The sequence below is a fragment of the Stenella coeruleoalba genome (assembly GCF_951394435.1).
Source record: "Stenella coeruleoalba genome assembly, chromosome: 19".
In the NCBI taxonomy this organism is placed as follows: Eukaryota; Metazoa; Chordata; class Mammalia; order Artiodactyla; family Delphinidae; genus Stenella; species Stenella coeruleoalba.
Genome location: NC_137165.1, coordinates 9,004,733 through 9,237,335, shown reverse-complemented (window position 1 = coordinate 9,237,335; position 232,603 = coordinate 9,004,733). Strand labels below are relative to the sequence as shown.

The following is a 232,603-nucleotide window of genomic DNA, read 5'->3' as shown; positions in this document are numbered from 1 at the left end:
TTAGGACAGCTAAGGTGGCTGCCATCTGCCATGGCAGGCTCAATTTGTCTTGTTCTTCCCTTTCCATATCCCAGTATAATCTCTGTTACTCAACAGGATGACCCCAAGAACCCACGTGTTGTCCCCAGTAACCTGGATGGCTGTCTTGTTCATCACATTCTCCATTTCCTACTCCCTTCAAACTCAACACAGCTCCCTTCTTAGTGACCAAAATGGTGGCCTACTGACTGGTCTAGCTGACAGTGGTCCTTAGCAACAGCCAGTCTTTCCATAGTGACCAGCTGATACCTCTTCCTGCCCACTAGTGCACAATTGAGTGTTGCCTCAGTTTCCTCCCAGCTCATTTCCTTTAGGTCAGAGCTGCCTTTGGGCACCACGTCGGCCACCTCAATCACCAGCCAAGATGGTTGCTTTGTCCACCAGAGGTCAAGCTATCTCTCTGGTGCTGTAGTTCCCAGCTCCTTCTTGATTTTTCTAATCGCTCCTTCCAGAGAACAGGAAGTTGGTATTGCCATGGGGGAGGTGGCGGGGTATGGCCGTCACCTCAATAGTTTTACTGTAAAAGGGAAATTTGAACAACAAAAACCAAAAAAAAAAATAAAAAACTTCAAAAGTTGATGAGAATGACTGGACGTGAATTGGGGCAGAGAACTGGTGATTAGAACAGCTTTCCAGCTGAGTGTTGAATTGCATGAAACCAAGGGGTAGGGAGGGGGTTGTGTCGGATGGGTGAGGTGGACAGGGCCTGGCTGGCGGAGGGGGGTGTGGTCATGGGCTGGGCGAGGAGGCTGAGGAAAGCAGCCCCTGCCAGGGGAGGGAGAGAGGAACCCAGGTGGCAGTGGGTTGCCAATACATCCAAATGGGGCTGTCTGTGAGTATGCGTTCACTCACGGGGGGAAAGCCCAAGTGTCTATTGCTAAACCAAGTATCAGATTCAAGGCAAGTCTCGGTCGGAAACAAAGTGGAAAAAACATGCTCACGTGTTCAATCTATTCCCTCCCACTCCTGCCCAAGGCACTCCTGTGCCCAGAAGACTCAGGGATCCAGGCATCAAGCTGCCTATCCCGTGGCTCCCTGTGTACCCATAACCCAGGCTCTTCTCCCCCTAAAACCCAGATGCCCAGTTCCCTAGACTCAGCCCCATTCTCCAACCACAAAAGCAGCAGTGAGGAGCATCGCTGCAGCCAGTCGGTGGGGGTCACAACCTCTGACCTGCCTGCCCCTCCCCTGACTTTAGGTCCCCTCCCGCTGTCTCCCATCTGCCTGGAGGTCAAGGGGTCCTCCTGCCCCTCCTCTGTCCAGTGGGATCCCTGCCCCTCCCCCTGTCTGAGCAAGATGCCTGGGTCCCGAGAGGTGCAGGCACTGTAGGAGGGGAGTTGAAAACTGGGAGGCCAGGTGCTGGGCTGTCTGGCATTTACTCCTGCCTTCTAAGCCCACACTGGAGCTGCCCGAGGTGGGGAGGCTGGAGGGGGTGTGGAAGGGCTGGTTCCTGCCCCTTAGTGGGGGTTGGTTGTCATGGCAACATCCCCTTCTTCACACAATGGGAAGCCCCCCTCAGCCTCCCGCGTGGATGGAGCCGACAGCCCCATCGCTGGCTATCAGCCTCAGGGACTTGGCAACCGTCACTATGGCAACCCAGAGCCCAGCAACAGGGCCCAGTTGAGAGAGGGAGGGGTCCACAACTGGGGCAGGGCTGTGTGTGCAAGGGGGCAAGGGAGCCAAGGAAGACTCCCCTACACGTATATCCAGAGGCACAGGTGGAGAGAAGAGAGGGAAGAGAAGTGGGGATAAATAGTCTCCGTGACAGACAAACATCTCACTAAAGCAACCGAGACATCATAACATGCTGAGAGACAGGAAGACACCTGGGGACAGATGCACAGCTGGGGAGAGGAACAGCACATTCTGCACATTACCCTGGGACACACCCCTTCAGAGAACTGGCATCTATAGACTCTTCTCTCCCCAGACATTAACAATGCAAGATCTAGAGCCTTCCACATGTGTAGTGATCTTTTGAGCTATTTGAAAGCTCAGGTGACTTCCACACAGAAAAACACATGCCATCCTATTCGCTTTCTAGGTACAAACACACAAACACACTCCTAGGGTAACAAGTACAACAAAGCAAGAAGAGGTGCAGGAAGACATTCATTCATTCATTCATTCATTCATTCACTCAGCATCATATTAAATGTCTGCTTTGTTCCAGGTACTATTTCAGGCACTGGTAGTATGAGGTGAATAAGGCAAAGCCCCCGCTTTCATGAAATCCACATTTTGGTGGGGAACAACATAATAATATTTCTGGTAGTGATAAGTGATATAAAAAAACAGAGTGAAGAGGACGGAGAGTATCAGGAAGATGCTTTAAGTTAGGAGGTCAGGAGGGTCCCTCTGAAGAGGTGACATTTGTTCAGGACCTTGAATAATGAGGAGTATGGAAGGCAGGCACTATGGGGAAGGGCAGAGCAGAAAGACGGAACAGCAAGTGCGAAGCATAGAGGTGAAATCTCGACAGGCTTGGGAATAGTGAGAAAGACATCACAACCACACACATGTTCTAGATGCGTCCTGTCTTTCCCCAGCCTCAGCGTGTAGGGTAGCAAGTGACCAAGGAAGAATCCACATTTAGGAAGTTGATCTAACTCCGTCTTCCATTTTTTCCCCTTTGTTTCTTTCTTTCTTTCTTTCTTTTTTTGACCTAAAAACATGCTTTTTTACTTCATTATAACAAATACAAAGAAATCAGCACACAAAATACATTTCCAGACAAACACACCAGTTTTATAGAAAAAGATATAAACATTTACTTTAAGGTCTGGGGCGGGAGGGGGTCCCCTTTGTTTCTTGTGTGGATGTGAGCTGTGTTTTCCTCAACTAAATTTTATGCTCTGGGAGGGCAGGGATAGTGCTCTGAGATTTTGGGGCTGTGGTACAGCTGCTGGTACAGAGTCTAGAGCAGAGTGGGAGTAAAGGATCTGAGAGAGCTGGGGACCACAGAAGGTAAACCCAGCATAGGATGGAGGCTGTCCTGGGGGCTGTGCTGCAGACAGAAGCTCACACTTTTCCATCCTTCCAAACAGAAGCAGGATGTAAATTAGGTTGAGGTATGTATGTTTGTGTCTGTGGTCTATGTTGAGGATTTTAAGCAAAGGAGAACAGAGCAAAGGGTTGCAGTGGGAATTTCTGATGGGGAATGGTTGACATCACAACTGGAAATGTAGTTAGAATGAAAAACAGAGCTTCCTAAGTGGAGTCATAAACATGGGGCATCCCCTTCCCTAGAGAGAGTTTCAGGATCTGTAGGCAGGCTGGGAGAAATGTGGCAGGCTGGTTTGGAGGCAGGGGGCTAGCTGGGATGGGCTCAGAGAGTTGGGTGGGGGTAGGGAAAAGGATACAGAATAAATGGGAGTGAAAACTCAGCACAGGAGAGATATATGAAAGGCAGCAGCAAAGGTGGAGTCCTGTAGGGAGTTCTGAGGGGACCAGGTCCTAGGGTCCCCTGATTCCCAGAAGGAATCGAAGCATTCCATGGCCTGGCTCTCCCACTTCCCTCAGTTGCCATCAGAAACTCAGGCATCAGCTCCCTCCGATCCAAGTGGCTAGTGGTGGTGGTGGGGAGACTCGGCAGCCTCAGGGGGCGGCAGCTGGTGAGTGGGGAGGAATCTGTGTGCTCAGCAAACAGCAGCCTCGGTGCCCAGTGGCTGCTTCCTCTCTCATCAATCAGCCCAGCCAAATGTCCTTGCATTCCCACCACCCCAAGGGGACTGGGGCTGGGCCAGGGTCCCCAGGGGAGTGAGATGGGATGGGTGGGGGCAGGGGGGTTGGTGCTTGGCTCCCCATCTCTTGGCCTCTGTTCTCTCCCCTCCTGGACGCTCTCGGCGGCGGTTCGTGTCATGGAACGGACTCCCTCCCGGTGCTACCATCGTGAGGGCATCAGCTACAAATCACCTGTGGGGGTCTGCTCGTGGCGGGGGGGTGCGGGGGGAAGAGGGATGAGTCAGGGCTGAAGAGGAATCTACTCTGGTTCTCACGGGACCGGCCCCGGGCACATTCAGCAGGGAGGCTGCTGGCACAGGGGCTCTGCGCCCCCCGCTGGCCTCTCCATCCCTGACGGATGCTCTGGACAGCAGGTTGAGACCTGGACCACAGAAATGTCCTCCCTCTTCTCACCTTTTCCTAGCCCCCAGCCCTAATTCCCCACTTCCCACCACAATCCAAAGGGCCAGCCCCCAGCTCACCCTAAATCTGCTGCTCCCCCTTGGGGACTGGGGCCTCCAGACCTTAGCCTCTGGCTCACTCTCCCCCCTCCTCAGCCCTTGCTCCCCTCAGGGACCCAGGCGTCCTGCCCACTCCCTTCACCATAACAACCATTCTTTTGGATTTGCTTAAGACTTTAATATCATTTCATTAAGTCAGCTAGTTCAGAGAAGGTTGGGGGCACAAAGAGACTGGGGTGGGCAAAAAAGGGCCAAGGTAGGGGGGAAGCAAGGGAAGAGCTCCCTCTCTCCGTGGAGATGGCTCTGAGAAATCAAATATTGACAGTGAGAGAACAGAACTTATTAAAGCTGGACAGGGGTGTGTGTGGGGAGCTGTGGGAATGGCCGGATGCCTGGGTTCTGAGAGTAATGAAGGTTCTGGGAGGAGGGAGTGCCTGAGGCCGGGAGGATGCAGAGAGATGAAGGGTTCTGTCGTACAACCCTTCTGCCCATTTCCTTTGCGAGGTACTGAGTCTTGCTACCCTGGCTGTTTCTCAGAGCTCCTAGACAGCTTCTCTAGCTGTCCCCTAGAGCTCCTGGGGACAAGACCCCCGTCACAGCTGTGGCTGCCCCCCTTTTCATCCCTTCTCCCTACCTCCACCTCTGTTGATGAGCTTCAGTGGCGTTTAATCGGATTGAGCAGTAATTAGCAAAGCAAGATGTTTGATTACCTATTTAGCATAATGTAGGGGGCTGGGATTCCTAGGCACAGCCAAGGCCAGTGGGGGTGGGGGGTGGTTCAGAAAAGAAATGGGGGCTACACAACATTCCTTTCCCTGAGGGAGCCATGAGCCCCGCCTATAAGTCTCCCCATCCTGTGCCTCCCCTCAAATCTTCACTCCTCTGGGACTTTCTCCCTGGGGGATCTGACCAATCATGTCACCCCTCTGCCACCCACTGCCTAACTGGTTTGAGGATCACCCACTTAGCCCTGCTTGCTGTGCAGCTGATTTTGGGGTGTGGCAGGACCCCTCTCTCCTTCAATCCTTGCCCTCAGCAACAGGAATGTGGGCTGGGCAGGAGCTCAGAAACCTCCTTGAAGGATAATGGGGGGGTGCCAAGGGCAGGGGTTGTCAATTCTGGAAATAAAAATGGGGTAGGTAGGATGGTGAGGTCAGAGCTGGGCTCAGGTGTGGATTAATCCACAGGCCCTTCAGGAGTACCAGGGACTGCCAGTCCTTGCCCTGCCAGACTGGCATAATGAGACTCGTCAGGTGTGAACATCAACCAGGAAAAGGGGGAACTGAGGTGCCAGCTTCTCTCCTCCAGCAAAGAAAATGTCATCAATTTAGCTCCTCATGGAAATGTAATCAGTGGGCTCGCTGCGGGCTTTGTCTTAATTAGGCACTATTGATGGAAGCAGGGAGGGTGCCTTCCCATCCCCCTGACTCGCTTCCTCCCTGCATCTCCCAGGCCTCCCTAAAGCTTCCACCAGTCCCAGGTACGGCTCAGTCTTCCAGGCGCCTCTTCTGGCACCCCGGCCCGCAGCGCCCCCTAGCACCGGCTGCCGTCTGCCCCTCCTCTCACACCCCTCTCCTGTCGCTTCCCCACGACTCTGTCTTTGTTCTTATGGAGAGCCGAGCCCCTCCCCGGCCCGGTCACCTTCCCCAGAGAGTCCCCGCCTCCTGTCCCCCCCAAAACGAGCGACGCTTTCCAAAGCCAATCCTCAGATTCCAAAAATTCCAGTTCCGTTCTTCCCTCCTTCCCCCACCCAGCGCTGCCCGGCGATCCTAGACCCCAGTCCGAATTAAGAAGGGGGAACGAGCGGGAGGGCAGGGGTGCTCCAGCCCCGGTTTTTTCCCCGGACTCAGCTGCAGCCACGGCTGTCTCGAAATCCTGGAACGCCTTCTAGAGCGCGCGTGAGCCTCGCAGACGGGACCTCGGGCGCCATCTGCTGGACTCGCCCGGAATGGAGCTCACAGACCCGCGCGCGGGGTCGGGCGCTTGGGTTGCCCCAGCCTTTTCAGTGTCCTGCGGGAGGCCACTCATTGTTTCCAGCCCCAGTCCTTACCGCCCGTCCTCAGACCAGGCCTCCCGTCCCCCTCCAGCCCCCCTCCAGCCCGCCAGGTTTAGCGGCTTCCCCGTGCCCCCCAGCCCTCTTGCCCCGGCTCCCCGCCGGGGTGACGCGAGCGCAGCCAAGCCGGGAGCGGCTGATCAGGGCGTCTCTGCGTCTGCGCCGAGGACGCTGGCTCGGCGCGCTCGGGCCCCCGCCACTCGCCCCCCCCCACCCCCCCGCTGCCCGTGCCCGGGGTTGCCAAGGCGACGCGTGCAGGCGCCGGCCCGAGAGGGCCACGCGGGGCAACTTCTCAGCTGGAGTGGCCGGTCGGTCGGCGTAGGGAGGAGAGGGTCGGCGTCGTGAGGTGTGTGTTGGCGGGGGAGGGCACCAGGGAGGAAGGGAGGAATGCCGGGGAGAGTGGGAAGCTACGGGGAGAAGGGGCAGTGGTGAGGGGTACGAGGGAGAGTTGCGGGGGAGGGCAGAGGAAGGGGCAGCTGAGAGGAAGGAGCGGCGACGGTTGTGACAGTTGTGTGAGGAAGCTCCTGTGAGGGGAAATTTGCCCACTGGTAGCCACTGGTGGTTGGAGGAGAGAGCCGGCCCCCTACGGTATTTCTTGAGAAATAGAATGAGCCCCAGGCTAGTAGAAGGCTCCTCCCGGGGCCTCGGTGTGGGACCATGGGGCGAACCCCATGGGAAGGTGGCTCCCAGCCTTGCCACCGGAATGTTCCTGAGGCTCCAGCCGGAGGCAGGGAAGCACAGCCTGACGCTTCTCTGGAGACCGATGGCAGAAGCCGCGCTGTGGTACCTGGCTTTATTGATGTGTTGGCCTAATAGAACGGTGTTCCTTGGAGCAAAGTACAAATCCTTCAAGTGTGAAACTCATAGCGTATGATCAATGCCTGTGGCAGTCTGTGGGGATGAGGAAGAAAAGCCACAGGTGTTTGTCAGGCTAGAGCTGAGTGAAGAGGAACTGCCCAGCGAATCAGACATTGCCCTGGGCGCCCGCCAGAGATGCCCCGCTTCCCGCCCTCCTGCTTTTCTGAGAGAGGCACTACTGGGCCTTCCTCATCGCCCCATTTCTCCCTCCCCCAGACACAATTCCAAGTTCATTGTTGGATGACCTTTGTCCTTCCTCTTCCAGTCTGTTCTCAGGACATCTGGAATCGAACGCTCTTGGTCTTCAGTAATCGGTTAGCACAGACTCAGCCAACTGTGCGAAGACACCTTTTCAGTACACACAGAACAGGGTTTCTGCCCCTCAGGATTGAGAAGCTGAAGAGACAGGTTGCAAATAGTGTTTCTTCCTTGTTTAAGGAGGTCACAGATTTTAGTGTGGGTAGGAGGGGCATTTTTCTTTCTCCCCCGCTTCCAGGGGGTAACTTGGGAGAAAAGGAGGTACATAGGAAAATCATCTTGGTTGCTCAGTGACGTGACAGAGAGTGTGGAACCTGGGGACAGTCTTCCCTTCCCTGGGCCCTCTCTCACTCACCCATGGCCCCTGAGAGCTAGAGTGCTTGAGGGTGTGTGCAACCACACCTCAGAGTGGTAGATGTTTCCCTGATTATCTTATGTTCTCATACCTCTGGGCAGAGATAGGGGTTCCTAAATCCTCATGAGTGGGTGTCTGCTGAGCCCTCATCTTTTTTTTTTTTTTTTCCCCCGGCCGCGCCTTGGGGCTTGTGGGATCTTAGTTTCCCGACCAGGAACGGAACTCATGTACCCCCTGCAGTGGAAGCGCGAGTCCTAACCCCTCGGCTGCCAGGGAATTCCCTGTGCTCTCATGTTTAGCTTCCATTTATTCCTCATGCCTCGAGGGACTGATTTTGATTTTTAACCCAGCGCCCTGAAGGAAGTGGGCTATCCCAGGGAAACGACTGAGGATTGGGGGTGCATCTGGTGGTGGTCCCCCAGCTTCCGTGTGTCTACAGGTTTTGCCAACACAATGCCCAGCAAAGCCGACAAGAAGCGGGAAGCGAGTAGCCGGGGAAGCGCCCGCTGGCGAGTCGCTCAGTCTGCTCTGGCCGCACAGGCTGTGGAGACCACCCTGCCGGCCAGCAGTGAGTCCCAGGCAGAGCCCGAGTCTCTCAAGGAGGAGGAGCCTGGTGGGTACCTGCTGGGGAGAGGCTTGGAGGCAGAATGTTTGTATTGAAGGAGGGTCTTAGGGCCGGGGAGCAGGTTCTGTTGCTTCTGGGTAAGAAGCAAGGGGTTCAGCGGAATCTCAGGCCTGCTGCTAGGTCCCTTGTTTTGTGTTTTCTTCCTGTCCAGCCTTATACTTGTTCTTTCTGTCTTAAAATTTCCCCCCAGTGCACCAAGAGCTCACCAGCCAATCCTCTACCCTAGCCTCTTCTTCCTTATTTCAAGTGTTCCTGGTTGCTCCTACCCCAGTGAAGAGGGTTTGATCTCTTCCTTTTTCCCATTTTCACCCTGGGTGGCAAAACAAATAATGTTTTCCTCCCATTAAGCCCATCACCATGGAGACTCAGCCTGCTTTGCCATCCTTTGAATCCTAAGCCTGACTGAATCTTTCTCCCATCTGTTTAAGGCTCTTGTATCTCTGCCCTCGTTTCGTCAGGGCCTTGGTAGACTAAGGAGGTTCAGGTTCAGGGCCACAGGAAAAGAAGCCTGATGTCTAGATTGAGGAAGAAAAGAGTTTAAAGAGGCTGCCTCTTGTGGCTTTGATCTGAGGGATTCCTTCCTGTTGGGTGAGCTGGGGCCAATAGGGTTGGAAGGTTTTTGGTAGCTGCTGCTGTCACTAGGCTGCCCCTTAGAGCACTGGCCAGTGTAGCTATGACTGTTAGCTAAGAATAGTCCTCCCCGTTTACCTGGGGCTTCTTTCCACTGCTAGCAGCCTGTCAAGATGGAGAGAAATAGAATCTCCTTTTAATACTAAAAGTTGAGAGATTAAGCGTGGGCATGGGAGAAAGGTCCAGGGTACACAGGGCCTTGCCCTGGGATCTGGACATTGGAACCATGCAAATTTTTTCTTCTGAGCTCTCTTAAGAGCAGTTTCAAGTGGGACTGGCTCCTAGAAGCTGGGTACCAGAAGCAAGGGGAGGGAGGATGGAAGGCAGTGAAGTTCAACTTGGAGACTCCTCTGGGGTGGGAAGGGAATGTCAGGGTGTCATGTGATGTTGCTTATATGTGGAATCTAAAAAAAGGGTACAGATGAACTCATCTGCAGAGCAGAAATAGAGTTACAGATGTAGAGGGCAGACTTGTGGTTGCCAGGGGGTAAGTGGGGGAGGGATAAATTGGAAGATTGTGATTGACATATGCACACTACTGTGTGTACAGTGGACAAGTAATAAGGACCTATTGTACAGCACAGGGAACTCTACTCAATACTCTGTGGTGGCCTATATGGGGAAAGAATCCAGAGAAGAGTGGATGTGTGTGTATATATATATATATGTGATTCACTTTGCTGTGCACCTGAAGCTGACACAACATTGTGAATCAACTATACTCCGATAAAAATTATAAAAAAAAGGGAACTTCTAAATGAGAGCATTGACCCCCAAACACCAAGGATCTCTGAGTCCTTTTAGCTCTAAGCCTTTTTATTGTTTGATGTGGTGCTTTCTAGCTGACAATTGATAGAGGTTCAGAGAAGACTTGGGCCTCCAAGGCAGCCCTGAAATGAGCCTTAATCCCTGTACTCAGGACTTCCCTGGTGGTCCAGCGGCTAAGACTCCGTGCTCCTAACGCAGGGAGCCTGGGTTCCATCCCTGGTCAGGGAACTAGATCCCACATGCATGCCGCAACTAAGAATTTGCATGCCGCAACGAAAGATCCCGTGTGCCACAACGAAAGATCCTGTGCAGCCAAATAAGTAAATATTAAAAAAAAAAATCCCTGTACTCTTTGGAGTTGGGGAGGGATTGAGGCCTGTCCCACAGGAGACAGAGGGGGCCTACTATGGTCTGAATGTTTGTGTCCCCCCCAAATTCATATGTTGAAATTCTCATGCCCAATATGATGGTGTTAGTAGGAGGGGCCTTTGGGAGGTTGCTTAAGTCATGAGGGTGGAGCTGTCATGAGTGGGATTAGTGCCTTAGAAGAAGCAACTCCAGAGAGATTCCTTGCCCCCTTCCGCCGGGCACAAAGAGAGGTCTGCACCCCAGAAGAGGGCCCTCACCCAACCCTGCTGGCACCCTGACCTAGGACTTCCAGCCTCCAGAACTGTGAGGAATAAATGTCTGCTGTTCAGAAGCCACCCAGTCTATGGTGTTCTGTTATAGTAGCCCAAATGGGCTAAGACCAGGCCTAAAACACTTCTTGGTGAAGGATGGTGGGTTAAAGGGCAAAACACCCTTTTGAGGTCTTTATTGATATCCTTTGCTTCCTTAAGCGCTCCTCCGTTCCCACTAAGAAAAGAAGTACAGGTTCATAATCCCATATCTCTAATTTTAAAAAGCCCTAAGAACTGAAACGTTTTTTTTCCCCCAAAATTTGGCATCCAAACTTATTTGGTGGTGAGACATAACCTAAACTGACATGAAGGTATTTATAGTCTATTTAAACCACTTAGTATACATTTTCATATGTTTTACTGCAGAAATACTGACATTAAAAGTTTGTGGAGTGCTGTTCTAGAGGCCCCAAGATGTGGTGGGGGTCTCATATGCCATACGCTATTACAAGTCTACATTCTGAAATATACTTGATCCCAAGGGTTTTGGTTAAGGGATTGTAGACCTGTATTTCAGGCAAATCAGAAAAAATACAGAGAATGAGATAATGAACACCCATGTACCCGTCACCCAGTGTGAGAATAAATCATGATGGCAACAAGTGAATCCCTTTGTCCCCCTGCTACACGCCACCCCCCCAAGCCCTTCTCTCCTTCTCCAGAGGTCACCGCTATCCCGAGTTGGTGTTTGTCATTTTCAAGCCTGTTTCTTAAAATTTTACTGTGTGTATCCATGACCATCACATACTAGTATCGTATTGCATGGTTTAGACTTTATATAAATTGTATTACAATAGAGGACAAAACCAGTTTACTCTTGAGATTGTCTCAGTCTCCCTCCCCCGCCTCGTCCCTGTCTGAAACCTTGGATGCCCTTGGCTTTCTCGAAGGGCGTTGGGTTTCTTGGTTACCCATCCCACTCACCACTGAGCTCCTAGAATCAGCTGTCCCACCTTTCTCATGATTTCCTTCCTCGGCCTGTGTGCCTCACTCCCCTCTTAGGGTTTCTTTCTGGAAGTTGGAGTGTCCTGTTCCCAAGGTCTTTTGGTCGCACCTCATTTGTTCCTTCCTCCTTTCAGCCCACAGGAGATGGGAGGCCCACCAGTTTTACCCCAGTCTCCTGTGTGAGCAACAGATCAGGAAGGAGAGGGACACCCCTCTGGGTTTTATGGAGTCCAGAGTGGGGATGACGGTTTGCTTGGAGAGGGGCTGATTTCTGTGGGCCCCAACTTCTCCATGTGGGAACAGGATGGGGGAAGAATGGCAGGCCAGAAGCTGAATGCCTAGAATGACCTTAATACTGACTGCCTTCATTCCCCTGCCTCCTTCTGTGCCCCCTCCAGCCCCAGTCAGCTTTTTAAAAGAAAAATTTAAAAATATACATTTATTTATTTATATTTGGCTGCACTGGGTCTTAGTTGTGGCACGTGGGACCTTCGCTGTGGCATGTCTAGTTGCAGAGAACTGGAGGCAGGGACTCGGACAGACATTTGTATGCCCGTGTTCACAGCAGTGCTATTCACAGCAGCCGAAAGGCGGACACACCCAAGCGTCCATCCATGATGAATGGATAAACAAATTGCAGCGGAATATTATGCAGCCATAAAAAGAATGAAGGTCTGCTACGATACGACAACGTGGATGAACCTTGAAAATATGCCAAGTGAAAGAAGCCAGTCACAAAAGACCGCATATTATATGATTCCACCAGTATAAAATGTCCAGAATAGGCAAGTTCATAGACTCAGAAGGTAGATTAGTGGTCACCAGGATCTGGGAGGAAAGGGGAATAGGGAGTGCCTGCTGAGAGGCTAGGCTCTGGTGCAACTTAGAAGTGAAGATATAGGGGCCATGGGGTGCCAGTTTCTCAAGGTACTTCAAGTACCTTGAAGTGGAGTTGCTCGGTCATATGGTGACTCCGTGTTTAACTTCTTTTATTTGTTGTTGTTTTTTTGGCTGTGCTGTCTGGCATGTGGGATCTTAGTTCCCCATCCAGGGATCGAACTCGTGCACCCTGCAGTGGAAGCTCAGAGACTTAACCACTGGACCGCCAGGGAAGTCTCTGTGTTTAACTTTTAATGGAATGCCTTCATTTTTGAATTTTCATTCTTCCCAGAGCCAATATTGGAGGAACCTGAAATACAGAAAGAAGAATTACAGGAGTGTGAGATAGACGTGGTAAGTTTGGCTTTTCTCTGAGACAAATATTCCTCCCCAACAACTGGTGAATCAAAGGATCAGTTGCAGAATGGAGTACGAGGAATTCTCTTCAATCTCTCACTACCTTCTCTTTACTTTCTACTGGTAGCCTGCTCACTGCAAATCCAGTACACCGAGTAAAGGACAAAGTTATCCGTGTCCCCTACCCCTCCCAAAGAATAGGGCTTTCAGTGGGGAACAGGGCTCTCAGAAGGCCCTTCCTCATCTCTCCACCTTGGGTCAGATTGCAACAAGCTATACCCGTTGAATGGGTGAACATCTGAACAAGCTGGGCGGACACTGTCCTAATTGGATACTAATTTCCAAGACATCCTCTTTCTTCCTGTCCTTCAGTTCCCTCCTTTGGCTGAAGAGTTTACAGAAGCCACTTGAAATACCTTCAGAATTTGGCACTTAGTAACCTCTACACTTTTATTTCCAAGCTGCATCAGAGCCTAGGCACACCCTCAGTTACCTGGGTTAGAAGAATAGAATGGTGACCTTGAACTTTTTTAAAAAGGGAGAGAAAAGTGACAACTACTCATTAAAGAAAAAAATTGGAAGGGACAGAAAAGTAAAACAAAGAATGGGAAAATAAAAGTCATAGTATTACTGCCTAAACACATCCAACGTTACTAATTTGGTATATGTCCTTTCTTTCTGTGTAGATTTGCAAGTTTTTTTGTTTTTTAACAATCCCAACTGTACCACACATTATAATTTTTTATTAGGCTTTCTCACAAAACATTTTTTTATTCTTCGTGTTATTATATACTTAAAAAAATACGCCAGGCTGCCTTTATTTTTTTAATCACAAATATGTAAATCACAAGATACCTCTTTTTTTTTGATATGTAGTATTTTCATTACTGTTATTACATACTTTTTGTAAGCAGCATTTTTTTTTTTTGGCTGCGTAGCTTATGGGATCTTAGTTCCTGACCAGGGATTGAACCTGGGCCCCAGCAGTGAAAAACACCAAATCCTAACCACTGGACCGCCAGGGAATTCTCCGTAAGTGCCATTTTTTTTTTTTTTTTTTTTGGCTGCCGTGCTGCATGCAGGATCCTAGTTCCCTGACCAGGGATTGAATCTGTGCCCCCTGCAATAGAAACGTGGAGTGTTAACCACTGGACCGCCAGGGAAGCCCCTTTAAGTGCCATTTTTAATGGTCATACGGTGCTCCGTAAGATATATGTATCACAGTTAAATCCTTACTCTTGGACATTTGCCATTTATGATTTTTTTGCTCTCATAATAATACAGTGATGAATATTGTAAATAAAACTAACACATTTTGAAATACTTAATATTTCCTTAAGTTAGATTCCTGTATATGGAGTTCCTGAATCAAAGAGTAAAGAACATTTCTAACACCTTTAATACATAATGCCAAATTGTTTTTCAAACAAATTGCATTTTTTTGCCCTCGCACTAGCAACAAACACTTTCCAGGCCTAGGTGTTAGCAGTTTAGCAGTTTTTTTTTCTGGTTCCACTCCGCGGCTTGTGGGATCTTAGTTCCCCGAGCAGGGATTGAACCTGCACCCTCGGCAGTGAAAACGTGGAGTCCTAACCACTGGACCACCAGGGAATTCCCTAGCAAGGATTTTTTTTTTACATCTTTATTGGAGTATAATTGCTTTACAGTGGTGTGTTAGTTTCTGCTTTATAACAAAGTGAATCAGTTATACATATACATATGTTCCCATATCTCCTCCCTCTTGCATCTCCCTCTCTCCCACCCTCCCTATCCCACCCCTCTAGGTGGTCACAAAGCACCGAGCTGATCTCCCTGTGCTATGCGGCTGCTTCGCACTAGCTATCTATTTTACGTTTGGTAGTGTATATATGTCCATGCCACTCTCTCACTTTGTCCAAGCTTACCCTTCCCCCTCCCCATATCCTCAAGTCCATTCTCTAGTAGGTCTGTGTCTTTATTCCTGTCTTACCCCTAGGTACTTCATGACATTTTTTTTTCTTATATTCCATATATATGTGTTAGCATACAGTATTTGTCTTTCTCTTTCTGACTTACTTCACTCTGTATGACAGACTCTAGGTCCATCCACCTCACTACAAATCACTCAATTTCGTTTCTTTTTATGGCTGAGTAATATTCCATTGTATATATGTGCCACATCTTCTTTATCCATTCATCCGATGATGGACACTTAGGTTGTTTCCATCTCCTGGCTATTGTAAATAGAACTGCAATGAACATTTTGGTACATGACTCTTTTTGAATTATGGTTTTCTCAGGGTATATGCCCAGTAGTGGGATTGCTGGGTCATATGGTAGTTCTATTTGTAGTTTTTTAAGGAACCTCCATACTGTTCTCCATAGTGGCTGTACCAACCTAGCAAGGATTTTTTAAAAAATGATACACCTTTGCTATGTTTATTTGTATTTCTTTGATTTCAAATGAAATTGAACATTTATTTCATATTTTCACATTTTCATTTTTTCTTTTTTTATGACATGATATGTTTGTTCATATCCTTTCATCCATTTATCTGGGTCTTAGTGTTTTTCTCGTTGGTTCTTCATGTATGTATTTATATACGGAAGATTTTAGATCACTAGCTAAATTTTCTTGACCTGGAAACTTTAAGTAAGAGGGATTCTTTATCATCTTCCAGAAGTACTGGAAGAAGGACGGGGTGACTTCTCAAGTTCACCGAGCTAGATTTTTATATCCTCTAGTTTTCTTAATTTATTTAGTAGTGTTCAAAATAATGCTGTCTTTTTTCTAGCCACCAGTTATGATTTATTTTCCATCGAATTGGTTTGTTCTTTGGTGTTTTCCAGTCTTGTCTTTTCACCTCCCTTTTTCTTTTTTCCTCACTGATATGCCAGTTGACTTTTGCCCAATATCACATACTTATTCCAGTATCCTGTGGAGGCCACATCATGGAGAAATTGCTCTTTTACCCTTATCCTTTTTCCAGCTTGTCATCCCCTTGCTCCTAATTGTTTTTGTTTGTTTGTTCGGTTTTTTTTTTTGTTTTTTTTGGTGTTTGTTCGTTTTTAATTTATTTATTTATTATTTTTGGCTGTGTTGGGTCTTCGTTTCTGTGCGAGGGCTTTCTCTAGTTGCAGCGAGCAGGGGCCACTCTTCATCGCGGTGCGCGGGCCTCTCACTATTGCGGCCTCTTCTGTTGTGGAGCACAGGCTCCAGACGCACAGGCTCAGTAGTTGTGCCTCACGGGCCTAGTTGCTCCGCGGCATGTGGGATCTTCCCAGACCAGGGTTCGAACCTGTGTCCCCTGCATTGGCAGGCAGATTCTCAACCACTGTGCCACCAGGGAAGCCCTGTTTGTTTGTTTTTAAGATCTTTATTGGAGTATAATTGCTTTACAATGGTGTGTTAGTTTCTGCTTTATAACAAAGTGAATGAGCTATACATATACATATATCCCCATCTCTCTTCCCTCTTGCGTCTCCCTCCCTCCCACCCTCCCTATCCCACCCCTCTAGGTGGTCACAAAGCACCGAGCTGGTCTCATTGTGCTTTGCTGCTGCTTCCCACTAGCTATCGGTTTTACATTTGGTAGTGTACGTATGTCCATGCCACTCTCTCACTTTGTCCCAGCTTTAATGGAATATAACTCAACCATAAAAAGAAATGAAATTGAGTTATTTGTAGTGAGTTGGATGGACCTAGAGTCTGTCATTACAGAGTGAAGTAAGTCAGAAAGAGAAAAACAAATACCATATGCTAACACATACATATGGAATCCTAATTGTTTGACTTAGGCTAATATCCTACATGTTCCCTTGATTTAGTTTTACTGTGAGGTTGAGGGTTGCTTGATAAGACATTTTTACAAACACAGGCATAAATGAAGTATCTTGGGAAGATGATATCCCTCAGTCTTCCTTCATGATCCATTCTATTTTTACTGGTAGAGGGAAGAGAATCTTATTGTCTTGTTTCTTCGAAAGCTTGAAACCTGTCTTTCAGTCCGTTCTCAGCTTTCCCTTCCCCGTTCTGAAGCTGTCTGACTTCCCTCATCCCCCACGTCCTCATACGTGACAGTGGTTGGGAGAAGTGACCCATCCTGACAGCTGTCCCTGCTCTGGCCCTCTGCTCTCCTTCTGCAGAAGCCCCTTTTCCTGTCCCGAGCTATGCTGACAGGACTGGCAGCTGCCACTTGGACAGAGGAGCACGATACCATTCTGGAACACTTTGCCCAGGACCCTTCAGAGCCCATCCTCACCATCTTCATCGACCCCTGTTTGGGGCTGAAGCTAGGTCTGGGGATGCCTGTGCAGGTGCGTACTCCGCGGTCCAGACATCAGGGTGTTCTCCCAGGGGGCTGAAGGTTCTGAGGATCTCTGTCATCTGTGAGTCTCATCTCCTGTGTACAAGGTCTGTTGAGCATCACACACCCTGCTTGGCAGCAGGATACAGAGAGGAATGAGGCAAAGTTTTGCTTTTTTTTTTTTTTTTGCGGTACGCGGGCCTCTCACTGTTGTGGCCTCTCCCGTTGCGGAGCACAGGCTCCGGACGCGCAGGCTCAGCGGCCATGGCTCATGGGCCCAGCCGCTCCGCGGCACGTGGGATCTTCCCGGACTGGGGCACGAACCCGTGTCCCCTGCATCGGCAGGCGGACTCTCAACCGCTGCGCCACCAGGGAAGCCCCAAGGTTTTGCTTTTGATGATCTCATGGTCTAGTGGGGAAGACAGACATATAAAAAATATTTACAGTATATTATGATGCCTGGGCAAAGCTTTATAAGAGCTTTTTTGGAAGCAACTAATGTAGCCAGTGGAATGCTGGCAAGGCTTGGTGATGGAGGTGATATTTGAGTTGGGGATGAAGGGTAAGTAGGATTTCATCGAGGCTGAGTAAGAGCATCCAGGTAAAGAACACTTTATGTGCAAAGAAAGAGGAGTTGTGGGAAATGATACGGGAAAGGTGGGTTGGGGTCAGCTTGTGACGGGCCTTGTATGTTATGCTAAAGAATTTGGCTTTATCCCAGAGGGAACTATTGAAGGCTTTCGTGGGTTAGATAGATAACTGTTCCAACAATGGGGAGGATGCATTAGTGAAAGGTAAACCATGGGTAGGGAAACAGTTAAAAGACAGAAGTATAGTAAAATGTTGGTGGTAGCGTATGGGTGGTGGGTGTACAGGTCATTATTGTAAAATTCTTTTAGTGTTCCTGTATGTTGGAAATTTTTAGAAATAAAATTCTGGAAAAGAAGAAGGGCTATTGCTTTGCTTTTATTGGCAGCACATATACAAAGATTGAAATGATAATGAAGATTAGCATGGCCCTGCTCAGCAGCACAGTTTGTGAAGCTTCCACATTAAACAAACAAACCCCAAAACAGGCCATGGCTTTTTCCTGTGTATTGGCAACAATCGGCTATAAAGCATCATGAAAAATATATTTCATTCACAAAAGGAACAAAAATTTGCAAAAAATAATTTAGGATCTATACGTAAGAAAACAACTTTGTTGAAGGCCAAGAAAGAAGATTTAAATAAATGATGAGCCCTACTTTGTTATAAAGCAGAAACTAACACACCATTGTAAAGCAATTATACTTCACTAAAGATGTTAAAAAAAAAGATGAGCCCTATCCTGTTTCTGAGTGGGAACCTTAATATTATAAAGATCATTCCACCCAAAAAACTGTACTGTTTTAATGCAACTCCAATCGAAGTGCCACAGACCCTAGATCCCTAGTGTAAAGGATTATTTAAAGTATATCTAGAAAAATGAAATGAAAATAGCAAAAAAAAAAAAAAGATGAAGAAGAAAAGTAATGTAGGAGATCTGTAACTATGAAAATCTTTTATTAAATTACAGTAATTAAAATAGTTAGATTGGGGCACGAATATGTATTATACAAGCAACAGTAAAGAAACAGAGAGAGTCCAGAAACATATATGTAAGCATTTTCTACAAAAATTGCTTTTAAAATCTGTGGGGAAAGATGGATTATTCGATGAATAGGGAAACATGGAAAACAAAGGTTTTCTATTAAAAAAATCTAGTGGGGCAAGGGGGAGATAGGGAAATGTTGGTGAAAGGGTACAAATTTTTTGTCCCTACAACAAAAGCAATAAAGGCAAAAATAAACAAGTGGAACTACATCTAACTAAAAAGCTTCTGCACAGCAAAGGAAATCATCGACAAAATGAAAAGTCAACCTATGAATGGGAGGAAATATTTGCAAATCATATATCTGATAAGAGATGAATACATATCTAAAATATATATAAAGAAATCATACAATTTAATAGCAAGAAAACAAAACAATGTGATTAAAAACCGTGCAGAATTGAAAAGACATTTTTCCGATGAAGACATACACATGGCCAACATGTACGTGAAGAGGTGCTCAACATCACTAATCAGAGAAATGCAAATCAAAACCACAGTGAGGTATCACCTCATACCTGTTAGAATGACCATCATGAGAAAGACAAGAGATGACAAATATTGATGAGGATGTGGAGAAAAGGGAACCCTTGTGTACTGGGAATGTAAATTGGTGCAGTCACTATGGAAAACAGTATGGAGGTTCCTCAAAAAAATAAAAATAGAACTACCATATGATCTAGCAATCCCACTTCTGGGTGTATATCCAAAGGAAATGAAATCATGATCTTGAAGAAATATCCACACCCCCACATTCATTATAGTTTATTTATAATAGCCAAGGTATGGAAACAGCCTAAGTGTCCGTCATTGGATGAGTGGATAAAGAAAATGTGGAATACACACACACACACACACACACACACACACACACACACACATATTCAGCAATGAGAGAGAAAAAAACCTTGCCATTTGCAAAAACATGGGTGGCCTTGGAGGGTATTATGCTCAGTGAAATAAGTCAGATGGAGAAAGACAATTACTGTATGATCTCACTTATATGTGGAATCTAGAAAAAAAACAACTAACTCATAGAAACAGAGAACAGGACAGATTGAGAAACAGAGATTCAGATGGAGGGAAACAGAGGACAGATTGGTGGCTGCCAGAGTTGGGGATGGGGGAGTAGGGAAAATGGATGAAGTTGGTCAAAGGTACAAACTTCCAATTATGAGATAAATAAGTTCTGGGGATTAATGTACATACATCATGGTGACTCTAGTTAACAAAACATATATTTGAAAGTTGCTAAGGGAACAGATCTTAAAAGTTCTGACAAAAAAAAAATTGTAGTTATGTAAGGTGATAGGTGTTAACTTATTGTAATCACTTTGCAATAAATATACATATCAAATCATTACACTGTATACCTTAAACCAATACAATGTTATAGATCAATTATATCTCAATAAAACCGGGGGAAAATTGTACAAAGTTTAAGTTATGCAAGATTAATGAGTTCTGGAGATCTAATATACAGCATGGTAACTATGGTTAATAATACTATAATGTATAATTTGCTAAAGGGTAGTTCTTAAGTGTTCTCACTACAAAAAGAAAAAAGAAAAAAAATGGTAACCATATGGGATAATGGATATGTTAATTGGCTTGATTGCAGTGATCATTTCACAGTGTATATGTATTTCAAAACAACAAAGTGTACACCTTAAATATATACAATGTTTATTTGTCAATTATGTCTCGACAAAGCTGAAAAACATCTATTTAGCATGCCAAAAAATATTCTAAATAGATCATGGATTTAATCGTATTCTCCTGGGGCAAGATTGAAATTGAAAAACTTCCTTAAGAAATTATTACTCTTGAATACTTGATAAAATAGTAAAAAGTAAAACGAGAAAACCACAAACACCCAAGAGTAAACAAACAAGGAAAGAAGCAAAATCTAATCTAATAAACTTTAAAAGTGGGGGCCAATGAAAGGTCTATGTACTAACTTATGGAAACCGTCCTCCCTGCGGGAATGGTGGACGCCCCCTAGTGAGATGGAGTGAACCTTGGTTTTTTACAAAATCTGAAAAGAAAGAGCCCATGTATTTTAACAAAGATTTTACAGTTTTAAATTAGCCTTAACCATCTGCCCATCCCCTCATGCAGTTATCTTAGGCTAGAGAAAAGTGAATGAAACATAAAATACCCAACCCTTTAACTTCGAGGGGGAAATGAAACTGGACTCTCACAGTGGGACATCAGGAAGTCACCCACAGTACTTTAAAGCAATAAGAAGGAATTCAGAGAGCTGTGCAAGCATGAGGCAAGTGAAATTGCATGGCAACTGCAAGCATACTACATCAAGGGAGAAAAAGAACAGAACAAAACATGCAAAAGAGGAAAACATAACTGAACAGAAGGCAATTCCTCACAACAGCATCACGTTACAGTACGACTTAATAAGAACACGAATTTAATTTTTTAATAAGCTGAGAGACGAAATGATAAAACGTGAGAATGAAATAAGAGGGAGACTGCAGATTTTTGAAATAAAGAAAGCAGCATGTTTACGTGTTAAAATTAGTAGGTTAGAAACAGCAAGGAACTGAATAGCTACCACTGAAAATCTGAACGGATGTAGAAGAGAGGCCTCAGATAATTACAGCGTATGCAGAAGAAAAAACCAATGACAATACAAGTAGAGAGAAGTTAATAGATGTGAAAGACAGACACAGGTGATCTAACATAGGGTACCAACTAATGAAACAGAATATAAATTTAAAAATAAAATACAGAGGGACTTCCCTGGTGGTGCAGTGGATAATACTGACCTCCCATTGCAGAGGGCCCAGGTTCAATCCCTGGTCAGGGAGCTAGGTCCCACATGCATGCTGCAACTAAGAGTTCACATGCCATATCTAAGGAGCCTGCCTACCACAACTAAGACCCGGTGGAACAAAAAAAATAATAAAAATACAGAAAATTTCCCTGAACTGCAGAAGGAACAGAATGTGGGAATTGAAAGGACATACTTTATTCCACAAAAATTTGTTGCACAGTGTTTAATGTCAATACACGTCTTAGTTAGGTTACTTAATATCACCTATGTGGTATTCCTGCCAAGAATATTTAACCTGCATCTAATAATGAGGAAACAATCCAATAAATCAAAATTAAGGGACATTTTGGAAAACAACTGGCCTGGACTATTAGAAATACCACTGTCATGGTAGAAAGAAAAAGACTGGGAAACTATGTGGAATTAAAGGGGACACAACCATGTGTGATCTGTATTGGATCCTGGATGGGAAGAAACCAGCTGTAAATGACATTATTTGGACCACTGTGGAAAATCGAATATAAACTGTGTATTATATAAAAGTATTAAATGAAGTTAAATTTTCTGAGTGTGATAATTACAGTGTTGAGACTGTTGGAGAATATCCTCCCTGTTAGGAGCCATATGCTGAAGTATGTAAGAGTGTAGTTTTATAACGTCTGCTGCTAACTCTGAAATGGCTCAGCAGAGAGAGAAGGAGAGAAAATGAGAGAGAGTGCAGTCATGCACAAGTACAGCAAAATGTTAACAATTAGTGGATTTAGGTGAAGGGCACGTTATTGTTCATTGTGCCTTTCTTGCAACTTTTCTATGGGTTGGAATTTTTTTCAAAATAAAAATTTGGGAAATAATTATTTAGGCCTCTAGTCAAAACCCCAAATTATCTACCAAGGGGAACCATTAGGCTGATCTCAGACTTCTCTGAACACCCAGAAGTTACACCTACGAGTTCTCCAGGAACCATAGCGTAACCCAAGGGTATAATTCCCAGCCTAGATGGTCAAGTATAGAGGCAACAAATAGGCAGTCATTTTTAGTCTTGAAAGAACCCTACTTTGAAAAGCAAAAATGATGTCATCAATGGAAATCCAGTTCATCAAAGAATGAACCAAAAAAAAAAAAAAAAGAGGAATGAACCAAATAGAAAACTCAGGAATAGAGACTCTGTGAATATTCGATTCATTTAAATAAAGAACTAATAATAAATAACCATGGGAATTATGGTTATGTTATTGAATGTGAATGTTATCAACCTGGACAATGTAAAAAATAATAGTATAACAAAAATTGGGAAGTGGTGAGAGAATGCAAGAGAGTAAGAGGATGCCAATGTTCCTGTCGTTCAAAGCAGCGAGTCAACTGAACTTAAAATTGGAAGGCAGTGAGAAAACTAACCTCTTTTTATTCATTTATTTATTTATTTTTTGGCTGCATTGGGTCTTCATTGCTGCACGTGGGCTTTCTCTAGTTGCAGCGAGCAGGGGCTTCTCTTTGTTGTGGTGTGTGGGCTCCTCATTGAGGTGGCTTCTCGTTGTGGAGCACGGGCTGTAGGCACGTGGGCTTCAGTAGTTGTGGCACATGGGTTCAGTAGTTATGGCTCCCGGGCTGTAGAGCGCAGGCTCAGTAGTTGTGGCACACAGGCTTAGTTGCTCCGCGGCATGTGGGAGCTTCACGGACCAGGGCTTGAACCCATGTCCCCTGAATTGACAGGTGGATTCTTAACCACTGCACCACCAGGGAAGTCCTAACCTCTTAATATTTTTCATAAGCTTTCTTATGACCTTAGAAAGGGGTCTTTTAGGAAGAAATCTCTCTTAGAGATAAAGAAACATTTATTTGAAGCTCAACCACTTACTATATTCACATCAATGTGTTTTTATTCTATTAAATCCAAGTAAAATTAAATTTAATACTTTTAATTACAAATAGCATGATCCTGGGGCTTCCTTGGTGGTGCAGTGGTTAAGAATCCGCCTGCCAATGCGGGGGACACGTGTTTGAGACCTGGTCCAGGAAGATCCCACATGCCACGGAGCAACTAAGCCCGTGCTCACAACTACTGAGCCTGCGCTCTAGGGCCTGCAAGCCACAACTACTGAGCCTGTGTGCTACAACTACTGAAGCCCGCATGCCTAGAGCCCGTGCCCCGAAACAAGAGAAGCCCCCGCTTGCCGCAACTAGAGAAAGCCCATGCACAGCAACGAAGATCCAACGCAGCCAAAAATAAATAAATTATATGTAAAAAAAAATAGCATGATCCTATTTTGAAATAACTATTTTAATTTATTTTCCTGTATATATAGATAGATAGATAGATAGAGAGAGAGAGAGAGAGAGAGAGAGATGTCTGGAATAGTATTTTCTCTAATGATCATAGTTAATGTCTGGGTGGTAGAATTTTAGATGACATTTAAACTTTTATCTTTGTACTTTTCTGCATTGTTTCAGTTATTTATAATTAACATATCATTTTTAACAAAAATAATAATTGTTAAGCTTTTTTTTACAAAAAGAAATACAAGGACTTCCCTGGTAGTCCAGTGGTTAAGACTCTGTGCGTCCAATGCAGGGGCGCAGGTTCGATCCCTGATCAGGGAACTGAGATCCTACATGCCGCATGGCATGGACAAAAAAAAACACAAACAAAAATGCCAAAATTTAATTCTGGGTAGTGGGAAGATGAATGGTTATGAATTTCTTCTTTGCATTTTATTTTCAGTTTTTAAAGTTAAATCAAGTATAAAGAGTAGCTACAAAAGTACTAAAGAAAAAAAGACAGGTGAATCTGATCTTAGAGTGGGAATGACTTTTCTAAGCATGTAGAAGTCAGAAACTTTAAGAAGTTTTAACAACAGGAAAGTTACACATTTCTGAATGTAAACAACAACAAAAACTCAGCATAAACACAACTGAAGGATAAGTGAAAAATTGGGGGAAAAGTATATGCAAGTGAAATGGAAAACCCTAGACAGTTGTCTCTTACTTTAGGTCCTTCTCCTTTCTGGTTTTCCTATATCCTTTTCTTTCCATTTATCCATCCATCCATCATTTATGGAGCATCTAATATGTCCCCGTCCCTGTGCTAGGTCTGGAGCCAAGTTGGACAAAATACACAGTCCCTACCCTCAAGGCATACTCTCTCCATTTCCTCCCCACATCTCTGTATACAGACTCTGTTATGTCCCTGACAAGAACAGGAAGTACCTCATGTTGCTTATATTTGGAGAAGGGTTGGATACACTAAGGGAATGCGACGAAGAACTCAGCCAGGCTTTCATGATTGGAGCCTCAGATTCCCTTGGGGATCATGGCTGGGCCTGGACCCTGAACTCTGATCCACTGTCTTTCATGCAGACCCAGAACCAGATTGTCTACTTCATTCGCCAAGTGCCAGTTCCCATCACTCCAGAGAACTTTGAGGCGACTGTGCATTTTGGGACAGTGCGGGGTTCCTACATCCCAGCCCTGCTTCGGCTGCTCGACGGCGTCTTTGCCCCTCAGATCTTTACAAACACAACCTGGCCCGAAAGCATTCGAAATCATTTTGCTTCTCACCTGCACAGGTTCTTGGCCTGCCTGACAGGTGAGTGGAGAGACTGGAATGCCTGCTTTCTCCCCAGTCCCCACCAACAGTAGAGAGAGTGAGGCGGGGGCGAAGATTGATCCTGAGTACCCGCGTTGCTTGGCACAGAGTAGGTGCTTGGAATGTGTTTGTTGAATGAGTGGATCAGGGTACAGAGTTTGCCTTCTAATCCAGGTAGAGTTTCCTGCTGTAGAACAGTTGGCCAGACCTGCTCAGAGTTGGAAATTTCCAAGAGTACATGTAGGGTAAGGGGAGATGGGGGCGGGCAGTAGGGGGAGTACATGTGTCATAGAAGAGAGTGTTGAGGGCATGGTATAGATCTTTGACCATATTTTATGACAATCTCTTCTTATATCTCAGTGAGGTATCTCTGCCTTCTGTCATTTTCCCGCTTGGTATCAAAAAAGCATGAGTCATAGTTTCTCCTGCCTGCTCTCCTGAAATGCGTACACTTCCTGGGCCCCAGATCATCAACCACGGTTGGAAGTGGGGTGGCATACACCCATCGCCCTCTGTGAACTCTCATGGTCCTTTCCTTTCCTTAGATACTCGGTACAAACTGGAGGGGCACACTGTTCTCTACATCCCTACAGAGGCCATGAACATGAAGCCTGAGGCGGTGGTTAAAGACAAAGAGCTGGTACAGCAACTGGAGAGTGAGTGGCTGCCACTGCCCATGTGTCAGGGCTCCTAGGGGAGAGGTGGGGGGCAGCCCAGAGGCTGGGACAGGAGTTGGGTTAGGAGGGCTCTGTAGGGGGAACAGGGAAGGACACAACTGGGGAGTACTGCAAAGAAACGCCAGAGGTTTTGTCCTCTCGCCGGCAGCCACCATGATCCACTGGACACGGCAGATAAAGGAAGTGCTCAGTGCCCAGGAAACTGTGGACACAGGAGAAAATTTAGGTCCTTTGGAGGAGATTGAGTTCTGGCGCAACCGATGCATGGACCTGTCTGGCATCAGCAAACAGCTGGTGAAACCGGGAGTGAAACACGTCGAGTCCATCCTGAGTCTTGCCAAGTCATCCTACCTGGCGCCCTTTATGAAGCTGGCCCAGCAGATACAGGTCTGTGAGTGGATCGAAGGATGGAGGCTTGCCAGAAAGTAGACAGCAGTTGGTACACTGTAAGGTGCTAAGAAGAGAGAGTCAACATAGTCATCAAAGGCAAAGATAGATGCACCCAGTGCTTGGACTTGGACTTGTGGGAGAGTATAAAAGTAGAACACAAGGTCCCAAGGAGCTTATAGTTTAGTTAGGGAGACTTCTGGTTACTCAACAAGTGTACGACATTGAGTGCCCTCTCTGAGCCCAACCCATACGGTCCAGCTGAGAAATAAGACTTACACAAAAGAGATGGCTAGATGGCCTGGGGTCAAAGACACACCCACGCGGTTCAGCCGAGAGAGCTGCAAGAGAAACACGTTTAAAAAATTAAATTTGGTAAAAAAAAAAAAAAAAAAAATTAAATTTGGTATTATATGACAAGCTGACGCACAGAGATCAGAGTGGTCTGCAGAATACAGAGAGAGAGGCCCTGTCTTCCTAGGTGGAATCTGAAGCTGGTATTGAGGGAACTGAGCCACCGTTAGGTGGAGAAGTCTAAAACCCTCGTTGAGAACAGGGCAGTGGAGGGGCCTGGGTGACAGCCACTGGGCTGAATGAGAGTGATATCCAGTCAGTTGATCAACACCTATTGAGCGTCTCCTTTTGTGCAGAGTTAAGAGTTCAAGGGGAAAAACTAGAGAAATAGACGCAAAACCCGAGCTTGGGGAATTCCCAGTCTAGTGGGAGAGATGGGACTCACACATGAGAAAAGACATAAAAATATTTTTGTAGAAACTAGTAAGTGAATAAAAGTAGGTATGTACAAGCTCTGGTCCTGAAGGGTGGCAGAGACCTGAGGTGATTGGCACCAGGTAGGGTTAATTGGGAATGCTTCCCGGGAGAAGCAAGTCGGGGTAGGGTTTGAGGAGGATCAAAAGCGCTCGCTTTGAACCGGTTCTTTCCAGTGGGTAAGTCTTCTCCTGGTTTCTCTTTACTGCCAGGATGGATCTCGTCAAGCACAGTCAAACCTGACTTTTTTGTCGATCCTGAAGGAACCTTACCAGGAGCTGGCTTTCATGAGGCCTAAGGACATCTCTAGTAAACTCCCCAGGCTCATCAGTCTCATCCGCATCATCTGGGTCAACTCTCCCCACTACAACACTCGGGAGAGACTGACCTCCCTCTTCCGGAAGGTGTGTGCCTGCAGAGGGTGGGACAGAGGGTCATGAGGGGGTGGCCGTGTTAATAGGACGCAGATTTCTGGAGAAGGCGGAATTCACCAGCAGACATATGCGGTGAAAAGGTAGTGAGGAATGCCCTTCAGGTCGGACGGAGACCACAGGTTTTTGCCTGCATCATCAACTATAGTGATGCTTGGAGTTGGGGCCTGGACTGGACATTTTGCTTCCAGACGGACGTAGCCCAGGCGGGAAGAGGGGCTTTGCAAAGAGGCGTAGATGGAGTGCAGGGCGGGAGGGGGGCACGAAGGACAGACTCCCAGGCAGAGCTGTATGGAAGGGGAAGACCCACTCTTTCTCGTTTCCAAAGATGGAACTCGCAGTGGGCGAGAGGCAGATTCAGGAAGGAACACCGACTTTTTTTTTTTTTTTTTTTTTGCGGCACGCGGGCCTCTCACTGTTGTGGCCTCTCCCGTTGCGGAGCACAGGCTCCGGCCGCGCAGGCTCAGCGGCCATGGCTCACGGGCCCAGCTGCTCCGCGGCATGTGGGATCTTCCCGGACCGGAGCACGAACCCGCGTCCCCTGCATCGGCAGGCGGACTCTCAACCACTGCGCCACCAGGGAAGCCCAAGAACACCGACTTTTGAGGAGCAGGAGCCGGCACACTGCCTGGAAGGCAGTGGAGCCAAAGAGTGGGGCAGGGGCGCTGAGCCGATCGCTGGCTAGAAATGCAGCTGCAGAGCTGGTCTGAGGCAGGCAATGGAGGTGGAACCCAGAGGTGCTGCCACGCCAGCAGTGGAGGACCAGGGGCGAGAGGGGTATCGGGAGGCAAATCCAGCAGGAGGAGGCTGAGACCTGAGGCGTGGTCTTGGGGACTCCGAGAGAGGGTGGGGTGCAACTAAGGCTGTGAACTGGGGCTGTTGGGACCCCCTCTGCAGATGAGCAATGAGATCATCCGCCTGTGCTGCCATGCCGTCTCCCTGGACCGGATCTTCGAGGGATACGTCATCTCCAGCAAGGAGGACCTACAAGGCTGCATCTCCTGTTGTCACGCCTGGAGAGACCACTACCTACAGGCTGTGCAGATGCATACCCAGTACGACGGGCCTCCCCTAACATCCTGTGTGTCACCCACCTTGTCGTTCCTATAGCGGGTAGATTCTGAGTCCTTTTGCTTGCACTTTAAGCCTATGGATTATATCTTTCTAGAGTTTTTACGTGGGTCCGAGTTTTCTCTGTGGATTCGGGTATTCTAGCTCCCAGCCGTAGGTCCTCCTAACTCTAATAACCTTCTCCCTGATCCCAGGAATCCCTCCTGGTGTTTTCCTCCTTTCTTGGTCCTGAAGTCTAAAATTCCATTGTGTGTAAACCTTCTCTTAGAACTGAGATGTTTTTGTTTCCTCTCTGGCTCTCCTCACCTTGAGTCTCTTCTCTTGGGGTTCAGGAAAACTGTTTCTTGGGGTCTCATTTTCTAAGGCTCCCCCTGAACTAGGACTCATGTTTCTAGCCTGGCCTGGGCAGGTTGGTTAATGCCTCGTGTTCCCGCTTCTGACTGGTCAGTCTTTCTTCCGACAGGTTCTCCCGCTGGGGCTGGGTCCTAGACCAGACCAGCATATTTGCCCAGGTCGATGCCTTTGTGCAACGCTGCAAGGACCTTATCGAGGTGGGAAGACGGTCAGGGAAGGAGACTCAAAGCCAACAGCAGACGCTCCAGGAGCTGGGGGAGCTGGGGCTGAGGCTACACCTAGAACTTGCTGCTTTGGTTCTTTTCACATGACTGTGTGCCTGACCACCATCCCGTGCTTTGAGACTTTGGCCTGTTATCACTGCCTTAGTATCTCATATTTCATTCTGCAGCTAAAATGCACCCCGGTAGCCCCTTGTATCTGGTTGATGCTCCTTAGTTTTTAGCCATTTAAAGCTAAACCAAAGAGCTCAGGACAGAGAGGTTCAGAAAGGAGGGCGGGAAGCCTCACGCTGACTTCTTTGCAGGTATGTGACTGTCAGTTCCATTTTGCCCGCTGGGAAGATGGCAAGCAAGGTCCCCTTCCCTGCTTCTCTGGCGCCCAGGGGCCCCAGATAACACGGAACTTGCTGGAGATTGAGGACATCTTCCACAAAAACCTGCACGTGCTGCGAGCTGTTCGCGGGGGCATCCTGGACGTCAAGAACACCTCTTGGCACGAAGACTACAATAGGTGAGAGCATCACAGGCAGGCCCCCGGGCTTGAGCAGGGAAGGGAGGTCAGGGAGGTGAGAGCAGAGTGTACTGGGGAAGCGTGGAGGCCACAGGTCAGGGTTGGGGAGGGCAGGGGAAGTGCTAGGAAGGAGGTGGTGGCTCAGACTCAGGGTTCCAGAGTCAGCCTTCCTGGGCTTGGATCCCGGTTCTGCCACAAACTAGTTATGTACATTGTTCTACCAGCTGGGGCCTCTGTTTCCTCATCTATAAAATACGGTTAGTGATAAAGCCTACCTCACTGCACTGTTCTGAGGGATAAATGGACTAATGCGTGTACAACACTCAGTGCCTGGTGCCTAGGAAGCCCTCGGTACATAACGCATGGAAGTCTGACTCAGGGGATGTCCTTGGGGGCAGGCGAGGGCACCCACCCTTCAACATGCTTCTAACGGTGCAGGTTCCGGGCTGGAGTCAAGGACCTGGAGGTGATGACTCAGAACTTGATCAGCTCCGCCTTCGAGTTAGTCCGCGACGTGGAGCACGGGGTGCTACTGCTGGACACCTTCCGCAGGCTTGCAGCCCGAGAGGTGTGGCTGCCCGCTTGCTTCCTCCACCCCTGGTTCTCTTCTGCCTTCCTTCAGTTCCTCCTGGTCCTTCCAGACACCATCCAACCTCCGTTCATGCTCTGTCCCATGTCCTGAATGGCCAGTGCCTCTTTTCTTCCGCTGTTCCCCCAGTGCCCGGGTGCCTTGGGAGCGGGACTCCCACGGCAGGGGTGTAGCTTTCCTCCAGGGTGGAGCTGCAGGGAACCCGCATCCCTGGGTGTGTTGTCCACTTCCTCTCCTTCATCAGACTATCAAGCGAACATATGACAAGAAGGCGGTGGATCTCTACATGCTGTTCAATAGCGAACTGGCCCTCGTGAACCGTGAGCTGAGCAAGAAGCGGCCGTACCTGGAGCCCTACATGGCCCAGCATTCGGGGCAGGCGCACTGGGTGCGGATCCTACGGCGTCGCATCGACAGGGTCATGAACGTAAGTCTGGCCTTTTCCAGGACTTGTTCTCAGTGCGGCAATGGTAGAGTTTGCAGGCTGAGCCCAGTGCTGGGGCGGGAGTGGGGTGGGGGGCAGGGGCGGGAGGTTGCCTCCAGAGAGTCTCCCTGGAGAGGTTTCCTGACCGAGACTGGGTCTGTCCAGGGGGTGGCAGACGTAGTGATCTGTCCTGAGGAAGGGCTCATGCTAGTTTTCGACCTTGTGCCTCTTAAATCCCTCACTTCCTGTGATGGACTTCCTCTTCCCAACTTTTTTCCTCGAGCTGAATCTCTGTGCTTCTCTTTCTTCATTTGGACTCCCTCTCTCGTTGTGCCGTGGCCTCTTCCTCTCACCTTTCCTTTGGGCTCCACCTTCCCTCCGAGTCTTCCACATATTGTCGGAGTGTCTGTGTGTGCGTTGGGGGGCGGGGATGGGGGTCTCAGGGAGATGGTGACACGGAGGAATGTGGCAGGTGACTCCAGCCATCCCTGGTTCTTCCCCCGCAGTGTCTTTCCAATGCTCATTTCCTGCCCCACATCGGGACGGGAGAGGAGAGCGTACACACCTATCAGCAGATGGTTCAGGCCATTGATGAACTGGTTCGAAAAACCTTCCAAGACTGGACATCAACGCTGGACAAGGACTGCATTCGGCGGCTGGATACGCCATTGCTACGAATCAACCAGGAGAAGGCGGGCATGCTGGATGTGAACTTTGACAAGTACAACACCCTCCGTGACTCCCTCCCATTCTGCTTGTCCTGTCTTTAGCGCCCTTCCCTTCCCCAACCCTCCCCAGAGTTTAACTCCTATCTCTTGGTTTCCCTCCCCATTCTTCTAAATCTCTCTTATCCCGTAATATGTTTACTACCACTTCTTAATTTTAATTTCACATTCTATCTTCAAAAAAACTGATTGAAAACAGAAAAACCCCAGTAACCTACTCAACCAGTGATGTAGGTGCTCTGCCACTAGGTGGCCGCGATGGCTCAGCGAAACCTTCCAAACTGTGAGCCACCAAGGGGCCTTTCCTGAGAACTGATGGGCTGTCAGATCATGTCCTCGTCTACAGCTTTAGAATCATGACATTTTCATATCACCACTGTTTTAAATTTAATTAATCCATTTATTAATTATTCAAAAATATATAGCGAGTGCCTTCCACATGCTAAGAGCCGAGATAGGCACGGGGAATGTGTCCAGTGGCGAAGTCCCTGCCCTTTGAGGCTCTGTAAGTGAACAGTTCTACCCTGGAGCCATGCCTCCTTCCCATATAAGATGCTGAAGAGAGAAATAAAGAAGGAGCTATGTAAGGCAGCTGACTACAGAGATGACAAACCTTCTTTTTATTTATTTATTTTATTTATTTTTGGCTGCATCAGGTCTTAGTTGCGGCACGCAGGATCTTCGTTGAGGCATGCAGGATCTTTTGTCGTGGCACGTGGGCTTCTCTCTAGTTGTGGTGTGTGGGTGTTTCTCTCCTCTAGTTGTGGCATGCAGGCTCCAGGGAGAAGCCTGAAGCCCGCGCGCCTAGAGCCCGTGCTCTGCAACAAGAGAAGCCACTGCAGTGAGAAGCCCGTGCACCACAACGAAGAGTAGCCCCCGCTAGCTGCAGCTAGAGAAGAGCCCGCACGCAGCAATGAATACCCAAGGCAGCCAAAAATTTTAAAAAATATGAAATAAAATTTTAAAAAAAAAATATATATATATATATATTTTTTTTTTTGCTGTGCGTGGGCCTCTCACTGTTGTGGCCTCTCCCGCTGCGGAGCACAGGCTCCGGACGCGCAGGCTCAGCGGCCATGGCTCACGGGCCCAGCCACTCCATGGCATGCGGGGTCTTCCTGGACCGGGGCACGAACCCGTGTCCCCTGCATCGGCAGGCGGACGCTCAACCACTGCGCCACCAGGGAAGCCCCTAAAAATATATTTAAAAAAAAAAGAAAGAGTCAAGGTTACCAGTTTCTTGTGTAACATCCCAGGGATAAGAGTGTATGTCTGTCTAAGTATACTTTTTAACATGAATAGTAGCATACTGTCCTCACTGTTCTATACTTTCAAAGTGTTCTCAAAATGATTTATTTAATTTTTCCATTATAAAATTCTTCATCCTTTTAGAAGATTTGCAGAATGCAGAAAAGTAGAAGGAAGAAAAAAATTCCCCCAAAGATAACCACTGTTAGAGATTTGGTATATTTTTTATCACTCCACCCCACCCATTTCATACGGCTGCTTTTTTTTAATTTTTAAAATCATTTTTTAATTAAAAATTTTAAACTACAAAAGTAGTGCATGCTCACTGTGAAAGAAAAAAAAAAGAGATTGATGTAGAAGTATATAAAGGAAAAACTGAAATCCAGCACACAGCCCCACTCCCTAGAGGTAACCATGATTACCACGTAATCAAAAATACACACTGCACACATACAACAGGATCCCATTATAAACAGTATTTTTGCAACTTGCTTTTTTTTTTTTTAAGGTTAACAATATGTGTGGGAGATTTTCCATTCTGTATGTACAGAGCTACATAATTATTTTCCACGGCTTATAGCATCCCACGATTTTGCTGTAGTGTAATTTAATCCATCAACCCACTACTGATGGACTTAGAAGTTGTACCGTTTCCATAAGGGTCTTGAATATTCTGTGCTGGGGGCTTTCAGCTAGGCTTCCTGCATCTTGTTCCCTTCCCCCCACAGTGGTGTGTCCACCTGATGTTTGAGCTTAGTGCCCGCGTAGCAAGGATAAACTTAGGAGACAACTCTTCTGTCTGCCGTGATCATCTCTTGTCGAGGGACACATCGGATATTTATCTCAAACACCATTGCATAATCTTTACAGTAGAGCTTAACAAGACAACTTTGGGCCAAATATTTATGGCCTGGGTTTAGCCAAAACCCAAATAATGGCTGAAACACTTCTTCCAGAGAGAAGAGTTACCCCCATCCTTTAGACAGCTGTTGTCTGGAGAGATCTGTTTTAAGCTGCTTTACATTTTTTGTGGCTTTATGATAAACTACCTCAATCCAGTAAATAATGTGTGTGGGGGAAAAAAAAGCCATGATCACGGGGAAGGACTTTGAAAAGTTTGGGCTCGTTAAACCAGTAAAGACATCCAAGACAGTTTCAGCTTTTCCAAAACGTTTGAAGGCTCCAAGGAGGGGCAGATAACTTTATCAGGTTTACTTTTTTGTGTTCATGGTCTAGATAAGATCTTGAAATAAGCATGCTCTTCAAATGTCCTGATTGTCCTCGGAACTACCTGACTCTCCCTTAGTTCTGGGAGCCTTCCAGTCCCTAATAGCACCTATTTTATCTCACAAGGGGTTTTGTTATCCCAGCTTATAGCCCAAATATTTGAACTCTGAAGTCCAAATTGGCTTTTACCACGTTTTACAGCCAGACCAGCCTTACAGATAGTACTTAACACAAACATATTCCAGATGTCGTCTGTACCCTGGCTGAAAAGAGCTGTTATTGCTGTGTATGCAGCAGACTCCTCTGTGTAGTGGGACTTCTCCAGAGCAGGACAGGGGACATTGGCGTCTGTCCGTGTTTTGCGTATGGGACTTCCCCTTCCTCCTTTTCTCCTGCTCTGACAGCACTTTCTCCATCCTGTCAGTTCATTCTGGGGTGTCAGCACCAAACCCAGCCAGCTTCCCTGTCCTACCTCTACTGCCTGACCACTTGTCTGAGGACAAATCAGAAAATATTTTACAAAAATTATTCCCCAGGCTGATTTTTTTGTTTTTTTTGCGGTACGCGGGCCTCTCACTGTTGTGGCCTCTCCCGTTGCGGAGCACAGGCTCCGGACGCACAGGCTCAGCGGCCATGGCTCACAGGCGCAGCCGCTCCGCACGTGGGATCCTCCCAGACCGGGGCACAAACCCGTGTCCCCTGCATCAGCAGGCGGACTCTCAACCACTGTGCCACCAGGGAAGCCCTATATATCTCTTTTGATTTTAAAATTTTCTGCTCTCATTTTTAACTTCTAAGAGCTCTCCTGGTGTCCCTTTTCTAGCATCTTGTTTCTGTTTCACGGATGCTCTTTTGTCTCTTATCTCTCTCTGAGGATGTTCGAGGTGGTTTTGTTTATTTTTCTTTTGCAGGTAGGCCGTCTTCTTTCTGCACAACCTCTGTCCCCTCTCCTTCCCTTCTGGTTGCTTTTTTCTGTTTGTTTTGACTCCCACCTTTTGTGCTAGGAAAGACAGAGACCAGTGTTCTGTAACCCTTGGTTGTCTGTCCATATTTAAGGGACAGGGGCTGGAAAGCTGACCGGCAGCTCTGCTGAGCAGGAAAAGGGGGGCTTCTCAACTGGGAGCCTCACTGCAGGCTTGTCCAGGTGCGCTGTTTCCTGGCGACTCCAGAGGTCATCATCCGTGGGGCTTTTCTATTTAGGCTGGTCGGAGGTCACAGAGAACCATCTTTCAAACTTTGCTCCGGAGGGTGTAGCTCCAGCTGCCAGAGTGCTGGTTTCTGGGCAGGAGAGGGAGGCGGGGATCTTAACATTCAGTGGGTTCATGGTGACTCACCACCCCTGCTCCCAGTGTATTACTCTCTCCTTCAACTGGGCCTGGGGTTTCCCAGTCCAAAGACCCTCTGTTTGTCTCTGCACTGCCTCCTGAGACAAGAAGCCTTCAGTCTTAGGCTGGGGTGAGGGAGGGCAACTTGCTTAACTACGTAGAGTAGGAGAGGGGACATGGGTAGAGCTGCTTCCTAAACTTTCAATTGCTCTTCCTGTTATATAGTCCCACCTTCACCCCTTTCCTGAGATACTTGGAGCCACCCGTCCCCAGGCCTCTAAGGAGGCTTCCCAGCTGTCTCCAGTGCCAGCTGAGGACTCCTCTTCTCCTTATCCATCTGCTTTTGCACTTTCAGATGTTTTCGGTTGTTGTCTTCTTGTACTTGTGGGCTTATGCCTTGGACAAGCGAAACCCCCCTTTACTGTTATTTTGGTTATTTGGGGAGGGGAGCAAAAGTCAACGTGTCCAGTCCGCCTTCTTTACTCGGAGGTTCTGCTTCATTGCTTACCTTTAAGGGTCTCCATGCGCCCCAGCCCCGTACCTCTTGGTCGGGTGTTGGTTCCGGTTTACACCCTTGGGCCGCCCCGCAGCTGCTCTGCCTCTCTTCCTCCCCAAGGTCCCTGTTGATCCTCTTTGTGGAGATCGACTACTGGGAGCGGCTGCTTTTCGAGACGCCGCATTACGTGGCGAACGTGGCTGAGCGCTCCGAGGACCTGCGCATTCTTCGAGAAAACCTGCTGCTCCTCGCTCGGGACTACAACAGGTGGGGCCCTCGCTGCAGCCCTCTTGAATGCCACTTCATGCTCCCTCTTTGTCTTATCCGCCCCATGATGTTGTCCATTTCCTACAGTATGCGTCCTTCACATTTTGTCCATCTCAAAAAAAAAAAAAAAAGGTTCCCGTGCTCTCTCGTAAGGCCCTACGATTATTCCTGTCCCTTTCAGTGTTGTCTTCTAGCTTTAGAGTAGAGAGCAAAAAACACCACGTCCCCTCTCACCCCACTGGGCACTTGGACCATATATACTGTCGGCCTGGGTGACTTCTCTAGGAAGGAAGTTGATGGCGTTAGGTTTATGGGCCCAGAACAACATAAGATTCGTTGAACCAAGCAAGGCCATGCTTAACACCCTTTGTACTCATCTCTGGAGTGAGGCTTAGCTCGGGGTTGGGTACCTTTCTCAGCCCAGTTCAAGTCCGAGGGGATGGGAGCGGCAGACTTGTTTGGGTGTCTAGAACTGCACGGTCCAACGTGGCAGCCACTAGGTGCATGTGGCTATTTTTATTCAAGTTAATTAATCGAAATTAAATAAAACTTAAAATTCAGTTACTCATTTGCACAGGCCACGTTTCAAGGGCCCTGCAGCCACACGTGGCTTGTGGCTACCGTACCAGGCAGCACGAATGGTAGACCATTTCTGTCATCGCAGAAAGTTTTATTGGAAAGCTCTAGCCTAGAATCAGGAACTTTCAGTTCTCCACCAAGTGTCCTGGTGTGGAGGAGAGGTCGTCAGAGCTGATAGCTCCCTATCAGCTACCGGTCTCCTCTTATGCGCAGGATTATTGCCATGCTGTCCCCAGATGAGCAGGCCCTGTTCAAAGAACGTATCCGGTTCCTGGATAAGAAGATCCACCCTGGGCTCAAGAAACTGCACTGGGCCTTGCAGGGGGCCAGTGCCATCTTCATCACAGAGTGCCGTGTATACGCCAGCAAGGTGGGCCGTGGTCATTAGACCCTAAAGGTCTGCAAGGCAGACTGAAAGGCTGGCATGTGGGTAATTAACACCTGAGTCATGGGTAGTGGTGGAGAGACCAGGGAGTCTTGTGAAAGAAATGAAGTGTGCTTAGGGAAGTTTTTTTTTCTTAATGTCAGCAATTCTAGCTAGAGGACAGTGGGAGGATAGAATTAGGCCCAGAGGGTCTGTTCCCAAGCTGAAACTCCCCCATGGCTGGGGTCTGACTCCAGGTGCAGACGATTGTGAATGAGTTCAAGGCGTCCACTCTGACCATTGGCTGGCGAGCCCAAGTGATGTCAGAGACATTGCTGGTACGCATTAGTGGCAAACGGGTGTACAGGGACCTGGAATTTGAGGAGGACCAAAGAGAGCATCGGGCGGTGGTGCAGCAGAAATTGGTGAGCCTGCACCACGATGTGGTGGCCATCATGACCAACTCCTATGAAGTCTTCAAGAACGATGGCCCCGAGGTAGGGGGTCCTGTGGCCAGGGCTTTGTGGGTGGGCAGGTCCTCCGCTCCCCCAGTCCCATCAGACCCTTCTCTTGGTCTTCCCCCTCCCCCCCAACCCCCACGTGCTTCTCAAACATCCTGCTCTAGTCTTGGATTCACCCAACCTTCGGCCTTTCAAACCTCCTTCCTTCAGGACTCGGCGTCCCGTCTTTCTATTGAACCAGCTCGTTCCCCTCCCTGTTGGCTGGTTCTCATTTCCCAGGACCTGCCTCGTCTTCCCTGAGGGGCTCCCTTCCCCCTGCTCTTCCCACCAGATCCAGCAGCAGTGGCTGCAGCACACGATTCGGCTGGACCGCATGATGGAGGATGCCCTGCGCCTGAACGTGAAGATGTCACTGTTGGAACTGTCCAAGGCCATCAATGGGGATGGAAAGACCACCCCCAACCCACTCTTCCAAGTCCTTGTCATTTTGAAGAATGACATGCAGGGAGGTGTGGCACAGGTGGGAACCACTTTGCCCCCAACAGCCCGAAATCATCACACTTTATTTGCCAGTTTCCGTCAATCCTTAAACTTGGCTCTAGGCCCTGACTTTCTCCTACAGCCTCCAGGCCTGGTTCTGCGGTGTCCAGCCTTCCCAGGCCTTAGCTTGTGTCTTCCGGGCCTGTGCTAAGCCCTCGCCACTGTGCTCCCACAGGTGGAGTTCTCACCCACTCTGCAGACCTTGGCAAGTGTGGTCAATGACATTGGCAACCACCTCTTCTCCACCATCTCTGTCTTCTGCCACCTCCCTGAAATTCTCATCAAGTGCAAGTTTCTTCGTGAGCCCATCTACACAATCGTGGGTGAGTGGGCAGTGGGAGGGCACCAGGTGCAGGGGTAGCCAAAGCTTAGGACCTGGCAGAGCCAGGAGGAGAGACCAGGGCTGTTTCCAGACGTACTGGGCCAGTCATCTCCATGACTGGTGGAAAACCCAGGTTAAAGGGCTGGATTGGGGAAGGGAGAAGGGCCACAGAGGGGGGTCAAAACTAGGTGACTGAGGCTCAAGGGGTTTGGGGTTTGGGGTTGGGAGACCAGGAAGGGCTTGTTTGGGACTGGGGCTGGGCTATAAGAGCCCTAGACACCAACAGGTGAGACATCTGAATCCTACAGAGTAGAGTCATTCTTTTACTTTCGGCCTCCTCCTTCATTTTCTAATGCTCGTGTTTGAGCTGTATTTCTTTGGGAAGGTGCTGTTGGAGGGGAGGTTCTGGGGCAGTGGCCAGGGGCTGGGCTGCAGCTTGGGCTGGGGTGGAAGTCAGTGAGAAGCATTTTGCTGGGTCTTGAAGCACGGGATGAAGACATCAAGAAGATCCAGGCCCAGATCAGCAGCGGCATGACCAACAACGCAGCCCTGCTACAGAACTACCTCAAGACCTGGGACATGTACCGGGAGATCTGGGAGATCAACAAGGACTCTTTCATTCGTCGATACCAGCGCCTCAACCCGCCGGTCTCTTCTTTTGACGCTGACATTGCTCGGTAAGGAGCAAAGGTGGCTGTGAGGGTCTGTCTTGAAGAGGCGGAGCGCTGCAGGAGGAGGTCTGACCTGCAGCCTGGGGGAGGGGCAGAAAACTAGAGGACCAGCACCGGACCTAGGGCACTGGACCTTTGTTTCTCAAGGGGATAGCGATCCGATAAGAGCTGGGCAAGGGCTTCCCTGGTGGCACAGTGGTTGAGGGTCCGCCTGCCGATGCAGGGGACACGGGTTAGTGCCCCGGTCCGGGAAGATCCCACATGCCGCGGAGCGGCTGGGCCTGTGAGCCATGGCCGCTGAGCCTGCGCGTCCGGAGCCTGTGCTCTGCAACGGGAGAGGCCACAACAGTGAGAGGCCCGCGTACCGCAAAAAAAAAAAAAAAAAAGAGCTGGGCAAGATTTAGGGAAAAAGCTGCTTTGGTGTGGAGTACCACAGGGTCCTGCTGGGAAAGGAGAGACGCTAGGGATCTGAAAAGTGAGAGATGTGAACACTTTCATTTTAAGAACGCAGATGAGAGTTAAATGGAAGAGGGTTCTTAAATTCTGATATGAACTCCCGTCTCTTTGTCCTCTAGTCATTCATTCATTCATTCATTCATTCATTTGTTAAGAAAACACCATTGTTATGATGGGTTGTGAGGAATTAAAAACAAAGAAATGAACAAGTTTTTTCCTCCCAAGGGCTCTAGTGCAGTAGGGAAGATAAGAATATTGCTGAAACAGCAGTGGCTGTGGCACCTTGAGGACAGTTGAAATCCCAGCTCCACCACTTACTAGTCGTGTCATCTTAGGTCGGTTATTCACATTCTCTGGGCCTCAGTTTCCTGTGAAATAGGTGTTACACTACCGACCTCATAAGGTTGTGGGACTGTTAAGTATATGTGGAAGCACTGTGTGAACTCTGAAGCGCTAATGTGCTGATGTGCTCAGTGTTCTTATACAAGCTTCCATGTGATCAGCGCTGTGAGTCAGGTATGCAAATGCGGGGCAGTTCCATGAGAGGAGAGAGAATTTTCAGCTGGGGGCATCAGGGGAAGGAGGACGTGGATGAAGGGAGTGACTTTGGGGCAGGGCTTTTCAGGATGGGTAGGACATCAGCAGGCAGAGATGGGCAGAGGGAGGGCAGTCCAGGCAGAGACAACAGCACGAAGATGGGACCACGTGAGCATGTTCGCCAAATAGTGAGTATCCAGAAAGGAAGTCAGCAGAGGGATATATGTACAGCAGCCAACTTAATCCTCTCAGCAGCCTCGCAGGGTGTGTTCCGTTACCATCACCAGGTTACAGATGAGAAGACTGAGGTTCAGAGCAGTTAAATAACCTGCCTGGCGGCACAGAACTAGTGAGCAGCACAGTGTGAACTCCGCCCAGATCTCTGAGCCTCTCAAGCCTTGAATGCAAACCGAGGAGTCTGAAAGCAGTGGTTGGGAAAATGACATGTTCACAGCCGTCTGTTGGGGGACGGGTTGAAGTGGGAGACGCCTGGGAGCAGAAGAATGCTTTAGCGCTGCTGGCTGGGAGGAAAAGGTCACCCAGGCAGGGCATCTGGCACGTCTGCCAAGAAAAAGACGTCCTAGCGGGGATGTGGGCCTTTTCAGCTACACGGAGGTGGCTAATAACGTGCAGAAGGAGGAGACGGTCCTCAACATCCAGTTTGTGTTGCTGGACTGCTCGCACCTCAAGTTCTCACTGGTGCAGCACTGCAGTGAGTGGCAGAACAAGTTCACGACCCTGCTCAAGGAGATGGCGGCCAGGCACCTCCTGGAGCTGCACACCTACCTGCAGGAGAACGCGGAGAAGTACGGCGGGTGGACGTGGGCTCAGGCCGCGCAGGGGGTGGGTAGGCCCAACCTTCGCAACCGCCCGCCCATGCTCTCTTCGCCCACGCTGCAGAATCAGCCACCCTCCCCAGACGCTGGAGGAACTGGGGGTCAGTTTGCACCTCATGGAGACCCTGCAGCTCGATATGCCCAACCTGGAGACCCAGATCCCTCCCCTACATGAGCAATTCACCATCCTCGAGAAGTACGAGGTGCCAGTTCAGGACAGCGTAAGTTCCTAAGGCGTGCGGCCCACCCACCCGAGCCCGGCCCATTCCAGCCCCAGGTTGCCAGGGACACTGACGCCCCACGTCGGAGACCCTCGGCTGTCAGGAGGGAGAGCAGAGAAGGGAGCGGGGGAGAAGGCCCAAGGCCCCAAAGCCTCTGAGAGCCAAAGCTAACTCGAATGACCTTTCGGGTCACCCTGAGGATCTCTTTCAGGCCCAGCAGCTGCTCGATTTCTTTGGGCCTCATTGCATGTGGAACTTGGACACAGATGCTGGTCCAGAGGGTCGGAAAAGACTTCTTCGAAGTGTTGGTGGGACGGGCAGAGCTCCTGCTCGCGAGCCACCTCCACTCTGTGATGTCCCCAGGTGCTGGAGATGCTGGACAATCTCAGCGGGCAGTGGGTCGCCTTCCAGCAAGCTGTGCTGGACGGTGAACAAATGCTGAAGAGGCACAAGGAGAAGTTCAAGACAGGCCTCATTCACTCAGCTGACGATTTCAAGAAGAAAACACACAACCTTCTGGAAGAATTTGAATTGAAAGGTACCCGTCTTGTAACCTCTCCCCTGGCTTCCCCTTTGTCTTGACCCAGTCTTTCAAAGCCTAGGTCCCAGGGGAGGTGCAGACAAGGCTGAGCATGGGAAAGAGCCTGGCATGTCTGTCGGTGACACTCCTGTTGTCGCCGAGTCTTGGCTGGAAGGCAGCAGCCCAGCTCATAGCCTCTCCAGTTTTCTTACACTGACTTTTCACGTCCCACCCGTTTCTGACTCTCGAGCCGCAGTTAGTAGTTTCAGTGCATTCTTTCAACGCGTTCCCTCTCGTTTTCCTTCTCTTGTGGGAGGAGAGAAGCTCACCTTGGACTCCCCACAGGCCCCTTCGCCAGCAACGTGGGGCACCAGGCGGCCCTGGAGCAGATAGCCCACGTACGGGCCGTGCTGAACGCCATGCGGGAGGAAGAAAGCAATCTCCATGCCAACCTGGGCATCTTCAAGATCGAGCAGCCAGCCTCCAAGGACCTGCAGAACCTGGAGAAGGTGGTGTGCCGAGCAAGGCCCTCGTGGTGACCAAGCGTAGGGGGCAGGAGGCAGGAGAGTGGGTCCCAACCGGCCTGGGAAAACAACCGGGGCCAGGAAGATGGGTACACGAGGAGCTTTTTTTTAAAAAACGGGGGGAAAACTCAGGTAACGAAAGAACCTTTAAAGTGAACGGTTCAGTGGCATTTAGCACATGCACAATGTTGTGTAACCAACACCTCTAATTCTAAAACATTTTCATTACCCCCAAGAGAAGCCCTATACCCATTAGCAGTAACCCCCCCATTCCCTCTCCCCCCAGCCCCTGTCGACCACTAATCTCTTTTCTACGTACAGTTGACCCTTGAACAACAGTGGGTTTGAATTGAGCAGGTCCGCTTATATGCAGATGTTTTTCAGTTGTAAATACTACAACACTACACAGTCTGTGGTTGAATCCACGGATGGGGAACCGTGGATACCGATGAACTGCGGATGTGGAGGGCAGACTATAAGTTATGCACAGGCTCTCTCGATCGCATAGAGGGTTGGTGTCCCTAAACCCTCTGGTTTTTAATGGTCAGCTGAACATGGGTTTTGCCTATTGTGGACATTGTGTGTAAAGGAAAGCGTGCGCTATGTGACCTTTTGTGTCTGGCTTCTTTGATTTAGCGTAGTATTTTCAAGGATTATCCATGTCGTAGCATGTGTCAGTGCCCCATTTCTTTCTATGGGTGAATAATATTCCGTTGTATGGATTTTGTTTATCCATTAACCTGTCAATGGACATTTGGGTTGTTTCCGCTTTTTAGCTACCGTTAAGTGGTGCTGCTGTGACTGTGCGCGTATTTGTATCTGTTTGAGTTCCCGATCCCAGTTCTTGTGGGTATGTACGTAGGAGTGGAATTGCTGGATCATAGGATAACTCTATGTTTAACGTTTTGAGGAGCCTCCAAGCTGTTTTCCACAGCAGCTGCAGCAGTTTACTCTCCCACTAGCAGCGTACGAGGGTCCCTACTTCTCCACATCCTTGCCAGCATGCCCCCCCGCCTTTACTTTTGGTTCTAGCCATCCTACTGGGTATGAAGTATCTCACTGTGGTTTTGATTTGCATGTCCCTACTGACTAATGACGTTGAGGATCTTTTTCTTTTTGTTATATATTATTTATTTACTCATTTATTTTGGCCGCATTGGGTCTTCATTGCTGCACGTGGGCTTTCTCTAGTTGCGGTGGGCGGGGGCTACTCTTCGTTGCGGTGTGCGGGCTTCTCATTGCGGTGGCTTCTCTTGTTGCGGAGCACAGGCTCTGTCTAGGTGCACGGACTTCAGTAGTTGCAGCACGTGGGCTCAGTAGTTGTGGCGCACGGGCTCAGTTGCTCCATGGCATGTGGAATCTTCCCGGACCAGGGCTCGAACCTGTGTCCCCTGCATTGGCAGGCGGATTCCTAACCACTGCGCCACAAGGGAAGTCGGAGGATCTTTTCATGTGCTTGTTCCCTGAGGCGCTCTTTTTTTTGTTTTGTTTTGTTTTGTTTTGTTCTGCGGTACACAGGCCTCTCACTGTTGTGGCCTCTCCCGTTGCGGAGCACAGGCTCCGGACTCGCAGGCTCAGCAGCCATGGCTCATGGGCCCAGCTGCTCCGTGGCATGTGGGATCTTCCCAGACCGGGACACGAACCCGTGTCCCCTGCATCGGCAGGCGGACTCTCAACCACTGCCCTGAGGCTCTCTTAAGGCAAGAGAGTGGAGGAAAAAGAAATGTGAACTGAGGAGGCAGCTGTATGTTGCCAGGAGGGAAAAGCTTCTCAGAACGAGAGGAGGAGAGGCCCTGCGTGTTTGCCAGGGAGGAGGAGGGCGAGAGTCACATCACTCAATGCACCTGTCTGCTCTTGGTCACGAAGGAGTTGGACGCGCTGCAGCAAGTCTGGGAGATCACCCGAGACTGGGAGGAAAACTGGAACCAGTGGAAAACCGGCCGGTTCCTGACCCTGCAGACAGAGGCCATGGAGACCACGGCCCACGGGCTGTTTCGCCGCCTCACCAGACTGGCCAAAGAGTACAAGGTGCGTGGGGAGAGGGTGGGGGGCTGCTGGCAGGCTGACTGAGGAAGAGGCCATGTGGGAAAGATGGTCAGGTCTTCTGACACCTCTCGCTTTTGCTCAGGACCGAAACTGGGAGATTATTGAAACCACTCGCTCAAAAATAGAGCAGTTCAAGAGGACCATGCCTCTCATCTCGGACCTGCGAAACCCTGCCCTTCGAGAGCGGTGAGGCTGCCCCTCGGCTCCTGGGGGTCGCCCCCTGGCCTGGCCGTCACCTGGTTCTCCCGGTTGTCCCCTCCATGGCGTTCCTAGCTCTCTCTGCCCCTCTGTTCACCAACACACGCCTTGAAGAAGGCTTCCCAAGAGCCCACCGCCGTCCTCCGTCTGTCACATCGTCCTGGGTTCTCCGGCCTTCTTGGCTCTTTCCCTTCCGTCGCCCCTCAATTTATGTTGTCTGTCAGAGCTAAGCTTTACGTCTTCTGTCCTACAGACACTTGCACGTTGTAGCCCCAAGCCTAATAACTTTTGTCCCTTAGGGGTTTTGCTTTTGTGCCTTGTTTAAGAGGACCCCGTCTACCCCAGAGTTGTAGACACACTCTCTCCGTAGACACAGAAAGTATAGACACACTTTCTTCTCATACTTTATAATTTTGCTTTTCAAGTTTACCTCTTTTAGTGCATCTGGAATTGATCACATGATAGAAGAGGGCTTTGAAACCATTGAGGCTAGAATAAACTATTTTATAAATGGTGTTTTAATAATTCTCTATTCACTTAGGAGTAGGTAATTTTACTTCTTTGGTGTTGCCTCCAGCATAATGTTTTTGGCAATGCGTCTCTAATAAGTATTATGCAATTAAGTGTCACCTAACCGCTTTATTTGCTTAAGTTATATACCCTCTCTAAGCCTCAGTTTCTGCATGTGTAAATGGAATAACATGTATAGAGTGGTCCTCATTTATAGAGTGGCCGTGAAAATGAAATGGTTCATGTAAAGCAGTTGGCCCAAGGCGTCATCTATAGTGAACCTGCAACCGTCCGTCCTAACTCCCTCTCCAGAGAGTCAGCGCCTCAGTCTCCGTATTCCCCACAGTGCCTCAGATTGTATGTTAGAGGCTATTGAGTAAATATCTGTTGAATCGTGAATTAATAAATACACGGAATCATAATATCCCAGTGGGAGAAAGCCATTGGCGGGTGATGCTGATACTTTCCAGTGGGCTCTGGTGTTCCAGCGTCCTGATCTGACCTTTTGTCCCTGGCTGCAGGCACTGGGATCAGATCAGGGATGAGATCCAACGGGAGTTTGATCAGGAATCTGAAAGCTTCACCTTGGAGCAGATCGTGGAGCTTGGGATGGATCAGCATGTGGAGAAAATTGGGGAGATCTCTGCCTCAGCAACCAGAGCGCTGGCTCTAGAGCTGGTACGACAGAGTCCTTTCCCATGGTCCCTCATTTCCTAAGCTTCCTGGAACAAAGGCTCCCAGCTTTTCATCATCTGATGGCCCCTCCCGGCTCCTATTACCCTTGGGGACTAAATACCTGATTGATCTGTTCCCCAATTTCTTTCTGCAGGCATTAGAAAACATCGCCAAGACCTGGGATGTGATTCAGCTAGACATAGTTCCCTACAAGGATAAGGGCCATCACTGGCTCAGGTAGACAGGGCTGTGTGACCCGGGCTGCAGAGTGGGGACTGAGGCTTGGCAGGTGGGGCTGGACTATGGTTTTGATACCTTCCACCGCAGAGGCACAGAAGAAGTATTTCAGGCGCTGGAAGATAACCAGGTGGCTCTGTCTACCATGAAGGCATCTCGTTTCGTCAAGGCCTTTGAGAAGGATGTAGACCACTGGGAACGCTGCCTCTCCCTCATTTTGGAAGTTATTGAGGTGGTGCTCACGGTGCAGCGTCAGTGGATGTACCTAGAGGTCAGGATTCACTGCCCAAGCTCCCCCTACCTGCTGTTTTGACTCCTTTATTTGTACAGGACCTAGATAGTTGCCCTGTTATCGGCCCCGTTTTCCCACCTCCAAAGCCATTCTTCATCTGGGACCCAGGCATCTGACTCTTGGTTATTACCTCTCATCTTCAGCCCCCTCCTTGAAAAGCCTTTGTTCTTTTTCCATTTTTCTTCTCGGACCCACATACCTAGCCTCCCAATCCCAAGTTTCCTTCTAGAACTTGAGCATCTTGCCCTTTGGTTCTGATGCTCTTTATCTTCTCCTCAACTGTCATTCCTGGTCTGAGAGCAGGGAGCAGAGTGTGGAGAGTGTGTGAGAAACAGCCTCTCACGCCATTTGTTTGGCCCTTCAGAATATCTTCCTAGGAGAGGACATCCGCAAGCAGCTGCCCAATGAATCAGTCTTATTTGACCAGGTCAACGGCAACTGGAAAGACATCATGGACCGGATGAACAAGGACCCCAATGCTCTCCGGAGCACCCACTATCCAGGTCTGAGCCCTGACGTAACCTCAGCTGGTGCTATACGTATGTGAAGTCATGGCCACATTCTTCATTTACTGAAAGATTGACCATTGCACCTGGCTGTCCTACCATCACCACCACCTCTTCTAAGCATTAAATAGTAGTTCCGTAAATTAAACTCAACACATATTTGAGCAGAGTACAATGTAGTGGTTAAGAGGATGGGATATGGAATCAGACAGACCTGAGTTCAAACTCTGACTCATGCCTTACCGATTGTGTGCTCTCAGGCAGCTTGCTTCCTCCGTACTGCAGTTTCCTCACCTGTAGTGTGTGTGGGGTTAACGATAGCTATTTCTCAGGGTCTTTGTAAGGATAATAGAGGAGTATGTAGCACTCAGTACAGTGTCTGGCGTAAAGTTAGTGCTCAATCATTAGTACTGTGCCTCAAGAAACACTGATCGAGGAGTCACTCTTCTTCTCTAGCTGGTTCATTCGATGAGATGATGCAGGTAAATGAGATAATGCAAATAAAGCACTTGTCACATTAAACGGCACAGAGAAAACCTTTGGTTACTATGAGCTATTGTGACTTTAATTGATTTATCAGATTAGCTAGTCTTTAATGTAGACATTTTGGTAGGCATGGGGATTGGGTAAGGGGATGGGGGAGAGATGTACACATAGTGAGGTCTGGTTGATTGTGCTCGATTGGCGTAAAGAATCAGGAAGTCACGTTTGGCGACGGGTACCTACAGTGCATGTCCTGAGAAGAGTTTTGGCATGGGGTACGGAGGACCTTTGTTTTGCCAAGGGCCAATCTAACAATTCTTCATTTTCCCAAGAACCTTAAGTATACACATCAAAAAAAAATTATTATTCAATTACTCGGGTAAAATATAAGTATTAAGATGTGCAAAATTGAGTGACAACATGAATTTTTTAGAAATAATACTGGAGATAATTGACATAATTACATTTTAGAACAATTTATAAGCAGAGCCATCTCTTCGTTGAACCCACAGAACAAAGCTGTGTGGTCCACTGCTACCGGGTCTCCCTGTGGTCTCCAGGGGCTACTCAGGTGGTCGCTCAAAGGTTCTAACAGCCTGTAGGCTTTGTACTTGAAGGCCTGAGGGTCACCTCAGAGTTCAGACTCCGTGACATCCATGCTTTCTTCAGAAAGCTAGAAACTTGGAAGACCAGGAGATCAGCTAATCAAAATCTAGTGCTGGGAGCTTCCCTGGTGGCGCAGTGGTTGGGAGTCCGCCTGCCGATGCAGGGGACGCGGGTTCATGCCCCGGTCCGGGAAGATCCCGCATGCCGTGGAGCGGCTGGGCTCGTGAGCCATGGCCGCTGAGCCTGGGTGTCCGGAGCCTGTGCTCCACAACGGGAGAGGCCACAACAGTGAGAGGCCCGCGTACCACAAAAAAAAAAAAAAAAAAATCTAGTGCTGGGAGAAAACTAACATTATCAAGAACCTACAAATGGGAACACATTTTATCTTATGTCTCGAATTTTTCTTTGAGGTGGATCTCATTACCATTTTACAAAGAGGTGAAAGCTCCCTGAGGTTAACCGACAAGCTAATTAAGTGAAAGAGCCTCAGTTTGGTTGGCCATCGTCTGCCTCCCAATCTAGTGCTCTTTTTGTTTGTTTGTTTGGCCACGCCGCACAGCTTGTGGGATCTTAGTTCCCCAACTGCGCCCCCTGCAGTGGAAGCTCGTAGTCCCAACCACTGGACCGCCAGGGAATTCTCTCTAGTGCCCTTTTTGCTCTGTCACGAGGGACACTGGCAACCCCAGTGACTGCAGACCCCTTTCATTGTGTGCGTGTGATATGTATTTAAATCGAATGGCGTTTTTTTCCAATTTATTTATTTTTGTCTGCATTGGGTCTCCGTTGCTGCACACGAGCTTTCTCTAGTTGTGGTGAACGGGGGCTACTCTTTGTTGCAGGGTGTGGGCTTCTCATTGCGGTGGCTTCTCTTACTGTGGAGCACCAGCTCTAGGGGGCGCGGGCTTCAGTAGCTGTGGCACGTGGGCTCAGTAGTTGTGGCTCATGGGCTCTAGAGCGCAGGCTCGGCAGTTGTGGTGCATGGGCTTAGCTGCTCCACGGCATGTGGGATCTTCCCGGACCAGGGCTTAAACCCTTGTGCCCTGCGTTGGCAGGTGGATTCCTAACCACTGCACCAGCAGGGAAGTCCCAAATCTAATGTTTTAACTTGTTGAATTGTTTATGTGCAGAACAAGCTCTGATTTTCAGAAGCTCTTGGGATGATCGGCAGAGCCCCACTTCTTTGGTGGGAAAGGACTGGTGGGAGATGTAGTTATATTAATGGAATTGTATAATTAATGCGTAATGTATAATGCGTACAATAGTGTATAATGAATTCTTAATAATGAATTAATGAAGAGGATGGGAAAAGAGTGACTGGGGACACTGCATCTGCTTCCAAAAACCATATGGCAGTCTGTGCCCCAACACTCAAGAGCTGGCAAAGTGGATATAGTTGGAGGCTCCAGATCTACTCAGGGCAATGGTACAAGGGCCACCAAATATCATTCACTGTTCTCTTCTCCAGGCCTCCTGGACACATTGATAGAAATGAACACAATCCTGGAAGACATCCAGAAGTCTCTGGATATGTATTTAGAGACCAAGCGCCATATTTTCCCCCGCTTCTACTTCTTGTCCAACGATGACCTCCTGGAGATTCTGGGCCAGTCCCGCAACCCAGAGGCTGTGCAGCCACACCTCAAAAAATGCTTTGACAACATCAAATTGCTGAGAATGCAGAAGGTCAGTAGAGGTGGCCATGATGCAAAGGAGGGCAGGGGAGGGATGGTGACGTCAAGGTGTTCAAGGCCTCGGAGGGGACCGTGCCCTCCCAGCAGGAGGGGGATATAACGATTCTGGGTATCTGGGACAGAACTTTCTAGAATTGGTAATACAGAGGGGAGGGGGGAGGAGCAGAAATTACCCTCCAAGGGCTCAAGAGCTTCCTGTTTCTGCAGATCGGGGGACCCAGCAGCAAATGGGAAGCGGTGGGAATGTTCTCGGGCGACGGCGAGTATGTCGATTTCCTCCACTCGGTACTTCTAGAAGGGCCTGTGGAGGTGAGCTGCAACGAGGGCCTGAGAAGCAAGCTGACTCTTCTGAGTTTGCTTGGCTCTGTGAGGAGAGGGCATCTCTGTGAAGGGATATTAGTCACTTTTTGCCCTCCCACCTGCCATTCCTAAAACTCTTAACCTCTACCCTGCACCCGAACGTCGGACAGTCTGCCCCCTAGTCTCCATTTCCCTCGGGGACGCAGGCCGGCCGCTTCCCAGCTCCTGCTCTTCTCTTGGGCCCCAAAGCCCCGGAGTCCTGTTTCCCAAGCACCTTCACTCTGGGGACTCCCGACTCTGGCCCTGAGGGTGAGCCACCCTGTTCTCACCTCCCCCCAGTCCTGGCTTTGTGATGTGGAGCGGACCATGAGGGTGACCCTCCGGGACCTTCTCCGGAACTGCCGCCTGGCCCTCAAGAAGTTTCTTAACAAGAGGGACAAGTGGGTGAAGGAGTGGGCTGGCCAGGTGAGCTGGGGTCAATGGAAATGAGGGAACAAGGAGGACCGAGCCGAAAGGAAGCAGCCAGTGTAAAGACAGGATCTTCTTCTTCTTTTTTTCTTTTAAATATTTATTTATTTATTTGGCTGCATCGGGTCTTAGTTGCAGCATGTGGGATCTAGTTCCCTGACCAGGGATAGAACCCAGGCCCCCTGCACTGGCAGCGTGGAGTCTTAGCCACTGGACCACCAGGGAAGTCCCTAAGGACAGAATCTTGAGTCGCACAAAAGGCAGGTTTCTTGCCCCCTGTTCTGGGCTGCGGCCCCAGAAGCCTGCACCGTGGACCCTCAGCTCCTGACTTGGGCACGTGCCCATCCTTCAGAGCAGTTTAGGCGTAGTGAGAGGAGTAGCAGCTGGTCCCGGAAGAAGCTGGGTTTTGGGAGCCGGGCTGTGTGTGTGGCCAGGGACAGGGCTTTGGAATAGAGCCTCTACACGTGCCCCAGGTGGTGATCACTGCCAGTCAGATCCAGTGGACGGCTGATGTCACCACGTGCCTGCTGACAGCTAAGGAGCGGGGAGACAAGAAGATCCTCAAGGTCATGAAGAAGAAGCAGGTGGGGAGCCCTGCCAGGACGGGAGAGGCCTGGAGTTAGAGCTGGAGGAAGGGGGCAATACATTGGGTCAGAATTAGCGATGAGCTGGTGGGAAAGGTCCGAACGAGGGTGTGTTATGGGAGGCGTCCAGCAAGAAGAGGTTGGGTGGGTCAGAAGTATGTCTCCCTGTGGTGGTGTTGGGGGCCAGGAGCTGCAGTGGGGGAGGGGTCAGCATTGCGGTTGGATGCGGAATGATGCTGGGACGTGGCATGATTAGGGTTTGGTGGCATTGCTCAGGCCGCCTTCTTCTCTGGCACCTCATTCCACAGGTGTCAATACTGAATAAGTACTCGGAAGCCATCAGGGGGAACCTGACCAAGATTATGCGCCTTAAAATTGTGGCTCTGGTGACAATAGAAGTCCACGCCCGGGACGTGTTGGAGAAGCTTTATAAGAGTGGCCTCATGGACGTCAGCTCCTTCGACTGGCTCAGCCAACTGCGCTTCTACTGGGAGAAGGTGCCGAAGGACCAGCTTCCCACTCCCGTACCCTAAACCCGATCCTAATGCTTTAACTAAATTCATGTTCTCTAAATACAGTAATATCCCAACCCACCCCTTAGTCCTATCACAGCACCTAATCCAGCTGGTAACTCTCTCTCGAACCTGCCAAGTAAGGAGTGGCAAGTGGCACTTTTCCAGGGAGTGCCCACTCTGGGTGTCGCTTGATCGGGACTCAGAAAGACTCCAAGCAGCTGCTGCAATAGTTTGGGCTGGACACGTGCAGCGTGACCCCCAGTTTCCATCTTGGCCGTAAGCCCGTCCCTCCTTCTAACTCTAAACGGAGCCCCCAGTCTTCTCCCTGCAACTCCCCTGCCGCTTCCAGTCCTCCTGTTGGCCATCGCTGCAGCTCTGTGTCTTCCTCCAAGCCCGCGCCTCTCTTACTCTGCCCTGTTTCCCTAGGATCTCGACGACTGTATGATCCGCCAGACCAACACACAGTTCCAGTATGGTTATGAGTACTTGGGTAACTCTGGCCGGCTTGTCATCACCCCGCTGACAGACAGGTCGGCCGTGGGGAGGCAAACAGGGGGCTTGGGGTAGGGGCATCGAATGCCGAGCCAAGGCTTCCAGGAGTCCGGCTTGAGTCCTGTCCTCCATCCCCAGGTGTTACATGACACTGACCACGGCCCTGCACCTGCATCGAGGTGGATCCCCCAAAGGTCCTGCAGGCACAGGGAAGACCGAGACCGTCAAGGACCTGGGCAAGGCCCTCGGCATATATGTCATTGTGGTCAACTGCTCTGAGGGTCTGGACTATAAGTCCATGGGCCGGATGTACTCAGGCCTGGCCCAGGTTAGCATCCTGCCAGCCTGGCCAGGAGGCCCCTTTGATATCTTTTAGTTCTAGAAAATCAGCTGAAACCCAGATCTGTTTCAGTGCTTTGTAGCTGACGACACTGCATCGCCTCAGTTAGTTCTTACCACTGGGGAAGTCCCTGCGCCTCCCTGAGCTTCACTTTGCTTATTTGCAAAATCACAAGATTATGTAAGGATCCAATAACTTACGCACACTGGAGTCGCTCAACACCCACAAGTTCCCTACCCTGGTCACTTTCCCACCCACACCTCTCAGGCATTCCCCTAGATCCTTCCTGTCTGGTGGAAAGTTCTGGCCAGAAACCACAACAGTGCTATGGGGCCCTCTCCACCACACACACACACGCACGCACGCACGCACACGCGCGCACACACACACACACACACATTCATTTTAGAGGCTGCTGCTCCTATCCAAACATTTCAGGGAGAATATGTTAGTCACAATTTTTAGTTTCTCCCAGTCTGGGGATACTTTTCTTGCTCCCAGCGACTCCCCCCCCACCCACAGATGGGCGCCTGGGGCTGCTTTGATGAGTTTAACCGCATCAACGTGGAAGTGCTATCCGTGGTGGCCCAGCAGATCCTGTCCATCCTCTCAGCCCTGGCTGCCGGCCTCACCCGCTTCTATTTTGAGGGCTTTGAAATAAATCTGGTGTGGTCCTGTGGGATCTTCATCACCATGAACCCTGGTAAGGGCCTGGGAGTGGATGGGGCTCCTGGGGGGAGAACTGAGTGTTCAGGGCAAATAACTGTGCATCCCCCCACCCCCTGCCAGTGTTTGTAGCCAAGTGAAATGTGGCTAAAGACCATAAAGTGTGAGAGAAGGATAAACAGACGCATTTCTGGGAGGAGGGGTGGCAATCTTACTGTTCTCCCTAAAGGGATTAATAACAGCTCGCAGGCATACATGTAGCCCTAGTCTTTTAAAGTGCTTAGCCATCTTCTTTTGTTGGACTAGCTCCCAGAGTTCTGGTGTGTCTGCCATCCCTTTTGCCGAATGGGAGAATCTCCCCCAGAGTGCAGGGCCTAGGGTCTCTCATTACTGGTGCCTGAGAACAGCTCTGGGGGAAGGAACTAGGAGAAAACAGGAAAGGGTTCCGGTACTGAAAGAATCAGATAAACAGGTGCGATTTCTATTAGCACTAACATGAGTTATACATGGAACTTGGAGAGATGGGAACTTGACAGCTCTGTGATTTGAGTTTGAATCAGGGCCATGCAGAAGGTTAAGGAAAGGACCAGGGGTAGGAAAGAAGAGCAAAGTGGTGTGGGAAGAGCCAGGGCTGAGATGAGAAAGGAAGAGGTCTCAGAGTTGGAGCTGGGGAGAGAGTTAGGGATGGAGCTGGGGATGGGGAAAATGGGACTGATTGGGAAGTAGGTCTTTGGGAAGCAGTATGGATTCTGAATAAATGGCGCTGTTTTCCAGGCTATGCTGGTCGCACAGAGCTTCCTGATAATCTTAAATCCATGTTCCGTCCAGTTGCCATGGTGGTGCCCGATGCTACCCTCATTGCAGAAATCATTCTCTTTGGGGAAGGATTTGGCAACTGCAAGGTATTCTGATAACCTCTTGTCTCCAACACTTTATTTCCCTTCCGTGATTATTCTCTGGACCGAAGAACCCCCTGGAGGCCTCATAATCAGCTTATCCTACGAGGAACTTACATGGCTGTCAGTGGGATATGGAGGGAGGTCTCCCCTCTGTGGTGTCACTAGTCCTTGATGACGCGATTCCCAGGATCTTCTCATTAGGATTGTGCACAGGGCCCTTCCCAGCCGCTCCAAGTCCCGGGACCTAGCTTCTTGGATCTGTAACTGTCCCTACATGAAGCAGAGGGATTGGTGGGGAGATGGATTGTTTCCTCCTCTATTTTGTTCTCCAGATTCTGGCCAAGAAGGTGTACACACTTTACTCGCTGGCCGTGCAGCAGCTCTCCAGACAGGACCATTATGACTTTGGCCTACGTGCCCTCACCTCCCTCCTGCACTGCGCTGGCAAGAAGCGCCGCCTGCAGCCGGATCTGTCTGATGAAGAGGTAGATTGAGGACACGACCGTCGGACCTTAACCTCCACTGTCACTGGTCCTATGCGCCTTCACTGAAGTTTTTGAGATCCTTACTTTCGCTAGCTTAGGCTTCCCGCCCTCCTGCCCCTCCCCTCAGGTGTTGCCTGAGTTCCACCTGTCCTATCGCTAAAGACTAGCTCGGATGTATCCATGGTTCTTAGCTCCTGCTTCTCACCCAGTTGGAGAGGAAGGGCCTAATGAGTACCTCGTTCCTGGCTTCGCGAGCCTGAGTCTCTGTCTTTTCCCATTCAGGTTCTGCTGCTCTCGATGAGAGACATGAACATCGCCAAGCTAACTTCAGTGGACGTGCCGCTCTTCAATGCCATTGTGCAAGATCTGTTCCCCAGCATCGAGCTGCCGGTCATTGACTACGGCAAGGTATCTGTTCCTCAAGACGCTCCCTGACCTCATGTGTGAATGTGGGTCTGGAAACAGGACACCTGGCCTCCAGGCCTCGTTCTGCCCTTCACTAGCTGTCCATTCACTGGCTGTGACTTTGAGCAACACAGTTGGCCTCTCTTTGGGCTTCCTTATCTATAAAACCATACAGGCCTATTCAAACATTCTACTTTCTCACCTCAACTCCCTACTCCCTGACTCAGCAGCTCAAGTACTCTTACTCATCAGTTCCTTGACTTCACTGAGACCGCTGATCCCCTGGCCTTTCTACTTTCTACCTGGTAGCCCTCTCCTGTCTCTACCTGTCTTCTCATTCAGGGAGTTTTGAGGAGAGACTGCTAGGAGCTCTTTGATATGTGAGAGGAGTGGGATGGAAGAGGCCAAGGAAGGAGCATTTTAGAAAGTGTAGGAATTTTCTTCTCTGGCAGTATGGTAGTTTAGATACCCTGAATGATTCTTTCGGTTGAAACCACTAAAATGCTGGATAAAAATATAAAAATACATCTTTTAAAATGTATTGCTAAACTGGCAAGAAAGAAAGAATCCTGGGATGAGGAGGGGGAGTAAAAGCAGGGAGGCAAGTGAATGAGAAAGCTGGATTTCTCCCCGAAAGTTTTTGTTGAACATAAGGCACTGGGGGTAGGAGATGAAGCAGCCCACATTTTGAGGTATAACAGAAAACCCAGTCATGCATAAACTTCCGTCCACAAAGGAAAACACCTTCAGTAAGTGGGAAAATGAGAAACCCACCACTGACGAGGGTCCATGCAGTAAAGAAACATGCTTGTCATGACCTTTGATGATGAGAGGAAGGGGCAAAATCTCCTTTGAGATTTCCTAACCACAAGTCAGCCCTCACATGGTTCCTGGTCATAATTTATTTTAATGTGTAATGCCCCAAATCTCAAATTTAGAACTTAATTTAAAGTATTTCCAGTTTGTTAGTGTCTCCCCCAAGTGACTGGCAGAAGCAAATGCAAATTATTTCTAGAATAATGAAGCTTCAACTTAAGCCTCAAAGAATTCTCATGAAAGTCCAAGAAAATGAGCAGCTTCTGGTCAAAAATCACAAAACACACAAGGAAACAAGATACTATGAATGGGATGCCAAAGAACAACAAAACGGAATCAGATCCACAAAGACTTCAAAGATGGAAAATAATCAGCACAGAATTCTAGAAATAACTAAATTTAATATGTTTAAAGAAATAAGAGAGGGGAATTCCCTGGTGGTCCAGTGGTTAGGACTCTGCACTTTCACTGCCAAGGGCAAGGGTTTGATACCTGGTCGGGGAGCTAAGATCCCGCAAGGGCAAGCCGCACAGCACAGCAAAATGAACAAAGAAATAAATAAAAGTAAAGAAACAAGAGAGGAGCTTGAAACTGTGATCCAGGAACAAGAGACTTCTAAACAAAGTAGGATTGAAAAGAACCAACAGCGTTCCTACAAATGAAAAAATATTATAATCGAAATGTTAAAAATCCAGCAACTCACAGGGAGGACTTCCAGATAAAAAGGTGGATTAAAAACAATTTTGTTTCCTTTTGAAAACCTGCTACAACTACTCTAAAGAGATTTTTACAAATAAGGCGTCTATACCCGAAAGGGTGGGGAGAATGGGAGAGGCAATGACAGCAAAATTGTGACATGGGAAATAAATGAATCAAGTTGTGACTTACTCAGCAAACCTGAGAGGCTGGAAGTGGGGAGAATTGTGAGTTGGGAGTAGGTGGGGGGAGTGAGTAAAGGAGGTGTAGCTGAAATGAGAAGGATTGGCAGCAAACAGTCTTGGGAGCAGGTCTCCCCTTCTCTGCGACCCTGGATAGCCGTGCCTCTCCCACTTTGGTGGAAGGCTAGAGGGTAACAATAGTAGGTCTCTGGTCTGGGGGACACATGGTATAGTTGAGGGCGGGAGAAAACTCTATTAAAAATGGGGATTAAGTGAATGTTTACACATTGAATGCTGAGACCCTTAGCCTTCTCTGAAGCCCCCAGCATGCCGGCAGCCAGCCAGCCAGGAAATTGCAAGAGTTCTCTCTGGGGAATCTCTCTGTCCCAAGAGGAACGAACAAGACATCGACAATGGAAATGTCCCCACGGAAGTCCCAGATAAATCATCTACAGTGACACTCACAGTCTACAGGCCCCACTCACACACTCAGAGCTTCCATTCAGCTCTTTAGTCCTCCACCCTTATATATGAGCCGAAAACCAAGGCTCACCACCCATCTGAGGAAGGCCTCTAACATGAAAGCAGCCAAAACAAATAGGAAAAAGCAAACTGGAGAAAATAGATAATGCAGAGAGAAGAAAAGTTTTTAAAATAAATCTATCATTAGTATACTCAGAGAGAAGATTAAGGTATTGTATCCATGAAGTACTGATGAAATGCTATTGGAAAAGGAATATTCCAGAGAATAGAGCAGAGCAGACAAAGCGGGAAAGAGATTAAGATTCAAGTGCCAGTCTAGGAAAGACAACACTGAAATACCAGCAGTTCCAAAAAAAGGAGGAACAGAGAAAATGGAGGAGGCCAGGATCAGTAATGAAACAATTCACGAAGAATCCCCAGAACTGTAGCATCTAAGTTTCCATAATTAAAGGATCTATAAATGCATGACATAATAGATAAAACAAATCCTTACCAAGGCCCAGCATTGTGAAATTTTAAAACACTAGGAAAAGGAGAAGATTTAACAAGCTTCCAAAAAGGGAGAAAAAAAAAGAGATGACATGCAAAAGATCAAGAATTAGAATGTTGGACTTCTCAGTAGCAATATTGGCTCTGTAAACAATGAAGCAGGCTTCAACATTCTGAAGGAAAATTATTTCCAACCTCAAATGCTACACGCAGACAACCTGTCACATAGGAAGCTAGATCAGAGATATTTCAGACAAGCAGACTCTCCAAAAAAAACAAAAAATTACCTCCACTGCATCCTTTTCTCAGAAAGCTACCAGAGGATGTGCTCTACCACAATGCAGGAGCATTCCAAGAAAGAGGAAGATAGAGGACACGGGATGACAATTGTGCACCAGACAAAGAGAGAAGCCAATCCAAACTGAAGCAAATCTGAAGGTTCAGGCAGACTTCTTTTTTTTTTTTTTTTAAGATTTTTTAAAAAATATGATTTATTTATTTATTTTATTTATTTTTGGCTGCATTGGGTCTTAGTTGCAGCACATGAGATCTTTGTTGAGGCGTGCGGGATCTTTCATTGTGGCGCACGGGTCTTTCTCTTTTCTAGCTGTGGCGCGTGGGCTCTAGGGCTCCAGAGCGCGTGGGCTCTGTAGTTTGCGGCATGCAGGCTCTCTAGTTGAGGCACGCGAGCTCAGTAGTTCTGGCATGTGGGCTTAGTTGCCCCGTGGCATGTGGAATTTTAGTTCCCAGACCAGGGATCGAACCCACGTCCCCTGCATTGTAAGGTGGACTCTGCACCACTGGACCACCAGGGAAGTCCCCAGACTTCTTTAAGAAGAGGAAATCGATACCTGGTGAGAATAAAAGTTTTGAGAGACTTAGTCAACTGGCAGAGTTTGGAGTTGAGTTAAAGATCAGTATATTAAAAACTAAGCAAACAAAAAACCAGAGCAACTGTTAACCCCTAGGGAAAACCAAAAAGTTGTGCAGGAAAGGAAAAATAATCATGTATTGAATCATATACATTGTTATATTAATATTTAATACTGTTTACAAGAGACACATGTAAAACGTAAAGACGAAGGGTGGAGAGTCAAAGACTAGAAAAATACATCAGGTAGACACTAATCAAAAGGAAGCTGGGGTAGCAATATCAGACAACATAGATCTTAAGGCAAAATGAATTACCAGAAATAGAGTCGCTTCATAATAATAAAAAGTTCAATTCACCAGGAAGATACAACAATTCTAAATTTGCATGCATCTAATAATATGGCCTCAAAATAAATAGAACAAAATTTTTCAGAATTTCAAAGAGAAATAGACAAATCTACAATCGTAGTGGCGCTCTTCACATCTCCCAGTAACTGATAGGCCAAGCAGACTAAAAGTCAGTTTTGTTAAAGAAGATTTGAACAACACAATCAATCTTGAGTTAATCAAGACATTGACAGCAATTGCATTCAATAACTGAAGAATAACCATTTTTTTCAAGCATACATAGAATATTTAGGTTACTTGACCATGTAAAGGTCATAAATCTGCCTCAAAAATTTCAAGGGAATTAATTCAGAACACATTTTCTGATCACAATGTTAACTCTACTGATATCAGGCAAAGTGGACTTTATGGCGAGAAGAATATTAAAGATAAAGGGGGACATTGCATAATGATAAAAGGGCCTATGCTCAGAAAGGTATGGCATTCTAAATTTGTATGCACTTAATAATAGAGCTAGAAAATGCATAAAACAAAATCGACAGAACTAAAAGTAGAAACAGATAAATCCACAACCCTAGTGGGAAATCTTGACATGCTTCTCTCAGAAATTGATAAAATAAGCGGATAAAAAAATCCATAAAGGGAGTTTCCTGGCAGTCCACTGGTTAGGACTCAGTGCTTTCACTGCCATGGCCCGGGTTCAATCCTGGTCCCGGAACTAAGATCCCACAAGTTGTGTGTTGTGGCCAAAAAAAAGAAAAAAAATCCATAAAGATACGGATTTGAGGGACTTCCCTGGTGGTCCAGTGGTTAAGAATCTGCCTTCCAATGCAGGGGACATGGGTTTGATCCCTGGTCAGGGAACTAAGATCCCACATGCCATGGGGCAACTAAGCCCGTGAGCCACGACTACTGAGCCCGCGTGCCACAACTAGAGAGAAACCCGAGCACTGCAACAAAGAGCCTGTGCCCCACAGGGAAAGTTCCCGCATGCCACAACTAAGACCCGACATGGCCAAAAATAAAATGAATAAGTAAATAAATATTTTTTTAAAAGATGCGGATTTGAATGCTTTTAACAGATTTGACCTGACACATGTAGAACATTATATGCATATAATTGCAGACACATATTCTTCTCAAGTATGCAAGGAGCGTTTACCAAAATTGACTGTGTGCTGGATTATTAAGTAGCGGTCTCATAAACGTCAAATGATTGAAAATTACACAGAGGATGATCTCTGACCACAATAGAATTAAACTAGAAATTCGTCACAATATATAATTATTCCAAATGTTTGGAAATTAGGCAATACAATTCTAAGTAACTCATGGGTCAAAGAAGAAATTACAGGATATTTTAAACTGAGTAAATAGAAAATATGACATTTTAAACTTTTGGCATGATGCTAAACACGCACACACACACAAATACACCCAAACATGCTAATTCAACTAATTCTCAGACAGTGGAGGGAAGTAGTAGGGGTGAGGCCTGTTAGTGGTGTTTGAGAGATACAAGTAAAATCTTGCATTGTTTGAACTTACTTGGTTGCATTGGCTGTGTATTTAAAAATGTCACACTCTTCTGGGACCCACATGGGTCATGGTTCTATAAGCATTTCTTTATTTTTCATTTTTGTTTTTAAAATTTTTAATGGAGTATAGTTGATTTACAATGTTGTGTTAGTTTCAGGTGTACAGCAAAGTGACTTAGTTTTTTTTGTGGTACGCGGGCCTGTCACTGTTGTGGCCTCTCCCGTTGCGGAGCACAGGCTCCGGACGCGCAGGCTCAGCGGCCATGGCTCACAGGCCTAGCCGCTCCGCGGCATGTGGGAATCTTCCCAGACTGGGGCACGAACCTGTGTCCCCTGCATCGTCAGGCGGACTCTCAACCACTGCACCACCAGGGAAGCCCTAAAGTGACTTAGTTATATATATATATATTTTTTCACATTCTTTTCTATTATAGGTTATTATAAGATATTATATATAGTTCCCTGTGCTATATAGTAGGTCCTTGTTTATTTTATATATAGTAGTTTGTATCTGTTAATCTCAAACCCCTAATTTATCCACGCCTTTCCCCCTTTGGTAACCATGAGTTTGTTTTCAATGTCTATGAGTCTGTTTCTGTTTTGTAAATTAGTTCATTTGTATCATTTTTTTAGATTCCACATGTAAGTAATATCATGTGATATTTGTCTTTCTCTCTCTGACTTAAGATGATAATCTCTAGATTCATCCATGTTGCTGCAAATGGTATTATTTCATTCTTTTTTATGGCTGAGTAATATTTCATTGTATAAATATACCACATCTTCTTGATCCATTCATCTGTTGACAAGCATTTAGGTTGCTTCCATGTCTTGGCTATTGTAAATAGTGCTGCTATGAACATTGAGGTGCATGTATCTTTTTGAATTTGAGTTTTCATCTTTTTAACTTAGGTGATGATTTGTTTAATGTCTGGCTCCCCCACCAGACTGTGGGCTGTGCGATAGGATGAACACTAATTTGTTCTCAGCACCCAGCACACTGCTTGGCACACACTTTAGAGGCTTAATAAATATTTGTTGAATGATATTAGAAAAGATGTGTAGAGCTGTGTGTCAGACATTGTGTTTTACATTGACTATCTTACCTAATACAACAGCCCTATGCGGGAAGTACCATCATTACTCCCATTTAACAGATTAGGAAACTGAGGCTCAAAGAAGTTAACTTGCTCAGCTTCACATAGCTGAAAGCTGGGGCCCCAGGCTGGCTGACTCCAGAGCCCAATCTCTCAACTCTGCAATTGGCCAGCCTCCCAAGGAACAAACAACTGTCAGGGTGCGGAGGGCCCTGGTGCAATTTTTAATGGTTTGCACATTATCCTTCCAGGTATCGGTGAGCTTTTGAAAGTCCCTTACAAGCCGCACCCTTTTTCTTCCGCTTCCTGTATTTTCCCTTCTCTCAGCTGCGGGAGGCCATTGAGCAGGAGATTCGGGATATGGGCCTGCAGACCATCCCGTTCACCCTCACCAAGGTTATCCAGCTGTATGAAACCAAGAACTCCCGTCACTCCACCATGATCGTGGGCTGCACAGGCAGCGGCAAGACTGCCTCGTGGAGAATTCTTCAGTCGTCCTTGTCCTCCCTGTGCCGCGCCGGAGAGCCCAACTTCAACATTGTCAGAGTACGGACCTGGGACAGTGGGGCCACTGGAGGAGACTTGAGTAGCAGGAAGACAGTGAGGCTGGGGGCAGGGGTGCGTAGGTGTCTGGGAGGGTGGTGCAGACCAGGAGGGCGGCCTGGGAGGGGTGAGAGAGACAGGGGCCAAATACAAATACCTGGAAATAAAGGGACATCTTGGGATTGTGTCAGCCGGCAGCTCAAAACCCCCTTCCTGTGTCATTTTTAGGAGTTCCCTTTGAACCCTAAGGCACTGTCCCTAGGGGAGCTGTATGGGGAATATGACCTCAACAGTAATGAATGGACAGACGGCGTCCTGTCCAGTGTCATGCGGACGGCTTGTGCAGGTACCCAAAGGATCTTGGGGCAGGGAGAGCAGATGCCTAAATCTCCTGTGTGGGTGGGCAGTCTGGGGATAGAAAGCTCATTTTGGGGGAAAAAATGCTTGGGGAACGCGGAGATCACCAGGAAGCAACTGCTTGCGTCTCCAGGGAGATGAGCGTGGAGGGAGGGCTGGGTAACAAAGCTCTGGTTTCCTTATCATCTACCTCCGACCAAGACGAGAAGCCGGATGAGAAGTGGATCCTTTTCGATGGCCCTGTGGACACACTGTGGATTGAGAGCATGAACTCTGTCATGGACGATAACAAAGTGCTGACCCTTATCAACGGAGAGCGCATCGCGATGCCTGAGCAGGTTCGGGAGTGGAAACTGGAGGGCCTGGGGCAGGGCTAAGGGGAAGAGCAGGGGCATCCAACAAGAAGGGGAAGTTCTATAGGAACGCCTAGGAGGAGGATGCCTGGATTCAGGGCAACCTGTGACTGAAGAAGAAATGCCTGTCTTACCACAGACTCTGAGGACAACTGTATAGAAAACACGATGTATTAGGACGCACTGTGTGGACTGAGGCAGCCTCATTGCCACTGACATATGAGGGATGACCTTCCGTTGTGCACCCAGAGTTACAATTCGTGGGCTCTTGTAAAGGCCACCCTTTCCCACCCGCTCAAACAATGTGAGCGAGAGAGTGATTTTTCATAAGGATGACCTTGAATAAACCCTGATTTCTTTTAACAAACAAATCATTTGTAAAGCTTAGGTCTTTATTCATCCTGCCACACGTGGTACTCAGTAGAGACACCTTGGGGCATCAGAATTCTGGGTGTTTTTATTACTGAGGGAAAGACAAGGTTCTGACCAAGTATATCCATAGGTGTCTCTCCTGTTCGAAGTGGAAAACTTGGCAGCGGCCTCCCCAGCCACTGTGTCTCGCTGCGGGGTGGTGTACACTGACTACGCTGACCTGGGCTGGAAGCCCTACGTTCAGTCATGGCTGGAGAAGAGGCCAAAGGTACGAAGGGAATGGAGGAGAGGAAAGGAACCGGTGGGGCCTGCGGAGGGGACACAAGAATAATTCAGAGCCCCTGCTTATTCAACTCCAGGTAGAGGCAGAGCCTCTTCAGCGCATGTTCGAAAAGTTCATCAACAAGATGCTGACCTTTAAGAAGAAAAACTGCCACGAGCTGGTGCCCCTCCCGGAATACAGCGGCATCATCTCCCTCTGCAATCTGTACTCAGCCCTGGCCACACCAGAGAATGGGGTGAGGGGGGACCAGGGCAGGAAGGGCTCTCGACCTCCCGGGACAACTTCAGGGAAGTGGTGTGTCTGAGACACAATTGGAACATGAGGCTTGAGTGGAGCAGAGACTCCAAGGGGAGGCCTCACCAACCGTGGAGGCAGCGAGCGGGGTGTGTGTGTGTGTGTGTGTGTGTGTGTGTGTGTGTGTGCGCGTGTGTGTATTTGCATGCGCGTGTGTGTGCTCACGCGCGCACATGTGCATGCACACTGGGAGGCCAAACTAAGGACTCTAAATCAGACATAGTACACAATGGGTCTCACTGTAATTTCCTGCCCATATCTGGGAGCTGAGGATAGTTCATTTGGTTCCTCATTTCTCCATCCTTTCAAAAATTAAATATTAAGTCTTGGAATCTGTGAGGCCTTAGGATACTGTTTCTTTTTTGTTTGTTTTTTAAGAATTTTTTTTTTTTTGGATAGGGACCACTTTTAAAGTCTTTACTGAATTTGTTACAATATTGCTTCTGTTTTATGTTTTTTTTTTTTTTTTTTTGGTGGTACGCGGGCCTCTCACCGTTGTGGCCTCTCCCGTTGCGGAGCACAGGCTCCGGACGCGCAGGTTCAGCGGCCATGGCTCACGGGCCCAGCCGCTCCGCGGCATGTGGGATCTTCCCGGACCGGGGCACGAACCCGCGTCCCCTGCATCGGCAGGCGGACTTTCAACCACTGCGCCACCAGGGAAGCCCCTATGTTTTGTTTTTTTGGCTGCAAGGCATGTGGGATCTTAGCTCCCCAATCAGGGATTGAACCCGCACCCCCTGCATTGTAAGGTGAAGTCTTAACCACTGGACCGCTGGGGAAGACCCTGGGATACTGTTTCTGCTGGGAGGAGCTCCCCACCTAATCTGATGAGGGGTTTTAGAAATTTTCAGATTAACTGATATTTAAGAAAATTTTTGTTTGGTTTAGAATTTTGGAGTAAGGACCAAAATTGAGTATTTTTCTGTTGAGATTAAATTACTGCCTAGAAATGGTTCATATTGTCTTTAAGGACATTGACAGATCACTCAACTATTAATATAAAGTTATATGACAATTAAGATCTATAACAGTGTGTGCCATTCCTGGTATGGTTAATATAAATTAAAACCATGTCGGTGAAGTTGCAAAATGACATAGGGGAAAAGGACAGTAATATAGTGTCAATGGCACCCCGCTGCTAAGGAGGACTGGGTAGGGGGAAGAACGCTGATGAACAAAACAAAGAGAGGAGGGCAGTCTAGGTAAAGGGAATGGCTTTTGCAAAAACACAGAGACACAAGAGTCAGTTCCCGCTGGGCAGGGTGGGTGATGGGTGGATGGTGTTGGAGGTGTTACAACCCCTCTTCGCTGCAGCAGAGACCCCGAGAAGAGGATGGTGAGATGTGTGTTGAGCTGGAAGGACAGACTAAAGATTCTGGATTCAATATGGTAGACAGTGGAGTCTCAACGCAATTTCCCACCGTGTCGCTGAAACTTAGTAGGTTTAATTGAAATGTTTTGACTTAGGTTTATCTACAGCCATATGGTTTTCCAAACAGAACCAGGAAGGGAGGGAAACTCTAAGCCTTTGTGATGAGCTGCCAAAATTAGACGCCTCCACCTCTTACAGATTTATGGTATTTCCGTTTCTCCTTTTGCACCCAGGTGAACCCAGCTGATGGTGAGAACTTTGTCTCCATGGTAGAGCTGACATTTGTGTTCAGCATGATCTGGTCTGTGTGTGCCTCCGTGGATGAGGAGGGCCGCAAGAAGATCGACAGTTACCTCCGAGAGATTGAGGGCACTTTCCCCAACAAGGTCAGGGCCCTCAAACCCAGCTGCCCTATTTTTCTGCCTCCCTGATCCTTAACACTCTTCTTGAGCCTCAGCCTGCCGCCCAGCTCTCTTTCTTCTGCCCAGTGGTCTGTGAGCGCTTTTTCTGGGCAGGGAAAAGCTAAAGGAAGGCTTTGGTAACCCGCCACACGTTCCCTCCTCAGGACACAGTGTACGAGTATTTTGTGGACCCCAAGATGCGGAATTGGACATCATTTGAGGAGAAGCTCCCAAAGAGTTGGCGCTACCCTCCAAAGTGAGAGCCGGACCTGGGGGGTGGGTCAGGCTTGGGGCTGCGGTGGGTGGGCGATGTGGTGAGAGAGCCAAAGAGGGGTGCAAAAGTGAGCTGTAGGAAGAGAGGGTGGATCCCAAGGCAGAGATGGCTTTCCAGTGCGGGAAGTGGGATCTAGAGGAAATGGGACAGGGTCCTTCAGGAGAATGCCTGATCCCCGGACCCCGCAGGAGGCAGGCTTGGCGATTAGAGAGTGGTGATGCCGGAGGAGGATAAACACTGCGGGGCAGAAGGAAGCGGGAGTTAGAAAGGAGCGGGCCACGATCTTGAGACACAGTCCCTTTCCCCACCAGCTTCCCCTTCTACAAGATCACGGTGCCCACCGTTGACACTGTCCGCTACAACTACCTGGTGAGCACCTTGGTGGCCAACCAGAACCCCGTCCTGCTGGTGGGTCCCGTGGGGACTGGAAAGACGTCCATCGCTCAGAGTGTCCTGCAGTCCTTGCCCTCCAGCCAGTGGTCAGTGCTCACTGTCAACATGTCTGCGCAGGTGTGTGGCAGGACCCAGGGCCAGGCCGCCAGCTCCCTGCTCTTTCCCTGCCTCTGCTCCCCCTTGGGATCCAAGTGCCTGGTCGACACTCCTCTCTAACCCCGTATTTCTCCTGGGGGACCCAAGCATTCATTCTGTGCCTTTTTCACCAGACCACATCCAATAACGTGCAGAGCATCATTGAGAGCAGGGTGGAGAAGCGAACCAAGGGTGTCTATGTGCCATTTGGAGGCAAAAGCATGATCACCTTCATGGATGACCTAAATATGCCAGCTAAGGACACGTTTGGGTCCCAGCCCCCCCTGGAGCTGATTCGCCTCTGGATTGACTATGGCTTCTGGTATGATCGAACAAAGCAGACCATCAAGTACATTCGAGTAAGCATCCCGAAAATTTGTTCTTCAGGCCTCCGTTCCCGCCCATGATGGGTTCAGTCCCCGCTCCTCTGGGACCCCAGGATAGAATCCTGTAAGCCTATGTTCCTCCCCGCACAGGACTGTCCTGCCTTTCTCAGGACCCAGACATCTGGCTCCTAGGTTATCAATTCCTGTTAGTAACCCTCCTCACTGACTGTCCTGTGCTTCCTGACCAAGGGAGCCTGTCCTCCAACTTCCACTCCTTTCCCAGGCCTCTTATTCCTTGCTCCCATGGCAACACTGATGCCAACCAGAGCTGCCCATAACCACGTCTCCAGGCCTCTCCACCTCCCACTGTTTCAGTAACCACCTCCGCTCCCCACCCAGAATCCAGGTGTCTCCCTTCAGTCCTGGCTTTTCTCCCATGGGATTCTGAATGTCTTGTTTCTTTTTCCTGAATCAATGGGCAGCCATTCCAGCCTGATATCTGGGGCACTCATCTGTCTGGCCCTCGGGGTCCAAAACTCACCTAATAACATATTCATACGTTTCTGAGAAAAAACACGCACATACATACACAGATACGTGTGTGTGTGTGTGTGTGTGTATATATATATATATATATATATTTATTTATTTATTTATTTAAAATAGAAAAGAAGAGAAAGTCTAGAAGACGTAATCAAATGTTGTTTTCTTAACTTACCTCTATTTTCCAATTTGGGAACATGGATTATAATGATGAAATAAGAACAAATACATTACTTTAGTAATTCTGTAAAAGTGTCCCAAATCCCTTCCTTCCCCTCACCTTTCCCTGCCCCTTCTACTCCGTGTTTCTTCCTGCTCTTTCTGTCCCTGTCTTCCCTCTTCCTGTTTGTCCCTCCATCTCCTCTCTTCCTCATGGCTCCTCTCACATCCTCCCTATTTCCATGCTCCCTCTCTTCCCATCCTCTCGCCTGTCTCCACCCCCCACCCCACCCCCCACCCCATCTGGTCTTTGCTCTCTAGGACATGTTCCTGATGGCTGCCATGGGCCCTTCCGGGGGTGGACGGACCGTCATCTCCCCAAGGCTGCAGAGTCGCTTCAACATCATCAACATGACCTTCCCTACGGTGAGGGCATCCTGAGGTCTGGGGGAGGGGACTGTAGAAGGCAAAGCCATCTGTGGCTCAGAGAACGACGGGGCAGATCACAGAGGGGCCCAAGGACCCCCAGGGCTGAGTTGCACTCAGGGAGCTATGATACGTGAAGGGGAGACCGCTCTCTGCAGGAGCCTTGCTTCTGCTGAGCTAGGAGAGCTGCAGGGTGAGAGTGTAGCCTGGCTCCGGCATGTGAAGCCTAACAGTCCCAGTGGGCAGAGAGTGGGGACCAAACAGACAAGGAAGGTAGAGCCTCCAAAGCAGAGAGCTGGGAGCGGCCCAGGGCTGGGGTGAGGCAAGGGAGGCACTCAGGGGCACCCAGAGCCCTCAGAAGTCAAGAGAAATAATATTTTTCATGTAACGTTAAAAAAAATTTATGCCAAAAATTCACAATGAACAAGATGCCAAAATTTTAAATAAGTACAAGGTCAGTATAGTACCGTGCTGAGCCTCATGAGAGCCTGAGGCAAAAGGAAAAACCAGCAATACGGATCCCGTCTTTATTTAAAATGTTCGTATTTGTTCATCGTGGACCGTTTGCATTAATCTTGATTTTTAAATACTACACTAAAGCATTATTTCTCTTGATTTCTGAGGTTTTTTTGTGCCCCCCTTAAATGCTGCCCCCAAGACAAGTGCTTTTCTCCCCTGACCCTAGCCCCCCCCTTGGGTGAAAGGTCATGAGCCTGCAATGTTGAGCCTGAGAGCCTGTTTCTAGGAGTCGCAGATCCTCCGGATATTCGGCACCATGATCAATCAGAAGCTCCAGGACTTTGAGGAAGAGGTGAAGCCCACTGGGGATGTGGTGACCAAGGCCACCTTGGATGTGTACAACACTGTGGTACAGCGCTTCCTGCCCACGCCTGCCAAGATCCACTACCTCTTCAACCTTCGAGACATCTCCAAGGTGAAATTCTGTCAGACCTTGCCCCTTTAGCCCAGCACAGCCTCCTTGGAGGCATTCTCCTCTCCTCAAGGTAAGCCTTGGAGCTCAGTAGCAGCCCACACACCCCAAACCACCCCCATCCGGGAATGCTGCTTTCTCTAAAACTTCTGGAGGGACTCTCTTCCCTCCCTCCATCCCACTAGCCACGCCCCTTCCCTAGGTTTTCCAGGGCATGCTGAGAGCCAGCAAGGACTTTCACGATACCAAGTCCAGCATCACACGACTCTGGATCCATGAATGTTTCAGGTGAGGTAGCTGTGCCTGCCAGGTCCAGGCCTTCCCAAGCTGAAGCCTCCACCCCCGCACCCGCCTGTCCCTTCCCCAAGGCCACGCTCCTCTTCATTCCCAGATCTCACCCCAGCTCCCTCCCAACAGAGTCTTCTCTGACCGACTAGTTGACACGGCAGACATGGAAGCCTTCGTGGGCATCATAAGTGACAAACTCGGCTCCTTCTTTGACCTCACATTTCATAACCTTTGTCCCAACAAACGTTCTCCCATCTTTGGTGAGCTGGGAGCTGTGGCCCCTCTAGGCTGGAGACCCTTAAGAGATGGGTTAGAAGGGGAGGCGGGGCACCAAGTCCCATGGATGCGTAGGGCCCTTTGGGGAAGCCTGGGGAGGACCAGGCATTTGAGATCTGCCCCCCTCTTCCCATGACCCAGGGGACTTCCTGCGGGAGCCCAAGGTGTACGAAGACCTGACGGATCTGACGGTCCTGAGGACAGCCATGGAGACGGCGCTAAATGAGTACAACCTGTCACCCGCCGTCGTGCCAATGCAGCTGGTGCTCTTCCGAGAGGCCATTGAACACAGTGAGCACCTCCTGCTCCCATCCCTTCTCCAGCATCCCAGTTATGGGATATTCCAAGGAAATGGGGATCTCTTCCCAGGTTGCTCCCAAATCAAGTCTCAGAAGTTGCCTTCCTCCCTAACCCCAGATGTGCTTGTGGCCATGGGTGGGCTTTTCCTTGATGATGGTGTTTAACAGAGATGGTGGACGTTGAGAGTTGAATTGCTACGAGTGCTTCAGACACCAACCTCTTGCCACGCTGCCTGGTTCCTCTACTGCAGTTTTAGTCGTCCCAGTCCCCAGCCTAGGGCCTGGAGGTCCCCTGAGGTTGTTCAACCAACTCATTACCCCCACCCCCTACCCCCTACCCTCCAGTCACACGGATTGTGCGGGTCATTGGACAGCCTCGGGGCAACATGCTCTTGGTGGGCATTGGGGGCAGCGGACGCCAGAGTCTGGCCCGCTTGGCCTCATCCATCTGCGAGTACATCACCTTCCAGATTGAGGTCACCAAACATTATCGAAAGCAGGAATTCCGAGACGGTAACGCTGGGTTTCTGAGATGGAAGAGGGTTTGGGGCTGGGAGTGAAAGATCAGATGCCTGAACTTCCTGTGATGACAAGTGAGAGGAGGGATGGAAGCCGGGTAGGGAGCCGCGCCAGGCCCCAGGTGGGGTACAGGACGGTGTCATGTATGTGTTGCCAGCTGGGGGAGGGCTCCTGAATCTCAGAAGGGGAAGGAGGGACAGGATGCTGAATCTGAAGAGAGTTTCTGTCTCCTCTGGCCCAGATATCAAGCGTCTGTATCTCCAGGCTGGGGTAGAGCTCAAGGCCACGTCCTTCCTTTTTGTGGACACCCAGGTTGCTGACGAATCATTCCTAGAGGACATTAACAACATCCTCAGCTCAGGCGAGGTCCCCAATCTCTACAAGGCGGATGAATTTGAAGAGGTGCGATCCTTCCACACCCACTACCAGTTGGTTCTTTGGCCTTCCTAACTAACCCCTTCTCACCTAATCCCAGAGGATGCTGCCGTAGCACCCCCTCCCTCCAGCCCCCCATTAGGTGGTGCTTCCTCTTCTGCCATCCTCCCTCGCGGGACGCTAGTGGGCCGAGCTGCTTTAAAACCCACACCCTGTGAGCCCAGCGCCACCCGCTGCTCCCTCCTCCCTCCAGCCCTGGGTTCTGCCCTTGGAACCTCAGCCCTCTGACTGCGGCTTCCACGCAGATCCAGACGCTCATCATAGAGCAGGCCCGCGCCGAGCAGGTGCCCGAGTCCTCGGACAGCCTCTTCGCCTACTTCACCGAGCGCGTGCGGAACAACCTGCACATCGTCCTCTGCCTCAGCCCCGTGGGCGACCCCTTCAGGTGACTTGTTACAGCCTTCTCCCTCGAGGCCCCCACTCATCGCGGGGTCCTCCTCCCCGGTTCTGGCCTCTGTGCCTTCTTCCGGCAAGACTCCGGAATGGCGCTGGCCTCTCCAGCCCTGTACACCCCGTCTCCTGGACATAGCCTGTGTTTCCTTCAGCACGTTCCTGCTGCTTACATGGGAGCCTTTTGGTGTATCAGATTTCTTTATTTTTCCGGAAGATGGAGGTGGTTTTTATGTTTTGTTTTTAAATTTTTAATTGTGGTTAAAAACACACATAAAATTTAATCATTTTAGCCATATTTTTTTCAGATTTGTGGCTTGTCTCTTCACTTTCTTTAAGTTTTTGGCGTTTTTTTGTTTTTGCTAAAGAGAAGTTCTTAAATTAAAAAAAAAAATGTTTATTTATTTATCTTGGTTGCCAGGTCTTAGTTGTGGCACACGGGATCTTTAGTTGTGGCATACAGCCTTCTTAGTTGCGGCATGCGTGCAGGATCTAGTTCCCTGACCAGGGATTGAACCTGGGCCCCCTGCATTGGGAGCGCAGAGTCTTAACCACTCTAGGGACCAGGGAAGTCTCTAACCGTTTTTAAGTATACAGCTCAGCCGTGTTAAGTATATTCACACTGTTGTGCAACAGATTTCGGGAACATTCTCATTGTGCAAAACTGTAACTCTATACCCACTGGACAACTGCCCATCTCCCCCACCACCCCCAGGCCCTGGCAACCACCCTTCTACTTTCTATTTCTGTGAGCGACCACTCTAGATACCACGTAGAGGTGGAATCATACAGTATCTGTCTTTTTGTAACTGGCTTATCTCACTTAGCGTAACGTCCTCAAGGTTCATCCATGCTGTAGCAGGTGTCAGAATCTCCTGCCTCTTTAAGGCCTCTTTAAGGAATAATATTCCATCGTGTGTATACACCACATTTGATCCATTCTTGGTATGACTAGATTTTCAAGGGCATTGGAAAATAGGACGACAGAGAACTTGTGCAGAGAGGCGGTTTGGGTTACCATTTTGTTTATCTTTTAATCTTTTTGGTTTATGGCATATTTACCATGTACCAGGCTCTGTGCTAAGCATTTTACATGTGTCACCCCATTGAATCCCCTAACAAGTCTAGTCAGTATGTTTTGTTATTCCCATTTTAGAGCTAAGGGAAATGACGTTCAAAAGATTATATCACTTGCCCCGAGATCCACACCTAGTTGGTGTGGAATCGGGTCTTTCTGACCGCAGAACCTGTTTCTAAACCCTGCACTGAATCAGCTCTGAGGGGAGCAAAACCTGGACAAGGAGACACAGGGGCACGGGGGTGGGGCTTTTAGGTTCCTGGGGAGTGGGTGGGGCTGTGACGAAGCCCCTCGCTGGAGGCTGAGTCTGCGATTGGGCTTAACTGCCTCTCGAAACCCACGCCAGGAACTGGATCCGCCAGTACCCAGCCTTGGTGAACTGCACAACCATCAACTGGTTCTCAGAGTGGCCCCGCGAGGCCCTGCTGGAGGTGGCTGAGAAGTATCTGGTGGGAGCAGACCTGGGGACGCAGGAGAACGTGAGGCCCTCCTCCCCACCTTTCCTCACCCCCCTGCACCTCCCGCCCATTTCTGTTCTCTGTCTGCCTTTACTCTTGCTCTGTCTCACCTCCTCTATGAATTGGCCTCAGATCCACAGGAAGGTGGCCCAGATCTTCGTCACCATGCACTGGTCAGTGGCTCAGTATTCCCAGAAGATGCTGCTGGAACTTCGAAGATACAACTACGTCACACCCACCAACTACCTGGAACTTGTATCTGGATATAAAAAGTACGATGAAGAGTAGGGGGCACAGAGGGCCAGGGAGCTTGGTGTCTTTCGAGGGTGCTTGGTGAAATGAAGTCAGGGAAAATATCCGGGAGCTGGCCAAGGGGACCCGCTCGAGGACTGGGATGTTGATGTGGGATGGCAGAGATGCCAGAGACCTTGATTCTGTCCAGGAAGTTAAACAGAGAGATGGGGTTTCCAGGGGACATGGCCATCTCAGGGGCCCTCTGGCTGTGACCACTTTATACACCTCTCTGTCCTTATCTTCTAGAATGATGTCTCTCTTCCCAACCACAATACAACTGTGACATTCTATTATGGGTATATATGACAATGTAGGTCCTCTTCTCTCTGCCTTTGACATCTTCTAGACTTTCCACCATTCCCAAGAATTGTATATTCATTCATTAAGTTGTACTGACTGAGTTTTTATGTGCACAACACAATAATTTGCTTTGAAGGATATAAGAAGGTAAAAAAACCCTCATTTATTGGATTTAGTATTTCAAAGGTGAAGAAAAAGCCGTTTGTAATAATAATGATAGCCAATATTCATTCATATAAAATATATTTTTGAGTACCTACTCTGTGCCAGGCACTCTTTTAGATGCTTGTAATACATATGCCAGTTAACAAAATAAAGTCCTTGCCTTCCCTGGGTACATAGGCTAACATCCTGTTTAGGATTTCCCAGTCACTGCGTTAAGCTCTTCACATGCCTATTATTACTTAATCCAGAAAACAATCTTGCATAGACATTTTCCTTTGGCTGTACAGTGTTAAAACTCATTTTTGAGTGAGTCGCCAACATTTAAAACTTGGGGAGCCTTAGAAAACTCCTGATTTCCAGTCTGTCTCGAAGCATCAGAAATTGTGGCAATACTGAGCCCACATTCGTTCTCAAATGGGAAAAAACAGGTTGGAGCCCAGAGATGGCCGCCCCCTTGAGAGAAGTTTGTGTTTTCTGGTTCACTGCAGCCCCCCTGTCTGCTGCACAGCGGGGAAGAGTCTCAAGTAGGGAAGTGGTGTGATGAAAACAGTAGCAAGCAAGCGGATTCTGACAGCGGTGTGTAGAATAAATCGGAGGCACGAGAGTCTGGAAGCAGGAAGACCGGTTGGGAGGCTGCTGGCAATGATCCAGGCAGGAAATGATAAAAATCTGACCAGGATGGTGTTGGTGGCCACGGGCAGGAAGACAGGGCCCAGAGCCGCTCTGGGAAGGAAGAGACTAAATGGGCCTCTCCTTTCTGGGTGCCCCGGCTCCTGAGGCACCGATCCTACTCTGTCCCCTAGGTTGCTGGCAGAGAAGCGGCAGGAGCTGCTGGACCAAGCCAATAAGCTGCGGACGGGGTTGTCTAAGATCGATGAAACTAGGGAAAAGGTGGAAGTGATGTCTTTGGAGCTGGAGGATGCCAAGAAAAAGGTGGCTGAGTTCCAGAAACAATGCGAGGAGTACCTGGTCATCATTGTGCAGCAGAAGCGGGAAGCGGATGAGCAGCAGAAGGTGCCCCCGCCCCCTTCCCCTGCCCCTCGTGCCCCCTACACCCCGCACCCACTGGGCAGGGGCTTCCCAGTCTCCACTGGTTACAGAGCAGGGAATGGGAGTTCCACTCCTCATGTTTTCTTTAGCTTTCTCTTTCTCTTGCCGCCAGCACCGTCACCGCCACTTTTGCTCAAGGTGAAGTCAAAACCCTCGTTTTCTTTTTATCCGTAGGCTGTCACAGCCAATAGTGAGAAGATTGCAATCGAGGAAGTTAAGTGCAAGGCACTGGCTGACAATGCCCAGAAGGATCTAGAAGAGGCATTGCCAGCCCTGGAAGAGGCCATGCGGGTATCGGGGTGGGAGGGCTCAGGAAGGGGGTGGGGCCGGCCTTCTTTGTTCTCAAAGTCCCTGGGGAAGTAGGGAAGAAGAGGGGAACTTCAGCTGGGTCCTATCTCCATAAAGGAAGCTGTCTTACCACCTGAGTTGACTCTTGTCCCCAAGTTAATCCCTTTTCACAGGCCCTGGAGTCTTTGAACAAGAAGGATATAGGAGAGATCAAGTCTTATGGACGGCCCCCTGCCCAAGTGGAGATGGTGTTGCAGGCAGTCATGATTCTCCGAGGCAACGAGCCCACCTGGGTAGAGGCCAAGAGGCAGCTAGGTAAGCCAGGGATCCGGAAGGTAATTAACGTGAGTCCACCCAGCATTCCCTAATCATCTGCTGGGTGTCAGGCACTCGGAGAGACAGAGATGAAGGATGCATTGTACCAACCCTCAAAGCACAGAGCCCAGGAAGGAAGAGAAGGCATAAATGTCAGTCAAGTTTCTTTGGTTGTAAGTTACAGAAAATGACTCATCTTAATTTAAGCAAAAAAAAAAAAAAATTTCATAAAGCTATAGGAATTATAGGAATATATCCCAGAATCCAAGGACAGGAATGTCTTCGCTCGCCCATCCTCCAAAAACACAAGAATCAGAAAATGGATATAAAGAGTCTTTCTGTTTTATTCTTGCGATAGTTTTCCTGCTCTGAGTTCTGGTGGTAGGATGTAGCCTGTAAGCTGTAGTTTGGTGGCCCCTGCCCTAGAGGAAGGTGCAGAGTATATAGAAAGAGTGGTGTGTGGGGCAGTCGGGCTGAGAGCGTTGAAGGTAAGTGATGGGAGTTGAGGCTGCGGAGGTCCTGGAGGCCCTGGGAGCTTCGAGGGTCTAGAGGAGGGAGCAAGGTCAGCAGAAGGAGCTCGGGATGAGGGCAGATATGCTGGCCTTGGGAACTGAGCCCAGGAAGCATGTGGCCTGGATGAGGAGGGGGGCTGGGCCCTCTGGCTGAGGCCCCCTACCTTCATCCCACAGGGGAACAGAACTTCATCAAGTCACTGATCAACTTTGATAAGGACAATATCTCAGATAAGGTCCTGAAGAAGATCGGGGCCTACTGCGCCCAGCCGGACTTCCAGCCTGACATCATCGGCCGCGTGTCGCTGGCTGCCAAGTCCCTCTGCATGTGGGTTCGCGCCATGGAGGTAAGCGGTGGCCAGTGGGGAGGGGGGAACAGTGAGGCCGGCCCAGGAGGAGGGGGGATGGAAGACCCAAGTGGGAAGGAAGGATCACGGGCAGGTGAGTGGGTGGCGGGTAAGAGGGTGCCTGCTGTCTCCCCGCAGCTGTACGGGCGGCTGTACCGGGTGGTGGAGCCCAAGCGGATCCGCATGAACACTGCGTTGGCCCAGCTTCAGGAGAAGCAGGCGGCCCTGGCCGAGGCCCAGGAGAAGCTGCGTGAGGTGAGCACGGAAAACACGCGTTTTCCGTTTTCCGAGGTGGTCCCTCTCCCAGATTTCTGAGGGATGCTTCCTGACTGTTTAATTTTCCCTGTCAAATTCTACTCCCCTCTCCCTTACAGTCCTGTCTGCCTCCCTGTCTGTGCCTTGTTTAGACAAGTCTGCCTCTGGCTCAGAAAGCTAAGCTGACTGAGAGGGTTACAAACACACAGGGGCACTGTCCCCAAGGAGCCCTTCCCAAGACTGACGGGGGAGCCGGCAATGTCTGCCATCCTTCGTTGGGGGCCCTTTGGAGAGGGACCCTGAGACAGTAGCCGATGAAATCCGTGTGGCAAATGTGTCTTTGCCGGGGGGATGGGACAAAGGTGTCACACTGCTGCTTGGACCTGGAGGAATGTGGGGGCTTTGGAGCCTGGGGAGGGGATGGGGTCATCTGGAGGTAGAGAGGGGTATTTCCTGTGAGTGGGCTAGACGATCCAGAAGGTGATTTCCTACAAGATATATGCACAAGTAACTCCCTAACCAGGCAGAATATGTTATTATCAAGAGTTCAAAATTCTTTCAGTCTATCATTTAATTTTCTATCATTGATTTGATAGGTAATATAAATACATCCACATGGTTTGAAATTTAAAAAGTACAAAAGCATATCCAGTAAGAATTCTCTCTCCCACCTTCTACTCTCTAGCCACCAGCTCTGCTCCCTTGAAAGCAACCCATATTACAGATTATTGTTTCGGCAAAATTTCTTTTCTTTTTTTTTTTTTACATTACTTACACACACTGTTCTGCACCTTGCTATATTACTGACTTATATATCGAAGATTGTTCTGTATCAGTGTATAAAGAGTTCCTGCTTTCTTTTGACCGCTGCGTGTTATGCCAGTAGATAGCTAGACCATCATTTTTCTTTTTTTAAATGGCCGTGCCACGCAGCTTGCAGGATCTTAGTTCCCTGACCCGGGTTTGAACCTGTGCCCCCTGCAGTGGAAGCGCGGAGTCTTAACCACTAGACCACCAAGGAAGTCTTTCTTTTGTGTTTTTTTTTTTTTTGTAGACCATCATTTATTTAACCATTTCCCTTTTGGAAAGACAGATTCATTGCTTCCAAGTTTTTCATTTTCACTTGCCCTCTAACTTGGTTGATGCTATCTTTTTTTAAAAAAAATTTTATTTATTTATTTTTGGCTGCGTTGGGTCTTCGTTGCTGCACGCGGGCTTTCTCTAGTTGCAGAGAGCGGGTGCTACTCTTCATTGCGGTGCGCGGGCTTCTCATTGTGGTGGCTTCTCTTGTTGTGGAGCACAGGCTGTAGGCGCACAGGCTTCAGTAGTTGTGGCTCACGGGCTCTAGAGCGCAGGCTCAGTAGTTGTGGCGCACAGGCTTAGTTGCTCCGCGGCACGTGGGATCTTCCCGGACCAGGGCTCAAACCCGTGTCCCCTGCATTGGCAGGCAGATTCTTAACCACTGCGCCACCAGGGAAGCCCACTGCAATGCTCTTAATTAAGGCCACCCTTGCAGACTACGTATTTCCTCTGCCCAAGTCCAGTTTCCTAGAAGTTGCCCTCCTTCAAACATCCTGCCTCTATAGAAATAGCCACTCACCCCTGGAAAAAGCTGCAGCCACCTGCCAAGGTCAGAATATCACAGGGTTGGCTTAACGACTTTCACTCAGAGGCTTCCCTGGTGGCGCAGTGGTTAAGAATCCGCCTGCCAATGCAGGGGACATGGGTTCGAGCCCTGGTCCATGAAGATCCCATATGCGGCGTGCTAAACCCGCACGCCTAGAGCCCGTGCTCTGCAACAAGAGAAGCCACCGCGATGAGAAGCCCGCGCACCGCAAAGAAGAGTAGCCCCCGCTCTCCACAAGTAGAGAAAGCCCACGCACAGCAACGAAGACCCAGCGCAGCCAAAAATAAATTTAAAAAAGAAAAGAAACTGGCAATAGTGGTTCTCTCTCAGGCTGGGGCTGGGGCTGGGTGCTGGGTGCTGGGGGCTGGGGGCTGGAGTAGGAGGAAGATGGTCCCTTCACTCTATATGTTTTCGTTCCTTCAGAATGTTGATTCATGTGAAACATATTCACTATTCAAAATTATACCTCAATAAAGATGTTTAAAAAAAAGAAGAAAACATCATACAATATAAAAGCTGTATTACACAGCAAAAGAAATTATTATAAAATCCTGTTTCTTGAAAAAAAAATAAAATTTCAATAGTGTAAAAAAAAAAGACATAAATGGGAAAAGTTATTTTCAAAAAAAGATAAAGATGATGTTAGGTGTGATAATGATGCCGTGATTATGTCCTTTTTAAAAAATGAGATGCCTTATGAGGTATTTAAGGTTGAAATGTCATGAGTTTGCAATTTAAGATACTTTGGCAAAAAACAAGTTGATGGAATAAATATAGCAAAATGTTAACAACTGTTAAATCTAGGTGATGGGTATATAGGTATTGCTTATATTAGTCTCTTTTCTAGGTTTGAAATGTTTCATAATAATTTTTAATTAAAAAAAGATTAAGGGCTTCCCTGGTGGCGCAGTGGTTGAGAGTCCGCCTGCCGATGCAGGGGACGCGGGTTCGTGCCCCGGTCCGGGAAGATCCCACATGCCGCGGAGCGGCTGGGCCCGTGAGCCATGGCTGCTGAGCCTACGCGTCCGGAGCCTGTGCTCCGCAACGGGAGAGGCCGCAACAGTGGGAGGCCCGCGTACCACCAAAAAAAAAAAAAAAAAAAAAAAAAAGATTAAAACTGCAAAAATGTAAAAACTGTGTGTATGTATATATATGTGTATAGTAACGGCATAAGTGTAATAGTCAGATATGGAAGTAATTACCAGAAGACATAAAAAGAGGAATGGTTAAAAAATAATTTGCTACTGAAGGATGGGACTGAGTAGGAAAAGTGGGCTAGAAGACTGTTGCTTTTCATTATAACCCCTTTTATTATATTATTTAGGTTTTTAACCTTGTGCATATATTTCTTACATGAAAAATAAAAACAGTGAAGACAACACCACACGCAAAATAAATAATGAAATATAGATCCGTCATGTGGGCTGGCTGCCTCCCCAGAGACCAGTCAGTCTCCATGGGAAGCCAAATTATAATCAGAGTGTTGCTGATGAGCATGGCCTCAGCGCACGGAGGTGGTCGCGTGAACCTGATGACAGGGGTCACGCGGTAGAGCCTGCCAGATAACCCAACACGCGTGTGCAAGGGGACCTACATTTCCCTGTAGGTCCCCAGCCTCCAAGTGGCCCAGCTGATCACTGAGTGACACCTTCTTTCTTTAGATGCTAATGGCGTCCAACAGATTCCTACCAAGGCTTGACCTATAAGCCGTCCTGTCACTCAAGGGTGACATTTTGAATCTCCACTTTGCCTTAAAAAATATTCCTTGGAGAGCTCCCTTTCCCATTCCCAAGTTCTCGGAGGTCAACCTCAATAGCCGAGCCCAGGTCCTGCTTGCTTAGTACACAGTAGGCGTTGTGCTGCAACCCACATTTATCCTTACAGCCATCACTCAGGAAAGTGGGGCAGTGATCGGAGCACTCCTTGCACGGTTGCAGACTGCCTCTCCCAGTGGGGATGCAGCAGGAAAGAGAACTAATGTTTATCGTGTGCACACCCTGTGGCAGACACTTAGTGGAAGGCCAGCCCCCCGTTCCTCTTCATGAAGAGAACAGGTGACACGGTGTGTTCACAGACACGATTACTGTTCGCCAGTCAGGCACACATAGCGGGTCCTGGAAAAGACTCCGTTCTTTTATTTATTTATTTATTTATTTTTGTGGTACGCGGGCCTCTCACTGTTGTGGCCTCTCCCGCCGCGGAGCACAGGCTCCGGAAGCACAGGCCTAGCGGCCATGGCTCACGGGCCCAGCCGCTCTGCGGCATGTGGGATCCTCCCGGACCGGGGCACGAACCCGCGTCCCCTGCATCGGCAGGCGGACTCTCAACCACTGCACCACCAGGGAAGCCCTCAGTTCTTTTTTTTTTCCTTCCAGTTTTATTGAGATATAATTGACATGCAGCACTGTGTAAGTTTAAGGTGCACAGCACATTGATTTAACTTACATACATCATGAAATGATGATCACAATAAGTTTAGTGACTACCCATCATCTCATATAGAGGCAAAGAAAAGAAAAAGAAGAAAACCTTTTTCCTTGTGATGAGAACTCAGGATTTGCCCTCTTAACAACTTTCATGTACAACATACAGTAGTGTAATTATATTAATCATGTTCGTTACATCCCTAATACTTATTTAGTTTATAACGGGAAAAGTGTACCTTTTGACTGCCTCATCCAGTTCCCCTCCCTCACCGCCTATCTTTGCCTTTGGTAATCACAGATCTGACTTCTTTTTTATGTTTGTTTGTTTGAAGTATAATTGACCTACAACACTATGTTAGTTGCAAGTGCACAACATGGCGATTCTATATTTCTAAACATTACAAAACAATCACCACACAGTCAGTTCTTGACTTCGGATTTGAGTGATAAGGAGTTCCCTGGCGGTCCAGTGGGTAGGATTCTGTGCTTTCACTGCCAATGGCACGGGTTCAATCCCTGGTCCGGGAACTAAGATACCACAAGATGCACGGCACGGCCAAAAAGAAAAAAAAAAAAAAAGTTTTGAGTGATATATTCCAACCTCAGCAGAGCCCACAGGGTGGCAATGAGTCGAGGTGAGGGAGGCTTCTCTAAGAGGTAAGGCTCTTCCCAGGTCCCATCTTCGGTGGGACCTCGGACCTGGGCCTTTTTCCTGAATGGACTCCCTCTTCCTCCCTCCAAGAGTTCCTGGGTTCATTCTAACTCCTTCTTCCTCTCTCAAGGTCTCACCTTAGGTGTGGCCTCTGGCACGGAGTGGCCGTTATTTCTGTGCTATCTGGTCCTCTCTTGCCAACACATCCTGTGTGCTTTATCACTATGCTACGAGAGGTCCGTCTCCTTCTCAGCCTTGAGTCCGTTACCAAGTAGTTTCCAGGCTCAAGGAAAGGGTGGTGGAGGGATGGGAAAGAAAACGCAACTTATCACACATATTTGATCTTGTTTTTCTTCTCACAACAACCCTGTAGGGCAGGTGTTGATTGTTCTTATTTTGCACGTGAGGAAACAGGCTCAAAGAGATCATTTTCCCCGAGGTTCATTTTCCCACAACCCGGCAGACTGGTGATCCGAAGCCAGGACAATCTGGCCTCAAGCCCCGTGTCTGATCCCTGTACTCTGATCCCTCCCAGGTGGCCGGGAAACTGGAGATGCTGAAGAAACAGTACGATGAGAAGCTGGCACAGAAGGAGGAGCTTCGCAAGAAGTCCGAGGAGATGGAGGTGAAGCTGGAACGAGCCGGGATGCTGGTGTCTGGGTTGGCTGGCGAGAAGGCCCGATGGGAGGAGACGGTGAAGGTGAGATCATTGCACCACCTGGCTGTCCTTCTTCCCTGCCCACCAGTGCCAAGAGCTCCCGTCGCATTTAGGTTGAGGGACAGGCGGGAGATATGGGGATACTTGGGTGAGGGGACATCCAAGAATGGGGCATGGGAGTTCTTCCCCTCCACCTCCTGACATTTGGTGAGAATAGTAGAAGGAGAGACTTTTTGTACCGTGGGGGATCTGCTTCTGTGTTTAGGTAGGGCTGGAAAGCACACACGAGGACCCTTGACATAGCCCACTGGCCAGATTGAAACCGAGCTGTGGCATCTCGTCTCTACCCTCGGTGAGCTCCTGGCTTCACAAGAGGGTTAGGCCTTATCGTAAGAAACAAACATTGCTGTTAAAGATGGGGAACTCAAGGGAGTTCCCTGGTGACCTAGTGGTTAGGGTTCGGCATTATCACTGCCATGGCCCGGCTTCGATCCCTGGTTGGGGAACTGAGATTCCTGTAAGCCGGATGGTGTGGCCCAAATATGAAGAAAAGGGAAAAAAAGATGGGGAACTCAAAAGTTGTGAGAGTAGGTTAGAGTTCTCAGGGTGCAAGGGTCTAGGAGAGGCCTAGAAACTCTCTGATCTGGTTAGTGTCCAGAGGAGAGTGCCTTCAGAGCAGTCCAGGTGTCTCCAGGCTGGGGGCCCAGGCAGCCTTACACCTCCCCTGCTGTCCTCCAGGGCCTGGAGGAGGATCTGGGCTACCTGGTGGGAGACTGTCTCCTGGCAGCTGCCTTCCTGTCCTACATGGGACCCTTCCTGACCAACTACCGGGATGAGATCGTCAAACAAATCTGGATCAGGAAGGTGAGGCAGGGCTTAGGCGTGATGAGTGAGCTCGTGGGCTCTGAGATTGTGGCCTCTGGGAGTAACAGAGATGTCGGGAAGGGGCAGGGGTGCTGGGCTCAGATCTCCAGGCTGAAGCTTGGGGCTCTTCTCACCCAGATCTCGGAGCTGCAAGTTCCTTGCTCACCCCACTTCACCTTTGATAAATTCCTGTCCAATCCTACCAAAGTTCGGGACTGGAACCTGCAAGGGTTGCCCTCGGATGCCTTCTCCACTGAGAATGGTATCATTGTCACCCGTGGCAACAGGTAAGGGTGCTGCTGGGAGCACGAGGCTGAGTAAGGGCAGAGAGCCTGTCTTCTGACTCACGATTCCTCCTTCAGGTGGGCACTGATGATTGATCCTCAGGCCCAGGCCCTGAAATGGATCAAGAACATGGAAGGAAGTCAGGTATAAGGCTGGGGGACTGATTTGTCCCCTTATATTCTCTTCCCAAGCCTGACTCTTCCTGAGGTCCTTCCCTCAGGCCATTACCCCCCTTGGATCCTGCAGCAGTTCTTGCATCTTTTTCCTTGCTCTCTAGGGCCTACAGATCATCGATCTGCAGATGAGCGATTACCTTCGAGTCCTAGAAAAGGCCATCCAGTTTGGACACCCAGTACTGCTCCAGAACGTGCAGGAATATCTGGACCCCACACTCAACCCTGTGCTCAACAGATCTGTAGCTCGAACTGGTGAGCGCCCAGGCTCATTGTGGGGTTGGCCTGGAGGACAAACCCTAGAGCCCAGCCGAGTCGGACACAGGGGAAGAAAGGGCTGGGCCTTTGGCTGTGTCCTCTACTTACCTGTCGCTGTATTCAGACAGCCCTGGGCCGGGCACATTAGGGCAGGCTGAGTCGCTGCTACTGGACTCCAGTTGGGGAACAACAGGTCAGCCCACACCTGGTCACGTGGGGTCCTTTCCCTTGACCCTCCTGTGGGTGCAGGTGGCCACCTGCTGATGCGCATCGGAGATAAGGAGGTGGAATACAATACCAGTTTCCGATTCTACATCACCACCAAGCTCTCCAACCCCCACTACGGCCCAGAGACCTCAGCCAAGACCACCATTGTCAACTTTGCCGTCAAAGAACAGGTGGGTGGGGGCTGATGCCTAGACTGAACTAGGGTGAACCCGGGAGGGCTGTAGAGCCCGGCAGGATTGAGAAAAGGCTAAGATTGTGTCGGGCACCTGCGGATGCGGATGCGGGGCGTGAGAGGGGTAAAGTGACGAAATGGGTAAAGGTCACCGCGGTGGGATTCTCACCACGAGTCCTGGCGATCCCAGGGCCTGGAGGCCCAGCTGCTGGGCGTCGTGGTCCGGAAGGAGCGGCCGGAGCTGGAAGAGCAGAAGGACTCACTGGTCGTCAATATCGCCGCTGGCAAGAGGCAGCTCGAGGAGCTGGAGGACGAGATCCTTCGGTGAGACCTTGCCTCCCCCCACCCGCGGCCCGCTCGTCTGCTCGCAGGCCAGACTACAGCCCCGGGGGGCTGATGGGGGCGTCTCCCCACTCCCCGACCCCAGCCCAGTACCCCTAAAGCCTCTCCACCCACGTGCCTCTTGGCTTCCCTCCAGGCTGCTGAACGAGGCCACAGGCTCCCTGCTAGACGACGTGCAGCTGGTGAACACGCTGCGGACCTCCAAGATAACCGCCACGGAGGTGACAAAGCAGCTAGAGACCAGCGAAACCACGGAGATCAACATCGACCTGGCCCGCGAGGTGAGCCCCTGCGCCCTCCGGCCCAGCCCCCTCCTTGCCCGAGCCCCCGCCCCTCCGGCCCTGACTCCGCCCCCTCCACAGGCTTACCGCCCATGCGCCCAGCGGGCCTCGGTGCTGTTCTTCGTGCTCAACGACATGGGCCGCATCGACCCCATGTACCAGTTCTCGCTGGACGCCTACATCAGCCTCTTTATCCTCAGCATCGACAAGAGCCATCGCAGCAACAAGCTGGAGGACCGCATCGACTACCTGAACGAGTACCACACCTACGCCGTCTACAGGTCTGCGCACCGCCCCGCGCGCCGCGCGAGCTCGGCGGGAGGCCCAGTGGCTCTACGCCGACGCCTCTTGCTACTCGTGCCTTCGTGCTGCCCCATGCCACCGCTCCTGTCCCCCTGCTCCTCTCTCCACGCACTTCCCCTGGGTGGCGTCCGCGTTCGGGGTCTCACCGTCATCCACGGGCTGACTAGTCCGTGTCCCAGTGTACCTTCTCTTCAGGTCTCCCTTGAGCATTAGCCCTGTGTGTAGGACCGTCTCCTATACCAGCACTTCTCAAACGGTTCACGTGCCCACGACGCACTGGGAATCGTGTTAAAATGCAGACTCAGATTCGGTAGGCCTGGGCTGGGGCCTGGGAGCCTGCATTTCTAACAAACTCCAGGTGAAGCTGCGGCTCTTGGTCTGTGGCTCGCACTTTGAGTAGCGAGGTTCCTGACCCCTCTGCCTGGGCTTCCCACAGAGCCTTCAGGTTCAGCTTGTTTCACGTCAAACTCGTTAGCTTCCCCCTTTCTTCGGGGCCACACCCCTGAGTGGCACCAACACCCGCCTCCCAGGCACCCAAGCCAGAAGCCAGGAGATGTTGCTAACTCTTCGCTGTCCCTCACCCCTCAGACCAGTCACCAGGTTTTGCTCATGATTCTTTCTGCAAACTGTTCCCCCACCCCACCCGAGTCTCCCCAGTGCCATGACTGCACTTCAGTGGAGGCCGCCGTGATCTTTCTTTCTGAATTCCCCAACGGGCTCCCAACAGGTCCTTCTGCCTCCAAGTCTGTCCCTCTCTAATCTGTCCTCCTGCAGGCACCAGCGTGAGCCTTTCAAACACAGAAATCTGGCCATGCCACTCCTGGTTTACACTCCTTGGTGGTGGTTTCGTGTCCAATGGCCACAAAGTCCTCCATGCCTTGGCCACCACCTGCCTCCCAGCCTCACCTTTCCCCTCCTTACGCTGGATGCCTGAGCAACGCTGACCGGCCTGCACGCCATGGTTTTCCCGCCCCCACTGCCTGCTTCGCTTGTGCTCTGAGCTCTCCCTGGCGTCCTCCCCTCTCCTCTCTGCCAATCACTCGGTAACTCGGCTGTACCTCCAGGCAGCTCCGCTCCAGGCAGGGCGGGGGCTGCCACCCTTGTACAGGACTCATCACGTCCTATGGTAGCTGATGGCCTCTCGCCTGTCCTCCCCACTCTACCTGACTTCCTCCAGCACAGAGACCGTGCTTGTTCATCTTTGTGTCTTCAGGACCTGGCAGAGTACCTGGCACATAGCAGGGGTCCAGTCGTTGTTGAGGAAACTCTGGGAAAACCACGTCCTCTCTCTAGTGCCCTGAATGCTTGGCTGTTTACAGGAGGTTTGGACTCGAAGCTGAGTAAGGCCCTCCTTCTGTGTAGGGCTGTGTGATGGTCCGGTCCTCTCTCAGGAAGCATTCATGCTGAGTACCCTACCTCCCGCCCCCCCATCCCCTGTCCCTCCCAGGTACACCTGCCGCACCCTTTTCGAGCGCCACAAGCTACTGTTCAGTTTCCAGATGTGTGCCAAAATCCTGGAGACTTCCGGCAAACTCAACATGGATGAATACAACTTCTTTCTGCGCGGGGGCGTGGTGAGTGGAGCAGAGGGCACATCCGAGGGTGGGGCGGACAAGGCTGGGGATGGACTCCACACCCAGAGGGCAAGGCCTGAGGCTCCAGCGAGTGCGTGTGCGCGGAGGGACGCTGGCAGGAGCAGGCGCCTGAAAAGCTCCTGGGGGGGGGGCCGCGGGGGGTGACTTGCCTTGTGCCTCCTTGCCCGAGTTACAGGCGGGGCTTTGGGCCCCTTACCTGCGACCCACTGGTTGGTATGAGCTGGCCACTCTTTCACTGCCTCTCAGGCCACTCCTTCCCCAGCCTAATTTCGTGGCCACCATTACACTTTCTCCCTTGTCAACACCCTCAGCCCTTTTGCACACCGCCCCCCCCCCCCCCCCGCCCCCGGCACGGTGTGGCATTTGCTCGCTGAAGCTACCGCTCTGGTAAGATCCAGCTCTCCTTCCCCTCTGTCCCAGTGTGACCCATGCAGCTGAGCTAGACTGGAGAAAAACATGCCCACACCGACTGGACTCACTTTAAATCCATGACCGTGCACCTCAGGTGGGCCCTTAAAGCTGCCAACCATACCACGGTTCCCTGAGCCATCAGCACACCCTCCTTGGACAACAGTTTCGTTCCTTTTGCCACCTTCACTTCACCTCTCATCTGGATTTTAGCAAGAGCCTCTGCCACCCCTAGTCTCTCAACACAGCGACCAGAGAGGTTCTTTGAAAATGGATGCCCCGTCACTGATGTCATCCCCCGCTGCCCAGCTCCACACTCCGTCCACTCCAGCTGCACGGGCCTCCTCTTGTCGCAGGCATATCCCACCCCAGGGCCTTTGCACTGGCTGTTCCTTCTGCCAGAAAATTGTTCCCCCTCCCCTCCTTCAAGTCTTGATTTAAATCTCACCTCACTGAGATTTCCTTGACTTTCTTATTTAGTATTTCAGACTACCCCCCAGCACTTCCAATCTGCCTTATCCTCCTCAACCTATTCTCTTTTTCCATGGCACTGCCACCTTTATCGTACTAGATAATTTACTTGTTATGTTTTTGGTTCAGTATCCGCTGTCTCATGTTGGAAAATAAGCTCCTCAAGGGCAGAGGTGTTTGTTTTGTTCAGTGGTGTGTCCCAGGTGCTTCAAACACATAGTTGGTGAACAACAAATATTTGTTAAAAAGGGTAAATGAGTGAGTGAACAGTTAGTTTGTGCTTCTCTCAAGGGTGAGGCTGCAATTGAAATCATTCGGGTAAGAGGCATTATTGCCAGGCAACCACCAGAGGGCGCCCGCTTCTTAACTTCGGACTGTGGCACCTCCGCACGGCGTCTCAGAGACCTAGCCCCCACCCTCGCCCCCGCCCCCCCACTTATTTCCCCAGTAAAGGTGGATTCCGATCCACCTCAGATTCCTGTATTTATTTCTTCATTTTGTTTCATGAAATACTCATCATGGCTTTTCCACCTTGAAAAAAGAGATAATGCTCCTTTTGGGGTGTTCCCGGTCAATCGTTTTCTCCTCTCGCCACCCTCCCACCCCCAGGTCCTGGATCGCGAGGGCCAAATGGATAACCCCTGTACCAGCTGGCTCGCAGACGCCTACTGGGATAACATCACAGAGCTGGACAAACTGACCAACTTCCACGGGCTCATGAACTCCTTTGAACAGTATCCTCGTGACTGGAACCTGTGGTACACCAGTGCCACCCCGGAGAAGGCTATGTTGCCAGGTGCCTGGGCGCCAGGCCTCCCTCTCCTGCCTCTCTCCTGCCCTCGTTCAGCCGCGTGCCCGCTCTTCCCTCTCTAATTCCTCCCCTCTCTCTCCCAAGTTCCCTCAGCGCATCTGCCTCCTGACCCGGCGTTCCTGCAGGTGCCCCTTTGTTTACATTCCCAGCTCTTCCCGACTCACTCTCCCTGCGATTACTCACCTCACCCCCAGGTGAGTGGGAGAACGCCTGCAACGAAATGCAACGGATGCTGATCGTTCGCTCCCTGCGCCAGGACCGCGTGGCGTCCTGCGTAACCTCCTTCATCGTCTCCAACCTTGGCTCCCGCTTCATTGAGCCGCCTGTGCTAAACATGAAGTTGGTCAGTGGCTTGGTTTCCTTCCCGCCTCCCTCTCCCTGTCCCAGGCGGCCGCCCGCATTCCCTCAATCTCTGTCCCACTGCCTCACCCGGCCTTCTGCCTGAGCCCACGCCCTGTGCTGCCGGCAGGTGATGGAAGACTCAGCCCCGCGGACCCCACTCATATTTATCCTGTCCCCCGGCGTGGACCCCACCAGTACCCTGCTCCAGCTGGCAGAGCACACAGGCATGGCGCAGCGCTTCCATGCCCTGTCTCTGGGCCAGGGCCAGGCCCCCATCGCGGCTCGGCTCCTCCGAGAGGGTGTGGTTCAGGGTCAGTATCCATCCTGTTCTGCCCCCATCTGTGTCCCTGGCCCGACTGCTCACCACCTCCCACCTCCTTCGCCCTGCTGTAACTGCAGCTCCCACTTCTCCAGAAGGCCCCAGGGGCGGCACCTGAGCATTTGGACCCCATCTCTCCCAGCCACCACACACACAATCAGGTGGAAAGTGAGGGGACAGGTGGGGCATAGGGAATGGTTCCCACTGCATCCAGCATCTCCTTGCAGGACATTGGGTGTTCCTGGCCAACTGCCACCTGTCGCTGTCATGGATGCCTAACCTGGACAAACTGGTAGAACAGCTGCAGGTGGAGGATCCACACCCTTCCTTCCGCCTCTGGCTCAGCTCCAGCCCCCACCCAGACTTCCCTATCTCGATCTTGCAGGCCAGCATCAAGATGACCACAGAGCCGCCAAAGGTATGGGCAGCTGACAGCCAGCAGCGACCGTGCCATCTGGCCTACGTTTCATCTTCCAGGCCTCAGAGAGAGGGTTTAACCTTAACAACAACATGGCTTTTTTTGATTCTGCTGTCCTCTAGAAGATTCCATCTCCTTTCCCTTTTCTGTGTGCCAAACCCTTAGAACATAGTAGTAATAGCTAACATCTCTTGAGTGTTATTATGTGCCAGGCATTGTTCTAAATGCTTTACATTCATTAATCCATTTCACACACACACACCTATCAGGTAAATACTACCGCCCCCATTTTACAGGTAGGAAATGGAGGCAAAGGAAGTGTATATAACTAGCGCTTGGACCCTTCCTCCTCCTGACATTTCCTTACATTCTCACCCTGATGTCACTTCCCGGCCTTTCTCCTTCCTTCCCTCCAACTCTATTGAAAATTTTATCTCCAATATTATAAGGTCACCATTGAATGCAATCAGTGAATTGCAGATTTAAAATCTGATCATGTTGCTGCATCCTACCCACTTACCTCCTACTTAAAACTATTTTAGTCACTTTTCATTGCTTTTAATCAAGATCAAAACCCTATTCACATGCCCCAGCGGGCGCCTCCCCAGCTTTGTCGGTCGCCGCTCTCCCCTTCACTTTCTTTGCTCTACCTACACCTTGATTTTTAAATTGCTTTGTTCTTCTTCCTTGATAGACCCTGTATTCTCCTGCTTGAGGCTTTTGCATGTGCTGCCCTCCCTGCTTTCCTCCCCGTCCCCTCCTTTGCCCCTTCAGGTCTCAGCCCCACCAGCACTTTCTCAGGAAGACTCTGACCTCCATGTCTAGGTAACACTCCTAAAACCTTCACCACTCCCTCTGGTCTTCCCACTGTGGGGAATTTTACACGTATTAGTGTGATCCTGGCTGATGCCTGACTTCTTTTCTAGACTGTAAGCTCCAAGAAGAGGGCAGAGGCCATGCCTTTTTTTCCCCCTCACCGTTTTGCTCACCCTGTGACTAACACAGGGACACGCATGTAGTAGGTGCTCAATAAATGAGGACCCTATGAATGCACAGGTTTGTGGATGTCTTTCATCATTAAATCCTTTTTGACCACCTGGAGGCAGCTGGCATAGTTGACTGTCCCTCTCCCTGGTTTCCCCGACACACACTCCTGGTCCCCCCTCTGTTTCTTGCCACATTATTTATTACTTCTGTGTTTCTTTCTCGTCCTGTCCTGTCCTCATTCTACATTTCCTCCTTTCACAAGTTGATGGAGAAATTGTCCTCTTCCTGATTTCAACCCCAATCCCCATCTCTGGCTCCAGTATCAAACTCACTGCAGGGTCTGAATTCCATCCAGTTACGAAGCATTTCTTTTCGGCACACCAGCACCATAAATCCCACGCTCTCTAAACAAGTCATCCTCCACGTAGATTATCTCCTCATCCCATTTTTGTTAATGGCGCCACTAGTTTTTTTAGAATATATGTTTAAAGTTGATTTTTATTTATATTCTTTTCTGCCAACAAAAGTATTCTGTACTCCCATTTAAAAATGTCAAACGGTCCAGAAATGTGTTGCCAAAGAAACATTACTTTTTTTTTTTTAGTTCATCTTTTAAGAGCCTTTCTTATTGCCTTCTAAGAGAGGTGTGTGGCTTGGTAGCCCGTGGGCCCTCTGTTGGCTGAGCCCCACCCTCTGTGATGGGTAGAGATGTGTTGGCCCTGAGGTGGGTGCTGTCTAGGTCGGCATGATAAGCAGTAAGCGTGGAGGCAATGATGAATTGGAGCAAAACCCAGGAGGAGAGAGGAGTCAGAGAGGATGGCTCTGCCGTGGTTGGGTCACCAGAGGAGAGGGCCTTGTTCTAGCTCAGCCCAGGAGAGCCTTCTGTGAAATGCTGCTTGCTGGTGATGCAGAACCTTCCTGGGATCCACCAAACCTTCAGAGAAAGTAGGACATTCAGGGTATAGTTGGTGCAACCAGATTTCTTTTGGAAGCAGACAAAGAGGCCAATATTTTAAAAGTATTTTATTTGGAAATAATTTTAAACTTACAGAAAAGTTGTAAGAATAATAGTACAAAGAACCCTCACATGTATGTTACCCAAATTCATCTGTTGTTAACATTTTGTCCCACTTGCCTTATCATTTGATCTCTCTCTGTTTTTCGCTCTCTCCTCACTCACACTTCTTCTGAAACATTTGAGAGTTCATTGCATGTATCCTGGCCCTTTACTGCTACATACTTCAGTATATGTCAGTGTAAAGGGCTCAGTCCTAAGAATAAGAATGTTTTCTTATATAATTGCAAGCACAGTTGCCAACTTCGGTAAATTGATACACTCTTTTAATCTAAATGTATTATATATTCCAATTTTGTTAAATGTCTCAGTCATGTCATATATATACAGATGGGTTTCTGGGCCCTTTATTCTGTTCACTGGTCAACTTGTTTATTCTGGGGTCAGTGTGCACTGTCTTAATTACTCTATAGCCCTATAATAATTCTTGATAGCTGGGAAGGCAAGTCCCCTCACCAATGTCCTTCTCCAGGCTATTCCTGACCTTTTATTCTCCAACATAAATTTTGGAACAAGCTTGTCAAGTTTTCACCAGAAAAATTCTATTGATCAGTTTGGGGGAAATCATCATCTTTAGGATATTGAGCCTCCCAATCCATGAGTATAGTAGGTCTCTCCATTTATTTTTTATTTTTTTGGTTGTGTTGGGTCTTTGTTGCTGCTCACGGGCTTTCTCTAGTTGCGGCGAGCGGGGGCTACTCTTCCTTGTGGTGCGCGGGCTTCTCATTACAGTGGCTTCTCTTGTTGTGGAGCACAGGCTCTACGCGCGCGGGCTTCAGCAGTTGCAGCATGCGGGCTTCAGTAGTTGTGGCGCGCCGGCTTAGTTGCTCCGCAGCATGTGGGATCTTCCCGGACCAGGGACTGAACCCGTATCCCCTGCGTTGGCAGGCGGATTCTAAACCACTGCACCACCAGGGAAGTCCCTATTCTTTATTTCAATAAAGTTTTGTAAGTTTTGCTATAAAGATGTGTAAAGGGAATTCCCCGGTGGTCCAGTGGTTAGGACTCGGTGGTTTCATGGTATTTTACATAATTTGATGATGGTTATAAATGGTATTTTTTTAAATTATATTTTCTTTTTGTTATTGGTCATCCAATGTTCTTACTTCTGTTTTCTCCCTGCTCTATTCTGTCCATCATATATGAGTCTTCTTAAAATACTCTTTCAGCGTATCACTGTCCTACTTAAGACAGAAATGGCTCCAGGATACCTGGTGAATCTGGTCCAAATGGCTCAAACTGCCCTTCTTATTGCACTCCATCTGCTCATGGCCATTCTTTCCCCACCTGAGCACTTGCACTTGATTTCAGTTAGACTTCTCTTCTCACTTTATCTCCCCTTTGTGCCTTTATTCCTTCAATTCTTCCCATCTCTGGGAAACTAAGGCCCTCCTCTCAGCCTCGTCACATCCTTCCCATTTGTAAGACTTGGGCCAAATCCCAACCTGTTCATGAAGCCTGATAAATCCAATCACATAGAACGTTCCTCCTTGATGAGACACTATCTACTGACCCTTTGCCCATAGTTGTGTACATTTTTGTTCATCAGTAGTGCACGTTTATGTTTCTGTTCGTATTTTCTGGCATTTCCAAATTGAGTTGGCCTACCCACCATTGAGAACATCGTGGTTGAGGGGATCAAAAGGCGGGGGGGCGGAGACAAGAAGACAGGGCTGCCCCTGGTCCATACAGTGCCTGTGTGTGAATTAGAGAAAGGCACGCAGCCCCGTGAATGAGTGCACGTCCTGGCATGCAGCTCAAGAGCTGGATTTCAGCCTCCACTCATCCCTTCAGCCAGTGCCCTTGTGCAGTGAGCAACCTCCACAACTGTACACGATGGTGCTAGGGGCAGGGCCAAGCAAGATGCATGTCATCCCACCTCTGTACTTCATTGTCCCCAGGGCCTAAAGGCCAACATGACCCGTCTTTACCAACTGATGACAGAACCACAGTTTTCCCGCTGCTCCAAACCCTCCAAGTATAAGAAGCTGCTGTTTGCACTGTGCTTCTTCCACTCTGTGTTACTTGAACGCAGAAAGTTCCTGCAGCTTGGCTGGAACATCATCTGTGGCTTCAATGACTCTGACTTTGAGGTTTGTGCTAACCAGGGTCCCTCATCCCAGCCCTGTCTCCTTACACTTCCTGCCCCATGGCTGCCCTGCAGGAATAGCCACTGACAGGAAGCCTGTGTTAAAGCGCCCCTGGAAGGGCTCCTGCCATAACTGTGTGTGGGGCTGGGGGCTCGGGCTGGGGCCACACACAGGTGTCAGAGAACTTGCTGAGCCTCTACCTGGACGAGTACGAGGAGACACCCTGGGATGCGCTCAAGTACCTCATCGCTGGTGTCAACTATGGCGGACACGTCACGGACGACTGGGACCGGCGCCTGCTCACCACCTACATCAACGACTACTTCTGTGAGCAGGCTCTGTCAACCCCCTCCTACAGGTGAGGGGGGCGCTGAATGGGGTGGGGGCAGCGGGCAGCACTGGGGGTAGGGGAAGTGTGTGAGGAGAGAATGTGACATGGGAGAAGCAGGCTTTGTGGGGTTGTGGGGCGGGGGCTGGAGCAAGAGCAGGGAGCTGGATGAATGGGGTCTCGGCCTGGCATGGGAGCCCCAGAGTCCCCACGACACAGTGATAATTATGCGGTGGCTCCCCAGGTTGTCAGTATTGGAGACCTATTTCATCCCCAAGGATGGGAGCCTGGCCTCATACAAGGAGTACATTAGCATGTTGCCCGGCATGGACCCCCCCGAGACCTTTGGCCAGCACCCTAATGCAGATGTGGCCTCCCAGATCACTGAGGCACACACTCTCTTTGAGACTCTGCTTTCCCTGCAACCCCAGATTACACCCACCAGGGCCGGAGACCAGAGCCGGGAAGAGAAGGTAAGGACAGACGGACACCTGGGGGAGGGAAAGCAGTGAGGAAGAGGGGTCTGCACTCAGAGCTCAGAGCTCCTGCCTCGGCAGGTCCTTGAGTTGGCTGCTGATGTGAAACAGAAGATCCCTGAAATGATCGACTATGAAAGGACCCGAAAACTGCTGGCTATGGACCCCTCCCCACTCAATGTGGTGCTTCTTCAGGAGATTCAGAGATACAACAAGCTTTTGGAGACCATCCTGTAAGATGGAGGGCGGTTCTGTGGAACGTGGTGGGGGAGCACGAGGAAAGGCCTTCACTCCCTGCCTATGATGGCTCTCCCAGGCCCACCCCATCCCTAACCCTCCACCTTACCCTGTTCAGGTTCTCACTGACAGACCTAGAAAAAGGCATCCAGGGCCTCATCGTCATGTCTACAAGCCTGGAAGAGGTTTTCAGTTGCATCTTTGATGCCCACGTCCCTCCACTCTGGGGAAAGGCAAGATTACATTACTGTTGATCCTAATCCAACAATGAACTCTCCTTTCACCCCTGGGCCGGCGACCTCCTGGTTTTAAGGGAGCATATAGCAAAAAGCAGTGAGCCTGGGCTTTGGGGCCAGACAGGTTCAAGGTTGAAATCCGACTCTGCCCTTTACTGACTTTGAAAAGTTATTTAGTTAGAAACTTACTCAGGGTAAGTTCCTAGCCTCTCCAAGGATGTTTCAAGGATCCCCTGTGCTGTGCACAATGCTAGAAGGTGCTTCATTAATGGTAACTGGTTAATATTACTGGTGCTATTGTTAATAGTTGTCATTTTATGCTTCTTTCCTGGGAGTTGGCTTTTGGAGAGCTGTGCCGATCTATGGTTGGAGAACAGGGGCTGACAGCATATATTCTTCTTATAGCTGCTCCAGGTGTTGAAACAAGGATCTGAATGCATGAATAAGTGAATGAATAAACACACACTGCCTTCTCCTCCTCCAGGCATATCCCTCACAAAAGCCATTGGCTTCATGGACCCGGGACTTGGCCATGCGTGTGGAACAGTTTGAGCTGTGGGCCAGCCGCACGCGGCCTCCTGTGATCTTCTGGCTGGCTGGCTTCACCTTTCCCACCGGCTTCCTCACGGCTGTCCTGCAGTCTTCAGCTCGCCAAAACAATGTGAGCAATGTGGAAAGTGTGGTGGGGATGGTTGCTGGGGACATGTATCTGCTCTCCTCTTTGGGGGTCCTCTCTTATTCTCACCTTCAATCCCCAGATTTCAGTGGACAGCCTCTCTTGGGAGTTTATTGTTTCCACTGTGGACGACAGCAACCTAGTGTATCCACCCAAGGTGGGAGCCAGATGTTGTCGGGGTTCCGAGCAGAGGGGGTTCTGGTGGAGAAGGAGGGTGCTGGGAGCAAAGGTGGGAAAGGAGAGGTTGCAGGACAGGGGTGCTGGCAACTGAGGGTCTAGATTTCCCCCCAACCTGCCCCCATGTCTCCCCAGGATGGTGTCTGGGTTCGGGGCCTATACCTGGAGGGTGCTGGCTGGGACCGGAAGAACTCCTGCTTGGTGGAGGCAGAGCCCATGCAGCTTGTCTGCCTCATGCCCACGATCCACTTCCGGCCTACAGAGAGCCGCAAGAAGAGTGCCAAGGGTGGGACAGTGCCCTCAAGCTTGCCGGCTCCATCCCTAGTTTGGATCCTAACCCAGTCTCTGCCCCACCCCTCCCCCACACTTGCTCCTGCCCTGCTCTGCCAGAGGCTCCAGGGTCTGACTCTTTCTCCTCTCCTTCCCCGAAGGCATGTACTCCTGTCCCTGCTATTACTATCCCAACCGGGCAGGCAGCTCAGAGCGTGCATCGTTTGTCATTGGCATCGACCTCCGCTCTGGGACCATGACATCTGATCATTGGATCAAGAGGGGCACTGCTCTACTCATGAGCCTGGATAACTGAGAAGACCTCCCCTTCTTCACCGCTTGAGGGAGGGTCGAGGACTCTAAGAGCCAAGGCTGATAATGCACCTCGGACAGACGCTGGACCTCACTCTGGCCTTGACCTTGGTTGAATTTGTCGTCTGAGGGGGCCCTGGTAATATCTGGTTGTGCTAGCCATAAAGGTGGGAGAATTGTATTGGAGCTCAGTGCATTAAAACACCCACAACCACAAGCCTTAAGTCTCTCAATGGGATGCTGGGGGTTTGGGGAAGGAGGAAGCCCAGGCCTTACGGAGAATGAGAGTTCCTATGAGTAGCTACTGGACCGGGAAAGGAGCAAGGGAAGTGGGAGGTCTTGAGAGGGAGGGGAGGCGTGGCCTTGAACGAATGGGCAGGGCCGTGGGGCCTAAAGAAGATGTGGCTAAATCGCTGGGCAGGACTTGAGCGAGTGGGGCGGGGCTTACTTTGGAAGGGCGCGTGATCCAAACGGAATCGGGGTTTGTCAGGCAGGGATCGGTGCTGGACCCCCGTTCCTTGCACCCTGAACCCTGTACCCCGCATTCGGCATGCTATTCGGCACCTGTGCTGAGGCGAGCAGGACCGGCAGAAAGCGGGGCGGAGCCTGAGAGAGGGACTTAGGCGCGGGCAGGGGCGGGACCATGAGAAGGGGGCGGGGCTGGGGCGCGGGAGGGGGGTAGGGGGGCGGTGTTTGTGTTGGAAAATCCAACTGCGCCACGGGGCGGAGCGGCCCCCCCAGCCCCGGCCTGGGAGAGGGGGGGGCCGCTCGACCCCCTGGGTGACCTTGGGGAACCTGAACACCTGGGACACCCCAGAACCAGGTAACGGGGAGCCGCGAAGGCGTCTGGAAAGGGAAACCATCTCCGCGCAGTGGGGCGGGACGCCTGAGTCGCAGGAAGGGTAGAGCTGGGGATGGACGTTCGGGTCTCTGGAAAGGAAGGCACTGGGAAGAAGACTGGGCGTAGGACATCTGGGTCCCCTAGAAAAGAGCAGGGCGGGGGTGAGGGAAGAGCTGGGCGGCAGATGTCCTGGGTTCCGGATGTCGACAGGGGCCTGAAAGGACTCCCTGTTCCTCTTGGGCTGGGATTCCCCTTCCCGACCCTAGGGCGGGGGCGGGGCGCGGCGGTCCCTAACCGAAGGGCAGGACCAAAGATCAGGGTTTGCAGTTAGGTCAGTGCGATGGCCTCTTGAGGGCGGGTGTAGTCAGGGTTGTGTCTCAGGTCCCGGGCCGCGCCAAGTCTCCCTCTGGCTCTTCCCACGGGTGAGGTATGTAGCCTCAGCTCTGACCCTCACACTGGGAGCCCCGACAGCTTCCCAGCGGTAGCCTTCGCCCCCATCCCCTCCACCACATGTCACCTCCCTGCACTCGGCCTCACCCCGATAGTCTCCTCATCCCCGGTCCAGCCCCCACTCTGACACCTCCCGTTCCTAGCTTCTCGCCCTTCTCGGGACCTTCTCCGCTGAACCTTCGCGACGTAGCCGCGAGATGGCGAGAGCGAGACGCACAGCGCGCCTCAGGGGCCAGGGTGGGGGATGTGGCCGTGAAAGCAGCCGAAGCCCCCCGCCCCGGCCAGAGGGAAAGGTGGGCTGAGGTGCTTGTTTGACTTCCTGTCATCTCGGTCCCCCTCACAGGAAATTGTGGTCGGGAGGGCAAAGGGCATGGGCGGGGGAGGGGGTAGGGACTCCGCCTCCCGGAGCTGGGGTAAATAGTGGGGAGGGGGCACGCGGGCAGGTTGCTAAGCAACGCAGATTCGCTTCCTGTCTGCCGCGGCTTGTGGCTGATTTAGGATGGGAGTTGGCAGAGTGGGGGGCTGGGAGACTGCGGCGAAGGTCGAGGGCAGGTCGCCTGGTTCTCGAGACAGGGAGATCCCTAGGAGGAAGCAGGGGAGCAGCGAGCGAGCTGCGCTGCCACAGAAACGGACTCGGCGTTGGTCCGGAGGGAGGCGGGACCCAGGCGCGGCGCTGAGCTCTGCTCCCCTTCCCTCCCGGGGGTTGCTTGCCCTGTTGCCAGAGTAACTGGAGAGCTAGACTCAGGAGCTGGATTCCCTAACTCTCGCGTCCGCCCAATCCGCTCCAGCGGCTGCCTCTGACATCAGCGCCTTGGCAGCCAATGTGGAGAAGGCATCGTAGAGCGACAGGAAGAGGGAAAGGGGAGGGGAAGAGGTGGAGGCTGGGAGGGGGTAACTGCCCGGGACCCGCACGTGCACTCCCACACGCTCGCGCCCACTCCCCCTCCCCGCGCCGCACGAGCCCGAGTAACCCCCCCCGCGCCTGCGCGGCAAGTCAGCGCTTGCCGTTTCCCCCAGTTACCCCCATCTAGAGACTCTGTTCGCAAATTAGTACTGGGCTGCACTCACTCCTCAGCCCCGGGGGGAACCAGACGTAAGGGTCCGTTAGCCTTTCTCTGGGTCTCAAGCCGTTACTGCCCAGCCTGGCGTGGGAGGAGCCAGCTACCTGTTCCCCACCAACCCCCAGCTGGCGCCCCACTCTCCCAGGTGGGCTGGGCGGAGCTGTGGTTTCCGGCCCCATATGCTCCGCCGCTGCCTTCCCGAGCTCTGGCTAAGGTTTCCTCTCCAAGACGAACGGAACGGGTATCAGCACCCCTTCCCGAGGCTTCACTCGCTCGGGCTCAGCTGCTCTTGGTGGCTGGGGAGGGCGCTGCGGGGAAGCCCCGGACGGGCCAGGTGACTTTTCCCGGACCATCACAACCCGTCTTCGCGTGAATTCCTCCCCTTTGATGTGCACCAAAACCCTTCTCATCCCTAACGTTTCTTCCCCCCCTCGCCCTGGTGCTCTTTGCACCTCCCTCGGCTCCTTTCGGGCTGCCTCTCCCGATCTTCACTCGTCCTTCTCGTCTTCTCCCAGTTATATAACTCTTCCTCTTGCCGTGTCCTGATTTCAACTCCACAGACTCCGCCCTGGAACAGCGCGGGGAGGGGCAGGAGAGTTGGGACCCAGACAGATTCCGGCTGGCGGCCGGCTGGGGCACGGGGGATCCCGCTGATGGGAGACGGAGCCCCGCGGGACCTGGTGCCCCCGCCCCCCACCTCCCGCGCCCCACCCGAGATCTCGCCCAGGAGAGAGAAGGCACAGTATCTCTGAGAGGCGTGTCGGGACTCCGTCAGAAATGTGGGTTGGGAGGTCAGGGCTGGAGGCGGAGAGGAGGAGCCGAGAGGCCCGAGTCCAAGGGATTGGAGCCGCGTTGGGGGCAGAAGATAAGGGCGGGACGCCTGGGTTCCTTCCTTCCTCTCCTTTTTGGGTTCCCAGAATTCTTAAGGATATTTCCCAGGAAGCTTAGCCTGAGGCTCCTCTCCGCCCCTCGGGGTCAAAGGTCTGTGTTAAAGGTGGCCTGGGATGATGTCACCAGTGCACGTGCCCTTTCCATTCCGGCCCCCTCCCCCTACCACACCCCCCGCCCCGAGTCCAGCTGCAACCCCGTGCCATCTTTTTTCCCTCTCCCTTCCCTTGGCCTTAGCGTCCTGCAGGTGGGAAACCCTGGCCTGGAGTCTTGTGAGGGGGAGGGGCACGGGTGTGGTGTGGTGGACTTTGCCCCTTCGCTGGGCGAAGCGAAGCCTGGGTCACTTTTCCCTAGACTGGCACAGAAGAGCTTTTCCTGCAAGACCCCCGTCCCTCCTGGAAAGAGCCTCCCAGCAGTCTTTTTACTTTCCCACCTGCTGCATTACCAAGTGTCTCATTGCCCCCGCCCCTGTCCCCATATTGAGTTGAAGTAGGAGTGGTTGCCAGATAGCTACCTCCCAGGAGGCAAACTGTGGTATACTGCTGTGTGGTATACTGCTGGATACCAGCTCAGCCCTGACCTTAATCAATGGCACCCCACCCCCAGTCCCAACAGTGAGGAAAAGGGTCAAGAAACTGTATTAGACTGAAAAGTCAGGGCCTTTATTCTGTGTAGGTGGGTGGATCTCTGTCTCTTGAAGGAAGGGGACTCAGTTGATAGCTATGGCTGCCCTTCTCTATTAAGTCATGGTATTGGTTATCGTATTGCAAAAAATTGGTTTCTCTTTTTGTGTACCTTAGGGCTTGGGCTGTCAGATCAGACCTGGATTCCATTCCCAGCTCTGCCACTTAGTGGCTGTAGACACTTGGAAAGGTCACAACCTCCCCGTGCCTCATATTCTTAATCTGGAAAATTGAAATATTAATACCTACCTTCTAGGCAGTTGATAGGGAAAAAAATGAGATAATTTATGCAAAGCACTTAGCACAGTGCCTGGCACAGAATGAACACTGAATGAATGCTTGTTATGAAATGCTTATTATTGTTAAACGCTGTTATTATTTTTATTATTATGGTTGGTAGGCCTGCTTCAAACTGGCCAAGACCTTAGGAGTTCTCCAGGGAGGAGTGGAGAGTTTGTGCTAATTTGGTAGGGCGAGGGGGGGGGGGCGGCGGGGGGGGGCTGGGGATTAGCTTCCACTGCATTGTGCACTTTATTTGATGAGGGCTTTAGTCAGATTTGTATTGCTTTCTTTGCGATTATTTTTTCCCCCTTCTTGCAGAAGAAACAGCTAAGACTGTTCCTCTGGCTGTGAAAATAAAATAATTGTATTGTGGTTCTTGATTTTTGAGCAAGACCCCAATCCCCTCCCATGCTCTTTGGAGCCTTTCAGTTTTACAGAGGGACTCCACAGTTTCCTTTGCGGGGACAGGGCTGGCTGAGGGGTGTGTAAAAGGTTCGGGTGGGTGGGTAGAGAGACTAGTGCTGGGGGCTGGGGGGGGGCGGGTAGTTAAAGGAAGAGACCGGAAGGGAGGAGGAGGGAGCCTGCTGGTGGGGAGGGAGGGAGGGGGGGAGGAGGAGGAGGAGGAGGAGGAGGAGGAGGAGGAGGAGGTGGAAGAGGAGGAGGAGGAGGAGGAGGTGGAGGAGGAGGAGGAGGAGGAGGAGGAGGAGGAGGAGGAGGAGGAGGGGGGAGGGAGGGGGTTGGGGAGAGCCTGCTACAGTTCTTTGTTTGACTCCGGGACTCAGGGACGGGGAGGAGGAGGGAGGGAGGCAGAGGCTGCAAGCGCCGGGGCAGGCCCAGGAGGCAGAGGAGGGACCGTCTCCCCCGCCCCCCCAGCCCCCACTCCCCCCCCCCCGCTGCTCCCCCCCCTCCCTACCCGGACTCCGGGGGCACCGCCGGGGGACAGACACCCAGCAGGTAACCCCGGCCTGGCTCGCCCTCCCCTCTCGGGTTTTCCTCCACACCCTCCCAGATGACCCCTTTCCCCGGTTCCGTCTCCCCGTTTCCCCCGGTCTTGCCTCTTTGCCCCCGGCCCTCCTTGTTCCATCTCCCCACTTGGGCTAGTCGCCCGCTGGCCGCGCCGCTGTCTCGTGCAGCCCAACTCCCTTCCCCTCGACCGACAGCCTGTGCGCCCCAGGTCTGCCCGCGGCACCTTTCGGGGCTCTGTCTCGCTGCTTCTCCAGGCTTTGCTTTCCTTCCGACCTGTCCCCTGGGGCTCTGAGGAAGGAGGGAGTCCCTGTCCTTTTCTCGTTTCCCCAGTTCCCCGCCCCCCAACTCTGGCCCCTTTCTCCTTCTAGCAGTCTCTAGGGGTGGGGAGAGAACCGGAATTTGGGGGGCCCTCTGGAGGGGCAAGGGGCTATGTGTCGCGGGCGAAAGGGTCTGTGAGTGTGTTTGGGGTGGGGGCGGGGACGGTTAGAGACCCGGCTGCCTCTCTGTTGTCCCTTTAAATGGCCCTCACATTTCTGGGGACTCGTGGGGGTAGGTGGCAAGCCTCTGCCTGGGGGGCAGGGCCCTCTGTTCGTCCACACAATCAGGGGTGGTAATGATTTAAAGGGACAGCCTCGGTGTGGCCGCTGCCACCCTGCGCCAGCGGGAGGGGGGAGCCGGCAGGCCTTGTCTGGGGAGGCTTGGCTGGCGAGCAGGGCATTTGAGGCTGAATCTGTTTCGGGGCCTGCCAGGTCTGGGACAGTGCTGCGGATGGGACCTGCACGGAGGGGTGACAGCTTGCCTGGGGGGCACTCAACCTGGGCCTTCTCCAGGGCCCCACCTTTGGGTTCATGGACTCCTTGGCCAAGAATCCTTGAGTCTAAACTACGGAGTCTGTCGGCCACCAGGTGGGGGCCACCGGCAGGTCTGCACGTCAGCAGCCTGTCCTGGGCACACTGGAGCTGGCCCTTCAGCTTCCCCTTTTGTTGTTTGGCTCTGTGCACAAGAAAGCCCCAGCCCCTCCCCCAGCTCCCCCTTCCCGTCCACATGCCCCCCCCCCAACACACACACCCACCCCAGCTGTTGGACAGATGAATTACAGCCTCCGGCTTGGGGCCAGGGCTGGTGAGGGATTAAAGCTCTGGGGCTGGCCCTTTAAATGGCTGTTGGCCCCTCCCCCACTCTGGTGTCCAGACACCCCATACACACCCCGCTGACCCCCTTGGCTGACCCCCTTGGCTGCCCCTCACTTCTCCTCTTGGTCTGTCCTAAGGCCCCTCCCCAGCATCCCCTTCTTCCCCAACACAACCACAAATACAAATGCTACAGACTAACACACACACACACACTCTCTCTCTCTCTCTCTCTCTTTCTCTCTCTCTCTCTCTCTCTTTCTCTCTCTCTCTCTCTCTCTGTTTCTCTCTCTCTGTTTCTCTCTCTTTCTCTCTCTCTCTCTCTCTCTTTCTCTTTCTCTCTCTCTGTTTCCCTCTCTCTCTCTCTCTCCCTCTCTCTGTTTCTCTCTGTTTCTCTCTCTCTCTCTCTCTTACTCACTCACTCTCTGGTCTCACATTCTGAGTGTCCCTGTCCTGGAGGGTTCCAGCCTCAAGCTCCCTTCTCCAGCAGAAGGACCTTGCCTGCCTGGCCTCCCTAGCCTGCAGCTGACCACTACCCTGGCCAGGTGAGGGGCCTTGCATGGGTCAGAAATAGCACCTCCCCTGGGGGCAGTGTCATCAGCAGCTGAGGCAGCTTGCAGCACATTGCATCATGGAGGCTGGGGGCTGGAGGCCTGAGCCTCTGGGGCAGGGGGAAGGATGGGGGCTGGAAGGACAGGGAGCGGAGAGGCTAGACTGGGAGCCCAAGTGTCTGGGTGCTTAAGGGCAGAGAACTATGGCTAAGAGGGCAGAAAACATAGGTCCCTGAGGAGTGAGTTTGAGGTGAGGCAGACTTAGGTCTGACCCCTGGATGGACACCAGATTCTTGGCCCTGGACCTAGACACCTAACTTCTTGTCTCTGAAAGTTAGGAGGGGAGGGAGTGGGCCTCTATCACCTAATTGGGCCACATAGAGGAAGGAGGTGATGGAGAAACAGGATATGGCCTTGATGGGTTGATGGAAGGGAGGCTTGCAGCAGAGGCCACTTCCAGACCCAGGCCCAGAGTCACAGTCCTTGCTGAGGAGGAAGACTCCTCCCTGCTGGGCCCGTTCATCTAGTCTGGCCACCTGTGCTGCTCACCAAGACCTGCCTGCACCAGCCTGAGGGAAGGAGAGGGGGCAGAGTCCAGAAGGTGGGGTTGTCTGGTGTCTTGATAAGGTTAGGGAGGAGGCAGAACTGAAGGAAGAGTTTCTGTGAGCCTGAGGCCAGGACTGAAGCTGACCTGGGTGCAGATGTCAGAGGCAGTTAGGGCTACCCTGGGGCCAAGGACTCTCAGCAGGAGGGTCCAGTCAGAAGAGGGATCATGGGTTGGGTGTCCACTGTGGACTTAACGCAGATGCTGTAGCATGCTCCCCTCACTCCCTGGTCCAGGCTGCTTCCTAAAGGGGAAGGCTGGAGGACCACTCTTGGGTTGGCTTTTTCTGGTTGCCATGGAAACAGATTCTCTCATCCCATCTGACCACCAGAGCCAGGTTTCTCCTCAATAAGGGGACAGGGGGCATAGGAAAATTCTCCAGCTTGGGAGATCCCACCTCTAACTGGCTTTTTTCTTTTAGGTTCCCCCAGGCACCATGCCAGCCCCGTAGTACCACCCACCCCACCCACTGTGGTCTGCTGCACCCTACTGCTGGGGCGCTGCTTCCAATGAGACAGGGCACACCAAACTCCCATCTGGTAAGTCCTGCCCCTGAGCAATGCAGCGCCTCCCCGCAACAGTCCAGCTCTGCGCCATATGCAAGAAGGATTGATGTGATCTAGATCATGCCCACTCCTCAGAATGGTCCAGTCCAACTCTGAGCATCCCCCCCACCATGAGGTGATTGAGTGGTTCAGTCTTCCTCATTTATGGAGCTCCCCTCTGTTGCCTATGAATGGTTCATCCCTGTACTTCACCAGCCTCTCAACTACCACCAAAAAATCACCCCCCCTTCCCCCTCCCCACCAGTGCTACAACTCAGTTACTAAATTGAATTAACCTGGAGTTTGCAGGCCAGAAAGTAGAGATAAGATTTTTTTTTGGAATGAGGAGGGCTTTGCCCCTGTAATAGTTGTTGAACAGCCTGGCTTATGGAGGGTGATCGGGAACTGATTTGGAGAGATACTGGAGGCCATTGTCACAAAAACCTGCCGTTGCCATGGCAGTCTTGGCATTCCCACCCTTCCAGATCCCTTCGGTTCCTCCCTCTCCCTACTGCACCACAGCATTTGCCCCATACATCCTAAATCTTACTCCTCTTGTGCTTCCCTCTCTCTTTCTGCCACTTCTCTGCCTAAGGCCCTGCTCCATCCCATCCCCCATTCTTCTGTAGGAGAAAAGAGGGTACCTAAGCCAGAGACTTAAGTTCTCTGAGTGTGTGTTGCTCTTCTCCACTTCTCACTAAGTTTTGAGTGGGACTGTTTTCTTCTATGTATCTCTCACTATTTGGCGATATGTTTTGCACATTGGGGTGCCTCAGTGGAATTGCGTTGAATGAATGTGTTAACTGAATGAGCTTCAGGGCCAAGAAACCAATGGCTTCTGAGAAATGCTGCACAGCCTCCTACCTACACCTTCTCTAGAGACATAAGACATTTGGGATGGTACTGTGGGGGAGAGCTGAGGGGCAGGCTGACCTAGGAAATGTCCTGTGAGGATAAAACCAACAGAGAATAGTACAGAGGCATTATAGAAGAGTGGTAAGAATAAGGCTCTGGAAAGAAGCCTAGCTCTTACTCTCTCTTGTGGAATGACCTTGACAGAGTTATATAACCTCTCTGAGCCTCAATTACCTCATCTGTAAAATGGGGTAGTACTAGGTCAGGTTCTGGAGAGGAGTTTTTTAAAATGTATATAAAGTGCTTAACACAGTACCTGGCATGTTATAAGTATTCACTAAATGCTAGCAATTACCATCACAATGGGAGCCACAGGGAGCTGTGAGGATAAGTGAGGATGCTGAGGAATAGGACAGAACTTAAATGAAGGCACCCAGACCTCCAAACGCTTGACTCAAACAGAAGGATCACTGATCCAGTAAGACATCAGGATTCAGGGGAGTGGGGCGAGGAGTCTGCCGGGTCAGCCTGCTCCAGTGTTTCCCTGACTCTGTTCAGGAACATGAAGGCAAACACAGAAGGGCATGTGCAGAGAGACACACGTGATCACGGCAAGTGATGCAGAGGCAGTCCCAGACAAAAGACCGAGACAGGAGCCAGGCAGACACACAGACAGAGACAGCCCCTCGGAGTCGTGTAGACAGGCATAATGACAGGAACGCATCAGACACAGGCACTGATGGAGACAAGATGAGCAGATATGCAGGTGCACACGGAGACAGACACCGGGACTCATACACAGCCGACCTTGTCAGAGAGACTGGTGAACACAGCGGTCCAGTCAGAGGCAGACACAAGGCTCGCAGTGACACATAGCGGGCCAGGGCCGGCACTGTCACTTCTCGGTGGGGGGCGGGGAGGGGCCAGCAGCGAGGGAAGGCTGGGGAAGGGAATCCCGAGCGGGCGGCCTGCCCGGGGTGGCTGAGTCAGAGCGGAGCCCCAGCCGGCGGCCCTCCCCTACGCCTCCCCCTCCCCCAGGTAAGAAGCGAGCTGTAACCCCTCGCTTCCACCAGGCAGAACGGAGCCTGACAGGGAGCGGGACGCGGCGGGGTTCCGGGCCGGCCCCACCTCCTCGCGCGTGCCGCGTGCCTGCTAACTCCCTGCTCGGTAATACCCTAATTGCGGGGTCTTGTCTTTGGCCGGCACGTGAATCTGCGTGCTCACGTCTGGACCCTCATCCCGCGCGGCGGGAGCGGTGTGCGGAGGGGCTCCTCCGGCCTGGAGCCCAGAGAGAGTTAAGTGGGTGTGTTTGATAGAGTGGGTCCCTCTCGGGGCGCTAGGGGGAGGGGGCCGGTTAAAGTCCCCGAGTCCAGAGCCCGGATGGAGGGGGCGGAGCTGGGCTTAGCCGGGAGTGCCCGGATGGAGAGGGCGTGGCCTCGGCAGGAGAAGAATTAACCCTTTCTGAGCGGCTGACTCCCAGTACTGTGGGTCCGACTGGAGAGGCTGGAATGCCTGCCCCAGAAGTATACCGTCCTCTTTGGCCGTGTGCGTCTACCTCTCATCTGTCTTTGAGGAGTCTCTGGGTGTCTGTCTTTGTGCCTGCCGGTGATTGTCCCCTCCCCTGGGTTAGTACGGACGCCAAGAGTCGGGGAGGGCTATTCCTGCCCCAAAGCGAGAGTGGAGGTGAGAGTGGACCGCGAGCCGGCTGCTGGCGCCTGGGGAACAGGTGTGACCGCGGCGTCGGGGCTGCCCGGCGCGGGGAGGGGCCGTCATGGGGGAAGACGAGAGGGGAAATTCCGCGGGACCGGTGGGGAGCGGTGTGTGGGCTGAGTTGTGTCTGCCTCTGACTGTGTGTGTCTGTGTGTGTTCAGGGAGGCGGGGGCTGAGTCAGTGGGAATAGGGGAAGGTTTTCTGGGTGACTCATGCTCCCCCACCCCAAGCCTGAATCAGACCCCGAGGGAGGGCTTTGTACAGGAGGCGGATGGGAAGTCAGGCGCCTGGGTCCCTGGTGGGGACAAGGATCCGAGGTGGTTGGCGAGAGTGAGTGTGTGTTTAGTGTACAGGAAGTTTTTGTTCTCAAGTGAGGGCTGCTGTATTCCGAGTACCGGCGTAGGGGTTTGTGGATAGAGGTGGAAAGGGGCTGGCCGACGGGACTCGCTGTTTTAGGGAAAGCTGAGTCAGTTCCCCGTGGGAAAGGGGAAGTGGTAGAGGGGAAGTGTCATCATCGCAGAAGGGGAAGCTGCATTTCCTGGTAACTGGCAGCGCCCTCGGCACCACTTCCCAATCGGGGATCTGTTCCTCTGATGTCTGGACCCCGGGTTCCCCGTTTTCCCATGTCTGGTCCATGGGTCCCGGGACTTAGGTGGGGGCAGCCGGCCAGGGCTATGCTTGACCGCAGTTAAGCGCTGTGCTTGGCCCAGGGCTCGGTAACTGACATAAAGGCTGTATGGTGAGGAGAGAGAGTTCTGACCGAAACTCCGCGTGAACCGCGGAGAGGGTCCGCAGAGCCCAAGCGCCTACTAGGGCTCGCCGGGGAGTGGCACGCCGGGACCTGTAGGGTCCAAGCGCTTGCGTGCAAACAGACGACCTTGCCCTGCAGATCGAGGACTGTTTTCACCAGAAACCCAAATGCCCTTGTGGGCTGGGTGGAAATTTCCCCACAGCTCAGACTTCTCTCGGCGAAGGCGAACTTTCCAGCCGCCCCCAGCCCCTCGTCGCGCGTTCTCCCCCGGCTTCCTGCCCGGCGCTAGCTCCAGCTGGAGCGCTGGCCCCGCCCCCGCCGCTTTGTACTCTACACTCGCCTCTCGCAGCTCTTTGTACTCTAGACTCTCAATGGACCGATCCCGGGAGCGGAGCCGGCTTCCTACCTGCGGGGACGCGGGGTAGGCGAGCAGGACGCGCGGGGACCGAGATCCTGGGCTCAGAGAGGCGAGAAGGAAGAACTGGGGCTAAAGGGAAGGTGCCCAGGAAGGGGAGCGCTGCTCCCGTCGTGGGTCGAGCCAGCACCGACGGGAAGGGGTTGGGGGGGGTGAAGGAGGAAGTGAAACGGGTTCTGGGTTCTTTAAGGGAGTGGGCGGTGAGAGTGGGACAAGGGTGATGTCACCGCCGGGCGGGCCCCGCCCTCCTCCTTCCTCCCTCCTTCCTCCCTCCCGAAGGACCCCCCCCCGTACTCTTACACACGCCGCTTCCGCTGCGCAAGTAGCCACGTCACGGGCAACCCCCGAAATCCCCCCTCCCTTGGGGGGCGGGGGCCACGTGGGCCGTGGGGAGCCGCGTGGCCCCGGCGGGGAAGGGCATAGAGGATACGGGAGCCACGCGAGAGGGGCCACTCGGGACCGCTGTGCGCGACTTCTCAGAAGTTGGGGGATTAGAGGACGGTTTTGGTTTTGGGGGTCGGTTGGTATTGAAGGCCTACAGAACCAGGGGAAGTGGAGGAGCTGAAGGAACTGGGTATGAAACTGGGGGCTTGACCATGGTTTGGGATGGGGGTCAGGCGTGGTGGGTGGAGCGCTCAGATCGCGGCGCGGGCAGGTTTGGGTGCCTTAGAAGTCGCCGTGAGTGGCCAGCCCTAAACAGTTCCTAGGGGGTGGGGAGGTCAGGCACTGGGCGAGGTGAAGTGAGGAGGGGGAGCGCCACCTGTGTCGGCGTTGTGCATCCGTCTGCTGTCCGTCGGTGTTAGGCGGCGGGGTAGGGGGCGTTTCGGGCGGTCTAGCGCGGACCACCGGTGGCTCTGTGGGCGCGTGGGACTTGCGGGTAGCTCCATGCCCCAGGTCGGCCCGAACGTGCGACCCGCCGCCTTCACCCGCACGGGTTTCAGGCTCCGCTTGCCTCGACCGGCCTAGTGTCAGCTTGGAGATGGAGACCCTAGGTGGGAGCCGCGGGGTCACGTCGGGGTCACCCCGGGCAGAGCCTGTCTGACCGGCTCCGCCGCCCCTCCTCCCCCGGCAGCGGCCGGGCTAACCTCGCTCCTATTGGTCCCGGCCAGGCTGTTACTGAGGCGGAGACACGGGTGATGATTGGTTTTCTGGGGAGAGAGGAAGTCCTGTGATTGGTCAGGTCTCCGGAGCTCGCCGACGCCGGGAGAGAAAGCTCCCACGGAGGCCGGGTAAGCGGCCGCAGCGCTGCAGCTCGGCCCGCGGGGCTCCCTGCTGGAAGCCTAGCAGCGCAGCTACCCCATCGCACCGACTGGCCCTCCCGCTGCCCCCACTCCCCTGAGGCTCCTTAGGCCGGGTGGGCCGCTCCTCAGGGATAGCCAGCCTTGCGCAGATCACAGACCTGTGGGCGCCACAGCCAGGCCAGCCCAGCCCAGCCCAGCCTAGCCTGCGGCCCCGACTGTGTGCTGGCCCGCTCACCTTACTCCTTTCCCCCTCCTCTCCGTAGAATTGGCTGTGAAAGGCCCTGGGCGACCATCTGGGGGCAGTGGGCACTCCTGTCAGAGCGGCTGGAGCCGGACCATCGCCCCAAGGAGCTGGGGCAGGGGGCCGTGCCCGATCTCTGGGGCCACTGCTGACCTGGTAAGGGAAGACTGGGGCCGCGTCGGCTGTGTGTACCCTGACAGCTCAGTCTCTGTTCCCAGTAGGATCATAATCTCTTCTCCTTGACACAGGCTGGATGCATCGGGCAGTGGACCCTGCAGGGGCCCGCGCTGCACGGGAAGCCTTTGCCCTTGGGGGCTTGAGCTGTGCTGGGGCCTGGAGCTCCTGCCCGCCCCATCCCCCTCCTCGGAGCGCATGGCTGCCTGGAGGCAGGTGAGAACTTGGTCTGTCTCTCTGCCTCCAGGCACTCCTCTTCCCATCTCTGCTCCTCAGTCTCTCATTTCTGCCATCCCGTGGGCCTCAGTGCAGTCCTCAGCTGCTTTCTCTTGTTTCCTCAGTCCCCTCCTTCCTAGGTAGGGACAAGACTTCCAGCTTGCTGTACATTAACAGAGCCCTTCTCTCTCCAGGTGCTCTGCCAGCATCGGGCAGCCCCCACTCCCTGCTCCCCTACCTCCTTCACACGGCAGTAGCTCTGGCCACCCCAACAAACCGTATTATGCTCCAGGGTGAGTGAGGATTGAAAGGTGCTGGGGATGGGAGGTAAGGCTGGGGCCTTAAAAGAGTTCGCCAAGCCTTGCCACCTCCCCCCCCTTCTGCTCTGTAGGACACCCACCCCAAGACCCCTCCATGGGAAGCTGGAATCCCTGCATGGCTGTGTGCAGGCATTGCTCCGGGAGCCGGCCCAGCCGGGGCTGTGGGAGCAGCTTGGGCAGCTGTACGAGTCAGAGCACGACAGTGAGGAGGCTGTACGCTGCTACCACAGCGCCCTTCGATACGGAGGAAGCTTGGCTGAGCTGGGGCCCCGCGTCGGCCGACTACAGCAGGTGGGATGAGGCAGGACACAGGGGGCTAGGATTGTGCGTTCTGACTCAGTGCCCTCGTCTTACGTCTGCCTCTGCCCTGTGCTCTGCACTCTTCCCCCACCTCCTCAGGCCCAGCTTTGGAACTTTCATGCCGCCTCCTGCCAGCACCGACCCAAGGTTCTGCCTCCCCTGGAGCAAGTGTGGAACTTGTTGCACCTTGAGGTGAGGCTGGGACTGGGCGGGCTAGGGAGGAGGGCCGGGCCAGGTCTGCACCGGTGCCATTCTCTCTGTTTCCGTCCTCAGCACAAACGGAACTATGGGGCCAAGCGGGGGGGTCCCCCGGTGAAGCGAGCCGCCGAACCCCCGGTGGTGCAGCCGATGCCTCCTGCAGCACTCTCAGGCCCCTCGGGGGAGGAGGGCCTCAGCCCTGGAGGCAAACGCAGGAGAGGCTGCAACTCTGAGCAGGTATGATTGTATGTGGGCGGGCCAGCAGCGAGTGGGCAGGCTGGGGCGAGGAGTGGGACTCTCACACTCTGTTTTCTTCCAGACTGGCCTTCCCCCAGGGCTGCCGCTGCCTCCGCCACCATTACCCCCAGCCCCACCCCCGCCTGGCCTAGCCACCAGCCCTCCATTCCAGCTGACCAAGCCAGGGCTGTGGAGTACCCCGCATGGAGATGCATGGGGCCCCGAGCGCAAGGGTTCAGCACCCCCAGAGCGCCAGGTGAGCACCTCTCTGTGGCCCCCTCACCTCTTATCTCCAGCCCCTGTGTCCTTCGTTCCTCACGCAGTGTCCTCCTTTCTCGCCCACAGGAGCAGCGGCACTCGCTGCCTCACCCATATCCATACCCAGCTCCGGCCTACCCTGTGCACCCCCCCGGCCACCGGCTGGTCCCGGCTGCACCCCCAGGCCCCCGCCCCCCAGGAGCAGAGAGCCATGGCTGCCCGCCTGCCACCCGTCCCCCTGGAAGTGACCTTAGAGAGAGCAGAGTTCAGAGGTCGCGGATGGACTCCAGCGTTTCACCAGCAGCAACCACCGCCTGCGTGCCTTACGCCCCTTCCCGGCCCCCTGGCCCCCCCGGCACCACCACCAGCAGCAGTAGCAGCAGCAGCAACCCTGGTCTCCGGGGCGTGGAGCCGAGCCCAGGCATTGTGAGTGACAACTGCAGGTGGTGGGCGGAGCGGTGGGGGGGATGAGTGGAGCTGGTCTAGGGTGGCTGGAGCAGCCCTCTGACCACCGCCGTCCTACACTTGCAGCCCGGTGCTGACCATTACCAAACTCCCGCGCTGGAGGTCTCCTCTCACCAAGGCCGCCTTGGGCCCTCAGCACACAGTAGTCGGAAACCATTCCTGGCGGCTCCCGCTGCCACTCCCCACCTGTCCCTGCCACCTGGCCCCTCCTCACCTCCTCCTCCCCCTTGTCCCCGCCTCTTACGCCCTCCACCCCCCCCTGCCTGGCTGAAGGGCCCAGCCTGCCGAGCAGCCCGTGAGGATGGAGAGATCTTAGACGAGCTCTTCTTCGGGGCTGAGGGACGCCCCCGCCCTCCCCCGCCACCCCTCCCCCACCGCGAGGGCTTCTTGGGACCTCCGGCCCCCCGCTTTTCTGTGGGCACTCAGGATTCGCACACCCCTCCCGCTCCCCCAACCACCAGCAGCAGCAACAGTGGCAGCCACAGCAGCAGCCCTACTGGGCCTGTGTCCTTCCCTACACCTTCCTATTTGGCCAGAAGTATGGACCCCCTTCCCCGCCCCCCCAGCCCAACATTGAGCCCCCAGGACCCACCTCTTGCACCCCTGACTCTTGCCCTGCCTCCAGCCCCTCCCTCCTCTTGCCACCAGAATACCTCAGGAAGCTTCAGGCACCCGGAGAGCCCTCGGCCCAGGGTCTCCTTCCCAAAGACCCCCGAGGGGGGGCCGGGGCCATCCCCAGGCCCCCTGAATAAAGCCCCCCAGCCTGTGCCGCCCAGGGTTGGGGAGCTGCCTGCCCGAGGCCCTCGACTCTTTGACTTCCCCCCTACCCCACTGGAGGACCAGTTTGAGGAGCCAGCTGAATTCAAGATCCTACCTGATGGGCTGGCCAACATCATGAAGATGCTGGATGAATCCATTCGCAAGGAGGAGGAGCAGCAACGACACGAGGCAGGCGTGGTCCCCCCGCCTCCTCTGAAGGAGCCCTTTACATCTCTGCAGCCTCCATTCCCCACTGACACAGCCCCAGCCACCACTGCTGCCACCGCCGCCACCACCCCGGCCACCCAGGAAGAGGAGAAGAAGCCACCACCAGCCCTGCCACCACCGCCGCCTCTAGCCAAGTTCCCGCCACCACCCCAGCCACCGCCAACTGCGCGAGCCCCACCAGCCAGCCCGGCCAACCTGCTCAAGTCCTTGGCTTCCGTGCTGGAAGGACAAAAGTACTGTTACCGGGGGACTGGAGCAGCTGTTCCCACCCGGCCTGGGCCCTTGCCCACCACTCAGTATTCCCCCGGTTCCTCTTCAGGTGCTACCGCCCCACCGCCCACCTCCGCGGCCCCGAGCGCCCAGGGCTCCCCACAGCCCTCCGCTTCCTCGTCATCTCAGTTCTCTACCTCAGGCGGGCCCTGGGCCCGGGAGCGCAGGGCGGGCGAAGAGCCAGCCCCGGGCCCCATGACCCCCGCACCCCCGCCCCCACCCCTGCCGCTGCCCCCTGCTCGTTCTGAGTCTGAGGTGCTAGAAGAGATAAGTCGGGCCTGTGAGACCCTTGTGGAGCGGGTGGGCCGGAGCACCGCAGACCCGGCCGACCCAGTGGACACGGCAGATCGAGCGGACAGCGGGACTGAGCGACTGCAGCCCCCAGCTCAGGCCAAGGAGGAGAGCGGTGGGGTGGCGGCCGCAGCACGACCAGGGAGCAGCAAGAGGCGGCAGAAGGAGCACCGGCGGCACCGGCGGGCCTGTAAGGACAGTGTGGGTCGGCGGCCCCGGGAGGGCAGGGCCAAGGCCAAGGCCAAGGCCCCCAAAGAAAAGAGCCGCCGAGTGCTGGGGAACCTGGACCTGCAGAGCGAGGAGATCCAGGGTCGTGAGAAGGCCCGGCCGGATCTGGGCGGGGCCTCCAAGGCCAAGCCGCCCGTAGCTCCGGGCCCTCCGCCAGCTCCTGCACCCTCTGTCCAGCCCACACCCCCGGCAGCCCCTGTCCCTGGGAAGAAGGCTCGGGAGGAAGCTCCGGGGCCACTGGGTGTCAGCCGGGCTGACATGCTGAAGCTGCGCTCACTTAGTGAAGGGCCCCCCAAGGAGCTGAAGATCCGGCTCATCAAAGTAGAAAGTGGTGACAAGGAGACCTTCATCGCCTCGGAGGTGGAAGAGCGGAGGCTGCGGATGGCAGACCTCACCATCAGCCACTGTGCTGCCGACGTCGTGAGGGCCAGCAAGTGAGTGGGGGGGGCTGTCACCGCTGAGGCTGCTGGCCTGGCCCTGCGGGAGACTCCCTTCCCCCAGCACTCTGATATTCCTGTTCTCATCTCACTGTCCTTCTACAGGAATGCCAAGGTGAAAGGGAAGTTTCGAGAGTCCTACCTTTCCCCTGCCCAGTCTGTGAAACCGAAGATCAACTCGGAGGAGAAGCTGCCCCGGGAAAAACTGAACCCGCCCACACCCAGCATCTATGTATGAGTGCCCTGCGTGTTCAGAACCGCCCCTGCCTGAGGGTTCTAGGACAGTGTTGGAACTGTTGGGGGGCCCTGAGCCTGGGACGGGGCTCTGACCTCAGCCCTGTCTCCTGGTTGTCCCGCAGCTGGAGAGTAAACGGGATGCCTTCTCGCCGGTGCTGCTGCAGTTCTGTACAGACCCTCGAAATCCCATCACCGTGATCCGGGGCCTGGCAGGCTCCCTGCGGCTCAGTGAGTGTGGAGGTGGAAAGACCTGGGGAGGGCTGCGAGGATCTGGGGCTTTGGGGCCCTCGGAGAGCCCCCGCTCTGGAAGACCCAGGGCCACAGCTGTAGTGAGCTCTCCTCAGTCACGTGTAAGCCATATTTGAAGAGTGCTCTGAGTGATGGGTCAGCTGACCTCAGGCTTTCCTCCCCCCATCTGTCTGTCCCCAGCAGTAGGCAGGTGGGAAGGGGATGTATCTCGGGATCTGCTTAGAGTTACTTCTGGTTTTCTTGGTGATTAAGGTTGTGTAAAATCCAAGGAGACTCATGGTTTGGGGCTTTCTCTTTTTCAACCTTTTATTGTGCACAATTTCAAACACCTTCCAAAGTAAAAGGAAACCATACTGAGTTATAAAACTTAATCCTGTTTCCTGTAAAAACTAATCTTGTTTCCTCTGTTTCCTTGTAGCCTTCTCTTACCCACATATCCTCCCTTTCCTCCAATGTTACTGAAGCACGGTCTAGGCTTTTACTTGATGAAATCTTTCATTGGATCCAATGAAAACTTAAACTGTTATTCATTGAGCACCTATTGTGTGCCAGGTGCTTTGCACATGTGGCCTCATGGACACCTGAGGACTCTGGGGGAGGGGCTGGGACTCAGAGCATCAGTGGGAGAGAGGGGGTTGGTTATGATGCAGGTAAAGGCCAGGCCCTGGGAGGGCCAACCCTCCCAGCTTGATGAGGGGCTGGGGTTCTCGCCTGTTCTTCCTTGGCTGAGCTCTGAGAAGCCTGTGTCCACTGCGTCAGAGTCTTGGGGAGCAAGAAGGGAGAGGGTGAGTTGGGGCCTCGCTCCCCGCCCTCTGCCCCTGCCCCAACACTCTGCTCGGCCCTCCCTTGCAGACTTGGGCCTCTTCTCCACCAAGACGCTGGTGGAGGCCAGTGGTGAGCACACGGTGGAGGTGCGCACCCAGGTGCAGCAGCCCTCAGATGAGAACTGGGACCTGACAGGCACGCGACAGATCTGGCCCTGCGAGAGCTCCCGTTCCCACACCACCATTGCCAAGTACGCGCAGTACCAGGCCTCATCCTTCCAAGAGTCCCTGCAGGTGAGAGGCGCGCACGGGCAGAGGTAGGGGGTGTGGAATCAGGGGACTTGGAGCCCCAGCTGCGGTGGGAGGGCTCCTGGAAGGCCGCTGACCCAGGCCTGCCTACCCCTGTGACCAAGCAGGAGGAGAAGGAGAGTGAGGACGAGGAGTCCGAGGAGCCGGACAGCACCACGGGAACCCCTCCTAGGTAGGGATGCTTTGCCTCTGCCCTTCAGGACTCCTTCCTTTCCCTGCGCTTCCCCACCAACCTGTGCTCTTTGCCCTCGCAGCAGCGCACCGGATCCGAAGAACCATCACATCATCAAGTTTGGCACCAACATCGACCTGTCCGATGCCAAGCGGTCAGTGGGGCTGAGGCCAGCAAGCTGGGGCGGGAGTGCTGATGGGTCAGCAGAGTCGGGGTAGCTGCTCACTTCTGTTGCCTCCCTCGCCACGGCAGGTGGAAGCCCCAGCTGCAGGAGCTGCTGAAGCTGCCCGCCTTCATGCGGGTAACCTCCACGGGCAACATGCTGAGCCACGTGGGCCACACCATCCTGGGCATGAACACAGTGCAGCTGTACATGAAGGTCCCAGGCAGCCGAACGCCAGGTGCGCTCTTCACGGGGCTGCGGAGTGCGTCGTGCCGCTAGGAGCGCGGGGGGCGGGGCTGCCGCCAGCGCTCCTCTGTCAACCAATGAGTGCGCGACAAGCCCGGCTCCGACCAACCGTGCAGTTCTCTGTTGCCCCCTTCAGGCCATCAGGAGAACAACAACTTCTGCTCGGTCAACATCAACATTGGCCCAGGAGACTGCGAGTGGTTCGCGGTGCACGAGCACTACTGGGAGACCATCAGCGCTTTCTGCGACCGGTGCGCGCCGCCCTCCTCGGGTAGATAGACCCCCCACGCCCTGTCCCTGGATTCCCAGATTTCCATCTGACCCTGTGGCCACCCTCCAGGCATGGCGTGGACTACCTGACGGGTTCCTGGTGGCCAATCCTGGATGACCTCTATGCTTCCAACATCCCTGTGTACCGCTTCGTGCAGCGCCCCGGAGACCTTGTGTGGATTAATGCGGGGACCGTGCACTGGGTGCAGGCCACCGGCTGGTGCAACAACATCGCCTGGAACGTGGGGCCCCTCACCGGTGAGGGGGCGGGGCCGGTGGTGGGGTGAGCCACTCAGCGGTGAGGGGCTGGGGCCCCTGGGGAGTGAGCCCCGTGGGGGGGGCGGGTTTGGAGGGCGCCAGGCCAGCCGTGAGGGAAGGGGCGGGGGCCCAAGTGTCTCGGGCTGTTGGGGAATCCTGTCATGACCCTCTCTGGCCCGCAGCCTATCAGTACCAGCTGGCCCTGGAACGATACGAGTGGAACGAGGTGAAGAACGTCAAATCCATCGTGCCCATGATTCACGTGTCCTGGAACGTGGCTCGCACGGTCAAAATCAGCGACCCCGACTTGTTCAAGATGATCAAGTGAGGGAGGGCCCTGTTTGGGAGGGAGCCCATCTCCATCCGACCTGGCCCGCCTTGTTCTTCCTTGTTCCAACCCCTCCTCCCCCACCGCTCCACCTTTTGCCGCGTGCCATGCAGGGCTGCCGTGCTGGGCGGGTGACAAGGCCCCTGCCCTGAGGAGCTTTGTCTTCCAGTGGTCCAAGTAGACAAAAACCACATAAAACCTCCACTGTGACGGGGATGTGTCGGGGGCTGTGACCCGGCCCGAAGCGGGGAGGCCCCGCCCCGCCTCACCACCTCGCCCCGCCCTTAGGTTCTGCCTCCTGCAGTCCATGAAGCATTGCCAGGTGCAGCGGGAGAGCCTGGTGCGGGCCGGGAAGAAAATCGCCTACCAGGGCCGGGTCAAGGACGAGCCCGCCTACTACTGCAACGAGTGCGACGTGAGTGCGCCCTCTCTCCCTCGCGCGCTTCCTCGGAGGGAGGCGCTCGTCTCCGGCCTCCCTCCCTCTCTCCCCTCCTTCTCCCCCCCCTCCCTCCCTCCCTCCCCTTGACCGCCGCCTCCTCCCCGCCGCAGGTGGAGGTGTTCAACATCTTGTTCGTGACGAGTGAGAACGGCAGCCGTAACACGTACCTGGTGCACTGCGAGGCTTGTGCGCGGCGCCGCAGCGCAGGCCTGCAGGGCGTGGTGGTGCTGGAGCAGTACCGCACGGAGGAGCTGGCGCAGGCCTACGACGCCTTCACGCTGGTGAGGGCCCGGCGGGGCGGGGACCCGAGGGGGCGCCGGGGCGGGCCGGGCCGGGGGTGGGCGATCGCGCATCCTGAGCTCCGCCTGCTCTCTCCCGCAGGCCCCGGCCAGCACGTCGCGATGAGGCCGGACGCCCCGCCCGCCTGCCCGCCCGCAGGGCGCCGCGGGGCCACCAGCACACGCCTGGGCTGGACCTAGGTCCCGCCTCTGGCCGGGAAGGGGGTCGGGCCCAGCCCTTCCACCCCATTGGCAGCTCCCCTCACCTAATTTATTAAGAAAAAGAATTTTTTAAAAAACAAATATGAGGAAAAAAGGAAAAAAAATGGGAGACGGGGAAGGGGGCTGGTAGCCCCTCGCCCACCAGCGCCTCCCCTCACCGACTTTGGCCTTTCTAGCAACAGACACAAGGACCAGGCTCCGGCGGCGGCGGGGGTCACATACGGGTTCCCTCACGCCTGCCAGCCGCCCGCCCGGCGCAGATGCACGCGGCTCGTGTATGTACATAGACGTTACGGCAGCCGAGGTTTTTAATGAGATTCTTTGTATGGGCTTTACCCCTCCCCCAGAACCTCCTTTTTTACTTCCAGTGCTAGCTGTGACCCCTGTACATGTCTCTTGTTTATTCACTTGGTTATGATTTGTATTTTCTGGGTTTTTTGTTTGTTTTGGTTTTTAATTTATAACAGTCCCACTCACCTCTATTTATTCATTTTTGGGAAAACCCGACCTCCCGCACCCCCAAGCCATCCCGCCCGCCCCTCCAGGGACCGCCCGCCGCCGGACCCTCCCTGCGCCCCAGTGTGTGTCCGGCCCCGGCCCGTCCGTCTCCGCCCGTCCGCCCGCCCGCGGCTCCAGCCGGGTTCTCATGGTGCTCAAACCTGCTCCCCTCCCCTACGTCCTGCACTTTCTCGGACCAGTCCCCCACTCCCGACCCGACCCCAACCCCGCCTGAGGGTGAGCGACTCCTGTACTGTAGGGGAAGAAGTGGGAACTGAAATGGTATTTTGTAAAAAAAAAAATAATAAATAAATAAAATAAATTTTTAAAGTTTTAAAGAAAGAACTATGAGGAAAAGGAGCCCCGTCCTTCCCAGCCCCGGCCAATTTTAAAAACACGGACCTTCCCCTTACAACCCACCCCCCTTTTCTTTTTACGCGTGAAACAGCCCAGGGCCAGGGCCTCACTGGGGCAGGGACACCCCGGGATGAGTTTCTCTGGGGCTTTATTTTCGTTTTGTCGTTTTTTTTTTTTCTCCTCCACGCTGGGGCTGCGGAGGGGTGGGGGGTTTACAGTCCTGCCCCCTCGCACTGCACTGTCTTTCTGCCCCAGGGGCAGAGGGGTCTTCCCAACCCTACCCTTATTTTCGGTGATTTTTGTGTGAGAATATTAATATTAAAAATAAAATCAGAAAAAAAAATCTCTTTTCGATAAGTGCTGGTGGTAAGCAGGGAAAACACTGGGAAGAGGGCGGCGAGACCGTGATTGATGGGGAGGGTAGCCCCTCCCCGGAGGCGCCTGTGGAATGTCCAGAGCTCGGTTGCTCCTCGTTATGGGGGGTGCCTAATCCCGGAGCCGCATTCCAGGATAAGGGGGGGTGGGGTGGGGAGAGGCTGGGCCGGGGGAGGGGCAGGAAAGAGGGCTATAAGGGCCGTGGCCCAGGCGGGAGGGAGCCAGGCGGGCCATGGCGGATGTCCCCGGGGCGCAGCGACCGGTTCCCGGCGGCGGCCCAGAGCCCCGGGACCCCCTGGACTGCTGGGCCTGCGCTGTGCTGGTCACCGCCCAGAATCTGCTGGTGGCTGCCTTCAATCTTCTCCTGCTGGCGCTGGTGCTGGGGACCATCCTGCTGCCCGCTGTCACCATGCTAGGCTTTGGCTTCCTCTGCCACTCCCAGGTGAGTGTGCGCCCCGCGGTGTGCGTGTGGGTGTCTGGTGACGGTGGCGGTGGGGTCTGTGGGCCACAACCTCTCCCGGCCTGGGCTGTTTGGCTTGGGCCTCATGCCTCTTCTCCTCCCACAGTTCTTGCGCTCCCAGGCACCCCCTTGCACCGCGCACCTGCGGGACCCGGGCTTCACAGCCCTGCTGGTCACCGGATTCCTGCTCCTCGTGCCGCTGCTCGTGCTTGCCCTGGCCAGCTACCGCCGCCTCTGCCTCCGCCTCCGCCTGGCCGATTGCCTCGTGCCTTACAGCCGAGCCCTCTATCGGCGCCGGCGCACCCCGCAGCCGCGGCAAAACCGGTCCTCGCCAGGGCCCCAGGCCGTTCCAACATCAGGAAAGGTCTGGGTCTGAGGACCCTCGAGTCAAGAACAACCCCGAGGAGTGCCCTCCCTCCCGGTCGGCCCAAGGACTTGAAGCCCGGGGGTCTCCCGACCTACCCTGTCCCCGCTCCTGCCTAAGCCGGGTCCCAGCATCCTCTTGAAGAACAGAACGGCAGCATCTGTGGACCCAATTCTGGTGAAAATTCGCCACACCCCGGAAAACCTACTTTCCCCTCTCTACCCATATCTGAATCCTGAACATCTGGGCTGGACCCTGCACCCCCCACCCCCCTGTGAATAGGACAACTGAACCTCGGTGGTGCGCTGGTGCCCTTCTTTTCCGGTGCTGCTCCTAGTATTTACGGGCTATGGGGTGGGGTGGGGTGGGGTGGGGTGGGGTGGGCGAGGTTGGAGGGGAAGGAGTCATCACACATCAATAAAGAATTAATGAACTGAACGCGATCCTGGGATCCTGTGAACAGAAGGGCGGCACAAATACTATCAATCACTCCTGCAACGTGCCCAGGAGCAGGAAACAACATGCGGGTGGGGGGGGCGTGGCTCTACTGCGCAGACCGGAGCATCCTTCAGCCTCCTGGGAAGGAGGCCTTCCTTCCCTTATCGCATTAGGCCGTTCTTCCTGGCCAGACCCCAGAGCTCTGTCCCTGTCACCTCCTTATCAATGGAGTGGAGGGAGCCCGGCCTCTGTAGCCTGTGCTGCTCCCCTTGGGGACCTGAGCCTGTTCTCTGACCCCAGCTTAGAGGAACTCGGTGTTGCCAGGCCGGAGAGAGAAACAATGGGCCTTCCGGAACAGGATGACACCCCCTCCCGCCACAATTCTGGAGCAGCTGCGTGGGAGGGAAGATGGAGAGGCCCATCCTGGGGCCCGTGGATCCGAAGTTCAGCCTGTCCCCCCATCCCCACCCCGAACCTGAGGGAACCTTTGGCAGTCCTGGACGTCCAGGTTGTGGAAGGAGGGTTGAGAGTGCTCCCGACCTCAGAGAAACCTATTCCTCTAGGGATGAGGTGTGTAATTCCTGTCCCAGAAACCCAGCTACACACAGACACAAGCCACGTCGGTTACAGATTTAATGAAGTCCGAAAGGCATGCGCGATCGTGTTCAGAGATAGGGAGGCCCCGCCAGGCTCTCTCTCTGCACCTCAATAGAAACGATGTGGTGTCCAGGTACCATGGCCAGGCCCAGCACACGGGGTTCCCCGGCAGAGAAGGAATCTGGAAAGAAGAGTCAGAGCATCAGAGAGGCAGGCCAGCGTCGGCCCCGCCCCTTCTGTGCCACGACTTCTAGTCCCAGAAAATAAGGGGTGCAGCCAGGCACTTAAGCGGAAATGCTTTGCGTGAGGCTTCGCCGCATTCCCAGGCGGGTGTGCATTCCCCGGGCACTGACCCGACGGCTTGAGGAACTCCTGCGCCGAGCCCAGGATAACATTGCAGTCGCGGTCGGTGCAGAGGAAGCAACCGACCAGTGTCCGTCCATCTGTCATGCGAATGCGCATAGTCTTGTTGAGCAGCGCCTCCAGCTGCTGCCTAGCGCGCGTAGCCGGTGAGTCCTCGCGCTCCCCATCTGAGTCCTGAGCGGGGCGGGACAGGCGCTCAGACCGCGCCGCCTCGGCTGCTGCCCGCCCGCGGAACCACAGCTCCCGACAGCCCGCGGGGCGCTCACACGAAGCCCAGAGGCTGCCGGGAGCTGCAGTTCCCCCTCCGTCCCCCCATCTTGCTCCCCGACGGCCCCTCAATCCCAGAACCCGAGCTAACCCCTGCGCTGGAGCTGCTTTGACGCCGGCTGCAACAGCCATTCTCCTCTCGCAACAGCATGGCTGGTCCAGCTGCGGCCATTTGTTCCCGGGCCTCCTCCAGGCCCTTCAACTTCCTAAGAACCTTTGGTGTCCGGTGGTCTGAGATCTCGCGAGCGCTCCCGACCTGTTTTCTTTCGCGAGATCACCTCTCCTCCTCCTCCTCCTCCTCCTCCTCCTCGTCTCCGGCAACTGCAGAAGTATCGCGAGCTTCTATTTCGGCGCTGAGGCTCACTGAGGCCTATTACGTTGGATGTACCAAGATATCGCGAGAAATTTTCAACTCTAGTTTCTCACACATCCTTTAAGGAACCCTGGAATTTAGCGAGAATACCTTTTTTCATAATCACACTCCTCCCCTCCCTTGTTTTTCTGCCTCGCGAGACAGTATGTCCTGAATACTCCCTGTAGCCTAGGGTACTGTGAATGAAAACGGAGTGTGTTCTCTTTCCCGCGGAACTCCTGAGGACAAAACTCAAATTACTTGAATGCCTGAATCGGACTACGTTTCCCGTGAGCACGCGCAGCCCACGCTCCTCTCGCCCATTTACAGCGTTTGATCTCAGTGGCCGGTGGCCGGAAAGGGACAATGGTTTCCATGTCAGCGGATAAACGCGCTCGCCTTAGCTCCCGGACCAGAGGGAGGATGAAACAGAGAGTGCGTGCCGAAAAGCGAGGAAGCAACTAAAGGAGTCGGTGACCGATAGAGCAAGAGCCATGGCACGCCGGGGCCTAGTGGCCGGGCCAGACTTTGAGTATTTTCAGCGTCGCTATTTCACGCCGGCTGAGGTGGCCCAACATAACCAGCCCGAAGACCTCTGGGTGTCTTACCTGGGAAACGTGTACGACCTAACGCCGTTGGCACAGGAATACAAGGGTAAGCGCCACACTTTGGGCCAGCGTCGAGGGTGTGTTTGGGGGGTGCTTGGTTCTTGGATGGGTAGCATTGACGGCAGCTTCTCCTTCCCAGGAGACCTGCTGCTGAAACCCATCGTGGAAGTTGCGGGCCAGGACATCAGTCACTGGTTTGATCCAGACACCAGAGACGTGAGTTCTGCTGGAACCTGGGGTTGGGGGGAGGGTCACTGGAGAGCGGGATGAAGAGGAAAAGCAGAGGCTAAACAGAGCCCGAGATAGTGACTGCTCCGACCCTCCTCCCTCAAACCCTGCTTAAAAGATCCGCAAGCACATAGATCCGCTGACCGGTTCCCTGAGATACCGCACCCCGTGGGGCCGCTTTCTGCACGTGCCGCCTCAGCTGCCCCGTTCGGACTGGGCCAATGATTTCGGGAAGCCTTGGTGGCAGGGGTCGCGTTACGAGGTGGGGCGGCTGTCCGCCAAGACCCGGAATATCCGCATCATTAACACGCTCACGTCGCAAGAGCACACTCTGGAGGTGAGAACTGGTGCCCGGGGGCAGGTTAGAGGGAACCGAGAATCCCAGCAAATCTCCAAGCAGATCTGCAGGCCAGCAGCTCTCCACAACCGGTGGGAGCTGTATTTTCTTTCCTTTTAGGGGTAACTGAGGAAAGAAGACCACCTACATCCCCAGGGTTAGGAATTAAAGGTGTGGCTGGGCCACAGGGTACAAGAGACTTTTTCTTAAGCCCAGGGTGACAGTTTGTGCATCTTAGTGATGGTTGTCCTCGGAAGCTCTTACACGCTGTGTTTTTGTACAGCAATTGCAACTGGGCTCTCTTATTAGTCTACTCTATTGTGGGGATGAGGTGAGGGGGCAGTGACTTTAGGGCCATTTGTTTATTACAAGTGGCTGCCATAAAGGCAGGTAGGACTTGGGGGCCATTCGTTGCATGCTGGAGCTCCAACTTTATTTCTGGGACTGTGGAGCGCCTTAAGCTGCTCTCTGCCAAGGGAGGCACTCTGATCCCAGCTTTGGGTTCCTGGCCTTTGCGTGTGTGTGTGTGTGTGTGTGTGTGTGTGTGTTTGCTCGTTCAACCCACAATTCTGGGTGGGGTGCTTTCGTGTTCTCCAGGTGGGGGCCCTGGAATCAATGTGGGAAATCCTACACCGCTACCTCCTCTATAACGCACATGCTGCCAGCTACACATGGAAATATGAAGGGAAGAACCTGAACATGGATTATACCCTGGAAGAGAATGGTATCCGGGATGAGGAGGAAGAATTTGATTATCTCAATATGGACAGTACGCTCTACACACCTGCAGTACTGCTGTACTTCAGTGATGACCTCACAGAGCTATAGAAAGAGAGATGTATGCTCATGTAGGCTCAAGACATATTTTGAGTTTAGCTGTTTCTGTGACCTGTAGGAAAAGAGATGGGGATGGGGCAGGGAGGGCGGTACCTGGACCTAGACCTCCATTCTACTCTGGGAGCTGGCCTGAGGTTCCCATTCCCTACTGAAGTGTAAAGGTCCTATTCCTCGGGTTAGTTACAATTTACTCTGAGAAAGTTAGGAAGAACGCTAGAAGTGAATTAATTTTTAGGAATGATACAAGAAAATAAAGTATCTTAGATCATGGAGATGTAGAAGAGGATAGTCAGATAGAGCTCAGGCAGAACTTTTTGATAGTAAGAGAAAGAGAAGTCCTACACAGGGATGAGGGATGGAAGAACTTTTCTGGCAATGATGGAAATGGGATGACTGTAGGAAGATGGGATCTACAAAGACAGGAATAGGAAGTGTCTATATCACTCGCCATATAAAACTGGCTAATCTCTCTTCTGACTAGTATTCGGCAGCCACCAGGTAATTCAGGCTAGATATTATGCTATGTGCTTTATACACCTCATTTAATACAACTATCCATAAGACAGATACCATTACCACTACTTACAGATAAATCTTCTGAAGCTTAGTAAGATTTAATAGCGCAAAAGCCACACTACTTAGTAACCAGATTGCAAACCCAGGTCTTCCCAATTCCAAAGTCTACGTTCTTCTCAATGTCCAGGCTCACTGCACAATGGGAACCTGTAGGCCTATTGGGTAGTCAGCCGCGGTGTTGTGCTTTTTTGTTTTGTTTTTTTAGTTATTGCCTTTGGAAGGGACTTAGCACAGTTCTGCAGTGGTAGAGAGGACACAGGGAAGGCCAAGTGTAAGCTGAGTAATAGCTGATGAGTCTACTTCATGGTTAATCCCGTAGGAAAACTTTCCTCTGACTTTTCTGAGGCAAAGAGGTGGGTATATACTGGTTCCAGGAAAATTAGAGTGGGAAAGGGCTTTTGGATTGGGACACTTTAGAAGGGGGAGCAAAAAGTAGGCATGTATATTCATGATGGGCCTGTGCTTCTGAGGGAAAGATGAGGAAGACAGGGTCGACTTTGCCAGATGGTGACTCTGCAAGAAGGGGCTTGACAGAGGTGATGTAAAGAGAGGAGCTAATTGGGGCTTCCCTGGTGGCGCAGTGGTTGGGAGTCCACCTGCCAATGCAGGGGACGCGGGTTCGTGCCCGGGTCCGGGAGGATCCCGCGTAAAAAAAAAAAAAAAAGAGAGGAGCTAATTAAGTCAGAAAACTCCTGGTGTTCAAAAGAGAACAACCATGTAGGGCAGTGGCCAGATTTGGTCCCCTATGACCTAAGGAGGGAAGATGAGAATCACAGGTGAATTTCTTGACAGTAGCAGGCTAAAAAAGCAGCAGAGAGATGTTAGTGCATCTTTGTGGAAGGTGGCCCCCTATGAGACACTGGGTAGGCTGCAGAGGAGTGTGCTGAGGGGCTGACTATGAACGGCATGGACAGAGGTGAAGACATCTGTATCCACCTGCAGTTGTTTCATGTGTATCTTGTTTGCTCAGTTAAACCCTAAACTATTTGAGAACCAAAGCTATGCTGTTGCTGTAACCCCAGCCTCAGGGCCTGTGCCTATGGGATCTGCCCAAACTCGTCCCTCCTCCAGGGTTTCCTACTTTAGTACCTCTCGCCAGAAACACATCCCTTTCCTCACACACCCAGTCACTCTCCAAGTAGATTCTATCTCCTAAACATCTCTGGAATCCATCTTCTTTTCTCGAAGCTGTTATCATCACCTCTGGTCTGGACTGCTGCGATAACTTCCTAACCAGTCCTCCCATTTCCTCTTCTGTCCTCCACACACAGCAGAGTGAGCTCTGAAAAACAAACCTAAACATCTAACTTTCCTCCTTCAGATTCTTCAGTGGCTTCTAGCTGCTTTTGGAATCAAGTGCTAAATCCAAAGACCTTGCATATATCAGCCTCTACCTTGCATCACCCCTCTTTGTTCACTGGCTTTCTGTTCACTAAAGGTTTTCTTGCCTCAGAGCCGGCACACAGGCTGTTCTCTCTGCTTACAACACTCTTCCATCTCCCACCTTGCTAATCCTACATGTTTCTTCCTCACAGAGACTTTGCTGATTTCTCGATGCAGGTCAGGACTTTCTGTTAAATTTCAGAGTGCTTATTACAATAGTAATGTTAAAATTATGGATGTAATTGGCTGGCTGGCTGCTAGATTGTAAACTCATGAGGGCAGAGATCGTGTCCATCTTGTTCACTGCTGTATTGCCAGTGTTGGGCACACAGTTGCTGCTCAATAAATTTTGACTGAATGAACTCAAATGTTAAGTGAATTCCTCTGCCTCTAATAACTAGTGGATGGGATGTTGTGTCCTTGGTGGGGGGCAAGGTGGGACCAAGAAATAGGATGTCTGGATCCTATGCTGTCATCTCTATCCACAGGTTTCTCTTTCCTTGTTCGCCATAGATCCAAGACCAAAAATTACTCCATAGAGGTTCTTCCTCTCACCAGATTTTTGAGGCAATCGACCTGTCTTTTCTCTACATGGCCACCAGGTGGCTGTAGTCTCCTACAGAGTGAAGGGAAAGGGGCCCGGATGAGGGAAAACACTCCTAAGTTCTAAACAGGTTAGGATTAAAGGTAGCCTGTGGAAACGTACAGGTGAGGGGGAAGGATCAGAAAAAAGGGAAAACAACATGGGCACTATTCCATTAGCATTAGGTTTATTCCTATTTTTAATTTTTTCCATAAGCACATGCCAGGAAAGGAGTGTAGTTTGGGAAATAAAACTCACGGGATAGGACAAGTAAGGGGTCTGATTACAGGTGTGGGTATGTACAGGGTGAGGCACAGAACTATGGAAGGAATAAAGATCACAGATTTTTAAGATAATAGAGTATGTTCATTTATTCTTAGAGGGTTTTGTTTTGTTTTGTTTGTATAAAGCTTTCTACTAGGCACTACCTTGGTTCTCTAAATATCCAAGACTGTATATTTGCATGAGGAGTATGTAAATAGTGCCCAGTCCTAAAACCTAGGAAGTAAATAGAACACGACTGTAGGTCCTTTGGTAGTGATCTCTTCCATTTCGTAGGGAGGTCGGGTGGTGGGTGGTATATTGAAAGGAACGTTGCCTGTCCTCAGTAAATCGTAGCAGCTTCAAAGAACTCAATTTGCAAATATTTCCCACAAGGCTCAGTCACTATATCAAGTATCATTGGGGGTCATAAAAAGGTGTATGTTCTTTGCAGGAAGCTTGCTCACTCAATGGGCTAAGACATACACACATGAAAAGGTAAATGAAAATAGTACATGGTAAAGGACCAAATTAGGGTACAGAAAAGTTTCCACCTTCATGGCAAATCACAATTGGGTTCTTAACCTGGGCCTCCAGAAATGACTTCTAAATTGTGTGTGTGTGTGTGTGTGTGTGTGTGTGTGCGCGCGCGCGCGCAGATGTGTATTATCTTGGAGAAGGGTGCTGTAATTTCCATCAGTCTCAAAATGGCCCAACCCCCTGCCCCTGAAATAGTACACACACAAGCACAATAATAAAGACCCTCAAAAGTAAAATATCAAAGGTGACAATACAATGTGGTTCCTGGATTCCTGGCACCTGCCTCAATGGTCTACTTCAACCTGATACACCTGTGTTCCCATGGCGGCAATTCCTAAAACTTGAAGCCTTGGGGCTAAGTTTATAACTAGTCTGAAACATTTTACTGCCCCAAATTCTGATCTGTACATACCCTGGAGCTGAGTGAGGGGATCTATCATTTGGACTTGGGACCATAACACCGAGTCATGACATCAGGATAAGGTTAATGTACCCAGTCCCCACAGCTGAGTTTAGATTAACTACATAGATGTGTTGATAATGGGAGAACAGCCACTTTATGATGGAGCAGCAAGAGTGCATGGAGGCTTAGCTGTAGAGAAAGCAGACAATCTGAAACCTGAATGGTCTTGGAAGTCAAAGATTAAGCATTCAAAATACAAATAGATATGCAGTCCATATCTATTTCCCAGGGAAACACTCACACACACAAAAGGTGGTGAGTGAATAAGTGAACTGAGGCCATTAAAATGGGATCAGGGGTCAAGAAGGTTGAGACGAGGAACAATATGGATGAGACACTGCTAGAATTAAGTCCCTTTCTTACTGGGAGCCGCCCAGCTCCCATCCTTTGGGAGCTTAATGTTTAGTGGGAACTTGGGCATCCAGTTTCAATCATCTGACTTAATCATCTCTGTATCCCCAACAGCCATATAATGTCTGGCATAGAGTGGCAATAAATACATGCTTGTTTCAGGAATAAATGGCAAATGTAACCCCCACTACTTGAAATATGTGAACTCAGGAGTCAAATATATTCAGATACTGTGGTGTCCCTTGCTACTTGCCCACTCTCACTATTTGAAGAGAGCAGAAGAGATCTGGACAGTGAGTGACATTTGTGCTGATAAATTCTTCCAGTCCTCCTAGAGAACAGTAAGGAGGAGGAAATATTTCCTTGCCCTTAATGAACAGCCTATAGGAGTAGATATTACTCTACCACAGTGTATCAGGTGAGAATGTATTTGGCTGCAAGTAACAGAAGGCTGAGCTGGGGCTTAACTATAAAGGGTTAAATTTTCTCACATAATGAGAGAGTCTGTGGTGTAGTGACTCCACTAGATAGTTCATCAACATCACAGGTTGCTCCTGTTTTTGTCTTCATGATTATCTCCTTTTTGGTTGCTCTACTTCCTGTCCGTATTGTGGGCAGGAAGGAGGAAGAGGGGAAGGATGAAAGGGCAGTGCCTAAATCAAAGCAAAAAATTTTCCCAGACATCCTTAGCAGAACTTTGACTACGTCTCATTGATAGGACATGTATTACACAATGACCCTTAGCTGCAAGGGAGTCTGGGACAGTATTTTGTATTGACATCCACAACAAAACCAGGGACCACTACTGTGGAATGAGAAGGGATACTGGGTAGGAACTAGTGATGTCTTCCACAAGAAGTATGAAAGTGCTATTCATCCATTCATTAACAAAAAAGTTATTAATAAGCACTTTGTGCCAGGTACCGTTCCAGGTACTGGGGATACAGCAGTGAATGAGACAGGCAAGGTTCCTGCGTTACTGGGACTTATACTCTGGTGGGATAAAAAAACATGTAGACAAGATCATTTCAGATAGTGCTAAAAGCTATATATTATGTATGTGTATATACACATATACATATATGAACACATTATATACACACACACACACACACAAATACCAAAAGTACTATAAAGACAAAGAAACAGAATTACAAGAGACAGTGATGGCTGAATGATCAGAGACTTGCCTGAGATAATCACAAAGACTGATCTGTATTACCTGTAGTTCTGCATTTACCTGCATTAATCACTTAATCATCATAACAAACTTAAATACTGTTTTTACTTACACTGAAGAAAGAAGGAGACTGAAGCACAGAGAGGTTAAGTAACTTGCCAAAGGTCATACTAAGCAGCAAAGGTGGGCTTTGAAACAAGACAGTCATAGGCCACCCACTTAACCACTGAGTGGCATCACCTCCCTGCATGACAAACATAGGCTGCTGTTCTAGTCACCTACTGCTGCTTAACAAAACCATCCCAAGACTTAAGTGGCTTCAAACCACCACCATTTATTTTGCTAATGAGTCTGTAATTTGGGCAGGGTTCAGTGAGGACAGCTCATTTCCGTTCCAAAAGGCATCAACTGGTTGGATTACTAGAAGCTGGAGAATTCACTTTCAAAATGGCTCACTCACAAATGGCTGGCAAGTTGGTGCTGTCTATGGATTCTTCTCCATGAAGACCCCATTCTCAGGGCAGCTTGGGCTTCCTCATAGCATGGTAGCTGGGTTCCAAGAGCAAGTGTCCCAAGAGAACCAGGAGGAGCCTCAAGCACCTTTTATAACCTCACCTCAAATCCAAGGGGAAAGAACTAGACCTCACTTTTCAGTGGGAAGAGTGTCAAAGTCACACTGTAATAAGAGCATGCTGGATGTGAGTTGTTTTTGTAGCCATTTCTGGAAAATACAATTGACCACAGATGCACTGGAGGCAAAAGGAGGGATATCCAATCAGTCTCGGGTAGGAGCGGAGTGCTGAGTCTTTCTTGAAAACCAAAGTTGGAATCCTGGCCCCACCATCCATTTATTCAATTCATTAACCTAATACTGAGCATCTGCTGTGTATCAGGCACAATTCTGGACTCTGTGAATACACTAAATAAGAAGACATAATTTCTGCCCTCAGGAGCTTACAGGTTAGTGGGAGATTCAGAGAAGTTTGTGAGCCTCTTTTCACCTTGCTTCTACTTATATAAAGCGGCCAAGGGAAGTTTTGTTTGCTTTTTTGTTTTTAATTGGAGTATCGTTGATTTACAATGTTGTGTTAGTTTCTGCTGTATAGCAAAGTGAATCAGTTATGCATATACATATATCCACTCTTTTTTAGATTCTTTTCCCATATAGGTCATGACAGAGTACTGAGTAGAGCTCCCTGTGCTCTACAGTAGGTCCTTAAGGGGAAGCTTTTAAAGTTCCCCCGTTTAAAGTCTTCAAAGGCTTCCAACTCCTCTTAAGAGGACATAGGACACCCTTACGGTTGTCCACAAGGCCCTGCATGATTTGCCTCTTCCAGGCTCTTCTTTTTTTATATTTTTAATTTATTTTATTGAAGTATAGTTGATTGACAATGTTGTGTTAATTTCTACTATACAGTAAGTGATTCAGTTATATATGTGTGTGTGTACATGTATGTAAATATATATACACACACACACACACACATACACATATACACACACATTCTTTTTCATCTTTTTTTCCATTATCGTTTATTACAGGATATTGAATATAGTTCCCTGTGCTATACAGTAGGACCTTGTTTTCTGTCCATTCCACTTATAATAATTTGCATCTGCTAATCCCAAACACCCAATCCATCCTTTCCCCCCTGCCCAAGCCCCTTCTTTATCTCCCTGTTGGCCTTTCAGTTTCTGACACTCCCCCAAGCTCCTTTCTGCCAGGGCCTTCTCACATGCTGTTCCTCTGCATGGGACACTCCACCCTCCACTCATCACCTGGCCAACTCCTGCCCCTTAAAGGCTTTGCTTAAATGTCACTTTCTCAGAGAAATGCCTTGGGAATATCTACACCCAGTCTGGGGAGATGAGGGAAGGCTTTCTGGAGAACATCATCTAAAGCTGAGACCGGAAGTACGAGGAGGCAGCCAAGCGAAGAAGTGAGAGTGGGTAAGGAGGGAGAGTAAACAGCATGAAGAGCGCAGAGTTTGGCAGTGAGAGTATGTGGAGAGCTCAGACGCAGAAGGAAATGCAGAACGGTAAAGCCAAGAGGAGATGGGAGGCCTGAAGAGAGTGGGCAGTAAGAGACATGGAGGCCAGACTAGGTCCTGCGAGACTTTGTAAATCAGGTTAAGTTTTTTTTTTAATTGAGATACAGTTCACATACTATAAAATTCACCCTTTTAAAGTGTACAATTCAAGGTTAAGGGTTTTATAAGGAGAATGTCACGATCAGAATTGCATTTTTGAATGTCAAGAGAGGATGGATTGGAGGGGAGAAAAAGAGAGGAGAGAGTGGAGACAGGGAGACTGATGCTATTGCAGCAGTCCAGGAAAGAGATGAAGGTGGCCGGAATGAGGTGAGTTAGTGGCAGTGGAGATCAGAGGAGATAAACGGAAGTTAAGAGAGAATTACACAACTCAATAATTTATTGGGAGGGGGTCTGAGGCAGAGGGAGGAGTCAAGAATGACACCCAAGTTTCTGGCCTGGGTGGAGGATGATGAATCCACTGACAGAGGAGGGAAATGCTTGGAAGAAGAGTTTCATGGGGAAGGAAGATGATGTGTTTTTAGTTAGCTATCTGAAGTAACTCCAGGACATGGAAACACAGATGTCCAGATCTTACCAGATATGTGGTACGATATCCTGAATAGAGCTCTCGGCTAGAGTTAAAGGTTTGGGAATTACCCGCAGTGAGTAACTGTCAACCAAAGTCAAGGATGAGATCACCTCAAAGAATAAAGTGTGATCTACATGCAAGGCCTGGGAGGAACAATACCTAAGGGAGGGGAGGAGAAGGAGACTCAGAAGTACGAGCCAAAGTGGTGAGAGAGACCCTGGAAAACGGTGCCTGGGAAGCGAAAGAGAGAGTATTTGAGAGGAGGGAATGGTAAACAGTGTGAAATGTCACACAGTCAAGTAAGGTGAGGACTTGAGCATCCACACATTTACTGAACAGCAAAACAGTGGTGTGTTAGAGAAGTCAGACAGTAGATGGATGAGGTATGAATGAGGGCTTCACAGAAGAAATCCAGCTGCACAGGGAGGAGTTTTCTGGCTTTGTAACTATGGACAGAATACTTTTCTTCTTTTAGATTCCATTTCTTCAATCACAAAATATGAACAATAGAAGTAAGGATTCACTAAGGGCAACAGGCATAAACCAGGACAAGGTCACTTAAAAAGAAGCTACCTTACACTGTGGTTGAGAAGATTAAATATAAGGTATGGGGAAATGCCCAGCAGTACTAAAGGCCCTTGGGACAGGCACTCGAAATTTTTAGTTTTCTTCCCTCTCCTTGTGCTAGCCATTCTTTATTTAGTAATGAATGCTTCCCTTGGGATTTCCTGAGATTCCACACTATTCAGCATCTAGGGAACATCTGTCATGATTAGGAAATTAGTAGACCGTATCTGTGACTAACATTTGGTTTCTAACCTAACAACAGTGTTTGTGCCTCTACTGGGAGAACTGAGTATAGTAAAATGTGGTTTGTTTCATATCATACCAGAGTTGATCTTATTTAAATAAAGCAGGGGAAAGCAAGGAAATGGGGCAACTATTGGGAACAAGAATAACTAAAGTCGGCCCTTTGCTCCTTCAGTTTAAGGTGTTATTCATAACCCAGGTTGTCAATCCTCTCACCTTACAAGCATCTTAAGTGAATCCCTCTGAAGTGAGAAATGGCGAATAGTAAACGTGACTGTTCAGAACACTAGCTACCAACTCTCAAGTGCCTTACAGCCAGTGCTTTATGTAAGTTAGCTCAAAATCTTCACTACAGCCATGTGAGGTAGGCATTAATATCCCTGTTTGACAGATAAGGGAGCTGAGACTTGAGGGATAAGCTGCTTGCCCAGGGTTACTGTTAGTAAGTGGCGGAACTTGGATTCCAGGTGCTACCTGAATCCACAGCTCAAACTCTTCCTCTGAGGGAGGCAGTGAATAACTTCATTACTTGGCTCTGGAATACATTTTAGAAGTTATATAGTTTGGGAATACAGCATCTTTTTAAAAAAAAATTAGTCAATTTTAATTTACTAATCATATCCAATTTAGTCTGAAATTAACTCTCCCTATCCAGAGAGATAGGTGGGGAAAGGGCCCAGGAGCAAGCAAAGGGGCAGGAGGATGACAGCTTGGGGCTCGCCAGGAAAGGTGTCAGGGCAGTTCTGCTGAAATAACCAGGGCTTAACAGTAGGTGGAAAGCAAGGCATTCTGGCTGGCCAGTCAGTGAAAACCTATTAAGAAACTGTTAAAAGGCAATGTCAAAGGGGAAAAAAATGTTTGGTTTTTGCCATTTTGTATAGGACTGTTATATTGTTTCCATCATAGTGGTCAATCAAAGCAGGTCTAAAAGAAACTGGGAGGGAATTCCCTGGCGGTCCAGTGGTTGGGACTCTGTGCTTTCACTGCCGAGGGCGCAGGTTCGATCCCTGGTTGAGGAAGAGTCTTAACCACTGGACCGCCGGGGAAATCCCTTCCTTTTCTTCTTAAGGTATCCCCTTTACTCAATGAATAGCAAAGGAAAGGATTTAGCTAAAAGGCAGCAACAGAAGTATGAGCAGATGTGAGATCACAGACTCACACAGATCACAAAGACTATTTCAAGAAGGGGGTGTTCAAGTTAAGAACTCAGAAATTTCCTCTTAGTTCAGTAACCAGGTTGTTGGTCATCTTGCGAAAGCAGTTTCTGTAGAGAGGCTGGGCAGAGGGTTGGAAAATGAGTAGGCAAGTAAAGCAGCCTGAGTGTAAACAACTCTTTCAAGAAGCGTGGCTGTGAGTGGGCACAGCGAGGTAGGGTGGCAGCTTAGGGGTCCAGAGTGTCTCTTTTAAAGTTGGGGAGATTTGAGTACATTTAAATGTGGTTGTGAAGCAGCAAGGAGGATGGGAGATAAAGGAGAGTTAGGGGATCACTGTTAACCATTACACCCTGAGAAGGTGGCAAGGCTGGGAGCCAGAGCCCAAGTGTAGGCATTAGCTTCGGACAGGATAGGAGGGAGCAAAGGACAAATACGAATACAGTTAAATATGTAGTCTTAGTGTCAGTATTTCAAGGGAGTTCTCATCTGATGATCTGTCTCCTAGAGGGAGACGATAAGATGTTCTACTGAAGCATAAGGTGGAGGAGGTTTGAGGAATTTGAGGAAGGTTTGAAAAAGTCACCACGGAGAACCGAAAGGAAGCTGACTAGGCAAAAGGATTTCTGAGCAGGGACACTAATCTGGAGTGGTCATGGTGTTCTGACACCATGTGGTCATGCAAAGTGCTCCTGAGTGTAAACAGACAGCCGAAGTGATCCAAGGTTGGGGGTCTGCAAGAGGTAAATAAAGAGGGTGCTGAGACGCGGGCAGCAGAGTGGCTGAAATGACAGACCATGGAATCTAAGTTGGACAGGGAAGGAGGGGAGAACATGGTAGAGCTGATTAGGAGAAAATGGAAGAATTAAGGGATTACAGGGTCTCATGGGTCCAAAATAGTGAATAAATGAGAGAGCTGGAAGGATAGAAAGCTGTAGCCAAAGTAGGAGGCTTGAATTTAATATTTCAGAACAGGTAAGAATCTACTACTATTTCCTAGAGGTGGGAGAGAGAAGTGGAAATGGTGAGAAAGGTCTCTGGTTACAGCGTCGAGGGCAGGACTGAGCCAAGCGTCAGTCTTCGATGAATGAGGGGAATGATCGGGAGGAAAGCAGATGACAGCCAGGGAGAGAAGTGGAGGGGTAAACAGCCAGACTGCTGGAGCCTTAAAGAAATAGGGCCTTTTCACACAAGATGGGAAACAACCTTGCAGAAAAAGAATTAGATTCCTTCAGACATGAGGTCTGTACCTATGTTTATTTTCCATATTACTGTGTTTTAAACTTTTTGGGACTACCAAACTTGATGAACACATGTTAGATACTATCTCCTGTTCTCTCTCTCTCCATATATTTTTAAGATTATTTTTTTAAACTTGAAAAGATTTTTAAATTTTCATTATAGAATATGTGTTACTTACAGAAAATTCCAGGTAGAGAAGCATAAAGATGCAAAACAAAAATCACTCTTATCCCTACCACTCAGCAGAAACCAGTATTAACATTTTAACCACTTCCTTCTAGTACCTACATGGCTGTGATTATACTACATATATGGCTTTATATTGTTTTATGCAATTAACATTAGATCATAAGCATTTGCTCATTGTCATTCTGTCAGTGTGGCAAAAGGTCAACAATCAGTAAATCCAGGTGAAGAGTATATGGGTGCTCACTGTACTTCTTCAACTTTTCTGTAGGCTTGAAGTTTTTCAAAATTAAGAAGTTACAGGTGGGGGGAAGGGATAAATTAGGAATTTGGGGTTAACAGATACACACTACTATATATAAAATAGATAAACAACAAGGACCTACTGTATAATATAGGGAACTATATTCAGTATCTTGTAATAACCTATAATGGAAAAGAATCTGAAAAAGAATATATATCTAAGTATATAACTGAATCACTTTGCTGTACACCTGAAACATTGTAAATCAACTGTACTTAAATTAAAAAGAAAAAAGTTACAGATGGAAAGGGAACTAATCACAAAGAAAAAACAAGTGAATGATAACACAAGATTCAGGATACTGGTAGGGCAGGGGGCAGGAGAGGAATGTGAAATATGGAAGACCATTACGAGGCTTCAAAGATGTTACTAATGTTATATTTATTAAACCGATACTGAATACATGTGTTCATTTTAATATTCTTTGTGGTTGATGTATGTTATACATACTCTTTTGGACCTGTGAAATAGTTCTCAATAATAGATATAATTTTTTAAATTAAAAACCTCCTTTCTGGGCTTCCCTGGTGGCGCAGGGGTTAAGAATCTGCTTGCCAATGCAGGGTCCACGGGTTCGAGCCCTGGTCCAGGAAGATCCTGCATGCCGTGGAGCAACTAAGCCCGTGTGCCACAACTACTGAGCCTGTGTGCCCTAGAGCCCGCGAGCCACAACTACTGAGCCCGCGCGCCTAGAGCCCATGCTCTGCAACAAGAGAAGCCACCGCAATGAGAAGCCCACGCACTGCAACCAAGAGTAGCCCCCGCTCGCCGCAACTAGCCTGTGCACAGTAACGAAGACCCAACGCAGCCAAAAATAAAATAAATTTATAAAAACAAACAAAACAAAACAAACCTCCTTACTATCATGAACTTACCACTCCAGCTGTATGAGGTCCACATACTACTTGCTGAATAGTTTCTTACTCAACCTAAACTGCCCTTCTTCCTCCTCTCTGCTATATAGGCCTTAGTTATGTTTTGGGGCCTACTTCAAGTACAACTACATATGAAAGTCCTTCAGTCCCCCTCCCCTCCTCTCCCTAAGAGCTCTCTTCTCTGAACTCTCAGATTTCTACAGCCCACAGCAATCATCACTACCACATATCCTTAATTAACTTTTTTGTGTGTTTATTTCTGATCTCAAATGTCTCTCCTCCCTCCACCTAACTAATCCCTTGGTCACTAAAACATTTTCAAGTTGCTTTAAAAGATGCACAATGAAAAACAATGAAAAAATATGTTTCCCTTCCCAGTAGTAATGACTACAGTTTCTTGTGTATTCTTCCAGGAATATTCTATGGAAATTCATATTTTTTTTCCCTTTCATCAATGGTACCATATTATACATGCTCTTCTATAACTTTCCTTTTTTCCCTTCATATTTTAATTAGTTTTTAAACTAGAACCTCACTAATGTCCTCTAAAGTCTAACTACATTACACACATTGATTATACTTTGCTTCCGTACTTTTCTCCTCAAAGAACGAGAAATTAGTGAGGAATGATTTCTTTAGAGAAATCACACTACTTTTTGTCCCATTTGGCTTCATTTGTTAATGTAATCATGACACTACATAAATTTGTTTACACAATACTGTAAAAATTCAAAATTATCAATAAAGCTAAATATCCCCCTTGACTATTATTTCCCAAAAGTAACCACTGTGACCAATTTGGTATGTATATGTCCAGAATTTGTAAAAGAAATTTATATACATATAAATGTATCTGTAGAAACACATAGTATTGTTTTTAGTTTCTCTGAACATAAATGATATCATAATGTATATACTGTTTTGCAGCATGCCTTTTTCCATTCAACAATATAGTAAAGAATCTGACTATGTAGATGTAACTCATTTTTCTTGACTGCTGTATAGTTTATTTAGTTATTCATTACTGTTGGAAATTTAGAGTGTTTCCAATTTTTGCTATTACAAACAACGTTGTAATGAATATCTTTGTATGTGTCACCTCATGCACAAGTGTGATGACTGTTTCTCTAGGGTAGACGATAAGAGGTGGAACTCTGTAACAGAAAACATGTCAGTTTAATAATGTACTAGATAAATTAACCATTGCCAGTTCTGTAGTACAGCTGTTATAAGTAAGTTATACATGTGACCATCAATTTTACATATTAGTTCCTTTAAAACCCTAGGACATCCATTGACTTATAAGTCATTTAGTATATAGAACAAAGAACAGCAGACTAGAAGTTGGAAGATACAGGTTCAAATTCCGGTTCTGTCCCTAACATCTAACTTGATCTTAGGCAATCCTTTCGACATCTGGGCCCCAGTTTCTGTACCTACAAAATTAGATTAAAGTGATGTTTCCTAAAATACGGTACCTATACCACTGGTAGCATGCAAGATGCTTTTATTTTTATTGACTTTTAATAATTATTTGTATTTTAAAATAAATTAGGAAAATTATAATTACCTTATCAAATCAAGGATTTACGGATATTATTTCTTAGTTATATAAAATTTACTTTTTAAAGGACATTTGTTTAAGTTAAAGAAAAGTGAATTGAAAAGGAAAATAGTATGCATATAATAGTATAGGTGGCATGTAAATATGGCAAGTCATGACTATGATATATGAAGGACTGAGGTTTCTTGCTTCACGAAATCTAGAAGAGGTTAGATTAAAGCAGTAGATCCCAGACTTTTAGATTACAGTGACCAGTAAAACATTAAAAAAAAAAAAGTTAGTGACCAACATGGAGTTCCTGACTTTTTATTGCGCTAATTAATGACATTAAGAACAAAACCAAAAAAAAAAAGAACAAAACCAAACCTATATACCCATCACCATTATTTAACAGAAAGATAATAAAAATATTATTTTGTAACTATAACACAAGTACCTGTATGTTGAAAAATTTTCAAGTTGTACAGAAGTATAAAAACTCATTTTCTTTCTCCTTCTCTCTCCCTGTAACATCTATCATAGACATCCTTCTAACACAGATCTACCTCATTTTTAGAACATTTTAGATAAACATAATATACTGTTAAATACATTAGCATATATATATTACATATTTGTTTCATATAAATATAGCATATTACACATTTATTTTATATAAAAATATATGAGAAATATATAATGTCAGAACAAAGGACACAGCTCCCCAGGAAAGGACAGGTGGCAACCTTACTTAGCCATCTAAACACTGGTTTAGATGACCTTCTCTCTAAAATTCCATGATTAAGCCTAGAAAATCCTCAGCGTTTACATGCCTTTCATTATTACCACTAACTTCTATATTTCAAAAGATAACTAGGAATCTCTTTAACATCTCCTTCGGTAGTAAATCACAGACTGCAAAGTGCTTTTTCAGTCCTTTGATCTTCTTGTTGCATGAGTTCATGCCTGTGCTCTATTAATCATTCTCATAGGTTCCCTACATCAGGGTTTTAACCTGGGCTCCATAGGTTTCAGGATAACATATGTGGTATTTTGTGTAGATACAGTTTTTCTGGGCAAAGGGGTTTATAACTTTCTATGATCCAAAAAAAAAAGGTTAGAAACTATAGCTCTGGATGTTTCTAGCTTTTGCTTTCAATAAATAATCTTATTATTGGCTTGGGAGTCCCTTACAATTTTCTTTTTCTTTTTTTTTTGCAGCAGCAGGGGTTGGCATCTAATTTCTGGTTTGCATTTGACAGCTGTATTCCTGAGTTCCTGTTCTCACTTCCTTAATGGTCTTCTCATTAAAAACAAAAAAAATCTCTCCTACCAATTAGTTATACGGTATTTTAATTTTTTATTTTATTTTTATTTTTTGAAGTACAGAAAGATAGAAAAAAGCAGAGTGGTGCCCACTTTGGAACTGACAGGCAGGGACACAAGCAGCTGGAGAGAGCAAGACACACAGGCACATATGAAAGGCCTCAGGACAGACAGAATAGACAGCTAAAAGAAATAGAGAGGAACCTGGAAACACAGAAGGAGAGACACAAGAACTGAGCACACAGAGAAGAAGCATGGCAAAAAACCCAGACAAGCTGGCAAGGAGAGAAAGGAGAATTACTGACAGAGAGACAGAGAGGCAGGCAAGATCACCAAGAGGGACGCAGACAGACAGACAAACAGAAAGGGGGAGAGAGAGAGAGAAGGAAAGCAGACAGAGAAAGAAAACAATAAACAAAGAAAGAAGACGAAGTGATAATAGCGTTTTATACTACATAGTGCTTTATAATTTATAAAGTGCTATCACATACATTATTGCAGGCAGACAGGGAGAATCCAGCAGACAGATGGGGTGATGGAGGGATACAGGCCAATCAGACAGAAGAGAGGGAAGGTGGCCAATCAGAAAGAGAGGCTAGAATGGAGCCCAAGACAGACAGTTAAGAGGAAAGACAGAACCAAGAAAAGAGAAGTGAGAGAGGAAGAGAGGGAAAAAGAGGAGAGAGACAGAGATAGAGGCTGAAACAGTTAAATTCAGGAATACAGGCAGTGAAAAAGCAAAAATGAAAGAACAGTGCATTGTGTGTAAAAGTTTTATCATCATCTTTCTGAAGAGAACTGGATAGAGGCTGTTGTCTGTGCTTCCCCCAAGGAGTTATAACATCTCTAAGGTGGCATGTGAGAAGAGCCAGAAGGAAGGATGAAAAAGGGAGAAAGTGTTAGTAAGAAGCAGAGTTTTTTAGACTAGGAGGAAGACAAACTTCTTGGACAGGCCTAGGTCAACAGCCTAAGAGTACTGCTGAACCTAAAAGGATCTAGATTCATATTCCTTTAAAGAATTCATATAGACTGGGAAAAGCAGAGTGGGCCCCTATCTACTCCATGTGCATGTAAGCTCAGCTTACAAACCATCTGTACTTATTAATTGTTCCTATATTTACAAGGTATTTTTCAGTACTACCAGTGCTTTCATGGCTTTTCTCAATTAATACATAGTTCAGTGATGAAGAGACCAGCAATGGCGTGTGGTCATCAGGACAACTCAAGACGCAGAGCAGAACAGGATATTAGGACAGAGGCAAGCCCTTCCTAAGCACACCTCAGGTCCTGGTAGTAAAAGCGTGTAACTAGCAAGCAGTCAATCAAAAAGACAAGTACCATAAAATAGAGTCAAAAAAACAAGAAGCAAGAAATGGCAAGCCCAGTGAAATGGGAAGGAGTACTGACAGACTGACAGAGGAAGAAGCATCCAGCAAAACGGGGACAGAATTTGGAAGGAGTGCAGCAAAAAGCAATTAGACGTACATGTGTAGACTCTTCTCTCGAACAAGATCCAAGAAATGTGTAGTGACTACCTCAGAGGAGAGGAAGTGGGGGGTAGGAGGGAGGCTTACTCTCATACTGGATACTTTTAGTACTTTAAAAATTTTGTACCATGTGTATGCACTATCTATGTAAAAGCTGATAGAAAAAGGAGGAGAAAAAAAGCAAGCAGAGATGTGGACAGCAAGGGCCAGCCAGGCAGACAGATAGCAAAAAAGCAGAAAGACCAGGAGAGACTGGGAAAACGGCAAAAAGATTGAGGCAGGCAGACTGTGTGAGGGGCCAGAAAGATAAAAAGAAAAAGAAAGAACTGAAACAGAGGCAAGCAGTGAGAGAAGGCAGGGTAGGGGATATGGCAAGAAGGCAGGTAAGACTTTGGGGCAAGGGGGTCACTGACAGGTCTGCGGTAGCGAGACTATCACCATTGATGGGATGCTTGGAACAGCAGAAGCCGAGGGAGAAAATGCTGATAAGCAGACACACTAAAAAGATACAAGCATTAAACAGTGGGACAGCAGCAAGCAAGCAGAGTAGACAGGCAAGAAGGCATACATAGAGGGAGGCCAGGAAAAAGCATGAACTAAATAGACATAAAGAAGAGAAGGAACAAGTAGAAGGCAAGATAAGAGGCAAACCAAGACAGGGAACCATGGTAGGGCCTGGAAGGTAGACAAACCAAGAGACGGAGACTAAAAAAGTGATAGAGACAGGCAGGCGGGGAGACAGATGGCTAGAGAGAGAGTGGTGGGCAAACAGCCAGAGAAGCAGACAGACAACCAGAGAGAGAAAGAGGCTGCCAGCCAGTCCGGGAGGAGCAGACAGGCAGGCAGACACCATGCTAGGAGCAAGCAGGTAGAGGGGCAGGCGGAAACAAGGAGAGAAAAAAAATCAAGAGATCAGTAGGGAGAGAAGAGAGAACGGGAGATGCAGGCAGGCAGAGGGGGAGATGGACAAGAGGGAGAATCAGGCAAATTAACAGATCCATATGCAAAGCGCACTCGAGAGAACGATGAATGTTTGTACAGGGATGCACACAGCCACCTTTCGCCCCCCACACCTGCAGCTCATGGCACATGTGGCAGGCAGGCAGGCAGAGGCGCTCAGCACAGAGGGAGAGGGCGCACCATGATGCGCAGGGCTGCCCACATGCACGTGGGGACACTCTTCCCAGACACACACCGAGAGGCCAGAAAGAGGGGGAGTCAGGCACACATGAGGAAGAGGCACACGCAGTCAGAGCCCGGAAGACAGAAGTAAACAGAAAGAAGACAAAGATGGAAAGTCACTTAGAGGTGACAGAGCCTGAGAGTCAAGGGATGAGAAAGGACAGTCTCGGTAAAAAATAAAGACACACATACACAGAAGCCCATGTACAGAAAGAGGGGGATACCCAGAAGGACTAGTACACAAGGACCGAGAAAGAGGACATAACAAAATCAAATGGAAGAGAATAGGAGTTACACTCAGTACAGGAATGATATGGGAGCAGAAACAAGAGAACTCCGAAGTCCAGGTTAAGAAAAAGATGGAAATCAATGCTCAATAAAGAGCATTAGCTGGGGTTGGGGGGTGGCACATCAATAAAGAATATTTAAACCTTGTCAGCAAAAATATGCCCTGTCACTATTACTTTCTGGTTGCTGCCTACCTACCCCTCCTTCTTCAGGGGCTGCTGGGTGGCTGGCAGCTATACTCAAGAGACAGAGAAATAACCCAGGAGAGAAATGATTCCACAGGCATGGGATGGGAAGCAAGGAAAAGGTCAAAGTGAGATCAAAAGAATGGGAGGAAACTGTAGTAAGAAAAGGGTGACAAGAACGAAATAGGGTTGAACTGAGCTATTTGCCCTTCTTCCTCTGCTAGCATTGCTCAACTGGCAAGTTTTATTTTATGACTTCTCTGACCAAATCTCTGGATGAGAACGCTACTTTTGGACTCCTTTTCAACCTTCCATCTGATTCCTGATACCACTTTAAAGATAAACATTGGAGTACAGTGGGAAACCATGGGTCAGAAAGTCAGATGAAAATCTGAGTGTAACCCCCTACCTCTTTCCTTTTCTCAATCCCAGTTACTTTTCTTTTTCATGGTACCTCAGTTTCTTCCACTCTATCAGTGTTGGAGATCATGGAGGAAGGGAAATATACTGAAAACAGGAGAAAAGAGAAAATAATTTCACAATCTTCAGACTTAAAAGAGAAAATAATTTCACAATCTTCAGACTTAACTCTTTCCCCTTTATTCTAAAAATCTGTTCTATTTACCCCCTAAATCAATTTCCCACGTCAGATGAATTTTATATTCAAGTAATTGGGGGGAGGGGAAGGCGAGGTAAAGGAGAAAAGAGTGAGGATAAAATTTACAATTATAAATCACTGAAAAGGCTGGGCAAAGGGGAGAATCAAACATGGACTCCTTTGAAAAAAACTCAATCATCGTATCTATTCATATCTCTCCCCCAAAAGTCACTAGGATTTCTATCACTTTTTTAAAGAAAGAAAAAAAAATCCAGTACCCCTTCTCACTTAAAAGATACATAGACAATTAAATGCGTTTTGACTTCAATGAGGTATGTAGAAACAGAGTTATATATAAACATATATTTCATCTTTTTCCTTTTCAATGCCTGAAGGGGAAAAAAAAAACCTTCACATCAAACCACTCCCTTCTGAAGTATTCAGAAAAAAAAAAAAAAGCTTTTCTTTAAGAGAAGGGAGGTGGGGAGGAAGAGACTAGTAAAGAAAAAAAAATTTAAATCTAGTTGGACTAGTATCTAACTAGTTAACCTTTAACAATTTATGCTGATGTCAGACTGAGCATGAGTACTGATTAATGCCCCCCCTCAAATATTTTTTTATAAGGGGGGAGTTAGCCACAGCAGCCATTTTTGTTTTATGCAGAAATCCTTCATGCCCCCCCCAACGCGCACACACACTCACTCACACACACACACTCAGTACACAAGGAAAATATCTCTATTAATCTGTGCACTAATCAGTTATAAAAAAGGGAGAAATTTGTGGGTTTCTGGGTAGAGGCTAGGAGATGGGGGTATAACAGGGAGGAGAATGGGGGGGTGAAAAATGAAATATTAAGCCAGCCATTTTGTTTTAAAAGGGGATTTTTCCCCCCTCTCCCTTTCTTCACGGAGGGGGTGGCGGTGCTGCAGGGGGGGTTGTTTTAAAAATAATTTCCAGGCGGCCATCTTAGTGCCTCAGCTCTGAGAAATATTTCTGAGCGCCCCCCTCAGAATTTAAATATATTTAAAGCAACGGAAAGGGGGGTAGAGAGAAGTCGAAAACTTTTATATATATATATATTTTTTTAATCCTCTTCTCTTGTTCTCTCGGGAGGAAGGAGAGAAGAAAAAAAAAGTCCTCAATTCTCCCCAAGAAAATTTTTGGGGGTGGTTTGGCCCCCCTCGTCAGACGGCGGCCCCGAGGGGGGGGTTTCGGAGGGGGGTGGCCCGGGGGTTTTGGGGGCTGGGGGAGGCGGTGAGGAGGAGGAGGACGCCGCCGCCGAGGAGGAGGAGGAGGAGGAGGAGGAGGAGGAGGAGGAGGTGGTGGTGGTAGCGGTGGGGGAGGCGGGCGGGCGGTGGGTGGGGGGGTGGTGGGGGGGCCAGAGCCACAGGATGGCTTCCCCTCTGAGGGACGAGGAGGAGGAGGAGGAGGAGATGGTGGTGTCGGAGGAGGAAGAAGAGGAGGAAGAAGAGGGCGACGAGGAGGAGGAGGAGGTGGAGGCGGCCGACGAGGACTACGAGGAGGACGACGACGAGGGAGTACTCGGGCGCGGGCCGGGCCACGACCGGGGCCGCGACCGCCACAGCCCCCCCGGCTGCCACCTCTTCCCGCCGCCGCCGCCGCCGCCGCTGCCCCCGCCGCCGCCGCCGCCACCCCCACCGCCAGGTAAGCGGCCGCTGACTCCCCCCCCCCCGCGCCCCCCCTCCCGCCCCAGACCGAGCCGGAGCCGCGGGCGCGCGAGGCCCGGGCGGGGGCGAGGCACCCACCGCGCGGCCGAGCCGAGGCGAATCCGGGGCGCGGGGCGCCGTCTCGGGCCCGTCGCCCCGCGGCGGTCCGGGCGGTCCGGGCGGGCGGCGGCGGCGGCCGCCGGGCCAGGCCTCCTCCCCTCCCCCGCCGCACCCCTCCCCCGTCGCCACCGCCGCCGCCGCCGCCGCCGCCGCCGCCCGGGTTGGAGAGCGCTGGGCGCGAGCTGCATGCGCGGACCGGGCCACTCGGTCGCGGCTTTCGGGGGAGGAGGAGGAGGAGATTTTTTTTTTTAACCCTCGGCGGGGAGGGGGTAGGCAGGAAACGGCCGAGGCGAAGCCAGGGCCCCCTCCCTGGCCGCGCGAGGGACCGCGGAGACCCTGGCGGCCGGACGGCGGCGTGGGGGAGGGGCGCGTGGGGGAGGGGCGGCCGAGCGGGCGCCCCTGGGGCTTCGGCCCCGGTGGGGTTGGACCGAGGCGAAGTGGGGTTTGTCTGCGAGGAGTGGACCGCGGCCCTCACCCCCCCGTCAGGAGTTGGGAAGGCCGGGGGGAGCGGGTGACCATCGGACCCCCCCGCACCTGCGGAGACTTCGGTGCCCGCCAACTCTGGAGCGTGCGGTGGCACGTGGGGGAGGGGTCGGGTGAATGTTTGCGGGCGGCTGACGACTAGGGGCAGGTGGTGGCCACACTCCACGCGGACCACTTCCTGGAATGAGACTGGTTCCTGCCCCCTCTCTCCGGCTCGTACTACGGAGAGCAGTCATTGAAAATTGGGGACAGAGAGGAGAGTGTCTGGAAGACCAGATGCCCCCAACCCCACCCCCTTTATCTCTCCTCTGCTCTGGGCTCTTTTGTGTCAAGTGCGCCCCCCCCACCATGACCCCGTCAGTCTGGGGTGGCCTAGCTGCCCAGCTGTGACTCTCACGTGGCTGCCATTCACTGTCACTCACTCTCCCGCTGAAACCACCCACACCCTGACCACGTTGGGGGGCGTGAACTGCCCACCCAGCTGTTCCGCAGCTTGACCGTCACTCAGCACCCCTCCCCGGGGATGACAAGTCACCCGCACTGTCTGGGCAGTTCCGTCCGCGGTGGAGGGGCCTGACCGCTGCCTCGCGCGGGGGGCCCAGCAGTGGTCCCACTCCGGCCACTCTCCAGAGTGTTCAGCTAGTGTTTTTCAGAATAGACTCTAAGTGAGCATCTTTCGGGTGTCTTGGTGCGGTGCAGCACAAATGCACCAAACTTCAAAACGTCTAACAACATACTCTTTGTACAACTGTCGTATTGATCTGTGTGGCTTCAGTGGCAAATGTTCCTGTCTAGTTGAGACAGCCTTTGAGGGACTGTGGGGTGCTTTCTTGGGCCGGGGAAGGGGGGGTATGTGTATCTAATGGAAACAAGATAAAATCCACCTCCCCTCCCATCAGGCTGGTCCGAAAACCGGAAAAGTTTTTTAAAAGTTATCCCAGAGAGCCCACTGATTTTGCAGAAGGGAAAAGGAATAAAGAATTGTGGGTAGGGGATTGCCTGGAAGACAGCAGAGGTGCTAAAAAGAGAGGAAGAAAGGATGTCAGGTTAAGTTAGGGCATTAGCAGCTCTCGCCTATGTGTATTCCGAACTTAGAATGCGGTATTTGGGGGGTTTTGATCCCGGATTTGGGTCTGTGAAGGGGAGGGCATGAAAGAATCTGAGGTCGAGATGGGTCTTTGTGTCAATACTCCCTCCCCTTTTCCCTTTGCTTTCTAAGCATCGTCAAATGTTTTTAAAATGGTATATTTGAAATGAAAACCCACCTACTCTCTCTCCCTGGGCAATTTTATCTCCCTTTCAGCCCTCCAAGTCAAACGAGTGACCCAGATACACCCTCTCAGATGACTTTCTGAGGTAAAACTTCAGGAAAATATTTTTAGTCTGCCCATTATTTCTGTCTACCTAAGTGTGGGCAAAATAACCCTCCTCTGAGGCAATATGTTCAGGCTGCCCTCCCTCATCCTCCTCTACAAGATGAGTTTATACGTGTTAGAGGTTTCTATTGTTTTTCATTCTGACGGCTTTGATTCTCACCATTTTGTTTTACATTCTTACCCAAGACCAATTTTATCCCTTCCCCCCTCTCCAGTCTCCGTACATTGTTAAACGTTTAAAATAATAGCACTCGTGCTGATGGGGGAAGGGAGCAGGAAGCCAAAAACTCATTTCTTCTCCCTCCCCCTTCTGGCAAGTCTAGAGAAATAATATAACATAATATATAGATGTGATTCCTTGGGGGTGGGGGTGGGGAATGGTTGTGGGTGGTGCGGAAAATTCTGGTAGTTTCTTTGCAAAAGGTCTGAAAATACAAACCCACCCCCTGCATGCAATACGCATGTGCAGCAGACCTATTATGGTGGTTCGTTGTGGGGGAGGGAGGGGAATTTGAGAAAAAATAAATATATGTGTGAGAGATTGATGGTGAGATTAGAAGAAGAGAGGGGCGGGCGGGAGGCGAGGCTCGCTGCGAGGCTCCTCCTGCGTCCTCTGGCTCGCCAGGCTCCGCCCACCCTCCTCGCCGCCCTCCTCCCTCGCCGTCTTCCCGAGATCTGAGCCGGGATGTGGGAGAGTCTGGGCTCCAGGCCAGCATTGAGTGGCTGGTGAGACAGAGGTTGGGACTTAGATTTGCTTTCTTGCCCTCCCTTTCCTTTCCTCGCCGTCTACTTTGCCACTCCGCACCACGGCCGTCTTCCCAAGTTCGGGAACCTCCCGCTGGGGTGGGGAGTGGAGTTAACTGGCTGCGAGGTCCCAGGGCTTGTGTCCCACCCCCCAGCTGGTGGAGACCGAGGCCATTTCCCTGATCCTTAGCCAGTTGGCCTGCCCTTGCCTCTGCCCCGGCGGCCTCCGTTTCCATGTTCATATTAGCCGCGGTCCCTGGGGTGAGGGAGCGCGGGCTGCTGGGGCATGGCGTCTTACTGACTTCCTATCAGGGTCCCCACTCTGTTTCCACACCTGGGGCTGCCACAATCCCCCAGTCCTAGAGTGTCTTCCTGCACAAGAGGGCACAGGATGCTGGAGCTGTGAGAAGTAGCAATGAAGGAAGGGGGTGCCCAGATTCTGAGGCAGTGGAAACCAAGGCCTCGAGTGTTAATTGTGGCTAATTTTCCCTTGGCTGTTGTGGGAAGAAGGATTGTGTATCCTAGAGCAAGGGGCTGGGCCAGGCCCAGACTTTTCCCCTCCTGCACAGCTGCCTCTGCCTGAGCAAGACAGGTCTGGCGGGTTAATCTAGTGCTTGCTGGGGGAGGGAGGCCAAACAGGGCCTCATGTCTGTGTGGCGTTGGTGTCTTCCTCCTCGCGGAGTTACTTTCTGTCCCCTAAGCCTCCACAGTCCGACAGGGGTCATGGAGAATGGGGAGAGGGGACATCTGGGAAGAACCAGCCCCGTTCTCTCTGACAGAGACATCTGGAGAGAAAGCCAGGGACCTAGCCCTGCTGAAAGCAGGTACAGGCCGTCCTCTGGGTTTGTGCTCATGAGTATGTGGTGCTTGTGCATTTGAGAATGCATATGCGGGTTGTGTCTGTGCCCGTGTCTTTGTGTGGGTCTCCCATACTGCTTATATATGAATGGGTTAGGATGTCTGGGACTAAATTTGGAGACAAGGGGTGAGACCAGGGGACAAAGGGGCAGGGTCCGTGAGTTCTCAAAGGGAACAGGGAGGAGTATATAGATTTGAAGGCACATTTCCAGTCTCCTTGGGAGGAGGAGGAATGTTTAGGTAATTGTGGAGACCTTCTTGGATGGGGTTCGGGTGTGACAAAGGAGCTAGACACTGTGATCCTGTGGGCAAGAAGTGAACATGCCTGACTGAGGATTTCTTTTCCTCCAGGGCTGTGCTGGGGTGACAGGAGGCTTGGTGATTATCTGAGGAAATATAAATAGAGGTCTCCTTCCTCACAAAAAGGATGTCAGGGCCCCAGGGTGTTAGTGTGAGAACCCAGGTGTCCACCTTTGGCTCTGCCGTCTCAGCATCTGGCTTAGGGAGCTGCCAGCTTGTGTCTCCCCACTCCAAGTGCTGGGGTCAGGCCAGGCCAGCAGCTGGGCATGGCTTCCCCAGTTCCTGGGCAGGATGCCAGCTGGCTAAGTGAGGGGGAAGGCAGGAGGAGCCCTGGCGGCGACTAAAAGGACCTGCCACAGTCAGAGCCCATGGCCTAGAGCCTGGTCCCTTGTTAGTAGGAGGGGAGAGACGGGAGTGGTTTGGCCGCTCTTCCCTTCTGACCCCTGACCTCCCATTCAGAACCCGAGCATCCCAGAGTACTCGAAACACTCTCTGTTTGCATCCAGCGGAGGGAGGCAAGGTTTGGAAGAGTTAATGCTGGAGTTCCTAGAGAGCAGCGGGAACTGAGGAGGTGAGGAAGGGAAGGGGCTGCAGAGACTGGGAACCTAGAGGCTTAGGTTTTCTGGTGCTCTCTGCCCCAAAGATAAGGATGACATTCGGCTGCTGCCTTCAGCACTGGGTGTGAAGAAGAGAAAAAGAGGACCCAAGAAGCAGAAGGAGAACAAGCCAGGAAAAGCCCGAAAACGCAAGAAGCTTGTAAGTGTTCAGGACTCCTATCTCTACAGCTAGGCTTGGAGACCCAGCCCTAGAGACCTACGTTTTCTCTGGTCTTGATTACTGTGGGGATCCTGAAGTCAGGGAGGCCTGATCCCCTCTACCTGACCCCACCCCCGCTTGCTAGCCTGTATCTCCCAGGTCTGGGACCCTAACCTCACTCACCACGGCCTAGTGAAGAGCCCAGTTGTCAACTTGACTTGCCCTGCAGCACAGAGAAGCGGTTGAAAGCACAGGCTCTGGAGGTAGACTGCATGAATTTAGAGCCTAGCAGTCTTCTGTCTTCTTGGACAATTTATTTAGGTCTCTGTGCCTCAGTTTCCTCATCTACAAAAAAGTGAATAAAGATAGATGTTATTATCATAGGATTGTTGTGAAGATCAAAAGAGACGATAAATGTTATGTGCTGAGAACAGTTTCTGGCACAAGGAAGGGCTGAAGAAATAGTGTTTTTATTTCTTTCCCTTAGGACAGCGAGGAGGAATTTGGCTCTGAGCGAGATGAGTACCGGGAGAAGTCAGAGAGTGGAGGCAGTGAATATGGAACTGGACCAGGTCGGAAACGGAGACGGAAGCACAGAGAAAAAAAGGAGAAGAAGACGAAGCGGCGGAAAAAAGGGGAGGGAGATGGGGGGCAAAAGGTGAGTAGAATTAGGGAGTGAGGGGAGAAATCAGTATTAATGACAGGCATGAGGAGTGGAGGAGGGAGAGCCCTGGGCGAGCAGGGTGCTAAGTGGAGAGGCTGTGGTTTGTGAGGAGTGGGATTGGGCTGGGAATGGAGCAGGAAGCAGAAAGCCCAGGGAACCTGGTGGGTGGGTAGAGAGGCGTGTGGGAGGCCCAGGACTGGACCCCTGCGTCACTGAAGCCTGGTCTCGCCCAGCAGGTGGAACAGAAGTCATCGGCAACTCTGCTTCTGACTTGGGGCCTGGAGGACGTGGAACATGTGTTCTCTGAGGAGGATTACCACACACTCACCAACTACAAAGCCTTTAGCCAGTTCATGAGGTGCGGTAGGGCTGAGGAGCCCTCTCGAGCAGACGCTTTTAATTTGGGGGAGGCCCTGGACCCTTCTGGAATCTGATGAAAGCTAAGAAACTGCTCTCCAGAGAAATTCACAGCACATACGCATAAAATTCCCCATGTCATCTTAGGGAATTCCTGCACTCCTAGGATCCAAGGACTCCAGTCAGGAACCCTTCACTGGGGGGTCACAGTACCACTGCTAGGTTAGAAACCTCTGTGGTGACAGACTATCAGGAGGACAGGTGGCCCTCCTTGGTCTAACAGTTCCAGTTTCCCCTGCCTGACTTCTCTCTAGACTGGAGTGGGGAGGTGGTATCCGTGTTCCCCAGTTTCCTTTGCTCAGTTATCAAGTCCTCTGTCCCTTCGTTAGACACCAGTAATCACGGAGGATGCATTGCTGACAGTGGGGCCTGAGCTTCAGGGGCTCCCGCAGTAGGGTACAGAACAGCAGAGACGCCTTTTGGGGAGCAGGCACTTCAGCAGCGCCGTTCAACGCTCTGGAGGCAGCCTGCTGAGGTTCAGGTCCCAGTGTCATGTTGGGCAGCTCACTTCTTTGATCTCCAGTTTCCGCATCTGTAAAATAGGCACATAGTACGTACCTCATGGGGTCTTGTGGGGATTTGATGGGATGATGGATGGAAAGCTCAGCACACTCAGTGCCTGGCCCCTAGTGGTGTTCAGTTCCTGGTAGCTATCCTTAGTCCCGTTGCCTCACTGCTTCACTACTAAAGACAGTGCTTCTGTCAGCACCGGGGTCACCCACGTCCTCACAAGAGCTTAACACCTCACCGCAGAGCAGAACCAGTGTGGCCCATCAGACTCCACCTGATGGGACCCTTCATCAGGGCCCGTGGAACTCTTTAGAAAAGCACAGAGAATCATAGCAACTCCTAGTAGTATTGCGAGGAGGAAATAAGGTATTATGTGTGTGGAAGTGTTTTAGGAACTGTAAAGTAGTTGTCCAAGGTAGAGCTTTTTTATTAATCTCATATCTTTTTATCCTTTTTAATCTGCATTTAAATTTTATTTTGCCTTTTTTTTCTTCTTCATACTTTTTTCTTGTTTTTTTAGACTTTTTTTTCCCTTCTTAAACTTTTTATTTCTTTATTTCAAAATTGATGTTATTCTTCATAGGATGTACTTTCACCACCTAGGAATGCTAGCTGGTACACAGACTTAATTGGTGAGGGGAAATGACAGTATTCCCAGACCATCTGTGAAGGGTCCGAGTGCCTTGCTTCTATATTTTCAGGCCCCTGATTGCTAAGAAGAATCCTAAGATCCCAATGTCTAAGATGATGACCATCCTTGGGGCCAAGTGGAGAGAGTTCAGCGCCAACAACCCCTTCAAGGGGTCGGCAGCTGCTGTGGCGGCAGCGGCGGCAGCGGCGGCCGCAGCTGTAGCTGAGCAGGTGTCAGCAGCTGTCTCATCGGCCACCCCCATAGCACCTTCCGGACCCCCTGCCCTTCCACCACCCCCTGCTGCTGATATCCAGCCCCCACCCATCCGAAGAGCCAAAACCAAAGAGGGCAAAGGTAAGAAACCCTCTAGTTGGAACAACTGTCACCTCACCCTCTAAACTGCATGTTCTCAAATTATAGTCCAGAGCTCTTGTCTTCTCAGCCCTGATTGTTGTAGAAGAAATGCTGTCCAGGAAGGGGTCTCAGTGAGACCCACAGAGAGGTCCAGAAACCCTGCGGCCTCCATTGTTCCTGGCTTTCATGACCTCGGCTTTTTCTCTGTCACCCCACTCCTCACTCAGGTCCAGGCCACAAGAGGCGGAGTAAGAGTCCCCGAGTGCCTGATGGACGCAAGAAGCTTCGGGGAAAGAAGATGGCCCCACTCAAAATCAAACTAGGGCTGCTGGGCGGCAAGAGGAAGAAGGGAGGCTCGGTGGGTGGCCCCTCCCGTCCACTGTACTTCTGGGGTGTGGTCAGGGGCTGGGGGTCCAGACACAAGGGTCCATGAGGGCAGCGGGAGCGGGAGCCCCAGGCCTGGGGAGGGGAGTGGAATCCATTTGGCGTCTCTGACAGCCACGGGGGCTATGGGCAGTATGTTTTCCAGAGTGACGAGGGCCCTGAACCAGAGGCTGAGGAGTCAGACCTGGACAGTGGCAGTGTCCACAGTGCCTCAGGCCGCCCTGATGGCCCTGTCCGCACCAAGAAACTGAAGAGAGGCCGGCCAGGAAGGAAGAAGAAGAAGGGTAAGCTGTGTCAGCTGTGTGCAGTCCTGTCACTCAGCCTTCCTTTCATTCCTTCGTTGTCTTTCTTATTTGTAGTGTTGACCTCTTTACTGAACGCTTTTCTCTTTCTCTCCCCTCCCGCATTCCGCTCTCCTTCTCTCTCTCTGTTCCCTTTGCCTCCATTGGGGTGTATGACAGTCCTGGGCTGTCCTGCAGTGGCCGGGGAGGAGGAGGTTGATGGCTACGAGACGGATCACCAGGATTACTGTGAGGTGTGCCAGCAGGGTGGGGAAATTATTCTGTGTGACACCTGCCCTCGTGCCTACCACCTCGTCTGCCTCGATCCTGAGCTTGACCGGGCTCCTGAGGGCAAATGGAGCTGCCCCCACTGTGTGAGTACTGGTGCCACCTCTTACGGCCCTCAGGGACCCACCCACCTCTTTCCTCCTTGCTTCCTCTTGTCCTCTCCCTACCTCCAGATGCCTGGGCTTCTCCGTAACAGATGTTGAAGTGTCCAAGATCCTAGTTTGATCCTCTCCCCCATTCCTTTGCCCCCAAAATTAGCATTTTGGGGACCTGAGAAGTCCTGTTCCTTTGTTCCCAGCAGTCTTCTCTGCACTTCTAGGATCTAGCTGTCCTGGTTTGCCTCTGTCTTCCAGCCTCACTCCTTATCCTCTTTCTTGTGTCTGTGTCTGTCCTTGGCCTCCCAGGAGAAGGAGGGGGTACAGTGGGAGGCCAAGGAGGAGGAGGAAGACTATGAAGAGGAGGGGGAAGAGGAGGGGGAGAAGGAGGAAGAGGACGACCACATGGAGTACTGCCGTGTGTGCAAGGATGGCGGGGAGCTCCTGTGCTGTGACGCCTGCATCTCCTCCTACCACATTCACTGCCTGAACCCCCCGCTGCCTGACATCCCCAACGGCGAGTGGCTGTGTCCCCGATGCACAGTGAGTGGGCCCATCTCTCAGGCTTTATTGTCAGCCCCGACTCCTCCTCCATCTCTGGGGCCCAAAGGTTGGGCTCTTTCTTTCTCTACTCTCCCCCACACCTAGCCTTTGATTCCCGTGTGGGACCCCCATCCTCCTACTCTAATGATGGGCTCTTTCTGCCTTTCTTTCCTCTTCGTGTGCGTCCATCCCGAAGTGTCCCGTGCTGAAAGGCCGTGTGCAGAAGATCCTACACTGGCGGTGGGGGGAGCCCCCTGTGGCAGTGCCGGCCCCCCAACAGGCAGACGGGAATCCAGATGCCCCGCCCGCGCGTCCTCTTCAAGGCAGATCGGAGAGAGAGTTCTTTGTCAAGTGGGTAGGACTGTCCTACTGGCACTGCTCCTGGGCCAAGGAGCTTCAGGTACAAGGGCCTCTCCTTCCCCGCCTCCTGGGGCCCCATTCACTGCCATTCTCTCTCTTGGCCCGCTGTTCTCTCATCATCCATCCCCTCTGCTTTCCCTCACATTAGGCCTCTGGCCGCCCACACCCTACCAACTCCCTTAGTTTCCACACTTGGTTCTCTTGGACTCCAGTTCTCTTTCCCTCAGTCTCCATTAGATTCCTTCCCTTAGCTATAACATAGGCTTTCCTTAGCCTGCCTCAACTCCATCTCTTTCCTTATCCGTCTTAACCATGTTTTACTGATAGCCCCAATCTTAACAACCCTATTCCCTTCCTCCTTTTGCTTATTAATACCTCCCCACCCAGCTCCTGTCTCTGACTCTGTTCTCTGGCGTGTTATTCGTTCTCCTGCTTTGGATTTAACTCACTATGTCCCTCATCCCACCTCTTTCATTGCTTGCCTTCCCATGCCATTCCCCCTGCCGGCCTCTGCCCTGTCTCCTTTTGTCCTCTCGGGATGTTGGGACTATCTATTCCTTCCTCCTCTGTGCCCCATCAGCTGGAAATTTTCCACTTGGTAATGTACCGAAACTATCAACGGAAGAATGACATGGACGAGCCCCCACCCCTCGACTACGGCTCTGGTGAGGATGATGGGAAGAGTGACAAACGCAAGGTGAAGGACCCGCACTATGCCGAGATGGAGGAGAAGTACTATCGTTTCGGCATCAAGCCAGAGTGGATGACCGTCCACCGGATCATCAACCACAGGTGAGTCCTTGGTCCTTGGTCCGTGCGAAGGCCTACCTGGGTTCTGCCACTATTCTTGCTGCGCTGTGGCTCCATGTTAGTATTTGTTGATTAACCAGATAATTGATCTAACTGGATAATTCCCACTGCAGCCCCAGCCCTTCTGGCTTTGTTTCCTCTATGGAGATGGGAGGAACCAGGAGGAAGGTCCAGCCCAGCACTGACTGCTTTGTCCTTGCTGCTTTTAATTTCTAACAGCTTAAGAAATGACACATGAGTCTGGGGATCTGGTTGTAAAAAAAGCAAAACGGGAAACACATGGTTCATATAGACCAGTGTTTCTGGTACTTCTTTCTTCCCAGTACTTATTACTAACTAATGTTACATTGTCTTTTATTTTTCTATTTCATCACTGCCTCCCCCAATAGAATGTGAGCTGCATGGGAATAGGTCATTTGTCTGCTTAGTTCTGCTCAATCACCCGTGCCTGGGACAGTGCCTGGCATGTAGTAGATGTTTAGTAAATACTGATTAGATGAACGAACGATGTTGAAGCCAGGGATGTTTTGTGATCGTTGATTTTTAGGAAGCCATCCTGAAAAAGTTAGGGTAGAACTTCAGCCATTCCAAACTGCCTTTCAGAGGCCCACCATTGAGGATTAGGTGACAACGCCTGCGTGCTTGCTGATAATTGTGTATGACTTTTTCTACTTGTGACACATATTACTTTTCCCCTCCTGCTCCTTCTCCTGGCTTCTCTCCCCACAGTGTGGATAAGAAGGGAAATTACCACTATCTAGTGAAATGGAGGGACTTGCCATATGACCAGTCCACGTGGGAGGAAGATGAAATGAACATCCCTGAATATGAAGACCATAAACAAAGCTACTGGAGACACCGGTGAGGGAGCCAGGTCGTGGGTTAGAGGGAGTCTGAGGACAGAGGCATGAAAGCTAAACCTCCAGCGTTCAATGAGATGCAGTAGGGACAGACCCAATCTAGAATTTAGGGCAGTGGGAGCCTGGGCTGGGCTGTTTGCGGTGGGGTCGGGAAAGAGGTGGTGTGAGGAGCAGAAAGGAGATCTAGCCTGAGTAATGGGGATGAGGATGCTGAGGAGTGGGGAGGGTTGGCTTTAGAGCTGAACTCCGTAGGGGTGAGGGTAAAGAACCTGGGAGAAAGGAAATGTGAGAAAATCTTGGTTATGGAAAGTGGGAGCTAGGTCTGGAGTGGGTTCAGAAGGACAGGGGTGGGTCCAAGGACCAGGTCTCACTCAGACCCGCTGTTTTCCCAGAGAACTAATTATGGGGGAGGACCCCGCCCAGCCCCGCAAGTATAAGAAGAAGAAGAAGGAGCTGCAGGGTGATGGGCCTCCCAGCTCTCCTACTAATGATGTAAGTCCTCCCACTTGGCCTGTCTCCCGTTTCTGGAGCCATGGTGATTGAAGATTTCCTGGGGGCTTCTGACAGAACTTCCCAGAGTTTCAACAACTTCTTTGAACAGTAGCTCTTCCTTCAGTGTTCAGCTTTGCCCCAAGAGTGCTAGGAATTTTGGCACAGGAGTGAGAGCTGCTAGAGACAGCAGCACACAGGGCTCTTCTACCAGTTTCCTTCCCCACAGTGCTTCTGGGTATTGTTTTAAGGAATGAGGGGGAGGCACTGCAGACTGAAACTTTCATAAGCTCAGGCCATAGGAGAGGGACTTGTAATCCCATTTGATATCAGTGCCGGGGAGAGGGGAGGAGGAGGCCAAGACCGGAGGAGCAGCTGATGGCTCCCCTGAGCTTTCTGACTTCTTGATTCTACAGCCGACAGTGAAATACGAGACTCAGCCCCGGTTCATCACAGCCACTGGAGGCACGCTGCACATGTATCAGCTGGAGGGGTTGAACTGGCTACGCTTCTCGTGGGCCCAGGGCACTGACACCATTCTGGCTGATGAGATGGGACTGGGCAAGACCATACAAACCATCGTCTTCCTCTACTCACTGTATAAGGAGGTGCTAGACTCTCGGGCCCTGAGGGGGACAGCCGTGCTGAGGCCTAGCCTGGACTGGGGAAGGTGGGAGTGGAGGGTGAGGGCAGAGAACTGGCGGGGAGGGGTGTGGCAGGCAGTGGACTGGGTTGTATGACCGTGAGCCTAGACTAATGGTCCCCCACCCTCGACTCCCAGGGCCACACAAAGGGTCCCTTCCTGGTGAGCGCCCCGCTCTCCACCATCATTAACTGGGAGCGGGAGTTCCAGATGTGGGCACCCAAGTTCTATGTGGTGACGTACACGGGTGACAAGGACAGCCGAGCCATCATTCGTGAGAATGAGTTTTCCTTTGAAGACAACGCCATCAAAGGTGGCAAGAAAGCTTTTAAGATGAAGGTAAGCCCCTCTATCTCATGTCCTCTAAAGTCCTCAGATCTGTCGTTTCGTTGCCCCAACCAGGACTTCAGCTCCTTTATTCCCCGTTCAGCTTTCTCCCTCCTTTCCTCCACCTTCCCTCACGCCTCTGCACTCCAGTCCTGGAGATGTAGTGGGTACTCCCAGGGGTGTACATGGATCTGTTCATCCTGGACGAGTGGTGGAAGTTTTGGGGCCACATTCAAAAGTCCCTGCATGGAGTCAAAGTTGGAGGACAGGACAACGGGCTCCCTTTGGGAGTCTCAGTTAGGCCTGGGTGTCTGTGTGGAGAATGGGGGTGGAGGCCTAGATGCTTGGGTGTGGGGTGGCAGCCAAGTGGACAATGGTTGTGTTGGCAGAGGGAGGCGCAGGTGAAGTTCCATGTTCTCCTGACATCATATGAGCTGATCACCATTGATCAGGCAGCTCTTGGCTCCATCCGCTGGGCCTGTCTCGTGGTGGATGAGGCCCATCGGCTCAAGAACAACCAGTCCAAGGTGAGTGAGATACCCAGGCCTCAGAAACTTGAGGCTGTGGACTCCTACTTGCCCTAGTCCTAAAAAATAAAGTTTCAGGGACTTTCTGCAATCAGGGAGGCAGGAAGCCTGGGAATAAGTCTGGGGAGAAGTCCAGGTTGGAAGAGGGAGAGGACTAGGGATATGAGGGCCTCTGATCCTGAAGGAAATAGGAGCTAGAGGCAGGGAAAGGTGATACTGTGGGCCAGCCACTGGCCACTGATGGGCCCTTTCCTCTGCCTTTCCTTGCCCCATTTTCTAGTTTTTCAGGGTCCTCAATGGCTACAAGATAGATCATAAGTTGCTGCTGACAGGGACTCCACTGCAGAATAACCTGGAGGAGCTCTTCCATCTGCTGAACTTCCTCACCCCAGAGAGGTTTAAGTAAGTGGCTCAGCAGGGTGGTCTGCAGAGAGGAGAGGTGGAGGGACTGAGAAGATGAGTGGGAGGAGGATTCATCTGGAGTGAAGAATAGAGCCTGAGGTCAGGGGCAAAGAACCTGACGCCTGTTCATTTCCTTTTCTCCTTCTGGCTACTAGCAATCTGGAAGGCTTCCTGGAGGAGTTTGCCGACATATCCAAAGAAGACCAGATTAAGAAACTTCATGACTTGCTGGGGCCACATATGCTGAGGAGGCTCAAGGCTGATGTCTTTAAGAATATGCCGGCCAAGACAGAGCTCATCGTCCGCGTGGAGCTGAGCCCCATGCAGAAGTGAGATGCAAGGCGGGTTACCTGGCCCAGGGTTGAGGATTTGGTGGCAGCTTTCCAAGAGTTGGTGACCAAATGCAACATCATAATTGCTTCCTTTATTGTGTCTCTTCTATGCCCCTGCCCTGGGCTTTAGGAAATACTACAAGTATATCCTGACCCGAAATTTTGAGGCCTTGAACTCACGAGGAGGTGGGAACCAAGTGTCATTGCTTAACATCATGATGGATCTTAAGAAGTGCTGCAACCATCCGTATCTCTTTCCTGTGGCTGCTATGGTAGATACGGGAGCTGGGGGGCTGTGAAATGCCTGGCTCTTTGGAAACGTGGGCAGTTGAGCACAGGGCTGGAGTTGGGCTGGGAGGCCAGAGACTAGATTTCTGAGAAGAATAGGAATTGTAAAGGTGTGGAGCCTGGATTTGGGCCTCCGGCTTTCTAGGCATAGTCAGAATACGGGGGCGTGTTCACTGACCCTCTCCTCCTTTCTTCCTGCCTTCTTTTCAGGAGTCCCCCAAACTTCCCAGTGGGGCATATGAGGGTGGGGCACTTATTAAGGCATCTGGGAAGCTCATGCTGTTGCAGAAGATGCTGCGGAAGCTGAAGGAGCAAGGACACAGAGTGCTCATCTTCTCGCAGGTGACCCATCCCTGTAGCTCTTTCTCACCATCAGATAATCGCTTACCTCATTCCTGTGGTTGCCACGGGATGCGAGGTTAGGCAATTACACCCCTAAGGGTTTCCGGTATAGCTAAGTTCATCTTGGTCTCTGATCCCTGTTCTTAATTAAGGCTGTTGGAAGTTGTAGTCCAGTTTCTGTACGCCAAAAGGGGCGAAGGGGAAGGGTGAGCCATCTGCCTCCTAAAGGTCGTCTCTGGGACTGGTACTGTTTCTTAACCTTATTGGGGAAGGGAGGAGAGCACAGACCTTTTGGAAATCTGATGAAAGCTGTGGGTCTCTTCTCCAGAAAACTGCACACACAACTAGACAATTTTGTACAGATTTTCAGGGGATTCATAGATTTCCCTGAAACTTTGTCATGGGTGTCAGAGGAGAACCTCTGCCTTAGGAGAAATGGTCTTAAATCAAGAGAGAGAGAATGACAAGAATGTCCCAGGAGGAGCTGGGGGTGGAGGAAGCAGCTCTGGGGGGTATATGACAGGGCAGGGGTACAAGTGTAAGGACTGGGGTTGAGAGAGAATAAAGAGGTAGTCAGAACAGACAGGGCGCATCCCACTGCCTCGTCGTTCTAGACTCCTGCCTTTTCTCTTGCTCTAGATGACCAAAATGTTAGACTTGCTAGAGGACTTCTTAGACTACGAAGGCTACAAGTATGAGCGCATTGACGGCGGCATCACTGGTGCCCTGAGGCAGGAGGCCATCGATCGCTTCAATGGTGAGGGGGGCCTTGGTCCCTGCTGGGTGTGGGAGGCCCGAGAAACCTGTGCCTAGGTCCCTGGGATGGGAGGGTGCTGGCCTGGGAGGATATTAGCCACCTGGGCTTTTGAGTTGAGGGCATCGTTGTTTGTAGTCAGGGAACAACTAGGAGCAGGTGGACAGACCTTCTGGGTACAAGAAAGGCCTGATTTCCTAATTCTTGCCTCCTAGCTCCTGGGGCCCAACAATTCTGCTTCCTCCTGTCCACCCGGGCTGGAGGGCTGGGCATCAATCTGGCCACTGCCGACACTGTCATCATCTTTGATTCAGACTGGAACCCCCATAATGATATCCAGGTGAGAGCATGCCTCCTGGAGCCCCTCCGAGCAAGGAGATGTGTCTGTCTGTTCTGGGGTCAGAAATAAACCTCTTGGTGGGTAGAAGACCCTTCCTTGTCAGCCTCTTTTCCAGAGCATGTAGGGGGTGTCTCCCCTGCCACTCCCCTGGCCCATCCCCGCTTTCCGGCCCCTGCAGGCCTTCAGCCGTGCTCATCGGATCGGCCAGGCCAACAAAGTGATGATCTACCGGTTTGTGACTCGTGCATCAGTGGAAGAGCGAATCACACAGGTGGCCAAGAGAAAGATGATGCTGACGCATCTGGTGGTGCGGCCCGGGCTGGGCTCCAAGGCGGGCTCCATGTCCAAGCAGGAGCTGGATGACATCCTCAAATTTGGCACCGAGGAGCTATTTAAGGATGAAAATGAGGGTGAGAGCCTTTTCTGCAGCTCCCTGTAAGCAGGTCTTTGCTGTCTATGAGCACTTCTCTTCTGAAACCCCCTGAAGAAAATCTCTTCTCTGCATCCTTGGAGGAAGGTTGGCTTCTTTCCTTACCTGTAAGGTTGAAAACAACAGCAAATCTCTGTGTAGACGTCCAGGGAAAGGGCCTTCTCCTCCAGAGCTCCCGTGAAAAGGAAGCAGAGGGGAAGGCTTTCCTCTGATCTCTCTAAAGTTCTGCCTGAGGTTCTGGTTAGAGCTCAGAGTCCCCTCTCATTCCCCAACTCCACCAGGGGAGAACAAGGAGGAGGACAGCAGTGTGATTCACTATGACAACGAGGCCATCGCTCGGCTCCTGGACCGCAACCAGGATGCAACTGAGGACACTGACGTGCAGAACATGAATGAGTATCTCAGCTCCTTCAAGGTGGCCCAGTACGTGGTGAGGGAAGAAGACAAGGTGAGAGGCTTGGGGCCAGACACTGTGCATCCCGGGCCACCTCTGAGGGGTCGTGTCCGACGTCCTTGACCAGACCTTGAAGTTGGAGGATCCCCCTTCGCTCTTGGTTTTTGTCTGATCTCTTACCCCAGTGCCCATCAGAGAGCGGTAGTGGACCTCAAACGACTTCTTGGTCTAAAGGATGAGACTGGACTTTGGAGAAAACTTAGGCAGAGAAAGCGGTGATAAACTCGGGAGGGAAGCTTCTGAGTCAGAGTGGGAGGGACACAGAGGGCACTAGAGGAGAGGTTTGGAAAAAAGGGAAATCACGAGGAGGAGAAGCATATTGCAGGTAAGAGGTAAGGAAAACTCACACAGAGGACTTACACACAGTGACGAGGTCTAGGGCTGGGTGGAGGCAGGCGAGTAGGGATTTTGTCATGGTGGCAGGATTGGAAGGGGAGGCCTTCAGCGTTCGTCCTGCTGCCCCTCAGATTGAGGAAATTGAACGCGAGATCATCAAGCAGGAGGAGAACGTGGATCCCGACTACTGGGAGAAGCTGCTGAGACACCACTACGAGCAGCAGCAGGAAGACCTGGCCCGCAACCTCGGCAAAGGCAAGAGGGTCCGCAAGCAGGTTAACTACAACGATGCTGCTCAGGAGGACCAAGGTGAGGACCGCCCCTGACGGAGGGACCGAGAAGGGGAGAGTGCGCTTAGGAGTCAGGGCCTTCCCTGCCAAGTGGAAAGAGATTAGGAAGGGACACTGGGAGCTACCCGGAGGCCAGGTGGATTTGCAGGTGGTCTCAGCTATCTAGCAGTTGCAGAGGGCTCAGATGGACACCCAGGGGTCCCTGTTTAGAGTGGGTTATGCAGGAGTCAGGAGGTAGGTGGGTGAGTGGACATGGTGTGTGGTCCTGAGTCAGACGGCAGGCAGTCATCCGGCATCCCTAGGAGGGCCGAGGCCAGAGCGAAGGTGCAGAAGTCTCCGAGGGGAGGCGTCCAGACAGAAGGGCCCCAGCCTGGGCTTATCCAGGGAGCCATCACTGACCACTGAGCCCTTCCCCTCGCAGATAACCAGTCAGAGTACTCAGTGGGATCAGAGGAGGAGGATGAAGACTTTGATGAGCGTCCTGAAGGTGGCATCTGTTTTCTTGTTTTTCTACCGCACCTCTTCCCATTTCACTTCCCATTGTCTATTAAGCCCACTATTTTTATACAAAATGCTCATTTGTAGAAAAAGTAAAGATTGCAGGTAAGCAAAAAGGAAGAAATATCTATAATCTCGCCACTGTTAAAATTGGGAGTATATAACCGTGCAGGCTTAGGTACCTAGATGAAAGATCGAGAAAGGTAACATCCTCTTACGTTCCCACCAGTAATCTTGCTTGCATCGTATGGGTGCTACTGATTTTTTAGTATGACTCGATTCTTTTGGACCTATTGGGTTAGTAGTTCTGAATGCGCTGGGAAGAAAATTAGAAGCGCCTCAGAGCTGACACAGGCCTTTCCTGTGTTCTGTATCTTGTGAGAATGGAGGGCTAGGAAAGAGTGAGGGCGGGGAAGGAGGTGGCAGCTCTACTAACCGGGGTCACCATCTCCCCACCCAGGGCGTCGACAGTCCAAGAGGCAGCTCCGGAACGAAAAGGATAAGCCACTGCCTCCACTGCTGGCTCGAGTTGGGGGCAACATTGAGGTGAGCTGGCCTAGGCCCCTCTAGGGAATTGAAGCTGAGTCACTGAGGGTAGCACAGACCAAGAAATGAGATCCTGGACATTCACTGCCCACTCCCTCCTTGCCCCCGTCATCAGGTGTTGGGATTCAACACCCGTCAGCGGAAGGCCTTCCTCAATGCTGTGATGCGCTGGGGCATGCCACCACAGGACGCCTTCACCACCCAGTGGCTGGTGCGGGACCTCAGGGGCAAGACTGAAAAAGAGTTCAAGTGAGTGGGGGTGATACAGGGCTCAGCTGGATGGAAGGGTGAAAACTTTGGGTGTTACTGCCTTCCTCTTGGCCACCATATGATGTGACCTTACTCAACTGATCACCGTACTCCCTGCCAGACAGTCTTTCCTGGCTCAGTTTCCTGGGGGGTGGGCTCAGCCTGCCCCACCTCCCCTCAGATGAGCCTAGAGCAGGGAGGCCAGGCTTCCTCCCCAATGGGAGAGGCAGTTGAGACAGGAGCCTCGCCTGGGCTGTCCTTGCCTCACATTTATTTGACCATGATAACCTGGCAGGGGGGCTGGTGGGAAGGATGAAGAGCTGACTGATGGGGCCTAGGAATGAAGTAACCAAGACCAAGGGGACTGTGGAAATGCAAGGGGAGGGGCAGATGGGGGAGTTAGGATTTGGAGGACAGGTGATGGTGAGACTGAGAGGCCCAGGGGAGGACCCCTGGAGGCACCCGGGAGTTTCAGGTTCAGTAATCCCTGTGCCCCCTTTACTGCCCTGCCCCCCCTAAGGCTCTCCTAACACACCTCCCACCCCCGTGCTCCTTAGGGCCTATGTGTCTTTGTTCATGCGCCATCTCTGTGAGCCCGGGGCAGACGGCTCTGAAACCTTTGCTGACGGGGTCCCTCGGGAGGGACTGAGTCGCCAGCAAGTGTTGACCCGCATTGGAGTCATGTCTCTCGTCAAGAAGAAGGTATCCGTCTTCCCCTCAGCCAAAGAGGCTGGCCGCCTAGGCCCTGTGCTCCTCTGCCTCTCGTCCCTGAGTTCCGGACTCACGCTGGTGCGAGAAAGGGAGAAGCGCTGGAGCTTGCTGTGTGTCCGGTCGCCGGAGCTGATCTCTGTCCCTATGACTCTCCCGCACCCTCCAGGTTCAGGAGTTTGAGCACATCAATGGGCGCTGGTCTATGCCGGAGCTGATGCCCGACCCCAGTGCTGACTCCAAGCGTTCCTCCAGAGCCTCCTCTCCTACCAAAACGTCTCCCACCACTCCTGAGGCTTCTGCTGCAAACAGTCCCTGCACCTCAAAACCTGGTAATCAGCTCAGGATGGCAGGAGAGACAGATGGGGCCAGTGTCCGTTAGACGCCGAGGGTCTGGAGTTGGGGTGGGGAGTTTCTGCCTGCCTCACTCCGCCTTACCCCCGCAGCTACTCCAGCTCCCAGTGAGAAAGGAGATGGCGTAAGGACACCTCTGGAGAAGGATGAAGCAGAAAACCAGGAGGAGAAGCCAGAGAAGAATAGCAAAATTGGGGAGAAGATGGAAACAGAGGTGTGTGGCTACCTAGCTTCCTTTGAGGGGAGGGAGTGGCAGAGTCGTGGAGGCAGGTGCCTAGGAGCCGCCACTTCATCCTGACTCCGTTGTCCTCTTTTAGGCTGATACCCCCAGCCCAGCCCCATCACTTGGGGAGCGGCTGGAGCCAAGGAAGATTCCTCTAGAGGATGAGGTGCCAGGGGTACCTGGAGAGATGGAGCCTGAACCTGGGTACCGTGGGGACAGAGAGAAGTCAGGTGGGTGCATGGTCTTAGGGGTGAAGGGGGGCTTAGAATTTGGGGGTTCCCTCTTCCTGGGATCAGGGGCTGAGGGTGACATCCTTCCTTCCTGTCCCCTACCCCCTCCCACAGCCACGGAGTCGACGCCAGGAGAGAGGGGGGAGGAGAAGCCGATGGATGGACAGGAACACAGGGAGAGGCCGGAGGGGGAGACGGGGGATTTGGGCAAGAGAGGTAATGGGTGGAAGGACCGGACACCTGGGTCCCTGAGGGAATCAGGGGAGGGGAGGTGGAGTCTTGGGAACCAAATGCCTGGGTCCTGGGTGGGTAGCTGTTCCAGGGGCCAGTACACTACAGAGAGTAGTCTTGGGACCTGGGAGGAGACTCTCCTGAGGTGTGAGCTCTGCCCCGTCTGCCGTAGCAGAAGATGTAAAAGGGGACCGGGAGCTTCGACCTGGGCCTCCTCGAGACGAGCCGCGGTCCAACGGGCGACGTGAGGAGAAGGCAGAGAAGCCGCGGTTCATGTTCAATATTGCAGACGGTGGCTTCACAGGTGGGGGGGTCCTCACTGCCCTCTGCTCCTCACTGGGGTTAGCTCATCCTCATGGGGTTTCTCTTTGGGCCTGAGGCCTCCTTCCGCCTTTAATTCCAAGTAACTGTCTATGAAATGGTGCATGCTGTCTCTGATCCTTGCCCTTGGTCCTCCTGAAGTGGACTCCTAACTCCAAAGCTGCCTTAATCTCACCTGTACTCTTAATCCCAACTTGAACCTTGTTTGTAACTAGTTTTATTCCTAACCCCTCACCTAACGTTGCCCTGTTCCTCCTAAAAAGCCCTTAGTCCTGTCCCACTGTTCAGTTCCCTCCTCTGTACCAGTCTGCTGGGCTTCACAAACTCCTGATGCCTCATCTGTCTTCTGTCCTCTCTTCAGAGCTCCACACGCTGTGGCAGAATGAGGAACGGGCAGCTGTTTCCTCGGGGAAACTCAATGAGATCTGGCACCGAAGACATGACTATTGGCTTCTGGCTGGGATTGTCCTGTATCCTTGGCTACAAACGCAAGAAAAAAATGTTCTCTCAACCTGGAGAGAGGGGAACTACACTTAGGGAAGGGGGCCTAGTGCCACACTTTGGGGCGACCAGGCCAAAAGGAAGGCGTGTTCACAGCCCAGCCCTGTTAAATTCCTTGATGATCCACTTCCCTTATTGGCAGCCATGGCTACGCACGGTGGCAGGACATCCAGAATGATGCTCAGTTTGCCATTATCAACGAGCCATTTAAAACTGAAGCCAATAAGGGGAACTTTCTGGAGATGAAAAATAAGTTCCTGGCGCGGAGATTCAAGGTGAGGATGAGGGAGGAAAGGAACAGTGTTGAAGAGGGGCTTGGGTGAGAAGTGGGACCAGATCTGGTTGGAACGTAGGCAGGGTTAACACCTTGAGGGTTGAGGCGATGCTTGAGGCAAAGACCAGAGGGTCACCTTGTGTTTGGCACTGTGGTCTGGAGCGGGGCCGCAGTCAGCATTGGTGTGGAGCTGGGGGTCTGGGCCGCTGGTGAGGGCAGTGTGGGTCTCCAGCCCCGAGCTGCGTGCTTGCTGCTGGCAGCTCCCGCGCTCACCCCCTCCCCACGCCCTTAGCTCCTGGAGCAGGCGCTGGTGATTGAGGAGCAGCTGCGGCGGGCGGCCTACCTGAACCTATCACAGGAGCCGGCGCACCCCGCCATGGCCCTCCACGCCCGCTTCGCCGAGGCCGAGTGCCTGGCCGAGAGCCACCAGCACCTCTCCAAGGAGTCGTTGGCGGGGAACAAGCCGGCCAACGCCGTGCTGCACAAGGGTAAGGGCCGCGGCGGCCCCGCGCGGGGGAGGGCCCACAACGCTGCGTAAGTCTTCACCCCGCACCCCTCAAAATCTTCCCACCCCTCTGACCCCTTTACCCTCTGAACCACCCCCCTCTGACCTCTGACCCCACCCCGACCCACCTGGTACTGCCTTGGTTTTTAGCCTTTAGGATTCGTGCAGCCAGCCCTCATCCGTGCCTAGTAGCATTCACATCAGTGCCGAAGGGAGGGACCTTCCCCCCAACCCCCCAATCTCCATGAGACTGTGCCACGTCCCCTCCACAGGGCGGAACTTCTTCGCTGACCCACACACCTGCCATATTGCTAATAGCACACTCTCTGGGGCCCTGGCCTGTGTATAGTCCACAAGAGTCCTTACCCCCGGTCCCACAAACCACGTTCCTCACGTCTCATTCACCCCATGAAGCAGAAACCACCTCCGTCCCACCCTCTGACCCTACCCCATGAAACTTCCCTTTGACCTTCAACCCTTCCTCCCAAACCCTCTTACCTTGATAATAATAGATTAAGTTCTAAAGCCCTCTAACCATCTAATCCTGTCTGATGTAGTGACTGATTCCTGGCCCCTTTGACTCCTGTTCTAATTCCTTGAATCTGTAATGCTGACCCTCTAACCTCCCTCCCCCCCTTACATATTAAAACTTTGATTCCTTACGTCTTTGACACCACTTACCACCTCCCACGCCTCCTGACTATTTCCTCCCCATCATCCCCAACCCCTAAACCTCACTCTTTCAGTATGGGATGTTCTGACAACTCCCCGCCCCCATGTCTTCCGATGTCCTCCCTCCCCTATCTCCCTTTTCTCCATATTCCCTTTTCCTTTCTTCTTTCTCTCCATCTGTCCTCTGTGGTGATCTGGTCTCTCTGCCTCTTTACCTGACACTTTTTCTTTGTCCCCGAGTTGCTCTTTTTTTCTACTTCTGTCATTTCCTTGGTCTCTGATTCTTCGACATCTGTGTCCTCCTCTCTCTCCTTCTCTGACTGTATCTGTCCATCTGACTCCTCATCTCTTTTCCTGGCTCCATCTCTCCCTTTCCCTGTCTTTCTCTTGCCCTTCTTTCTCCGTGGCCCGGGCCCCAGTTCTGAACCAGCTGGAGGAGTTGCTGAGCGACATGAAGGCGGACGTGACCCGCCTGCCAGCCACGCTGTCCCGAATACCCCCCATCGCAGCCCGCCTTCAGATGTCCGAGCGCAGCATCCTCAGCCGGCTGGCCAGCAAGGGCACGGAGCCTCACCCCACACCGGTAACCCTTTCCCCCGACTCCAGTTTTCCCTGTTGGTACTCCTCCTGCACACGTATGAACACCTCCTTCAGAGCCCCGTGCAGTGTGGAACAACGACCTGCTCCAGCACGCTCATCAGCCTTGAGTCTCCCTGCCTGTGTGATACCCCTCAGTAGTTCTGGAGTTGGCCCATGATGTCTCCCCGACAGCTTCTTTCCTCTCAAACTGTGGACCCTCTAATGTGGTCTCGCTCTCTCTTCCAGGCCTTCCCCCCGGGTCCGTACGCTACACCTCCGGGGTACGGGGCGGCCTTCAGCGCCGCACCCGTAGGGGCCCTGGCCGCCGCAGGCGCCAATTACAGCCAGATGCCTGCAGGGTCCTTCATCACAGGTCAGCTGGTGACTTCCTGCCTCTTGCTCCTTGCATTCTTCCTTTTCCAAGCTTCATCCCTGCTCAGCTACCCTTTTACCTGTCCAGCCCATCTCATTTCCTTGGAAGTATCCAGTGTTTTATGGAATGGAGTGGTTCTGGACTTTGTTTTTCCCATCCCTTTCTCAGCTTCTCTTCCATTCCCGTCGTCAAAAACCTCATCTAGGGTTTTAGTGGTTCTGTGGCTTGGTACTACCTACCTGAGCCTCCTCCAGCTGTTTACTTCAGAGAAAGAGAATATGAAATTGGAAGGGGGTTCCGGTGAAAGTTGGAACACGTGTTCCATCATGCGTACCGTGGGGAATCTCAGAGAGAGAGATTTTTTCCCATCCCTACCTTAGAAAATTGGATGTGGCATGAGGTGACCTAGAAGTAAGAACGTACTGTCGCCAGGAAGCAGTCGACAATGGGAAGTGAAGGAGGGACTGACCCTTCCTTACCCCCTTCCCAAACAGCCGCCACCAACGGCCCTCCAGTGCTGGTGAAGAAGGAGAAGGAAATGGTGGGGGCATTGGTGTCAGACGGGCTGGATCGGAAGGAGCCCCGAGCCGGGGAGGTGATCTGTATAGACGACTGACCGGATCCCAGGCCTGCCCTTCACCCAGGCCCCGTCCCCGAGGCCGACCCCCAGCTCAGGCTCTGGGGCCTGCTGCCAGTCCTCCACCTTCCCCACCCCTTGGGCCCCCGCTGGGCTAGGAGCCCCTTTGCCCCTCTCTACAGCTCTCTTCAAGAAGGGCCCTTTGTCCTTCTCCACCCCGTGCACCTTTCCCACCGTGCTTTGAAGACTGTGCTGGTGAGAAGAGGTCTGGGTGGGAGGTGGTCAGCAGGGTCTTCCAAGTACCTGTACCCCCCACTGCCCAGCACACACAGCTTCCCAGTGAGCGGCTGTGGTGGGGAGGGGAAAGAGGTGGAGCCGCCCCAGTTCTTATTCCTGCAGCGTAAGCTCCATCTCTTGCAGAAGTGGGGGGTTAGCCTTGCCCAGCCTTTAGGGACTTTGGTGGGGAAAAGAGCTTTCAAGAGAGGAGGGTGACTTTAGAGAGGGGTGACAGTGAGCCCTGGGAGGGTGGAAGGGAAGAGGAGGGGCGGCTGCATGTTTCCTTCCCCTACCTCCCCCCAAATGGAGGGCGGAGCAGTTAACAAGGGAGGGAGTCCATTGCTGTTCAGCCTCAGAATAAAGGCGCCGTTCACTGGCTCAGTTACCTCCTGCGTACCGGCATCTTGTGTTGGGAATCTTCCCCCCTCCCTAGGGACCAAGGACCACCCCTACAAAGAGAGTAATATTTGGGTGATACTCCCTTAAGCCAAAGAGGAGCTCCCCAATCTGTCCTAGGGACCCAGGTAACCTAGAAAGGGTGGTGGAGAACACAATGGGCCAGATGTGGGGGGAGCCCCCAGTTTTGGGGCTCAGGTTCTTGGAGGACTTCTACCCTCCCTCCTGAAGACCTGGATATGAACTAAACTTGAGTGGGTCAGGCAGGGGGCCTAGTCAGGGGACTACCTTGCCTTTGGGACCAGAGCAAAATAGTGGAGGGCAGGCTGGGGAGACATGGGCACATCCTCCTCCCCAGGAGGGGCTGGGGAGAGTGGCAGTTTGCATGGCGAACCCCCCACTTGCTCTTCGCTCCCCTTCACTTTCTTGCTGCTCCTTTCCCGGTCTCTTCACACCCACTCCTGGTCTGTCCCAGTCCCCTCTTCTGTATCAGGTTTATTGGTTGTACATATAAATTATACTTTCCTTTCTGTGTGCTCTGTTATTTTTGAGTGGGGGAGTTCTTTGGTTTCGGGGAGGGATGAGGAAAGAAAGGGTGTCGCTTCCTGCCATTTCCTATTACCCATTTCTCTCTTTTTTTAAATCTTGTGCCTTTTCCTTTTTCTCATTTTTATTTGTTGGATCATCAGCTACAACTCCAAGGCTCTTTTTCCAACCCTCACCCCAGTGTGATGAGCTCAGCGGAGATGGAGGGTGACAGCAGGACACCTCCACAGGCCTCAGGTTGAGATCAGAGAGATAGCAGGAATTACTGGACAGAAGTTTAGTGGGAGGGGTGCCTGATAAGTTTCAGAACTGCCTTCCATTCATCCTTTTGATCGTCCTTTCCACCTTCAGCTTGTTTAGTTCTACCAAGAGTCAGTAGAGGTCACTACAGCTTCATAGGTTCAGTTCCCAGTTGCAGAAGCACACTTTTATTTTAAAGGAGCTGGGGGGTGGGGGGTCAGACCTGCATAGCTTGCCAAAGATTTGAACCGCTGGACACTACAGCTTGACATGTATTTACTACCAGAGCTTCTCAGAGGCTGAGAGACCAGACAATTTTGAGGCTATTGTATTAAAAAATGTAATTCCAACAAGCATTTATTGAGTACATGTTAAAAACACTGCTGTTGCCCTTGGAGATACAACAGTCACAAGTTAGTCACTGCTATCATGGAGCTTACACTGTAGTGCAGGACACCAACAAAACACATATCAGAAAATAAAAGTAGTGAAAAAATAAAACAAGGCATTGTATTACAGAGGGGGAGGGAGGGGGCTACACCAGATTGAAAGCCGAGAAAGACCTCCCCAAAGAGGGAATATTTAAGCTGAGACTTAACGAAAGGAAAAAGGTAAAAACATAGTTAGAAAAATTGGGGTTTATTCTTAATAAGTTCCCCCTTTTTAACTCAGGGGAAAATGTAACATAGTCTAGGACCTGGACCAGTGCTTCTTAAATTTTTACTTAAATGGATCACCTGGGATTCTTGTTAAAATGCAGAGTCTAATTCAGTAAGTCAAAAGTGAAATCCTGAGATTTTGCACTTCCAACAAGCTCCAGTCATGCCGATGCTGCTGGCCCTTGACTGTAACTCTACGATCACAAGATACGAACAGGACTTTTAAATTGAACCCCTGCCCTGAAATAGGTGATGTCTAAATATGGGACACAAGTTTAAAATTGTATGATGAGCATCTTTTTTCAGTAGTGACAGTGTTTCCTTGTGGCTATAAAAATAATATCAGAAGTTTACAATCCACTGCCATAGCCAAATGGCTCTCCCTCCTCCCCTTGACAGGCCCTAGTGAGGTGACTCGGATAGATGCCCTCTGGACGTCGTCATACCTGCCCCAACAGGTTGAAGGGAGATTCTGAAATGAAGCGAGGCTCCTAATCTCATAGGTGGGGATGCATCTTGACAATTTTAGGAACACAGTACTGGGAAGGGGGACACTAGTAGGCATACCAGCGGAGGGAGTAGGGTGGGTACGGTTTATTTTTCTCAGTTCTCTTAGGTGCTAGAGAAGTGAGATTAATATGACATGGAAATCAGCCTCTTCTCTCCCGTTCCATCTTTTTTAAACTTTCAAATCATTGACACAGAATTGCTAAAATGGGACCTGTTGCTCCCACACATCAGAGCTGCCCTGGACAAAAGCCAAAGTCACAGCTAGGGAAATTGTCTGCTTCCCACGGGAACGTAGACTTTGTTTCCATCCTCCCTGGGCCATTCCATCCTGAATATGCAAGGCTGGCACAGTCGGTAGATGGGGGCGATTCGTCTAGGAGCCTCCCCAGCGCAGCATCAACACCTCCCAGGGCGTTCCCTTCTGCCCTTGGCTCACCTCCCTCATCCGTGACACTCCAGGACATGACAGGGGGTGGGCTTGGCACCAGTTCCTCGTAGTACAGCGCGCCCCGAGAATGCAGCTCCCACCTTTCTTCTGCCGTAGCTTCAGGGTTCCGCGGTTACAGCGTGCAGCGGGTCATGTGGGCCGAGTCCTTGATCTGTGGACAGTACAGCACTGGGGGAAAGAAGGAGGATTAGTGGCAGCGGAAGGGCGCAGCCGAACCGGCGTTCCGGGGCGCTCTCCCTCCACTGCCTACCCGGGCGGCCCCTCACCGTTGCTAGGCAGCGGCCGCCGCCACCTGCGCGCGGGTGCCAGCACCCGGGCCCAGGGCCGCAGGAGCTCACGCCATCCCGCGCTCCTAGGCCCCGCCCCCTTCTCTCCGTTTCCTAGTCATCGGCCTCTCGGCCGCATCACCGCTTTCCCGAACCGGACCACCCGCCCCATTAGATTCGTGCGCGGCCCGCTCTGTTGCCTCCAAGCGTGACCACAAGTCCGGGTTGACAGTGACTTCAGTGATCCTGCCGCGCGGGAGCAGGGTGGGCGTGCGACAGAAGGGGCACATGACGACGTGGCGCAGACTCACTGCGCGCGCGGCCGCCCCGCCGCCGTCGCCACGCGCCGCCAACTCGCGCAGACAGGCGGTGCAGAGCGTGTGGCCGCAGCGGGCGCGCGCCGTCCCGGGGAGGCGGCGGGGCTCGCGGTCCCCGAGGTTGAAGGGCCGGTAGCAGATGTTGCAGTCCAGCTCGCCCCCCTCCGGAAGAGACGGCACCCTCACCAGGAGCTGCATCGTGCCCGGCGCGGACTCGAGGGCGTCGCTAACGGAGCGGGCCTGTTCTGGGGCCCGCGCCGAGGCCTGTTGCCCCTTTTAATAGTGAGACCCCCGCCCCTCTTGAGGCGTCAAGCGGCGGTCAGGCCGCTCCCCGCGGCAGCACGCGTGGGGGCGGTGGAGGTGCGAGACCGCGAATGCCAGTCATGGCGAAGCGAGGGGAGCGGGCCAGGCGGTGCGAGGGCTGGGGAGGGGAAGTCGCGGCACGCCCCCCACACACACACACTCCCTCCATGGCTTCCTTTATCCCCCACGCAGAGCCAGCGTTCCTTAATTCTACTGTGTGCAAATCCCCAGTTCCCTCCCTGGGCCCGGGCCCTCAGCCACTGGCACAGGGTTTCTCACACTCCTTCACAACCCACCCAAACGTACTTCGTAAGCCAGTGACACCGCCCATTCTGCCCAATCTTCAGTGGGCTCCTGGGCGTTTGAGCAGATGCTGCCCTCAATTTTCCTTGTTATATACGACCTCCCTGTGTTCTTGTAAGGGTGGCTTCCCAAATTTTATTCTCAAACTGCTCAACTCCCAGGTGAAATCTCAGCCTAAGGAGGGCCCTAGATTCCAGGACCGTGGCCTTAGGAATGCTGGGAATCCTATCCTTCCTGAGTAGCCAGGCCTGGACACCCACACACCATGATGGCTCCAGCAACGCAGCCCAGCCTGAGCTCTGACTCAGGGGTGTGACTTCTGCTACAGGTAAACAGGACACAGTACTCACAGCCCACATTCCCTCACGGTGCCACACCCATCCCCCAGCCGCAGCCTCACCCTCCTCTCCTGGACCTGCGGTCCAGATTCTGTTGTGGAGGTTCATAGCACGGACTCTAGAGCCCGCTTACCAGTTGTGACACTTTGAGCAGGTTACTTAACTTCTCTGGGACTTGGTTTCCTCATCTATAACGTGTGGATGATAATAGGATTGAATCAGCTTATATACTGATTCTAAGGTGCTTAGAATGATACTTGGCACACAGTAAACACACCATATATTAGCTGTTGTTAGTATCCTGTGACCCAGCCTATGTTGTGTTTACTTTAACTTCTTGGCACCCAACGTTTCCAACACCCATTTCTTTTCTTTTTTTTAAACCCTGTTGCTTTCACCTTAGTAACACCCACTCAACCTTCAGCTCTCCACGCAGCCTCACTGTGTGAAATACCCACTGTAGACTCTGGCAACACCACGTGCTTTCCTCTAGACTTTGGACAACCAAAGTTTGTGTGTGTTTGGGGGTTACTTGTTACTTCTTTGCCTTTCCCATCTGTAAACTTCACAATGGTTGTTCTGAGTCTGGTTTTGTTCACCACTGTGTCCCTGTGCTGTACCATAGTAGGACTCAATAGATAAATACTTGTTAAATTAATGAAGGAGGTGAGTGATAAATATGGTAAACGAGGGAATTCCCTGGCTGTCCAGTGGTTAGGACTCTTTCCCTGCCGGGGGAACTAAAATCCTGCAAGCCATGCAGCACGGCCAAAAATAATAATAATAAATTATATATATATATATGTATATATATATATACACACATATATGTATGTATTGTAAACGAGGTGTGACAATAAAGGAAGATTCCTTACAAGGGGTTTCTAACTGCCTCTGAAGGTAATTCTAAGAGGACTTTTTTCAATGTTTTGAGCCATGGGGTAGGCATCATTAAAATAAGTGCACAGCCCTCCAAGGTAACTGTTTAAGGAGAGTACTATTTTGAATTTATAAATTCTTGTATGTTTGTTACAGAATAACTAACAATAGTCACACATTTTTACCTCTTTGTTTCCTCCACAGTCTTCCAAAATGAGTGGGAGATGATAGGAGTGGATGTAAGTATTCATTAGTTGATGCGGTTGGCTGCTAATCCAGTAAATGGCATGCTGCTGACTTCTCTCTTTTGAAAATTGGTTTTATTCTACTCTCCCAGCTTCGGGATCAAGGAAGGGTGAGGATGGGAAGAAGGGAGATGGTGAGGTTTTATATATATATATATATAGATAGATAGATAGATAGATAGATAGATTTTTTTTTTTTTTTTTTTTTTTTTTTTTGCAGTACGCGGGCCTCTCACTGTTGTGGCCTCTCCTGTTGCAGAGCACAGGCTCTGGACACGCAGGCTCAGCGGCCATGGCTCACGAGCCTAGCCGGTCCACGGCATGTGGGATCTTCCTGGACCGCGGCATGAACCTGCATCCCCTGCATCGGCAGGAAGACTCTCCACCACTGCGCCACCAGGGAAGCCCGGTGAGGTTATATTTTAAGGGAGGCAGAGCTAATCCTACCCTGCCTTGTGATCTTTAAAGGTTATAACTTTCCACCCACTTTGTGTCCCAGGGAAATCAGAGTTCTTTGGGGAAGAATAAGGGTAAGGCTCTGACATAATCCCATTTGCTTCTGCTTTTCCACCACTCTCACACCTGATCTTTGACTTGTTTTCTTTTTTTTCTTTATACTATTTCTTTTCCCTGTCTCTGTATCATTTCAACCATAGACCGGTTTTCATTTTACCTCTCCTTCCCAAATCCCAAAGCCTCAACCTCAGAACAGCCCCTCCCCCTCAGCCACAGGAAAACCACCTAGATAGTTCATTGGCGTATGTGTGGGTATCAGGCAAGAGGGAAACAAGACGAATGGCTAATATAACTTACAAAACAAAACAAGGGGGCTTCCCTGGTGGCGCAGTGGTTGAGAGCCCGCCTGCCGATTCAGGGGATGCAGGTTCGTGCCACAACAGTGAGAGGCCCGCGTACCGCAAAAAAAAACACAAAAAAACAAAACAAGGGTAAGAGTGAGCATCAGAGGGAGGAGCAACAAAGCTATGAAGCCCGGCCTGTGGGTTCTAAGGAAGAAAGCTGTGGCCTGGAGGATCAGGTGCCTGGGTCCTTGATGAGAGCAGTGACTAGGAGCATGATGCCTGGGTCACTGAGGTAAAGGAGCAGTGGACAGGTAGTGCTGGACCTTTCTAACGGCAGGGTGCTAGAGGCCCAGATACGTGAGACTGAGATCCTAACCTCCCAGCCCCCAGCAATTTCAGACGCGGTAAGTGATGATCAAGCTGAGATTTTATTTACAGTTCCCTGGGAAGTCTTACACAAGAGGGGCCATCATTATTGCTTTAAGATTATTGCCAGGAGGAAGACTACAGTCCTCCACTCCCGGGTAGGAGTCCTGCTCAAGGCTCAAAAGTTTATCCCCAGACCTTTTTATGTCAGCCCCATTTCTCTGCCCTGACCTAAAGGCTGTCACCTTTTCCTGCAAAGTGCGGCCCAACCGTACTTTCCAAGGGCTTCCCTGGCCACTTGTGCCAGGACAGGCTATACATCGGCCGTCAATTTTCCCTCATCAGTGCTTTGTCACTGCACTCCCCACCCTACCCCTCTCTGACAAGAACAAAGTCTCAACACTTTTTGTGGTTTTAAGCCCTCCTCCACCTCCTGGCTGAGGCAGGGTCCTAGTTTCCCAAAGATTATCATTTACTTCCTGCCAGGACCAGCCTGGCTTCCTTTGTAACGAATGTAAGAGCCCCATCTCCTTTGTCCCAGATGACATCAAAACTCACTTCATATTAGGTTGTTACCCCTTGATGACATTTCAAGGGCCACTTCTGAGGTACTCTGCATGGGTCTTGTATCTGCCTTTTTTCCCCCTGGGCCTCGGCGATTAGGGGAAGAGAGAAGGGAGCGAGGCCAAGTGGCAGAGAGGGGACAGCCCAGTAGCTCATGCCCAGGATTAGCAGGGAGACCTAGGAGGACGCAATAGGGGGCGGCGGACTACTTTCCCTCTCAAGCCCCACTGCGGGAGGATATGGCTTTGTTCATGCTTTCGCTACTGTGACCGGAACTCGTTAGTGGGCGGGGCCTCCCTGGCTCCGGCCGCTGCGTGGAGGGATCCGGAGCGGGAGGGAGGCGGGGGCGGGAAGCGGTCCTGGGAGCGGGTCTCTGCGCCCCCGACGGACTATTTCTTGAGATGAGGTTTGTGGCCCAGGAGCCCTTCTATCTCCATCACCGTCTGCGGGGTCAGCTGACTCAGCACCTGCAATTGAATGGGGTGGTGGAGAGGTGCAGGATTGCTGAACAAGGGAATGAGGTTGGAAAACCCGGGGAGCCGCACAGCGAAGCCAGGTGGCAGGGAAAGAGTCGCAGCTGTGCCCCTGCCTCACCGTCTCACCCTGGGACCTCTCATTTGCCAAGCGAGGACATTGTAGTGGGTGACCTCACAGGCCCATTCTGGGCTGGACAGCAAGGCCTTGCTTGAGTGCTGGGACAGGGGACAGAGATGGGCTCTGGCTCTGACACCCCCCCCCCACTGCCCCCCACACCCTTCCCCCCTCACCTGCAGGGCGCCCAGGTGTTCAATCAGCTGCTCTGCACTGGACACCCCCAGCAAGACCGAGCTGACACCCTCACTGCGGAGACACCACGCTGGGCCAGAGAAGGAAATAAAAAAGAACTGGTCGGAAAGAGTGAGCACGCAGACTTCAGAGGTGTCTCCGAGGAAGAGGGTCCTCCCCAGAGACAAACCAGTCTGCGGTTTGGTAGCATCTCAGGAGGAGACAAGGCCTCTGCAGGGTCCAGGGCTGGCAGTGTCTCACCAATAGCAAGCTGCGCCACGGTGCAGCCCAGCTGGTGAGCGATGGGGAGAAGGTCCATGACTTTGGCTTGTTGCTTCTTGCCATCCTCACTCTGCACTTTGTCTTTGTGCCACTGGTAGCCCTGGAGGCCAAGGAGAATCAGCAAAAGACGACTCCTCAGATAGTCCACTCCTGCCGTCCTGAGCCCCCAGATCTCACCTTGATGTTGACCCTGCAGGTATCTGGGACTCGCCCATCATACTTGCTAGTGATGAGGCCACAGGCAAGAGGGGACCAGGTGACTGAGCCAACACCTAAGAGGAAGAGGATTGGATGTGGGAAAGGGATCTAGGTGATGGTGAGGCCGAGGGAAAGGTAGGGATGAGGGGACTTCGAACCAATCTTGTGGTAGAGCTCTGGCAGCTGCATCTCCACCTTCTCTCTCTGAAACAGATGGTGCTCAGCTTGTTCACACACTGGAGGAATCAGGTTGAACTGTCTGGCCATGGAGTAGGCCTCCTGAGTTGGGGTGGGGAAAAGATGGGGGTCAGAGCACTCCTTCCATTTTCTTCCACTCCCCCCCCTCCAGTAGAGTGGGGTTTGGAGTGGCCATGTGAAAAGTGGGAACAAGTTGTAGGACGGCGAGGTGGGTGGCACACTCACCATGATTTCTGCAGCCCCCCATCGGGATGTCCCCCAGTATAGGGCCAGGCCCTGGTTGATGACATAGGTCATGGCTCGCACAATCTCTAGGCACATAGGAGAGGGAGAGCCTCACTGTCAGACCCCTGGCATCCTGAGTTCCAGATGTGCAGACCTCTGCCTGCCCCACCAAGGCCCCACTCATCCCTGTGGAGTCGGAGGGCTTGGTATCTGCTTTTCACCTCCCTCCCCGTCCAAGTCCTGGGGTCTGAGCCTCTGCTGTGGAGCTTGGGAGGCCTCCTGAGCAGGGGCTGGCTTCTGCTGAGGGTTTTAGAAGTGCTCAGTTTTGAAGGGCTGTCAGGGTTGGGGTGCTGCTTTTACCCTCCATGGGACTGTTGGGGTCTGAGCGATTGGCGAAGATGATGTCCACATATCCCAGCTGGAGGCGTTCCAGGGATCCTCGCAAGCCTGGGGTAAAAGCATGGGGCGAGGAAGGTAAGCTCTTCAGCTTCAGTTTCCTAAGAATTTAGACCTTATCCTTTTGCCATGGCCACCTAAATCCCGGCTTCCCTATTCAAAGCCTCAGACTCAGAGCTTCAGAGAATGTTCCCAACTCCTCTGGCTTCCATACCCAGCCACCTCCAGTTCCCAGCCCCTAACTCTTACCCTCAATGATGTGTTTGCGGCTCAAGCCTCGCTCAGTTTCTGCCCTGTAGGAAAAGGTAAGTCAGAGATGAGGTGTGTCAAAGATAAGGGACCAGGGCTGGCCTGGAATCATGAGGAACTGGTATTTCAGGGGTCCTCACAGGCAGGATGCAGACCTGGGGTAGCAGGTGCAGGGACTGCTGTCCCCACCCCCATCCCATGCACCTTCACACAGTCTCTGCAGATCTCCCCAATTATAGTGAGGCAGCCACTTACTGTCCTCCCCCAAAAATCTTGGTGGTGATGACATAGCTTGATCTCCTGGAAGAAAGAGAAATGGTAGAACGGGCAAGAAAAGGATTTTTGGATGATCATGTCCCCAGCAACTTCCCAGCCCTCCCCACCCACCCAACATGTCTTACCTCCAACCTTTGCTCTTGAGGATGTTGCCTAGGGTTCTTTCAGCCCTGGAAGGAAGACAGTGTAGAAGCACTGACCCCTCCAAAGTGGATCAGTTTCTTTCCTTCCTCCCCACCTTTCCCTTCAACTAATTTCCTCTCCTGTAAAATGGAGCATAAACGAGGAGCCCATTGGGCTGTCAGCCCCATCCTAGACTAAGTAAGAGGGGCTCCCAATCTAGGGTTCTAGTCGTATCATTTTCACTCATTCACTCAACAAATGTCAGCTGTGCATCACTGTGTACCAAGCTCTGTTCTGGGTGCTGAAGGGATAGAATAGGATGAGAGAAGAGGGACCAACTATAGTGGAGCCAGGGAGGGCACTGCCTCGTCTGGTTCCAACCATTTGTATTGCCCTCCCCCTTCTTTTAGTCTTTGCAAAGTTCCACCCATCCTCCAAAATTTAGCTTGGTCCTCCAAAATTTAGCTTGGATTCTGCCTCATTCTATGGAAAATGTTCTCTGATTGCTGTAGTCTATGGTCAGTCCTTGTCAGCTTCCATAGCTCTTATTGGCTACACAATTTTTTGACACTTAATCATGAGTTAATGTGTGACAAGTCTTAAGTTATGGTGGGCTCTTACTGAAGTGTTACTGTTATTTAATCTTTCGTATCTCCTTGTCTTTTGGTTTGTTTGTTTAACCACTTAGACTGTGAGCTTTTTGAGGGCATATTGATGTCATCCTTCAATCAGATACCTGCTCTGTGACAGGCTCTGCATAGGTACTTAGGTAACGTGGGAAAGAGCAAGACAAGTTCTGTGGAGGGAGGAGCCTCCCAGGTGAGCAGTGAATATGGCCTTGTAAACGAGTAATTGATGAACTCTGTGTCAGAGGGTAGTGTAAAGTGCTTTGGGAGCTGATGCGGATAGTGACCAACTTTGGGAAGCTGGGCAAAGGCTTCTTGGAAGAGCTGACATCTGGGACAAGTCTTAAAGATAAGCAGAAGAGTTTGCCAGAAGAAGAGGCAGGAGTAGTCATCCTAGGTTTTTACTATTTGCAGCGTGAAGCCATGTGTGCTGTGGTATAGTATGTTTGAAATTTATCTTTGTCATCCTCACATAGTTGCACATAAATGACGTCCAGGAAATAGTTGTTTGTTTTATTTCATTTTGACTGCACAGTATGCCCCATTGCCCTCAAAGCTGGAGAGAGACAGATGTTGGGACTACAGTTCCCATAATGCTTTGGGGCCCCATTGGCTGAAAGGTTGGAACTTAGTGATGCAGAATTCCCAGGGTTCTTTAGGGGGGAAACCAAAAAGCCCTGATATTCTCTCAGCCTTCCAAGTGTAACTTAGTCTTTCACCCCAGTCCTTACTTTCCCGCTGCATACACTTCGGTGGTGTCAAACAGGTTTACGCCATGCTCATAGGCTACTGTCAGCACATCCTCTGCTGTCTAGGATGGTGAGAGAAAAAGTTGAAGACCAGCAACCAGCCTCTCAGTTACCTTCCTTACGGCATTCTAGCCCATCAGACCTCAACCTTCGTTTACACATTCACTCCCCTTTCCCCATCCTCCAACCTCAGGTCCACCGTTCCCCATGCTTGTTGTCCAAACCCCTATGCAAGTCCATTTCCCCCCTTTTTGGTTCTCTCATACCCCCTCACTCTGCTTCTAGGTCCCATCACTTATACCTCGTCTGAGATCTGAGAACCAAATGTGACCCAGGTACCTGCAAGAGAGAAGGCAGGTGAGACCTGTGGGGGCAAGCCATGAAAGAACGCCCCTTCCCTTAATTCCTCTTCTTTCTAACTCACCTAGGCCAAGGCAGGATACCCGAAGACCAGACTTTCCTAGGTTCCTGCAGGACACAGAGGCAGAAGGAAGGGGTAGAGCCTCCATTAGGAACATAGATCATCAGCCTCCAGTTCCTCTCCTTCCAGACTGAGATGCCCTCAGGGTGTCTCAGTCCAAAGAAGCTAGACTCAGTGGGCCCACTGAATTGGGCAGTGCTATGGCCATAGCATAAGTGAACAAATAATGACCGTTCCTCTGGAGCCACTGTCCAGTGCCTCTGTTCCCCCCTATCACATTGAAGATGCGCTGCCTGCTTAGCGTTCCTGCTGGTGGGTCTTGTGTTTATTTGAGTCATCTCTGGGATGTGTAGAGTCGAGGGTGGGGGTTGGCTGGGAGGAATGCGACTGGCTAATTGTGATGAGTTTGTGAAAACAGATCATCAGAGAGTGCTGTGCTAAAGGGCAGACACTGGGGTGGAAGGGGTAAACCAAGTCAAGTTCAGGCACTCAGGCAGGCAAGGATCCTTGGATAGGCTAGGCAGGGAGGCCTCCAACAAAAGCAGGTAGGACACCTGGGTGGAGAGTATGAGAGGTAAGACCAGTTCCCCCTCTTCCCCTCTCTACTCCCTCTGCTCCTGTTGGCTTGTGAAGTCTGTCTTCAAACCAGAGAGACGCTCCTCCCAAGGACCCCCCACCCAGGCCATCCGCTCAGCTTCCCAATCAGGGCCACCACATGGAGGGGATCAAATTCCTCAAGTGACAAAGCCAGGTCAGATCAGTGACCTCTGCTCACTCTCAAGCAGGAGCCCCTCCCCTCCCCCCTACTGGTAGTCCTGAGAGCCCAGCGGTTCTCTGAGATAAAGTCGGTTACATTTCCGTCCATCTTACCCACATGGCCCCTGTCCTTCGGCAGGGGCTTGAGAGATGTGGTCCATCCTTCCAAGGGCCCCACTTCCCTCCCCACCAAGAAGGTTGCAGGAGACCTTGGGGCATGTGGGGGCAGTATCTGGGTCAGGCACACTGAGCAGGCCACAGTGAGAAGCCGTTTCCTTCCCCCATCTTCCCAGGACACGACCCAAGGACACTTCATCCCGGGGGGTGGGGGTGGGGGTGTGCAGCCTGGAGATCCGTGCATCCCTCGCCTTCCTGAGGGTAAGGAGGGAAGCTTAGGAGTATCCCCTGGGTCTGACAGGCCTGGTCAACCTTGGTAAACTTGATTTTCTACTAGTCGGGGGTATGGACGGAGAGCAAGAGAGGGCCCAAGTAAGGGAGCGCCAATGATGGGAAGAGGAGATGGAGTGAGCCGGGATCTTCTTAGCGAAGTTTGAGGGGGTTCTGGAAGCATCCCAGGAAGCCTCAGGGGTCAGGAAAGGGGAGCAGATGTGGCGGGCTGCCCGGCCACCCCCATACCTGTATTTCATGCCAGTGCCTCGGCCGGTGCTCTCTCGGAGGACCCCAGCGGACGCTGGGGGTCGGGGGACCACTGCGGCCCGGGCCTTGGGGCCCGACCCTCCTCCCCCCGTAGGATTCCCATGCCCCCCGCCGACCGGCCCGCCATTACCGCCCCCGGGGCCCGGCCGGGGTCCACACAGACGGTCCTCACTGCTCCGGCTGCGAAGGTTCTGCTCGGTACATGCGATAGACACCTGCATGCCGGCTGGCCAAGGCGAGGGAGGGGGCTCCGAGGGGGCGGGAGGAGGAGGGAACCGGTAAGCCCGAGGGGAGACACCCGGGGGTGTAGTGGCGCGAGCCCTAGAAGAGCGGGAAGGCTGAGGAGGTTGCGGCGGGAGCAGCCAGGCAGGATCCGGCTCGCGGGGGCGGGCTGCTGGAGGTCGCGGGGTTTGCGGCGGAGAGGAGAAACGCGGGGGGGCGCCACGAGTGGAGCGATTAGGATTCGGGGGTACTGGCGCAGGGAGGAGAGGGGGAAATGGACGAGGGTAAAGGTCGAGGGCTATTCTCGGAGGGTAGGAACTTAGGGACGGGGGGGGGGGGCGGAAGAGAGATGCCACCTCAGCCCGAACCGCAGCGGGACCCGATAGACTCCCAGCCGCGTCGGCTGCGGGCCCAGCTTATCAACATGCAGACACCGCCCCCTCATCTGCATAAAGACGCCCGCCTCCCAGCCAAAACCTGCCGCTCATCTGCATAAGCCCCACCTTCCGGAGCTCCGCAGCTTGGGTGTTCTGTGGGCTCACAGGAACCGGAGAGCAGAACCGGGAGGGTGGTTCTACTCTCTGCACCCCGAGGCCAGTCGGCCTTCCCCCAACCCAGTGGTTTTCAATCAGTGAGCTATTTTCTCCCCTAGGGGACGTTTGGCAAGATCTGGAGACATTGTTGACTGTCACGATCTGGGTGCGCGCGCGCGCGTGTGAGAGAGAGAAAGAGAAAGACATGGAGACGTGCTACCAGCATCTAGTGAGTGGCGGCCAGAACAAAGTACACGACAGCATCCCCCCCCCCAACACACACACACCAAGATACTATCCAGCCCCAAACGTCAATAGTGCCGCTGTTGAGAAACCCGTGGACAAAGCCTCTTTGCTGGCTCAGGGGATGTGAACACCCTGGTTCACGCCTTCATGAGAGGGGCAGGCCCCGATCGACCACTGAAACTAACACACTCAGGTCGCAGAGGGTGATAAAAAGTTTATTCTGTACTTCTCCCAGCGTCAGGTAGGGGATAAAACTGGAGAGAGGGCCTGGTTTGGAGGTGTAGAGACTCCAGTAGGCTTCCTTCCTGTGATGGGAAGGGCACCATGGAGGGCTTTTTAAGCTGTTCCCCTGGGAGGGCTGCCAAGGGGCCTGACGGGGATGGAGGAGCTGGGGCCGTGGGGCTGCCAGTAGGGGCCCTCAGGTGAAACAAAGGGCCCCAGATAGACAAGGATTCTTCTGAGGGGTGAGGTAGAGTGCTTCCTTCAGCCAGCCCGGGCGGAGAAGAAGGGCAGAGAGCGGACGTAGGAGTCCAGTCGGGAGCGGAAGAGCTCACTTTGCACAGTTTGGCCCAGCGGGCACAGGGGATTCTTCACCACCAGCTCCACGTACAGCTGTGGAGGGGGAGGGTGTTAGAGCCAGGCTTTGAACACTTCTTGTTTTCAACCCCAAACCTACTATAACCTCAAGGGTGTGTGAATGCACAGCGATCAAGGGCTGGAAGGCAAACCCTCCTTGGGGAGAAACTGGTGGTGGGAGTGTATAAGGACCTAAAGGGTCCCAAGAAGTCTGACTTCAATAGAGATACAATACAGTAGGATTAGGGCAGGGAAGCTGAAGGAGTCTTGGGGCTCTAAGTGGCCATGGCTGTTGAAGCTTTGGCGGAAGGGTCCGAGGGGCTGGCACTGACCGCACTGTAGATGTGGTGCAACACATCTCGGATGGGTCCCACGCCCAAGTCAGTGTTCATGACAACCTTGATCCCAGTGGGCGTCTCGTAGTAATGGAGTTTGTAACGGCTAGTTTGGAAGGCCAGGAAGCCGTCCTTCCTGCAGAGATGAGGAGGATGTTAAGGAATAGAAGCGAAATCTCTCCCAAAGAGATTCTTCTGATCTCCTCTAGATTGACTCCCTCTTCTCTAAACATGTCGTTTGTAGGAGCCTGGTTGACTAAAGACACCTCCCATCTTCACCCCTCAATTTAGCCCCGTTGCCCAACCTCTCTACCTTCAGATCTTCCCCACCGCCGCTCCTGCCAGCTACTGCACTCTCGCCCCGGACTCAGCCTCTCTTCTCTGTCTCCTTACCCTCTCTGGGGGCCAAAGCCCCTTCCACTCCAGAAAGTTTCCCCCGCCCCCAAATTCCCTCCCTCCCTCAACAACCCCTCTGACTACGCGTACATGTCTAGCGGGGACATCTTGCTGACAAACGAGCGGATAGAGAAGAGCATCCCGTACATCAGCTTGTACTCCTGGAGGGAGAGGGGCAGAGTTAGTTCTCGGTTTTTAAAGGAGCCAGGGTTGGGGTGGGAAGGAGCCAGGGTTTGGAGAGAAGAAGCTGGACTGGGACAATGTGCATTTGGAGATGTGAGGTCACCCGGGTTGCGCGGGGCCCTCTCGTCACCTCCTCCTTGGGGATCCCCGCTTGCTTCTTGCGGTGCCACTCGCTGTAATGCAGACACACTCCATTCCGGTCAAACAGGTACAGGTTGTGGACAGTCATCTGCAGGGCAGAGAATGTGAGCCTCACTCCGGGACCGCCCACACCCCGTAGGCTCCAGTTCTTAGCCCGGGATCCCTCCAACCAGACGGGGACCCCTCCCGCGAACTCACCGGAACTTCTCCGAGTGCCCGTCACTCGATACTTCCGGTTTCCGCGGAGCCCCGCCCCACCGGGTCTACACGCTCTAGCGGCAGAGAAATAACCCCGCCCCTATACCTCTCTCAGCCAATCCGTGGCCGTCGGATACGCGCACGCGCGTCCAGGCTCTCCGGCTCCAGAAGCTGTGAGAGCGGCTGAAAACAAGGTGTCCTGGGCTGGTGACGTCATCGAGGCGAGCGAGGCGGGGCTGCGGACTGTGGGCGGGAGGCTGCCAACGGTTTTGATTGTAGGGAAGGGCGCGAGAAGGGGGGTGTCTTGGTGTTGCCGAACTGGGGCTTAGGGGAGGGGGCAGACCCTTGTCCCCACCTTGGCCGACTGCGTGGCCGAGGACTGGAGGTGTGGAGAGTAGTTGGAACGGGGTTGTCGGGGTAGGGGATCTCAGGCTAGGCTTGAGCGCGGCGTACTTTTTAGGGACGTCTGAGGGCGTGACTGAGTGTTCAAGTTTCTTTGGGGATAGTAGGGAGGGAGGGATTCTAGGGACCTTGCTATGGCTTTCTTGACAGGAGGGATCGGAGGGGATATACTAGAGAGTTGACCCTGGGTAGAACGAGTGCAGTGGGAGGAGAGGGGAGGTGGGGAGCATGAGGTTCCTGCCCCTCTGAGACCACAGCTGGTTGAGGGGCAAATAAGGCAGCTGGACGGAAATTAGGCCTCTATTGGATTTGGGTCCGTTTCAGTTTGCACGTTCTGGGTGTGAAAACTTAAGAGCTCAGTTGACCAGTGATAGCCTGTGCCAGAAGTTGATCTGCAGCTTTCAGTGCTCCAGAGGAACTGCAGCAGGTCTTCTGTCCCCACCCTCTCCTTGCTGCACCCTCCTTTTCCACTGTTACCAGGAGCTGTGGAAAGAAATCCTTTTGCCCTCTCGCATGGCCTCTGGAACCGTTGGAAACCTTTCCTCTAACCAGAAAGGCTCCATGCCCTTATTCAACAAGAATCCTTCACTTGGAGTCTTCCTCCTTTCTCCCAAATCTTCCTTCTCGGGGTACTTTCCCCCTGTGCTCTCCTAAAGCAGAACCAGGAGTTCCCAGCTCTGCTGTCTCCAGTTGTCTCTTCCCTGTACTCATGGCAACATCAGCTACCAGCCCCAGTTCACCTCTCCGGGCCAAGGATCTCCTGAGTGATTCATCAGAAGCCCCTGGGCTGAACCAAGCATCCTCTGAGGTGACCTCCCAGCTGTATACTTCTTTGCACCTCAGTCGTCAGGCAGAGAGCACAGCCCGAGCCCAGCTGTTTTTGCCCGCCACCTTCCCACCTCCTCATGAGGTGTTAGATGGCTTGGCCCAAGAACTGAGTCACAGCTTGTCGGTTGGATTGGAGAACAACTTGAAGAAGAAGGTGAGGGAGGTGTGTCTTGGAAACCTCTAGGGTCTTGGGATCGGGGGTGGTAAAAAAAAAAATAGCTTTACTGAGACTTGAACTCCTATTGTTGGATTCCAAATTCCTTTTAACTACACAGTCAGTCATGCTTGTTCCTGGGAACAAATGTTTATGAGGGAGAGAGTGGCCTGGGCCACCATAATTTGGAAAGTTGTGAAACTACTAGCTCTTTTTTTTTTTTTTTTTCCTTCAGAGACACATGTGGGATAGGTAGCTGTGCTTTGACTGGGATGTGGGTGCTGGGAGTGAGGATAACGTTTCTTCATCCCAAGAGGGAACTAGGGACTTAAGGAAAATATGCTGAGATCCTTCCAGCTCAAAACTATTTTGATCATATGGTTCAAAATTTGGCATGTAAATCATTAAAACACAGTTTAATCAATTATACATGTTATAGATAGTGTCAGATAGAGCAAGTATCATAACCAATCTGCAGACTGGTTAGGCCGCCCAGAGTTTGAAAAACTGATAGCCATGGACTACAGTCTTTAGACAGGATGTTTGCTCTCTAGTTGGCAAGAATCCTCACTACTCTTGTCTTAAGGTGCCCAATTAATTCATTTACATTACCTCTCTGGCTTCTGTAGACATTTGAGTTTCTTACTAGGTCAGTCCTATTTTTCTTGTTTTCCCAGGTGTGAGAGTAAAAATTCTTGGGCCTTAGGGGCTACTGGATGCCGTCTGCCCTGACAGTAGGTAGATCATGGATTATTGCATCTGATTTCCATGTTGCTTTTTCTAGGATGGTTCCAAGCATATCTTTGAGATGGAAAGTGTTCGGGGTCAACTCCAGAGCATGCTCCAAACCTCACGAGATACGGCCTATCGTGAGTAAACCCCTTCCCTGTAAAGGAGAACCTAGATTTAAGGGGTGGGAAAAAGTGGAGAAAGGAAGCAGGGTGTGTGGGGGGAGGCGACCTAGACCTCGGAGATAAGAGATTTCTGGAGGAAAGGTTCCCGTTCTTTGGGAGAGGGCAGGAGGAGTGGGTGAAGTAGAAAGGAAGGACCTCTTCTTCAAGTGGTCCCTGTTCCTGTCCTTACCTGACCCTGGCTGTGGGCCTCTCTGGCTGCCCACAGAGGAGTCCGCTACTCCAGGTGCCGGCTCAGAGAGACGGGAAGAGGACTCCTTTGACAGTGACAGCACGGCCACCTTACTTAAGTGAGTTTTCCTTGGGGTTCTCCTAGCTGACTTCCTTTCTTGGAAAGCCAAGTGTTCTAGTGTTTAGTTCTCCCTTTACTGCTTTTGTATCTCTTAAGGACCTAAGATGCTTGTCACTTAGCTTTCAGTTTTCATCCTTTCTCTCCTTTCTTCTATCCCCTTTCCTCCTTTGGGAACGTGGGCATCTGCTGCTTAGTACCTGGCTCTCTCCCAACTTCTAGTCCTTCTTCCTGCAGAAGAGCTAGTTTGTTTCTGCTGAAACTTGTACTGCAGGGAGTGTGGAATAGATGAAGGAGCACTATAGAGTGAATCACAGAACCTGCGTGCTATCTATGGCTCTATCTCTTATCTACCGAGCTTTGTAACTTTGGGCAAGTCTCCTGCCCTGAGTTTCAGTTTCCTCATTTGTAAAATGTCACAGTTGGACTAGTGGATCTCAAAAGCTTTCCCAACCCTAATATTCTCTACCTGATTTGCTCAGCACCCGGCCCCTGCGCGACTTATCTCCATCTAGCTCAGCCCAAGCCCTGGAGGACTTGTTTCCCCGCTACACCAGCCTTCGTTCAGGGCCCCCACTCAATCCCCCGGATTTTCAGGGGCTGAGAGATGCACTGGATTCAGAACATACCCGTCGCAAGGTGAGATATAAAGGCTTCCTTTTGACAGCAGCAAAGATTAGAAAAGGGGCTGAAGGTTAAGGGCCTGCAGGCTGGGACTTTGCTCAAATGGCTCTGCTGGAAGGCAGGCCTTCTTTGACCGTCCTAGCTAGAATGGCACACCTCGCCTCCAGGTATTATTCCCTCAGATCATTCTGTTATTTCCTTCATGTAGTTTATCAAAGTCTGATATATCTCGTTTGTGTTCCCCCTCTAAAACCTAAGCTCCATGCAGGTCATGCCTTATCTTGTTTCAGCACTTTCTTCCTAAAGCCTAGAACATACCGAACACATAGAAATACCCTGTGCATGTTTGGTGAATGAACAACAAACTTTGTTGGCTTGTGCAAAGCTACCAGCGATATAATGAGCTTTGTTTCTGTGAGCCTCAGCCTATTGAAGGGGGCAGAGAGAGGGACAAGGCAGAGGAAGAGTCAGAATTATTGGTTGTGTTGTCATTTTTGGAACCTTCTCTTCCTCCATTTTAAACTGCCTGGCCATGAATGAAAGGCTTTCCCCTTTATCCTTGCCATGTTGAATCGTTGTGTCCAATATGCTTCTTAGGGCAGGAGTAACTTCTCACTCTTTGCAGCATGGGCTGCTGCACCCCTGCCAAAAGGTTCATGGAAATTTTTCCCAGGAGATCTGGAAAAGGGAAGAGGCTGGAAACTAAGCCCCTGCTTCCTGAGGTGGTAGAGGAAGGTGTTGGAGGTCTTAGGCTCCAGCATTGCTGATTCTCCTTCCCCAAACCTGTTCTGTTTTGGGGACCCAGGCTCCCTGTCTCCAGCCCATTTCCCCTGTAGAGGAGCTGGAAAGTTTGGAGCTTTGGTCAAACTAAGGATGGCAACATCCAGACTCCTCATCCTTCTTCCCAGCATTGTGAGCGCCATATTCAGAGCCTGCAGACCCGCGTGCTAGAGCTTCAGCAACAGTTAGCTGTGGCCGTGACTGCCGACCGCAAGAAAGACATCATGATTGAACAACTGGACAAGGTGCCAGGGTAGCGGAATGCGGGTGGGTCTCTCCATGGGGGGCACCAAGGAATAGTGAATAGGGGGAGGCCAACCAACATTTCTTTGTTCATGTTAGGAGCTGGGGTAAGTGGTGGGTTAACTGACCACTGGGAGAAGGTGGCTGTTGACCCTGCTCCTGTGGGCAGAAAGAGGGCAAAAAAATTATTTGAAATTCTATCTGACTTCCCTGAGACCCTGGCCCGCGTGGTGGAGGGCTGGAACCGGCATGAAGCTGAGCGGACAGAGGTGCTTCGGGGACTCCAGGAGGAGCGCCAGGCAGCTGAACTCACTAGAAGCAAGCAGCAGGAGGTGTGCAACCTGGGTCATGGGGCTTTAGAACGTAGGTCAGTGACGGCTGGATGGGAGAGGGTAGAAACAGCCCTGGAGTCAGGGTTCCTGACAGATTGACCTCAATCTTGCCATAGCAGGCCTGACAGTTCTCCTCGCTTCCTCTCCCTTCAGTGTTTCTGCTGTCAAACTTGCATGGTTGATGTCTTCTCAGCTTTCCTCACGCCATGTGGTCTTCTCTCTGGCCCCCAAGTCATTTAGTTAACTCTTGCTTTTAGAGTTTACGTTGTTAATGATTTTCGAAGTACAGGGATTCCCCTCAGTTCCTCCATCCTGTGTTCCTCTCTCCTTGAAAGACAGTAACCCGCCTGGAACAAAGCCTTTCTGAGGCCATGGAGGCCCTGAATCGTGAGCAGGAAGGTGCCAGACTGCAGCAACGGGAAAGAGAGACACTGGTGAGAATGCTTCCTGGATTAACTCCAGTAGAGGCTGTTAATTACTTCTAGAGGGTTATGGGCTTTTGATGGATTGTGGGAGTTCATAATTTGAGTTGCACCAGGGCAAAGTGTGTTCTTTAAAACACAAGTTCTGGGGGCTTCCCTGGCGGTCTAATGGTTGAGACTCTGTGCTTCCACTGCAGGGGGCACAGGTTCAATCCCTCCTCAGGGAACTAAGATCCCACATGCCTCGCTGGCATGGCCAAATAGATAAATAAATACATACATAAAAGAAGATTTTTTAAAAAAACAAAAACACTAGTTCTGCTAGATACTCTACAGAAAGTAAGCTCTGCCACCAAGTAAGTGTTGGAAACTCAGCAAATTGTATCCTCATTAAAATCATTTGGATCATTTTGTTTGTTTATTTTGTTTTGTTTTTTGTGTTTTTTTTGCGGTACGCGGGCATCTTACTGTTGTGGCCTCTCCCGTTGCGGAGCACAGGCTCCGGACGCGCAGGCTCAGCGGCCATGGCTCATGGGCCCAGCTGCTCCGCGGCATGTGGGATCTTCCCAGACCGGGGCACGAACCCGTGTGCCCTGCATCGGCAGGCGGACTCTCAACCACTGCGCCACCAGGGAAGCCCTGGATAATTATTTTTAAATACAGATTTCTGACCCTTTCCCAGAGGTTTTGATATATGGGGGGTTGGGGAGCCTAAATATTTTCAGAAATTTCCTAGGTGATTTCGTTCAGCCAGGTTTGAGAACCCTGGTCTATGGCAGACCAGAAAAGGTATGGGATGAGACTTACTCAAGTTTTTAATTGCTGAAATGATAAGATTACCCATATGAGTTAGTAGCCAGGTTTAGAATTTCTTGCATGCATGACACATGCTTGCTACATGCATGCTGGTACTTATATTCCTAACAGGCTACATCCAAGAGCGCTGCTGGTGGCTTCTGGTTGGCTAGTACATGATTGTAGGCTGGATTTTCTAGTCTTTGTGGAGTTTCTTTTGATGACGATGGTGATAGCTATTGTATATTGAGTACTTACTACATGCCAGACACTGTGCTAAATTCTTTACATACGCTTTTAACTTTAATCCTCACAAGGTAGACTGTAATATGCCCACTTTACAGATAAGGATGTGTGCCTCAGAACACAAAGTAAATGCAGAGCTGGGATTCAAACTGAGATTTGAACGCAAATCTACCCAACTCTGGAACAGAAGCTCTTATTTACCATATAATCTTGTGGGCTTGTTAACTATGGTATTTTAACGGATATAATTCTCAGCAGGCACATTGTATGGGGGTAAGGGGGCAGATTGCTGGTCTCTTGAGGGCATGCTAAGGATCTTGGTTTTCTCCTGGGGCTATAGGAAGAGGAAAGGCAAGCTCTGACCCTGAGCTTGGAGCTGGAACAGCAGCGGTGCCGGGCCCTGCAGGAAGAACGGGATGCGGCTCGGGCTGGGCAACTCAGTGAGCATCAACAGTTGGAGACACTTCAGGTGGCCCTAGAAGAAGAACGGCAGACCTGGGCCCAGAAGGAGCATCAGCTTAAGGAATGCTACCAGGCACTGCAGGAGGAGAGCCAGGCTCAGTTGGAAAGGGAGAAGGTAAAAGTGGCACTTGGGGAATGGGGGAACAGATGAAGGACAAAATAATTGAATGAGACGGATGTCAGAAAACACGATGTAGTGGACTGGGATGGAGAGTGAAGAACTATATGTGGGAGAGAATATTGAGAGTGTAGGGCCTGCAGGAAGGGGTGGGGGCATCAAATACATGGAAGGTCGAAGAGTGAGATTCAACAGAGATGAGGAAATAGGTCACATATGAGGAGAGAGGAAGCTTGGTTTTTAGGGTACGGGAGGATGATTTGGGGAATAGAGGTAACCGGGAGACAGGCAATGAGGTACAAACTTAAGTTTGATTTCTCTTTCTTTTGGGAACACCCAGAGGGAGGCCCAGGCAGCCCGGGAGGCCCAGCAGCAGCTGGCATTGGTGCAGTCTGAGGTGCAGCGGTTGGAAGGAGAGCTGGACACGGCTCGGAGAGAGAGAGACGCCTTGCAGCTGGAGATGAGCCTGGTGCAGGTCAGGAGGCAGAGGTTCTTGAGGAGAGTTCCTGGTGAGAAGACGTAGGTCTGAGGCAGAGTGACTTTCAGGAGTCAGGCAAACACTCCCATTTCTAACTAGAATTTTGACCTTTATGGGCCTCTGTTTTTATCCATAAAATGTGTGCTAAGGGCACATTAATGAGTTTCTGAGATACTTTTTTCCTTATTATAATGGTTGACTTAAGGGGACACCCAGTTTCTGGGTTAGTGAGGCCAGTGTTTGAGAGAACACACTTTTACTTTTCACCTGGCCCATTGAGTTGGAGGGCTGACCACATGGAAACTAATTTATCATGGAGGACCAAGGGTGAAGACGTTAGTAAAAACTTCAGTAGCGACTTATACGCTGCTGTACCCCCTGAACTGATGCTAGCTGTGCGTGTCTATGTGGGCATTCAGTAAACCTATCGAATGGTCCTTCTATGTAAGCTCTGTGCTGGGATAGTCCTAACACAATAGCCCCGGCCAACAAGGAGCTCACCAGATAGATGGGGAGTTTGTCTAGCACACACATTTTCGAAGGAGTATGATAAATAAGAATTCAGAGTAAGGAGAACTACTCTTTACTCAGACGTCATCTTACCTAGTGAGTTCTTCCCCAAACACACTGAGTAAAATCTGCAACCTCTGACAATCCCTTTTCCCTTCCCTGTTTAATTTTTCTCCTACTATACTACATAATATACCTTTTTATTTATTTTACTTAGTATTTAATTTTTTTAAATTGAAGTATAGTTGACTTACAATATTATATTCGTTTCAGGTGTACAACACAGTGATTTGATATTTTTATATATGTTACAAAGTGATTACCATGATAAGTCTAGTTACCATTTATCACCATTCAAAGTTATTACAATATCATTGAATATTCCCTATGCTGTGCATTATTATATCCCTGTGACTTATTTATTTTATAGGTGGAGGTTTGTACCTCTCGATCCCCTTCACCAATTTCACCCATTTCCCCACTCCACCTCCCCCATAGTGTATCTTGTTTATTTTCTGTAAGGTGCATGAGGGCAATGATTTTTGTCTATTTACTGTTAAATCCCAGAGTAGCGCCTGGCTTTAGTGTTGTTCATGTCCTCCATTTCGTTATTGTTCCATCGATTATTGAAAGTGGGGTATTGAAGTCTCCAGCTGTGGTTGTAGAACTGTCTGTTTTCTCCCTTCAATTCTGTCATTTTTTTTCCTCATATATTTTGGGGCTCTATTAGGTGCACATATATTTATAACTGCTATATCTTCTTAATATAACCTTTTTGCTTAAAATCTATTTTGTCTGATATTAATATAGCCCCCGCCCCATTTTTTGTTTACTATTTGCATGGACTATCTTTTTTCATCCTTTTACTTTCAACCTTTTTGTGTCTTTGTAAAGTGAGTCTCTGGTGGACAATGTATAGGTGCATCGTGTTTTTTTTTTTAATCCATTATGTCAATTCCTGCCTATTAATTGGAACATTTAATCCGTTTACATTTAAAGTAATTATTGATAAGGAAGGACTTCTGCCATTTAGCTGTTTGGTTTTTTATGTCTTAAATGTTTTTGTTCCTCAGTTCCTCCATTACTGCCTTTTTTTTTTTTTGATAGTTTGTTGATATTTTTGTAGTATACTGTTATCTTTTCCTCTTTCCTTTTCTGTATATTTTTAAAGTTATTTTCTGAATGGTTACCTTGGGATTACAATTAACATCTTAAAGTAATAATAACCTAGTTTGGATAATACCTACTTTAGTTTCAGTAGCGTATACTCTGTTCCTATGCGTCTCTGTCCCTCCCCCTTCATATTGTTATTGTTACAGATTCGTAATTATTGTTTTATGCCTTTGCCTTTTAAATCATATTGGAAAAAAGGAGTTACAAACCAGAAGTACAATAATATAGGTTTATATTTGCCTATGTAGCAACCTTTATCAGTTGCTTCATATGGCTTTATTTCTTCATATGGCTTCAAGTTACTGTCTAATTTCATTTCATTTCAGCCTGAAGGACTCCCTTTAGAATTTCTTGTAGGTCAGGTCCACTAGTAATGATCACCCTTAGCTTTTATCCATCAGGGAATGTTTTAATTTCTCCTTCATTGTTGAAGGATTTTCCTCACATTCCCCTCGCCCTTCCCATATAGAATTCTTAGTTGACAGTCGTTTTTCTTTAAAACATGTTGGGACTTCCCTGGTGGCACAGTGGTTAAGAATCCACCTGCCAATGCAGAGGACAGGGGTCCGAGCCCTGGTTCGGGAAGATCGCACATGCTGCGGAGCAACTAAGCCCACGCGTCACAACTACTGAGCCTGTGCTCTAGAGCCTGTGAGCCACAACTACTCATCCCACATGCCCCAACTACTGAAGCCCATGTGTCTAGAGCCCATGCTCCTCAACAAGAGAAGCCACCGCAATGAGAAGCCCCTGCACGGCAACGAAGAGTAACCCCCACTCGCCACAACTAGAGAAAGCCCGTGCGCAGCAACGAAGACCCAACGCAGCCAAAAATAAATAAAATAAATAAATTTAAAAAACCCAAAAAACCAAAACAAAAAAACATGTCATTCCACTACCTTCTGGCCTCCATGATTTCTTAGGAGAAGTCAGCTATTAATCTTATTGAGACTCCCTGGTAAGTGACAAATTGCTTCTCTCTTGTTGCTTTCAAGATTCCCTCTTTGGCTTTTGATAGTGTGACAATAATGTGTCAGTGTGGATCTCTTTGAGTTTATCCTGCTTAGAGATTGTTGAGTTTCTGGGATGTGTAGATTTATGAATTTTATCAAATTTGGGAAGCTTTTGGCCATTATTTCTTCAGATATTTTTTCTCTCCTTCTCTTGACTTCCCTAATGCATATGTTGGTATGTTTGATGATGTCCCACAGGTCCCCAGGTTTTATTCATTTTTCTTCATTTTTTTTTCTTTCTGCTCATCTGACAGGATAATTTCAGTTGCTTATCTTCAAGTTCATTGATCCTTTCTTCTGCCTGCTGACATCTGCCATTGAGCCCCTGTAGTGATTTTTTTAAATAGATTTTAGGGCTTCCCTGGTGGCGCCGTGGTTGGGAGTCTGCCTGCTGATGCAGGGGACGCGGGTTTGCGCCCTGGTCTGCGAAGATCCCACATGCCGCAGAGCAACTGGGCCCATGAGCCACAGTTACTGAGCCTGCGCGTCTGGAGCCTGTGCTCCACAACAAGAGAGGCCGCGATAGTGAGAGGCCCACGCGCTGCAATGAAGAGTGACCGCTGCTTGCCACAACTAGAGAAAGCCCTCGCACAGAAACGAAGACCCAACACAGCCATAAATAAATAAATTAATTAATTTTTTAAAAAAGTTAAAATAGATTTTATTTTTTAGAGCAGTTTCAGGTTCACAGCAAAACTGAGTGGAAGGTACAGAGATTTCCCACATACTTCCTAACTGCAGCCCCCCACAGCTTCCCCTATTAGCAGCATCTCCCACCAGAGTAGTACGTTTGTTACAGTTGACACATCATTATCACCTAGAGTCCATAGTTTACATTAAGGTTCACTCTGCTGTTGTACATTATATGAGTTTGGACAAATTTATAATGACATGTATCCACCTTTATAGTATCATACTTAGTTTCACTGTTCATCGCTTCCTCCCTTTAAACCCTGACAACCACTGATCTTTTTACTTTCTCCATAGTTTTTTGCCTTTTCTGGAATGTAATATAGTTGGAATCATATAGTATGTAGCCTTTTCAGATTGGCTTCTTTCACTTAGTGATATGATTTTTTTCCATGTCTTTTCATGGTTTGATAGCTCACTTCTTTTTAGTGGTAAATAATATTCCATTGTCAGTTTATCTTTTCACCTACACATCTTTGTTGCTTGTAAGTGTTGGCAGTTTTGTTGGGTTTTTTTAAAGTGTTTATTTATTTATTTATTTGGCTGTGCCAGGTTTTAGTTGCGGCACGTGGGATCTTCGTTGCCACCTGCGGGATCTTTAGTTGCAGCATGTGGGATCTTTTAGTTGCGGCATGCAAACTCTGAATTGCAGCATGTGGGGTCTATTTCCCTGCAGGGATAGAACCAGGGCCGCCTGCATTGGGAGTACAGAGTCTTAGCCACTGGACCACCAGGGAAGTCCCAGTGTTGGCAGTTATGAGTAAAACTTCTGTAAACATTCATGTGCAGGTTTTTTGTGTGAACTCCTTTGGGTAAATACCAAGGAGTGTGGTTGCTGGGTCATATGGTAAGGGCGTGTTTAGTTTTGTAAGAAACCACTATAGTGTCTTCCAAAGCGAGTGTACCATTTTGCATTCCCATCAGCAATGAATGAGCGTTTCTGTTGTTCCACATCCTCACCAACATTTGGCATGTCAGTGTTCTGGATTTTGGCCATTCTAGTAGATGTATAGTGGTATCTAGTGAATTTTTCATATCATCAGTTGTACTTTTCAGCTCCAGAATTTCTGTTTGGTTCCTGTTTATAATTTCAATCTCTTTAAATCTCTTTATTGACACCCCCTATTTGTTCATACTTTGTTCTGATTTCCTTTAGTTTATTGTCTAAATAGCTCATTGAGCATATTTAAGACTGTTGATTTTACGTCTTTGACTAGTAATCCCAATGTCTGGGCTTCCACAGGAAGCGTTCCTATTATATTCTCTTTTTCCTTTGAATGAGTCATATTTTCATGGGTTTTTTTGGTATGTTTTGTAATCTTTTGTTGAGAACTGTATATTTTGAGTATTATAATGTAGTAACTCTGGAAATCATATTTTCTCCCTCCTCAGGGATTTCTTTTGACAGCTGCAGCCGTCTATTTGTATAGTGACTTTTCCAAATGGTTTTTGCAAATGGTATTTCTTGTGTGTGGTAATTGACATTTCTGTTCCATTATCTCTGTGATTAGCCTGTGATCTAACAGATTTTCTTAAATGTCTGGACTCCCTCCTGTCAAAAAAAGTGTACATGTCTCTTTATTTATTTGTTTGTTTATGTATTTATTTTTAAGATTTCTTTTTTTTTTTTTAATCTACCGTGCTTGCTAGCCTGGCTAGGCTCCCATTTTTCCTTTACTTTGACCTAGTAATTCCATACTGTTTCATTACCTCTTTGATACTTTTTAGGAAGAGATATACATGTATATACATATATTTTAAAAATATCTTATTCAACTTGTTTGTTTTTGTTCAGCACAACAGTTACTCTGAATAACCATCTGCCAGTACTAGAAACATGATCTACTCCCTCTCTTCTTATACTTTGAAATAGTTTGTAAGGTTGGATTTAATATGTATTTCTTGAATACTTGGTATTTGACTTGATTTTGCTTCTTGAATGTTTCTAGAAATATTTAGGGGGACTTCCCTGGAGGTCCAGTGGTTAAGACTTCGCCTTCCAATGCAGGGGGTGCGGGTTCGATCCCTGGTCAGGGAACTAAGATCGCACATGCCTCATGGCCCAAAACATAATACAGAAGCAACATTGTAACAAATTCAATAAAGACTTTAAGAATGGTCCACATTAAAAAAAAAAAAAAAGAAAAACAATCCTTTAAAAAAAATGAAAGAAATATTTAGGCTTTCTATTTCTTCTTGAATTATTTTTGGTGTTCTCTTATCTATATATATCTATTCAGTCTAAATTTTCTAATCTATTGACTTAACAGTTGTTCATAATTTTATCTTAATGTCCCTGGCATCTTTTCTACTTTTTCATTCCAGATATTGTTCATTTGTGTCATTTCTGTCATCATCTCTTTTTAAAACCATCTTATTCATGATTTAATTAAATATATTTTCAGAAAATTACCTTTTGGCTTTGTTGATTTTTTTTCTATTTTATTAATGTCTGTACCTTATTTCATTTCTTATATTTTCTTTGATTTTATTCTGTTGTTCTTTTAAAAATCTTCTTAAGATGAATGCTTGCTTCTTCTAAGTTCCTCCATAAGTATTAACTTAAGTGCGTCCTACAACTTGTCCCATGTGATAGTTGCCTTATTGTTTGGTTCTGAATAATATTCCTTTAAAAAAATATTTATTTATTTGGTTGTGCCAGGTCTTAGTTGTGGCAGGTGGGCTCCTTAGTTGTGGCATGCATGTGGAATCTAGTTCCCTGAGCAGGGATCCACCCCAGGCCCCCTGCACTGGGAGCGAGGAGTCTTAACCACTGCGCCACCAGGGAAGTCCCCTGAATAATATTGTTTGATTAATATGATTATATTAATATTAATATGATAATATTAATATGATTACTTTTTGATCTCCTGGGTTATTTCCAAACATATAGAGTTTTCTAATTATCTTTTTATTATTGATTTATAGCTTAAATATTTGTGATTAGAGAGCATGGTCTTTTAAAAAATTACTTATTTATGTATGTTCCACCCAACTTTTTGTGTTGAAATATTTCTGTCTTAAATGTTGCTTGAATAGTAAGTATAATGAATACACTTAGATTCATCAATTGACATTTTGCTACATTTGTCTGTTGTCTGTCTGCACCTCTCTCTCTCTCTGCCCCTTCCCACCCCGCTTCCTCTCTTTTCGTGTCCCCACCCCCATCATTGGAGAGTTTCTTGTGGATATCATGAGAGAATATACTATTTTTATTATTTAAATTCTTTGAAAATTGTTGAGACTTATCCCTTAATATATGGTCAAGTTTTCTAAATATTTCATGTGTGCTTAAAAACATGTATTTTATAGTTGTTTGGTGAAGTTTTATATGTCTATTTGTATATGTGTCTAGTTTGTTAACTATGCTGTTTAAGTCATTATATCCCTTTTTATTTTTTTTCTATTAAAAATCTCACTGAGTGTGGATTTGTCTGTTTCTCCTGTAGTCTGTCAATTTTTGCTTTATACATTTTGAGGCTCTGTTATGATTAGATACATATAATTTTTTAAATTGCTATATCTTTCCTGGTAAATTGAGTGTTTTATCCTTATGAGATGACTCTATCTCTCACAAGGCTTTTTGCCTTAGAGTCTAATCTTGCCTAATATTAATAGATCTATATTGGTCTTTAAAAAAAATAAGAGTTTCCCTGAGAAATATTTGTCTAACTTTTTTACTTTCAACATTTATATATTTGCCTTTTGGCTGGAGCATTAAATTCATTTAATTTAATTAGTTTATTCATAGCTGAATCCATGTCTTAACTTTATCTTATTTTGTCCTGCTTATTCAGTGTTTATTTTCCTCTCCTTTCTTGTCATCTTTTAGATTCATTATTTTTTCCTCATTTCATGTTTGTTTGTTTTGTCAGCTAGTTTTAAAGTCAAACTGAGTTTCTGTCTAAATTCTCAAAGTTAACTTATCAGAGGTAAATATCAAAGACAGAGAAAGGAGTCGTCAATTCTACATGGATGGCTCAAGGTAGTCTCCCCAGAGAACTCTAAAAAATATTTTTAAGTTGTAAAAGTTGTCTGTAATACAAGTTCAAATATTACAGAAGTAAACGGTTGCCTTCCCTTCCCGCATCACTTTGTGTCCTTTTAGAACCTTTCTATATGGGTTTCTAGGCTGGTGCTTTAAAAAAATGTGTATGCATTCGCTGCAACTTGTTGTTTTTACCTCATAATATATCTTAGACATCTTTCCATGTCAATACATATAGATGTATTGTATGTTATTTTTAAGAATTAAATTAAGATGTATAGATGTTATTTTTAAGAATTATATAATATTGCTATAAATGGATGAATCATAGTTTATTTAAGCATTTTCCTTTTGATGAGAAATTTACACTGACGTCAGTTTTTTTCACTATTAAAAATAGTGCTGCAGGGAATTCCCTGGTGGTCCAGTGGTTAGGACTCTGTGCTTCCACTGCATGGGGCATGGGTTCGATCCCTGGTTGGGGAACTAAGATCCCACAAGCCACACGTTGCGGCCAAAAAAAAAAAAAAAAAAATAGTGCTGCAGTGAACAACATCATTGTACATAAATCTTTGGCACCCTTTCTGTAGGATAGATTCTTTAAAGTGGAATTGCTGGCTCAGATGGAGTATATATTAAGTTTTTTCATTAAAAAAATTTAGCGTAGTGATTATTTTATAATGTATAAAAATATTGAATCACTATGTTGTACACGTGAAACTAAAAAAAAGAATTTAGGTAACAAGGCATCTAGAGTAGTCAAAATCGTGGAAACAGAAACAGTGGTGATGTTAGGGGCTGGGGAGGGAGAAATGGGGAGTTGTTGTTCAATGAGTATAGAGTTTCAGGTTGGTTTTTTTTTTAAATTTTATTTATTTGTTTATTTTTTGGCTGTGTTAGGTCTTCGTTGCTACACACAGGCTTTCTCTAGCGGGTCCTACTCTTTGTTGCAGTGCACGGGCTTCTCATTGTGGTGGCTTCTCTTGTTGTGGAGCATGGACTCTAGGCGTGTGGGCTTCAGTAGTTGTGTCTCGCAGGCTCAGTAGTTGTGGTGCGCAGGCTTAGTTGCTCCGCGGCATGTGGGATCTTCCCAGACCAGGGCTCAAACTCATGTCCGCTGCATTGGCAGGCGTATTCTTAACCACTGCGCCACCAGGGAAGCCCTAGAGTTGCAGTTTTACAAGATGAAACATTTCTACAGATCTGTACAACAACATGAATATAGTTAATACTACCTAACTGTACACTTAAAAATGGTTAAGAAGGTAAGTTTGTATTATGCGTTTCTTACCACAAGTTTTTTAAATTAAAAAAAAGAATTTAGGTAACTGTTAGGAGTTTGGTATGATTGGAACCTATTTGGGAGAGCTGAGATAGATGAGTGGGATCATAAAGGGCCCTATAAGCCAGTTTCAGCAGCCAGAACTTTATTCCTTAGACAGTAGGGACATTTAAAGGATTTCAAACAAGGAAACAAATTGAGCGTCTTTGTGCTTTAGAATATTCACTCAGGCACAAAGTAGAGGATCCACTAGGGCCGGAATGAGAGAGGGTGGAGGGTAGAATAGAGGCAGGGAGATCAGTTAGACTTGAAGTAATATTGAATTAACGTAGTAGTGAGCAGAAGGGTAAATTAGAGAGCTGTTAGTATTGAATAGAATGAAATGACCAGTGGGAGGGGCAAAGATGTGGGAGGAGTCAAGAATAACTCCAGGTTTCAAATAGGTTGGGTGTTTCAGTGGAGAGTGGTGCCATTAACTAAGGCAAGAAATATAATAGGAAAAGGTTTGAGGGTAGAAAAACAAATGAGCTCAATTTTGGATGTGTTCTATTTGAGGCATATACAGTAGGTTTCTTGGTATATGGGCTTAAAGCTTAGAAGAAAGGTCCAGGATAAAGAGAGAGATTTAGAAAGTGTTTTAAGGTATAAACGGTAGCCAAAAACATGGCCTAAATGCTAGACATTTGCTCTACACAGGTAAAAGCATCAGTGACCCAGAATGGTAGCTTGTGGTCAAAAAGAAAATTGAAGACAGAACTCAAGGAAGCATTGTGCCTTGATGGGCAGTTGGAGGAGGAGCAGTTTTAGCTGAGACTGAAGAGCAGTCGGGTAGAATGAGATCACGTGGCTGGTGGTATCACAGGAGTGAAGGGGAAAATGGTTTTAGAAGGAAAAACTGATGTAGGCGGCAGGTGTTGCAGTGAGATCACGTAAGATAAAGACTGAGAAATAACCACTGCGGGATTTAGAAATTAAGTTCTTTGCCATGAAGGACTATGAGTGGAAGTCAGATTTCAGTGAGTTGAAGAAGGATTATGAGGTGAGAAAATAGAGACAATGATTCTGCTTTAGGAGGAGGGAACATGGACATTTTTTGAATGCTCCCTGGGTTTCAGGTGGTCCACCAGGAGTATTGCATGTGTTACCTCAGACACGTGTAACACATTTGATTGTTCTACCTAACTTTTCTTTTGTCCAAAAAAAAGATATTTCTATTGTCCAAAGTCATTTTTACTTTTGTGTACATATAAGGTGTGCACACCTCATGGTTTAATAAGGAAAGGAATCCTCTTTCACTCCTTGTGGCAAAATTCTTGTTTCTTTATCTCTTAGGCATATGAGGTAATGTTGGTACGTGGATTTTTTGGTCTACCTTATATCCTCCATCCTCTTCTAAGCCCAGATAGAACCGAGCTGACAATGACCCTGCCTTCCCTTACTCCCAGGCCCGGTTTGAAAGCCAGCGGATCCAGATGGAGTCGGAGCTGGCCGTGCAGCTGGAGCAGCGGGTGACAGAGAGGCTGGCACAGGCTCAGGAGAGCAGCCTGCGTCAAGCAGCCTCCCTGAGGGAGCATCACAGGTACGTGGAGCTTACTGGCTGCTGCCTCTCCCCAGCCGCAGCAGGTGGTGTCGGGGCCCGGTCCAGACCCTCTCAGATCCCTTTACCATCTTCCAACGCACTGGCTGCTGTCAGTCTCTCGGTGGGAGAGCTGCCTTCAGGTTCACAGGGAGAGCCAGCCGTGCTTGGGGATTTTCCATTTTCTCCCCATAGGAAGTAGCACTTAACCAATAGCTGATGGCCACAGGAATGTACGTTTCCAGCTCCCTTGCCCCTGGTGGGCACAGTGGTGAGCTTCGACCTGCAACATTTCCAGAGCCGCCCTGGGGGATTGCGCCTCCTCCCCACCTCAGCCCTAGTCCCCTACCAGTTTCTTTCTAGAAATGCTTCTTAAATGAACCACTTTCCCATAAATCCTCATCTCAGTCCCTGCTTCTGGGGAACCCATCCTAAGATACCAGCTGTCCTCTTTCCTGAATGCGCCTGTGCCACGGCTGGGCTGGCTGGCTCTCACGTGCACGCGTTCTAGCTTTTTCTTATTTGATTAGTTCTTCTGTCTCAAGATTCAGTCCTCTTTTCTCACCTGTGTCCTCCCAGGAAGCAGCTGCAGGAGCTAAATGGACAGCACCAGCAGGAATTGTCCACTCAGTTGGCTCAGTTCAAGGTGGAAATGGCAGAACGGGAGGAGAGGCAGCAGCAGGTGGCCCAGGACTATGAGCTCAGGTGCCGGCCCCTGGTCTCCCTGTTAGGCCGCAGTCCCAGAGGGAGTGGTGAAGCGCCACTTCCTCTGTAGCCCTGGCCTCTCCCACACTGGCCCCAGCGCCTTTCACAATTTCACGTGTTCCATATTCCCTTCTGGCTCTTCCTATTCTCCGAGTCCCTGCTTTTGTAAAGGGCCGACATGGCCTCTCGCGTCTTGCCTTCAGACTGGCCCGGGAGCAGGCGCGAGCGCGGGAGCTGCAGAGTGGGAGGCAGCGGCTGCAGGAGCAGCGGGCGGAGCTGCTGGAGCGGCTGCAGGCCATGCTGCAGGCCCACTGGGAGGAGGCAAGCCACCTGCTCAGCACCGCCGCCCTGCCGCCCAGTCCCCCGGTATGCTGCGCAGAATTGTGTTTGGACCCCTTTGGAAATCTAGCTCCCTCCCAAGGGCGGTCCATAGTTCACCCCTATGTTGGCATCTCCTACTTCCTTCTTTTAATTATTAAATGTTTATTATTAGTTAAAATCTTTTTTGGAATAGATGATGACATGCACATGGTAAAAAAAAAAAATCCATACTGTTCCAAAAGATATACGGTGAAAAGTAATCTCCATCCCATCCCTGCACCTCAGTCTCCCGGTTCCTCCCCCGAGGAGCAGCGGCTGTTACTGGTGTCGCGAGTGCCGCCCCCAAACAGTAGCCTTCTGTACACAGTTTTGTGTCTTTTTACTTAACCAAGTGCTTATTGGTGGACATTAAAGTTGTTTCCTATATTTTGCTTCTACAAACAGTGCTGCAAAAAATATCATTAATATATGTCTTTGTGCAAGTATATCTGTAAAATTTCTAAAAATGGAATTGTAAGTTCAAAAATAAGCATTTTAAAATTTGATAGTAATTTGATAAATGTTCCCCAACCTCCTTTGAAGGACGTTGTACTAATTTGTAATCTTATTAAAAAGTGTCTGTGCCATGTCTCATCTCTTTAAACGCACCCTCTCTTGTGCCCAGGTTCCTCCTGCCGGCCCCTCCAGCCCTGGGCCACAGGAACCGGAGAAGGGGGAGAGGAGCGTCTGGACTGTGCCCCCCGTGGCCGTGGCCCTAAAGCCCGTATTGCAGCAGAGCCGGGAAGCACAGGAAGAGCCGCCTGGGGTGCTGCCACCTGTTCTCTGCAGCCCCTCCCCAGATCTTAGCCTCCTGCTGGGCCCCACTTTCCAGAGCCAGCATTCCTTCCAGCCCCTGGAGCCAAAGCCAGATCTCACTTCATCCTCAGGTGACTGGGGACAGGAGTCACTGGCGTCCTCCTTACCCACACGGATTGGCTCCCTCTTAACCTAGCTTCCTTTCTGTCTGGGACTTGAGCATTTCGTTTCCCAGATGACTTAGTGACCATAAATTGCAAGGAGCAGAAATCCACTCAAGTTTGTTCAAATAAAGGGAGTGAGGCTTATGGAAATGTGATGTATCTGTGCTTAATGAGAACTGGAGTTGGTTCAGGGTGCTGCCAGGAACTGGGCAGCTGTTCCTCGTCTCTTGGGGCCCGCGTGGGCTCTGGACTCTGCCCCCCCGGCATCTGCCCCTTCCTCTTGGTCGACCAGCCCTCTCTCTCCCTCAGGTTCTTGCTCTCACAAGTTTGGTTTGCACGTGAGTTGAGCAGCCATGACACTGACTCCAGAAAGACTCTAGACAACCTTACAGAGACATTGGTGCCTCTGTTTCTTAGGTCCAGTTTAAAGAGAGGCGATCTGACGAGTTGGTAACCATCCCTTGGATCGGCTGACCTTGAGTGGTGGCCACGCCTGGTTCAGTCAGCTGTGTCTTGTGGGGATGACGATGCTCTGTGTGGTGTAAATGTGACAACCCAGGCAGAATTAAGAATGAGCCGGAACATGTCTATTGATCTTAAACCATTCTGTGCTGCGGTGGTATTTATTTATTCAGCAGCCGAGTGCCATAGCTTTCCCTTCTGGCTACACTTCTGTCTTAGAATTCAGCTGTGCCGACTCTCAGTTGCCTTCAGTTCTTCCCTCTCCAGGCTGTTTTCCACCGTGACCAGCTTCTCCTGGTTGTGCTGCCCCTGTTATATTTAATAGGCCCCTTCCTTCCAGGCCTGTGGTGAGCTGATTTGTGGAGAAGTACCCCCCCTACAGCACACGTCCCTGTCTCACTTTACAGCTGAGGCCTTCTCTGCAGCTGGGACCTTCCATCCCGATCACAGGGCAGAGCGGCCATTCCCTGAGGAAGATCCTGGGTCCGACGGGGATGGCTTCCTGAAGCAAGGGCTGCCGCCCCCTTCCCAGCTGCAGGGCCTCAAGCATTTTTTGCACCAGGTAAGAGGGCCCACCTGTCCCACCTTGTTTTCTCCTCTCCCTCCTCAGTTTCTCTTTCTACTCGGGGAGACTAGGATGCTGACTTCATCCGCCTTTTAGGACTAAGACTTCGTCCCAGCTTCTGCCTCTCCCGGTTGCAGTAGTTCCTTCTGGAACTTAGGTGACCAGCCCCAGCTCTTACTTCCCCAGTTGCTGCTTCCCTCAGACACTGAGGTCTCTTTCTTCAGCGGTCCTCAGGGAACCTTACTGTCTTGTCCCCACAGCTGCTGGAGACAGCGCCCCAGAGCAACGAGAACCCCTCCAACGACCTGCTGCCCCCTAAGTCTGGTGAGCACCACCCCTGAAGAAGGTTGGGGCCAGGCCTGGAAGAGGTGGGAGATCCGGTTACCAGGCATGGGTCTTTAGGAGCTGGCAAAAGTGACGAAGCCCCACGAAGGCTAAGGTGGCAGGATTCCTTGGATTTTGCCCCATTTCCTGATTTGAATCTCTTTCCTTTGCTAGGTCCTCTGACTGCCCCATCTTGGGAGGAAGCCCCTCAGGCGCCACGCCTCCCACCCCCGGTCCATAAAACTAAAGTGCCCTTAGCCATGGCGTCCGGTCTTTTCCGGGTCCATGAGCTTCCCTCAGCCCATTCACAGAGCGGCGGTTCCAGTGATGGCTGCCCAGAGAGAGGTAAGCAGGTCATGGTTTCCCGGCAGATAAAAAGGGTAGGTCTCGGGCATGGAGCTGGTACCCGGAACTGAAGGCCTGTCTGGACTCCGAGAGTTGGGATAGGGTTGGGGGAGGGCCTAGGATGACAACCATTACTGATGTGTCTCTCAGGTGGAGATGGGCTCGCACCCTCGAGGCAGCTGATGGAGGTGTCCCAGCTGTTACGACAGTACCAAGCTCGGGGCTGGGGGGCACTGCCTGCCGAGGATCTGCTGCTTTACCTGAAGAGGCTGGAACACAGCGGGTACCAGCCTGGGAGGGAAGGGTGGAGGGACTAGGTGGATGGAACCTGGATTGTGGGCAGGAAGAGTGGAGTGTGCGCGTTGTCCTTTGAGTAGCAGCTTCCATCCTTTTCTGGGGAAGAAGTGAGGGTGAGATGGAGATCGGAGTCTTCTCCAGCTCTCCCTCCTCCGCACCTGTCTTTTGTCTCTACTTTTCTGTTTGTCTGTTTTTTGTTTTCTTTTTCACTTCTTAAAAAAAAAATCACTTATTTTTCCACTTCTTAAAAAAAAAAATCTCTTCTACTAAAAATCTCTTCTACTAAGATAGATGTTTTTCTACCTTAGTTTTTTCCTCTTTACCCTGCAGCTCAGAACTGAGAGTCCTAGGATTGTGACAATCTAGTATAACTCAGTATTTGATTCCACCAATGTTTCCTCCTGTTTGATCCCCGGGTCTGTCTTGTTTGCTCTTATTCTTAAGAGACAGAATTGGGGAGTAGTTCTTCCACCCTGTGTGGGGAGAGTCAGGGGAACAGCTGCCCATCATCATCCCTTGATTTGTATGGCAGGACTGACAGCCGAGGGGATAATGCCCCCAGAAGGAACACAGACTCCCGCTTGGGTGACATGCCCCGGAAAGAGGTAAGGGAAGGTCGGGCGGGGGCGAGGGGCTGGGGGCTCTCACTGGCTCATCCCTCGCCCTCTGCACACCCACCAGCTGGCTCTGTCCTCTGTCGCCCGACCCCTCCGATCCCGGGTCCCGTTTTCTGTAGCGTGGCCCTTCCCCTTTGCTGACTGACGCTGGCCCACCCCACGCACGATGCCGTTCCTCAGTGGCAGGGGGGCGGTTGAGAGGACGCGACACTGACTTTTTTTTCTCTTTTCCCTCAACTCTCAGGTCCCCTCCCAGGCTCTGCCTCGCCGCCTCGCTACAGCCCCTAAGACTGAAAGACCTCCAGCTCGGAAGAAGAGTGGGCACCCTGCCCCTGGTAGCGTGAGGAGTCGAGGGGGGATCTGGAGATAAGTCCCTGGCCTTTCTCTTCTTTGGTCTCTCATTTTTATTATTATTATTTTAATAAATCTCAGTAGTCTGTATTAGAGTCTCTGACTCATAGGAATTTGGAAAATGGAGGATTTATAGGAAACCACTGTGTGAGGAAACCTCATTGTTCTATTTGAGTATGTTTTTTATATGTTTCTATTTTATATTCTGTGGAAAAAGACACGAGTGCTTTGAACGAAAACAGTCTGTGGCTAGGTTTCAGAAGCATTAGTGAGCTAAAGCCTGGTGTTGCAAGAGTAAAACCCACAGAGTGATTAGCTCTGGTCGGTAGTGGAATTATGGGTGATTCTTATTTTCTTCTTTGTACATTTCTGTATTTTCCAGCTGCTCTAAAACAAGTATATATTACTTAATCAGAAAAACACTTTCAATAAAAGAATAATTTATTGTATAGAGAGTTTCAGTAAAAATTTGATTTTGGGGGAGACAGTTTTGTGTTTAGGAGCAGATAATTTAATTCTTTCAGATGGCGCTGGTAGGTTTCTGATGGACAGATTCTGCTCCAGCCAGGCCACATGTTATGGCTGTAATCGTCACTCTTATGGCTTTGAAACGTGTATAAAAGACTAGAGTACTGGCAAGGAAAAACAGCCATGATTGTGAAAACTTTCATCCTAACACTCACCAAAATGAACAAAGAGAAACAATATTAGAGAAGAAAATGACAATAGTGTGAAAGACCCCAACTTCATAGTACAAATGCAGAAAAACCCGTAGTACACTTTAGATTAAACTGAAGGATGGTACCTTGGGACCCACACACAGCTTTCCCACTCTGGAGCATGGTGCGGGGGCGGGGATGATGGTAGATGTGATTCTTAGGGCCTGGTCCTAGAAGGGACAGTTTACTAGATTCTGTGAGGAGGGTGGGGTCCTTCTATGTGCCCTGAATTATTTGGTTAGCTCCAGAATAGACTTGACAGGATATAGATTCACACGGTGTTTCATATTAAGAAATGTTTAGATCTTATAGTCAACCCTCCATACCCACGGGTTCTGCATCTGTGCACTCAACCACCTGTGGATCAAAAATATTCGAGAAAAAAAAATTCCAGACAGTTTCAAAAAGCAAAACTTGAATTTACTGCACACCAGCAACTAATATTTACATAGCATTTACATTGCTTTTATAACTAGATACATAGTATTTACATTGTATGAGGTATTATAAGTAATCTAGAGATGATTTAAAGTGTACGGGAGGATGGGGACTTCCCTTGGTGGTCCAGTGGCTAAAACTCCGCGCTCCAGTGCAGGGGGCCCGGATTTGATCCCTGGTCGGGGAACTAGACCCCACATGCCGCAAGTAAGAGTTCACAAGCCGCAACTAAAGATCCCGCCTGCCGCAACTAAAGATCCCGCCTGCCACAACAAGGACCGAAGATCCCGTGTGCCACAACTAAGACCCAGCACAGCCGAGTAAATAAATAAATAATAAATATTTTAAAAATAAAGCGTACGGAAGGATATGCATAGATTATATGCAAACACTTCGTTGTTTTTTATATAGGACTTGAGGATCTGTGGATGTTGATATCTGCAGGGGTCCTGGAACCAACCTCCTACCCTAGATACCAAGGGAGCACTGTATTTCCTTCCACCTAAAAGTCACTTTCTAGCTCCTGGGGGAGGGAAAAGTAGGAGAAGATAAAAAAAAAAAACATGAGCAGCAGGTGTGCAGGCTCTCCTGTCTGGCTCTGGGGACAGCTTGTCATCAGTCCTGCTCAGGACTCCTGGCAAAGAAACAGGAGTTGCACCAGCTCAGGGGACTTTTCAAGGCCAGTCTCTTTACCCACCTATGGAAATGTTTGCTTTTCTATTTTCCGTCTCAAGTGCCTAGAATTATTTGACCAAACTCTGTGATTGATGGCATACTACCGTCTTTGGGAGGAAACGGTTTCATACAATTTTTAAAAACTGGTAAAATGAACGCCCAGTCTTACCTCATTATCTTTCGGATTCCAACCTGCCACCCTCAGTCAACATGCCCCTACGTTTTTCTTGACGTGAAGGACGGTGTGGAGGATATTTCCCAGCTCTCCAGAACAAAATCAGAAAAGGGCACAGTTGCTGACTTAACTATTTTGTGAGCTAGTTACAGTAAGACAACTTTGATTTTTTAAAAAAGGTACCCACATTAAAAGTCTATTTCTTCACCGAAAAGCAGCAAGGAGTCTGGGGAACAGGAGAAAACCCAGTCAAGCAGCCCCCCCTTTCTTCCTCCATAATCATCTTGGGAATGTTCTGAGAGGGGAAGAAACAAAAATGAAAGATTTGGGAAGCTCCATAAAAGCCCACATGCAGAGAAGGTGGGTACAGCCTTTAAGCCCCGGCCTCACTTGGTGCAGACAGGGTGTGCTGTGGAATCTTGTCTCCTGAGAACTCCTGCAGCTGCTGCGGGTAGGGCTGCGGGTGGTTCTAGTGGTGGAATATGGGAGGGTGAAGGCTAAGCTGCCATAACAGACAACCCAGTGGCTTCTGTACAAGATTTACTTCCCTGCTGGTGGTCCAGAGCCGTCTCAGGTGCCTTCCATCCTGCTCTGCTGTCCCTAGATCACTGTCGTTATGTGTGCAGTTGAAGCAAGATCATTGCCATGTGGGACTCTCAGCTGGCAAGAAGGGGAAAGAGCCAAGTGCAATGTCTTAAGACCCATGCTTGGAAATGCCACACGTCAATTTTGCTCATATATCGTTGGTAAGGCCTTGGTCACATGGCCACATCTGACTGCAAGAAAGACTTGGAAAGGTAGCCTGGCTGGCTGCCATGTATACATAGATTACTCCGTTGCTGTGTAAGGACTAAGAAAGAAGGAGAGAATGGATTTTGGTGGACAACTTGCAGTCTGCTCTACAGAGAGTGGGACCTCATTTAGAGAAACTGAAAAGTAATTGCTGGGACAACCCAGGGTCATCAGTATTGACTGTGCAGATAATGAAAAAAACCACACTGGACATATGTAAAGTAGTCCAAGCTGCACAACTGGTCTAAATAGCCCCTACAAAACAGAATGAATGAAGGAAAAAGGAGAGAACTTAAATTCTAACCATTATTCTTTTTGAGAAAAAAATATACTATGGAAAAAAAGTCAGAGAACAAGAGATTTGGGTTAAGAAAAAAAAACCCACAAATAAGCAGAAGAGAATCTACTGGGAACCATTTATATTAATTAGAAGAAAAACAAGGAAATCTCCAAGCTTACAAAAAAGAGAAAAAATTTTAAGTTATGAGACAAAAGATTTAAAAAGCAAATACTAGATCCAGGATACCAAATATCTAGAAGGAGAAAATATAGTAATGGAGAAGTAGTGATAGGTAATAGAAAGTTCTGGTTCCAAAAGTGTGGTCGACTAGATGATTCAAAGGGCTCTCCTTCTAAAATACAACTAGATCCCTTTATGACAAACACTTTTTAACGCATTTCTGGGTTTGCTGGAAAGTAAGGGAAATTGACCTTGTATTTCTAACGGTAAGGTACATCTAGATAACTGACTGACCTTGCTGCTAAAATACCTAAAAAAAAATACTAGATTAAAAAATGTTTTTTAATAGGGATATATTTGGCATACAACATCGTGTAAGTTTAAGGTGTACAACATGTTGGTTTGATACATGTATGATTGCCATTATAGTGTGACCCTCTATGGGGTCACGTAATTATAACTTGTAGTGTTGGGATCAATTAAGCTCTAACCTTTTAGCAAGTTTAATGTTTATAATACAGTTTTGTTGTATATAATCACTGTACTGTGTATTAGTCTCCAAGACTTATTTATCTACTAGTTGCAAGTTTTATCTTAACATCTCTCCCATTCCTCCACCCCTGGCCCCCTTGGTAACCACCATTTTACTCTGCTTTTCCGATTTCCAATACCATACAGTATTTGTCTTTGTCTGCCTTATCTCACTTAGCATTTCCTCAACGTCCATCCAGGTTGTTGCAAATGGCAGAATTTCCTTTCTTCTCATGGCTGAATTCCATTGTGTGTGTGTGTGTGTGTGTGTGTGTGTACACCCCACATCTTTTCTCATTCATCTGTTGGTGGGCACTTAGGTTGTTCACATATCTTGGCTATTGTGGATAGTGCTGGAGTAAACATGGGAGTGCACGTATCTCATCAATAACCTATATATATATTTAAATTTATTTTATTGAAGTATAGTTGATCTACAATGTTGTGTTAATTTTTGCTGTAGAGCAAAGTGATTCAGTTATATATACATTCTTTTTCATCTTCTTTTCCATTAGGGTTTATCACAGGATACTGAATATAGTTCCCTGTGCTATGCAGTAGGACCTTGTTGTTTATCCATTCTATATGTAATAGTTTGCATCTGCTAATCCCAACCTCCCACTCCATCCCTTCCCCACCACCTGCCTTGGCTGCCACAAGTCTGTTCTCTGTGTGAACCTGTTTTGTAGATAAGTTCATTTGTGTCATATTTTAGATTCCACATATAAGTGATATCGCATGGTATTTGTCTTTCTCTTTCTGACTTCACTTAATATGATAATCTCGAGGTCCATCCATGTTGCTGCAACTGCGTTATACTGAATACTGCGTTATTTCGTTCTTTTTTATGGCTGAGTAGTATTCCACAGTATATAGGTACCACATCTTCTTTATTCATCTGTCGATGGACATTTAGCTTGTTTCCATGTCTTGACTGTTGTGAATAGTGCTGCTGTGCACATAGGGGTGTGTGATATTTTTGAATTATAGTTTTGTCTGGATATATACCCAGGAGTGGGATTGCTGGATCATATGGGAACACTATTATTAGTTTTTTGAGGAACCTCCATACTATTTTCCACAGTGGCTGCACCAATTTACATTCTCACCAGCAGTGTACAGGGTTCCCATTTCTCCACACCCTCTCCAGCATTTGTTATTTGTAGACTTTTTAATCATGACCATTCTGACCGGTGTGAGGTGGTACCTCATTGTAATAATTAGCGATGTTGCGCATCTTTTCATGTGCCTGTTGGCCATTTGTATGTCTTTCTAAAGAAATGTCTATTCAGGTCTTCTGCCCATTTTTCAATTGGGTTTTTTGTTGTTGTTGTTATTGAGTTGTATGAGCTGTTGGTATATTTTGGAAATTAAGCCCTTGTCAGTCACATTATTTGCAAATATTTTCTCCCCGTCCATAAGTTGTCTTTTGGTTTTGTTTCTGATCTCCTTTGCTCTGCAAAATTTGTAAGTTTGATTAGGTCCCATTTGTTTATTTTTGTTTTTATTTCTATTGCCTTGAGAGACTGACCTAAGAAAACATTGGTACGATTTATGTCAGAGAATGTTTTGCCTATGTTCTAAGAGTTTTATGGTGTCATGTCTTATATTTACATCTTTAAGCCATTTTGAGTTTATTCTGTATATGGTGTGAAGGTGTGTTCTAACTTCATTGATTTACATGCAGCTGTCCAACTTTCCCAACACCACTGGCTGAAAAGACTGTTTTTTCTCCATTGCCTCCTTTGTCAAAGATTAATTGACTGAATGTGTGTGGGGATAAAATATATTTTTTAAAAATCTTAAATGCATTGATGAACTGGCAAGGAAGAAAGGAATAATCAATCTGAAACTGAAGGCAGGAACACAGAGTTTAAGTGGGGCACTTAAATTGCTTTTCAGTCCAAGTGTATTTGTAGAACTGGATCCAACAGTGTGGTGTGTGTGGGGGGGTGTGGGTGTGTAAATCAGGTTTATACTAGGAATATGAGGGTAGCTTAACAATAGAAAGTCTGTAGATGTAATTATTTACCACGTTAACAGCACTAACAGGTTAAAGGGAAAATCCATACAATCATGTCAGTTGCAGAAAAAGCATTTGATAAAACTCAGCAACCATTTAGGATTATAAAAACAAACACATTCAAAAACCTAGCAAACTATGATAGCAGGAAACTTCTTTAACCTGGTAAAGGATATCTACCCAAAACTCACAACAAACAGCATTGTTAATGGGGAATGTTGGAATCATTGAAGTCGGGAAAAAGACAAGGATGTTCTTTCTGTTCCTGCCTCTATTAATATTGTAGTGAGATTCTAGCTTGTGCAGTATAACATAAGAATTGGAAAAGATAGTACTAATATTCATAGATTATACAGTTGTCTTCATAGATAAATAAAAAGAACCCGAACACTATTAAAACAGAAGTAATGAATTTAGCAATATACAAAAATCAGTTACATTTTAATATATCAGCAACAACCAGAAAAAGTAATTTAAAAACCATAAGTTACCTAAGAACAAATCCAGAAAGTTATAAAATTTGATTTAAAGACATTAATGAAGAGATGCATAAATGGAGGGGTAGTCCATATTCATGGATGAGAAGATTCACTATCATATAGATGCGCTTTCTCTCCAAATTGAACTATAGATTTAAAGCATGTCCAACTAAAATCCAAAAGAGATTTTATGTCATGGAACTTGAAAAGAAACATGAATATTAAGCTTAAAAGATGCAGCCTTTGAAACAAATCTGCAAAACAATTGTCCATCAACAGCGGAAGATTCCTATAATGAAATGCCACACGGCAGCACAAATGGGTGAACTAAACTATGAATGAATTTTACAAATGTAAGGTTGAGTGGGAAAAGCAGATTGCCAAAGAAAATACACAGCATACTATTTATGTAAAGTCTGAAAACAAGCACAGGGCAATCCAGTCCAGCGTGGGGTGTTGGAGCCCTAGCAGGGTAAGGAGGGGGCCCTCACAGGGAGAGGCCGGGCTCCCGATGGAGGTGAGGAGCGAGTCCATTTGGCAGGTGTCAGAGCATCTGTGTGAGGGGGGTGTGGCGGGAAATTGTTACACATAGGGGATTGATCAAATACATAAATGTATCACGCATAAAGGGAGCCAGGCTTCTTACTGTTGGAGAAAGGATTTGCAAACATGGAAAGGGAGAAAACTAGAATAAATTCTGTGGTGCAGGATTAGAATTGAATGCATCAGCGCAGATTTATAGCCTTCAATATATAGAGACAGATAGAGAAACACATACATTGGTAAATTGGTGTATGTATGTACATTCACATAATCCCCCCAAACACCCATACATTAGATTCCTAGAACTGATCTAACAAATTACCACAAGCTGGGTGGCTTAAAATGACAGAAATTTATTCTCTCACGTTCTGGAGGCTAATCAGCAGAGCCGTGCTCCCGGACGAAAGCTCTAGGGAGGATCCTTCTTTGCCTCTTCCTAGATTCCACCTGTGGTCGGCAGCGATCCTTGACATTCCTTGGCTGTAGAGGCATCGCTTCAGTCTCTGCTTCCGTCATCACATGGTGTTCTCTTTGCGTGAATGTCCCCCTGTGTCTTCACATAGCCTCCTTATAAGGGTGCCAATCGTTGGATTTACCATACCTTAATCCAGCATGATTCATTTTGACTTGATTACATCTGCAAAGACTCTATTTCCAAATAAGGTGACATTCAGAGGTAACCAGGGGTTAGGACTTTAACGTATCTTTTAGCGGGGTGGGGGGGGGGGCGGCACAGTTCAACCCAAAATAACCTCATTAACCACGACCACACCTGGCACCCAGCTCTTGCCTTCTAAATACCATTTTCTACTAAAAAGGAACCAGGGCTCCTTGGAGAAATGGCTGATTCCAGGTCTTGATCAGGGAAAGTGCAAGGTAAGCCTGGAAAATCTTGTGAGAAAAAGTAAGGCTGTGCCCTAAGAATTATGGGGACATGGCAACAGAACACAGAAGCTGGCTTGAGGGTCTCACCTGGCTCTAGAGTTTGAGCATCGATAAATAATAATAGTAAAGGATTATAATCCATTGAATAAAATAAGAAATCATGGGTCCACACAGATATAAGTAAACTAATAAATTAATTTTGATGAGGTACAGGATATTTACACAGTTTCAAAGTACATCCCCAAAATACTTAATAATTACAATGGGGAAAAGGGTAAATTTACAGTGGAGAACTCTGGCTGAACCACCTTCATCAAGTGATTAAAGTGAACATCACCAGTAATGGGTCAAATCTAAATCTTGTGCAGCCTGAGAGGATGCCAGGAGAATAGAGTATTTGTGAGATTCCTGCTGAAGATCACAGCCTGAATTTAACCACAAAGAAATGTCAGGCAAACCCAAACCGAGGGATGCCCTTCAAAAATCATCGACCTGTAATTTTCAAAATCATCAAGGTCATGAAAACTAAGAAAAGACAGAGGAAATATTCCGGAGCAAAGCAGCTGCCACAGACGTGAAAGCCAAATGCTGCATGTGATTCTGAACTAGACCATTTCATCATCGAGAACTTCTTTAGGACAACTGGTGAAACTTGAAAAAAAATCTGAAGATTAGATGGCAGTGACGGATCAACGTTAGCTTCCTGATTTTGATATTTGACTTGTGGTTATGTAGGAGAATCTCCTCGTGTGCACGAAACAAGACTCCAGAGCATTTGGAGGTGATGAGGCTTCCTGTTGGCAACTTGCTGTCACATGATTTGGGGCAAAGAAAGTTATTTGTATGTACTTGCAACTTTTCTGTAAAGTTTGAAAATTTTTTTTAAAAAACCAACAACTTTTTAAAATACCATTTTAATCAGCACGCCGCTGACTAAATCAGATGCCGCTACAAGCATCATATACTTAGCGAGAAATCTAACAAAACATAGTCAAAACTTCTATAAAGGAAAAACTAACAGAGGCAAAAATAAACCTTACGCTATTTAAGAATACTTACGGGCTTCCCTGGTGGCGCAATGGTTGAGAGTTCACCTGCTGATGCAGGGGACACGGGTTCGTGCCCTGGTCCGGGAAGATCCCACATGCTGCGGAGCGGCTGGGCCCGTGAGCCATGGCCGAGGAGCCTGCGTGTCGGGAGCCTGTGCTCCACAACGGGAGAGGCCACAACAGTGAGAAGCCCGCGTACAGCAGAAAAAAAAACAACTTACATCATAAGGTAAGGCTAAAAAAAAAAAAATCAAAGAACAATGTACACCAGATTCAGGATAGTGGTAACCCCTGGGGTTGGGGAGAAGGTTATGTCACAGAGAGGACACACAGGGGCTTCAGGGTGTAAGTGATATTCCATTTTTTTTCCAAACAAAGGTGTTATTATGCATTATAATTCATACACACATAGTACATATATTTTTCTTGTATATCAAATATTTCATAGTAAGGAAGAAAATACATGATGTTATTGCATATATAATAGAAAAATAAACTGTATGTATATATAACCATATATGTAAAGCTATGTGTGTGCATCCATATTTATAAAATGTATAGAAAAAGGACTAGAAAGACCCACTAACAAAAACAAAACGCCTTACAAATTTATGTTGAGCACATGTCAAATTTTTTAATTTATTTTTTAATTATTGTTCATACTCGTGGAGGTCTGTTTCTTGTTTTTTTCTTAATTAATCAATTTATTTATTTTTGGCTGTGTTGGGTCTTCGTTGCTGTGTGTGGACTCTCTCTAGTTGTGTTGAGCAGGGGCTCTTCGTTGCGGTGCGTGGGCTTCTCATTGCCCTGGCTTCTCTTGTTGCGGAGCACGGGATCTAGGCGTGGGGGCTTCAGTAGTTGTGGCTAAGTTGTGGATCCTTAACCACTGCGCCACCAGGGAAGTCCCCCATGTCAAATTTTATTAAGTTGCTGACAAGAGAAAACAGGAAGGAAAAAAGTATGCCAGCTTGGTGGAAAGTTGCCGCTGTGGGATGATAGGAAATACACCAGTGGCTGGGGCTGGGGACCTTTTGCCATTCGAGTAAGAGAGGGCAGGCTTTGGAATGAAGAAAGATTAAGACAGTTGAAAAGCACCTGTAATGCTCTATAATTCCTGTTCTCTATAAATCTTCAAATGATCTCACTAGTAGCATCTTAATGTGTATGGTTCTTTTTATTTTGATACAAAGAAAACGTTACATTTAAAATATAAGTGTTTGGGGACTTCCCTGGTGGTCCAGCAGTTAAGATTCCGCGCTCCCAATGCAGGGGGCCCGGGTTTGATCCCTGGTCAGGGAACTAGATCCCACATGCTGCAACTAAAAGATCCTGCAACTAAGACCCGGCACAGCCAAATAAATAAATAAAAATAATAAAATGTAAATGTTTGAAATATACCACAATTTTTGTAATTCTTTTTGGCATTTCTTTTTTTGCTATATCAGGAGCTTCAAGGAAAAAAAAAAAAAGGAATTGGCCCGGGCCTCCCTTGTCTTCAGAGCAGCGCTCACTGGATCTTGGTACCACTTCTTACTGTTTGAAAATTATTTTTTAGCATATACATGGATTTTTCTTTTAAAATTCTAATGTAACAGTCATATCTAACTGTCAAGGGCTGGTGAACAAAACGTCTCACTGTATCTGTGCTGAGATGATTTAGGGCTGGTTCTGGGCTCTAAAGCCAGGATTTTGAACCACATGGTTTGGCTTCAGCACTGGTGGTTGTAGTTGTGCCGCAGCAGAGCAGGAAGTGGTGCTGCAGATGTTGATAATCATTCATCACCCCTGCCTTTTCGGTTGACTGAGGAAGAACGACCACGACCACGAATTGAATGTCTGTGGGCAGCATGATATTAAGGCATCTTTTGCACTGGGGGGGCTTTGGTGAGGGTAAATATGGGACATGAATATTTATTAGAGTTCTCCAGAGAAAAAAGACAGGGTGTGTGTGTGTGTGTGTGTGTCTGTGTGTGTGTGTGTGTGTGTGTGTGTAGTGAGATTGAGAGAGAAAGAGGCTTATTTTAAGGAATTGGCTCACGTGATTGCAGAGGCTTGGTTAGTCCAAAGTCTGCAGGGTAGGACCGCAGGCGGGAGACTCAGGGCAAAGCAGATGCTGGCAGAATTCCTTCTTGCTTGGAGAGATCAGCCTTTCTATTCAGGCCTTGAGCTGATTGGATGAGCCCACCCACATTATAGAGAGCAATCTGCTTTACCCAAAGTGCGCCGATTTAAATGTTAATTTCATCTTAAAAACACCTTCGCAGTGACATCTAGAATAATGTTTGACCAAATAGCTGGGTTCCATGGCCATAAAATTAGCCATCACATAGATTCTAGACCAAAAGATGCTTTTCATTCTCGATCAGCTGATCATAGAAAATCTCCCATAAGCCATATTGGGTGGCACAGCGGGTGGCAGCATGACAGATTCAGGTTCAGTCCTAGTTATAAGTCATCCTTGACTTTTTAATGTATATCTTTTATAGAGATTATTTATAATTTATACACTGATACCCCAAAACTGCCTTATTAGCCTGGATTTGGCTTTTGTGCGTCAGCAAATGGGCCAACATATCAAGGTGTCTCATGGTGGTCATATAGTGGTGTTAATTTGTTTTTTTCTTGTCTTTTTTTTTTTTGCCCGAGCCTCACAGCTTTTGAGATCTTAGTTCCCCAACCAGGGATTGAACCCGGGCCCTCGGCAGTGAAAGTGCAGAGTCCTAACCAGTGGACCGCCAGGGAATTCCCTGGTGGTGTTAATTTGTATATAGGTACATTTGAATAATGTATCCAATTATTAAATTTATTTTTTAAAAGAGTAGAAAACACCTGCCATTTTTATCAGGAAAACAGTCGAGACAAATATGGAAAATATTATGTGGGTCCAAAGGAGCAAATCTTTAGCTGTAATGGGCTTCCATTGGGCTTCAGCTTAAGACTGTGTGTTTATCGCTTATTCTCAGAATTCAGCTGCTTGTTTTTATGTCTCTTGCTCCCACTAGATTGTAATCAGCTTGAGAATAGGGCATGTGTTGCTTAGCTTTATAGTCCAGGATTTAAGCACATGACCTGGCAAAGAATATTTGCTCAATTGATGTTTGTTGACTGGAGTTTTTAAAACTTGATTTTCTCTTCTAAAGCTTGCTCATGGTAGCAGGTTTAGAAAACAAACACAATTATAAATAAGAAAATAGAAATCACCTGAAATTCTATCACCCAGAGAATCACATTTTCATCCACTTTTCAAAGCACATCCCAGAGACCTCTCTGGAGCTTCTGTTTCTTTATGGAAACTCCGTGTCCTCTGGGGTCCGGGAATCCAGTCCACTGCTCCTGTGTCCCCCAAAGCTGGGCACCCCACCCCACCATATCTGCTCTGGGGTCTTCCTCCACCTTGGGGTCTACCCCAAGCACCCCAGCTTATCTGGGATTTCTGATTCTGTCCCTCAACCTCATGGTTCAGCCTCGGGTTGGAGGGAAGCGGGCAGTGCATTCAGCACACACTCACCCCCTCCATTTCTCCCCTCAGTCTTTTCCTGTCTCAGGCATGAAGAGTCCAGCTCCATCCCATTTAACCACCATCCTTCTCATTCCCCGCAGGGCCTACCTAAACTTTGGAAGTTTAAAAGCCAGGAAAATACTTTCTTTTTCTTGTGTTCACGTAGTGCCACCCTTTTGCTGAGGCAGTGAAGGCAGAACACTCGGAAGAGTAAATGAGAAAAGGGTTAATAAGAAAAATGGGGGAAAGGTGGATTGTATCTCAAATTATTATTATTATTTCTATGCAATTATTTTATACGTTTTTATTTAATTATTATCTAAATTATTTCTATGCAAGTAAAGGGATCCAAATTATACCACAGTGGCATAAAAATGATTTTGAGCTGAAGACATTTGAGAATCAACAGATGCAGAAAGAGGCTTTGTCTGAACCCTCCCTTATCTGACTAAAGCAGAAACTTCTGGGATTGAAACTACCATATATCCCCTCTCCAGGCAGTTTCACGGCCTTGAAGAAAACCCACTTCACTTACATAAACAAACATTATCACAAACAATCTTATCTCCCATAAAAGCCCATTTGTCTTTCCTAAAGAAACCCTTTTGTTCTTCCCGTAGAAACTTTTCTCCCCACTTCCTCTCCCCTCTTAGGTTAGGTATATAAACTCCTATCTTTATTTACCGAGCCAAGTTACTTTCTTTGTGAGCTCCTGCCTGCATTTGTGAATAAACTTCGTCTTTTCTAATCCATCTTTCGCCAGTTTAATTTGCAGGCCCCCGTCATAAAACTTAAGAGGGTGGAGGAAAAGTTTTTTCTCCCCTACACAAGCAATAATTTTAGCATCTTCTTAAAGTTTTAGGTAGAACTTAGGGACTCCAACTCCTACAGAGGAGTTGTAGTCTTAGCCAACCTACTGCAGTAGAGCAGCTTCTATCAAACCTCCCAATGATTTTCACAGCATAATCTGTTTGCTTGAAGCCGAGGAACAAGTCACAAAGGAGACCTGAAGTTTCTGGGAGTGCTGAGGTCAGCTCCCCCGAGGTCTCAATTCTAACTCTAGAAAAAGAGAACACTAGTGAGAAACGTTTGCACACATACTCTGTATTTCTAGGGCCAATAACAATGCAATATTTTGTCTGCTTTTCCTGTTTTTTCCTTTGCTTATTCACTTCTGTTTTCTACATAGTTGGTCTCACACTTGTGCAAACTTTTGCATCTTCCTAACATATTATTTATTAGTTAAATATTAGTTTATATTGTGAATATGAACATCTTTAAGGCCATAAGCATTCTCAAACATCTTAAAATCTGATGGCTACAGAAGATTACATCACATGGATGTATATTGATACCATAATTATCTGTAATCAATCCCCTAGGTTTGGACAGTAAGGTTTTCTCTAAAGGTTCTGATATATTATTGTTGTATTGAACATCTCCGTACAGAAATCTTTGTGCTAGGATCCCAGATTATTTCTTTAGAGTGATCTCCTAGAGGTAGAATTAAAGTAGGCTAAAGATCGTGCACGGTTTTTACTTTTCTTTTTATCGAGGTGTAACTTACATAAAGTGCATACATCACAAGCTTGATGGAATCACACATATGCGAACACCCAAGGAGCCTCTGTGCAGACCACAACAGAACATTTCCATTTCCATCACCCAGAAAGCCCCCTTGGGCCCCCTCCCAATCAATGCTCACCTGCTCCCCAGCGATAGCCACTATTCCTGTCACCAATGAGTACTTTTGCCTGTTCTTGGACTTCATATGAGCAGAATCATCAATACGTACTCTCTGTGTCTGACTTCTTTGTCTCAACATGTCCCATCATGTCTATGAGATTCAACCATATTGTACATATCAGTAATTATTTATTTTTTTATTTTTTGCAGTATAGTATTTTGTTGTTTGAATATACCAAATTTATCTGTTCTCCTTTGGTAGACATTTAGGTTGTTTCCAGTTTGGGGATATTATAAATAAAGCTGTGGTGAACATTCTGGTACTTTTTTGGTGGACAAGTACACTTATTTCTGTTGGGTACATAACTAGGAATGGAACTGCTGGTGCATCTGTTTAGTAGACAGTTGTCAAATGGTTTTCCAAAGTGGTTGAACCAGTTTATACACCTACTAGTCATGTATGAGAGTCCCAGTTACTCTCTATCCTTACCAACATTTGATATTGTCAATCTTTTTCATTTTAGCCATTCTAGTGGATGTGTACTGCTGTCTCACCGTGGTTTTAATTTGAAAATGCACGTTTTCATTATTAAAGTAATACATTTGTATATATAGAAAATTTCAAAAGTACAAGAAAGAAATAACTAAAAATCATTTCTATCTTACCATCCTCTTCTCCCCCCACACCCTGCCCCCGACAACTTTATTGGATTTGGGGTGTGTACATGCAATTTTAAGGTTGTACTGATTTACATTCCCACCAGCAATGCATGAAAATTACCCCCTTTTTTTCTGAACTGGGATTATTTTTAAATTGTCAACTTGTTATTTTGGTGTCTCATTGTGGTTTTATTTAGCATTGCTTTTTTTCCTAGTGAGGTTGGAGTTTAAAAAAATTATTGCTATTAATTTTATCTTTTATGTAAATTGTTTCATTTCCTTTGATGAAACAGATTTTTGATCATCACATCTAACAAGAATAACATCAAAAAAGAAGTTGATAAGGGTAATCTCATGAATTAACAGATATGCAAAAATTCTAGATAAAATTTTAGCAGTCAGAATATAATATAACTTTAAAAGGAACATATACTTTAACCATTTCTGGGTTTTTTCCCACTAAAACTCAAGCCAGCATAACCAATAATATTATTGGAAAATTTGTAAAAATTCATATAATTATTTCCATAAATGTCAAAAGGGAATTCTTTATTGGAACTCTTCCTAAAAGCAATAAAGCATTGCCTCTTTAACATGACAAAAAGGCTCTATTGAAAACCAAAACTCAAAATTACACTTAATGGAGAAACATGAATTATTCCTCTTTGAAACAGGAACAGGACAAGGATACATTATCAGCACTATTTAACTTAGCTCTAAAAATTCTGACAAAGCTATTTGAGAAGAGAAAGAAAGATATACATAAGGAAAGGGAAGAAAATAAAACTATCATGTTTCATAAATGAGATGAAAATCTCAAAATCTCTAGTAATCTCAAAATTACTAGAGATAGCAAATGAAAGCATAAAAAAAACAAGGTATAACACAAGTTAATTTAGGAGAATTTTCATCTTTACAATAGTACATCTCTCAGATTTGTCATTGCTTTCCATTTATCCATCTCTTTGTTTATTCTTTAGTAAAACTTTATAATTTTATTCCTATAGGTCCAGCATATTTCTTACTAAAATTTTCACAGACATTTAAAAGTTTTTATTGCTATTTTGAATGAATCTTTTTTCTGTCATTGCATTTACTTTCTTATTCTTAAATATTTTAAGTAAGGTATTTATCATATTGCTGATGACAACATTTGAACTTATTTGGAATTGTCTTTCACTTCTATTTTTCTGTCACTTACAAGCATCAGTTATTCCCAATCACCAATGATACAGGTGTGTCACATGAATCTAGTGATAAAGTCTCCTTTAAGAAGGTATAAAAGGAACTTCCCTGGGGTCCCATGGCTAAGACTCCGTGCTCCCAATGCAGGGGCCCCAGGTTTGATCCCTGGTCAGGGAACTACATCCCACAGTGCAGGAAAAAAAAAAAAAAAAAAAAGGTGTAGAAGTTTATTTTCCTGGCTTTCGTGTTAAGCTGCTCCCATTTTTCTATTGTTCTTTTCCTCTCCTCATTTTCTTCTGTGATATCTTGAACGAGGTAAATGCCTGGGAAGCATATTAAGGAATTTTGATTTGGTTACAGAATTTTTACTCACCATGACCTCCGATTTTAGGCAGCTGACAGGCAACTAATCTAAGGGTAGCACCTTGTTCTGGTCATATATTGCTATGTCATAAACCATCCCGAAACTTAGTGGCTTAAAACAAAAATGTACTACTGTTGTTCACCGTGCTGTGAGTTGACCAACTTACCTGAGCGGTTCTTGCCTGGGATTTGCAGTCAGGCAGTGGCAAATCTAGAGCCTCAACTAGTCTGGACCCCCAAGATGGAGCACTTACATGGCTGGTAATTGATGCTGGCTGTTGGCTGGGAGCTCGGCAGGACTTGGACTTCTCCTGGTGGCTGGGACCTGAGACATGCCAAGAGGGAGCAGGTCCAAGAGGCCTATACAGAAGCCGTAAGGTGTCTCATGACCTGGTCTTAGAAGTCCCAGAGCATCGCTTCTGCCACACTGAATTGGTCAAGCAAGTTGGAAAGACCAGCCCTGGTTAGAGGGGAAGAGAGCTGGCTCCACCCCTTGGCATGAAGTGCAGTTTGCAGGTGTAGGAGGGGAACGAACTGAGGGCTCCCCTATTCTGAGGTTATCTACTGCACTGGTACATGTTGTGAAAACATTTGAGACAGAGTAGGCTGGTGAGGAGTAGTTTTTTATTTCCACTTTAGAGTGTTGTCTAGTTCAGCGCTTCTCAAACTTGAGTGTGAATACGGACTGTCCACGGATCTTGTTCAAATGCGGATTCTGATTCAGAGGGTCCGCGAGGGGCCTGAGATTCTGCATTTCTAACACGTGCCCAGGTGGTGCCCTCTCTGCTGGTCTGCAGACCACATGTTGAGGAAAGAGCAGCTACTTGAGCAGCAGCAAGACCATTTACAGCGGACAGTTATGTGTGATTCCCTGTAGTCTAGGGAGCTTTTGGTCCCTGATAGATTGGTGCCCGGCAAAGCCCACTTTCAAATCGATTCCTCCAAGTTCCCAGAAAAACAATTGATTTGTGTGTATTTATCTTGGTTCTGACCTCCTTTTTAATATTTTCTTGTCTCCAACCAGCTTTTCAAATGATTCTCTTGGATTTTCTAGGTAGGGAGTTTTATCGTTGCTTCTTGCATTCAGTATTATAACTTTTATCTACTTTTCCGGCCTTTTTTTAAAAAAATATTTATTTATTTATTTGGCTGCTTAGGGTGTTCGTTGCGGATGTGGAACCAGCAGGTACGGAGGACCAACTTTACCACGTTTTGTTTATCTACTCATCAGCAATGGGCACTTGGGTTGTTTCCACTTTTTGTCTGTTATGAATAATATTGCTATGAATATTCGTGTATAAGTTTTTGTGTGGACATATGTTTTCATTTCTCTTGGGTATATACCTAGGATCGAAATTGCTGGGTCATACGGTAACTCAGTGTTTAACCTTTTGAGGAATTGTCAGACTGTCCCCAAAGCAGCTGCACCGTTTTACATTCCCACCAGTAGTACATGAGATTTCCAATTTCTAAGCAGCCATCCCAACATTTGTTATTTGCCTTTTTGATTATAGCCATTCTAGTGGGTGTAGAGCGATATCTCACTGTGATATTTTGTGGGGAGGGTGCAGCGCGGCTTGTGGGACCTTAGTTCCCTGACCAGGGATCCAACCTGGGCCCTCGGCAGTCCTAACCACTGGACCTCCAGGGAATTCCCCTCGTTGTGATTTTTGACTTTTCATCTCCCTGATGGCCAATAATGTTGAACATCTTTTCATGCACTTATTGGCCTTTTGTGTATCTTCTTTAGAGAAATATCTACTCAGGTCCTTTACCCATTTAGAAAAAAATTTTGTTTTTGGTTGTCCTGGGTCTTAGTTGTGGCATGTGAACTTTTAGTTGCAGCATGCATGTGGGCTCTAGTTCCCTGACCAGGGATCAAACCCCAGCCCCCTGCATTGGGAGTGAGGAGTCTTAACCACTGCGCCACCAGGGAAGTCCCGGGTTATTTGTCTTTGTATTATTGAGTCATATCACGAAAATTTTAAGAAGAACAAATTGCTAATTTCCGGAACCACCTAGAAGCTGACTTCTTACTCATTTCCAAACCTGCTTTTGAACCAGTCTTTCTTCCTCAGAATTGCATTTTAGTATTCATGTGAAGAAAACGCAAGCAAGTTTAAAAACAGAAATTTCCTCTGCTCTCAGCTGGCGAAGACGGGGGACGGCAAAGACAGGCAACGTCCCAAGGATCATTTGAAGAAATGGTACTTAAAAGGTGTCAGTTGGTTCTTGACTTTTAAAACAAAAACTGGAAGTCTTATAGCCTCAGCTCAGAGAGCCCCAGGCAGAGACAGGAACTAGATGAATGGCAGGGAGAGTTGATCTTTGACTCAATTAGGCTAAATCAATCTTGTCATTGAGTTCCCAGGGAAATTCAATTACAGGTCAAGTGTAGGAAGCCCAGTAATTGTGGCTTAAGCAGCAGAAATGACAGGTGATCAATAGCAGCCTGGGGATGAGTTTGACTTCAAAGCCCCTGAATCTCTAGTGGGAAGAAAAGGCAGGAGAGCTGGAGAGAGGAAGAGGTTCCCAGAGATGAAGAACCAACCACTGAGAGGTTTGCCCCGAGCCACTGGACGTTGCACTGCCATGCATTGCTGCCCACCCAGGTACTTACCTGACTGCAGAGACTCTCCAGGCAGAGGGGCTCATGGGTGGGACCATCAGGCCGGGTTAGGAGCCTCCAGCACCAGTGTCTGCAGCTGAGTGCAGCTGCATGTGGCCAGAAACTGTCCTCCCCGGGTTCGACATTAGAGGCTGGGGCCTGCAAGAAGTGGGCTCTTTGGGGAGAGCAAAAGTCAGAATGTGGGGCAAGCAACAACTCCCAGGGAAAAGAGCATCTCTCTAGAAATCCCCTTTCCCTGCTGAGAGAGGTATGAAAGATTCATAGAAGCAACTGCTCTCTCTAGTGGTGACACAGATATTGCAAGAGGGGCTTTGCGACTGAGTCAAAATCCAGAAGCTATAAATATTGATAAATTCCACCACCTTACACACACACACACACGCACACTTTGCGTGGCAAAAAAAAAATCAGAAATATACTGCACTATAGTTTTGCAAGATATTACCATTAGGGGAAGCTTGGTAAAGGGTAGTCAAGATGGCTCTGTATTATTTTTTACTACTGCATGTGAATCTATACTTACCTCAAAATAAAAAGTATAATTAAAAAATTACAGGGACTTCCCTGGTGGTCCAGTGGGTAAGACTCTGCGGTCCCAATGCAGGGGGCCTGGGTCTGATCCCTGGTCGGGGAACTAGATCCCGCATGCGTGCTGCAACCAAGAGTCTGCATGCCGCAACTAAGACCCGGTGCAGCCTAAATAAATTTTTTAAAAAATTTATTTTACAATTACAGATGGGACTTCCCTGGTGGTGCAGTAGTTAAGAATCCACCTGCCAATGCAGGGGACATGGGTTCGAACCCTGGTCCGGGAAGATCCCACATGCCACGGAACAACTAAGCCCGTGTGCCACAACTACTGAGCCTGCGCTCTAGAGCCCACGAGCCACAACTATTGAACCCACGTGCTGCAACTACTGAAGCCTGTGCCCCTAAAGCCCGTGCTCTGCAACAAGAGAAGCCACCGCAGTAAGAAGCCTGTGTACCACAACAAAGAGTAGGCCCCGCTCAACGCAACTAGAGAAAGCCCGCGCGCAGCAACGAAGACCCAACGCAGCCAAAAATAAATAAAATAAATAAATTTTTTAAAATTACAGATAAAGTCAAAAGATATACAACAAGCTGTGGTAAACAGTTGCAACTCATATTACGGACCAAAGGCTAACTCTGATATACAAAGAGCTTCTAGAAATTGAGAAGAAAAAAACACCGATCCAATAGAAAAAATGAAAACCAACCAGCCAACCAAAAAAAACGAGCAAGGACATTAAGAGACAGTTCACAAAAAAGAGATATACTAAGTCTTCAAATCCATGAAAAGAAGCTCCAACTTCCTCAGAAGAGAAATTCAGATGAAAACCATAGGGAGACACCATTTTTTTCTACCTAATAGGTTGGCAAAAATCCCCAGATCCAAAAGGTGGGCAACACAGGCTGTTGGTAAAGCTTTAGGGAAACAGTACTCTTTGTATTTGCTCTTTAACCAGCAATGCCATGTCTGGGATATATATATAAGGTGTGTGCATAAGGTACAGATCCATGCACAAAAATGAAATGATACTAGCACAGGATACTCATTGAGATGCTCTCATAGCAAAAGACTGGAAGCAATCAAAATGCCCCATGATGGGCGGCTGGTTGAATAAATTATAGTCCGGCTACCTAATAGACTACATATAATATAAACCGTAAGAGAGAAGGAGGAAGATCTCTTTGTACTTATACAGACAATTCCTGGTTTATTGCTAAGTGAAGAAAGAAATGTTCAGTCTAAAGTGTATGCTGCCTCTTCGGGAAGGAGGTGGAATCAGAACACATATTTGTAAAAATGGTGCCTCTAGGGGATGGAGGGAGGGGAAAGGTGAAGCAGACGGGTGGAAGCAAGGCTTCTCGGTGATGCCTTTTTGTATAGTTGTGGCTTTTAATTCTGTAAATATATTACCCATTAACAACAACAACAAGAAAATTCCCAAGACTTAGAGATGTTCGGCAGAGCAGGGTAGAATGGAACTCGTCATGCATTCCTTGGAATGACACACGTGCGCAGGAGCTCAGGGATCCGTGGTTGGATGTTAGGGAAGGACACAACCTTAAAAATCATCTAGTTCCGGGCTTCCCTGGTGGCGCAGTGGTTGAGAGTCCGCCGGCCGATGCAGGGGACACGGGTTCGTGCCCCGGTCCGGGAAGATCCCACATGCCGCGGAGCGGCTGGACCCGTGAGCCATGGCCACTGAGTCTGCGCGTCCGGAGCCTGTGCTCCGCAACGGGAGAGGCCACAACAGTGAGAGGCCCGCGTACCAAAGAAAGAAAAAAAAAATTGAAGTATAGTTGATGTACAACATTATGTAAAGTTACAGGTGTATAGTGATTCACAATTTTTAAAGGTTATACTCCATTTATAGTTATTATAAAATATTGGTTATATTCCCTGTGTTGTACAATATATCCTTGTAGCTTATTTTATACCTAATAGTTTGTACCTCTTAATCTCCTACCCCTATATTGCCCCTCCCCCCTTCCCTCTCCCCACTGGTAATCACTAGCTTGTTCTCTGTATCTGTGAGTCTGCTTATTTTTTGTTATATTCACTAGTTTGTTGTATTTTTCAGATTTCACACATAAGTGATATCATACAGTGTTTGTTTTTCTCTGTCTGACTCATTTCACTTAGCATAATGCCTTCCAAGTCCATCCACATTGCTACAAACGGCAAAATTTCATTCTTTTTTATGGCTGAGTAGTATTCCTCTGTGTGTGTGTGTGTGTGTGTGTGTGTGTGTGTGTGTGTGTGTGTCCATTCATCTGTTGATGAAAAAACAAAGGTCTTAATTCGTTTGGAATTTGGGTGGACCAATGGGAGCCCCTGCTGGTCCACCAACAATGAGGGACCCTAAATAGATCTGCTTTAGTCACCATAGTTTGGAGGAATTTAAAAAGTCAGAAGGCAAAGATGACAATGAGAAACCTTACTTCAGATGCCTGAGACCCTCACAGTCTAATAAGGACTTCTGGAAAAGCCTGAGCCCCTCCGCCCCACCCCTGGCTGGGGACTCACAGCCATGTGCATGGGGAAAATGTCAGCAGCTAGAGAAGAGACTTTTCTGGGACTCCTTGACATCAAGGCCCCATACACTGTGGTTCCAAAACCTGTTGGTGAGGCATAACGGGGGCTACAGTTAGATTGGGAGGATATGGCAATGTAATAGTTGATGGAATTAAGGTGAAAATTTGGATAAAAATTGTAAGGTTTGAACAGACTTTATGTGAAGTGCTTTTGTCCCCTTTACCTGAATGTATTTGGGGGATGGATACTGCGTCTTCCCTTATCTAGCATTGTAAAAGCGAAGGCACGAAATTCTGCCCTTCTGCCAATATGACTGGCCATGCTAAAGGAGAACCAATAAATTTGCCTGAGTCCGCACAGGTTGTTAATTTGAAACAGTGTGGAATACCTGGTGGACAGAAGGAGATTACCACTTCAATTAATGCCCCATTAGAAGCTACAGTCCTGGGATGGACAGTTGTCTGTACAACAGCCTTGTGTACAGTGCAGACTTGGGCTATAGCAAAATGCCACCCAACAATGACCACTGGGATTTGGGACCAGAAAATTTCCATTTGAGAGACAATTACTAGCTTGCTAGTGGACATTAATTGAAACTGTGCCTATGACTAAAGGATATAAAATAATCTCAAATCTGAAATACCCACAATGTCTTGGGTAATGTTAAAGAAACACTCCAGGGGGGAGGGCAGAGCCCAGAAGAGTTTCATAACAAAATGGAAATGGTTTATACGGGAACATGCTACCAGGGGGGTGCAAGGAGATACTCACCAGCAGGCAGTCTCTTTCCCCCCAGGGCCAACTACGGAAGTACCCCAAGAGCTGCTGGATCCTATAGCCACTTGGGCCATGTGGGCAGCCCCTTGCGCAGCTCTCTATTGGCCAGCAAAGAGCTTCCAAGATGACAAGTGGCAGTTTCAAGATGAACAGATATCATCCTGTTTGGAAGACCACCACGCTGACTGAAGAAAGTAAAATCAATCCAGGTCAGTAGGCTGAACTTGTGATGTTTGACCCTGTGTTTGAGTTTTTACCAACTCATGAGTGGTGTTTAACGGCCTGGCCATTGGGTCAGGCAGAAGGGCAATTGTCTGCTCATCACAGCGTCTGTCCGAGGAGTCTCTCTCCTCTTGTCTGCAGCTGATCCTGCAAGCTATGCTCTGTACCCCTCGTGCCCCACCTCCACATGACCTCATTCCATCTCCCTGTGGCTTCACCATGCTTTCTGAGGGCTGCCCAGCACCCACTCACCCAGCTGCTAGTAGCAGAGCCTGACTTTGTCTGTAGACCCCTCTGCCCTCACCCTCCGTCCATGTCATCTGGGTTAGGCTGACTCCACCCTCAGCCCCAAGTGACCCAGGCCTCGCCAGTCCACCACATTGCCAGGTGAGATGGGCTCAGGAGTGGACACTCAACCAAAGTCAGGCCCATCTGAATCAAGAGACTCAGTTCTCAGACTTTTGTTGAAGGCATTAGGTAAGTGAGGTCATTGTTTGTTGGAATTAACCCTGGGAGAATGGGAGGCCAGAATTGCTGCAGCCACGTTGCCACTAGGAGAGGAGGGCCTTTTGGACAATAAAGCCAATCACAGAGGCCAGAGAGCAAAGCCTGAGGCCTGGGGCTGTTTACGCCTGAATCCAGCTATACCTGAAGTAAGCCCTATCCCTCAAGCTTTCAGTTACAAGAAGCCATTAAAGCTTTCTGGCTTAGTCTGTTTGGCCTCCGAGCCCTCACAGAATCCATCAGGAGAATCATATTTTAAAGTGACACATGAGGGACTTCCCTGGTGGTCCAGTGGTAAAGAATCCACCTTACAACGTAGGGGATGCGGGTTCGATCCCTGGTAAGGAACTAAGATCCCACATGCCTCGGTGCAACTGAGCTGTGTGCCACAACTACTGAGCTCTCACACCTCAGCTAGGGCCCAAGCGCCACAAACTACAGAGCCCACGCTCCCTGCAGCCCGTGCGCCACTAGAGAAGAGAAACTTCTCAACTGGAGAAGAGGAAAAAACCTGCACGCCACAACTAGAGAGAAGCTCGCGCACCACAGTGAAAGATCCCGCATGCCTCAACGAAGATCCCGCCTACTGAGACCCGACGCAGCCAAAAATAATAAATAAATCTTTTTAAAAATAAAGTGACACATGAAAGACACAAAGAAACATTTCTCTTTAAAAAAAAAAATCTTCAGCGATAGCCTACAGCTCCCCCTAGTGGATAACATTGTTTTTCAGCGTCTGGATAATATGCCACCAGGTTTCCCAAAAGTCTGTATATATCTAAGTTAATTTAGAACATCTTTCCTAGTTCAAAAAATATATAATTGCTGCTATTGATAATCCTGATCACAGCACTTTCCCATAATACTTTGTAGTTCAGAACTAGAATCCTGATCGAAACATGTCCCAAAATCGTACAGTGAATTTAGAATGTGCTAGACCATTAGGAATCGTATTTTATAACTATTGAAAAAAGAGAAAAATAAGAAGACAGGATAAAAGTAGCAGAAAACTATAATGCGGTAGAATTTTAATATCCATACAAGGATAACTTCATCGGCTTCTGCTTTCAAGGACTGTCTCACACCCCACCTCTCTTTTCGCTCCATATCCCATGGAAATGATCAAAGAGAGAAACACTACAAGAAAAAATTTTAAAAATCTGTTCCAGCAAACAAAAAACTGGAGAGAATGCCATCAACCGAACTGAAGATTTGAGGGGTTTGAGGTCCACCGCTAAGGCGCCCAGTGGCTGGTCCAGTCCCTGCAGGAAAATGTGCCCTTTGCCTCTTCTCCACTCACACAGCATCTAGCCGACAGCCCTCCGCTGTGCTAAGATGGTCCTGCGGAGGGGAGAGGGTCCCACGGGGGAAGCACAAGATGATTTGTGCAAATACCCGGGGAGCCTCTATCCCTGCCCACTTCCACCCAAGCGTTAAGTGTGAACAGCCAACAGAGAACCACCGCATGAGTAAGAACCATCAGCATCCTGATAAAGACGGGACAGTCTGGAAAATAACGGTCCCCAGGAGAACAGAGGAAATACAAAAGTTCTGAAAATATTCAAATTAATGTCCTCAAAATTATGTATGACAGAATATCGCATTCATAAAAAAAAAACCTGGTACACGAAATGTGGTATAAACATACAGTGGGATATTATTCAGCCATAAGAAGGAATGAAATTTCTTTTTTTTTTTTTTTTTTTTTTTGCAGTACGCGGGCCTCTCACTGTTGTGGCCTCTCCCGTTGTGGAGCACAGGCTCCAGACGCGCAGGCTCAGCGGCTCAGCGGCCATGGCTCACGGGCCCAGCCGCTCCGCGGCATGTGGGATTTTCCCGGACCGGAGCACGAACCCGCGTTCCCTGTATCGGCAGGCGGACTCTCAACCACTGCGCCACCAGGGAAGCCCTGAAATTTCAATATATGGTATAACATGGGTGGGCCCTGAAAACATTATGCTAGCCGAAATAAGCCAGATACAGAAGGACAGATATTGTACGATTCTACCCATATGAGGTACTAGAATAGGCAAATATACAGAGACAGAAAGTAGAATGGAGGTTACCAAGGGATAGAGGAAGGGGAGAGGGGAACTTAGTGTTTAATGGGTACAGAATTTTTGTTGGCGATCATGAAAAAATTTTGAGTATAGATAGTGGTGACGGGTATACAAAATTGTGAATGTACTTAATGTCACTGAACTATACATTTAAAAAATGGTTAGGGACTTCCCTGGTGGCACAGTGGTCAAGAATCTGCCTGCCAATGCAGGGCACACGGGTTCAAGTCCTGGTCCAGGAAGATCCCACATGCCGCGGAGCAACTAGGCCCGCGAGCCACAACTACCGAGCCCACGTGCTGCAACTACTGAAGCCCACGGACTCTAGGGCCTATGTGCTGCAACTACTGAAGCCTGCGCGCCTAGAGCCGATGCTCCGCAACACAAGAGGCCACTGCAATGAGAAACTCGTGCACCACAACCAAGAGTAGCCCCGACTCGCCACAACTAGAGAAAGCCCACCCGCAGCAACGAAGACCCAACACAGCCCAAAATAAATAAATGAATAAATATTTTTTTAGTGGTTAAAATAGTAAATTTTAGGTTATGTATATTTCACTACGATAAAAAATACCCTCCCCAAACCAACCTGTTATAGAAAAAGGAGCAATCAGGGACTACCCTGGTGGTCCAGTGGTCAGGACTCTGCGCTTCCACTGTAGGGGGCACGGGCTCCATCCCTGGTCAGAAACTAGGATTCCGCATGCCACATGACATGACCAGAAAAAAAAAAAAAGATACATCTTAAAAAAAAAAAGAAAAATGATCAATCAGAGAAAAAGTGTTCTTAGAAATTTAGAATATAATGGCAAAAATAAAAAACTCAGTAGAAGCAGAAAATAATGGAATGGCCACTGCTTTAAAAATTTTGTCATTTAGAAGGCAGGCTAAGGAACTCTCAGAATATTTTTGAGAACTCTGGCTTTATAATTATTTCCATCCTTAGTAAGTCCTATTTCCAAAGAAGTCTGTGGTGCAAATGTAAAAACTCAGGCCTGTCAATGCAAAAGCAGTGTTCACTCCACAGTGCAATGAAAACAGCCCTTGCACCTCACCTCAAGACTGAGTCGCAAGGTTTAGTGTCCCAAGGAGGAGAAAGGGAAGGCATAGGGGCAAACCCGGCTAAGAGAGAGCGCTTAATTTTTCCTCTTAAGGAAGCAAAGCCCAACTCTTCAGGCCCTGGAGGATATGAAAGGGGAAGAGAAAAAAGAAAAGTCAGGCCCACATGTTCTTGTTTTCCCTTTTTGGTTTGGCATTGGGGAGTGCTGGCATGGTGGAACCATCCAGGTGGGTATGGGGGCAGCTTATGGAACAGACTGGGAGATATTTCAAACCAGAAGAAGACCCTTAGGTAGCTGCACCCAACAGGGATTTGCGTAAGAGTGCAGAAGACACAGAGGAAGGAGGGAAGAGAGAAGAGCCTCGAGATGCAGTGTGACGCAAGGGATCCAGGGCTCCCAGCTCGGCGCAGTGAGGGGATGCCAATCTGCTCAGAGGCCACCGCGCCAGCTGAGGGCTTGGGTGGAAGAGAGGAGTCATTGGTGGCCACGGGCATGGAGGGTCAGAAGCAGTGGATGCCATGACATGCCCGAGGCCAGGTGGGACCTGTTGCCCCAAGCATACACCAGCCCGGAGGCCAGCCCAGCCCAGCTTGGGTCAGAAACCAGCTGAGAACGGCACAAGGATAGCCCCCCTCTCCCACCATGCCTGGATGCCACCTGATGAGATGAGAAGGGGAAGGACAGCCCTGTTGAGAAGATGAACTTGGAAATGACTGTGTACCTACTTCAAAGACAGCATCTAATCTGGAGGAGACAGAGATTCCATTAACTATCAGGTTAATGTCTTTTCTCCTGCTGCCGGCAGGGGAAAGGAAGGAAGAGCAGTCACAGACATGAAGTGTTTCCATCATGTGCACATCTGAGTGTGTGTGTAAATTTACAACCCTGCTACGTAAACATGAATCAGAGTTGAGAACACAGTAAATGATAAAACACGATAAACAAGAAACAATGGTGAGAAAGGAAACCAGCAAAACATGTGGTTAAGTCTTAAGTACTGTTCCAAATTTTTGAGAAACTTAATGCAACTGATTAGAAAGAATCATAAAAACAGAAAAGACATTAAAAAAATAAAAGACAGT

General features: G+C 49.7%; 9 protein-coding genes and 1 long non-coding RNA gene across 28 annotated transcripts; 5 read left to right on the top strand and 5 right to left on the bottom strand.

Annotated features, from left to right (window-relative positions):
• Window positions 1-8,200: 8,200 nt before the first annotated feature.
• On the top strand, window positions 8,201-94,619 carry DNAH2 (dynein axonemal heavy chain 2; the record flags this gene model as incomplete). The annotated part of the gene is made up of 87 exons (XM_079904217.1): window positions 8,201-8,360; window positions 12,567-12,628; window positions 16,757-16,927; window positions 24,699-24,927; window positions 25,473-25,583; window positions 25,753-25,991; window positions 26,972-27,163; window positions 28,088-28,245; window positions 28,725-28,812; window positions 29,142-29,347; window positions 29,786-29,915; window positions 30,181-30,363; window positions 30,867-31,081; window positions 35,502-35,648; window positions 36,441-36,597; window positions 36,849-37,088; window positions 37,384-37,572; window positions 37,768-37,915; window positions 38,399-38,591; window positions 40,184-40,384; window positions 40,479-40,635; window positions 40,999-41,173; window positions 41,501-41,664; window positions 43,546-43,707; window positions 43,808-43,911; window positions 44,955-45,111; window positions 45,263-45,345; window positions 45,436-45,616; window positions 46,002-46,140; window positions 48,698-48,915; window positions 49,131-49,232; window positions 49,563-49,688; window positions 50,165-50,275; window positions 50,584-50,772; window positions 51,217-51,320; window positions 51,421-51,610; window positions 52,145-52,325; window positions 53,063-53,190; window positions 53,520-53,672; window positions 53,955-54,080; window positions 60,927-61,145; window positions 61,371-61,488; window positions 61,701-61,837; window positions 62,355-62,492; window positions 62,584-62,742; window positions 64,407-64,559; window positions 64,739-64,830; window positions 65,160-65,358; window positions 65,511-65,735; window positions 66,726-66,830; window positions 67,576-67,764; window positions 67,964-68,049; window positions 68,179-68,309; window positions 68,467-68,616; window positions 68,970-69,137; window positions 69,385-69,545; window positions 69,824-69,963; window positions 71,393-71,525; window positions 71,637-71,776; window positions 73,067-73,277; window positions 73,488-73,604; window positions 73,775-73,916; window positions 74,606-74,775; window positions 74,914-75,030; window positions 80,271-80,435; window positions 81,132-81,257; window positions 81,396-81,544; window positions 81,620-81,686; window positions 81,820-81,970; window positions 82,223-82,371; window positions 82,564-82,697; window positions 82,852-82,996; window positions 83,078-83,277; window positions 84,747-84,873; window positions 86,383-86,569; window positions 86,779-86,927; window positions 87,054-87,237; window positions 87,473-87,663; window positions 91,627-91,818; window positions 91,989-92,173; window positions 92,388-92,616; window positions 92,701-92,852; window positions 92,975-93,089; window positions 93,577-93,753; window positions 93,851-93,925; window positions 94,081-94,231; window positions 94,377-94,619. 87 exons carry the CDS (start codon window positions 8,201-8,203, stop codon window positions 94,529-94,531), a joined length of 13,524 nt encoding a protein of 4,507 aa, XP_079760343.1. The 3' UTR covers window positions 94,532-94,619.
• Window positions 94,620-95,218: 599 nt separating this feature from the next.
• Window positions 95,219-117,348, top strand: KDM6B (lysine demethylase 6B). Of its 4 annotated transcripts, XM_079905522.1 has the most exons (24): window positions 95,219-95,350; window positions 102,405-102,522; window positions 107,369-107,488; window positions 107,764-107,897; window positions 107,990-108,131; window positions 108,326-108,424; window positions 108,523-108,742; window positions 108,851-108,943; window positions 109,025-109,186; window positions 109,269-109,442; window positions 109,532-109,870; window positions 109,976-112,119; window positions 112,228-112,354; window positions 112,482-112,587; window positions 113,461-113,666; window positions 113,789-113,853; window positions 113,936-114,007; window positions 114,106-114,254; window positions 114,399-114,513; window positions 114,603-114,790; window positions 114,973-115,114; window positions 115,407-115,533; window positions 115,668-115,838; window positions 115,939-117,348. In XM_079905522.1, exons 5-24 carry the CDS (start codon window positions 107,995-107,997, stop codon window positions 115,960-115,962), a joined length of 4,860 nt encoding a protein of 1,619 aa, XP_079761648.1. In that variant the 5' UTR covers window positions 95,219-95,350; window positions 102,405-102,522; window positions 107,369-107,488; window positions 107,764-107,897; window positions 107,990-107,994; the 3' UTR covers window positions 115,963-117,348. The 4 variants fall into 4 exon arrangements, with proteins under 4 accessions (XP_079761648.1, XP_079761647.1, XP_079761645.1 ...); XM_079905521.1 differs by having other exon boundaries at window positions 109,049-109,186; window positions 115,668-117,348; XM_079905519.1 differs by having other exon boundaries at window positions 115,668-117,348.
• Window positions 117,349-117,519: 171 nt separating this feature from the next.
• Window positions 117,520-118,254, top strand: TMEM88 (transmembrane protein 88; the record flags this gene model as incomplete). Its single annotated transcript, XM_079905849.1, has 2 exons — window positions 117,520-117,729; window positions 117,854-118,254. The coding sequence occupies 2 exons, from the start codon at window positions 117,520-117,522 to the stop codon at window positions 118,121-118,123; spliced, it is 480 nt and encodes a 159-aa protein (XP_079761975.1). The 3' UTR covers window positions 118,124-118,254.
• A 915-nt stretch (window positions 118,255-119,169) lies between these two features.
• Window positions 119,170-120,071, bottom strand: NAA38 (N-alpha-acetyltransferase 38, NatC auxiliary subunit). Of its 2 annotated transcripts, XM_079904423.1 has the most exons (3): window positions 119,868-120,071; window positions 119,500-119,683; window positions 119,170-119,327 (listed from the first exon to the last, which is right to left on the bottom strand). In XM_079904423.1, the coding sequence occupies exons 1-3, from the start codon at window positions 119,946-119,948 to the stop codon at window positions 119,215-119,217; spliced, it is 378 nt and encodes a 125-aa protein (XP_079760549.1). In that variant the 5' UTR covers window positions 119,949-120,071; the 3' UTR covers window positions 119,170-119,214. The 2 variants fall into 2 exon arrangements, with proteins under 2 accessions (XP_079760549.1, XP_079760548.1); XM_079904422.1 differs by having other exon boundaries at window positions 119,500-120,052.
• A 12-nt stretch (window positions 120,072-120,083) lies between these two features.
• Window positions 120,084-143,344, bottom strand: LOC307177324. 2 transcript variants are annotated; one of them, XR_013825022.1, is made up of 3 exons: window positions 143,044-143,344; window positions 141,086-141,183; window positions 120,084-120,219 (listed from the first exon to the last, which is right to left on the bottom strand). It is a non-coding gene; the product is annotated as an uncharacterized lncRNA (long non-coding RNA). The 2 variants fall into 2 exon arrangements; XR_013825023.1 differs by lacking the exon at window positions 120,084-120,219 and adding an exon at window positions 120,894-120,990.
• Window positions 120,515-167,770, top strand: CHD3 (chromodomain helicase DNA binding protein 3). 12 transcript variants are annotated; one of them, XM_079904412.1, is made up of 43 exons: window positions 120,515-120,782; window positions 120,876-120,952; window positions 121,083-121,301; window positions 121,899-122,070; window positions 147,469-147,581; window positions 148,069-148,239; window positions 148,479-148,603; window positions 149,874-150,157; window positions 150,385-150,515; window positions 150,675-150,825; window positions 151,003-151,196; window positions 151,515-151,748; window positions 151,945-152,148; window positions 152,689-152,900; window positions 153,648-153,779; window positions 154,171-154,270; window positions 154,684-154,875; window positions 155,049-155,249; window positions 155,627-155,764; window positions 156,045-156,166; window positions 156,322-156,495; window positions 156,629-156,770; window positions 156,997-157,128; window positions 157,768-157,885; window positions 158,098-158,222; window positions 158,401-158,632; window positions 158,934-159,100; window positions 159,574-159,751; window positions 160,154-160,219; window positions 160,691-160,776; window positions 160,892-161,025; window positions 161,583-161,727; window positions 161,903-162,065; window positions 162,180-162,301; window positions 162,405-162,540; window positions 162,655-162,756; window positions 162,944-163,075; window positions 163,454-163,562; window positions 163,736-163,868; window positions 164,160-164,401; window positions 165,464-165,627; window positions 165,870-165,996; window positions 166,491-167,770. In XM_079904412.1, the coding sequence occupies exons 1-43, from the start codon at window positions 120,623-120,625 to the stop codon at window positions 166,729-166,731; spliced, it is 6,702 nt and encodes a 2,233-aa protein (XP_079760538.1). In that variant the 5' UTR covers window positions 120,515-120,622; the 3' UTR covers window positions 166,732-167,770. The 12 variants fall into 12 exon arrangements, with proteins under 12 accessions (XP_079760538.1, XP_079760544.1, XP_079760541.1 ...); XM_079904418.1 differs by lacking the exons at window positions 120,515-120,782; window positions 120,876-120,952; window positions 121,083-121,301; window positions 121,899-122,070 and adding an exon at window positions 142,655-142,942 and having other exon boundaries at window positions 148,482-148,603; window positions 151,021-151,196; XM_079904415.1 differs by lacking the exons at window positions 120,515-120,782; window positions 120,876-120,952; window positions 121,083-121,301; window positions 121,899-122,070 and adding an exon at window positions 142,655-142,942 and having other exon boundaries at window positions 148,482-148,603.
• A 585-nt stretch (window positions 167,771-168,355) lies between these two features.
• On the bottom strand, window positions 168,356-171,003 carry RNF227 (ring finger protein 227). The gene is given in 3 exon segments (XM_079903935.1): window positions 168,356-169,816; window positions 169,915-170,030; window positions 170,032-171,003. Coding segments are annotated over 3 exon segments (570 nt in total). The 5' UTR covers window positions 170,430-171,003; the 3' UTR covers window positions 168,356-169,760.
• Window positions 171,004-173,223: 2,220 nt separating this feature from the next.
• KCNAB3 (potassium voltage-gated channel subfamily A regulatory beta subunit 3) lies at window positions 173,224-180,451 on the bottom strand. Its single transcript, XM_079903936.1, has 14 exons — window positions 179,930-180,451; window positions 178,541-178,584; window positions 178,418-178,455; window positions 178,099-178,178; window positions 176,744-176,788; window positions 176,598-176,642; window positions 176,343-176,386; window positions 176,058-176,144; window positions 175,698-175,783; window positions 175,433-175,553; window positions 175,254-175,348; window positions 175,056-175,176; window positions 174,797-174,885; window positions 173,224-174,496 (listed from the first exon to the last, which is right to left on the bottom strand). Exons 1-14 carry the CDS (start codon window positions 180,169-180,171, stop codon window positions 174,419-174,421), a joined length of 1,215 nt encoding a protein of 404 aa, XP_079760062.1. The 5' UTR covers window positions 180,172-180,451; the 3' UTR covers window positions 173,224-174,418.
• Window positions 180,452-181,150: 699 nt separating this feature from the next.
• On the bottom strand, window positions 181,151-182,832 carry TRAPPC1 (trafficking protein particle complex subunit 1). Its single transcript, XM_079904988.1, has 5 exons — window positions 182,781-182,832; window positions 182,572-182,670; window positions 182,349-182,419; window positions 181,860-181,998; window positions 181,151-181,563 (listed from the first exon to the last, which is right to left on the bottom strand). Exons 2-5 carry the CDS (start codon window positions 182,668-182,670, stop codon window positions 181,435-181,437), a joined length of 438 nt encoding a protein of 145 aa, XP_079761114.1. The 5' UTR covers window positions 182,781-182,832; the 3' UTR covers window positions 181,151-181,434.
• A 925-nt stretch (window positions 182,833-183,757) lies between these two features.
• Window positions 183,758-205,419, top strand: CNTROB (centrobin, centriole duplication and spindle assembly protein). 3 transcript variants are annotated; one of them, XM_079903933.1, is made up of 19 exons: window positions 183,758-184,164; window positions 184,949-185,033; window positions 185,284-185,365; window positions 185,880-186,003; window positions 186,897-187,013; window positions 187,227-187,343; window positions 187,679-187,777; window positions 189,147-189,383; window positions 189,727-189,861; window positions 199,966-200,099; window positions 200,676-200,801; window positions 201,005-201,167; window positions 201,787-202,048; window positions 202,951-203,105; window positions 203,369-203,432; window positions 203,607-203,777; window positions 203,928-204,060; window positions 204,607-204,679; window positions 204,936-205,419. In XM_079903933.1, the coding sequence occupies exons 1-19, from the start codon at window positions 183,892-183,894 to the stop codon at window positions 205,059-205,061; spliced, it is 2,676 nt and encodes an 891-aa protein (XP_079760059.1). In that variant the 5' UTR covers window positions 183,758-183,891; the 3' UTR covers window positions 205,062-205,419. The 3 variants fall into 3 exon arrangements, with proteins under 3 accessions (XP_079760059.1, XP_079760058.1, XP_079760060.1); XM_079903932.1 differs by having other exon boundaries at window positions 185,847-186,003; XM_079903934.1 differs by lacking the exon at window positions 204,936-205,419 and having other exon boundaries at window positions 185,847-186,003; window positions 204,519-204,642.
• The last annotated feature ends 27,184 nt before the right edge of the window (window positions 205,420-232,603 follow it).

Bases quoted from the DNA above. Each gene is read 5' to 3' on its own strand.
- KCNAB3 (XM_079903936.1), bottom strand. From the start codon at position 180,171: ATGCAGGTGTCTATCGCATGTACCGAGCAGAACCTTCGCAGCCGGAGC. The intron at 178,456-178,540 runs GTGAGTTAGAAA...TCTCTCTTGCAG, and splicing joins GGTATCCTGCCTTGGCCTAG to GTACCTGGGTCACATTTGGT. The intron at 176,643-176,743 runs GTAAGACATGTT...TCTTTCTTCCAG, and splicing joins CTCAAGAGCAAAGGTTGGAG to GAGATCAAGCTATGTCATCA.
- CHD3 (XM_079904412.1), top strand. From the start codon at position 120,623: ATGGCACGCCGGGGCCTAGTGGCCGGGCCAGACTTTGAGTATTTTCAG. The intron at 120,953-121,082 runs GTGAGTTCTGCT...CCTGCTTAAAAG, and splicing joins TTGATCCAGACACCAGAGAC to ATCCGCAAGCACATAGATCC. The intron at 150,516-150,674 runs GTGGGTGGCCCC...GGCTATGGGCAG, and splicing joins AGAGGAAGAAGGGAGGCTCG to TATGTTTTCCAGAGTGACGA.
- CNTROB (XM_079903932.1), top strand. From the start codon at position 183,892: ATGGCAACATCAGCTACCAGCCCCAGTTCACCTCTCCGGGCCAAGGAT. The intron at 202,049-202,950 runs GTGACTGGGGAC...CTCACTTTACAG, and splicing joins AGATCTCACTTCATCCTCAG to CTGAGGCCTTCTCTGCAGCT. The intron at 204,061-204,606 runs GTACCAGCCTGG...TTTGTATGGCAG, and splicing joins AAGAGGCTGGAACACAGCGG to GACTGACAGCCGAGGGGATA.
- KDM6B (XM_079905519.1), top strand. From the start codon at position 107,995: ATGCATCGGGCAGTGGACCCTGCAGGGGCCCGCGCTGCACGGGAAGCC. The intron at 113,854-113,935 runs GTAGGGATGCTT...TTGCCCTCGCAG, and splicing joins ACCACGGGAACCCCTCCTAG to CAGCGCACCGGATCCGAAGA. The intron at 115,115-115,406 runs GTGAGGGAGGGC...CCCCGCCCTTAG, and splicing joins GACTTGTTCAAGATGATCAA to GTTCTGCCTCCTGCAGTCCA.
- NAA38 (XM_079904422.1), bottom strand. From the start codon at position 119,908: ATGGCTGTTGCAGCCGGCGTCAAAGCAGCTCCAGCGCAGGGGTTAGCT. The intron at 119,328-119,499 runs GTCAGTGCCCGG...TCTTCTTTCCAG, and splicing joins GGAGTTCCTCAAGCCGTCGG to ATTCCTTCTCTGCCGGGGAA.
- TRAPPC1 (XM_079904988.1), bottom strand. From the start codon at position 182,670: ATGACTGTCCACAACCTGTACCTGTTTGACCGGAATGGAGTGTGTCTG. The intron at 181,999-182,348 runs GTACGCGTAGTC...TCATCTCTGCAG, and splicing joins AAGATGTCCCCGCTAGACAT to GAAGGACGGCTTCCTGGCCT. The intron at 181,564-181,859 runs GTCAGTGCCAGC...CCCCCTCCACAG, and splicing joins TGCACCACATCTACAGTGCG to CTGTACGTGGAGCTGGTGGT.